The sequence below is a fragment of the Falco biarmicus genome, chromosome Z, assembly GCF_023638135.1.
Source record: "Falco biarmicus isolate bFalBia1 chromosome Z, bFalBia1.pri, whole genome shotgun sequence".
NCBI lineage: Eukaryota > Metazoa > Chordata > Aves > Falconiformes > Falconidae > Falco > Falco biarmicus.
This window is the reverse complement of record NC_079311.1, coordinates 44,689,375-44,933,167: the sequence shown is the minus strand read 5'-3', so window position 1 is coordinate 44,933,167 and position 243,793 is coordinate 44,689,375. Positions and strand designations below refer to the sequence as shown.

General features: G+C 39.1%; 3 protein-coding genes across 9 annotated transcripts; 2 read left to right on the top strand and 1 right to left on the bottom strand.

Annotated features, from left to right (window-relative positions):
• Window positions 1-3,034: 3,034 nt before the first annotated feature.
• On the bottom strand, window positions 3,035-139,330 carry LOC130142524 (guanine nucleotide-binding protein G(q) subunit alpha). Its single transcript, XM_056324646.1, has 7 exons — window positions 138,762-139,330; window positions 94,863-95,047; window positions 44,220-44,374; window positions 31,720-31,848; window positions 30,623-30,752; window positions 13,139-13,292; window positions 3,035-10,566 (listed from the first exon to the last, which is right to left on the bottom strand). The coding sequence occupies exons 1-7, from the start codon at window positions 138,895-138,897 to the stop codon at window positions 10,376-10,378; spliced, it is 1,080 nt and encodes a 359-aa protein (XP_056180621.1). The 5' UTR covers window positions 138,898-139,330; the 3' UTR covers window positions 3,035-10,375.
• A 29,302-nt stretch (window positions 139,331-168,632) lies between these two features.
• CEP78 (centrosomal protein 78) lies at window positions 168,633-199,319 on the top strand. Of its 7 annotated transcripts, none has more exons than XM_056324643.1 (16): window positions 168,633-168,695; window positions 171,105-171,379; window positions 171,527-171,702; window positions 172,303-172,375; window positions 172,894-172,997; window positions 173,765-173,939; window positions 175,821-175,934; window positions 176,181-176,245; window positions 180,537-180,645; window positions 182,167-182,302; window positions 183,254-183,299; window positions 184,472-184,615; window positions 193,480-193,557; window positions 195,327-195,493; window positions 197,094-197,247; window positions 198,728-199,319. In XM_056324643.1, exons 2-16 carry the CDS (start codon window positions 171,127-171,129, stop codon window positions 199,250-199,252), a joined length of 2,319 nt encoding a protein of 772 aa, XP_056180618.1. In that variant the 5' UTR covers window positions 168,633-168,695; window positions 171,105-171,126; the 3' UTR covers window positions 199,253-199,319. The 7 variants fall into 7 exon arrangements, with proteins under 7 accessions (XP_056180618.1, XP_056180614.1, XP_056180613.1 ...); XM_056324639.1 differs by lacking the exon at window positions 168,633-168,695 and adding an exon at window positions 168,715-168,847; XM_056324638.1 differs by lacking the exon at window positions 168,633-168,695 and adding an exon at window positions 168,715-168,923.
• Window positions 199,320-206,396: 7,077 nt separating this feature from the next.
• Window positions 206,397-222,755, top strand: PSAT1 (phosphoserine aminotransferase 1). The gene is made up of 9 exons (XM_056324645.1): window positions 206,397-206,509; window positions 208,698-208,758; window positions 209,860-209,929; window positions 211,008-211,213; window positions 212,832-213,004; window positions 214,053-214,222; window positions 217,721-217,849; window positions 220,347-220,484; window positions 221,084-222,755. The coding sequence occupies exons 1-9, from the start codon at window positions 206,450-206,452 to the stop codon at window positions 221,187-221,189; spliced, it is 1,113 nt and encodes a 370-aa protein (XP_056180620.1). The 5' UTR covers window positions 206,397-206,449; the 3' UTR covers window positions 221,190-222,755.
• The last annotated feature ends 21,038 nt before the right edge of the window (window positions 222,756-243,793 follow it).

Genomic DNA, 243,793 nt, shown 5'->3' with positions numbered 1-243,793 from the left:
TTTATAGCTAGGTAGTATATGGTTGTAAAGATACATTCTGAACTTCATTTGCTTTAATGACAACCTCAAAGTCTAGGCAAAATGCCTCAGATTTTACCTTTTTGTGTTTTCAAAATAGTTTTTATTAAGTGGTATGATCATTTTCACATTGCTATTTTCTCAGCATACTTTTGGTCTAAGCACAGTTGGTTGCTGAATTAGTTTTCCACAAAAAGAAAGACCTGTCGTCCTGCATCTGTAACTTCAGTGTGTGGATACTTCAGAGCCCAGCATCTTGCTTGTTCTTACTGTTGATGACCATCACTTGATGGCTATCTATCACTAATTGATTCTTTTCTGGCCACTTGAGAAATTCTAAACTGAAACCATCTTTTACAGTATCAGTAAAGGTATCTTTCTAAACAACAAGGGGTACCTGCATATTGAATCCCACCAGACATTACAGACTTGATGTTGTAATTACAGGCTCAAAATGGATAGCCAGTGATCATATTCATAAACCTATTGGTCTCTTATTATTATTGGTCTGAGCCTGGAGAGAAGTCTCTGGGGAGACATTGTATCAGCCTTTCAATACTTAAAAAGGGCTTATAAGAAAGATGGGGACAGACTTTTTAGTGGGGCCTATAGTGATAGAACAAGGGGTAATAGCTTTAAACTGAAAGAAGGTAGATTTTGCGAAGAAATTCTTTACGGTGAAGGTGGTGAGAGAGTGGAGGAACAGGTTTCCCAGAGAAGCTGTGGACGCCCCACCCCTGGAAGTGTCCAAGGCCAGGCTGGATGGGCTTTGAGCAACCTGGTCTAGTGGAAGGTGTCCCTGCCCATGGCAGAGGGTTGGAACTAGATGGTCTGTAAGGTCCCTTCCAACCCAAACTGTTCTAGGATTCCTGTGGGCTCAAACAACACTACCGAAAACTGTTGTCTGGAATGTGAAGTGTAGGATGTCATTAGCCTTCTCAGTTCCCCTGGAAGTTATTTATTTAAAATAAAAGCAAGAGAGAAGGAGAGGAAAAAAACAGACAGTGTGTAAGGTATCTCTGTGGCAGAGAAATTCTGTTCCACTAAAGGAACTGCAGAACTGCTCTTCCTTTGAATGCAGAAACATCAGACACTAAGACTTTCTGTTAGTATTTCCACCCTTTGGGACCCTCAGTTCACAGGTGGCACACAGTGGGTCAGGGTGACAGCAGTGTACCATATGGGCACTTCCATCTACCCATGTGCATTTTAAATAATGCCACATTGTCCTGAATCAGTCTGCTCAATAAACTGCTGGTGGTGATGGAGATGCATGCTGTCTTTGCACTAATGCTTCAATCTCCGCTACTTACAGAACACTTAAACTAGCAACTTAATATTGAAGAATTTGAGATGATTAGCTCTAACAGAACACTTCTCTGAGAAGTTGGTTTTTTTTCATAGATCTGAGGGGAGTCAAATTTTTGCTCAAAGACCTCCAGGCAGAAAAGCGGATCTGTTTTCCTTCTACTAAAATGTATTGGGCACAGAATTACTGCGAAGACTGCAGGAGCCAAACTTGTCTGCTATTTCATTAATTTCTGGTGGTAGAGACCCGTCTTTTTGCTTGCTGTGAATGGAAGACTACATAAAGGTTATACTCATGGCTCTCTAGAAGATAAATTAGGACATACAGTGCTGGAGAGTTGCAGAAAGGAATTCACCTTCTGTCTTTGTAGCCCAGCATAAGACAATTCTTCTTTCATATTTCCTTTAGAATGACTGGAGAGTGAGGAATTAAAAAGATTACCTGCTAGGCTACTGAAATCACAGTAATATTTTCTAATGCTAAGATAAACCGAATACGTAAGACATAACTGAAGTATGCATATATTGCAGGTCAACTAGCAAAATCAGTTTCACTTGCTTGCTTGAGGATGTGAGGCTAGCCTTGCACGATGTGCAGCACTGCACTAGTCCCCTGTGCTGCAGTTTGGAGGTGTCCTTCATTTTGAATGCTCTGCAATAGCGTATATAATTGAATTGAACACCCGAGTAAGGGAGAAAGAACTATTAACCTGCATTACTTTGTAATTTTTCTGACAAATGTTTAAAAAAGCCTCTTAGAGATAAGTTAACAAAGTATCTCATACCCAGTTTTTATTTTCCTACTAACTTTGTACAAATGAACGCTCACCCAAGTGATTCAAACCCGGCTCACTTACATTCTACCACCATCTAGGATGAGTCCTATATTCACCTTCTAGAGCTATATATATGTTGCTCTTCTGGTTTTAAATTTAAAATGACATTTTGCTATCAGTGGAGTTGCTTTTGTTTCATATTAGCAGAAATGAAATCAGCACATATGCATGTGAATACATATCAAAAGAGAATTGTTCAATCACAGAAATCTTCCATTTATGCCACCATTTCTGTACTTTCCCAAGAGATGCAGACAATTTCCAGGTCATATTGAATAATGGCAAAAGTCAATTAAGCATTTTTTACAAATAATAGTTAAAATATCATTTTAACACTTCTGACAACTGGTAAAGGATCTGAATGATATGATTACGTATATAAGATGAGGAAAACTGATTTATTCTGTCTTAGTACCACCATAGCCTGTTCCAAGAGGAACAGCTCCATCAGCTAAATTATAGTGGTATTACTGATTTATGTGTTAAAAGATCTATTATGCAAAGGAAGTATATCAACATTGATTATGCTTATATCTGGCCTTCTGCCTCTCGTTTACACTTAGGTTGCTTAACTTAGGTAAAGTCAGAACAGTGAAGTTCTAAGGTACTTGAAGAAAAACCTTAATAATGGATTTTACATGGCGATTTCTCAGGCTAAAGTAAATCAGGCCCTATCAGTAACTGTAAAGGCTCTCCTAAGACATGCTAAGAAAAGTAGCAATTAAGATATTGATACAAAATGTTGTTCTGCCTTTCCAAAATCAGGATTTATAATAAACCAAATATTCTACAGCATGTGATAAGGAATTGATTATACAATAATCACACTTGTGTGCACAGTTAATTGACAGTTTTTAAGAGACTCCAGATACTTCATCTTGAGATAAATGGAATTTTATTTTTAGGGAGAGAGATTCCTCTTTATAATAAATGTATAAAAGTGCAATATATTAAATACTGACTGCATGCAAGTTGCCTTTTTTTGTTAGCATCATATAAAGTAATCTTATGCAATAACTTATCTCTGCAAGAATACATTTGAACTTATGGTCGAATTAATGCATCTCTTCAGTTGAGTGCCAGTCTGATCATTGCATTAACCACCTCATATAGGACTGTAGGAAAAAAAAGCAAACACAGTTCTCCATTGACAATGTGAAATAACATATTTAAATGGGTATTTTGGCCCAGTTTGGCCCATGTTAACCTATATCCTTCAGCTGACTGTATTACAACTATATAGTTTTGTTTTCTGAAATGCCTGTCCACAGGCTAATTTGATCTGCCCCCAGTTACAGGAACTTTCTGAAGCTATTCTTATTTGCAATTTGTCTTTAATTCAGCCAGTATTGTCAATTCTGTAATGATTACCAGAACTGAATCTGATACATCAAGCAACCTTCTCTTTATGGCAAACAGGATAAAGGAAAGGTACAGAAAAATAATCAGAATAAGATGGCAGGAGGAACATGAAATAAAATTAAGCAAAAAGTGCGGTCTTCTTCAGACGTATTACACTTCATCAATTGTTCAGTTTTAGCAGACCAATTTACATTTAATTCACAAGGATCAGAAAGTATTCCAGAGTGTACATTCATAAAGCAGTATTGTAAAAATATTTTCTTTAAATGGCAGGAAGCAATTACTCAGTGTGATAGACAAGTGTGAATGGAGAAGGAAAAGTGCCTTGGACAAGGACACAGTCAACCTTGAATGTCATGCACAGTGACACAGCATTTTAAATACCTCAAGATGGAAAATATTTTAAGATCTTACTGGAAATGCACAAGAACTACTTTTTTTTTTTTTTTTTTCCTGTGAATGAATGAAAGCCCAGTTCTTATATTTCTCCACCCCTAACACCAAGTGTGACTTGTTGGCTTTAGTCTGACTACAGATGGGTCTAGTCCATGTATACACAAATTGTTTACTCTTAATGGGGAGCAGGAAAGTTCTCCTTGTCCTATCATTATGTTTTTCCAGGATAAAAACGAAATCAAGACCTTTCAAATTGAAAAGAGCAAATCTTCCAAGCCAGAATACCTAACAGCCCATGAAGTGCATAAAACAAAGGCTTTAGAGACTACGTGCTGTTCAGGCCTCGGTTTTAAAGGGAGGGGAATGTTCGTGCTTTCTTTTCTAAGCCTTCTGGCCACGCAATTCTACTTCCGCTTAGTCAGCTTAGCACTTGCCAAACTGTTCATTAGCTAAACTGACTGAAACCCATGAAAACTAGACTACTAAACCAGCTGAGCAAGAAGAGCAATATCGTGGGGTTTTTCACCTAGTTTACTGGCTGGCCAGTTGGGCAGGGCTGGCATATGGGAATGGGAAACCCCCATGCAGCTACGAAGCTGGAACTGAGGAGGTCTTAAGAGCAGGTCCTTTTGTAGCAATGAGCTACGAGAGAGGGTCAGCTGCCTTGACACCAGATACTGATACCAGATGTGCTCCTGAGGAGATGGCAACTGTGTGTTTTGTGTCAGTCTACAAATACTCTGGAACTCCTAAGTGTTTGGAACAGTATCCTACGAAGCGGTTGGCAACTGGGTGATACAATCATAGTATGTGATGCAAGGTTTTATCACAACTATGCACAATTTATCACACAGATACAGTTTCTACATCTATTTCACGTATCTAAATATCACCACTTAACACTGTATTTTTGTTGACGTTATCTTCACTGAGACATAAAGATAAAATAAATCCTTCCCCACTGATCCCTCTCCCTTACATTCTGCAACAGGAAAGAAAAATCAGGAAACACTGACTGAAGTCCTTGCTTAGGCAAACCATTTGGACAAGAATCTTACTTAAACTGTTGTGATCACATAATAGAGAATAAACTAATTTTTGCAAATGGCCTGAATTTCTGTCTCTTCAGTAATTAAGACTTGAGATCCACTGGTTGTTGATCACATAGGAGACAGGCTCCTGAAAAGCAACCTATAGGCACCTCTCGGTTACTCCTGTCACCACACAGGCGAACAAAAAGATCGAAGAAACAGTCTGCTTTTGCAGTACCATTGCAAACAGCCAAAATGCTTAAGAAATTCACCTTGCTGTCTGCAACCTCTGAAAGTTTTCTACTACTGAGATATTACTTATTAGGCTATTATTTTCCCTCATGCTTCTAAGTTTCTATTGTACACATGCCAAATCCCACCTCCCCTTAATAACACTGTCATATGACTTTCTCCACTGTTACAAACCTTAAATGTTTTGAACTTTCTGGCTGTCATAAAGAAATTCTGGAAATTTTAGTATTTAGACAATGATGACAGAGCATATTAATTAAAAAGTAATAAAGGAATAATACATCTACCCAACATTTATCATAATAAGAAGCATCTGGGGAGAACAGTAAGCCCAAATAGTATTTCAGAAAAGCTTAATTTCAAGGAATGAAGATACTATAGTACAAAGTTATGGCCAAAAATATTGTATTTTTAACCAGCAACATTTTTGAAGGGCAGGAACTGTACAATATTAGTTTTTTTCCCCAAAAAACTATTTATGTCCCTCAAACAACACACAATACATGCATTTAATTGACACTTTAAGAACAGCAAATATGATCTTTATTTTTAAATACTGCAAGTTTAAAAATGTATCTGACAGCCCCTCAAAAAAAAAACAATTGGTCAAACACGGATTTCCTGCAGCATGGTAAATGAGGAATCCAGCGACAGACTTCAGCTTAGACTGTATTTTGAGAGGAAAAAACCCCAAACCAACAGATTTATGGTAAAATGGATTCCAGCTGACTTTATATTTTTCATACTACCTTCAAAAACTGCCCTCCTTTCCTTTCTTCCCTTGAGTGAAACTTAAAGTAAAATCCCTTTAGCTATCTAAATAGTGACGCTCCATGCGTTGTTGACTATGTAGAAACGTTTTTGGTTTGATTGATAAAACATTATGGGTAACCAAAAGCCAAAAAAGAGGAAGTATCAGTAGCTCCTCTACTCAAACTAAATATATGGTTTTGCAAGATCTCTACTCAACAGACTGGACAGGGACAGATGGCTTTATTTGTTTAATGTGTATTAAATTTTCTAATTCGTGGTTTATGTTAAAAGAGGGACCGTATTTACAAAAATGTAAATTTCTAAAATACCGTAGTTAATCACCTGCGCCAGCACATTTTAATTCCCTAACTTATGATGGTCTCTCCAAAGTGTATTTACTTTACTGGTCTCTTAGCTAGAGGTAGGTAATTTGTAGGACTTGTTAATACGCTGTGCACACTTCATTAGTTCACTAACGTAATAGTCTGCAGGACAACCATGCACAGAGCTCCAAGAACAGCAGCACATATAATAAATTAATTGGCTAAATTTTACTTTTTCAGGTGGCTTAACATGTTTTTATTTTCTCCCAGTATTTCATTCTTTTGTGAAGAATGTGTAACAAGGAAAGAAAAGGTAATGAGGCTGAGTAATTTGAAAGTCTTCTGCACCTTAAAATCAAAGGCTGGGAGTCTAGCAGTGTCTTTATATGCAGCCCTTTTCCCCCCATTTAGAGTTTTTGCAAATCATGCAGTCAATTCTGACTGAAACTCAGCATAAAATGTCTCTTCTCCACTTTCAAACTTTAAAAAGTGATTCACAATCATGTGGCAGTATGATTAAAAATCGCAGTCCATACACCTTGACAATCAAAAGAGTCTGAATTATAAAAAGTAAAATGCCCTTATAGCTGCATCATCCTATATATGGACAGTGCCAGTTAATTTGTGAAAAAGGCAAGTTTAAGGTTTCTGTAAAACATGTATTACAGCTTTCTTGTGCTAGTGAACATCTAGAATACACAGGTTCCCAAGATGTTTTCCTTCCTTCTTCCCCCATTTATGACATTCAAAGAAATAATGTAATTTTGGCAAAGTTAAAAGGGTTTCTCTCTTGATGTTTTTGCCTTCAGCTTAATGTTAGAGGCACAAACTTCTGGACTCAAGCACTATAAGGCATAGTAGAAACCACCAATTAAAACAACAGCAACACCACCACTACCACCACCACAACAGAACATACTGCAAGTGGGAACAGCTGTGTCATTTAAAAAGGAAAAGTTTTTGTAAACTGTCACACTGCAATGCTGTGTTAGGTGATTTATGTAAAGCTTGCCTTGGCATGCCGAATATTTATTGTTTTTTTTTCAGAACATGCTGAAATGATCTAAACATTGCCACAGGTTCAACTTACCTAAAATATACCAGAAGTAGCCCCGTGGCACACACTCTTGAAAACTTTTGCAATCACAATATAACTATAAAGCATGAGTAAAATTTTGTTTTGTTTTATACAAAACTCAGAACATTTCCTTCTCCCCCACCCAATATCCCATAAGAAAACAAAACAAATTTAAAAAAAAACCAAAGAAACCCAAACCTTTGTTAGACACCACTGTCTGTGTTTTTGGTTTTGGTTGGTTTTTTGTGTGTTTTGTTTCTTTTCTTTTTTTGGCTACAGTTCCATTTATAGCACTGAATCCAGCATGGGGATTGTATTCCCAGGTTATGAGAAGGTATATTATCAGCAGTGGAACTGTGAAAATAAAAGCTGTGTTGCATTTATAGCAAAATTCAGTTTTGTTATGGTGTGTGTAAAAGTCAGTGCTCTGATCCCCTATTCAGAATGTCAGTGTCACTTTTTATAACCTAGATCTACCTGCTTTAGCTTTATTAAATAAAATGCTTCAACTCCTTATTAACAATAGTGACTTTTTGGTTGTTATTGTTATATATAAGCTTTCTGCAGTTTCTGAAAGACTTAGATTGATCTCATGTTCTGTATTTTTTTATGGTATTTTTAGGGCAACAGCATATACTCATTAGTACTTACGTACAATGAAGTATCTCTAAATTACTTTTCTAATAAAACTTATTAGAAAAGTAAGAGTAACCTAACATGAATCTGCCAAATATAAATTATTATTAATTACATTTATATTTAAAGGCTTATAATGGCATAAGTTCTTCTAATACAACTGGTTTCTACACCTGCATAAAGCCCTGACAAGATGTTAGCATTACTTTGAATGTGAATGGCCTCTGCCTGGATGCCTCCAATTTACTTCTGTTCAGGAATGTGCACATGATTTTATAGAGCACGATGCTAGTACCGCTCTGTACTATAGTAATTTTTTTGTTTGTTTTGTAAATAAAAAACAACAAATCCCTAGTCAGAAATAAACTGACAAAATTTACATTCTTCTCTCTTAAAAAAGTAAATAAAATAACATTATTTAAAATGTGAATTAGCTATAAGACATACAATACAATTACATAGATACATATCAATACAGCACATTCAATTTGCCAAAAATTAATGATTACAAAGCCAATATGGATGCTGCCATATATATATATATAGATGTATGTACAATGATATAGCATTCATAATTGCACTATACCTACAACCAGTTTTAAATTACAAGGTGTTTTAAGAGGGAGCAAAACATAGCAACTGTTCTTATTATTGTTGTTTTGGAGTTGGGAGGGTTAAGGATGAAAAACATCTCATTAGTATTTATTGTTAATTTTGGTAATCAGCTAATAAGCCATTCTTTTTTCCAGCTCCCATCTGCTGCTATGAGACAGCAGTAATTTCTGTGTTAATTGCACTCTAGCGCTACTTGGCATTGCAGATAATCAATCCAATTGCATGTTTTCTATAGCTTGCTATCAATCATGCACCTGGTCAAAAAACACCTTTCAACCTAAGCTGCAGAATAAAGGCTCACCAATGTGTGCTGCATTTTTGTTGTTAAAAAATTGCACATTTAATTTTCAAGAATTATTTTCTCACTGTTTCATTTACATTAATTAATCTTTTCTAAAAACGTTGAGAGAGGCTGTTTTTCATTAGCCTATCAGATGTCTGTGAATCAGTTAGTTAACAAGCTACCTTATCAAGAAAGGTTCCTGAACGTGATCTCTCATCAATGATTTCTTGTTACACAACTAAAGGTGCCTTGATATTATTACAGAAAACAATCTCATGTCATATCTGACATAAGGAGAGATCTAAACTGTCTTTAATAGACCACATATGTGTGCATGGTGCACCTCATAGCGTATTCATCCACACTGTTGGTTTTGGCATTAGAAAATGTAACACTTTCTAAAAAAGGGAACATATGAGCTGAAACTGTGTTTATCATTTGGCAGTTGACTCAAACAGGTCAGTTCCCAACCCATCAGCAGTTTGGCATTTCAATCAGTATCTTATGTTTCAAGAGCATTGGTTTTATAAAAAGCCAGATTTGGCAACATTATTTTATACAACAACAACAAAATTTCTACTGTGGAAAAAGAACACTTTAAAAGCTCTAACTTAAGAAAAAAACCTCCACACAACTGAAAAAAACCCCACCACTGTTGCAGGCTGTAGCCACTGGGGAAAATGTAGTGTCTATGACATTTCTATTTGGCATTTGTGAATAAAGGAAGAAAGAAAAAAATGGCACATGGCAATTAAAAAGAGATTCGAACATATTCCACATACATCCCAGGTTGTGTCTTAATTATTTCATTACTGTCTTCTGTGCATTGTTCCAAACTGTGAAAATATGGTTAAATTTAATATTCTTAGATAATTGTAACTCTATTTTGCAATCCCAATACTCTAGTCTCAAAAGTAAGACAGAATGAAGACACTCAAGTAAAGAATTTAAAAATCACAGTATCAATACTTTTTATCCTTCAGAGAAAGTACATACTGTAAATTTAGAATAACTGATGACTTAAATTCTGATGATGGTATTTTCCTGACCAAACCACTCAGCAGAAAATATTTCACCCAGGAATGCAACCGGGAAAAAAAAGGCCATTGTACCTTGTAAAAGATAAGGGGGGGAGGAGGAGGAGAGAGAAAGGGTCAGGGAAAGAGGAAACCAGCTTGATTTTGTTTCAATAGCAAAAAACTGCTATCCTTTGAAAATGTACGACTGAGAATTTAAAACACATTGAGTCACAAGGTTTCGCCTAAAAAATGAGGAAATGTGCTGTGAATGTACTTCAGCATCTTTTGTTTTTCCTCCATATAGTTTAAATAAAATCATAATATTAACTACAAACTCTGTGGACATTCACAGAGTCCAGGCCGGCAATAAATTAGTATTATGCAAATTGTTTTCACAGATAATACAGTCCCTCTTGTATATCTTCAATCACGCAAAGTTGGTTTTGGAGGGCCTCCTAGGCACAGTTAGACCAGGTTGTACTCCTTCAGGTTTAACTGTAGAATCGTGTCCTTGACAGCAGCAAAGACGAAGCGGATATTCTCTGTGTCTGTAGCACATGTGAAGTGGGAGTAGATAATTTTGTCACTGTCTGGATTCAGATCCACGAACATCTTCAGGATGAACTCCCGTGCCGCTTGTGCATCCCGTTGTGGTCCTGATAATTAAGAAAAGAAAGTCAGTTTTCTTCAAGTGGATTCAGTATTTGAACATAATTTCTGTGCTGCTGCATCCTCCTCATTGTTACATGGCAATACCAGTGCTCAGCTGTTACATGCAGCTCTGTCCTTCAGTACTTACGAAATCTGTACTTCGGAGGTTAGCACTTGCCTGCCTATTTTTGGAGGGGCACACCTGCCCTGAAGTGGGTCTCTCAGGTGGTGTGTGGAGTATTCATACTTCAAGCTTACAGTTGCTAACATTCCCCATTTGGATAAGTCTATTGAATGTAGGTAGGGAATGCACTGAAAAGAATTCACATACTTTCTGGTGTGCTGCAAATCCATGTGGAGGCAGGGCAAGATTCTGCAATATATGGCTGTATGCACAGGAATATGTATGTACATACATACAGATGACACATTTCCTGAGATTTAGGGGTCTAAACAGACCTCTGAAGCAGGATAGAGAACTGTTCAACAGTTCTACACCTTCTAAACCACAACAGGGTCGTAGCATTTGGATTGGCGACCCATACTCTATACACAGCAGCAGCATTAAGTCTCACAGTGCCATGAATAAATTTGCAATATTTGCAAAACTCTTCAGACTTTCAAAGACAATGATTTCTTCAAATTAAACCACTTACTATTTTCAACAACTTCCTAGTATTTTGTTAAGCAGTAGCTAGACATTCATAGTAGCTAGACAGAGTGCGCTTTCAAAATATATTCACTATCAAAATCTATGCACTATTCAAAGCCTATATCCAGATTTGCTTACCTAATCACATGTCTACTGACTATCATGTAATTTAAATTTTTGTTTGAGTGTAGATGAAGTACGGAAAACTGAGGTTTGAAAGGATGTTTATGAACTCAGCAATTTAGAAAAAAAATTTAATGAGTCAATGTTAAATTTAGACTGCAGAGTGGTAGGGATCTAAACAATATGGAAACCTGGAAAAGGACTGCCATATAAACCAGTAGGTTTCTTGTTCACTGCTCCCTGATCAGCAGTTTTCAAAGAGTGTCTCTATGTGATACATTCAAAATCTATACAGGAAGTATTACACCAATATTTTCTCTTCATTTCCTCCCAGCTAGGCCCATCTTTGTCTCTGTCCTCTCTCCTTCTCCCAGCTCTGCATTCCAGCCTGTTAGTCAGTCTTCCAGCACTAGCCATGCAGGGATGTCTTCTTGGGGTCGCCTCAGTCCCCCTCCCCATACTGTTAAAATACACCATGCAGCAGAACTGCTTAGCTTAATTTAATCAGTCCAATTTGCCACCCTGCCTAGCAGTTCTTATTCCTATGTTACCTTCTCCCTTGTGCAGAAAAAGCAATGGGAAGAGCGATCCAGCTAAAAAATACCTAATTCTGATCTCTTCCACAGATCATCCCCCCTCCCACATCTTCAGCGTGCTGAGACAGACAAGGGGACCACATGGTGACCTCTGAGAGCCACAGACCCCATCCTGCCACCAGAAGAAATCAAATCAAACAATAACCTTTGTCTATGGAGTTAAGTCCAGCAAGACCTGCAGAATTAGGAGATGAAGACTCTTGAAGACTTTCAAGCCTTGACTTCAACAGCCCTACCAGTCCATAATCTTTTTTTTTTTTTCTCCCCTCACCGATAGGAAAGGACAGGAGAAACAGGGTTTCTCTGAGCTGAGTGGTTGAGTTTTGTCTGTTTTTTTCTGCACAAGCGTTTTAACACAGGCTTTGTTGTCACTTAAGTGGTAATAACAGAGTAGACCGTACAGTCTTTCCACCTTCATGATGACCTCTAGGGAACCTGTCATACAAATTAAACTCAGAAGAACAAGCATATTTCTATTCAACTGCCACTTCTCCTCTGCAAAGCACTATGAAACTAAGCTCACACTGACTCATAAATAATACAGTCTGATCCTGCAGGCTGTTTATTGTTTCCTTCCCTTTAAACAGGAAACAAAATTTACGTTTTTCCTATTATTAGTTTCCATATATGAACAAGGGAGTTTAAATTTTTTATTCAGCTTTCAGATCTGCTAAAACAGATTTCATTTTTTTTAAATAGGAGCATTTAATTCTTTGGACCTCTTATTATACGAGTTTGATTTTTCTCTATTACGAAGACCTCAAATCAGTTACCTGAAAAAACTTTGCTTTTTACCTCAGGAGAACTTTCTGAAAGTACAACAGAAGTGAGGAATGCATTTTTATTTTTATTTTTTAGCTTTTATACTTCAGTTAAACCCTTACCCCAACTTATGAAAAAGGACAGAATGCAGTTCACTGCTAATATGACAACACTAATTTAAAAGTCAAGCACTTCCTGTGAAAAGTTCTGCCATCCTACCCACAATTACAGCAGAAAATGAAATCCTAGCAGTTTAAAAAAATCCCACAAGTTCAATTGTATTTTAAACATTCAGATGATTAAAAATTGCAAATTACCTTTCTTTTTCCTTCAAAGAGCAAAATATAACGAAGGATCTATCTGTCTAGCATTTGGACACAGCTATTACAATTTGTCGCTACTGCACTGTAAACAGAACATGAGATCTGATGTTATTATACTTACCATCGTATTCTGGAAAATAATCAACTAGATGGGAGTACATAATTTTCTCCTCTAAGAGATCTTTCTTATTTAAGAACAGAATGACTGAAGAGTTCTGGAACCATGGATATGTGATAATTGTCCTAAAGAGTGCTTTGCTTTCTTCCATTCGATTCTGGAATTAAAAAAAGAGTGGAATTTTGGTGGTAAAAAAAATTGTACAAAAATAAATTAATGCATTTCACTTATTTGGAAAATGGATCCTTTTGCACCTTCATACCAGTATGTAAGGTTCTAGTAATTAAATTACAATTAATAAGCAAGCAGTTAAAGAAATATGCAGACATTTTGCTTTTGCAAATTCAATTGCTCAAGTGTAAGTATTCTCTAAAACACAGGTCATGAACACGAAAATTCTAACAGGTACACGTATGCACAATTATGGCCAGCCAGCAACCTGGTGGGTATTGAAATGCATGTGATGCATGGTAGGCACAAGTATAGCACAAGAAGACATAATAACCAATTCAATGTTTAAGACCATTACTTATAGGTCTTTACCAAACTTCAAATGCTGAGTTAGGCAATTCTTAGAAAGAGGTCAGCTTTAAAATAACTGCAAGTAAATTCGGCACCTGAAAACACTTCTACGTCAAAGGCTTATGATATAAAATCTAAAAATCTGTCCATCACTCTATTTGTTTCTAACACTGTTCAGTTAGCCTTTATATAATGGCTTAACTGCTGCTGAAAACCACTTTGCATTACAGCTGAAATAGAAGTGAAGCCTACAGTTCTACTTGTAACACTTTACCGTCATTGTAAAATTATGTTATGATTTGATACAGTTCTGAAGAACTGTAAGGCTGTCACAATGTGGTTAATACAGAGTCAGAACAAACTGAGTTCAAAACAAAGGAATCAACTTTCTCTTTTTATCATTATTATTTAAAGCTGCAGCCTCCTCAAAAAAACATTTTCATCACTGAGCTGGGCTCCAGAGAACAACAGCAAGGAGGTGAATCTTGCAGATTCTGCTGTTGCTGAGCCATAACAATGTCAGATAACTCAGACAGTTTTGCAGTAGGTGTACATTTACTTGCATTAATTTGCATTTTTTAAAGACCAACATAAACATGAAGAGTAGGAATTAAAAAAACCCACCACAAACAACATCCGAAAACCAAAAAAAAAACCCCATCCAAAAAAAAAAACCCTAAAAAAATTCCCTTTTGTAGAAGTTGATGGTTTGGTATCCTATGTCATCACAGTATCTTCAAGCAATTTGTAAAACTTCAGTGCATGTTGGAGTGGTGGCTGAGAAGAAATAGCTGAATTTATAGACTAATAAACTTATGCAGAGGAGTAAAACCTTTGCTTTCTTGCAGTCAGCTCTTACGACTCATATTGACTTCAACACTGCCAGGATTCTAGTCAGAAAGCAGAAAAGCTGAAATATCAACAGGGCTGATCATAAAACCTAAGTCCTTAGACTAACTGTTAATCAGACCATATTTTCTTCTCAACATGTTACAAGACCTTACGGAAAGACAGCAGAAACTACACAAGATAGTTTACACTTTTACAGCTTGATGAAAAGGAGAAGGCAATGTAAACTTACAAACTGTTTAAATTACAAACATCTACCTAAACTCATTAACACTTGGTATCTCCTAATATGACACTCAGAAGATGAAACAGCATCATGGATCAATCAGCAGTGTTTTTTCACAGTAAAATAATAAGGTATTGAAAATTTCTCAGTAAGAAAAGTGCACAAAGAAATTACTTTATCTAAGTATTCCTGCTTTTCACAAAAAGCCTTCAAGAGGGCTGCAATATTTTCATCTATAGCACTGATTTCCCCCCGTATACATAACACAGAATTGCAAAGACAAAATAAATAAATCAATTTAGATAAATTCATGAGCCCTCCTCCAGAAAAGCTCAAGAAAACTGTTTTGCAAACATTGTTACTAGACCCAGAGCAGAATTTCATTTTCTGTTTGAAAGGGATGCCAAACAAGATGAAGCAGAAAAGGCATGCAGACTAAAGCTACACTGACATCATGCCTAAAGCAATTTCTGGCATCCTATCAGCTAAAAAATTAACCCTGTAAGTGCTGTGTATCATAAAAACACCAAGAGACACACACAATAAAGAACAAAATACTGTCTTCAATGTAAAAAGAGTATGTAATGTATTATGCATTAATTATGAATTCTGTATAATACGAATTGCAATCCACAATCTCTTTTTTCCTACTATAAATTTATAAATGTCTCTCAAGTCTTTTAAGACTTGAGGCATCTGACTTAAGCCTCTCCTTGATGAGATACACGCTAAAGATTCTACTCAACAGACAGATTGGAGATGAAGTAGCTTTCCATGATTTCAAAGATAGTTCAATTAATTCAAAACCAATCTGGAGTGCCAAAAAAGGATACTACTAAGGCAGCGGTGTAAGACAGCTCCTTCAGAACAATGATGTCATATCAAAGGAAATAATTACAGCATTAAGAAATTTACATAAGTGGTCAATATGTGCAGTCTAACACAACTGCTTCAGGAAAAACACATAGTTCAGGGTGTCAGTAACTGAAGTCAGTCAACAGTACCAGATTATCCCACCCTCATTCACTGCACGGTGTTCTTCAGTACAGTCAAAGTTTCATTCCAGGCAGAAGCCACTTGCCTCCAGAAGCCACCTGCCTCCAAAAGTCATCCAGTTAACTGTATTTACAGGAAGAGCCAGGCTAAGTCTAAATCTATTCCTGATTCTGGGAGAACAGGCTTTAAAGAGGCAACAGAGGAGACTGTTGCCCTTGCTAATTTTGTATTAAATTATCCACTCCAAAACAAAATTAACTGGAAATCAGAGAATTGTGGGAAATTACAAAAAATGCACATTACACTGCCAGAGCCCACCGAAGTAGCATTATTTCTTACGGTATGATAATCTTGCCCTGTACAGTTGTACCAGATGAGGATATTGGGAAGGTAAGACAGTAAAGTCTTGCACACCAAATGGTAGCTCTGAGGAACAGCAACTATCTTAGTATAGATTATTTCAGAGTGTCTATCACTACAGAATGGCCCTTACCACACCTGCAGAATGAAGCAAACAGCAGGGATCAAGACATTAGGAAGGCTGCAGACACATTTCCTAAGGAGTTAGCAAAGGATGACAAGCTGTCCCAATCCGTTATGGAAAAGGTCACTCTGCTTAAGATCCATAATTGACAGGTCTATGAATTTCCATGATCCTTCTCAAGGAAAAGACCATACAATGCTATGTTCTGCCCTTATGACAGAAGCATAGAAAAAAGGCTATCACAGATTATCTTCTCTGACTGTATGTCACATTGCAATGCTCCACAGACAACCACTCCTTCTCAGAAGTCATATGTAATAAGACAGTACTGTCAGAAATTTAAAAGGTGAGATCAGTCAGTTCCAGGGATTCAATGCAAATTTCATATAATTTGTATATTTAACAAGTGTCTTGCAAAGCCTCATAAAGATATTAATCAAGAAAACTCCTCTCCAGTTCATTGTGTGAAATACATAACATTATGTATATATTACTAAATGATTGCTATGGTCAATGCTATGCTATTTCACTGGAAGAAAACCTTAACCTTAGACGCAACAGTGTCAAGAAGGAATTGTTCATGGGTTTGTTCATTTTCTCTGATTGGATCAGCTGGTCTAATAAAATTATTCTATCTTCTTACAAATCTTGCTTATTTTAGCATTTGTATTTTCCCTGGGGATCCTTTCAAGTATGGCAGATGTATCTGACAGCATCATAAACTACAGGGTGGTTATTTGCAGTCACATTAACATCACAGTTCTGACATCTAATGATCAAACCAAGGAAATACAAAATCCGTAATTGTTAACTCTGGGCTTTGCTGGTTTCTTTTCAGTCTGTTATGCATAGACCTACTACTACTACTACTAACATCATAGATGAAAACTCAAGGGGACTTAGAGGAGCAGGGGAGGGGGGAACCTAGTAAATGGACATCCTAACTTCATAGTCAGGTTGGGGTTTTTTTGCTATTTTTTTCTGTGCCTTCTTAGTGCCACAAACTGCACTTACAGTATGGACAATACTACCAAAGTGTAAGAAAACTAAGTACTTAACATGCCCTAAAGAGAAGACAGAGACTCACTGTATATTGACAATACCTGTATTTTCTCTTGATGTGTAGATGTAACACAATAAAACTTAAAGGGTCTCTCTTCTGTTCCCTCCCCATAATTACACATTCAGTTTTTCCACAACTGAGCCCCAATTTAGCAATTAAATAAAAATGCTTACCACTTGCCTCAATTATGGGAAATCTCACTGGCTTCTTCCCTTTCCCTATCCTTAAAAGGAAGGTAGACAGGATCTCGTTAAATACATACCAAACTCTCAGCACTTTTTAAAAACTGTCCCAAAAGCCAGCACTGTAAACTTGAAATTAATATGTATTACAAACAACAATCAGCCTCTGCCTTCTCCTTTTGAAACTCTCCCACATACTGAATCAAAAAATTTGCTTTTCAGTTTAACAGAGTCATCAGAAAGTTTAGAAGATGGCAAAGACACAACAAAAGAAGCACAAAGGTGAAATGTTATAGCTTCAGTACTAATGGAAAGTGATGGACTTCCTAGGAAAACATTGCGATCTGTATTTCAAATTTAAGAACTGTTTTTGTTAAACTTCTCAGCATAGTTACAATGAAGAGCAAGTGCAGTCAGCTTATGTGGGGGCAGCTGATAAATATCCAACATAAGCTCTGAAGATGAACATTAAGAGAAGAATTAATCTTATGTTATTAACATGTAAAGAAGCTGGATTCAGTGAAGTACTTAAGCACAATTCTAAGTATAAATGTGCATGTACTCCTGCAAAGCTGCTCCTTTGCTTATCACTAGGTTTAAGTCAACTTCTTGCTGTCAGATGCTCTGTTAGGAAAGGAGTAGGAAATTACCATCGTATGTTCTTCCATTTTTAAGTAGCTCTTCCCAAGAAGCAACCTTCTACATTCTCTGCACTAAGACATTGGGATGCTTATATCTGGAGAAGAATTTTGCCTTTATTTCACTGGAAACTACTCATTAGAAAATTAGAAACAGTAGTTTACAGTTTAGTTCCAAAATCAGACTTTTCATGTAACAGTAATACTGCTCCTACCCAATACACATTCAGTCTGGCTACGGCTTCTGAATAAGGGCTAGGTCTACCCATGGTAAAAACACTACAATTAGATGACAGCAGTTACTATTACAACCTAAGAGAACATAGAGAGCATAATTACGTACACACACATCAGCAGGACTGCTGCTGCACTGCTGATACCATTTAGAACTGTACAAAAGGAGTAACAACCCTACCTTTGTAATTTGTTTAGACAGTTGTGAAGTGTTCACAGTGACTGTCACACATCTTCCACGGAAGTGGCAACAGAGTATTGACTCTGAAATGTTGGCTAGAAGGCATCACTAGAGTTCATCTACTTTAGTCTTTCACTCAAGCACAACTAATGACACCACAGAAGCCTGCCAGTCATGGCTTTGTGGCAATTCCTGAAAGCCTCTACAGATGGAGATTTCAATACCTCTCTGGTTTCTCTGTTGCACTGCTAAACTAACACCCAAGGGAAAAATGTTTCCTCATACAGAGCCTAAACTTCCCAGGCCACAATTTGTTGTATTGTCTACCTAGAAAAGTTTGCCTTCATGACACACTTTTCCAGCTCTTCAAATACTCATGGTAATTATTAGCGTCCTCCTCACTAGACTGAACAAGCTGTCCCTCACCCTGTCTTCAGCTCTGGGCCCTTCATGCCTTTCCCAACACTTTATGTGATCACTGAATTGTGTTTATAAACCCTTTGCAATTATTTCAGGGGGAAATGCAAAGGAATTGTATTAAGGATGGTGAACAGACCAAAATTTTGATATTTTGTCACTCAGATGTGTACTTTATAGAAGTTTTGCAGGAATTCAGAGATGGCCTAAACACTCTTAAGCAGGTATTATTTGCTTGAGCAGATAAAGCAATATAGGTCCTGAGTTTACCGTAACAGAATAAACATTCTAACACGGCTTCACTATTTTATTGTAGAATGATTCAAGGATTAATTGAAAAGTATAACGCAATTAATTTTTTAACTAATCAATCTCTGTTTAACCTTCTTCGGTCTTTCATCTCTCATTTATACAATTTCTAAGAGCAAATCAGCTTTTATGGATGCCATGGCAGATAAAATGTTTTTATTCCAGAAGTAATTTTTCCAACAATACTGCTTATTCTTCTCTAAAATTGCTCTTAAACAGCTTTTCTGTTGCCAGTGATAGTTTGTAACATTGGATATTTGTCATTTGCCTTTATTAAACATACAAGCAACATTACTGCCATGATATTTTTAATCAGTTTAGTTAAAGAATGTTTGACAAGATGAAATTGTTGAATTATGCACTGTTCTGAAAAATACTTGTCATTAACAGTATGCACTTTTAGGTATGGAAGTACATCGTTTCACGTTAACAGTATTTTCACTGGAAACAGGGATAGGATCACAAGGAGTATACAAAAAGGCCAGCACTGCAGATCTGACCTTCTGTCAGATGCAGTGTGAAGGAAGCCTTGCCAAACCAAGCAAGACAGTGTGGCAGGACAGGAACAGTGGGCAGCAAGCAGTATTTAATAGTTCATTCAAGCCCTTGATGTGATTTTATGAGCCAGCTCTACCTCACAAAATTGCTTCCAGAAAAACCTTATTTCAGCTTCAATGGAAAAGGCTGCAGAAAGAAACTCGTGAATAGCTAATACATAGAAATATGCAGCTGGAGCTGGCTCAAGGTTTTCTCAGCAGCTGACAGCCATCTGCAGCAGTAATGCCAGCCTTCACAGAAACCCCGCTCTGACAGCAGCAACAGCTCATTGTGGCCTCCTTGGCTTTGCAGGCAGCTGGCATAAGGAAAATGAGCAGCAGGATCACTGTTTTCACCATCCTCCAAGGTCTGCTGGCCTCGGCAACTTCCCTGCTCTGCTTATGTCTACAGTCAATCCCGAAACGCACAAACGTACATTGGTATCACCAGCCATTACACCAATTTTCTCGTTATGACATACAGATGCCAGGATAAAATTCTCCCATCCTCCACACAAACCAACCCAGTCGCAAATCAAATGTAAAATTACCATCATGAAACACAGAATAAAAAATATAGTGCACAAAATCCAAAAGTGCATAGAAATACGTTAACTATAAACAGATTATATAATCTTGGATAAGATTATTCCATTTTCTTATTGAACACCAAGAAAAACCACTGCACTTACTAATGAATCATAGGGCTATCCAGTTTTATAACTAAAAACATGTTTTTATGAAACAAGAATAAAAATAAAATTAAATGTCTTTGTACTATGTACCTCTTACTATAGAAAAGTTTTTGTATAGATGGTTAAACATTAATTCAAATATAACTAGCATACAAACCCTGTTTTCCCACTTTTTTATCTAAGTGTAAACTCTTACTCTTCCTCATTTTGGAAGATTAAAATAGTACTTCCTTCCACTTTTTTTTTTTTTTTTTTTTTAAATCCTATACTTTCAGTTTTCATGTTAAAATGATGGATTTCTAGTTTGGATTCATGTATTGCAATTCCCTTTGCTGTCTGTTGCTCTGCAAAATTATGCAATTACTCCTGCAGTTGCAGAAATAAATAGAATTGGCGTAATTTATAAACACTTGACTCTAGAAGTCAAAATCTGAAAAATACCTGAAGAGCGCTAAAATAGCATTTAAGAGCTGTATCAGCTGGTACCCAGTGAAGGGAAAGCAGCATCTCTCAGCTAACATAGTGCTTTGACAGAAAAGACCAAGTACAATGAAACAACACAGAAGCAGCAGTGGAGTTTCATGCATTACTGTCTTTATGGTTGTCTAGAGTGGCATCTAGTGGGCATACTGTAACTTACATATTGAATGAAAAATGTAGTAAGTAACTTCTGTCTTTAAAATTGCTAGTAATTTAAATAGTGTCTGTTAACAAAATCAGGATTTCACAAATTGTAAGGGACTGAATGTTGTTGAAGTGATGCAAGAGAAGGTGGTGAGGAGGGAAACAAGATGCATTTTTCAGTCAACAACTGGCACTGTGTACGTAACTATGTTTCTGCTGGTAACAAATGTTTATTTGACTGAGAGGGCATTCAGAAACAACTGTAGAAGAGGAGGTACTGACACAATAGACCTTCAGGAAAAAAAGCCGAGGTTAATATTTCAGAAGTTGTTTAGTATCACAGTAATGGACTTACATTATTTTACCTGACAAAATCTTGTGCATATGAATGGTATTTGGTGGGAAAGTCTCTATTAATTAGGAACGTCACCATCCTCCAAATAAGACTTCCAACAATTACTGAAGTAGAATCAATGCCTAGCTGCACAGAAAGACCTACAGTGTATGCCTTGGCTAGAAATCTAATAAAGCTGTTACATGAAAGTTGGGAAATAACAGGAAATCAGGAAGTGGAAGGTAAGTGCAGAGTCCTCCACTACAGAAAAAAAGTAAATACAGTACTAAACCGGAAGCGACTCAGATTTTTGTCACTCGTATGAAGTATAATCTCGCAGCTACACTGCTATAACTAGCTGTCTAAGAAAAAACCTGTGACAGTTGTACAAATACTTTGGTGAATAACTCAAATGCAGTAAGAGACAATTTCAAACACAGAGCTCAGTAGTAAATACTTTCTTCACTGGTCTTGAATCTTTCTGCAAACTAGCCTGAGAAAATCTTCTGGCAGAGGACTGGGAAGACATCTCTGTAGGTGAGAACTGTACTTTTAAATCACCTGGGAGCAGACTTTCACCTCTCAAACAACTTAAATTTGCAACACTGAATGCAAAAATATACAGCAATTTTATGTATCCAGCAGAGGGACAGATGAACCAAATGACAGCTGAAATCCATCAACCAATCTGTTCAATAAACACCAAAGCACAAAAATACTGTACAAAAAAAAGTGGTCCAAAAACATGGTCCAAACACTGCTGTCAGATATTTCCAAAATAAATAAAAAAAAGACTGTTAAATTAATTTTGATGAAGTAACATGAATGCCGGAATAATCAGTTTTTCATGAATACCTATGTACTTTTGAGAAAATTGGGTGAAAATATTTTGAAATTAAATTGTTACTGAAAAAGGCCCTTTTCTGGACAGTTTTGACACTGGTTATTGAAAAAAGTAAGTGGCAGTTCCCTTTGCCAGCAAGTGCTGCCAATAGCAACATTTACCAGCTGCACTTCTGGCAGCCTCTGCAAGTTAGGTTCACAATCATTCAACTTCCCATTTCCATTATGAACCACCCATTTCAATAAAAAGAGAGGCTCTAACTCTTCCTTATGCAAATGATGTTACCCAGTACTGATACTTTACGTTCAAAGGATTTCTTATCCACAAACCAAAAAGAAAATACATACGCATAATTGTGAACAGGTAAGAGCAGATACAATACATACAGCAACACGGTTTGGCACAGGTGGTTAATGTGTTATTTTCCCTGGTTTCCAATGAGTTCTGGAGATTTTATTTCCCATGGAAACAACATTGCTAAATAATTATGAAGACCATCTGAGAATTTTAAATCTGTCTGGGAGTTCACGTTATCCCTCTGCCCTACACTCAATTGTACTGGATTGCTGAATGTTGATGCAAAAAACCAGACAACTAAAGTATTATGTTTATTCACAACGCAGAAAAGGAGAAGTGCTCTAATCTCAACATTGTTTTCTTCCAGCCTTCATGCTCAGCCATTCAGGATCAGTTTGTGAATAAGGAACACAAAGTGCTGGAAGAGAAGGGGAAGCATGCCCAGATGTGAACAGCAAGATAATTCAGATGAAAAAATGAAATACGTGCTTCAGATAACTGCCTCCATAAAGAGTGAAAGTATCCTGAACTCTGTGGCTTCATGCCATTTCTTATTTCTTGTCACATCAAAAGAAAGTGCAACTGGAACATGGCACCAACTTGTCACCCGTTAACAGATCCCAGTGATGAAGTTCCAGCTAGGCTTTGGACACTCTATTTTGCAGATGTATTTTGTCCAGATTCAAAACACGAGCATGTATGCTTGCATCTACATATCTGTATAGACACAAAAATGAGTTCACATTAAAAATACCTATCCTGGGTTTCATGTAATTATTTTCATGTAATTTTAATACATTAGACTTTAACTGGAATACCTTTTAACAAACCAAGCAATATTGATCCTTTCTACTTGGGACAACCCAAGAATAATACAATTTTCCATCTATCAAAAGAACTGACATCCTTGCACAGTACCTTTATTCAATACTTGGAAGCACAGAAATACTGCAGAAAACCACCCTACAAAGTTCCTTCAGTTTCAGTTTGCAGTTGTGGTTGAGCTACTGAATCTCTAATTTTCTAAATATTCTGTTTTGCCTTCATACAAGTGTTACTTCTGATAAAATTGAAAACAGTTCTTCAGCGTAAATTAAGTACTGTGAAGGTAACTACATTAATTCATATAACCACTAAATAAAGTAGGGTTCTTCAGTGTTGTAAAGAAACTATGGCAAAACCTTATAGCATGACCACAAAGATGCTCCCCAAAGAAACGAACGAAAAAAACTCCTTTCACTTAACTAACTGTGACTTTTTCTACTTAGAATCACAGAACAATTTATGTTGGAAAGGACCTGTGAAAGTCATCCGGTCCAACCCCTTGCTCCCAGCAGAACTAACTTCATCATTACATCAGGTTGCTCGTGGCTGTGTCCAGTCAAGCTTTGAACACCTCCCCCCAGGATGGAGATCCCACCCCTCTAAGCAGCTAATTCTGCTTCGCTCACTCATATGTAGGCATCATCTTTCAGCCCCTGTGATCTCTGAACACCAAGCTAAACACATTTTTACTATGGGTCACTGTAGTTACAGACTGTTAAGCCACTAGACAGTTTTAATGATCCCCTGGTGGTAATGTTTTGGACAAAGCATTTTTAAGAACGAACTTTCCAGATTATTTAGCTCCACACTGCTTACAAAAGAGACTCTACCAGTCAAACGTCCCTTCCTCCTTCCACCTCTCCTGTTTCAGTTGTCTGAATACTGCTTCAAATCCCTGCAAGGTTTATGCAATGCCTTTTGCAAATGTTTCTTGAGTCACTTCCAGATCTACTGGTTCTGTTCACATCTCAAAAATATTATGCTTTCCTACTGCTGGTGCCATGTGAACATCTACTACTGGTAAATGAACCTCGTATTTTGTATCTCAGAAACCTGTAAGACTTGATGGGGAATTACAGCTGCCCTTTGCTCCTAAGTAACAGCCACTTCTTTAAAACTTTATAAACTCAGGATGAATCTGTAAGACAATGGGATGCTGAACATAGAAAGAGGGCATCAAGTTTTAGCAGCAGAATTCTCAACAGTGCAAGCAGCAGTCTGTGTGCAACTCTGGCTGCTACACCACTGTACACTATGCAGCAGCAATGGAGCAGGTTTAGACAAGTTTCCAGGGAACTCCTTCTGTTCAGAACAAGGAGAACGGTAACACATGCAAAAGTATTTGTTGGAATGTTTCAAAAATTACTATCAAGACTGGCACAAAAACCATTAAATCTGGTTGTCATACCAGGTTAGATGATGCAGGTCCTTACAGCTGACAAACCATTTGGTTCCACATGGTAAGGAAGTGAAAGCCAGTGGAAAGATGAACACAACGCAAAAGCAAGAAGCTGGGAAAATGATCTCTATGGCATTATTTTTGTGGATGTGCACTAAGCCATATGGCATTTGTCAAGATCACAGAGAAGACAGATCCTATGTAATAGTTTAATGTGTGAAAGGAGGACACACAGGAAGTAATGGCAACACTAGAGACAGCTTGAAGGCATGTGTCTAGGATTTCTTAAGCCAAGGATTCAATTTTGCTATTATTTTCAAAACTCAAGAATTCTTAAGTCATTTCAGCCTGCTTCATACATTACAAACATTTTTCAGCAAGAACTGCAATCTAGGATCAAACCTTTAAATACATGAATTATGAGGAGGTGGTACTTTCTGTCACACTATAATGCAAATCAGATGATAACTCTGATGATTAAAGGGAAAGGAAGGAAATACTGGGTTAAGAGAAATTCAGTTACACACTATTACGTTTAAACTAACAATTTTAGCTGCAGCTAAACCAGATAATGTATTAAGACATAGTACAAGCTTTAAAAAACAAAACCCCAAAAGCTTAACAACAGCTTTGAAACAAAAGCTTTTTTAAAAAAAATCAGTACTCTAGTTAAGAAGAATCTCCTCCTTTTCTGATAAAAAAATAACCAATAAGGATTCTTAATAATTAACGTCTTACAAAGCTTGCAAACTACCTGTCTGGATAGGTTATATAAATGAGTTACAACTTAACAGTAAAATTTGCTTGGTTTTTTTCCAAGGTCAGTGAAAACCCAGCAAATAAACCACCTATGAAATACAAGTTTTTGAAGTTACATTAATGGTACCATTTTAACAAAGGAAGAGACACTTTAACAATTCTTTTATACGTGGTTTCATTCATCAATGGAAAGAAATTGCTTAACAAGTAAAATAATTAAAAAAACATTGCTTTCCTAAGGCATAGAGATGTAAGACATTTGTATGTAATACAGGATACATATTATGTATTTATAATGCTGGGCACTAGTGAAATTCCGTACTCAGAGGTCAAAGCAGACAAAACTTTAGTTGTAAATACTAGCAATATTTATATCCAATCCTGTTAAAACTTCACATTTTTTTTTTTTTTTTTTAAACCAAAATGTATCAGTGTAGAAGAATGGCTGCAGAAGCGTGGCCTTAGAATCTCTGAAGATCTGCACAATCCAGGCCTGGTATTAGAATAGGCCTGTAATTAGAATTGTGCAGATCTTCAGAGATTCTAAGGCCACGCTTCTGCAGCCATTCTTCTACATATCAGCTCTAACCAAAATAATCTAAACTGGCATTCTCCCCCTGATTTATTTTGTGCAATGGATGTTCAGAATACTCATACTGATTTACTTCTAAAAATTGTATCTTATCAGTGAATACTTCAAGATGTTCAATGTCTCAGTAGCTTTGCTGCCTCGACACTTCAGGAAAGACAGCATTTGCTTTTTCATAGTTTAGAAAACTTTGAAATTTCACTTAGCCTGTCAATCCATTAATTTAGCTGAACGGAGGAAATAGTATCCTGTCTTTTCTGTTTTCCCTACGGGAACACAGAAAAAGAAGGATCTTGACCTACAAATAGCTCACATTTTCATAACCACCATAGACTTGTACAAGCTATATGAAATCATATATGCCTTAAGACTTTTAGTGCAGTAATGTAGAAGAAAAAACACGTACAAGCATCAATAAACACCATCCTTCATTCTGCCATTTCCAAGTAATCATTAAGCCCTGCAAAGATAATGAAAACCGTTTTTTTTATTAAACCAGATTTTACAGGTACACTGTGATGTCTCTAGTCCCTCAGTAACTGCAAGTGGTTACTCGTTCTCTTATAAAGCTGGAACTCATTTTTGCATTTATTGCACTAAGACCATGAGATTTTATATGTTTAGAAGAGCTACCTGTGATACATATTTAAATGCAGTATATCCTGGAACATGGACTAATATACTTTATCTAGAAAAAAACCTTTATTTAAGAAAACAAGTTGATTCTAAAAATAGAAAAGTTCTAAACAACACTTTTTGATAAAACCGCAAACTTCCCCAGATCTGTTGGTATAATTCAGAGCAAAAACCTGACCTTGAGGACATAATACACTATAAATTAATTCACCAGAGAGATGATTCCTTCATTTTTTCATCTCACCTCTAATTCTGTCAGAATCTTCTGAAAAAGTGAAAAGGTCAAATATCTGATAATTTAACTTATAACATGTTCTCCTTCATCACATCATATCAGACTGAGGAACGATTTACTTAATTTACAGTACTATTAATGTAATTAGTATATTATGTCCTCTGGATCAAATTTTGTCCTCATTTCCACCAACGTATCTAGACAGACTTACTGTTTTATTAAGGGCAGAATTTGGAACAGTTAGCTACCTATCCTTTTTTATGTATTTAAGAAGACAAAGGCATTTCAAAACTGTACATCATCTGAAATTACTGAAAGATATGTTTAAATATACTGTCCTTACCAATTCTTCTCATTTTGTATTTATGCAATGAAATCAGATGCTTAGTTATGTACAATCTAGACACATACTTAAGAAAGGAGAGACAATGTTGGTTCTGATTATTGCCTGTTAGAGGAATCATAGTTAAAATACAGTTGGGCAGCTATGCATGCATTTCTTCATGAAAGTCCCCAACCACTTGGCTGCAGATCTCTGCTGTGGGAGTGCAATTTCATGGATCTATCATTTAAGTGTCATCTTACACAGGACTCTGACTAACAGGCAGTCTCAACACTCAGTCTTATTTTCTCTGTATGATGTACCATTAGAGTAGTTAAAATGTATTTCTGAGAGCTTTTAATACCTAACTCCTCCACGGGCATGAAGACAGAAACAGTCCCCAGCTCAATCCCACATATATCCAGTGAGTAAAAGCCCTTGAAAGACACCAGCGAAGCCTCTCAGTTTAGTATAGCCTCATGTGATTTATAACCCAAATGTATTTTTCTTGAATAAGCTAAACGAAGGTAAAAGTGGATTTACAACTGAGAATCTATCAGGCACTGCATTTTGAAACACAGATCAAGACACTTAAGGGCTCTAAACCAGTTTCATTATCATGAACAGTTATATAAACACACATGCACCAAATGGAAAATAATAATTCTTACAGATTTATGTTTACTCATGAAAACGAGATTAATGAAAAATGTATTAACTAAAAAGAACGCCACAGATGATTAAAAAGTATAGTTCTCTTTGTAAAAACATATTACGAGCAAACAGACTTCAGGCAATAACATGCAGTGGACTAATTAGAAAAGGAAAGTAGGCCATCTTACAAAAATCATACTATTTAATCAGGCCATGAAAGCAATGCAAAGGGACTAGCAGAACACTACAAGCTGTAGACTCAGATCTTTTACTTTCAATGAGAGGTGCACTGATCAAAGAAGGATTAGGTTCTATCACAGCATCACACTGATGGCATGCATACAAAGAAAGTAGTGCATTTACACACACTGTCACTTTGGTGCTAGAATTTGAATACTGTTTCACAATTCAAAGGTAAGTGTGAAAAGTATCTCTTGGCTGATCACCAAAGTCTTCAAGTTAAATTACTGTCTTCCCTACTGAGTTTGTCCCACCCCAGTGAAGAACAAAAATATATTTGGGGGGTAAATTTCTTAATTCAGAGTGTCAACACATTTAAAAACTTTTCCCATATTTCTGCTACATCCACATTCAGACAAACTACGCTTTGCTTTACACACAATAAATAAACGCATTCTTCTCCCATGTGTTCTGGGACTGCAATGTTTAAGGATGCAGGGGAGGAAAAAGGAAGGGCAGAAAGCAGTGCTCTAGTATAACAACAAAAACTAGACAGTCAGGCTACAGCTTGCTGAAAGCCAAAACTAATCTGCCCAGATAGTGCTTAGCTCTAAGACAGTCTGGATCCATCCCAGAGCTAGAGTAACACAGGCCTAAGGCTGCTGGAAAGTGCTCCTAGGGTATGTACGTATGACTAAAACAAAACCTGGTTGCAATTAAAGTTATGAACATATTTCAAACTGAAATGCAAAAAGGTTCACAAGTTTTCCACTGTTTTTAACGAGAAACAAACAGTTTAGCAGCAAGGTGGAAGAACTATCTGCAAAACAAGGAGTTTTACAGCTTTTGCCTCCACAAAGTGTTTCAAAAGTGAAAAACAGAAAAATCAAAACAGCTTTACAAGTGATCTTCTTCATCATAGTTGAAAAGTAGCTACAGAAAAGCTATGACAAGTTTAGGCATCACTTGTCACTGGAGAGCCCAAAACATAAAGGAAATTTTCAGTCAGATGTTCTATTCAGTTCTCAACGCACGAACCCTTTCAGCATACAAGAACACAGAGCGTTGTATATTCCACTGAATCAGCCTATGAAAATACCGCTCCATGTTCTACAGCAGGGATGCTCTAAGTCACACCAAACCAAGCTGACATACCAGAGCAAAGGTCTGAGCTAGAACAGGATACACTTAATAGGGAACCAGAGCCTGGTAAACCTCTCCCTGTGAGACAGTTCCTACAAGAACTTCTCCCTATGAGAAACACAGTATGAAAACACAGTGATAAATATCCAACATCAAGAAGTTTGAAAGTTTAATTTGGATAGTTAGAACAACATTTCAAAATCATCATAACTGATTTTTCTTTATGTGATTTCCAAGATACTTTGTTTTGACTTGTATAATTAAAATGCTTAATACTTCTGTGTTGACTTTGTGGTTAAAAAAGAATAATGCAAACAGAGAAAGACAGAACCAGACATTTCTGGCTTTGCTTGAAATGAGCCAAGTCTGACTGTGTTCTCTTTTTATCTACATATCCAGCTTCCAAAATTACAAGAGATGAAGTCGGTGCAGATCACAGCATCAAATTTTTTGTAAATTCAGCTTTGAATGATATAGCTGATTATATAACTAATGTAACGATATTCTTCTTTTACAGAAAGACAATAAATGTAAGGACTTTCACAGCTCCCATAATTTATTGAAAAATTAAGCCTGAATGAAGTTCAGTATACAAACATGAATGTCCAGGGACACCTGTTTTACTTTGTTATGCCAACATTCTCTCAAACTGAAATCAACATGTACGCAGCCATGAAGTTGTTTTCTTTTTTCACCTAACTTCTGTCAGTATGTGTTAGAAGACTTGCATAGGACAGTGACAGTAAATCATAACAGTTTCATCAATAACTTAAAACAGTCCTCAAGAAAGACAAAAACATTAAATAATCTCCCCAGTCTAAAACAGCATTAAAAGTGCTGGAACTAGTGTGCTTTGCCCCCTCAGCTCATTTACTTTCCTACTTCTAGTATTTTTTTTTTTAAAATACATTATACTTCCTATGTTTTAAGTCAAAGGCACAAAGTTTACTACATTAGGGTGTGTTCTAGCAAAGAATCTATAAATTTTGTCTTCATTTCCACCGCCTATTTTTGTGGCTCTGCCAAAAAACACTGACTGCACAAACAGCTACACTAAGAGCACTTCTGTATATTCAACTGTATTCTCTTTCAACAGAAAATAAATAGGTTTCTTTGAATCATCCACAGAGCAGATCAGCTCTGACATATTTGAAGACTGATCCCCTCCTTGCCTCTTGATCCCTCTGGTGCTTGTCACTCCACTGGCCGCAGTTGTGTATGACTGCTGATAGATGCATTTGAAAAACACCTGGGACTGGACAAGTCAAGCTACTTTTTCTTTAAAACTAGTGCTTTTTGCTGATGCTTTCTTACCTCATTGTCTGACTCCACAAGCACTTGATCATATTCACTAAGAGCTACTAGGAACATGATAGATGTGACGTTTTCAAAGCAATGTATCCATTTTCTTCTTTCTGATCGTTGGCCTCCTACATCCACCATTCTGCAAAATTAACATCCACATCAACTTCATAATAATTTAACACATAAACACACAGACACACACAAAATGACAAAATTCAAAAATTCAGTTGAAAACACAGTTTGGTTTGTTTTTCTAAATAATTTCTCTCGTTGATATTTAATGGAACCTGTTGTAACTAGACAGTTAATTGTATTTGCTTTTAAGTCTGTGTTTCCTGTATTTAAATTATTGTGGGTTTCAAAACCCTCAGATTTCTGAGATATAAACATCTCATGAGCCATGGTTCGGCAATGTATGTATGCCCTGTGTATTCAGCAGAAACAGATGTGAACAGAATAGACATGGTGGTCTGCCTTTTTCCCCCTGAATTATCAAAGTGAAATTACCAACTTGTTAAAGCTGCCCCATTTTAAGAGGAAAAATAGAGTACAATATATATCTATTAGAATTTTTAATAGCCAAAATTAAAATTCAGATTTGCTTTTTAATAGCCAAAATTAAAATTCAGATTTGCTCGCAGCATATTCTCACTTCATCACACATCTAAGCTTAACTAAACACAGCTGTTCAACTTGCAACTGCAGTTCTATAGTTTTTTAAGCAACTGCACTCACATAGGGTGATTTCTCTCTGAAGGAAAGTAACCTCTCTCTGAAAATCAGTACACAAGTGATAACTTTGTATTCCATAATTTACATGAATTAGGAGGACATGGTTGTATTTTCAGATTATTACTCCACAGTGAAACTTTGATACATATTATTGAAAAGATAAATTGCAGGTTTACTATCAGTATTATCTACCTTCAGAAAAAGACAAACCTAATTGTCTTTCATCCTTTTCCCATCTTTAATATTAGCTTATTTTTTAAAACACAGAACAATTGCTTTTTATGCAGTTTTAACCAATGCCCTATATACCTATATATTACTAATGTAAAAGGAAACAAAGCAAAGCAAGTGGGTCTTAAAACCTTCTTTTCTACCTGAAAATGACGCTTTGTAGGTCGAATGGATATTCAATGATCCCTGTTGTTGGGACTCGAACTCTGAGCACATCTTGCTGAGTTGGCAGATAGGTGGCATCTGCTATGCGGTCCAAATCATTAAGATAGCTATAGACAGGGAGAAACAACAGGAATGCAAGACAGTGACACCATCATTCCACTGAGGGAAAGAGAAAGGAAGACTTGGGAATGGAAATGGACTGTGGGGTAGGAAAAAGTACAACAGAAGAAAGAGCATTATCGGCATAAGAGGGGACAAAGTATAAAAATGTGCTCCTTCCTCTCTTCCTGTACACTTCCACAGCTTCAAATAAATTCTACAAAAGGGTAGTGTTGTTATCCTGGTGGTTTTTTTTTTCATACAAGTTTGCTTGGCTTTCACATGTAAATTCACCAAAGATTCAAAGTTTTCAATGACATAATTCTAGGCAATTCAGAGAAAAATAGTATTATAAAATGTGTGAGAAATATAAAATTGCACAGTTTATTTGAATATGTAACATATTTCTTTATATTCATTTTGCACTGTCTACATAAATGCATGGATAGACAAACAAGAAACTCCTAAGCAATAGTCAGCTCCTATGGAATAGATCATTATCAATTAGGAAGTGATAGCAGGATAAATGGTACTGTTTGGAGATTAAATATTTTTTTTAAAAAAAAGGAAACCCCCACCCACTGACAAATTAAAAAAATTTCCGGATCTTGTTATCAGAAGGCAGCACTGATTATTTAGTGGGATGCCTGGCATCTGAAAGTCCTGCATTCGCACTGAAACATCTGATTAATTTAATAAGCCTGCAGTACATGAAATACATGCCAGTCTGTTAACAAATAACCCAAAGTTCTTATAAAATGGCTTGTAAAGGGTCATTAACTACAACACAAAAGCATTCTGCAATTGCTTAATGGTGGGTTTCAACCATAAAGCACCAGTGTGCCGAAGGTTTTAATTAATTCTCATAAAAAAGATGCTTCAAAAGAGAAGCATGTACCCATATGTATGAGATAGCCTGTTTGGGTTCAGAAGCTGGACATCTCATGAAATCAGTGCATCAGGCAGCTTGCGTTCTCCCCATGGTAGATGTCTGGGAGAAAGCCTACTGCAGAAAATGGAGTTCTGGGGTGTCTGGTTACCTCCCAGCACAGACTGACCTAGTGTTAGTCACTGAGAAGATAAATTAACCAATGGATGCCCTCATTCATTCTAGGGGAGGAGAGTGATGGCCTTGTAATTCATTAAATGATCGCTAAGCTCTGAACATGTTCTTTTCCTTGTAGTTATTAGTGAAGGTGCTCTTTTTAAATAAACCCACACAACAAATCAGATGCTTTGAATGACTTCTGAACAAACTAGTGAAAAAAGCTATCCTGATCAATGACAGAAACAAAGCAGTTTGATTTCCACCTTACAGTAAAAATACAGACGTATTTATTAGATCTAGGAGGGAGCCAAAACCATTATCAAATCTCCCTCACTATGATTTTATTCATGAAAGATTAATCCAACAGTAAACATTGTATGTGAGAAAGTTGCACACAATCAGAAAGTTGTATTGAACCATATACCTCAGCTAATTCAGGAGCTACTACTCTGCAAATACTTTCTGAGAACACTGATTAGTTTCTGCCAATAAGAAAAATGCTTGTGGGTTTCAGCACATCTTTCCTGATGTGCTTCATACAAAAAGCAGAATGGAGAAGCACATCATCAATATATTGGTGAAAAAAAAAGTGTAAGTGAATGAAATTCATAACCACCACAACAAGAAACTGACAGAGACCTTGAACTTGATTCTTTTTCCCTCCCACTCCCCAGAAAACTGGTTTTGGTTTTGGTTTGTGACTGTATTCTGGAAGGGTACAAAGAAGCATTGCAGGTCATTACATGCTACAGTGGTATTCACAAGAGCAGCAGAACTTTAACTGAATGAATTGCTAGATGGCCCATTACACAATCATCTTGTTGCGTTTCTTTAGCAAGCTTCAGCCTGCAGTCATCGTGAGCCTGTTACCACACCTCTGCACCACAGGTAAGTGGACACTTAATAAGACATGCTGTAATGCACATCTGGCTGATTTTTGGAAGGCCATAGTGCAAAGGAACATTATTAAATAGTTAAATCTCACTTGTGTTACTGGAAACCATTAAAAGGGCAAAGGAGTGGTTTTTTTGTCCTACCACAAACCACTGATGTCATTAAGTTCCAGAAGCATTAATTTATCCTTAAAAATAGTAATCTTTCCCTCATCCTTGTTCATTTCTGCTCAAGTTCTGCTCAATTACTGAAGAGCAAGCTTCTCACTCTTTTCACCCATAGCACCTTACAGAACCTACACAGTCCACAGAAGAGTCCTTATGCATCCTTACGGATTCCTGTTTCTTTCCCTGGATTTCCCTCACTTCACAGACCAAAGGATGTTGGGCTCCAAGAAGTGTCCTGAATTATACATTCAAACCCAGAATAAAGGAAGTGGTGTCAAAACCAGTAAAAGTATCTCACAGAAAACAGATGGCACACACAAAAATCTTTTAAAAGACAATCTTTGTGATACTGACAAATCATAACCAGAACCTACAGTCCAACAAAAGTAATTTAGAATACATCCTGCATTTTTTGGTTTTGAATAATGACATTCAGCCCCTACCACTTTTCGTTCTTACTTAAAACTTAATAAACAAACATATTATTGTGTCCATTTATTTAAATGAAAATGTCCCATTTGTTGCACAACCTCACTTTTAGATCTTTTATTATTGCTATTTTCATGCTGTGAGAATACAGCAAATAGTCAATTGAATTATTAAGCAGAAAATTTTAATGAACTTTGTGCACTGTTGCTCTGAAGCAAAGGAGCAGGATATTTTCTGCTACCGACGCTAACAGTTTTGCAGATCAGTTACACCTACCTCCTGTTACCATGTAAGGATACGTAATGTCATATTCTGCCATCAGCTTCAAGGGGCTTGAACAATTTCTGAAAATCACACTGAAAGCTTTGCCTGCAGCAGCAACACAAAGCTCTCTTCAAGATACTCTAAAATCACTAAAAACTCCTTCAGTCTCTCTTAAAATTCATACAACCTCTAAATCAAAGTAACACAATTAATTAAAATAATGTTCTCTTTGGGTAAGAACATACATCACTGGAATTGACACCAGGGTATTTCTTTTCCATTGCACGCACTGTTTTATAGCACATCTGAAGATTTTTGATATATTGTGGAAATGTCTTGTCTCTCTTCAGTCAGATGCAACCCTCCTAAAATGCCAGTGGAAGTGAATCCACACACTTATGCTCAATACATCATCATGACTTTTGTGTTACTTGCATAATGCCATACTTCTACATCCATAGTACTACATAGACAAAAACCAAGTCACTTTCTCTTCTTGAAGCACAAGAACAGATTTTTGCACTGTATTAGGAGAGGTGGGTGAATAAGTGATTTGCTGGGCTGACTTACTATTTCAAAATGCTGGGAGGGAATATGTAAATGAATACAGGTGACTATTTACATTAAAAGACAAATGGAATATGGGTATTTAAAGGCATACTACCAGCACACACAATTTTCACACATTAGTATTGTAGCTGTTCCTGAAACACTGACCATTTAAGATTTTATTTATTTGGTTTATCAGAGTTTAACTAATTGCCATAATAAAGTCTTATATTTTCAAATCTTCCTCATACCAAAATGGTTGGAAATTTAACTTTTGTTTTTCCCACGTGAAAGCTGGGGTTTAAAGAAATTCTCTGATCACCAGGGGGAATGCAGCACTGCATGCACAGGCTTTAAGCACCCTACAGCTTATTAAACTAGTAATTTATTTATTTTTAAATCAATTTAGCAAGCAGCAACTTTGAATAAAACCATCAAACTAGCTAATGCTCATTCTTTCCACTTTCAGCTGTGCAGGCTCAAGCCCCAGTCCAGCTGCATCTCTGCCCATCCCCCGCTGCCAGCTCTTTCACTTGTGCAATGGCCTGATAACACGTTTCTGTCAAAATGATTTGAAATAGTGAAGAAACACTACTGAAATTGCTCAAATTAAGCTAGTTTATTTGATGGATACAGCCTAGGGTGTGGGAAGTCCATAAACTCCAGCAGGAAAGCAGGGTGGAGTTACTTCCTCCAATGGCTTATCTGCAACCAGAAGACAACTTACAAAGCCAGGACTATGTTAAGTATCTGGAGCCTGAATTCGAATGGGTGAGGAGTGCAAGAAAATGAGTATTTTTACTGACTTTTTTGCATATCTGCTTATTAAAAAACCCTATTTACTATGGCTTAAAGCATTTATCTCATGCATCATCCTTAAACAAAATACTGGTAAATACATTGCTCACCTGGGCAAAGAAATCCTGTGCACAAGAAATTTAAGCACATAGGAGATATGCACCGGGTATTTTAGGGTAAGTGCCCAGCTCAAAATGTATGCACAAATACTGCAATCAGCCTTTGCAATGCAATTAACTCTCTGGCATATACTAGAAATGGCTATGCGTGCACTCTTGCAAAGAAACCACAAGACTTGTCATAAACACGAACTTCCACAAAAATATTGCTGCCAACAACTGCCCAAGACAGATGACTTCCTCAGTTTATTAACTTCAAAATTTAAAATCGTAATGGTACAGATATTGGAAATACACTGGCAACTGCCCTGAGTGCTGGTCCAAAAGTGGGTCACCACCAGCATGACCACAGGGAATTCAGCTGTATGGGTAGCAGCTAGCCATTTAGATCTCAACACTATATGGCACTCTGAATTTATTTCTACACCTGCTAAGAAATGTCTTTCTCTGATGAGACAGACACACTTCAGTTGTACAGCGTCTCACCCAAACAGCACCTACTCACAGGCATTATACAAAGGAACAAAAGAGGGAAAACTGGATAAAATTACTTCTTAAAAAAGCACCAAACCACACAGGTCTGTGTACATCTACAATACAGATGAAGTTTAAAAAATTAATTACGCCGGTAATTAGCTTTATAAAGATGATTTTTAGTGGCTGCTGAGGTTTCCCAGGAGGTTGCTATAGCAACAGGCAAAAGGTGCACTACTGGGCCACCAGTGTGTGATGAGCTGCTGGCAGCGGCCCTCCCCTGCCGCCAGGAGAACCTGCCACCGCCGCACAGCCTGCTGACCAGAAGCAGAGGGAGACTTCTGTTTCCCAGGCAGGGCCGAGAGAGGTACTTATTTTTAATGCTTTTAATCACCTGTGACAAGGTCCAAGCCTGCAGCCAGCTTCAGGGAAGCAGCCAGGCTATGGAGGTGCTAATGATGCCCTTAGGAAGACAGCACTTTCAAAGGTACTTTTCAAAATAAACAGCACGATTGGGATCATGGGAGTAGAGTGACCGGCTCTACGCTTTACTGCATGCCTTTCTCATACTGAAATCACGCAAAGACGTGGGACTCCCAACCTTAATAAATAGACCAGAATTGTTTCAACCAATAACTTTCTTCAAGCAGTTAAATATAACCCCTGTCACTGTGAACTGGCAGCTCGACATTCAGCCTTAATTCAAGTCCCACAGCTATATCACCTAACGAAGACAGACCATCAAAACTTACTTCAATTTACTTTCAGCGAATGAGGTCTTAAAGTACCTTCAACGTGAAGAAACACGGGGCAGGCACTTCAAACAAACACCCTCCTCTAGCCATGACCTACTATTTTCCAGCATCTTTGAGGTCATACTTTAGTTGCAAATAATAAGTTGATAAAGTAGCATTTTCTCAGGAATAATTCCATAATATCATTTCTGTAACTTTAAACTAAGTTTAGTGTATAGCCTAATTAATGAAGAGAAGGCATTAAGGCACAGACAGACAAGGGTGGAAAAGCTACAGCTTTCATCCATCTATAACAAACTCGTTTCCCTTTCCAAGGGTAAAAATGACATTGCCCTATCCACCAGTACTGCGTAGTAACTCTTCCCAAACTCAGCAGCAAAACCGATGTAGCAAGATATCCAACCAATATTCACCACCACACCAACAAACCCTGTGCTTAGCAGCAGTCTGCCTGCAAGACCTTTTGAGCACAGAAGCCCCCGGGGAGCAAACTCTCTCTGAAACACACTGCTTTGTGTGATCAGAAGGGATCTGCCTGGCAGCACACCAGAAATACTCCAAGAGAAATCTCTAAAACAAACCCAAACATGCAGAGATAAGAGGTAATTACACAGTCAGCAAACAATGTTGAATATTTCTTAAATATATATGGGGAGAATGAGAGTACAGGGGAAGAGGGAAGGGATGACCTGAAGAAAATCTAGAAAGTTTGTTAAGATAAAGTTTGCTGGGTGATTTCAGTGTAACCACAGCTGCAAAAGCCGGGCTCACCAGTACCATTTCATATGCAAATGTTTCCACTGTGTTCAACCACAGCAGCCAGATACCTCATGGTTGACTTTTTCCAGTTATGACAGTAACCACAAACTTTTACATCTTTTCAACCTTAAAAGTGCTCAGGTTTAATGCACACACATACAAAAAGAAGCATTTCCCTCAAAGTTCGGGTAGTTCATAGGTATGACCCTGTACACCTATAGTGTCAGCGCAGGTGAAAATAAAACCCTAACCAAAGTGTATGACTAAGGCTAATTAGGCAAACTATGTAAATAATATATTTAATATATTTCTGTCCTTTGGAGCCTGGCTATTCTGGAATTGAGTGGCACTACCTTCATACTGCTGTTAGGGTTTGGTGTCATTTTGGCGGGGGTAGGAGGTTTTTTTGTTTGTTTGTTTTGAGAAACTGAACTGGGTGATAGGGCTACTAGCACTAATTTTGACCATGTGCTGCAAAACAATCTTTGAAAGGAAAAAGCCTTTTTCTGCATTTGTGAAAACACATACAACTTGCTTGTCTTTCAGCTCCACATATGCAAAATGTTAAAGTTCCTGTAGCAGGATCTTTCCTACCTCACAGAGCTGCCAGAATAAACTGACACAAGCATCCTCTTTGCTAACATGCAGCAGCACAGTAAATGGAATCAATTTTCAGTGTACAAACACAAGCCGTGAACAAAGCTAAGTGTAAAAGAGTACTGGCTGCCTTTTCAGAATTTCTGTAGAGGTCTGCATTTCTGAACCACTACACCACCAGCTGAAAGTTGAGGCACGCTTACCAGTTTCCAGAACTACCTAGTCTTAACCTAAACACTGTAAACCTCAGGTCTTTGCAGCGAGGTAGGAAAAAGTCTGTACTGTTTTTATCCTTATCCCACCCAAATACTACCTAGCTGTCTCCTTCAATTTCCTACATGGCTAAAAGCCAATCTTAGCAATGGCTAAAAAAAGCAAGTCATCAAATAAAAAATGCTTGTGCAAACTTTTCTTAATAGCAAATGTTTTAAAAATTACAGATATTAAAAACGTGTTCAGTACTGCATGAGAAAAAGGATCTTGAAAGAAATACATACTGTATACTGCTTTATATAACCCCACTTCCCTTTCTGAACTTCCCTAGCCCTGTTGCATAATCTCCAGTTTTTCTACAGGATGCAGTGCTTTGGTATGCAGTAGATTTCATGTCCCATCCCTCTTCAGACCTTCCTTTTATATTCAGGGACTATACCTAAGACCTAAAATAGGGTCTGCACTGTTCTGCTGCTAGTACTTGATCTTAATCTTCAGACTTTTAATTTTATTTGCTGTTTTTATCTTATCACAAACCTTACACAAATAAGGCTGTGTGAAATGTGAATACATAAAAGCAGAATCCACCATTCTGCAACACAAAGAGTCTCCAAATATAACCTTAGAACCTTCAAGAACATATTTACAAATGTAGGGAAGAAGGATCAATAAGTAGTACCAAAATGTTTATTAAATAATGATGCACTTATGTATCTTATGAATATATGGTTTTCTCACCCTCAGCAAATGACTGTTACAGTGGTATCACATAGACAGTTTTTCATAATTTGCTATACCCAGTGTCAGCTGCATAGCAGGTCTCAATTTAGGACAGTATTAGTCCTTCTGAAAGGCTCACACAGACCCATGATACTGTAAGAGTTCCCTACAACTTTATGAAATAAAAGAATGAATGTTGATTGCTAGAGGCAATACCAGCAAATGGAGTAAACTGCTGTAGTAAAAACTTACGATTCTTATACTGATCTTTCCACTGGTGTGCCTCTAAGCACATCCTACTTAGCACACAGTAATTCCACTGAAATGCACCTGTTTCAGAAGTGGAACATGGAAGCAAAATGTTATTTTTAACAGACAGGTATGAAGGAATTAATTGTTCAGCTGAAGTTATGAAAAACTTCAAATTCAGATGGAATACTATAATGAAAAAATTACTAGATGACTAAAGCACTACAATTCATGCAACGGTTTCACAAAAGATGAAATATGAAGAAGAAGACATCATTAGGATTAATCTCTTTGTTCCTTGTTATCAATCAGTGATATTCTGAAGATGTCCTCAAAGTCACACCATAGTGCTCTTATTACATGTAAAAAAATGGAATTTGCATTTCTGCACTAGCTATCCAACTAACTCAGTTCACATGATCACACGTATATGCATAGTTGTGTAACTGTAAGTTGTTAAAGGTGACAGCAAATGCAGAAAAAGAAGCCCAAAGGCTTACATGTGTGTAAGGTAACACCATGGCATGTATAATTAATAAAGCAGTGCATTAAATAGTAACAATGCAAGGTATTAAATACCAACTGGGGCAGTTAACACAGCGGGGTAGGAACTTGTTGAAAAACTATATTTAATTATCTAAAGTGTTAGAAAACACAGCCATGAAAGGGAAACTAAACAGATATCCTCAGTGCCTGTGTGGCAACTAGAAAGTCCCTGGTTGGAGGTATACAATGACATAAGACTTTCATTTCTTGGGGCCAGAGAAAGATGGAAGTTTTCCAGCAAGACTCTGAGACACTTCCCAGTTCTAAACACCTCCTACTTTTTCTTCATGAAGGGAAAGCCCTTAGTTCATATTGGGGAAAAATGGTGATGAAATCTCCAGAAATTCTAGTTGCAACCCTAATTCTGTATGTTATCACATAAATGTGAAATGTCACTTATGACCACTGTCTCTCTTACAGTGTGGTGTGTGTTTACATCTGTCTCACACTGTGAACGGTATCTTAAAGGGAAGTGGTTTAGTGGTAAGCAGCTAAGTCACCCTGTAATGTATATGGGAAGTGAATAATCTCTGTTTACCTGAAGTGTTCCTGACTTTACTTCAGAGAAGTCTAGAAATCACTTTTAAAATCAAAATGAACACACAACCTTTGGAGCACCCAATGGTAAGGGAAGAGAATGGAATGTGTCTGCTGAGCATCCAGAGGTTCAAACCAATTCCCATGATGCAGGAAATCTTCCTTCTTAGACCCTACCCTCACCCCTTGTGGTAAACACACATCTGACATATGCTTCCAGGGTACCAGCAGCGGGTATAACAGCATCAAAATTGTAGCAGACAATGACGAAACAGATCAAAAGATGACAGAATGTGTAAGTGTAGAAACACACAGGATATATTATAACATACGGGCACAAACTGAAACAGAAGAACTTCCATCTGAATATGAGGAAGAACTTCTTTACCTTGGGGGTGACAGAGCCCTGGGACAGGCTGCCCAGAGAGGCTGTGCAGTCTCCTTCTCTGGAGACATTCAAAACCCGCCTGGACGTGACTCTGTGCAACCTGCTGTGGGTGAACCTGCTTTAGCAGGGGGTTGACCTAGCTGCTTTCCAGAAGCCCCTTCCAACCCTGACCATTCTGTGATTCTGTTATATTAAAAAACAGAAACAGAATTTAGAAACAACAAAAGAAACGAAAGTACAGAGGAAGGTATTTAGGAAGGCAATGTATAGTAACACTGATGGGCAGAAAGAGGCAATACAGGGAACAGACTGGAAGCATGGGAAAACACTAAGAAGATAAGAGGCTTACACAAGGGTTGAATAAAGAACATGTAACATTACCGACACACAAGCTTAAAAATATTGACACCTACGCTTCCAAGAAATCTGGCTGACAACAAACCATTTTGGTTTATATATCAAGTCCGAAGAAATTACTAAGACTCACCAAATAAATGGGCACTGGGTGCTTATTTCTGCCTTACTGCCTTGTGAATCCCAGTAGTAACTTGTAAACATTTTGTTTTCTTGCTTTATGATGTGGATTCAAAGGAAATTCTCTTTGGGTATTTTAGTACTAAACATACATACTGTATTTTTGGAACAGTTTTTCTCTTATTTCTGCTAATTGCTTTTACTGGACTTACATACCTGAAAAAACTACTTGCAAGCATAAATATACAAGAGGCTCTTCTAAAGACGCATATACAGTGATTCAAAATACTAATTTAAAACAGATTTTGCAGAAATACATAGTATGAATTATAATTGATTATTGTTAAAGTCACCTAATTGCAAAAAAACCATGTTAAATTGCTAAACAAGTTGAGCTTGACAAATAACCAACCAACCAGCACAATTACCTTCTGCAAGGCAATATACTAGCAATTTGCTCCTATAACTACTTAATTAACTACTCCCTGCTATTTTTAATACTACTCAAAAGTTCTACTATGGTGACACTTTCATTAGAACCAGATTAAAACTACTGTCAGTGCAGTCTGATCTGAAGTAGCATCAGATGTTTATTTCCTACATTGGAGAGTAATTCTATTTTTATCCTCTAAGGAAAGCACATGAAATACATAGACTTATTTCAACCTTATAAACAGTATTGTATCTATTGTGGAAACAAATAGGACCTACAAATACAAGAAATCAGAAGTATGAGACAAGCTCTGCTTCACCTTCTACTGATGCTTTCTGCTCAATCCAATATGGAAACAAGATGGAAGTCAGTAACAAGTTACTGTCAGTAACTTGTCTCTGAAATTTTATTTTTACCATTTATGCACCCTAAAACTTTTCATTTTATGTAATACTCTCTTTTCTTACCACTAAAACCAAAACCACAGTATGATATCTTTGGGGACAGTAAGAATCCAAACAATGAAAGACAGTTGCCACTGTGCTTTGCACCACCTCTGCACCCAAATGTGCATACACAAATGATAGGTTGGGAAGGTAACCAGCTCCAGAGGACAGCAAAACTGCATAGGACAACAGGAACCCTATGCACGGCGTAAATATAGCCAAAGGTCGTGTGGTGATACCATTAGAACAAATCTGAGGAGATCCATGTCATGCATCTGTAGCTCTTCAGCAAGATACTAGTAAGTTTGTCTTGACTAAATCACATATGAAGTGTTGTGCTAGGTAAGAATCCTCAGACTACCGTGCAGCTAAACATCAGCCCAGATCTCTCATGTCTATAGCCCTGTTCCAGTGAGCTTAATGGGAGCTTCATGGTGCCTTTTTGTTCTATGCTTTCCTCAGTAAGAGGCTTCCATTCATGTACACCTGACAAATGGAGACTGGAATCATATCATCAAAGTAACTTTCTTGGCTAATACTAAAATTCATGTGGAGATGATGAAGGTTTCTGCCACAGCTTTAGGAACTAACTATGCTGTGTTTTTTAATGCTGGTCAACATTAGAAGTTCATCATCCCCCACCGTCATCCATTTCTTTGACAACAGATGAGAAATTTTACCTAAGCTGTATGCTACATTACTCAAAAGGAACTGAATTTCATGGAGTCAATCTTCAGGCAGACCTCCAACTCCAATTTTAGATTTCACAGTGCTATTTTATCAGATTGCTGCCCCAAGAAACGAAAGGCATAACATTTCAGACATAGTTTAGTCACACACACATTTATTACCGTTGAGCTATTACAAACAGGGTTTAACTCACAGTGCTTTTCCTGTTACCTTCCTGGCAGCCACGTTCTTTAAAGTTTAGGCTTTGTTTCCATAAAAAAAAGACAGTTCAATACAACACAAGAATCCTACCTTGGTACTATTTACTTCACCACCAGGAGTGCAAAAGCAATCTGTAAGGGAAAAGGGGAAAACCTGGGAAAACAGGAGTTCTGGGGCATTATAATTTTTATGAAATGTATGGAGGTCTACCTTGATTGCACCTCCCAGTACCTACTACTTGTCTAACTAGTACTACCCAGTACATACTACATGAAAGTATTTTTGTCCAGCTTGCATTTGTGAGTTTATGTTAGAGGAGAGTAAGGAATTACAGGTATAGCAAAAGAAAACAAAAAGATCAGTGATTAACAATCCCTAGTTAGAATCTTAAATTTAAGACTTCAAATGATTACAGACTGTCATGCTGTGAAACAAATACAGATTTAATCCTAAACTAGACGTAGTCCACTCCTTCAAGTACCCTTTGAATTCAATTTAGTAAGTGTATATTTGGGTACATTTGTGCTGCATATGCACATGTACACAGACATACAGTATAAGAAGATAGAAAGTAAAAATTACTTTCACAGAAAAAGATATATGGTTGTTGGTAGCCACAATGTACTTACTATTTAGTTGAATCTGATAACTGATACTCCCGTCGTCTATCATAACACTCCTGAATTCCAGGGTCATTCCATAAGCTTCTTATTGCATCTACATACGGGTTCTCAAAAGTTGACACCTTCTCTACATCGACTTCCCGAACTAATTGTGCATGTGCCTAATTCAAAACAAACAAAATAGTAAATTTTACTTCATTTTCTGTGTTTGTAGACAGCTTATATACAATGAACATGATTAACAGGAGTAATTTTTCATATTGGCCATACCACTGATGTATATACATAATTTGAAAAATCAAGTACCACTAAAAGGGTTGTGAAGATGGAAAAAGAAGACAACTATCATAAGCGAGTTCCTTATAACAGAAAAAAGATACCACTTTTTTATGGAAAGTATATATTTTTCAGCATGGATCAGCGTATTATTTACCTTTCATGCTAAAAGACAGTGTTAAGCATAATACCCACCAACTGCATCACTCATTAGCAACTGAACCTGGGAAACCTGGACAACTTCAAAATATAAAAGATAGTAAACCACCAAAATATTCAAAGATGGATATTTTACAAAAATCTGTATTCACATGAATGAACTTAGTAATGATGTAGGAAGAAAACAGTGATGTTGATTTACCAGGAAAGACCTTAAAGTAAATGGTGAATGAATAAGAATAAATAAGAGTACTGAGTAAATTATGAATAAGTAATGATACGGTCTGTTCAAAGACAAATACTGCTAAATATGATTATGACAGAAAGTGAATTAAACGTACACAGGGGCCCTTACTTCAGACTAAGTTTACTCCAATCCACTACTATGTAGAATAAACGGATGAGGCATTCACATTAAAATTTGTGTCTAATTAAGCTCCGTTTAAAGAAAGCTTTCATTTTTATTTTTTCAGGTACAATCTTAAGAGTATATAAAACATGATTTTAAAATGATGACTAGGTAACCAACTTGACAGATCCAGACTCTGATGTAGCTGAGAGAATGGAAAGGAGGGAAGGGATCTGCCTTTCAGAGAGATTGATAAAAAAGTGCTTAATGTTACCACAAATGTAACAGCAGTTACCAGTAAAAAAAGGGCAAGATTATTAGAAATCGTCTCTAGTTTCAGTTTGTACTATAAATTATGGAGATTCTCAAAAAGTAATGTTTAAAATTGGCAGCAGGATGATTTCTAATTTGTCCTGGAAGTATTATTGACACATTTCAGTACAAATACATGAATGTATGTATTTGTGTAGAGATATATACACATACAAACATACACAAAACAGAGAAGGCAACAGATGAAAACTTGGTCCTGCAAAAAGATGGAGGGATTCAACTCTCATATCTAGTCTGCATTTGAGGTGAGGACACAAACCTCTTTCCATTTTAAATTAGGTGAAGGTATACTGAGTGTTCTTGTTGATTTTTAATAAACTTATGCTCTGTTTGCACGTATACAATCCCCACACCCCTTTTTAGACAGTCCAGGAGAATGATGCTACTCTTCATTACTTAACAAAACATCACACCTTTGACTGTTGTTTACTCAGGAGGAAATAAAAACCTCAAAGTTCAATGTGAAAACTGTGTGTCTTGGAGATAATAAGAACATATGTTCTGTTACCAGGACCCAAATCTCCAAAGTTCTAACAAAGGGTATTTTCTTCCAGATCATGCCCACACACCTCCAAAATGTCTGGACAAGTTATGATGAGTCCCTACACCTTCTCACTGCAAATAACAAGAAATAGTACTCTACTAAACACAGGACGAAGTCCTTTGTGCCACAGGATAATTTTTTTTTAACTATCTTATATGTTATCAAGCTCAGCTCTGTATTCTATTGCTCTTGCGTACTTCCAAAAGAATGATGTCTTGACTATTTTCCCACAGCTTGTGACAAACTGATAAAAGAATTTATTTTAATATTTTGCTTTTGTGCTTGAGCTCTGAAATTATGGCCAACTGTCATGGTTTAACCCCAGCTGGCAACCAAGCACCATGCTGCCACCTGCTCACTCCCCCCAACCCAGAGGGATCAGAAGGAGAATCAGAAAGGAATGCAAAACTCGAGGGTGGAGATAAGGACAATTTCATAGGTAAACCAAAAGCCATGCACACAAGCAACACAAGGAATTCATTCACCACTTCCCATGGGCAGGCAGGTGCTCAGCCACCTCCAGGAAACCCAGGCTCCATCACACATAACGGTTACTCGGGAAGACAAATGCCATAATGCCAAATGTCCCCACCTTCCTTCTTCTTCCCCCAGTTTATATACTCAGCATGACGTCACATGGTACGGAATACCTCTTTGGCTACTTTGGGTCACCTGTCCTGGCTGTGTCCCCTCCCAATGTGCCATGCCCCTCCAGCCCTCTGGCTGGCAGGGCCCGAGAAACCAAAAAGTCCTTGATTTAGTATAAACATCACCCAGCAACAACTAAAAATATCAATGCATTATCAACATCATTCTCACATCAGAGCCAAAATACAGCACTGTACCAGCTACTAAGAAGAAAGTTAACTGTATTCCAGCTGAAACGAGGATACCAACTGATATCAAAATGATAACAGAGCTTGAAGACTAATTTACTATTCAAAAGCTTTCATCTGAAATCCATCATATCTGAGTATTTCTCTAACATTTCCCTAAATATTCCCTAACAGGTGCTCAAGTATTCTATATTGGTGGAAAAGAAAATCTTAAAAGGGGATTACTTCAGTTACCTATCTAGACTTATTATTACAAAGCTGTCCAAGATCTTGCATTGTTCTATTTATCAGTTCTGTATGTTCTGACATATAATTAATACCACTTTGTACTGTGTGAAAAAACTTACAAAATAAATTATGATAAATGCCAATAAGTTGCATCCATAGAAAAATTGATTCAACTTTTTAAACAGAAACAGCATTTCTTCAATTAACTGCTCCTGCCTCCCAGGGGTTTGCCTGGCCAAACTCATGACAGCTTGCACCCTATTCATCACACCTCACATCAGTGCTGCTTCTCTTAAAAAAGTAATGCCCCTTCACATAGATTTCAAATTTTTTATAAATCCTCAGCTATGCCTTCTTGTTCCCAGAGGTACTACACTTTCCTGTAGACAACAATCAGTCTGTCTTTGAGAATCTTTGTCAGGCAACATCTTTTGCCGGCTGCTAATTTCTGATGGTGGAGACAGAGATGAAAATATAGGATCTCATCATTTGGCTTAACTTTTCTCTCATTTGCCCTGGTATAAGTCAAAAGTAATTCTAGAGAAACCTTGTGAGATGGAGAAGCATAACTTTAATGCAGCAGAAGAATCAATCATGAATGACATGTGGTATCACTGCTGCTAATTACTGGCTTAGTTTCCCTTCCACTAATATGAACAGCAGATTTGGAATATAACTTTTGAAGTTAGCACTCAAACATGAATAAATCTAAAGGACTCATAATTAATCCAGTTTATGCAACTATAAATGGTATCAAGCACTTTTTATCTTTACTAAGCCTCTCACTTTACCCAAAAATCAACATTATTTGCGGGGACAAAAGAAAAAAGTCAACCATGTTACCCCTGAGGAAGTTGCACCTTCTTAAGAGTTCTCTCTTTTGGGACATCAGTAGTTGTTACTGTAGAATTACAGAATGGTTTGAGTTGGAAGGGACCTTAAGGATCACCTAGTTCCAACCCCCTGCCATGGGCAGGGACACCTTCCACTAGACCAGGTTGCTCAAAGCCCCATCCAACCTGACCCTAAGCACTTCCAGGGATGGGGCATCCACAGCTTCTCTGGGCAACCTGTTCCAGTGTCTCACCATCCCCACAGTAAAGAATTTCTTCCCAACACCTAACCTAAATCTACCTTCTTTCAGCTTGTCCTATCATTATAGGCCCTACTAACAAGTCTGTCCCCATCTTTCTTTTCTTATAAGCCCCCTTAGGGTACTGCAGGGCTGCTCTAAGGTCTCCCCAGAGCCTTCTCTTCTCCAGGCTGAACAACACCAACTCTCTCAGACTTTTTTTCATAGGAGAGGTGCTCCATCCCTCTGATCATCTTCATGGCCCTCCTCTGGACTCACTCAAACAGGTCCATGTCCTTTTTATGTTGGGGGCCTCAGAGCTGATCACAGCACTCCAGGTGTGGTCTGATGAGTAGAGGAGGAGAATAACCCCAAAATGACAGACAAAACTGAAGCATTTTTTAAGTACCATAAAATTCAAACTGGTCATTAATATGTAACTGCTAGTTCAGCTGTAATGTTCCACAAACAAAATCTAGATGGTGTAGATGATTTTTCAGTCCAATATACTTTTGACATCAGCAATCAACATCTTCCATGGTCTTTTGGGAATATAAAACTACTTGCAACAATTTCAATATTATTTGCAAGAAATCTTGTAAACAGTCATTCAATTCTTTTTACTAAATCACATCTCTCCTATATTTAAAAGCTGCTTCACTGATTTCTACAAGTATTCAAAAAATTATCCCAGAATAAGAAAACTGGAGGTTTTGGGAATAGTATTGGCTTCTGAAACAGGAAATCTGACCTAAGGAGATACCAAAATAGCTGTAATTTCTCCTTTTTCAGTTCCCTCAGAAAACTATCGACAGTGTTAAAAATTAATTCTGTGCTTGAACAGCATTATAGTTTTATGCTGGTCTTTCTGCCAATACTCTTTTGGCCACAATTTATTAATAATAAGTATATTTTTTAATCTCTAGCCTTCACCATGTCAGTTTTCTACTTACTATCTTCATAATTTTTTCAAAGCTCTGATGCTTCTCAGGGATTGACAGGCCAGCCAGTGGATCTGGTCTCATATTCTCTCTGTACGTGCATCAACCATTTGGAGCCTTACAACAGTGGCTACAATCAATGTAGCAAGCATGGAAAAAAGGTTCTTATTTTTATATTCCTTTTGATATAGCCTCTCTAATTTCCCCAAATTAACACAAGGGAGATCAGGAAAAAATGCACAGTCTATTTCAAAAGAAATTCCCATGGGATTTTAAATCCACAGGAGAAAGGAATATGCTTGAGATGCAGCAGGCAAGGTTCCTTTGTATCAATGGTCTCTGTGGGCTAGCTGGTTTCAAGGTGCCTATTTAAAGAATTCTTTTACATGGGATGGAACATCTGTTCCGTAAAAGGATTTCCCAAACCAATCAGAAAAAGCCTGTGGCTGTAGTGCTTGGCTACCAGTAACTGAAGGATCAAGCACAGTGATATTATTTAGGTCTGGATACTGTAATTTACATTGATTGTAAAATTGAGTGCAATGGCATGTGATCAGGTCCAAGCAGTCTAGCAGCTGAATGGAAGTCATTACAAAGACATCATCATAATCATAATCATGCATTTGTCTCTCTCTTTTTTTTTTTTTTTTTTTTTTTTTTTTGGGGGGGGGGTGGTGGCATTGGGGGGTGGCAGGGGAGGGGAGGAATTCTTGATAATGCAGCTTAGAACTAGAAGTTATTATTTATTCTATAAATAACAGGAGTAATTTTTAGACTCAGACCCCGGTGACTTCTAATCTACAAGTTCATACAAATACCTTGCCTTACAGGGCTGTATAGCAAGATATGCTGCTTTGGAGACTGCTGCAAACCTGCAGATATTTGAAGCCATTCAAGGAGAGCAATACTAGTCTATGTCACTGTCTTGAAAACTAGACAGTTGGGGGATGTATTCCTTAACATGACAGAGAGCAGCAGCTACTGACTGATAAACCGGTCCAAGGTAGGGCAGTGTTTTGACATAGCAGCCCACAAAAACTAAGTTTTAAGAGGACAGTAAAGACAATGTTGCTTCCCTTGAGCAACTTCAGAGCACAGAATGGACTAGGGTAAACAGGGAGGAGGCTTCATGGTGTGCTATACCAGAGGACTGTATTTCAATTTATTCAATTCAAGTGTTGCTGAAACAAGGCTTGGTGCGACACTAATCATCCTTCAGCTGCTGACAAAGGTTAATAGGGTATCAAAGTATGTAAATCAGAATCTGTTACCCTTTCCTGTTTCACATTGTAACCTTTGGAAAGAAAAAAATAGCATAAACTCTTTGAAAAAGAATTCCAGACACCTAATAGAATCTAAAAAAAAAATGAGTTTGCGTTAAGAAAATTTTTTTCTTTACTGGTCATTGTCTGTAAAAGCCTAGGATAACAGACCCTAACCCATGGCTTGTGGGAAATACAACGAAATGAGAAGGATTTAAACAAGTTATCTCATGACTTTACGGGGTTTTTTTGTTGGTTGGTTTTTTTTTTTGGTAGGGCTCAGAGAAAGCTCAGGAAGTAGCTGAATCTTTATCTGTGCACTGCAGAACACCATTTTCTTGGTGTCTTGATTTACTTTTATGCTGCACCAGACATGGAAGACAAACACTAAGTCACCACTATAGGGCTGCAACCAGAACATTCAAGCAAGCTTTTACTGAGGATTATATCAAAATTTCTATATACATGAAAGGATTCTGAAACTTACATTTTAAAGGTCATATTATCACTATAGCCTTCTTGGGAAAATAAAAAAAGCTGTTTCAATAACACAGCAAGAGAAACATTATGAAACAACTTCTTGTCACCCCAGCAGATTCTGTTGCAAGTGCTAAGAGACACGTAACTCATGCGGATGGAGAATACAGGAGAAGTTAGGTATACAACTTAAATACAGAATCCAGATCTTCATAATACTATTACATCCTGAAGTTTCTGATCCTCTTCTTATAAACAAAAGCTTCTGATAGGAACAAACTTAAGATTTTTCTGATGTCAGGCAGAAAAGTTAGTTTCCTCTCTGATAACTAATTTACCCAGTGTGAGTAACTCTTAGAAAGTTAGGTGACTTAGAAAATTAAGTATAGAAAAATACAGTTTCCCTTCATGAAACACGAGATTCCCTCCTGTGAGATGGAACAAATGCATTGTTTATTTAGGGAAAGAAAAGCTATGGGACAGTGCAATTACAGCAACACATGTGTGGATACTGTTTAGAAGTAAATAGATCTAAAGAGCCCAAAGCTAACACGGATTCATTCTGCTGTGCCAAATCATAACATGGGGCAAGAAAAGGGTATGATCATTTTCCTGTTTGCTGTCCAGCTTTCCTATTTTCCATACATAAACTTTAGGTAGCCTGGCTATCACTGTTAAGCTGTTGCCTAACAAATAAAAGCAACATAAATATATAAACATTAACATTACTGTTACTTCGATAGAATATCCAAATCCATGTAACAGCCTGAATTACCACTTTCATCATTATTCAGCCCTTCCCTCTCAAAACCCTATACCTATTGTAATACTTCCATCAACTGAAACGCCTTCTTTGGCAAGCACTTCTGGCAATCAACCTCTATAGAACAAATAAGGTTTTCAAAACACAGGAGAAAACAACAAAACATGGAGAAAAAGAGAAATGAAGTATCCACAAGCCATTTCCTCCCTACCAAAAGGACAGAGGCAGATAAACTAAAACGAAATCAGTCTTGCAGTGATCTTAGGTAATCTCAACTGTTAAAGTCTTCACTATTTCTTCTTCGATGAATAAGGCTAGGTTTTGAACATTCATCCTAATTTTGCTTGTAATAAATCTAAGCAGAGTAATTTACAAGAAAACTGTGGTAAAATAATTGATTTAATATGATAAAAATCTTTCTGAATTCATATCTCTGAAAAAAAAATACTGACTTTTAGATTTTTGTATTATATAACACAGAATTTTAACCTAAAGGTCTCAAGACAGTGCAAAAACGGTCCTACGTATCACTAAGTGCAGTTACATAATATTGTCACGACACGCTGGTCAATCATTTCCAATGGTGAAAGTGTAATCATATTAGTGTTAAATTAACAGCAATTACCACTCCATTATCATTACATTTGAGACTAAGGTTCAGTTCTGTAGGAGAAAGTAACTGTTACCTTCAAATGACAACTCTTCTGTAAGGATTTCTAACAAGGTTACTGACCAGAGTACAAACCTGGTATGTCTACATTGCAAGTCACAGGACTGTTAAATGGCATATACCATGCTGCAATTCAGATGCCCATATACAGACTCACACATTCTTATACATCCCCAAGTAAAAAAATACACTTTGTCTAAACTATCACTTCAATTTAGTGAAATGCCTCTGTGATTATTCGAAGAAAACTCTCCCCCAAGTAATAGGTTTCACAGATTTAGTGCAACTTTCTGCAGCCAAAGTATTCAGCCTGATTTCCTTATGTACAAATTGCCCTTGAAAGGATTTCAAGGAAAAAAAATATTTAGTTGCAAGACCCAGGAAGCCTACCCTGTTGAATCAAGAACATTGCTTTTTATCTTCCTAATAGTATTTATTTTTTCCTAATGTTTGTTTTTCAGTTTTGGTTCTTCTCTGCCCTAAGAAAGTTTTTAATTTTGATATAATGTGCTATTTAAATGTTATATTTGATTTTAAAAGCATTGTTTTAGAACAATATGTCTCCAGAATGGGAAAGAGGTTAATTCTGAAGCAGAATTACATATTCTTACCACTCCCTTTAATCAAAACATGGTAGAATTATACATCTTTCAGCAGGTAAGGTAAAGATATGATGTTCATTTCACATAAACACACCAAACATGGATTGCCATGTACTTTTAAAACCTACACTGGTCACACAAGAATATCCAATGAAGCCACAAGATTTTCACATGCTGATATTGCCATGGTGAGGAAGGAATGGATTTAAGACTTAAGCAAAACTATTTCTTCCATTTGCTTTTGCAGTAACAGGAAAATGATGGGATTCCCAAAGGTAATTGGAAATACCCAACCCTACACAATCTACTTCAAAAGGGAAACATAACTGCTGAAAAACTCCTGGTATTTTTTAAGACTGCTCTCTGTCACTGTAGGACTACATTAATGGTGATTAGGATTTACACAAGACTTCCTTTCCATCAATGAGTTGATGTTACACTGTTACAAAGTACTTGCTTTCTTTAGCTATTTTTGTACACTTAAAATAAGCTGGGTTTTACTATTTCACTCAAAGTAATATTTTTGCTGTATTACCACAGTGTTTAACTCTGGGAACAACAGCAGTTAGCTGAATAAACTCAGGAAAAAAAATATGTGATAGCAAATATCCATTTAATCTTTCCAGCTATAGGAGCAACCAAATCAGTCATCTTTCTTCTGTAAAGCAGCACCAGTCTTCAAAATTAAACATCAGCCAGATCCCTGAGGAAATGCTTCATCAACCAAAAAGCCTCAAAATGGTATTGCTGCTTTCTCTCTTCTGTAGCCTTTGTATGGACCAAGAATGCCCACAAAGCATACCAAAATCTTGGAAATCAGACGACTGGCCTGTCATCTTCTCCTGGACAATTTATGACCCCATAGAAAATGGAAAGACAAAACAGCCAAAAAGCACAGCATGTTTTTCAATTGTCTGATTCGTGATAAACAATGCAGGGTCATGGAAAGCCACTCCAAACTGTGCATACACAGTTTGCAGATGTTGCAGAGAAAGATACAGACTTTTTCTCTTTGTTTTGTTAGCTTATTTATTTACATGTCCCTCTCCTGTGAAGAGCCGGTACCACCTAGGGAATGGAGTAGAAGGGATAAACACCCAAAAAGTCTGATGTTGCCACAGGCTACTGTTGTCCTGTTACTGAACTGAATTACAGGTCAGAAACTGCTAACAAGTCTGAAATTTCTCACAGGAAAACTCTCCAACAATATTTCAGACCTGGCTGACAGTCAGATAATAAAAAAAAACAGATTAAACAGCAGGAACTTTAAGAAATAAGTCATATGCTTGCTACCAAATGTCTGCCAATGGTGGCTCCTTAGTAAAACTCCCGAAAGACTGAACTAATTTTACTGGACTAAAGGGACAAGGCAGGCAAAAGTACAGCGAAGAACTACCTTACTGTTTTGTTAAATTGTTACTTATTTTTATTGTTAAAATGACCCACTGCCTAGCTTTGTTTGAGATCAGGTCACAAGACAAAGTGGCAAAAGGAGAGAGAACCTTTTCAACACCCTTAGAACTGCGAAGATGCTACAATAAATTTACTTGGTAGCACTTTCTTTAGGCAGTATCTTTAGCTTCTGGATCATGCTATATAACAAAATCAATATGAATGAAAGCTAAATTTTCAATCCCATGCATGAAGCAAGTTCAATTTTTCCATGGCAATTTTTTTCAAAAAGCTGGGACCTACATGGACAGCATATTTAGTAAGTTCATTTCCAAGAATGATACATGCAAACATCCAAAATTATAACATCAAAAACTCCACGGAAAATCCCAGAACAGAGATTTAAAATGCCTCCTGATAAATTGTTTATGATTTCACTGATAGCTAAATGGCTCCCTGCCCATTCTACCATGAAATTTTGTTGTAATTATATGACTATATTAAAATGTAGATGCAACTGTAAATGTTTATAAACACAAGCCTTATATGTTCCTGCCTAAAAATCATGCCACAATTTACATTAAACATCTCTAATTTAGAAGTTTTACATCTTGTTAAAACATACTAAGACATATTTATTGCACCTACCTCTTCCAAAATCTCAACTACAGAAGGACAATGCCACGGCAACTTTCAATAACCCCTGTGGTTTCTGGTAGGTTGAACTTAAATGCACAAACTAAAAATGCATGTTGTAACACTTGAAGAGTGAGAGTGCTGCAGCTGTAAGGCAGTATGTACTCTAGTTATTTACACATAAGGCAGCCAGTGCCTCACAAAACCTGTTAGAGCAGCACCCTCCTCACCCTAGCTCCACCTGTAACGTGAAGATATACACAATTAGGCAGACACAAAGGGAGAAAATAAGGGTGCGTAATAGCTTCTTCATTCTTTTACAGTGAAAGGGTGAAACCCTAGCTGGGTGAACTGAAATCCAGTAGAATTTCAGACTAATTTACACAGAGCCATTTCACTGCAAATAAACATGCACACAGAGAGTTCTAGTTCATGATATGACATGCTTAGGGACATGGTTTAGTGGTGGACTTGGCAGTCCTGGGGTTGGACTTGATGATCTTAAAGGTCTTTTCCAACCTAAATGGTTCTACAATTCTAAGTATTATCATCAATATAGTGCCAATATACTATACTATCAGTAAGTTTTACTATACCCTGACATAATGTGTTACATCAATCCTGGCACTCTTCTGCCCAAAAGGGGTAACTTGAAGTGGACTCTATAATAACCTCAGTAATGCTTTCACTAGGCTGATCAAATGTTTGCAACACAACACAAATCCTCAAATGAAAACAGTGCATACAATGTTACAGACCATGATTATAATATTACACCACCCTTGCTGACTTCTTATCACTAAACCATCCTTTAATGATTCACAACAGATCTGTTAAGAAGAGTATGTCACCCAGAAGTAAGATATGGAGTAAGCAAAAGTTAGCTTTGCAGGCAAACTTTTCCATGAAGATGGGAAAATGCACGCATTTCTGAGGAACTGCTCAAAAATCTTACAGCTCCAGATTGCCCAGAAGGGTATACAAAATTGTAGCATGAGGGAACATTTGTTCTCTGCCATGGAGGTCTTAATTACTGAAGTATCTCCAATGTTTTGCCTCAGTCTGCTGTAACAGGCAATTTACTGCGCATATCATGCAATTTCAGATATTCAGACTAAATGAAAATTACAGGTATATATTTGTTTTTCAAAAGCAAAATGAAACTGAATGTGTTCTAATCTTTGAAATTACTGAACTACATTTAATTACCAACATCACAGTCATTTCTAAGCATCTTTTAATCTCTGTGCTGCTGGCCTGAGAAGGAGGAAATAATATCTGTCATTGGAAGGGACAGGGGGAACTTCTCACTCCCTCTCCTGGCTACACAAGTTCTAAGCTCCATAGGAGATAACTCAGTATCTTCTCAATTGGCCTATGTTCTCTCTGATGACAGAGGTGAAATAGAGAAACAGAAAGTCCAATTTCAGATTTCAGTTATTAATTCTCCCCTTTTTCACTAGATCTAGTTGCTTCAGTTTTAGATATAGAATAAAGTATGCTCAATATAGTATCAGATCTGTTAAACAAAGTTGATAAGCCCTTTTATCCTCTCTTTTAGAAGTTTCATACCCCTAACTCCTCAGGCAGATCCTCAAGATTTCTAGGGGGCTTTTGGCTACTTATTTTCTTAGGTAACATTTTAATGAGGTGAGATCATTTTAAGCATTTACAGCTTGTTTTGTTAATGACTGCATAGGCTGTTGCACTCTTTAAATATTGCCATGGCTATGAAAGTTGAGCTGGAAGATGATACTAATGTCCAAAAACTGAAAGCCGGTTGCAAAGAACTGTTTCAAAAAACACCATACCTAGTGTTTACTCTTAAGTGTGTGGCTTGTTAACATTTGCAATAGACTATAAATTAGACACTTCCACATCTCTTGCTGGTAACACACATAGCACTCCACTGAAATTTTTACACACTGGTTCTGAAATTGTGGACCTAGTGAATACTTTTCTGACATGTGCTGTAAGAATCTGTCATTTTTGCTGTTCAGGATCATGAAAACAGAAACCACTTTACTCTCTGGACAGGACTTCTGTTTTACAGGGTTGGGCAAATTCTACTGCTGACTTTCAGAAACCTCTTTATGGATCAGCCAACTGCCATGTCCTTTCCAACAGCTGTTGCAATTAACTTCCAAATATTTTTTTTGTCCTGATGCTCTTTTTGCTAGATATTCTACCTTGAAATTGATCAAAATAATCTGCCTAAATCTACTCGATTACATTCACTTCTGCTAAAATACTTTTTTTTAAATAGACATGCAATCATATTCTAATTGTGAACAACAGCTTCCATTTCTTTACAGAATTCATTTATATACATTTAACTGCTTGGTAAGGACTGCATTACATTAATTCAGCCAGTTCAGTTTGTTTTCCAGGCTGTGTCTAATTTTGATTTCAAGAAAACAGAGCAACAAGTAAAACAGGCCACATAAGTAAAGAGAGATCCAAAGCAGTGGACCCCAAAGTTACCTTACTACTAGATTTAAAAATTAAACAGTCCCAGAACATCATGTTTTGACTTGTCTTCCAAATACTACTTTTACTGCCAAATTTTCAGAGGCTTTCAGTAGGTGTCAAAATTCTGAGATTCACACCTTGGTTCATATAAATCCTTATGTTTCCCAAGGAAGCAGTGGAAGATGGTTTTGAAATGGTTTTGAATTTCCAAAATAGTTCAAAACTAATAGTAGCATTTCAGTTCTAGCATTGCTAATCTGAACATAAAACTAAATCCAAACTTCTTCTCTTTTGACAATTACTAGCAACAGTTTACACCCTCCTGAAGACCTCACAATTGATAACTTACAAGCCCAAATGAGTAAAATCTTTTTCTAGTGATAAAACCTATTTTTAAATTTAACTCAAATCTGCAATGACAAAACATCATAAAAATATTTCAGATTTGAACCAGCGTAAGCAAGAATTAGCAAGATTTCCCCTCACAACAGTTCTTGTAGCTAATACAAATCATCCAAATATACTGCTTTATCTATATGACGACAGTATTACCAATAACTGTTTTCAAAACCACATTCAAGTATGCATACATAATCACACTTTCAGAGAAATATCCATGCCCTTTCTTTTTTTTTTCTTTTCTCTGAGGACCACTTCTAATCTGAGATCTTCAAACAAATATTGTGCAGTAATCCTACAAATAATTACTGTACAGACACACAAGAAAATACACAATTTTTTCCTGAGCTAGCTAAAGCAGTTCATACACACACAGCAAAAAGGTGAACTACTGGACTGCTTCTTAGTGTTACTCCAGTTGAAACTCCAGTTAACTGTCATTAAAACTGCTGCATCGAGTCTATGTGCAGTAAATACAGAGGTGGGAGGGGGTATATTCGCATCTGGTAAACTCAACTCTCTCTATATATCAGCTAGTACAAACTGGGGCAGACTTAATGCTGTTTTCAACAGCAGTGAGAAGAATGCCAGCCCCAGAGTCAGGGACACATTTTTCCATTGCACCACAGTTCCTAATCAAGCATATGGCATGCGCCTGACATGCCTGTCATCAGGAAACAGTATTCAAAGTATTGGACTACATGGTAACAAACCAAAAGTTCTCCCTCACACTTTCTTGGAAAGCATCTTCCTCCTGCTTTGCCCACAGAGAAGTATTTTTTATTTTTTTTTAAATACGGATCTGGAAATCAGAAAGGGGGGGGGGGGGGGGGGCAGGCAGAAAATTCAACTGCCAGTCTTTCTACAGTGACTTCCCAAGAAGCTAGAACAAATCACCGCAGTTTCAAGTAGTCTTTCTCCCAGTTTACATGCATCATAGTTTTTAAGGGCTTTATAGCAGGCTAGTCCCAGTATCTGTTTTTGAAGAACAGTGCTCAATAACAGTAGTGCAAATAATGGAAATTTTTTCCATAATAATACTTTTGTATAGTTGTACAGTTGCATTAATGGCAAAGAATGTTATGTAAACAGGGACATGCTGAAATTTCAATTCCATTATCAAGCAAAGTAACTGGCTGTACCTTACAATCCCACAAAAATCCACTACCTCAGTCAACTACTGCAATACAATAGTAAGTGCATTAAAAAAACCCACCAAAACCAACAAAAGCCCAGTGCTCAGTATGTGAATTTTCACTTACAAAGTCTACAGATACACAAAACTCCTGCTGAGCCTCACTCCTGTACAAAGCCTGAATGAGCTTCGCCCTACAAACATTTTTAAGCATCAGAGGACTAACAGCGTTGCTTCGACTCATGGGTTCAAATAGCTACAACTGAAAAGACTGTACGCCTCCTCACAGAGCAGAGGTTACAGCCAGTTGATTCAGGCAGTTCAGAAATTCAGCCACTGATCCAGCTGCCTACAGAAAGGACCTGCAGAAGTTTCACTGCATTTATGATCTAGAGAAGAACCTATGGTGAATACAGTATGGGCAGAGGGAAACCACCAGCAGCTTCTTTTTACGGGAATCATGTCATCGTGCCTCTGTTTCAATTCAGAAGAGGAAGCACTCCATGAAAAATAATCCTGTACAGAATTCTATTGTATCAAATTTCACAACTATAATTCAGACTTAAAAAAAAAAAAAAGGAGGCAATGCAAAGAAAAGCATTTTGTCTCTGTATTTTTAAAGCATATCTTTTCTTTTTGTTAAAGGAGGACAGTGCCCTCTGCTGACTCACACATACCAGCAAAGACAGTTATTTCAAACTGGTATTTCTAGAAATGTCAGAGTACTGGGAGGGTCCCTTTCAAATTAATAAATGATTCCAGCAGGAATTTTCCTCTCAAAAATTGCAGCTAACTTAAATGGTTGCATTTGTGTGTTGTTCAACCAAGAAGATTGTCTTTCTAAACAATTACCTCATTTCTTGGAATTAAACTCTGAAAATAAGCTTCAGACTTACCCTAGGCATGAAAAGCTACCCGATATCCTATCACCTACTTCTTTTGGGTGCTTTTATTAATCCCTTTATGTCTAGACTAACAAATTGGCAGGATGGAAGTAAGGGGGCAAAATGTGATCTCAGATGAAAAGCTGTTGCTTAGAACAGGGTCACTCAAGAATGAATTTAGCCCCAAGATGTTAAAGATAGCAACCCAACACTATTTTCTCTAGAGAAACCACAGACATTATATCACGGTGATGAGTAACTATTTGAAACATGCCTTCAGGGAGAATTAGAAAAGAAAGTTTTATGCCATGTGTGACCTAAAAAAGTGATAGCTTCTTTATAAATCAGGTACAATCTTCTAATTCCTAGAAATACACCGTATTTTTGCTGGCTCCAATCAGATGCCAAAAAGAGCTTATTCAAAGGACAGCAAAACACTGCTGCCTCCTCTTTCAAGGCTTCAGGCAACATACCAGTCTCCTGAAACACGCTGCCAACTTTTATGTTAGGAAGGAGGAAGGAAAAGCAATAAAACACAGTATCTTCCTTATACAAAAATCACAGATTCAAGTTTTATACAAGTAAGAGCTTGAAAAGCTTCTTACTTTGCTGCCTGGCATGTGTAAAATTGATTCATAGTCTGACAACCTAATTAATATATATTTTTAAATGATTAATTTTGCTTACTAACTATTCAGTATTTACAGGGAGAGGTCACAGCAGGCTTTTTAACAACCATTTGGGAAGACTTATTTATCTGCCAATGCACAAATGTATTATCCTCCCAAGACATTAGCCAAAATAAGACATGGTCCTTATAAATGTGTCATTAGTCATCAAATGAAGGGAAATAGGTTTTTGGAGTGTTTTGTTTGTTTGCTTGTATTAAGTTTTTTGTAATCTAAATGGTTTATAAAAGTCCATGTTTTTAATAAGAGTTAAATCTATGTAAAGGAAAGCAAAACTGAGGACTTTTTAGAATTAATTTTGATGGAAGTGTATCTGGAAGAAGCTTCTGGGAACTGAGTAAGGCAGGTAGAAACTGTATATTGAGAAAAACTGTGTAGCCTCATTATTAGTATAGTAAGGTTTCCATATTCAAGTCACCTACTCTTGCTGTGCAATATACTCTGGAGATTCCCCAGGACACAGCAAGGAGATGAAGATCTAGGGTCAAAGCCAACAGCTACATACTGACCTATCACATCAAGCCTCCTGGAGTCAACAGGTTCCACTCCACACATTTCCAAATCTACCCTCCTTCTATTTTTTTCCAGAAATGTCTGAGGCAGTTTCCCAGAAAATCTTCAAGTCAAATCTATCAAGTTAGATTAAGAAAGCTGTTGGTGTAGAAAAGAAAGGCTGTTTGTGTTACATTCTGCTATCCGGAAAAAATGCTTATTAATATGCCTTATCTACCTTGGTCATAAGTACTGTCAGAGACAGGCAACTACCTAGGAAATCAGCATGCAGCTACCACACACATAAACGAACATTTTGAATTGGAATTACAGTATTAATGCAAATGCTGGTACGAAGACTGAACTAGATGGTTAACAAAAATAGTCTGTAATTAGTCTTTAAAATTAAGGAAGATATCATTAATTCACCTTAAGAAAGGATTTTGTCAAAAAAGCCCGCAAAGCACTATTGCCCTGACCAAGTACCAACTCATTTATCATCAAGACTTCAATTTCCTTCAGTGTGCTTTAAACTCCCTCTTGATATGAAAATGACCCTAATTCCTTTGGACTGAGTAGATTAAGTATTTTAATTCAGACTTCTGGCCTAAAAGGAATGACAAATTGGATTAAAGGTGAATAATATTTAGCTTCACTGGATAATTATAGTACTTTGATTTCATGCAATCACAGACTCACAGAATGGTCAGGGTTGGAAGGGATCTCTGAAGATCATCTGGTCCAACCCCCTGCTAAAGCAGGTTCACCTGGAGCAGGCTGCTGAGCCATATCCAGTGGCTTTTGAATGTCTCCAGAGAAGGAGACTGCACAGCCTCTCTGGGCAGCCTGTCCCAGGGCTCTGTCACCCTCAAGGTAAACAAGTTCTTCCTCATATTCAGATGAAACTCCTTGTGTTTTTGCCCATTGGCCCTTGTCCTGTCACTGAAAAGGCACCACTGAAAAGAGCCTGGCCCCATCCTTTTGACACTTGCCCTTAAGGTATTCGTAGACATTGGTAAGATCCCTTCTCAGCCTTCTCCGGCTGCACCGGCCCATCTCTCTCAGCCTTCCCTCATGAGGGAGATGCTCCAGCCCCCTCATCCCCTTGGCAGCCCCCCGCTGGCCCCTCTCCAGTAGCCCCCTGCCTCTCTTATCACCCACCTACAGAAACACTTATGCATGTCTGTAGGTAGGCCAGGACGTTATTAATCAAATTAAAGACAGCACAGCTGGAGGGGAAAAATTAGAAGTTTCACGCTGGTTTTGCAGCCACCCAACACTTTCTTTGGAAGTGCTGATCACTAAACCTTCTGCAAAAGCACTGCAGCACCGCAGTCACTCCAATGTGTGACTACGGTTAGTGACCTGACAGCCCATGCCACAGTCAGGACCTGGCAGTCTGTGCATTTATGTACACATCCACTGCTGTTCTCAAACCACCTCTACAGTCTAACACAGAAAGCAGTACGAGACTTGTGTGGGATGAGACGCTCTTCCTTGATCTGCATGATCACAAATCATACTTGGAAATGTTATCAGAAGAGGGTAAAATTTTAAAAGGCTGGGAAGTTGGAGAATAGTGCTAAGGGCATGGCTCTGCCACCTCCTTTGTATGCTGGTGCACTTTCCTTCACGCTACTATTTTGATACTATAACTAACATGTATTTTCAAATGTCTGGTTTAAATGACAGATTTAGTTAGAAAAGTCAACACTGAGCAGATAGAGGGGACCATTATCAATGCATGCTAACCATGTAGTTATGTGACATAGCATGGAATGTCCCTTATAATAAAGTCTGAACTTTACCATCAAAATACAATATATTGGTTCAGACATCAGCATAACAATGTTGGATCATTTCTTATTCTACAGAGTTACTCTCAGTTGCCATCTCTGAAATGCTACCAAATTGTTTTTAACCAAAATCCACTGGATGTGGATTATAATGGATTTACAGTAGTGGCATAATTCACTGCACTGGTGCCACACTGGTGAATTATTTTTAACTGTATAATAAAATATTACAAATCACTTAATGTAAAGATAGGAAATTGACAATATAGTTCAAAGCAAATACTAAAATTTCTCTTATTTGTGGCACAGGACAAGGGAATCCCAGAACTCATGACTTCCAGAAAATTTCAGTGCTGTTTCCCCCACATCATCTTCCTTTCATTAATCTCCTCTACAGCACACTAGTTGCTGTAACTGCTGCAAACTGAACTGGTTTAAATTTTAGAATATGGCTTTCACTGAAAAAAAAACCCCAACAAAACACCAAAACTTGGAAAACAGAATATTGAATTCTTCTATGAGATTTTTCCATGCAGTAATCAGTCCTTTTCTTCTTTGATCATAAATTGCAAATAGTCCTCATTATTTTTCAAAAGTCAGCTTTTCACAATACAGAAAAATCTTCCTTAGTTAGGAGCAGTATGATACAGAAAGCTAAGAGTACATCCAGAAGCCCCAGTAATTCACCACCAGAAGTGTTTATCTAAAGGCAAATTTGGATCAGCAATCATGTATTTACCTTTCACAAACTGCTAATCATAGAGCAGTAAAATCATTCCATGCTATAACGGAAAAAAGTAAGATAACAGTTTGAGGTCAGCAAGTCTTTTGCTCTTTGTAGGTCACCCTCTTTTCAATTTAAGCAGAAAAAAGCCAGAAATGTTTGCAATGTTTCCTCCTGAGAGTCATCATGTGACTCAAATATAATGGAGGAAAATAACTACACAAAGAACAAAACAGTTTGGATAAGAACAGAAGGCTCTGCCTGTGCACACTTCTGTGGCTGCTGCTCTACAGAAACTGTCTCAGCCTCCTGCACCAGCGTCACAGCTACTGCACAGTGCCGGCAGGGTCACAAATATAGCTTCAGCTCTGACAGGCAGGCTATATGCACACAATTTGGAAAACATGTTAGTGAAGAAAAAAGTTAATTGAGTTTGTTAAAATGCAGTTTCTTGAGAAGGAAACAGAACTTTAAATAGAAATCATATTGTGATCCCATTAAGACCAAAGGTTTGACAAGCAGCATCACTAAATTAAGAGAAACACTCACTTGCGGTTGGTGTCTCAATGCTTTTGGAGACACCACTGTTTGTTCTTCTCCCATATTATTTTAATAGGAATCAACAAATTCTATCTGTATATCTTGATACATCATACATACTGTACCTCCCTGCAACTCTACTGCTGTAATTGTAAGCAATGCCTTTGATCAAGAAAAAAAACTTGTAACAAAAATCGTTGATTGTTATCAATCTTGAAATATACCCAACCTCCCTCAGCTCTACAACTGACAGGATCAATGGCAACGTCTTCAGTCTGGCAGTGATACTTCCACATCAAGATAGAAATGAGAAAGCGGGGGGGGGGGGGGGGGGGGAATAAGGAGTAAACAACAAAAAAGAATTCTCTAACTTTTAAATGGTTTAGCAGCCTCATCTTCTCTCTACTGAAATCTAAAGCAGAATAACTCCTGTAGTCTGTACTGAATGAGCACTGCAGAAGTCACTATCCCTATACAAACCAGATAAATGAAATGGTAAACTCCATCAGGGTCCTGCAAAGATCTGGATGCTGTGTTGTCCACCTTGCCTTGTCCTGGTATCAGACCATACTGGAAATCTAACCACTACACACATTTAATGAATGATGTAAGTGGTCCAAAAGGCTGTGTTGACTAATTACAGGGTTCATATGTCAAAAGATGCCCTGCAACCCTTCTGTGAGGGTTACTGTGAATTCAGTAGCCTTAATTTACAACAAATCTACTTTTGTTAATACAAAGTACAGCTGCTGAGTTCCTTCTCCTGTTGCATGTGCCACCAAAAAATAAGTGATTGCGACAAGAAGGAAGAGATGTGGAAGGAAACAACATCTTTAAAGATGATATCCTGTGGGCAGTACCATGTCCTATTGTCCTAGGATTACAATTATATAAGGAAGGCTGTATATCCTGAAGCCAAGGGAAGTATTAAACACATTTCTATAACAGTATTTTAGAAGCATATTTAAATTGTTGCTGCTATACCAGTCTCCCGACTTTTATACACAGATTTAGAGGGTGAGGTGAAGAATTTATTATTTAATAAAAATAATCGACAAACACAGCTATAACCACATAGTTATAGAATTTTTATTATTCTTTTTCATGGTAATGGCACCACCATATTGACTGTTTTCATGTACACCCCTCTCAGCACCTCATTACAGGTAAGTTCAGTTTTAAATGTTCAAGTGATGTACCAACAGTACCCATGCCAATGCAGAAAAACTTGAATGCTGAACCCCTTGAAGACTGCTAGGGGTTCATATCCCTGAAAAGACTGAAGACAGATGGCATAAGTAGTCCTTTTCTCTTCATTAAGAGGCCTTGCCGAGATTAATGCTGGTCTTGCCTTCCAACATGAGTAAATAAAGATCTTGGAACAAGCAACAAGCAGAACAAGTACTCTGGGAGAAACCAAATTACTCATCCAAGTGTCATAGTGGCAGCTTGCCATGAGATTGTGAGACACACATAAACCGCATCAAACAAAGCAGGAGACAGCTGCCCCTCATAACCTGCACAACTATGGAGGAGGTGCTTAACCGTTTCTAGACAACAGAAGAAGCTGGGCATGTCTATACATTCTACACCTCCATAATTAAATTGTGAATTGCTTTTGCAGAATACTGAGGATTGAATGTGACTGTGGACTGTATTTGGTAATCCCTGAAGTATGTTCTCCGAGTCAGGCTGCAAAAGAAAAGCTGAAACTGAAGAACCCAATGAGGTAAGCAACGGCAGAAAAGAAACCAGGAAGCAGGCTGATAGGTGGAAAGATGATTTATGAATGAGAACGGGTTTTTCTTTTCCCATTCCTGCTTTCACTGCCCTCGGACTACTCTTCTAAGAAGGCTGAAACCAACCCTAAAGCAAACGCAACATCACCATGCATTAGTTCCCACCTTAACAGTCACTTAAGACTTCTAAAATGATAGTGCACAGATTAAATATTTACTTTTTATCCTAAATAAACAGGTTTACTTAGTTCTAAATAAAAGCCCAAAGCTGCTTGCCAAAGAGATAATAAATATTCCAATCAGCTGATCCTCAAGACAAGCATCATCAATTTGGTTACGTCATGCTAACATCACACACAGAAACATGACTAAGCGAGGAACAAGTAACTCAGTATGACCTAAAAGTAACTTCAGAAACTTACAATAAAATTACTATTGGAATATATTTTACTGAAAGGTAATTCGGATCTATACCAATGCTAACAAGCCATTGTGTTAGGTATACTACAGTTAATAAAATAGTTTTTACCCTCTGTTCAAGCTACTATATTGTGGACTGTTCTCCAAATTTAAAACTGGATGATCGTTCTGCATTTGTACAAATATTAATTTCTCATTTGCAGAAGTTGCATGTCATGGAAATCACTTACTCCAAACACCATTTATCTGAATGAGGCTTGCTAGTCTTTTTGGTACAATTTATATTACCAGCAAAGTCAGTACTTCACCAGTGACTCTGGAAAAGAAAACAAGGCTTTGGGTAGTACTGAACACAGAAGAGGAGAATGGATGGACATAAGGAAAAGCAGAAGAGCAAGACTTAACACTGAGCATAAATGCCAGATACAGTGTATGTGCTTCAGTTCTTTAAAACGGTGTAGCTGAAAATACTTCAAAACTCTTAGTGCAGATGAAAACTGACAGAGCTACATCAGAAAGCAGCAAACAGAGGAAATGGTGTGAAAGAGGATCTAAGACACTTACGAAGTACATCACATCTCAATATGTGCACTAGAGCATCTCCAGAAGGTCAAAAGGGAGAAACCAGCTCCAGTGACTTGAAGCAGGACCTTCAAGAGAACTGCATTTATTTATCAGAAAATATGCATCTTTATAGGTTAAAGAGGATGATTATAAAGAAACTAAAAAGAGGAAAAATGAGCCTAGCAAAAACCTTCAACATCAAAATTGCTTTCCATGATATCATATAAAATGGGTGGAAGGCATTTTCCATCTTGCAACTAGAACCTATGATTTCACTGTTCTGATCCAGATCAGGAAAAAAATGTCTTTAATTAAAATCTGAAATTAGTGATCACACATTCAGAATAGATCACCTTGGTGTATCACTGTTACCCTTGAGATTAATGTCTAAGCTATCACTAATAGTACTCAGCGGGCAAAAAGATGACTTAGCCATGAAAAACTACCAAGAAAACATATGTAATTGTGTTAGTGTAATGAACGGTAGGCTGCTGGAGGAAGACAGCTTTCTGGCTACATTGGAGCCACACAGAAATCTTCTGAAATCAGAACTATTAAAACAGACAAACCACCAAAACTGAAAGCTGGAGAGAAAAAGAAAAAAGAACTCATCATTTATGTACCTTTCACCACTGAATCCTTACCAGTATTGTTCTTTTCACGCACAACATGCTCCTCTTATTTTTGTCCTCAGGGTAACCTTCTACTAGCCATTACTTCTTCATTTTCATCCCACATCAAGCCCTTAAAACTTACACAGGTAGACATGAATAATTGTATACGGACAGCTTGGATTAACACTGTAATTTTTAACTGTTTTGTTTGCTGAAGGCCTTGTGGATAGTTTGCTAAATCTGCCACCCTTCCAGAAAAAAAAACCCCAACCAACCAAACCAAAAAACTTCACTTGTGACCACACTGCAAAATTAACACTCTTTCACTTTCTGTTGAAACACAGTTTAAGAGCCAGACATTTAAGACTTCACTTCCTTTCAAGGTGTTTAACTGTTCTGGGTTCTTTCCGAAAGCCTGGAAGCTAGCTAGCTCTTACGGCCCTGAACGTAGGTTGATCACATTAAAAAGAGAAAAGAGAAAAAAAAAAGAGACTTCTATGGGAATAGCCACTTTACTTTCTGGGCATAAGAAATGGGTATTTAAATTGAGCTCATTCTTTGGCAGTAGGAGAGCTTTTACTGACTCACAAGCTTTGCTGGATTCAAAGCTGCGTGCATGTATCATGCAGTTCTTGAGGAACTGGGTTTGAAATAACTGCTTTGGGTTTCTACCTGATACATTATACAGTCTGTTTTATACCAAAGCTATAGCTTCAGTTAAGTGTTATGCTTGTTGCAGTTATACTCACTGGTTAATTGTTATATGACTTTAGGCTATTGCTTATGGAACGTATTTTATTTTTCTGTTATTTTTTTTCTGTGCATGCGTTTGTGAACAGTGAGAAATATAGTTAAGGACTTCTAATAAATCTATTTTAAGAATAAACTAAGTGGTTCCCATTATTTTTCTTCCACTTAAAATCTCTTTCAGTATTACAGCACATTTTAGGTGCTACCCACTACCAAAAGCAATGGCTTCTCCATGCATAAACACATGAACACTCAGGAGAATCAACTAAAATTAACTACAGTGTAGACAAACTCATTCAGTAAATAGGTCTTGATTCAGATCAGCCTAATTCAGTTTGGAAACTAGGCCTGCTCTTAAAGGTTACCAAAAAAAAAAAAGAAAAAAGAAAAAAAGAAAAAAAGAAGGCTGTATTAGAATGGAGACTTGGCTTGTATCTGGACCTCCTGCCCCTAAGCTCATCTATGAGCTCTGCCCTAGTTTGAACCTTGGCTGTGGGGCATTTGAAATGTTCACAGATGTCATGTGTTAATGGAGATTGTTAGTTATCATTTTCTCAATTACTTGGCCCAGGAATGAGAGACTGTAAAAACCTTCTGGGTGATTTCTGGCCTCTTGAGAATAAGGTGGACTACTGCAATTTTCAAGGTGCTAGATTTATTTCTCTAGAGAAGCACATTACAATAAACATTCATGAGTTCGTAGCTACATTAGGTCATTTAGATTTATCGCTCACAGGACTATAGTCCTGAGTTAGAACCTCCACAAGAAAAATCAACCAGACAGAAGACCATAGGTAGGTGGTTTGCAACTAAAGGTGGCCAACAGCACAAAGTACCCCAAACTCTGTCTCACTGTGCAAAATTATGGGAGGAGCCAGTAACCAGGAATGTTTGGTGTACTGCAAGCCCCTGAGGCCACCTCCACTGCAGCAATCTCCTTGCCCACCCAATCACAACAGATGCAAAAATTACTGTATGGAATACTAATGAGCCAAACACTCAGAAACTTCCATGGTGTTCATACCCTTCATTTGGTTTTGCTTATGAGATACCTACTAGAAATGCTGCCTTCAAACGGCAATAGAAAAAACACATAGATTTCATCCAGATATGTAACTTGGCTGCTTACATTGTAAAATATTTTACAGTATTTTAGTACAGACTGAAATACATTCAAAATGCACAATCCTTAGCCAAATTCCACAGGTGTATCTTGGTAAAAGATAGTTGAAACACATCCAAAATGCAGACACTGCTCAAGCAGTTGAGGATTCTCTCCACCCTAATCTCATTTTTCTGACACTGTTTCTTTCTTTATTAGATAGCCCTACCTTGTGACTTCTTCGTATTTTCAAAAACATTTTCAAGACAGTGCGCACTAGCCCCATAATAAAACTGAAAAATGGAAGTAAAATGTAATCTGGGACTACATTCCTAGAAAGCAAGCCTTTGGTGGCAACAGTGATTTCTTTCATCATGTTACTGATTACAGGTTAAGTCACTGTTACCTGGTTTGTCTGGAAGAAACAGCAATATACTGTTTATATGCATTACACCATCTGTTATGTAGGAGTCATCATTAGCGCAACATATATTCTGACAATGAAAGTAAAATACTAAGTAGAAAAATACTTTTTAAACTTAGAAGTTTTGTCATTAAGAAATTGGAATTCTATTTAGATTTCTTTGGGAAGTTAAATAATATTCTTACTTGTGCTGAAGTATGGTATTTTAGAAAATAAAAACACATTTCTTCCAAAACTTGCTGAAGTGCTAAGTTATCTTATGACTAGTAACATCCAATTGTTGCATGTAGAGCCCAACTGACACGAACCAGCACAGATTCACTGAAACCACTGCAAATGTTAGGATTTTCCAAACTTCACCAGCCTCTTACACAAAACATTCACTTATATCATCAAATAAGCATCACCTTTTGATGAATATTACTCCAAGCTAGTAAATGGCAGATATATGAATGGTACAAATTCAGAAACATTTCTATTAAATGGATTTTTAAGTGTTCCCAGTTATTTTGGAGGTACGAAATATCTACACCATATATCTGAAGCTAAAAGTTAGAGGAGTCAACATATACCAAGTAAATCTTTCCATTAAAGGGGATCTACTCTGCTACTGATCTATCTAAATTCTGCTGGGTATGAAGTACATGCCTATTAAGAGGTAGGTCTTCAACACAGTATTTATGCTTCATTATCATATTAGTTCATCAAAAGGTATATACTGTAATCCACAAAAATGGATTCTGGATAAATCATGAAATAATTAAGTCATGGTGAGATGTAAAGTTATACTGGAAAACAAATTTTTGGCCTTATCTTGGATGGAATACTAAGAAAAACACACACTATGAAAATATGGTGTATTCTTTCAACATGACTTCAGCAGAATACTGCATCACAGAGGCAAAACATTTTAAAGATGTAAAAAGGAATTTTTATCTAGGGAAAACATTAAATATGTATAAAAGATGAAAATCTATGAAACTAATTCCTTGTTAAAGTTGTATTAACTTCTTAAGGAGTAAAAAAATTATTAAGTATAATTTTAAATATTAAACAGATAAAGATATACCTGCTTTGTTATAAAATATTATATTTATTATTAAAGCTAAAAGAGAACAAGCACACTGTAACATAGGTTTTGCTTCTCAGCATATATCTAAAACAAGACAAAGTAAAAAATGTTGACAATAGAAATCATCACTGCTGTTGGATCCACAAACTGAAAAGACAACAGCCACTGGGCTCAGAAATAGCAAATCAACAGAGAATGAATGTTATCTGCATCTAAGAACAAAAACTGTTAGAAAAAAATTCTGGGAAATGAACATGTTATGTCCATATATACTGAATGTAATGTGCTTATTACAGCTATGAGGATCAGATGTAAATTTAGCCTCCAGCTTATGGAAACTGTAAATGCTGAACACTATTTCAAAACAAAGTAAATTCATTCAAATTACACATCAGTTATATTTTGCAGGCCTGCAATACAGTAGTAGGAATCTAAAACGACTAAACAAAATACAGCTTTATGGATGGCATCATGTTAACAGAATATTGAACTAGAAAGTTTTTCATATAGAAAAATAGAATCATTTAGACTGGAAAAGACCTTTGAGATCATCAAGACCAACCATTAACCCAGAACTGCAAAGGCCACCACTAAACCATGTCCCTAAACACCACATCTACAAGTTTTTTAAACACATCCTTGGGCAGCCTGTTCCAATGTTTGATCACCCCTATATTTCAAGGTCTCCCATACTGAATTTTTTTAAACATTATTTGTCTGCAAGTTTTTGTGGACATGAATTATTTCTACAACCGCACATCTTTAGTCACATGCAGTTTAAAATCAGTGCTCTGAGATAACTGTATCTAAGCTTCAGGTATTGGAATCATTAATAGTTGAATTTAAGTTAAAATAATGAATTAAGTAATGTATTCCTTTTACTACGTATTAAGTTATTCTGCTATAAGAACAGTGAGAAACAACACACATAAGGATTTTTCTTCATTCTGGTTTGTTTCAATCAGGTTTCTTCCCTCAAAAAAAAAAGCAGATGTCCAAAGGCTAACAAACCCCAGAGCTACACATAATTTTCTGTTTTAATGGAAACAAAAAAATAAATTACTTGGAATTATTGTACAGTCACTAGTACAGCAAGGCTTTACAATACTACTTATCCAAAGCATATGGAGAAATGTTGAATATAGGCAGAAAGAAACGGGAAGGTGCCTCACTACTTCAGAAGACAAAACTGCAAGTGGGTAGAGAAAAATTTACGGAACAAACTTTTCAACTTTTCAAACAGCTACAACTCCTTCATATGTAGTAAGCAAGGACACATTCTCAGAGGAAAACTAAAGGAAATAACATCCATTTGGACTTCCTTACATAACTCCTTGCATACTTCTCAGTTATTCTGAGTATTTGTGCTACAGCATAACTCATCTACTCACTTTAAAAACCTCTTACATAGAAGATGCAATTAAAATGAGAAATGTAAACAAAGTAAAGCAGTTTTACTATTCTAGACTATATACATCATTATGGAGACGCTCCATTAAAGTCCCATTCAAGGAGTTAAACTTACTTCCTGCAACTCGGTAAGAAAAGTGTTCCCAATTAACTATTTTCTGGTTCCAAGCTAGATAATCAGCAAGATTATCAGAAAAGAAAACCAATTTTTAGAGAACAAATTGTATTTCATCTTCTGAGTTTGAATGTTCTTGCATGCATGGCAAACCTGGACTTTACAATAGTAACACTTTAAAGTGATGACACAAGTTTGACAGAAGGTTTATGTTTTAAAGGAAAGAGAAATCAAGGGGGATGAAAAAAAAGGCAGAAAAGAGATGGCTTGGAAAGACCTACTTGAGAATTTCACAAAATGGTGCCAGTTCAGGCTAGCATTATATATAATTAGGTGCATTTCCATTTGAATTCCTTCTAGATTAACCTGTGATTGACAAAGGCTTTCCCCCATCCTTCCCCCAAACTTACTTGCAAATAACACAAAATAAATTTGCTAGTCTGGACAAGAGCCAGAAGAAAACTCAAACCACAAAACCCAACCAAATTGATCAGGAAAGGTGCATAAGGGAATAAAATAAAGAGCTAAAGACAGCAATTTCTTTATAATTAAGGCTGAAACAGACTTTCCACTAGCTTAATCAAAACATATGAAAAGTAGCACAGAATTTCCTTTAAATATTTTTTTTCAGTTGTAATCTGACAGATGGTTCTTTGGGAGATACTGAAGGTTTCAGAAGAAATGATCTAATTCTATCAACATTTTGTTTCTTGTAAGCATTCAAAAAAAGTTGATACAACTTGCAGTTAATGAGTTGCCTTTTGTTCTCTTTTGTTGAAAATGTGCTCAACCAGAATACAAAACTTCTTGTGAAAAACAGGAAAAGAAGTAATGAAAATTTCCTAGGATTCCCATGGGTTGTCTTCTTGCTTTTCCTCACTGAGAAAAATAAATCCATTTCAACTCCTCCAGCCCCTCTTGTCCAAAAGAGTTGGGCCAATCCATTAGGGAATGCACACCCCAAGAACTTTCAGGCATAAAATTCAAACATATTAGGTAAGACTGTGAAGAGAAGATCTCTTTTCCTGAAATAAGGAGTTTCTGCATAAATTACGATTCCCATGGAGTTCTCAGCAGGGCAGGAATCCTATGGCTGACATTATATTGCCTGCACAGGCCCCCAGAGGACCTTCTGAATTTGACCCAGGCCCAGCGGGATGGCTCTGGTGAACAAATTCCAATCACATGTGAGCCACAAAAAGAAGGGAAAGGGAAAACAAAGCGAAGTATAACTGTGAAGCATTAGAGACCTTCATGAAGGAAGGCAATCAGGAAGACATGTGAGGCAGGAGGGTTAACAGGGCTGTTCTGAGAATTACCAGATGACAGTCTCAAATTGGTCTCATAATCCGTGATGGCTGTTACAAAAATATTTTGTAAGAAATTAGCTAAGAGAGGCTTTGCAGCACACAAAGGCATGGAACTTTTAAAATTCTGATTTTTTCCAGTATCTGCCAATTATTTGAAGGAAGGAATATATAGGATATAAGTGATTTTTCCTGAACAACAGAGAACTTGAGAATTCAGATCTATTCTTTTGCTTGTTAAAAACACACATTTTTAAAAGATGCATTAAAAATATGGTCCAGAAATAGAGTGATAATGAAATATGATGCAATGGTACCACTGCCCCAAGTAAAGGCAGCATAAACAAAGCTATCTTTATTCCATCAAGATTCTGAAATTAGACAAATGATCTGAGCAAAATTAAGTTTGTTAATGGTCTGTAACACAGTAACATTACATAAAAGTAATCTGATACTACAATAAATCATTCCAAACGGACCATCCAACCTGGAAAAGGAAGGGTATCTAAGTGTTTTCACCAGTTATCAAAACAACCAACAGACCTATCTCTCCAAACCTATGAAGCTGCACAAGTATTGTTCATTCACTGCAAATCTTTGAAAATAGAACTAACTAGAACTAATAGGACTCAAGTATGTGTACAGAACGATTATAAAAACATGTTCAGCACAATGTTGCCATTTTGTAAGTACCCGCTACAGGTACTGATACAGAATTCACTTACTTGCAGGAAAAATGGTGTAAATTTTAAACTCTGTTAGTGATGTTAACTTCTTCAGAAGGAACGGGGAAAAAGTCCATCATGTAATAGCCTACTCAATAGTCCTGTTTAATGAGAAAGTAACAACAAAACTGGCGTGCTGTTTCTCTAGTTACGACTTTTCCTTTAAGTATTTAAAATCTAACTAAAACTCAGCAAAAAGGGGTGTGCGTGCGTATATACAAAAGTCACATAAATGGGACAGGATTCACTGGCACAAATATTGCTACGTTTGGTTTCTTGCATTACATTTCTTGGCTGAATATGCTGTTGTTGAAACTGAAAGTGCTTGTTGCTGCTTTACTATTGAATTTAGATTCCCCAGTAGAGACAAAATGTTTTTCTTCTCCAAGCAGTGAACATTTAAAACAATGTTTAATTTAAATAATCTTCAGAATATTTCATTAAAATACTTCCCTATTTTGAGATCCATGATGAAAATTGCAGGGTTTTGTACTTGCCATTATGATGAAGTAACTTAAGTTAAATTTAAAGTAAGTGAAAAAACAGAGGATGCATAACTGAATATTGCTCCTTCAGTGTTTGTTGCATTGTACTGCAATTTCAGAAACTAGGAAAAAAATGTTATGCACCTCAGTGGTTACCACAATTGCTTAATGTCCGTAACAAAAACATTCGTCTTTCTATACAGTACATATTAGGCAAAACTCCAGACTGGACAAATCAACTATGAAGAAATTTTTTTACAGTTCCAGTTTTTTGCTACTTGATAATCCTACTGAAGGCAGACATTAAACCTGCACAGGTAAACATAACGGCACAAAGATAAGCTTATTTAGCATATTAGGTATGATGTAAGCAACTTCTGAATGCAACAATAGAAAACTGCAACAGTTTTACAATCCTAAACTGTATGAAATGCTGTGGGTTTCTTTCCTGAAACATCCGTGGATAATGAGATCAGGTATAGATTCCTTATTAGAATGAAATCCCTCATGGAAGAGCAGAAGGGCTAGATTGAATCCACAGTTTTGATGGGTAAAAAGAAAAAACCAAAACCAACCAACCAAACCCAAACCCTAAAGCAATTCCTACCTGACTTCTGGTAATTCAGCAGATGAAATGAGACAGAAGACTGTTAGAACAACCCAGTTTGGAACCAACTAATTATGGAGGCAGGTACAGAATTATTTGCATAACCGAATCCTTCCTTACCATGGAAAGGTATCTTCTGGCAGCACAAGAAAAATGAACGCAATGTCCTGAATGCTAAACTATGTACAGGCTAAGTGTTCTTGCTTTAAAGTCTCTGGAGAGACATGAATAAGTCTGTTGTCAACAAAAAAGAAGCAAGCAATAGCAACACTGTGATAGGTGGAAAACAGATAATGTAAGGTCTTACAGAACTAAAAGACCCTGAATGCTGGAACAAAAAAACCGAAACAAAATCCCCAAAACACACCAAAAACCCAGAAGAGAAGCTGAAAACCGTATTATGTATCTGATAATATTTCCATTATTTTTTATTATCCTTTTGAGAACACTATCAGGAGTAAATGGCTATTGAACTCTACAACTGACATAAATGAACTCTACATAAATATTGATATAGATAAGTGTGATCACCTTTTAGATCTGTTTACAACAATACATTTTTAATACGAAAGCCTTTTCAAACCAGGGAAGAGAAAAAACTAAGTAGCATTATATACTGGATCACATGCTGCTGCAATAAAAATTGCAATTTTCGTATTTTTGGAACCTCTGCAACTATACCGTACTATGTAAACATACAACCCTATACTATTCCTTTCCATTCCTTTCCATTGTTTTACATATTTTCCACCACTCCAATACTTTCTCTTGTGTTCTCATCCTCTGCCCCTGTAGCCTTCCAAGTTCCTGCAAGGTGCTGCCCAAACTTGCTCAGCCGTTTGTGTTAGTCCCCATACTACCTATAAACATTCCAGCTTCCAAAGGTGTGTCCCCGGGAAAGGACACAGGGGATGACTTCTAGTGATATGACTGTACAGCACTGTACAGTACAAGTCCACAAACTCCCGTAAGACTTCTAATTATACCTTTCACCTTCTTTTTTCTCTTTTTAGTTAGCACCTCATAATGTACAGTAATTACATACTACACTTATTTTCATGATGCTCTGAACAGGAGTGAGTTTAGTGCATATGGCTGCTGAATTGAGTAAAAGCTAAAAAATTTTCTAATTTTCTCCTGTATGCTATGTCTTAATTTATATAAACTAATAATTGTTTCTCTTATTTCCTGAACAATTACTCATAAATTCCCCAAGCACTACTATGAATCATGCATGCTCTAACACATTAAGATTTTGGTATGCAATCTTCCTGTGTAGCCCAACATACAGTTTTTTACTGTATGTCAAGTGGAGTTTTGTCCTAACTTTATTTTCATTATTACATTTCTCATACAGCACATGGTGCTGAAGGCCTTCTCTACGTTTTTAACTAGTATCATCCAAGATGTTGGATTTTTTATTATAATAGTGACACACTTAGAAACAAGTTAACATAAAATTATCTTAGCACAGATAATTTAGGATTGGCACGGTTATCCAGTCTGTTCCAAAATTACTTTAACCACAAATATTTAAAGCAGTGTGGAAAAAAAAAATATTCCCACAAAAGCATTTATCAGAAGATACACAACCCTTGACATGTATTTTCAAAACAGCTTTTCAAAATAGGTTGTAACTTTTTAGGAAACTGCAAACACTGCAGTATCACTTTCTTTTAAAAATGTACATGAATGTCTATACTAATAAAGTCAAACATTATACAACTTCCCAAGACCACTATTAATCAGCATTAGGTTTAACAGGATGATCAGGGAACAGCATAGTCCTCCAGATCCACTGAGACAGACCTTACCCTAATAGATGACCACAATAATTCATCTCAGTCACTAAAACAGCTATATTGTTACAGCCTAATGACTGCTTGGTCACCGGTACGGAGAGTTTCCTGACATCTGCCTAACTCTTTGCAATGATTTACTACTTTGTTGTTGCCAACTTAAGAAGTAAAAAGTTATGGACCTCTGCAGTGAACCCCTTCAGTGCCGTGTCACACCTAATGCTCACACACTGCCTTCTCCACATTACCGCCTCTCACATCAGCATCACAAATACCAGAGCACAGATTCCAAACACTCTGCTTCTGAATTCTATAGGGCTCCTGGCTTCTCACTGAAATGATGAGAGCCTGGCCTGTAAAGGCTTATTTGAATCTAAAAGACCGAGCAAGCAGAGCTTATTGAAAGGCAGATTGATGGAGTCTGTGAACTAAGGAGGTAACTGATGAAGCATCCTTCTTGATGAAGCATCTTCTACCTAATGCATTTACAGAGAGTGTAAAATCACCAAATCATAGAATTGGTTGGAAAAGACCTCTGTGATCATCAGGTCCAACTGTTAACCCAGGACTGCCAAGTGCATCACTAAACCATGTCCCTAAGCACCGCATCTATGCGTTTTTTAAACAGCTGCAGGGATGGTGATTCCAGCATCTCCCTGGCAGCCTGTTCCAATGCTTCACCATCCTTGCAGTGAAGACATTTATCCTATTTAATTTATCCAATTTAAATCACTTCTAGCATAACTTGAGACCATTTCTTCTTGTCCTGTCACCTCTTATCTGGGAGAAGAGACCTACACCCTACCTGTCTACAACCTCTTTTCAAATGGTTGTAGAGAGCAACACGGTCTCCCCTGAGGCTCCTCCTCTCCAGACTAAACAACCCCAGCTCCCTCAGCTGATCCTCATAAGGCTTGTGCTCCACACCCTCATGAAATGGTCAAGATAAGGAATTTCATTGATACTAGGCAGAGGCAACTGCACTTCTTGTTCTGTTGTAAAAGCAACTGAATTAGAGGAACAGTGAAAAGCCCCCCCTCCCCCAAATCCTCCCATGATTGTTAGGTCACAATTTACGTAACAGAGCCCATGTATTATGGTGAAAGGCTGCACAGTTTATAACAGATGAACCACTTCCATAACTCCCTGGAGCTGCTTGTTTTGGTTCAGTTTTCAAGGCTGTTTCATGAATAACTTGTTCGAAGTAAAGTACTATTACTTGCCTCCTCCTTTTGTATTTACAGAGATAACAAGCATGACTCACATGCCTATTAGAACAGCGCCGTCTTCCTGCGTTAACAGCCCAGACGCCGAGCTGCTTGTACTGCTGTTCACAGCCCTATCAAACACTAACAGAAGGAACCAACAAGTTTACAATCAGCCTCACCATTATTTTTTTCAGCAGCAGTCATACATTGTATGCTAACTGTATTCTGCTGCTAATGCTTAAGGGAAGTTATGAAATACAGATCTGTTCCTCTTCTAGACTTGAGTTCTTAAGGAAGAGGAAAACCTAAAACAGCCTGAGACAGCCATCAAAAGACACATACGCACAAAGGCTTTCAGAAATAAAGGCTCCTTCTTCTCTTCCTATACTGAGCAGAACTGAAGAGGCCATCAACTTGTAATCGGAGCTTAACAGAAAGGAGTCCCAGAAATTCCAGTCTAGCACCTTTAGCACATATAACAAAGAGAATACCATCTTTCCTTCTCCGAAGCTATTCACTGGGTGTTGTCAAGACTTCAAAAAGAAAAGTATGGCCCATTGTAGATTTTGGGTTTCTTGCTTGTTTGTTTTTCTCTTTAAATTATTACTTTGTTTAAATCTGGCTTACTAGGTTTAGTCTCCCTGTTAAGTGGAATAGGTGTGAAAAGTCTCCAAAGATGAGAGTCAAAGCTAACTGGTACGGAAGTTGCAACTGCCAGAAAGTGCATGACTTTGCCAGGTAACCAGCAAATCCCTCCCACTTAATTCAGCTACTGGCTGCACAGATCCACCATTTAGTTAGAGCCTCAGGAGCAACAACAGGAAAAGAAGAAGAAAAAAAAAAGAAGCAACGTACTGAAATTATATAATTTACTCACTGTTACAAGATTTAATTCAATCAATGCCTACAGTAAGTTTTCACTGCACAGTTAGGAGATTGAAAAGTAATGAACAAAACAGACAAAAAAAAGAACACAATTAACTACACAGTGACTCATGAATAACCCAAGTATGTATTAAGTAACATTAGTTATCCCTAATTTGCTTGCCATCAAGTAGCCAAACCTAAACCCAAGGGAGCATTGTTCTGGAAGCAATGTGTTTCTGGGGAAGGATCCCCATAAAGAATTGCTGTCTATATAGACTTTTTTAAATTAAAAAAAATCCTGTTAGTAAACATTCACTTTTTTCTTTACCACTTAATTAAAAGGGAAACAATTTTTCAGTAGTTACATCCTTAGAAAAGGACTAAAATTAATCAGCTCAGGCAACATGACTTGAGATGTTAATTCTCCCCCCGCCTCCTCTCCCCCTTCACAGCTAGCAGAAACAAGGGAAAAGAGGGAGTAAAGCAGCACAAACTTAAGGACATGGATTTATATGATTAGGGAAACAAAGCATCAAATATATTATTTCAAGTATATTTAATTATATTTATAAATATAAAATTTATATTTATATGTCATATATAAATATATTAAAATATTTATATGTCAAGGAAGACAATCAGTTAGAGACCTGTCTTTTAAACATTTCAAATAACTGAGCCCAATTATGCAATCTTCATTCATACTCATGAATTCTTACAAGAATAATCTGGTATTAGTTTGAGGAAGTGCTCATGGACATGATTAAGAGGACAACCACTGGACCCACCATAATTAATGCTGAGTCATAAACGCCCTTAGGGAAGAAAAAGAAAAACAGTTAGGGGCCAAATCTAGTTCTATACTAGATTTGTCCCATAACTATATAGTTTATATATATATAAACTAGTTTATATATATATAGTCTATACTAGTTTATACTACAAAGGTTAAAGATTTCTTTGAATACTTGTTTTATGCTTTTTTTAAAAAGGTTATTACATTAGGACTTCCACTAGACTTGTAAAACATGCTTGGAAGGATGCTTCATGTAAAGAGGAAGGTACCTGCAGAGTAAATAAATTGAAAGTGCATTTACATTTTTGGTTACAATTTCAACTACATCTTTCATCTTTATTGTTTTGTTGAGGAAAATCAGTGGGAAATTCTTTTACTACCTCTGTCTAATCTGAAATGCAGGTACTGTGGCTCCTGGATGAGTGGCTAAATACTACTCAACTGCCAAGACTAACTTCTACAGCAAATAATCTGTAGAAAATCAGAGGCAAAGGGGTTTCCACAGGAGAAAGCTCTGGGGTGAACTACCCATTCCTGCTAACTGCACACAAATCACATGGCACCTGAACCACAGGCTGCTGGTCTGGAGTGGTAGCGGGGTGTTCATTAAGAAGACCCATAAATGACAAGTAAGTAACCAGAGATTAAAGATGTAAAAAATGGGGCTTTTAAACATTTTTACCATTTACCAAGGAAAAATTCTTGAGCCAAGCTCTCTTTCTGCTGGAAGCAGCTTAGCCTGCATGCATTGTGTACCCCACTCCATCAGTGCATCCAGTTTAGCTGACCTACAGACTAGATGATGTATGTTTGTGCCAGTGTACTATGTGTATGGAAGTCAAATGCCCTATCAATACATACTGCATTTCAACACTCACAAGACCATGGAGAAAAACACAGGTTAGCTGAATCAGATTCTTTTTTAAGCGAGGCTGGTGGTGCAATTAAAAAGAGGTATCTTCTCAGAAGTCTCACTACACTTTCACTGTCCATCTATCTGTGGGGCATCCACTTCTGTTAACAGCATTCAATTAGAAGAGCTGGAAGACAAGGCAAATAAGCTTTGCCTTCCTAATTGTTATATTTTAATTTTATTCAGTTGCAAAAACCTATCCTGTTTTCATGTAATTGCAACAATGATAGTGGAATGTTAAAAAGCAAGTAAGTGCATTAAAAAGCGGAGAAGAGGTAGTAATGCAGGGGTAGGGATGGGGAAGGATGATGACAGAAAGAGTTAGCATTTATTCATTACAAATTGACTATGCACAGTCCTGCAGTTTCCAAAATTAGGACTCATTTGTTACAACTTCTCACAGAAGACAGATTTGCTAACCCTATTAATAAAATAAAAAAAGAAGAAAAAAGGACAGAGAGAGTCAGTGAAAGTGGAATTAGCTGCTCAGTTATGTGTCCTCTTGTTGAATCCAGCTTCAGCAATAAAAACATGGACATCAAAAGCCCTTACCTGTGTCTACAAAATGCTAGTACAATTAGCAACCTATTAGAAAAAGCTTTAAAATGCTGTCAAACATAAGTCAGCAAAGAGTAGAGATTTTCTTTTTAAATATTTAAAAGAACTGATGCCAGAAGAGGCAGCATTAATTTCATCCAATTAAAGGAAATTTACTGCAGCTTGTCTTTTGATTTTTCAGAGAAAAACTGCATTTGTTGAAGCTAGCATCTCTTTTCCTGCTTTTTATATAACCAATACTAAAATAAAAGTATCTTTGAAGCAAAGTTCTTTATAAATTGCCTTACTTACAAATTGAATTCTAGTTAAATCACTGCTGCTTAATATCCAGAACACAGGATTTCACTTCTTAAAAGTAACTTTGCCAAGATTAAAAAATAACAAACAAACACATCTCAGAAAACCAAAAAGCCCCATCCTGACAATGTGTGAAATTCCTGTCCACAGACCAGTGAACAGAGAAAATTTCTGCACAGGCAACAGTTTACACCTTCAATCTCAAAACAAAGAATAAAATGTTTGTCATTTTTTACCAGGAACAAAAAGGATTTTTCTACCCTGGTTTTGGTGACAAATAAGCAATATCAACATCTGCAAATTAAAAAGAAAAGAAGTCTTCAACAAAAAAATCAGGTATGAAAGAAATGAGACCTGGTAGCAAAACTTCAGTTGCTTACTTTAGCTTCAGGTAGACCACTTTCTTAGCTTAGGGAAAAGTTTGTTTCTTGTTTTAACAAGTGGAAGGCGTATTTAATTCCCCGCTATATCTGAGAAGGCACTGAATAAAGGTACATTAAAAATCACCCCCAAAAAGGCTATCTTACTGACATTTTCTACAATGTTTTATTGCCGCATGTTAGGTCTGAGGTCAAACCCTGAAAGCTAGCTAAGCAATATAAACTCAAAACACTTAATAAAGCGAGAGGGTGGTGTGGGGTTTGGGGGTGGCAGGCAGCATGGGGCTGGGGCAGGGAAGGGGGGGTGCAGGAGAAAAGCGTTAAGCATTCATTTCTGCAATCATACAGGTTTTGAAGCAACACCAAACTAGCAGGATTAACATATGGTACAATGATGTTATAAAGGGAGGAAACAGTTTTGTTTAATATAGAGGTCAAAAAGACAGAAAAAGACAATTGCCATTAAGCAAATGAATCTGCTTGGAAGTTTTCTATCTTTAAGTAAATAACATTAATGTTAACTTAAATGCTTTGGAATCCTGTCCAAGATCCACACTTGGGTTCTTAGATAGGGTGCTTCAATTTACTAATTGGTAGTTATACTAGCTATTAAAATTAAGTAAATTAAGCCAGTAAACCAAATTAAGGCACTACTATAGCGTATTTAGACCAAATTACCCAGGTTGATCCAAGCATTTTCAACACCTCCGGTAAAACTGACTTTCTCATGGCCACATGAGACAGTAAAAGTGAGGGATTGAAGACAGGATCCCTACAGCCTACTGCACATGGGTGAGAGAGAATCTAGCTCAGAGACTGTGTAACTCATGGTGATCCATGGCAGCGTGTCCTGGGCATGCTACCAGTGCTCTCCATTCATGACTCCATGCTGTACAGTGGACGCAGGTCCATCCTGCAACAGCTCATGATGAGAGTGGGGCAAGTGGTACAGAAGCTGGGCCAATGAACGGAGCCACAGTCCAACATAACAGCCTCCCAACAACAGCTTTGAGCTCTTTTTCAGCACTGTTCTTCAATTTAAGGTCCAGTTATTAATATTTCAGACCTACCCACTGGTCTTTTAACAGCCCAGGTCTCTGCACAGCAAGATCGTGTAAGAGGATGAAAGACAGCACAAACGCTCAGAATGGCAAGATTCCCTTGAAACAGAAAAAAACACTTTAAGGGCCATGAGCTTGCCTTTCCCTTATTCTGTAATTGTTTGTGCTGAGGAAAAAAAATTATATGAAGTGCACAAAAAAATGCTGAATGTTACTGAACTGTAACAGTGCTGGCAACCATAACATATTGTACCAGTGAAGATCTTCCCCTGTTACTTTCATTAAATTCATCTGCTGATAGAGTGAGGCATAATTAAGAGATTGAGACAAATACAGATGTCTGAATTTTGGGTGTGGTAGGGTTCTGGTTAAGCACATTTTCCTTTAGCCTTCCAAAGTATCTATGAACTCGAGTTTCTAAGACAAAATTACTTCATATTAAAAGTATGCATTACATTTCTACTCATTTTAAGGAAGAGATAGTTACTGTCCCTTCTTGTCATGTAGCTTATAGAAGGGATGTTTTATATTTTGTGCAATGCCGCCAACTGCAAACCCAAAATTATGGCATTGCTTTCTGTTTGGTTCCTCAGCCACTTGGAAGTACTTACTTTTAACAAGCACTGTAATAAAATTCCCTGGAACTCTGCAGCTGGCATAACCCTGTCTCTTAGAAGTGGGTGCTGGAAAATGTAACTAAACCAGGAAGTCTCTACTCCACAACCACCTTAACCACATTTTATTCAGTCATATGTAGCCATGTCAAGTAACAATCCCATATGGTTAATTCCATGATCCATATTGGATCTCCATGCTGGAGAAAACTAAGACTCTCCTAAGAAACTTACTAAATTTCAAGAAGTGTAAAAGTTCAAAAGGAGCATGAGAATCAGGTAAAAAACCCAGCAGCACAACAGTTCTCGTTATCCTCCTCTTACACTCTTCAGCAGAACAGAACTGCGCTAAGATCTCATTGGGAGAATTCCCAAGAAAAAGACAAAAAGAAATACAAACCTTAACAGAAAGAAAAAGATCTAATCACCAAATCTAGAATGGAGGGGGGGGGGGGGGGGAGGGAATAAAAAAAAAAGGTGTTTAGGGAAAAAGCTTATTTGGTACCCTATTGAGAAATAACTGTGTCATGTTCAAAGAATAATGACTTAATGAGACCATCTGAACACTGAAGAAACATTAGTAAACAAAACTATCTTCAGGGACTAACCCTTACTTTAAAAGTAGGTTCTTCACAACCCAGTCTACATACCAACTGCATCACTCTCCTAACACACACTTCTACCAACCTCCCTCCAAGGCATATTTATTTACATTTCCTCTCATTGTGGTACCTTCATATGAGAAATCTAATTATCATTGTTTTCCCAACAGGAAAGAATTTGTAAAATCTAATTCTCATGTAGTTTGGACCAGCAACGCAGGACACAATAAAAAATTGCATTAAAATGTTGAACAGCCAGAATTTGATTGCATTCTATGTTGGCAAGGCTTCTGTAGATGGTGTCTGTCTCAGTAGACACAGATGGTTATAACATCTGCTTGGAATGTGTTCATAAGAGGTTATTTTCTACTGCATATCCTAGTCAGTAGATGATAAGTTGCAAAAGACCTGCTGGATCATAGAAGTGCATCCCAATGCAAATTAAGAAAGTAACTGTCAATAGTACTGACTTCAATAAAGAAAAATTAAAAGCATTATTTGTTGCGGTTTTCTTATTTTTCAGATGGGCAAAATACCACCCACATTGCTGATTCATATGGTATCATCAGACAGCAGTGCACAGGAAGCTCTACAGGAAGACCACAAAAGATGATGAGTGTCCAAAAGGGGGCAGATAGGCAGAAACATACCAGTAAAAGCATACACACCCCACTGGAATCAGGAAACAGCAGAGCTAGTGAAGGAGAGCTTCATTCAGTCCTTAATAATTAGCTCCTCTACTAGATCTACTAGCTCCTCCTCCTAGATCTACTTCTTTAAAATGTAGGTTTCTTTTCTGCAACACAGATGAGGAAAAGTTACATAGTTTTTCACAGGAGGGAGTTGGTGTTTAAAACATTTTGCAGTGCAGGAATGAATACTTCACTATGGCAAGGGCAGCCAGCGCAAGTCACTGTTTATCACAAAGACACGTGCTACAAGGCTGTACTGCCATGCCCCTGTCTGATTAGGATGGTTTTATTTATAAATACTGCCCTGCAGAAGAATTTTTTGTTTGCAATGAGGCTTTTCACAATGAGTCTAATAATAAGGTCACATAATTTGTTCTTCTGGTCAGTGGCACTAGAACTACACACAGATGAAATTCCAGAAATTCCAAGACTCAGCAGAGAACTGCTGACAGGTGTTTACATTCTTCTGGAAGAGCAGGAAGACTTGGGTTGCAAGCAGTGAATGAACTATACACAACACTGCTCTTACTACACAGAATCTAAAAGAACAAGCTTCTAAAAACTAACAAGCTTACACAAAGACATACTCTCTCTCTAGATCGCAAAAGTCTCGTTAGAAACTTCCTGACCATATTTGAGAAACCACCTGCAGAGTCTATGCTCTTCCTTGCAGAAATACCTCACTTATTTTCATTGTGCAGGCTCTTCTAAAACATCTCAGATCTGTCCATTCATGCATTACTCAGTTTCTTATACATATCCTTATACAGCTTCCCTTATGAGCAAGTTTCAATCAGACAAGTAACTCCAACTTCTTTAATACAAATCCATTTTATACTACATATACTACAGCACATACATGCACTACTCAAACATTCTTCATGTCTTTTAGTAATGTCTCACTCCAATACCAACAGCTGCTTCAAAAAAGAAAGTACTTAAGCTAATTTCTTCCCCAAATTGCTACTGCAAAATTGAATTATAAATCCTTGGAATATTTCTGAAAAATGCCACCACATTTCATTATGCCCTGTGCTCTTCTTTTTATTTGCTGACTACTGTCTGTGAAGAACTTATAATATCCGGTATGATTTTGCACTGTTTTGAGTAGCTTTATTTTCAATCCTTCATTTTTACTCTTTCAACTTTTCAAAGGTCAAGGTAGTATTTAAAAGTTCTAGTAACAAAGAAAATAAAAGAAAGAAAAGGAGGAAAAAAATAACTAAAAGAAACCCATAAAGGTCTAGGTTTATGAGGAAAAGTAATTAAAACTTTACTGCAAAAGATTTCAGCTTTCAAGAAGTCTTTTTGTGATCCAGAGTTTGAATGAAAGCAGCTTTAAAAAAAATGCATAGGGTCAAAGGAATCCTGTAAAAATGTACATTAGAAGTTTCTCAAAACCATACTGTCCCAGAAATCAGAGTTTTATCTTTTGACATGGGGGAAGGCAAAAAATCCTACCCTCTCAGAGCTTAAAGTTCCACAAGATTCTTCCTATTTGATTGTGATGGGTGCCTTTAGAAAGTGCATTTAGCTTTCAGAGGCTGGTACAACTAAGTATTTTGGCTTTAGTTTTATTCTCAAATGATATTTGTACATACACTGTAATGGCTTAAGACACAGAAATATAGTTTTTCATGGAGTATCATCTTGAACTGATACCCTTAACAAAAGAAACCCAGTTAAAAACAAAAGCAACAAAAAAAAAATCTGCCAATCCAAACTATATATTATTTTTCAGTACTGAAAAAGTACACCGGTAATTAATACTACCTTTGCATCTATACTCACTTCAAAAGCAGTATTTTAGTAAAATGCAGAAAAGTGCTATATATCAGAAAAATTCTTAACATTCTTACCTGGGCCACAAATCCTGTTTCTGCACAACTACAAGTTGTCAGTGTAGTGTGAGAGAATACTTAGTGAATCCTGTAGGTGTAAAAACTACTGACTGTTTCCCTACTCAGCAGATTTCTGCTTTAAATGATCCTTGAAGCATTTAAATAAGTAATGGCTGCTACTGTGTTTCTCCACATCCCCAAGTCTTCTTCACGCTCCAGTGATAGGCAATTACCTTCTCATCCAACCTGTACAACTGGCAGCATTTTGTTTAGGGCTGAAAAAAATAGCTAGATAAAGACAGGAGACCAAATGCAAAGAACATCTTCACACATCAAGTGCACTCATCTACCTCCTGTACACACAAGAACACATACAGAAAGCTTAAGTTCTTAAACTTAAACCAGCGGTCACAGCTTGCCAAACAAAAAATAGCCAAAAATAGAGCATCTCCAAACACAAATTACTCCAAACTAGCAAAATAAGTCACATGCAAACTACTATTATAATGTATCTACAAACTGGCTTAGAAGTTTAATAACTAAAAAATAAGCCAAATTTTAACTCTGGGTGATAGATCACATCACGAAAAATGTAAAGTCATCATCATGAAACAACCTTAATTAACAAGGAAAAACTTTAATCATAACAACTCTTCCACAGTATCACCTGCCTCATCCAAGCACCCACAAACTCTTATACATGATAGGAACTAAGGCCATGGAGAGACATGTGAGAGTTAGAAAAATGTTAGGAAGGATTAAAAGCAACTCTTGGTTGTTACTACCCCTCCAACCCAATATTAAGCTCCCTTTTGCCATGCTTGAGACTGTTCACAGAAATAACTTGCCCACAATAAATTATTTTCCTACCTACCCAGTATCTTAAGTCCACCATAACACTAAAAAAAGGACAGTCAAGATCTATACACTTTTTTTTGCCAAAGCTAAAAGATGCAACCACAGCCCTGATTGTTATAAAGGTATTAGAAAAAACATTAACACATAACGCAACTGATGTCATGCTTAGATTTGCCTTTGCCAACCTCCTCTTCCAGAAGCAAAACACTGCACTCTTGCCTCATGCCTCACCTGTATGCAATCACCCAAAGTGAATACAATGTCGACATGGGCCCACAGTCTGAAAACAAGCAGGCATGTGACTGGATTGATGAAGGCTGAATATGTATCAACTCCTCCTCTGCAGACTTTATACCAACTTTAATCAGAGAGAGAAAAAGAGCAAAATAACCTTTCAGAAAAAGTAAAGAATGGATGTGATGGAAGGAATTATGTGAATACCTCTACCAGGCAATACATCTTATAATACAAAACAAATTACACTTGAGAAAAAAAAGGGGGGGGGGGGGGGGTGCTACGTTTTTTTAAAACAACACTTTCGCTTAACATGAATTAGTATATTTTCTAAGCCGAAGCTGAATTTTATTTTAAGAAAAAGAATTATTGCATCTCAGATGCTGTAACTTTTACCACACAGGAAGTGCAAACTGAACAGACTGACAAAACATGCAGAAAACTTTGGTCCATTTTAGCTGAAGTTTTCTTAATCCATTGCAGCAAACCTTATTTCAAGCAACTTTTGCATATTACTAGAAATCAACAATGAAGACATGAGATTTCAATAACTTTTAGTCATTCTACATAAATATAACTAGAACATAACTGGGTCTGAGTTCCCCAGAAAAGTTTGCTGTGGGAAGGAAATATTTTCGTAGATTCAGAGGAAAATATAACAAAAATACTGCAATCTGAAATTACTTCAGAAATAAATGCTGGATAACCTTAGCATGTCTCCTGTAAAAACGAATGAAATAATAAGGAAGCTATTACTGTTAAATATTTTCTTCTAGGAAATACTTGTAAATGTCTATATTTATATATTTTCTGTATAAAATTATATTGTATAAATACCTGTATTTACACAACTGTTATTAACTATGGAGAAAGTCAGAACCATTCCAAAAATACACTAAACTCCTATTACACACAAAAGTTGCGCTGAGTGTATTTTACATCTTCATTGTCAAGACATGCTCACCTGAGCATTTCCTTTCAGACACACAATATGCTCTTCAAGCAAAACTAACTAACAAACATTTGGAACAAAACTGTCAGAAAAAAAGGAAACCTAAAATACTAGTGGAACAATACTGTCAGAAAAAAAGGAAACCTAAAATACTAGAAGCCTGTTTTCCTGTATTTATGGTCCTTTGTCCAGTTTATGATCACAAAATCCACAGGAATCCACTAGCATTATTACCACCCATTTGTTCTCCACACTAGCAGAAACATTAAAATGGTGGAAAGATAAAACAGATCATGGCCCACATGAGTGTTTTTGTATGAGACTTACCACTTCCCATTAACAAAGAGCAGTTAAACACTTAAAATGTTGTATTTAAAAAAATTAAAGAGCTTCATTTAAAATAAAATATAAAAGGAGGAAGGAAGAAATCTTACTGTTCTGCAAAAAGAGTAGCTAAAATTTAGTTTTCACATTTATGCTAAACTGCAAACTAAGACAGTTTCCTCATTTCATATTGGTGAAGCTACCTATTATTTTACTGGGGAAAGGAAGAGAGTTCATTTATCTGTTTATTTTAAATGACAATAGTCTCAGCTCTTTGTGGAAATACTCAACCGTGTTTGTCTAGCTTACTTCTGATACACAATCGTTTTTTCCCCACACTTGGAAAAATTTCTAAAACTCACACTTCTGCTGGGGTGAAGTATGAAACAGCAGTTAAGCAGAATACAAGAGAGGAAACAAGCAACTTGCAAATTCACAGGAGCAATCCAGACAAATGCAAGAGACCTCTGCTCTAAACAGAGAACAAACAAATGAATTAAGTGAACTGGCAGAAAGAGGACAGGATGTAAATCACTACAGGTATGGCGTTTGGGGTTTTTTTTTTTTAGATTTTATGCAAATGTAAAGGAGAAGAAAGAAAACAGCAGAAAGCAGGAAAAATGGTAAGGCCACAGTTAAGTAGAGACCTGCTGAGGCCAAATGTACATAAGACTGGAGAGGTGGCAGACAGAAAGGCAAGGCATGAGAAGAGTAAATGATGGAGACTGACAAAAAGACAAGACAGACAGCTGGTGAGAAGCTGGGATCTAGTTAGGATTGTTGAAGTGCTCATGAAGGGCTCTTGATGAAGTTCTCAGGAGGAAATTTTTCACGGCTTTACTGGAGCCCCTAAAGCTCACTGGTCAATGTTTTCACAGGAGGAAACATGGCTATCAAGGAGACAGGTTTTACCTCACATTATGGCTCCTGAAAAGAACACGCTATCCTCAGTTGCTGTATCTCAATACATCTTGTTAGAAGACAGTGGTATTTTAAATCTAGCTATACTCTCTTGCATGTTGGCTGGCTCTGCAGTGATCTATTTCTTGCCAAAATAATGCATCTGGAACTTCCTGGTATTAGAAGCATTTAACTCTTTAATCTCTTTTTCTTGTAACCTTCGTTAAGCCCCCTGTTCCAGGTTTTGAGATGCTGCAGAATACTGCTTATGCAGATGACACCATTCAGGTTTCTCCATCTGCTTGAAGAGCTGCTTGATTATCCCTGCTCCAAACTAGTACTTTGTTTCACCATCCCAAGAACATCATTCTTGCTTTAAAAAAAACCTAAACAAACCAGCAAAACCTAAAAGCATATCTCGCTAAAAGGCCAGCAATTCCTCTTATTCTGCATCGTTTGACACTCAATAACCCTCTCAGTGTTTGCACACTGCTGTTCTGGATTCAGTCCTTCATACTCTTCATATATTAGGTGAGGTATCTGCAGAAGGCTCTTTCTTCCAATCTAGGTTTGTTCAGTATCAAATTTCACCCAAGAGATCCAGAACACTAACACCCTCAACTGCTCTTCCAAGATAAAAATTTATACAGGCTCACTCCATACCTGCTCCTGTTGTCCTGCTTCTGTCTGTATTTTTATTTATTTGCTCCAGTGGATTTGTCTGACTTATTACAAACGAGCTAACAAGGTAAACATGGACTTGAAGATAATGCCAGTAAGATTTTGGACTCTGAAAGCATTTCCCATATCTGCTTATTTTTACTGCAAAATATTCCCCAAAGGAAACAGGCATAAATACAGAAACAAGTTCCACAGAAAGCGATCTTAGAAACTTAACAGCAGATGTCTATTGTACAATAAAACTAGCTTTTATGTTTTCAGCCTCTTTAAAAACTTTCTTTTAGCCTTTTCTATTACCGTTACTCACATCAGTTATCTTGTTATGAATATTTAAGAAGTCTCACAGGAAATTATGGGCATGGGATTCAAGTAAGATTTCCTGCCTGTAATCACCATGGAGTGACACCTTCCTGATACTGTTGCTCGCTAGAGCAGAGAGGCGACTGTCTTTTGGAAGTTACACTGAAAGGGAACAGTCTGGGGCAACAGTGGAAGTCAGTGTTTAGTACAGTAATAATTTATTTGTTTAGTATAGTAATAGATTGGGGGGGGGGGGGGGCAGGGGGAAGCCACCCATGTGTACTCCCCACCTTCAGCAATATGGGACATGGGGAAAAAAAAAAAGGATAGAAAAGGAGAAATGGACACTACATTATCTTAAGGAAAGGCTTCTAAGCCATTCTGAAGAACACTGAAGATGTGAGAATTTAGAAGATTAAAATGAACAGTCGTCTTATTTCAGTATTTGAAAGGAATGACAGAAGCATGGATACACAGTTCAGCTTTCCAAAAAGACAAATTATAAAAAACATAAACCTGTATTTTAGGTTTTTTTAAAATGTGCATTCGGATTACCTGTGGTTGCACATGAGTTAGCACTGTACACTCACAAAATTCTGCAAAACCAGACAAATTTGAGAATTGCTTGTAAACATTTTTATAAAAACTAAGGCTTTCCCGTATTTCATAAAATACTTCTTACCCTAAAATTCAAGAGCCACATGAAAACTTAACAACTTCTCGTTAAAAAAAAAGTAACGGAAGCACAAGAACATTTACCCGAAAGGAAACTAAAACCCAGTCCATAAGCCACCATTTCCTATGACAAATTCCTAAGAGAAGAGATCACCCTCATCCATTATCTTAAACCTCAGTAGAGCTCATATTCTGAAGTTTAACACAAAAAAGAAATGTCTTTCATGTTATAATGCTCTATCATCGGTTCTGAGATACTGCATTCTAAACACTATAGTTACACTTCTCAGTTGACTTTCACTACACTGACAATAAATCTTTCAGAACAGCCTAGATTATTATAATATAGGACAACACATTTCAGTCTTTGCCTCTTTGCTTATGTTGGTGACTGTGAAGCCAACATATTCCACAAGAACTTGCTAAACTTCAAACTTGCCTCTTGCTACAGTGATTATATTAAAACAACCCCAACTAAATGTGATATTGTACACCACACAGATTGCAACTAGCCTACTTAACTATTTTTTTTCTATGACAGCAGTTCAAATTCCATAGCAGAGATTTGAAACACACCGATTTTAATAACTCCTAGTTAAAGGCAAGAAAATTGGTACAGTAAGAAAAAAAACATTTCAACAGTAGCCCTTAAGAGTATCGCAGAACATGAAGAATTTGACTAAAGCAGCCACTCTTCTTTAGGCCCAGCCACATCAATACCAGCCTGAACTGCAGTTTTCTAAACTATTGTGCAAAAAACAACTACTGTGCTAAAAATATGCTGTTACTCAAACTTCGAAATATTCTCTCCAGAGATAGGACTTCCTGATAGGAGATTCAAATTAATAGGAAGTGCCCTTCCTGTGTTTTCTAGACTGCTAGGCTAATGAGTTTGTTTTCAACTGCCTTTAAAAAAAAGGAGCACATTAACCAATTGATTGGTGTTCACTGCTTTAAAGTGACCTTGTACACAAAGCACAAATGTAGCAGGCCACAATCTTCTCTATTCTGGTGTGATGTTGCAGCAAGTTTGGTTTCCCATGTATTTTAGAAGGAATTTGTACAGGAATTGCCTTGAGACCCTGTCAGCTGGTGATTCCATTTTGCTCTGCCTGTAGCCCTATTATAAACTGATGGGAATGCTTGTGAAGGTGCTGAGCACAAAGACAGACTTCTACCTTTAGGAAAGTGATTTCTATGTAGACAAAGTGAACAGCTCTGGCCATGCGTATACATATGTATGAAAACCTAACCAACTCACTGCACACTGCAACTATATAAAAACAGTATATAAATTCAGCACTCATAGTAACTATGGAAAACTATAGAACACACACTCCATAGTATAATACAAGGAAAAAAATGCCTGGTTTATGATTAGGACTTCCAGATCCTATGGCAAAGTGCCAATCAGTACCAATTTTGAAGAAAAATGATTGTGCTTCACCATCAACTGACTTTTCAGGTCATTATGCTATATGCTTTGAGCACAGCAAAAACATGGAGCCAAAAGCCTGAAATACACATAGAAAAGCAGTTTTCTTTTTAATACTAATTACACATTTTATTTTGATTCATGAGGGATGAGGGGAAACTAGACAGCTCCAGTATGCAGTCAGACTAGGAAGTTCAACAGTCTCTTTTACCAATTAGGACAATTTTTTCAATTTTTTTCCATGTACACAAAAAACCCCACCCACCAATACAAAAGGTTAACAATATGGATTTTAACCTACAGGATCCTCCTGACTTCCCACTGCATAAATCCAGGCTCCTACAAGACTCTGGCTATTGTAACATTACATCACCAACAAAGGGATGATCAACTGCAATGACTCTGGCAGATGCAAATTGGGAAAGAACTCTTCTTTAACCTGGTAATAAGCTTTATCTTTCCTACTTCTAAATTAAATATCTTAAAACACATACAGCAGTTCAATTCCAATAATTAAACTTCATAAATGTAGACACAAAAGATTTTCATCTTAATACAAGTTTATTTCATCCTGTCTTCCCCAGTTAATGGCAGCTTACTTCTTTACCATAGATGTCCTTGCTCTTTAATAGTTTCTGATATTTAAAAAAAATATTGGAGTAAAAGAACTTTTGAGTAATCTATTAGAGAAAGTATTATTTCCATCCAGAATTACTGAATTGTTGTATTCATCCAGGATTACTAAATTATCATTACTCTTCCACAATCTTGAAAGAAAGGTAAGCTCTCCACTTGTGAGAGATCTTAAACCCCCCATCTGACAACGTTACTGATACTGGCTCAACAGTAAAAATCACAGCAAGTTCTCAGGAACTGTTATCAAAGTTGTTCCACTCCTGTGACAAGAAGTGGGAGATATAGCTATGTAATCCTGTGCCTTACCATGTATTCAAGTAAATATTACACATTTTGCTCTCCTTCTTGGAATGTTTAAATTATTTTCCTTACCTTTCTTTTAAAATGTAAATACAAAAAAAAAAAAAAAAAAAAAAAAAACCAAAACATTGCAAAGAAGTCAGGCTAGTCGGAGATGAACCTTCCAAACATTTCAAATGTATTTTGTCCTTTTAAATTTCAATAACAGCATCATTCTTAGAGGAATCTGACTGTTCTAAGGTCTTGCTTCAAGAATTTTATTTCCCAATATGTTCACACACAAACAGGTATCCCCACCTATTTTTCTAATAATTTGAATTTTTTCCACACATAATGTTAATGGCAAACCTTAAGCAGTAAGGTTCTCCCACAGATCAGATGAATGGTTTAACTGTGCTCTGGCCAAAGCATGGCCTGGCAGGAAAAGACAAGGGGTAACTGAAGTCACAGTCAAATAGCAGCCTGCCATTAAACCTCTGCCCTGTGACAAAACCCCTCAGGCATCTTGTTAAGAGCAGCTCTCTCTTGTTAAAAGCAGCAACTTTGTGTTGTCAAAGTAGCAAAAAGGGCAGAGAGCTAGCTAAAGACAGGACTGAAGATGCCCTTTTCTTCTAAGCTTTGAGTATAATTTGTGTGATGTAATTTTTTTAGAGACCTTCAGTAGGTTTCCTAAAATAAAAAGAAGAAAAGCTTCAGCTTCAAAAATAAACAAAAATCTCACCTTGTTATGTTCATACTTGTATGGGATTTTGAGGGTATCCATGGCTCTGATCATGGCCTGCATTGCTGTAAATATATTCTGGTACACCAGTTTTGTAAAGCCCCTTTTGTCTTCATCAGAGTAACCTGATCCATGAATGATTCTCATCTGCTTGATAAACGTGCTTTTGCCACTCTCTCCTGTGCCTGCAAGACAAGTAAGAAGGACACGCTTTAGCCAATGGATACAAACATGACTTTTTTTGCACAGTGCTGACAGCTTGTTTAGTGCAGGGTTGAACAGTGCCAAGGGCTGTTTGCAAGGTAACTACAAGGACCGGTTCAGTGTCTAACAGCAGCATCAGTAGCAACTGAAGAACTACTGAATTAAAACTTGTATTTTGATTTAATAACTAAATTACTGAATAAAACTAAACTCAAAAATATACGTATATGACTGCATATTTAAAAACTTCCATTATTGAAGGTGTAACTGTCCAAAACATCTAACTTCAGGTAATCACTATGAGATGTTTTATCACAAAAATTCAGGAAGAAAGAAAAAACTTCAAATTCCTTGGCCAACCTTCAGGACATTATGATAGGACGTGTACAACCAATAGATATGTTTGTGTTTTGGTCTGGTTTTTTAGTGGTTTTCTTTTTAAAAGCAAGTAGTGTAACAATTTCAGCCCTGCAAACCTTAACCTCAGAATCACGTGATATGCCTCAATTAAAATTTGGTTCATATCCATTAATGGGCAGTCATTCCTTCCTTCCTTTAAATTTCTTCCCATCTTTGTATTAAAACTAGTTTGTTAATAAGCATTTCTGACTATTTGTGAATGTAAAGTTAAGATCTTGTTGGAAATTTCACACAGGATACATCTCACAAGATTTTTCCTTTGCTCCAATTCAGTGAGCTCATCCTCTGTGACTAGAAGAGCTTACCTATATTATTCCTTTGCTTGCTTAAGAGGAGTTGAAATTTAGAATGAGCAGTTGCACAGCCACACAAACCCTGCATTCACTCAGCAATTCAGCCCTGCAGGAAACAAACGCATGCACCAGAGTGCATTGCTCAGTGCTTGCTGTGCTTTTCTACCCTTCAGACTGGGTTTTATTTTAATAATTTCTGTAAAGCTTTCATGCCTTATACCATAATACTCATGTCCCAAGATGAAGGCAGCCTCATGCCCTTTTACCTAATGTTTTAGGTATCTTATCAGAGAAGTGTGCTTCACAGCAGTGCAGTGCAAGGTGAAAGGAGCGACCCATAACCATTTCAGCGATACCACACTCGGCAAAAATCTAAGCTGGAAGCCTCTAAAAGCTTTTGTCTTTACCACAAGCATCATTTTGAAATCTTCAGTCCCATTTCCCGCACACATAAAACAAACTTCTAACATAAGCCTTCCTTACATACACATTCCCAGAAAATCAAGCACACTGTTACATACCAATCAATTTTACTTTCTCTGGGGAGAAAGCGATTATTATTGCAATGAAGAATGTGCTCTCATGCTGAAACGTGAGACCAAGCCTGCTTGACCCTCTGCCATCACAGGGATCCTCAGCCTGTGCTGTGGTCAGGGGTGCAGCCCTAGGTGCACAAGCCACCTCTGCAGGGCACTGCCTAGCCACCGGGCTCAACTTGCCACACACAACATGACAAATTCATGCTAACCAGGCACAGATCTTTGTGGAAAGGGTGATACAGTACAGACCATCCTGGGTCAATGAAATCTGTCTCTCTTCCAGTTCACCACAATCAGAGGTAAGATCTTTACACTTCTGCAATCCACCAGTGTGCCAACCTACCAAACTTTCCTTAAGACTGTAGAAAATTACAAGCCTTGACAATACAGAACTATTACACTGTCAAAAATAATTCAGGCTACCTTTAAGACCACCAGAGTTTTTCTCTTTTTCTGAAACCTATGAAACAGTCATGTCCTTATATATGAAGTGCTATACCACACATTTTTTAGCAATTCTGTAATATTGTTCAGCTTTTCTGCAAGTTATGTCACACATTTAATACAAAAATATGAACAACATGAACCTGTAAAGCACAGAATGGTATATGACACGTCTTTTTGACACAATTAACTCTTTTACTAAAGATACTGCTTTAACGCATAAAGCAATCATTTCCACCAAACACCTCTGAATCAGTGGAATACAAAGTGACTTCCAGTTTTGGTCCTGACGCTTCCCTACTAGGGAATCCAGATTCCTTCCAAATGCCCAAATGCAAATTTAGCATCAAGATAGGAAGAACACATTTGGATTATCTGCTATGTTTTAAAGACAAAAGCTTATAATTCTTTTAAATCTTTACTGGGAGTGTAGGTAGCAATTGATACCACACATGATAATCACACGCAAGAAAACACGGTGTAAAGCAATCTGATCATGTTAGAAGACAGTATTTCAGATTATTTACACCTTGAAAGTGAGTCTACAAAAACTGCAGTAGGTAGGAAAACAAAATTAAAATCCAAAGGAGAATCTAAAACTTAAGTCTGCATCTTATTCAGCTTTGTGGTTCTGTAATTGGGTGTTACCATACTAAGACTGTCAGCCAAAGACCAGTAACAAAATTATACTTGGAGATCTAAAGATATAGATACACACACTGTAATTTAATGTATTTTTTCAATACATATGTATATGAAAAATATATACTGTATATACATATAAAGTATGTATAACTACCCATACATATATGAAAATGGTACATCTCTCTCTTTTTTAAAGCCATCTCAAAGTTTCCTTCAGTCTGCCGCACGTCAACACTTAAAACTACGTGCCTGCCCAAAGACTAATTTTCTGGTTAAGCCCACAGCAACAGTGAGAAATTTCTAGTCCTCCTTAACTGCATGGTGTGTCACATGCACAGGGGGCACAGCCTAAAAACTATCCTGTTGAAAAAGGATTGAAAAAGGAAATAATGTAAAATTTACAGCACAAAATTCACAAAACCAGGATAAAAGAATATGAATGACACAAGAATATTAAAATTTACAGGGCTGCCCAAAAATTACCAAGAAGTGAAAATGTTCATTTTCAGCACAACATGCAGGAACTCACAAAAACTTCACATTGATAGTTCCTCTTAGATTGTTATGATCAAGGGCAGAAAGTAAATATTTTTATATTGTTGCTGACAAGGAAAGTATACAAAGAAATTTCAAGTATGGCTTTTTTTTTTTTTTTTTTTTAAACAGTGGCATCAAATCTTTCAGAAAAAAAAATCCTGTTTATGTGAAAACTGCGTTATAATGACAGAACACCACTTAGAGGTATGATTTGTTCACATACTTCTCCCTAAACTAAAATAACTGGAAAGAAAACAAGCAATGTTATTTACTATCAGAGAAACAGGGGAGAATTTGGCATAATGAATTACCAGGGTTTAGCTAAGCAAAGCTGCCAACATTACAGCATTATTCTTGGTGGGGATGGGATTTTAAACTATCACTGTTACAGCACTAAGTCAAACCTAGATTTTATTATTTCAATGTATTTTTTGGCTTTTAAAATTCCATAACTGGCATTACAAGATCAAGATGTTGACTGATACAACACCAACCGTGCTTTCTACAGCCTCATCCATTACAGAGCAAGTTAAGAAATACAACCTGGTAATACATGCCTAAAATTTTCCCTATCACCATAATAAACAAAAAGAACACTGGGTAACAGGCTGAACAGGACTCCTGAGTTGGCCTGTTTCACCTGGTAAAAAGAAGAAAATCTGGAAGAGGATAAAAAGAAATCTACATGTCCCGAGAGGTTCTGAATACCTTACAGTTTCTGATAACCACTCTTTCTACCACCCTCATCTCAGGAATACCTCTAGCTGATGTAAGGAGAAAGCAAAGGTGAAATGGTAACACAGTGGATCAGCACAATGGACCAAGAGGGATGAAACTATAGTGAAATCAATCTTCTGCTGGCACATGTAAATTAGTCCAAGACTTTTATCAGTTCTCTGAAGCCAGACAAGTAATACCTTCTTGCTTGTCAGAAGACAGCTGAAGTCCACACAAAATACCTTATCTCAAGATAATGATAAAAATAAAAATACCACCACCCTCCTTCTTTATCTTTTAAAAACAGTGACTTTCCAAAAAGGATCTCATGATCCTAATATAACCCTTGGGTGGCACTTCACAGAGAAGTCAATGGTGTGAATGGAAAAAAAATAACTTCCTGGTTTCAAGCACACACTATGGTTGGTTATTTGACATTTTTCAAATTTCTTTCCAGATTAAAAATAACCCAAGTGATGAATGAAAGAATTAACTGTATTCTAAAAACAGCAAAGAACTCTCACAAATAATAATGAATTCCCATTCACGTGCAGCACAGAAGATTATCAAAACTTTTAGAACCTTAGCATCTTACTACCTGGAAAACCTCTGAAGACCTTCCCAAAATTTTTTTTCTTCAAATGGTAATAGCAACAAATACCATCATCAAGAATTTTACAACCAGAGATCTGGAAGTCCCCCTAGCAGTAATATCTCCAAAAGCAGAACCAGGAAGGAAGCCAGGTTGCTTAAATGCAGCAGTAATCCCTTAACTTGCATGCTGGCACACACATACATACATACATACCGTGCATAATTTGTTGTATTATTACTGTTATTCCTGATGCACAGCCTGCAAAACTGAAACTACAAAATATTGAAACACACATTCTTTGTCCTGTGAAACTTACAGTGAAACTTAAAACCTGGTTAATTTTAAATAGATGACAATACAGATACTAGCAGAGTGGCTTCAAAACTCATGTGTGGCTGACAAGGAAGACATAGGAGACTAATTCAAAAACAAGACTAGAAGCCCTGGCTGACACACTTTTCTTTCACATGAGTGTGCAACACATACCTGTACTTATTTTCATGTTTCTCTGCATTGTAATTTAAATAAATCCAAAGTATCGTATCTTCAGTGATAAATACCAGTCTTGTTTTAAAACTAAATTAAAGATGCAGCTCTTTAAGCAAAATCCACACTGGCATCTGTTAAGAAAAGAAATGCTGCTAAACTATGCCTGACTCTGGTTTTTATTCCTAAGTTTGATCTATGAAAGGGGTGGGGGGTGGGGGGGGCGAAGCGGTATTATTTTATTATTTGAATTGTCATATTTAAACTAGATAGAAAATGACATTCTTAATATGTAAGAGAAAAAAAAAGCCATAAAAATCCACTACCCTGTTAGTCACTGTCCACGTATATTTACTAAGAACTGTTAAATCAACAGTGTGTACATTAGCAGAAGGCAGGCTTGTAGGTTGGGACTTGGTAGCAGAAAGAAGCCTAGAGGTACATGGGAAGAGTGGAGTCAACATGCTGCGCAGCCTGCGCACAGCCTGACACTTCTATGGGCTGATCATTTTTCTACTTTGACTATTACTATACCTACACTGTTTGATCAAGCATTTACACAGAAACAGCAGACTGCTGTGCAGTGCTTCACAGATTTAAAGAGAAGTGCAGAAATCAACCTCATCAGGTATCAAGTAGCAGAGTAAGTCCTGTGAGGAGTAAGAGCTAAACCAGTAATAGGTGACACCAGATCAAAAATATTTTATTTCAACTATAAAGTTATATTTCACTTGGAATAAAGTTTTATGTCCTCTCTGCTAGTACTAATTCAGCTATAGAGAAAACACAAAATACTGTTTCTTTTGTTGCTGTTCCAGTGGTGGAATGCAGCAGGATCACATTTCTGCTGAAACTGAGTATGGCCCTATATGAAAACATGAAAACAGCCGAATTCAGGCCTTGGACTGAACTGGCTTTGTCGGTGCCAAAATATCCAAACCATATTACAGAATGCATGAGATCATCCTGGGAGCTGAAGCAAAGGAGCCAGTCTGTCCCACCACTTGGAACAGAAGTTTTCAGGCTTGCAGCTGAAGGCCACTGTCAGGAGGGATGTCAGGCTGGTAAGAGTCTGCAGGAGAACTCCTCAAGGTGGATGCAAAGATCCCCAGCTCACCCCATAACACCCGCATGTTCTGGATGCAAGTTCTGGAGCAGAACTAGAGTATTTCTTCTCCATCAAAAGAAGGCAGCGAGGCTAGTGAAACAAGCAGGGTCCTAAACAAACAGCTCTGTCCATCTGATGTGATCAAGCACCTACACAGACAAGTTCCTCATCATGATGCCTCACAAACGGACTATCTGTAGATAGATAAATAGGACAAATCTCTAGAGCCTTGACCATCACCTCTGTCAACAGTGGACACAACTCAAGAGTTGTCCATCAGCTTCAAGCTGGTACAGCTATTGCCTAGCACTCCTTTCTAACTGAGGACTCCCAGTACTCCATGCAACTTTTTCTCCATTGCTAAAAAAATATTACCTCCATGACATACTGTATCTCTATATCACATCTGTTACTTAAGTACCAACCTATACCTGCAACCATTTTATACAATTATAAATCTACTTTTGGAATTTACCATGTTCAGCATCTTGGTCATAAAAACTGAGGTATAACACCACAGAATTTAAATGATGACTCATCCAGAGCTGTGAGTAGAATTTCTATGAGGAAACATTATAAGCCCTGATAATTAATATAGTAGGCCTATTTATATTTTCCATAAAATGAACAGTAGAACCATGGTATCTTCCTTCTGTGATTATCAAACACCTTAATTAATGTTAATAGATTACACATCACAAGTCATTTGATGTCAGGAAACATTTTCGGTGGTGTTTCAGTCAGACCAATGGGAAAGCCTATAGAACAGGAAAGCATCTGAATTTTCAAGCAAGGTAACGTAACAAGCCAGAAAGGGAGCTAAGGTCTCCTGACATCTGTTCCTACACCAACAGCACACCACTTTGAATTTATGTTAAAAGCTGAATAGAATAACTACAAAAAGTCAAGTTAGGAGAGAACTCAAGGGATGGCCTTTGAGATTTAACAAAGCACAGGTTTAAATTAAGAGCCAATAATAAAAAATGTGGGAGAGGTGTACATACTGTTCTATTGCCAAGTGTTTGCTCCACTGACAGAATCTTTTTCATTTAAAATCACTACATAATCACCTTCTTAATGATTTTGTTCACAATCCACATCTGCATATTCCACTTGCTTTCAAAAAAGGAAGCATATAATAATTTTGCCATTCCTAAATTAGCTCCTCTGTATCACTTCAGTGATTTATAAACATCTAGTTAAGATGACTATAAATATTCTATGAAAGAAAATACAATTCATGAATGACTCGTCTAACAACAAAAAGAGCCTGGCAAGGTAAGTAAAGATTCCTTCCAAAGAAAGCCAAAGAAAGGACAAGTAGAATTTTATGAATATAGCTCAGTAAGTGGAGAATTACATCAAGTAAGTTACATGAAACATCTACATCAATCTAGAGTGAATTGTTTCAAGAACAGTCTTGAATGTCCTAAAAGTTTATGAAAAACTAAGCATGTTATCCATTACAAAGTATTACTACAGCTATCACATCTTTTCCTTACCTAGACTATAAAAACTGTATCAACCATCTTTAAGAATGACTTTTCCCCTCTCATTTACTATGATATGTATAAATATCATATTGTACTCATGAACTTCTCTGCAGCAGATTGTGGGAGCTGAATTCTCTCACTTCCTTAAAAAAGGGAAAGAAAATGTTCCATTATGTATACAGTTAGTCTGAATGCTTCCTAGGGCAAAGAAATCCTCTTACAAATTTAATCTGGTTGTGTTTGAGCAGATAATAACTGTCGCTCTGGTACAGCCATTAAACTCAAAGAAATAAAATTAATACTTATCCTCACTATACCACTGACACAATTAAAACAGTTCAAGTGACTACTAAAAGCCTAAGAAAGACACTGAGTTGCCAATAATTGGGAAGATAGAATTAAAATCTAAAATTCAGCTGATGTTCTGCAGCTTCTTAAATGAGTATTAATTCAAGCTTTTTACTGAAACAGAACCTTTCGAACTCCTTTACAAGAAATCCAGTTAATCAAACATAGCCTTGTGCCAGATGATCAAAACTACACTGTATTACTATGCAGCCAGGCACAACTCCATCACTGAAAGTCAGCATCTTCCTCTCTCCACCTTCAATTCTGAAAAAAAGAAACCCAAAACCCAACCGCCGCAAAAAAACCAACCCAAAAGCCAAACCACTATAAAACAAAACACACAGCCCCCCCCCCCCCCCAAAAAAAAAAAACCCAAAACACCGCCACCAACCCCCCCAAAAAAATACCCCACCCAACAAAGCAGAAGAATGGCCTTATCTTTTAAGCTATAATCAGATAATTTTCACAATTCTAGAGCTATCTTCTTATGGTTTGGGTATAATTTAGAGGCAAGAAAGCCAGAGAAGATATAAACTCCCTGCCTTTACAGAGGAAAAGTAACTCCTCAAGACTTCACAGAGCCCTGTGAATGGGTTCAGAGGAGGACAGGACCACACCCTGCGTGACCTTCTCCTCCCTCCTCTTGAAAGGATTACACTGAAAAACTAGGGGCTCCCTGAAGAGAAACTCTTTGGGAGCAACTTCAACAAATTCTGCCTATAAGAGCTCACCCGTGCAGAAAAAGTGCCACAAACTATGTTTCACCCACAAAAGTATTTTCTTTATGCTGCTCACAACTCTACCTTACAGCAAACTGTTGAAAATCAGTCCACTGCATGCTGCTCTTCCATAGAAAAAGTATGAACAAAACAAGAAGTGAACACCAGCATTAGTGAAAAATGGTACAATGCAAATTCTTACCTTCCTTGCACAAAGGAAAGACCAAATCTGTCTTCAGAAACTTGTGCATAATTAAAAATGGGGTTTTATATCCACATGAGGGCAGAATATAGCATTAGAAAGAAGATTCACTTAAATAGACTCCAAGGCATAAACATGTTGAAGTTTGTGCTGCTCACTGTTCCCAAAGATGTGTGGTTTTCACCCAAGTGACAAGCCTGATACAAAAATCCAGGTAGATAAACCAATATCCTCTTCACCCAACCTTTTGCTTTCTCTTATTTTAATACATAACTTCTTTGAAGAGATCAGTATCATATACAGCCACCTGTAAGCCAACACATAGATCTTCTGTAAGCTATTCATTAATAGAAAATTGCAGTAATATGCTGACCACCACCTGAGATCCTGTGAAAACTACTATTTGGATCAAAACCGGGATTGGGGTTAAATCTCTTAACTTTCTTTCATATTCTACCTATGGTCCTTCACCTGTGCATAGAAAGTGGCCTGAAAACACTGGGGTTTGCAATGATCCATATAACTCCACATGCCCTGCAGGTTTCCAGGAGCTGTATTTCAGTATGAGACTTAGTTTCTCCACATCGCAGGATAAGGCTTGAGTTAGCTCTAATATTAAGGAAGACAGTAATAAAAAATGTAGAAGAAAAGGAAGAACTCTTGCCATTAAGTAAGCCTATCTAATAAAAATTTTTTAAATGAAGTTGGGAAAAAATACAACCATGTTAAAAAACCAAAAGTTTACCAGTTCTTTAATACTCAATATCTCAAATCTAAGATGATTTTTTTTTTTTTTTGGGGGGGGGGGGGGAGGATTTAATTGCAAAACAGTGTTATCAAAAGCATCAAGATGGTTTGATGTTAAATAATTTCAATATTATCAATGTATTATAAAAATCTGTAATTACATATTTTACTAGCGTTGCATTTTCTATTGTTACACGTATTTATAAAGAAATCATAGCATCTGCTCTTCCAGCTGATGTTCCAGAAGGCTTCAAGTACTTCATTTAAGGTAATTCATTGTTCAAATTCCTTTCAAATCTCTTTCATTTTCTGTTACTCGGAGGATTAACAGACATAATTTCTAATCCTTGCAACGCTGAGAGACACCATTTCAGGGACAGTATAAACCATTTTTCTTTAATTATTTAAAAGCAAGGATAAATACTGTTAGCATTCAAAATTGTAACATTGTGCCTTTGATTTTACTATGGGAGGGAGTAGATACCCTTACTACTTAAAAAAAGTAGTACCTTCATCTTTAGAAAAAATTATCTTCATGTCTAAGATACAGCAACAGAGTTTTTTGTTGGTCCCCCTGCCCTGGGCTAACATTCTTCTACCCAAATGAAAATGCCATTATTATAAATGGGAAAGGAGAATCTGGACCTCTTTGACATTTTCTATTCTCAAACATAATTACGTGCGAGAACATCTCCACAAACAATAGCCGTATTTACCATACACACAAAGCCTTACACTTTGCATGTTCTGCTTTCATGAGGTGTAGTTCGAATTTTTGTGTTCTACTTTCTAATTTATGTTTTAAAGAAGTACTGTAACAGCTGGAAAGCATATCTGATGTATATTTTTGTGTCCATTGAAAATGCTGATAAAAAATAGTATGTTATTTGATAAATTTTTAACAGTATGTTCACACCAACCAAGTCAAAAGCATGAAAACCCTTTCCATAGTTTTATTTTTAAATAATATTTAGCCTATTTAATGTTTGTGAGCTCTATTTTGAGCCTGACATAAACTTTTGACCTACCGCTCATACAAAAGGGCTCTATCCAGGAGCTGAAAGGATACAGTAAAGCATTTTGTTTCTTAGAATGTGAAAATACTTGAAAATTAATTGTTTTGCTATACCAGAACTAGTATAAATGTATCCTTACTGAAAATAAAAGTCATAAGAATAGCAGCACTTTCGTTATGATGCAATATTTATGTCAAGTGAAACTTCTGATATTACTAAATATTGCTACCTTATATTAAAGACTAGGAACTGCAAGTGCTTCTTGGCATTTTTGTACATTTTTTCCTCACAAATGGCCAGCCAGTGCTTCCACTAATTGTATTCACCCAAATTCTGGGCTATAGCCTAGATATGATGGAGCATTCCTTCCAGGGTGGAAAAAAACAAATAAATGAAAAAACCCTATCTTTGGTTTTCAGCCTTCTTCTATGTTCCTCATTTATGCCAAAGAAAGAATATTTTCATATGGATTTAGATGATTAAAAAATAAAAAAGAAAAGCAGATTTTGCTGGTTCTTCTAGAAGGGGAAGAAGAGTTAAGAGTATTTTTTTCCATGAAACTCTTTCAGGTCTCTCTGTGTTACGTACTCCTGAGGAAGACACTCAAGCTGTCCTCTCAGCCTCTTCTGCTCCTGCATTTTTGTTGTTCATGCTTCAGAGCACTCTACATTATCTGTGCTAATAAGATAATGTGACAGCTGTTTCTGAACACATAATTAGACAAGAGTCAACTTACTAGTATCATTATCAAACTTACATTAGAAACATAATGGAACTATATATCAAATGTCAGTATGCAGATACCTGTCGGACAGTTTCCCTGGTCCATTCACTCAGCCAGCACAGAAGGATGCTTTCAAGCCTCAAATACACCCCTAGCACTAAAATGATAAAGTAATTCTACTTCAGTCCAACTACAAACAAACAAGCACAAACAAATGCAGGGTCTTGCAAGCAGAACCCTGCACTGACTGCAGTGAGGAATCTGCATGATTTTTAAAATAATATACCTTACAACATGTATTACACATTGTGTATCTTCCCTGGTTTCCAAAGAAAACACAAGTTGAGAGCACCATAAAGGCAATACTGTCTTAATGTTGTAAGGTAACTGTGAAGTTTTACAGTAAATATTTTTGCCTCATATTTAACTTTTTCCCTCACGCCAGTGTGAAGGGGGTGCCTCCACACTTGTCCTGGTTTCAGCTGGGACACAGTTAATTTCCACTTAGCAGCTGGCACAGCACCGTGTTTTGGACTTAGTATGAGAATAATACTGATAATACACTGATGGTTTAGTTGTTAAGATGTTGTATTCCTCTCTCTCCCTCTCCTCTTCATTGCAGTTGTTGTTATTATTGCTTTATTTCAATCATTAATCTGTTCTTACCTCAACCCATGGGGGTTTGACCTTTTCCTGATTCTCCTCTCCACCCCACCGCACAGGGAAGGTTAGGGTACTCTGCTGCTGGCTGGGCTTAAACCACGACACTCCTTCCCCAGGGAGACAGAGGTGGCGAGGACAGAAACCCACTCCCACCCAGCGTCAGGCCCACCCACAGGCGCTCCCTGAGGGAGCACCCATCTCACCCCCACACACCACCTCCCCGGCCCTTCCACCTGCGGCCGGCCGCAGTGTCGCTACAGCCGGTCACTGCATTCAATTCGAGGCCGGGGCGCGGGGGCGGGTCTAGGCCGCACATCAAGAACAAAGAAACCTCCTACCGGAAAGCTGAACAGGGCCGGCACGTAACCGCCGCTGGGGAAGCAGGGAAGAGGCAAGCTGCGGGGCCGGAGAGCAAGGCCAGCGCAGGTAGCGCCTTCCGATCCGCAGCCATAAGGCGGCCTGGGAAGCGCCTTGGCGGGCGGGCTGCCCCCCCGCCCCGGGTGGCGCCTCCCGGCAGCCGCCTTCAGCCTGGGAGCTTCTCAGAGGATACTAAGCAAGGTTGAGAGATGCTCTGTCCCCGAAAGACCCGTCCCTGACAACACGCAGCGTCCCCCCATCCCTTCTGTCCCAGGACACACGCAGAATCCTGCGGAGCTGACAGCCCGTGGTAAGGAGCTCTGGCACGGCAACAATACAGTAAGAACACACTACTCCACTTTTATTTTCACCCCTCAAATAATCTGAGAGGTTCAGGTGTTGGATGTACGTTCCCCGTGTTCTCTCGTGGGCAGTGTTCCTCACAGCCCTCTCTGTTTCTCGGCAGGCGCACAGCAGCGAAACCCAGGCTGGCTCCAAGGCCAAGAGCGTTACAAATCCACTAAGAGGGAAGCACAGTGCCAGATATTGTGGCACGTTTCCTGCAGCTTACGGTCAATCGTCCTTAACTCGAGAGCACTTTTTAACTGCTACTTTCCCTGGAGAGAATCACTTGCTACTTATTTTTTGCCGTCCTCTTGCAATTCACGTCTTCTCAGCCACTGCAAGGAGCTGTACGCTAATTAAGCAGCTCCTCCAAAATGAAGCTAGCTGCTCTGCACGCATTTTCCCCCTGCAAGGAGCACGGACCAGAGCCAGCCAGCTCATTAGCTGCACAGGAGCGACACAACTGCTGTTATTACTGAAACTCAGGGAAGACAGCCCACGTCTGATTTCAACCCTTTCAAATCTAGCAAGATTTGAATAAAATTAATAAAAGAAACACTGAAGAAATTCATGATATAATCATGTTCCTTGCTTATTTTAATGTAAATATATCTATGTGCATACATTCATGTGCATACACATACACACACAGAGTGATGAAGACTCGATAAGACACAAATATACCACTGACTCTCCAAATTTTAGAAATCAGGTCAAGGGTAATACCACCAAAGAACAATTTTATAATTAAAAAAATTATAATTAGATTATCCACAGGAAAAAAAAATCCCTGGTTTTTATTAAGAAAAAAATAGAAAGTAAATTGAATAGCTAAGTTCTGAGAGGACATCCTTGTTAGCCTTATACACTACACCACAGAGGTATTTTCATGCTAAGTACACGATTACAGAAACGCAACGTTCTTTTCAGATGCAGCATTTGCTCATGAAAATAACTAAAAAGTTGAAAAATTTTAAGCTTGGGGGAAGTGAAGGATGAAAGCTACTACTGGGTCACTAAGAACATGGTATGAGAAGATATCAGGGACAAGTGGGCTGACTTTACTGGTCAAAGCATCCAGTCACCTCATTTTGCATATGCATTTTTCACAGCGCAGTGTTCTAGACTAGCATGCCAGGCCATTTAAAGCATTGCTTTCCGACGGCTGAAGAGAAACATGTTAATGTTCTGCTTCTCCAGCAAAGAAGTCAGGAGGCAGCACAGTGGAGCACCACGCTGCTGCACAGACAGCACGCACTGCTCGTGCCCCTTCAGGGGGATCAGCTTGACCCCAGTTCCGATGCCACTGACCTGCTCAGTTGAGCTACTTCAGCAGCTCAAAGGAAAACAGTTCCCAGCCGCATCTCAGACAAGTCAAAACTGACAGCTTGAAGACTCGTGCGTTCTCTTCAAGGAAAACTGCGAATTCTCTTTATGATTACCTTGTTATAGGCTGAAGTTACATATTTATTAAGATGTGATTATATAACTTTGTAGATACCAGATTACCTCCTCTGAAAGTTTTTAGAATTTTTTTGCATGTTTATTTACTTTGCGCACACACATAAAATAGCAACCAAGAATGGCTACATTAATAAATAACTGCTTTCTAATTATATAGGTAATAAAAATCATAAGATATTATCAAACACAATGGAAATTGTCGATAACCCATGTGCCTTTCTGGCTCTCAGAAAAAGTATCTGTTTGCTGGATACTTTCACAGTATTTACAAGCAATCTTAAGAAATGCATGAACTAGATGTGTTTTGACTTACAGCTACTGTTTTACTCAAACATCATCAACTCTAGCCAATAACATGTACTACCGAGATGTGGCTATGTACCTTAGAAAAAGCCACCTCCTTTCTCTGTTAGTGTCTCTTCATAGCTCTGACCTCTCCTGAAATGACACGTGGCTTCCTGTTTAATGGAAGTCTGGAATGCTGCTGGCATAGAAGTTATTGGCATTCTAAATCCTGGTTCACCACTGCATCTGAGAGAAAGTTCTACATTCACTTAACTCCCTAGCTAATAAAGTTTTCTATGGTGCTGGGTTTTTGTTTTACAGGAGTTAATGTAATTCTGCTTCTCATAAGTTATACCTGCATCTAGTTTCACAGATGTTACCCTGAATGTATTTCTAGCCATTTTCAGTGCTATGGAGCAAGATACTCAAGAGCATGTTTATGCTGAGAATCTGTTCCTATTATGATTCTGTACACCAAACTATATACAAATTTAATGGTCATGGCAAAGAACCATAATGCAATTGCAGCTCACACACAGGGGTGAGGCAGGGTCGGGGTGGGTGGGGGGCTGTAGGATGTCTAGTTTCTGTTAGCTGTGTTTTTCCCTCTATAGAGGAAACTTCCGGGAAGTAAACATTTATTTCACACATCATTCCTTCGCACAATAGTCAAAAGTATTCCGGTCCAAATTTTTAGTTTATGTTTTAGGCTATTAAAATGTTATCCACAAAAGTCAACATTCTTTATAACTTTTTTGTATTATAATTCCAGTTCAGCTTAAAAAAACAACTGAACAACCAAGCACCCATCCAGCACAAACCACAGAGTTAACCATCCAAAGCTAAACAAGGATTTACTTCCAACAACCACAATGGCATGATACTGAAAGGTGACTATATTTGGCACCTGCGTATTTATTTCTACTTTTGCATCGCTCTATTTATACTCTTGCAGTAAAAACACAGTAACAAAAAAAAAACCCCTAGCTTATTTAGAGTTACACTAGACCTGCAACTGTAAGGAGCCTCTGCGCATGAAGATGTGGAGAAAATGCCTGATCTGAAATTCTGACAGTTTTCAAGCTAAAAATTAGAAAACTTTTTTTGATAAACTGTAGTCTTTAATTCCCTTTTATATAAATTGGACTGTCTAAAACTATGCCATGGAAAACTCAGGGAAATGCAACGCGAGTTACTAAATATGTTTTCTTCTTTGTCAGGCTTGTTTTAGGAAGAAGGGAGGGAGGGAGGAAGGAAGGGAGGAAGGAAGGGAGGAAGTTACAGATAATAGCTTACAATGATTGAAAAATAGCCTAGACCATTTAGATGTATAAAAAACCAGCGTAACACCACTGTTGCCCTAAAGGCCTTCTATCTTCTATAAGGAGTTCATTTTATGGAGGGTACAAATGTTGATAATGCTAATGTTTTTCAAAACAGGGTAAAGTATTGAAACAAACACCGTTTTCTCCACTAACTTTACAGTTTTTGACCAGCAGACCCCTCCATACTGTTTTCAGTATCATTCTACAGAATTTGCCACATCACCACCAAAGACAGAGATGTCGCTGCCAGTGACTGCATTTCCTTCGGACAGTTCTCACAGACCCACCAGCAGCTGTTCTACCTCTCCCTGCAGGTCTCTGCACTGTGCAAGCCAGGAGAGGAGAGCTACATGTGGAAGAAACAACCTCTGCCTGTGACACCACAGGGAGAGCAGCCAGCCAGCTCCCCCCAGCATAGGCATGACTTGGTCCTTAGTGAGGGAGTATGAGGAAGGAGTCCCTCTTCCACTGAGCAGAAGCAGGGAAGAGAGTTCCCTACAAAGCTCATAGCACAAAAATTATTTCTGGAGCATTTTAAGCTCTCTCCCAAGCCTTCAAGCATAGACACACATAAGCAGAACACAGAGCCGTTTGGCTGCTGCCACACTGGTGAGCGAGAGGTGACTGAACGAGGATTAGGATGCCACTCTCAACAGCAGCAGTGGCCAACCCTATTCCACGCTGTGCAACATTTTTGTTTTCTAGAAAGATGGGAAGTGGAACACAATGCAACAGGCAGGGCCAGGTAATCCTGAACTATCCTCCTTTTTCCTCCAGCTTCCTTCCTTTCCACTTAGCTGACCTCAGCTGTCTCATCTGTTATACTGAAGAAATGGAAGAAAAAGCCCAGCTGCTCCAACACCACAGCCCCATAGACCTGAACACTGCTGGAAGCCTTTGCACGTTAGTAACAAATTAACCACCGCACCCTCCCAGGTAAGTACACAGAAGCTGCTGAATCATGAGTGCACATCCAGTATAATCAACACCTTACACTATTAGCAGTTACCTCCTTAAAAATGTTTGCTATGAAGAAGCTGCAGTTTATTTTCTCTTTTAACATGACCTACAAAAACATGGAAGCATTCTGACATTTACGGCCAGAGGACACAAGCTGGTCCTCTAATCCCTGGCACATGGCAACAGTCTCATAAAAGACAACTGAAATGTTTTGGGGAAGGTCTTCAATTTGTAGCTGTTCAGGAAAAATGTTACCTCATAAACAGCAGTAGGTTTGTCAACTCCGGTAAAGCAACTCAGTTGACCAAACTATACAGGTTTTCTCACTATGAAAATATTACATTACTTTCTCACTATGGCAGACAAACAATAAAACTAGAAATGTGCTAAAAGAAGGTAACAGATGAGTGAATCCCAGATGCCCTATGTTATTCCCCGTTACAAAATTTTAAATGAATGTGTCTATTCAGATGAATATAAATCGTTTTTGATCATCATCTTGAAATCAGCTTTCAAATCTGATGATCAAGTCTTCCTGTGCCATCTTCACAGCTTTCTCTGCTACAGAGCTTCACCTGTTTTCTAAAGATAATGAAAAAAACCATATTTCGAAGGCTTCTGCACAATTTTTCAGAGGTTAAGTTCCTGAGTCTTAAATGCAAAGTTATCTCTGCAATCTGAGTCTGCAAGAGAAAACAAGAGAAAACTCACACAGTATTCACCTAAAAATATGGATTTTTACACTATGCATCTTAGGGTCAAAATACTAAAGTTCCACTATCAGAACTACAACAAATTGTAAAACTTTTTGCGGCTAAGCAGGCCCAATATATGTTCATGCCATATTTGGGGGCGGGGCGGGGGGGGGAAGGAATCATCCCTGAAAGTGATAATGACCTCTGGAAAGGTTAATCATAAAACCCTTTTTTGTGTGATTCTTATTAAGGATTTTATTCTGCCATCATTACTCTTTAAGTAGTCCCAACAGATTGCTGCAAACTATGGCCTTATTAATATGCATGAGGGTAAAAAACTGAGACTGTAAGGAGAGTATACTGCAATGTGTATTTTAATCATTTTAGAGGCATTCTTAAAAAATAAGGAATAAGGAGCATTAACTGCTTTCAAAAATTATCTGCCCATCACTTAGTAACCCAAGTACCTAAAGAGTTCTTAACATGGGAGAGAGGAGTCTAATAACAGTTACCATGGTATGAGCAGTTACCACAAATTAGCTGTTCCACAGAGTTTTTACACAGGTAGCTTCAGTTTATGTGCAAATGTTAAGCTTTATCAAACTAATTTGTTAGTTCTCTCAGTAAGTCCTGCTGGATTTAGTAGCTAATCAGAAGCTTAAACACATTAAAACACTGTTCTAAAAAGTTACTTTATCTATGTTATAGCATACTAACAAATGAAAACAAATTTATTTAAAGAGTTTATTCTAAAGTTTTTTAGTAATCACTGTACTTCTAAACTATCAAATGCAAGCAGCAGAACCCTTAATTTGCTGCTAATTCTCTACACTTAACTCCAGTGCCGCTTTATTGTTACAAGTTTATTATTAACCTGTTCTAATGCTTTTTAACTTCTATTTGAGAAACAATTCTTTGCAAGGTATTTTGTCACATCAGAGAACTAGGTGTACAGGTCATGATCCCACTCCTTCTCAGTGTTACCTAAACCAGAACACATTTGAGCCCAGTACAGTTATACCTGTTGTATGTGATTTACCAGTCCTCGGAACAGTTCCTCACCAATGTGTTTACGTTATTGTTGTTAATTTCATTACTGAAAACTATTTACTTATTTCTAAACAATCAAAAAGAAGAGGTATCAATGACATTTCCCTGCTTTACTTTTAAAGGGTATTGGTACCTAACCAGTAAGTACCAATTAGAACCAATTTCAAGGCTGGTTTTCTTGTGTTTTTCTTCTATAAATCTCAGTTGCATGCTAGATTTTACTGAGATTAAAAATAGTAATAATAATTCCAAAAATTTTTCTACATGAACCATCCATTTTAAATAACAGTTAATAAAACGTTACTTACATGTTGCTTTGCATCTTTATGATTTTTTTGAAAACAGAAGTCAGTATCAAGAATAGTCTCTGGATTGACAAGCAAGTCCATTCTAACTACATTTCCACACAGTGCTATTTGGATTCATTCAAAACTCTGATTACTGGCACTCCATCACCATATACACTCTCTTTTGACCATACACCCTCCACTAGAAGGTCCATTAGCTGTCTTCAGTAAAACACAGATGATGATGTGAAACAATCTGGGACAAAGTAAGTGCAGATGCAGTGATGTGTACTCCATACTATGTACCAGCTTTCAACTACACAAATACTGTCTCTCAAACAATAGATGACTACCAGCAATCTAGTATTTGATTAACTTTGGAATGTATATTAAATTTGAAAGAAGTTTTACATTTTTATAGCCCTAAATACCGTGGTCTAAAGCCTAAGGTAAATGTCTTAGATTATTCTCTTCTCTTGCACTGGTTTTTCCTGAATTAGCAAGACTAAAATGCAACTATCCCTATTTCTGCAGACAAACAGAAGACTTTACGTTGGAAGGCCACCTACCATCTGGTGGTACAGGGTTGCTAGCCATGATGCTTCCCTGCTGCAGGCAAGGACCTATGGCAAATATGCAGACCTTTGCAGAGGCTGTCATTTACTGGGTCTGTACACAGCCTACATGCCTGACACATTTACAAAATCACTGGGCTTTCTCCACAGCCACAAGGCAACCACGCTGCTGGCGTGAATGCAGTAAGCCTGGCACTCCCTGAAAGGACTGGCTTAACTAAGCATGTGCACAATAACTACAGTATGTGTGTACGCTGCTTTTACTCTGAGCGTGTGAGTGGGCTCTGTAAGAACATTCATAGGCTGCAACCAGTTGCACAGCAATTAACTGGCCCACTGATTAGTCCTGGGCTGCCTCTGCAAGAGCCCCGATTAATATGCCCTAACACGCTGAAGTGCCTACACTTTGAAAAGGACAAAATTATGTTCAGCACACACTGAAGTGTCCTAAGCTATGTTCGCTTTGGACTACTGCAGGCTGAACTATTATGAATTACCAGTGAGAAAATAGGAGGTTTCTTTGTGGTGCTGGCCTTCACCCAAGGGGCTTTTATAGACATCCTGGGCTGAATCATACCACTGCTGAAATGTGCTGATTTCCTGAATAAGCATAACAGGCAAGTACAAACACCAACCGCTACTGAAGCTCTACAGGTTAAAGCAAGCAGAAGGGACAGTGGCTTCCTAAATTTTTGCTTGTGGACTACTAACAGTAATGTGTCTTTCATGCTGGGAAATACCATCTAGATCAAGTATGTAGGGAAAGAGATGCCCTGGAGTTTTTCTGTAGCCAGGGATTGTATAACTTGGAGCTAGGATGAAGCACCAAGCCTGCAATTCACTAACTACCCATAAATTATTTTCTTTGATTTGTGAACCAGAAAGGCTGGAAAAGGAACTGCACTGGGATCCAGGTAATACGTTCTACTTCTGGCACCTTTTTTGACTTGGTAAATAGGTTTTGGCAAATACCATCTTTGTTTCCATTTCCCGCCTTTATTTATTGCACTGTTTTACGCAATAAATAACCTTGTGCAAAGCATTTTAAAACCTACCAACCCAGCACTCTGCAGAAAAGCAAATGGTTTAACCATCCCAGCTGGAATCTCATTAGAATCTCAGTATCAACAAACCTAAGTACATAACACACTGATATATTGTAATGAGCTCATTTTGATGTCAAATCACAGAGGTCCTATCTGAAGCACCTATAGCACTGGGTGTTTTCATACTGCAACAGCAGTTCATTACTGACAGCTACTAAATCACCAACATGACCTCCTAGGGCAAAGAGGCAATTCCTTTATGTCAGCTGCTGGTGTGGAGCAGTTGGTTCACATGCGTCCCACCAGCAGTGCTGTATGCGCGATTTAACTTGAGACTGAACAGTCACAAAACAGACTGTTATTAAACAAAAATGTTATCTTGGCTTTTGCAAGGAAGGACTGCTAACACAATGCTGCATGAACAGATGCATTCACTGTATTATGTATTATTTATGTAGCTGTATTTTACTGGCAATCTTAACTAGAAGCTAATGCATTGTATAATTACACTATGATTTATTTACTTGAACTGATCATCTTTCTAATCAAATTTATGAGATATTAATTTTCTGCAAGACCATGAGAGACAGCCTGTGATCCTCCTTGTGCAGTTGGACAATGAAGTTAATGTTTTCTATTTCCATGTCCTGTGAAATCACCTGCCAGAGTGTCTAGCTCCAAGTCCAATCCCATCTCAAGAGTTTTTACGTTTTGCTTTCTTGTCTTCATCTTACTTAATAACACTGATTTTTCTTCTTACCAAGAATAATACAAGATCCATGGCGGTGAACTGATGGACTAAAGATCCATTTTTTCCTCCCTAGGTAGTGTAGGATAATTTCTGAGACTTACTTCTCCAACACTTTAAATGTACTTTATCAACCCCCTAATCAAAAACTTCCCATCTCTTTATTAAATTACCTTTTTCTTTTCCACTTATATTGGTGGCCAAAAAACTTCTGAGAAATGTCTAAAAGATAATTGCACATCAAGTTAAAGGTATTTGGCTCACTTTCAGTGTGACAAAAATCAAGTCAGGGTCATTTTGGTAGACCTAGAACTGACACATGGGAAAGCCAGCATCAAACCTCTCATTCTAACAACATGTCATGCAGCTACAGAAAGCCCTGCCAAGTCCACCACTAAACCATGTCCCTAAGTGCCACATCTACATGTCTTTTAAATACCTCCAGGGATGGTGACTCAACCACTCTCCTAGGCAGCCTGTTCCAATGCTTGACAACCCTTTCAGTGAAGACATTTTTCCCAACATCCAATCTAAACCTCCCCTGGTGCAACTTGAGGCCATTTCCTCTCATCCTATCGCTTGTTACTTGGGAGACCCACCTCACTACCACCGCCTTACAGGTAGTTGTTGAAAGCAGTAAGGTTTTCCCTCAGCCTCCTCCTTTTCTGCAGACTAAACAACGAACCTGTAGGCATGGTAAAACTCCCACCTGAAACCATTCTCCAGAATATGCCTCTAGGTAGACATACACTAGTCTTTAAGCTACATTCAGGAGACCACTTTTGAAATGAACTTTGTCACCTCCCTGCCTCACTGTGCTCTGCTTCATGATCATCAAAATGTCTCCAAGTGAGAAGCTGGATACCTTTAGAATGAAAACAGTAAAAATGGCAGTTACGGACCACACCTAATGCATTCTAGCCATAACCAGGCATTTAGTCCCTGGGATCAGACTAGACCTCGTTTAAAGAAAAAAAAAAAAAGAAAAAAAAAAGAAAAACCACAACCAGACCACACAGACATCAGATTCTCAGCACCTACTGTTTTGCCTTATCGACCCACTCTCCCATTCACACTATTCTAACTTAGCCTTTGTCTCCACTCCCCACCTATAAACACAGGGATAATAATAATTAACTACTTCCTCCCTCCTGCAGATGACAGAGTGACTGATTAGCTAGTGGGTGCGCAGCAAATGTGCAGTGCTACATAACTATTCCCTCTTATTACAAATACTCCTGTACTGTTATAATCCAAAAAGAGAGCAGTGTGAAAACAAGAATGAGTCCAGAACATCCTTGGTTTCTCTACAGTAAAACTTTGCTCCAGTTGATAAAGCTGCTCAGATCAGAGCAGGTTTATTTCATAAAAGTTAATAATAATCTGACACGGCTACCCAAAAGTACATGCATTGATTTTAGTTAGGACGCTGTTCTGTTCAGCAGAAGTCTCTGTCCTTCTATATAGTAAATGCTTTCCTAGGGCTTAAAAGATTATTCAGTATTTATTAATCAGGATCCAATCGGGATTCAAAAAAACCCCATGAAAAATTAACTGAATCCTACACACAGTACAAGCAACAAGTACTTGCCACTGTTTTTCTGTATCTTCCACTTATTTATTCTTCCTTAATAGAACCAAAGACAATGTAAGGGATTATGGATCTTTACCTTTGAGACAGCCATGTTGTAAATTACTATTTTTAATGTATCTTTTTGGCACTGCATTTAAGCTTCTGGAGTTCCTTACGTGTCAGGCTTGGCAGTACAGCAATAGTCTACTGTGAAATTGAATTTGTGGACTCCTGAAGCTGAGGCAGAAGATGACAGGGCAATGCATACATTATTACAAGGGCTCATCCATTAGGTATGCGATGAGAACATACTTCCTACCTGAAACTAGGGCTCTGAACCATAGCTTTGACTCAGGCTACCAACACGTACCCCAGTGTTCTTTGTGGGAATTTCACTGTTCATCCTCAGCGGGGCTTTCATGGATGGCTGTGAGACACGTTCCCTTCACATCAACAAGACAAGAAAGAACAACTTGGAATTTAGGCCCAAGTCCACAACTGCAAAGATTTTACACCTGTGCTCCACTGCTCTGTGTTTCTACTGACCAAAATCTGTACTTCCTCAATTTTGTACATTTAAGTTCCCAAGCTGTTTAAGATTTTGTTTCTGAACTCTAAAGCACCATGCAGCTGGCAAAACCAAGGAGTGGTTGCCACAGTTTCTAAGTGCTGATGGAGCCTGTAAACTAAACATCCCCTCACCTCCCAAGAGGGTCTCATCTGATGAGTTAGTCTACCAAAACAAGCCTGGCATGAAGTGTGAGGACATGCTTCAAAATACAACCAGGGGAGAAAGTAACTCCTTTTACTTAAAAGAGCTTACTATTTAGCTAAGTCATGCAGGACATGGAAAAACTTTAATTAATTTCTCTTGTTTGGCCAATTCAATTCAAACTCCCAACTTCAATCTGTCAAGAAAAATGACTGTCAGTCTACACTGCTGTGTATCTTCCATCCATGGGTTGAAAAGCAGGAAGCATCACTGGATAAAGGGAACAAAAAGGATCATGTTCTCACCCTTGATCAAAAGGTAGTCTCAGCTTCCCATCCTGCCAGTTCTGCCTATTTACACACACACTTACTCACTCAACCTGTTCTGTCTGGGCTTCTAAATCACGTCAATAGGCAAGTTAGATAGGCACTGAGACGTACTTGCTGGTGGAGGACCCAGTTCTCTCCAGGAATCCTGCAATCTTTCCAAACAGATTCTTCACCTACACAGTGTGGCATAATAAGGAAGAACTTACGCAGTCAGGTGTGCAAGCCTGGCAAAACCTTCTCACACTGACCCACAGTGTGAGAAGCCAGTAATTAAAGAAGCTGGATGTACTACAAATAAATTATTGGATTTGTGCCTTTAAACAGACATTTAGAGGAATACATTAAAAAGTATTAGTCAAAATTAGTTCCAAATACCAGTATGACTGCATAGTTTAGACCAAATGTAACAGCATATTCAAATACATCTCACAACAAGGTTTTTCAGAACAAATGAACCACTGGCATCACCAAAAATATCAGTACCTGACTGTACACAATAGAAAAGATTGAAAAGGAACTTCTATAAATAGCCACTTTTTATAGAATTTTAACAAGATGTTCCCAAGATACTTAAATGTGAAACTTAGTTCAGACATCTCGTGGAGTATTGGATGAGACATGAAAACTTTACTAGTCCCAGGTAAGCATTTCCAGTCCAGCATAAACTAAAACCTGCCTCTTGGGTAGCTTTGGTACCTCAGTCTCTTTTCCATCTCAGTCTATAACTGGGTGATGTACTGGAGGGGGAACAGCAATGTCATCAGCTATGACAGCAACATCTCCTGCCTCTCTCCTTCCTCCACTGGAAAACTTGGTTTCACTATAACATTTTGCCAAATAGAAAAGCTATTGTGTGAAGGTAAGATAATGATCCATGAAGTCCTCAGTTATAGGCAAAGTCCTTATCATTTAGAAACAGAATCATGCAGCGGGATCCAAACTTTAACAATTCTTTTAAGTGGATCACAGAAAAATAGCAAAGTTGGTGAGACGCAGTCATTCCCTGGTAAATTTACAGCATCAAAAGCACTCCAAGACGAACAAACAAACAAACAAAAACCAAAAAAAAACCCCCAACCAAAACCTGCATCAGCCTAAATCATCATTTTGTTTCAGAAATTATGGTAAGTGTGGATTTAATTGATCCAGTAATAAAGCCTGGTCTAATTTCCAGCATTGTTCTGAAATAAAACTTGTAGAATTATAATTACAAGAAGATTACTGGGAAGAGAAGGAGGTTCATGATACTTCTTGTTACACAGATACAATCAGTTTAAGAAAAAGAGGAAATACTCCTAGGTGACATTAATGTCACTACACAGGATTGCAATAATCCACTTTATCACAAAACCAATCTACCTTGCTTGATGATGGACTTAAAGGGTTGCCTGAAATTCAGAACAAGATTACTGTGAAAGCAAAAAACTGTGGAATTTGCATTATCAGTTGGTCAAGGAGGTCTTTTACTTCAAAAAGACTTGGGGAGAAACTAATTTTCCCCCTCTGTGAAAAGAGGTTCATTAGTATGGCAACTGAATCAGAAGGAAGAACGGTAGGAAGGTAAAGCCTTAATTTACAACTGCAAGCCTAAGTATAAAAATTCATTTCTAAACTTCCTCATTACAGTTTTCTCAGTGAAGGAAACCTGAGTTATTCCAAGGTACTTACTTTATCACAGAGCAAGATATTCTGGAAAACTAACAAGCTCACTATACTTGGCTGCAGGAAGAGTGCACACCAAAAGCTCCAAGGTTTTCTACACTTCTGTTTCATGACATGGAAGAGGTTTTGTTTTCTGCGGTTTGGTTAGTTTGGTTTTTTTTTAAGCACACCTTATTCTGCAGGGGGAGGGATAAGACTGAAAGACAAATCTTTGTAGGAAGCAAAGGTCTTTGTATATTTAAAGCAGGCTACAATGAAAGGACAGACAAAAAAGATAAACCAGCATTCAAATAGCTTTTGCCTTCCTTTCATTTACTGGTTTTCACAAAGAAAGGAAAGAAAATAGCGTAGCCTCAAACAGCTGACTCGGCTAATAGCCATTTCTGGAATCACCTAAGGAAAGCCTGGGAAAGAATTTGCCAACATTTGCTTTGTCAGGTCAAGATGCAAAGAAATTCTGTAAGTTGAGGGCTCAGAAGACTACTTTAAAACAAACAAAAAAGAACAAAAACCCCAAGTAAAACCTGTCAAAAACCCCACACATAGTTATGAAAAAAGGAAAAAATCCACACCCGTTTTTACAAAGTAACAGCAAAGAGCTGTTACAGAAGCAGGACTACCTGATGGCTCTCACTTACTGAGGTTCCAAGGATTTCACTGCCTAGTTACCACGGGACCACTGAGCCGCAGTTTTAAATTAAAAGACAGACCTACTGATGGGCCACAGTTCCCACTCCTGTGCAGCTGGGCAAACATCCCATCTCTCCCAAACTGAACTGCAACTGCATAAGATGTTTTACTATAAGACCACAATACCTTAATTCTTCCCTGTGGCACAACAAACACAGAGCTAAGATGTGTGTCACAGCCTCATGCTTCACGCTCAGACATCACGGTCATCAGCGGACACCAAGGCAGCAGATGATCTAGGGTACTGGAAATGGGACACTGGAGACACAGAGCATGCACCACACCAGTCAGCTATAGCATTATAGGCTTACCTTCAAATGCTAGCTAGGAGTGGGGGTTCTTAAAGAAAGCAATAAAGCACTGGGAGCAGGAGTACCTGTTGCTTTGGAAGTGGGTGCCTGTCTGCACCTGAGCCTGTGTCCCTCCTCACCATCCCCACAAGTCTTCTATGAGAAGCCACCAGACACTCTAGCAGGCATCCACCTCAGAGTAAAGGCTTGCCAGCTTCAGTCTCCCCAGAAGCAAAGGCAGGAGCCATCTGCTCTGCCGCTCCAGCACTGGGCCAGAGCACGGCAGGGCTACAGACCAGCAGACTACGCACTTCTTCCTCACCCCTGACCCTTTTCACCTGACCTGATAGTAACCTCAAATGGGCAGACTGGCTGTTTTTCAAAGTTATTTATTTAGAATACACGTATTTGGTGCACAGTACCTTCATAGAGAGCCATCAGTCTTTCACATCTCTTTCATGTATGTACACAATTAAGGATTAACACTCATAGTTGCAAATAACCTCTGACCTTGTGACACACTTCTGTTAGTTATGAGGGTTGAGAAGGTACAAGAAGAGAGCATTTTTTCCTTCTGTTCCTTCTTTTTATCTATAAATAATTTGTCTTGTGCAAAAGGAACGTGCTGGCACTAGACACCGGGCAAAACAAACGAGCTTGTGATCACACTCAAGTGTCAGATACCAGGCTATTTCGGCAGCGGCCCGGGCTTACATGCACATGCTTTACACATGGTGTTAGAGCACTGCCAGAGTGTGTATACCCAGGTCGGAGGGTTTCAGTCTTGCTGTGCTGCTCAGTTTATATAGATCTGCTAAGCCCCTGAAACCACAACAGCCCTACTTTGCATAATGATGCTGACATTGCTGGAGGTATTGACACTGGATAAGGCTGCTTGAAGCTATGGCCTGTCTCAGTCCTGTTCAGGGACCAGGTGAAAGACAGCCCTGTACTACCCAACACAGCCCACAACCCAGGGTAACAAGATACGCTGCTGTCTCCCCCACAAGACACACTCAGGCAGCAAATCAAAAGCTCCCAAAGAAGCACGCTGGCCTGCTGCCACTGCAGAACTTAGGTTTTCACCAATTTCTCCTCAAGAACCTGGTCACAGTGGCCTAGGAGTATCTACAAAATGATTCTTTGTACACCCATAAGCAACTGTTACGTGGGTGGCAGCTTGGTGAAATCCCACACTAACAGCTTGGGTAAACTGGTAACAGCGTGGTGGGTTGACCTTGGCTAGGCACCAGGTGCCCACCAAAGCCCCTGTCAGTCCCCTCAGCTGGACAGGGGAGAGAAAATATAATGAAAAGCTCACGGCTCAAGGTAAGGACAGGGAAAGATCACTCACCAATTATTGTCACGGGCAAAACAGACTTAACTTGGGGAAATTAGTTTAATTTATTACCATTCAAATCAGAGTAGAATAATGAAAAATAAAACCAAAACTTAAAGACACCTTTGCCATACTCCTCCCTTCTTTCTGGGTTTAATTTCACTCCCAAATTCTCTACCCCTCCTCCCACAAAGTACAGGGGAATGGGGAATGAGGGTTGCAGTCAGTTCATCACATATTGTCTCTGCCACTTCTTCCTCCTCAGGGAGAGGACTCTGAGCTCACACTCCTCCCCTGCTCCAGCATGGGGCTCCTCCCATGGGACTGTCCTCCATGAAATTCTTCAACCTGAGTCCTTCCCACAGGCTGCAGTTCTTCACAAACTGCTCCAGCGTGGGTCCCCTATGGGGTCACAAGCCCGGCCAGTAAACCTGCTCCAGTGCAGGCTCCTCTCTCCACACAGCCACAGGTCCTACCAGGAACCTGCTCCAGCACAGGCTTCTCATGGAGTTACAGCCTCCTTCGGGCATATCCACCTGCTCTGGTGTGGGGTCCTCCACAGGCTTCAGGTGGGGATCTGCTCCACCATTAACCTCCATGGACTGCAGGGGCACAGCCTAGTCTCACCGTGGGCTGCAGGGGAATCTCTGCTCCAGTGCCTGGAGCTCCTCCTCCCCTGATTTTGGTGTCTGCAGGGTTGTTGCTCTTATGTATTCCCTTCTCTTTTCCACTGCAGTTTGTTGCACAGGGTTTTTTTTGCCCCTTCTTAAATACATTATCCCAGAGGTGCTACCACGATCACAGCAGCAGGTCCTTCTTGGAGCCAGCTGGCACTGGCTCCATTGGACACTGGGGAAGCTTCTAGCAGCTTCTCACAGAAGCCACCCCTGTAGCACCCCTGCTACTGAACCTTGCCCCGCAAACCCAATACACACAGCACATTATATCTGCAAGATGATCCTACAGCACAATCACCGTATTTCACAGAATCACAGAATGGTTGAGGTTGGAAGGGCCCTCTGGAGGTCATCTGGTACAATCCCCCTGCTCAACCAGGGACACCTACAACAAGCTGTCCAGGACTGTGTCAATGTGTTTTTTTAATATCTCTTAAGGAGGGAGATTCCACAACCTCACTAGGCAACCTCTGACAATGCCGAGTCATCCTCACAGCGAAAAAGTCTTTCTTGATGTTCAGAGGTAACCTCCTGTGTTTCAGCTTATGCCCACTGCCTCTTGCTGTCACTGGTCACCAATGAAAAGAACCCGGCTCTGTCCTCTTTGTACCTTTCCTTCAGGTGTACGTATAAATTGGTCAGATCACTTCCCAACCCTTCTCCAGGCTGAACAGTCCCAGCTCTCTCAGTCTTCCTTCACAGAGGAGGCAAGTTTAACTCCCTTCACCACATTAGGCACCTTTTGCTACAGTCTTTCCAGAAGCTCCATGCCTCCCTTTCTTGTACTGGGAAGCCCAACCTCCAACTCACTGCCCACGAAGCTGAATGAGAAGAGTTTTAAGTGCTCTACTAGATGAAGAAACTTTTTTTCTGGGACATGTGGGAGCTCAGGCTGTATCTGTGGCAGTGCAGAGTCATGTCCCAGCCATACTTTGGCTGTGTTAGTGCAAGTCTGAAAACTACCCAAAACCTGCTCGTCTCCACCATTACTCAAGATAATACAATCCCACAAGTAAGTAGTAGTACCATGGACCTCAAATCCTCATCTTGGTGGGATTGAGTCTGCCCATGGAAGTCTAAAAACTAAATAGTAAGTGGGAGAAGGTCTCTTGTCAGCATCCCAGACTTCCAACTGCAGTGAAGTCCTGGAAATCCACTTTCTCCTTGATAACAAGGAGCACTCCGCCTCTTAAGCATAGACCCGGTCCCTCTGCAGAAGATGTGGAACTCCTTACAACAGGCCTCTAAAGCCAGTGTTTCTCAAGGTGCAAACTGAAGCTTTTTTCATATTTCACAGAAGTGCTAAGCAGCTGCTGCTGGCATTCACCAAGCATTTACACATAGACAAAAGCACTGACATATAGTCATGCAGTGCTTATAAGGTGGATAAACTATGACCACTATGCATGCAGTACATAGGAGAAGCCTGCAGGTACCCTGAGGCAAGCGCACAGGCAGCTGGGACAGCTATTCTGTTAAGAGTGCACTCCATTCGGATGCAAGCAAGCCCCCTGGAATAGATCAAAGGGCTTGCTCAACTTTAACAGAAATAATGACAGCAAAATTGTACATGTGCCTGAAGTACACTCCATGAGACAAATTACTTTGAATCTTGCAAATTATAAACACCTAAACACATCACACTTACTATCCTGACATGCAGTCTGAACAATGTTTCTGTTCCATACCAGAAGTAAACAACAACCTAGAGGTAAACTCCTGGACAGGTAAAGACGACATTCAAGAGTTTTGTCCTGGGGACTAGTCACTGGATTTTTGTGGAAGATGGAGTTGCAGAGTTTGGACAGTTTCCATTGTTAGAAAAGGAGGAAAAACATTCAGAAAGCCAGGCTGGCCACAGAGGTCAGAATATTGTTGCACTATTGAAAGTAAGGGGGAGGGTGTGATGCACTTATTTAGCAGAAAAAGATCAAAACAAGATTAAAATTAAATGAATAATCAATTTAAACAGAGAAATTTAACTGCTTGTACAAACATTCTAGGTGCCAATGATAAACCCAAAACTGCTAATACACAGGCATAGATTTGAAGAGAGGTGTAACTGAAGCACAGATTTACACAAGTTCAGTGATTAGGTTTTTTATATACTTCAGAACTGGCTTGCTGCCAGTGATCCTTAGTATTTTTGGTTTAAACTCTTAATAGAGGAAAAATTGACACAAAAGCTGGTGCCATGGCAGATGACTCAGTCACAGCTAATTTGACAACTGAGTGAGGCTCCTTAAACACCTTCATGAAAAGGGAAGGAGATACAATCTCCCAGGTCCACATAACTAATGTTAGAAGGTCTCAAGCAAATCACCTTTTTATTTCTGCAAGTTTATGAACTGTAATTTCTAAATAATAAAAGCCCCACATAGAAGTATTTCTTAAGAAAAAGAACATGTGGTACAGCTACAGTCAAAAGTAACTGTGTGATTACAACTCTATACCATTTGCCTTGTGTAAACAAGAGAAGTCCAACACCAGTAGTAGAGCTATGTTAACAGGTATGCTGAGTTTCATGAGAGCTACTTTAGCAAAAGCTGGCAGAATGAATTACAAGTGTAGATAAGATTTAGATTTAAAACAGAAACAATTGGGAGTAATTTCAGAACATGTTATGAAATAGCTCAGACATCCGCAATTAAAAAAAAAAAAAGAAAAATGCAAAATAATAAAAGCAGCATGGATAGGAGTGGAGGTAAAAGAGGTAAACTGGAATAGGTAAGCCAAAAATTTGGGAAATTTCACAAACTGCTAACAGAAAGTCAAATAAAGGACTCTAGGGCTCCATGTGAGACCTTGCTTTTTTTTTTTTTTTTGTTAATCACAGAACACTTGAAACCTGTAGAACACTTTGTATTTATTAACATATTAAAAACATACAAGTAATGTGTTAATAAATTAACACATTAAAAACAGTTTGCAAGTATTTCTGATTTGTTTATAGGGAAACACAGACCACATTTGCAGTGACAATTAAAGAGTTTCCACTGTAGCACCCACTGAAGACAAACACTACAAACGATTTACTGAAGTTAGAACATTGTCACTCAGCAGGTCCAGACACCCCTTAGCAAAGACTTTGAGAATGACTGGCTAGCAAGTTATCCTGCCTTGTAACTCTCAAAGTGTCACCCAAAAAACTCCCAAGGATAGGAAAAGGTGTGAGGGAAAGAGAATGCATACCAAGTGTATGCAGTTACAACATTTCAGATGGTTTGCTGTACAAAGTCAGTGGTTTTGAGGAACTAGGCATCTGCTACGCAACTGATCATACAACAAACCAACACAGCATGCATCATATAACAGTTGTTTAAACAGTAAGTATTAAATTACACAGGCAAAAGTCCTCATCAAACAGCTGTCTTCCAAACAGGATACCAGCAACGTTAAGATTGGGGTAAGAAACTCAAATATGTACACCCAAGAAACAGAATAAAACCATCAAATTATTACTGACAGTACTTGTAGGTAACACAAAAGCTGTGGACCCGAAAATTATGAAGAGGATACAATGCTGAAAAGTGATTTGAATAACCTGTAAACCAGAAACAGGCAAAGACTGCATCTGAATACTGTTAAACGTAAGCTTGTCAATGAATGAACCCACCCTGAAAAGCCATTATTTAGAGGAGTATTTGAGTTACAGCAGACAGTCATCCAGACATAATTAAACATCATGGCTCAAAAGGCTATTGCACTCCTCGAACACACCTCAGCAGTGGTAACCAAACTAGCAGAAGAGAAATTTTATTCCTGTACTTGTAATAACAAATATATACGTATCAGTGTTCAATTCTCATCACCTGTACCTCAGTAATGATGTTGAAGAGCTGGAAAGGAGTCAGAAGACAGCCACAAGAATGATTACAGGATTAGCAAATCCACCCTCCAGTTACAGAGTTAGGACTCTCTGTGTCCTGAACTTGAACCATCCAGACTGAGCCACAAATAGTGGACACTGGAATTTTTTTCTTTTTGTCCTTAATTGCTGTTAATAAATGCAATTTTCAAGATTATGATTAATTTAAACCATGAATAGTGTAGTCTGTTTATTCCTTATACTTCACCTAATGTCCGAAAATAAATTTCACAATAAACGAACAGGTTATCAGACAGGGTGGTGGCATTTTGTATAATAGCAATGTACTTTGGTTCAAAAACCACCTCATCCAACAAAAAAAAAACCCAAAGAAAGCACACAAGCAAGCCTGGGAGCTATGGAGCACACCAATATATACAATTAACATCACTATACCTAAACTACAATCTAGATAGGTTGATTGAAACATTGTTTTAAAAGAAAGTAAAATACACTAAATAAACAAATTAAGCATTTGCCTTGGTTATGGCCCCATTCTGACCACTTCCCAGAGTTTTGGCTTTCTGTGCACATAAAAAAAACTTGCAAAGGAATGGGAAAGTGTTCAGAGAATTGCACATCACTGTGCAGAATTGCTTGGTATCATGTAAGCAAGACAAATAAAACATATGCGCTGAAGGTGATGACCTGGTTCTCCAGCTATGGATTATTCCAGAAAACAACTGTCACTCCTTAGAGACACAAACCACTAAAACACAAAGTAAAGACATCACAAAATACTGTTGTGGAGTTTTTTCTTCCTTTTTTAAAGCTATTCTAACATAAGAACATGCCCTAACAGCATGACAAGTCATATATACAGTAACTTTGCATAATTACAACAAAAACCCACCTTATTTGCCTCTTTAAACAACAAAAGCTATGTATCTCCTTCTGCTTTCCTGGTTTTCTATTATTTAATGGGAAAACTCCACAGACAAAAAAATTCAATGTAAAAACTTAAATACTATGCTCCTCACTTTACTACATGAAATTGTACACCAAAGATGCCTGCAAATTAAAAGATTCAGCCGAAGTATTTTCTGAGAATAACCAAAGGAAAAGTGCTCTGATAAAACTCAGATGGCCATAAATAATAAAAAAAAAAACCCTAAAAAAATACACATACAAAAAGAAAAGACACAAGAATTTCTCCACGGGAAACTACTTAAAAACATACACAGTAACTTAACTGTCCAATATCAGAGGTTTGCATTTGTCATTGGGAGTACATTGAGTACTATTAGCAAATTCTGTTCAGGTTGTTTATCTGGTTTTGGTTCAAAGGCTAAAATCTTTAGAGATTATCATGAGGCTAGTTCTTAACCCTAACTAGATTTAATAATTAATAGTAGTGTATTACTCTGTTGTACAGCCAAACACAGAACAAAACCACAGTGAATCAGAATTCATTATTATCATGTCTTGCAGATAAGACATAAGAATGCATGGAATTAAGTAAATAAACCCCAAGAGAACAAAAATTGCTCTGGACAGAGAATGTTTCTAGATTGCTATGATCACAGATGGTATTAAAAGCCAAGCTTAAATGATTACAAGCCAAGCCATCTTTAAAAGTAAAATATTACTGATGCTAACCCTAGAATTCGATCAAACATGCTATTAGTCAATTAAGTCAAATTCAGCAATTCCAATGGATCTTAGTTTTGTTTGTAGAAAATACTTGATTTTACATTTTGATGAAAGCAAATCTACTCTTAAATGGTCCGTCCTGCCTTCCTATGAAGTCAGCTGCTAAACCAGGAGAAACAGTCATCTAAGTGAAATCCAGCTTTTCATGAATCAGAGTAAATGTTTATTTTACCATTTTGATGCTGAGATAATCAAGAGACTATGAGGAAACTGAACACAGTACAAAAAAAATCTCACATTTTTCTTCTCCACATTCTCACTGAAAAAACTGTAAGTGTGTTTAGGTGCATTTTCAGAGGAAAATAAATAAATAAAGTACTGTTCCATCCAGCAGTGAGGTTGGGAAGAGGTGTAACATCTTTAATTCCAGGGAACTACTTACTACCAAAGCATTCCAATGACAGAATAGTTTGGGTTGGAAGGGACCTTCCACGATCATCTAGTCCAGCCCCTGTACTACAGGCAGGGGATATATCTCACTAGATCAGGTTGCTCAAGGCTCCATCCAGCCTGACCTTCAACACTTCCATGGAAAGGACACCCACAGCTTCTCTGGGCAACCTGTTTCAATGTCTCATCACACTAATTTAAAAAAGTTCTCTGTGTCCAATCTAAATCTACCCACTTTCAGTTTAAAACCATTGCCCGTTGTCCTGTCCCTACAGGCCCAGGTAAAAAGTCTTTCTCTGTCTTTCTTATGCACCCCTTTGCAGAGGGAAAGGCTGCAACAAGGTTTCCCTGAAGCCTTCTTGTCTCCAGGCTGAGCAACTCCAACTCTCTCAGCTTTTCTTAATAGGAGAGGTGTTCCAGCCCACTGACCACTTTTGTGGCCCTCCTCAGGACCTGCTCCAACAGGTCCATGCCTGCCTTGTACTGGGGAGCCCAGAGCTGGCAGCAGTACTCCAGATGGGGTCTTGATGAGAGCAAAGGGGCAGAATCACTTCCCTCGACCAGCTGCCACGCTTCTTTCTTTGCATCCCAAGATAGAGTTGGCTTTCTGGGCTGCAAGTGCACATTGCTGAGTCTGGTTTACATTTTCATCCACCATTACGCCCAAGCCCTTCTCTGAAGGCTTGCTTTCAATTCCTTTATCCTCCAGCCTGTACTGATGTTGGGGACTGCCCCAACCCAGGGGCAATGCACCCAACACCTTGCACTTGGCCTTGCTGGACTTGATGACATTCACATGCGCCCACTCCTCAAGCCTGTCAGGGTCCCTCTGATAGCATCCCTTCCTGTAAGCATACCAACGCACCACTCCGCTTGGTATCAACTGGAAATTTGCTGAGGGTGCAACTCAATCCCAATGTCCATGTCATAATGAAGTTATTACACAGTATGATCCCTTGCAGGACATCACTCATTACTGCTTCCAGCTGGACACTGAGCTATTGACCGTAATTCTTTGGATGCAGTATTCAAGCCAATTCCTCACCCATCTAACAGACCATCCATGAAACCCATATCTCTCCAATTTAGCAGTAACAATATTGTGGGGAACCATATGAAAGGCCTTACAGAAGCTTAAATAAGAGGACATCTTCCTCTCTCCCCTGATGCAGTCGCCCCATCACAGAAGGCCAATAGATTAGTCAGGCACATTTTGCCCTTCGTGAAGTCACTCCAGCTGTCTCTAATCACCTCCCTGTCTTACACATGTTTCAGTGTATCTTCTAAAAGGATATATCCCATGATCTTAAGGTTAAGGCTTAGTTACAGCCAGAGTTTTGGCTTGATGTTGCCAAAGAGGTTTCCCTACCTTGCTGGATTAGAAAAAGTTTCACACAACGGAAGTGTTTCTGATGGGGGATTTGCACTAAATCCGTTTGGCATGACATGCAACACCTATTACTTCCCGGATGAAAACACCACACAAAAATTCACTTAAAATTAGACTTGATGGATTAGAGGAACTGTAATGAGATAAAGGGACTTTGATCTCTAAATGTCTCTTTTGCTAATGGGCCAGGTCAGCAGTGTTCAAAAGTCAGACAGCTGCATGTTGGGCTGCACTCTGAGATAAGCTACTGATCTCACCATTGTTAATGATGACGAGGTACATACATCATAACCATCCCTAATAAAAACTGGCAGCCTCAGGACAGGAGAGATTAAATAGACATGAAGATTTCCACCCTTTTTGAAAATACTTCCAAGTGTCAGGTTCCATCATCACATAAACATGAAAAAGATAACTTAATGAGAGAAGTATACAAATATACGTGTAAGACCATGCGTTTTATTCTTTGGGCTTTTTTTCCCCCCAGCAGAACCATACAGTGTCTTAGTCTCCAGGCTACTATTACTTCTTTTTTAAAAACAAACGAAAAAAGAAGTAGAAGTGAGAAGTATTGTGAGACTCATTGTTTTCTCTCCTAAAAGATCAAGCGAGTTAAGAATATTTTGGAGTTGTTTGGTTTGGGTTTTTTTCAAAACTGTTCTTTTTTGCAAACCAGCTTTGAAAGGTCTCCACTGTCAATACAAATGTTGACTTCAATGTCACCTAGACAACGCTCTTCAAAATGACAAACATCAAATCATCCAAGTATGTGGACAGCTATGTAAGAACCTGTTGAAGATACATGAATTATGCCTTTAGTTTTCAGCATTTAGTTTCCATTGCTTTTACCGCTCTGGTCTATGAGACAGAGTGGTACATAACAGTGCTTGGTAAAGCCAATGTCAGAGCAAAATAAATGTTCCATACTTGATCCTGTTTCCCAAGCTGGATCAGTTCCTAAAAGCACAAGGAATTCTGGCATCTTTCCCAACTTCTATGCATTTTGAGTTTTTCTAGCCTTGTAAGATAGCATTGCTGCTACAGAAACCATTTGACTTTCTGTCTGACTCTGTTCACCCAGAAACGTGGGGCTGTAGCGGTCAGCATTCTTTTCAAAACATTCTCTAACATGAGCAAGATAACTAACACTAAACACTGAAGACTTACAAGTTTAAAAATCTCCTGTGATGGGTTTAAAGAATAAAGACAGAAAAGCAACTTTCCTTTACTTACAGAAGTGCTCTCACTCAGCACAATGATACTCGCCAAACATTATCTTAGTTTCCTTTGAGTTTGCAGCTGGCAGAGCAATGAACTAGCCAAGGACCAAGACGCAGTGTGCTAGCAGCCAGTCAGTGTATAGCTCACGTACATAAGACATACTAACAAGACCAGGCAGTAATGTATATCCTGTGCCGTAAGAGCAAATACTGTGAAATATAAAATATTTTTTCCTAATGGAGAATTTCAAAATGGACCGAAGATATGTTCATTACATAGTACTTCAGTTTATAGAACCACACTCCATTTCTAAATTGTCAATTCCTGTTTACTGGAAGAATCTCTAACAGGTTGGGTTTCCATCTCATCCAACTACACCAAATTCCTACAGAATAGTAAACCTGAGCTCTTAACTTGGATTTTACTTGAAGGTGGCTAAATATCTGGAAAAAAACTTCTGGTCCACATTTGGTGATACTTAACCAAGATTAGAGCAGTATTTCCAGTTAACTTTAAAAGAGTTAAGGACCTAATCGCATTGATCTCTTCAGACAAGAGATTTTAGCTGGGACTCGGGGGAAGGAATATAACACCATTTCAAACATTAACTGCCCTTTCCACAATTTGCCTTGGGGAAAAATAAATCTTTTTCAACAGACTTTTGATAACTGGGGCTCAGTCCCAAAGCATTTTGACAAGGACCACCATAACATTCTCCTAGATGGCCAAAGGCATGAATAAACAATGAGGACAGGACCCTGGGTAGACATTTAATCTATCTACTTGCTCTGAGACAAAACCAGAGCCAGACCCAGGAACTAGACAAAACTATCTAGTTCCATCCCTAACAGATGCTTCCACATAGCAGAGCAGGTCAGCCTAACTCACAAACAGCATAGCTTTGAGATAAAAGTATTGATATGCAGCTCAGCTCTGCTGAGGCAACAGTGATACAGGCTCTATCTTTTCAATTTACTGTATCACTAGGGGGTTCTACTTTCAGCAACTTTCTGACGTTCTGTTGCTTTATTCAAGCTACGCAGATATTGCACACCACCTACTCTTCAAGGAAAGACAAGATGAACCACCAAAATGGGGCTTGCCTAAACCGTATAATTCATATCAGTGGTTTGCTGGGTGATTCTGCCTGAATGGACTGACAAAGGAGGAATCTTGTTCGGTGGCTATTTTTTATTATTATTTTATTTTTTAAATAGCTAGGTTACCTTCTGAAATGCAGAATAAAAGCAACAACAGGGCTTTTCTGTTAGCAACTACATCTGCTCAGGGATTCTGGGATAAAACTCTATAGTACGGTTAAATGCTAAGCATAGTATGCAAATTAAGTAGTTTGATTATTCCATGCCATTTGTCCTTTGAAAACCCACAAAGGACAAAAATCTGTAGATGATCACCCTTCAGTTTAGTCTCTGTATCAACATTAATTATTGGGGGAACAATGTGCTTTCAGAACATTTAAGATTTAATCTTCAATTTAGCTTGAAAAAACATTTGTGCTGTTCCTGGAACTCTCCCAGTAACTTTCAAAACTTTTAACTTCTGGAACTCTGCTATCTATTAGACTCATGCCCTCCAGTGTTAATGCATCTAACTTCTTTGCACAGAGTTAACAATACTTAAAACCTGCGGCATGCACGCTTCAGTCTCTGATGCTAAGTACACTGCCTTTACAGCTTCTTAGTATTTCCTACATTCTGATTCTTCCTTGGTTTTGTACTGCTTTTCTGATCTTTGATCTTGCCAGGAAGAGGTTTTATAATTAAATAAATGGTGAGTGCTGAAATACTTCCATTATTTTATTATTAACAGCTGTTTACTTAGTAGCATTCAACTGCAAGAACCGATTTTTCCTGAGTCTTATACCATTCAGCAGGGCAAGAAAAGATCCTTGGTGTTTATAGCATTCTACTACTGCAACAAAGCTAATCACCATTAGCCACCCATCTAAACGTTACCTCACACCTTCATGGGATTGATTTTACAGAGATTGTTATATTATTTCAAAAGAAATGCTTTCCCCTATGAAATTGCCGTTATGTACCAACAATAACAAATGGAAGCAGCTAAAGAGCAGAATTATTATTTTTTAAACTTTGCAACATACACTCAAATGTCCATTCTCAAAAGATTCTTCTGCTCAGCATATACTTTTCCTTCCTGCACTAAGTCAACACTGCTCGTCAATGTAAGATACGAATTTGGGGTCACTTGACATATGAACAAAATTAAATTAGCCAGAATTCTTTTGACTATTAAGGCCCTCATCTAGTTCCTATTAACTTCAATGTATGTAGACCATTTCTAAAGTAGTAAAACCAAAACAACAACAAACTCTTTTAATGGCTGCAAACAAAACATCCCTTCATGATGCACTAAAAATAAAGAAATATGTTCTTAAATATGTTCTAAATCTATGTTCTTCATAAGTTATCACACTGATATCCAGATGATGAACTGTGTTTTCCTCCAAAAAAAGACATATTTTTTATATATGGACATATATGTCTATATAAGAATACATCAAGTTGTTTTGCATCCAGAATGAAATTTTATTTCCTTAGAATCAGCTTCTGCTGAATAGTAGATACTTGCCAATCTAGTTTCAACACATATCAAGATGAACTTTAACTATTTGTTCATTTTACGGTTGTAAATATATACTGCAGTACATACTAAACTAAACTACCTCAAATTATTCAAAAGTGTTCAGTAGGCCAGACCAATGCAAATACAAGTTACAGGAAAGATAGGGAAGCTTGCTTATTTCTCTAGCTGAAGAAAAAGTTACATAAAACCAGTGTACTCCACTGATGGCTTAATGGACCCACATCCTCTTCAATTTACCTACAGAAAGCATAAGTATTTGTTAATTCACCAAGTTCTGTACGTAAATCTTTAGTTCAGCTGACAGGTATAAGAAAATAAATGCATGTATATCCTGCATGCTTGCCAGATATTCAGCTTATGTTCAAAAGCATCTTTCCACCTAAGACTTTTTGCCACTCACACTACTTCAAATGGTTTATCTTCCACCTGTTTTCTTTGGTAATGCATAGAGAATAAAAATACACTCATATCAGCAAACGTGTCAGTGAAGCAAGTTGAGCATCTCAAACATATGAAACACCTACCCCTTAAAAAACCCCACGTTTTGTACATGACAACACCAGCTAATACGCCACAAAATAGCAAACACTGTAACTCACCTCCAGTACTTAAATTTTGCCAAGGTTTATAGATATGTAGGGGTAGCTAGCCAGCTAGCATGATACTGCCACATTAATTTCTTACGTACTTAAGACAGTGAGTATTTCCCACTGAGAAAATAGAGTATAATATAAACATCTACAGTTTACAGGCAGAGAATGACTAGGATTGAAGGTTTATGGCTACAATCTACGCTGCAGGCTCAAATGCTGCTTTCTGAGACCATGCAAAATTTCCATGGACAACAAGCAAAATTATGTGAGACCTCGAGCACATGGCTCTTACTGCTTAATAATAAATATGTACATATATATATGCTTAAATGCCAGCATGCTGAATACTTCTGTTTGGCATATAACAACATAAAACATTAAAACACCTCTTTTTTTTTCCACTTATAAAAAAAATATAAGTGTTTTTACAGCTAACAGCAAACAATGGATGGCGATTAACAACTGTAAGCTCTGGAGAACAATCATAGGGTTTCACAAAGTGCTCAGCAGTAATGAAATCCAGAAGAGTTTGGAAAATACGTAAGATTAAAACCAAATTCAGCAGAATACTGAATTTATTCCAAAGCGCCTTAAAAACCTTACAGCCAAGTAGTGCTAGCTGAAATACTACTATGCAATATGCTCCAGTGCATATTTCTGAATTCTGGCTTTTCAGGATTACAGTAGTAAAAAAATACTTTGTCCTGTTCTAAGCTGTTCCAGAAATTAAGCAATGATGTACAAAAATGTACCTAACAGTGGTATTTTAATCACAGATGGGGTTTATTTTAAAACGAATACTTAAAAATAATCTTAGCGTGCAGCAGAAGTTTTCCATAAATAACTGAGCATTTTAAACTCTCTGATCCCATGAAAAGTAAAAAGATACCACCATGAATGCGTACTGAGCACAGGGTGCCTGTGTGTGTCACACAGTAACAAGAGGAAACTAGCTCACTCTGCAAGGAAGCACTGTATCTTCCACAAGTTAAGGACAAAACCCCCTTCTCTTCTGATCATGAAATAGTAAGTTTCTCTGTATTTGCTACATATGTGCATTTACATATATGTACACGTAATTTTTAAACAAGAAAACAATCTTGCATGGATATGCGTATTTGTGCCTTAAAACCTTTTGAGTTATTAATACCTTTGACTTTGCACTTAAAGTCTGAAGAATATGCACGGTCAATTAACATGGCTCAGCTTAAACTGTGCTAGTACTTTCTTTATGACCCAAAGGATATGCCTCAGTCCCATATTCAAAAGCTTTTAACCCACTTAGGCTTTTAAGTCCCACAATACTTTAAAAGGTTGAAAAGTTGGCACTTCTGAATAAAAGAAAACACAAAAGAAAACAAACACATTTGCCTATGTTTACATCAAATAAAATCAAGCACTGTAGTAATTTAAGTTTTGAAGGGGAAAGACATGTAATGGGACAGTAAAGGTCTATTCAATTAAAAAAAAACATGGAATTTCAAGTGGGTTTTGTGCTACAGCCTCACTGTTTATAATGACTACTTTTCTATTCTGAAATGGTTTTGTCTGTCTCATAACCATGTGAATGACCCACATAAACTCAATAACCAAATAACCAAGCAACTGCCTATGCCAGGGAAGCAGCGTGACTGAGGGGACGGGGGACGGGGTGGGGGGGGAAACTGGTGTTAAATACCTAAAATAAACCCACCAATAAAAAAAGTTTTCCTCAAAATTTGTTCATAAATTGAAACATGAATATCTACCCAATCCCACAACTCCTAACAGTGGTACACCACTATAATGATCTCATCTTGCAAAATGCAGTAAGTGTTAATCCAAACAGCTGCACATGCACACACACTTTCAGTCAAAGTATGACTGAGGCTGACAAGACAAAAGACCAAAAGCGTCTGCACAGTAACAATTTATGTATTGTTTCATTACCCAAGTATACAGATATGCTGTCAAGTATGAGCAGCTGAACGTTCACCCTCTTGGTCTCCAGTACATCATGCTTATGCCTTCAAATGTGTGTCAGAACTCTTGGTTTGCACTGATGGTGATGAATGCAAAAACTTTTCATGAAGGCAGTCAAGAGAGTTGTCCCCAACACTTTCTGTGGGTCAGCTTCTCCAGTGTTCTCCTTCAAGTCACAGCACCATTCAGTCCAAAGCAATGCCACAACTAAGTCGCAGTCTACCACCACCTACCCCAACACTTCATGTTACCAGTGGGAGCACCTTGCGATACAGTACAAACTCTGCATCACTGACTTCAGAAGTGGACCTCCGAGTTCCTTGTCTGGGTAATACATGTTGGTCTCATTCAGTACATTTCATACTTTTTTGAAAACTTGGGAGAAGCCTCTAATACTTCTGGAAGAAAATCCAGAAAATACAGAAACAATCTGGATCCAAGTAACAAGTCAAATATGCCAACTGCCTCTCCTGAAGCAAATGTGTATCACTAAGTAATTAAGTATCTGTAAAGTTAAGTAAAGGCAAGCTAGCTATGCCCTATTTCATCTTCTTCCTGAATCTTGTAACAGTCACAACATGCATCTCCATAAACCAAAATCAGGCCAAAATGAGACAGAATATTACTACTGGGACTGCTGCATCTGTCTTCACCACTCCCTTCCCACACCAGTTAAGGATCCCAACTGCTTTCTCCATATCTAGAAGACAAGCTGCAGAAAATAGCATATTCATACAGAAGCACTAAAATGCATTCTGACTTTTCCTTTTAAACTCTCCTTACCTCACTGAAAAGGCAGTTTACTCCCCCAGTATAAATCACTACTTTCCTAGACATGACCCAAGACAAAAGTTTTCTGCATAAACATCCCGCATCCACTTGGAACATCCCCACTCATCCACACACCAGACAGTGGTGCAGACATATTTCAAGGCCTCCCGGTCCCAGGCAGAAGCCCCATTACCAAGAAAGCTGCACGACATGCTAGAGCACACTGGATTAAGGGCAGTATTTTAATTCAAAAGGCCTATTTTAACACAAGCCAAATTTCTGTTAGATAAACACTGCCTCTGCATACTTGCGGCTCTGAAATAACAACCTCTGTTTTAATTAAAGAGAAATGGTACAATAGATTTTATTTCTTGACCAGTGGGTGGACTCCGAAGCTATCAAAGATACTGTCACCCTCCTGCATACTTCAGGTTACTCCTCAGCCTCGCGTATACATCTGGGGCTTTGCCGTTCCCTTTTCTTTCTAAAAACCCATCCACAATCTGAGCATAAGCCGCTTATACCAGTTTACCTCATTAAATCGAAAATCGCCGTAAGAAACGCAACCACTGAGCCAACCACCTTCCCGAGGCTCGCAGAACAATGCAGACATTAAACCCGCCACCACCGATCTGCACAACGACTCCCCCTGCGCGTCCCTCCGTTAATCCACCGCCTTCCACCGCTCTCCCACAAACACCGTCGCCAACATGTGCCCCTGTTCCCCCCCACCCCGCACCCCCTCGCTCACCCGCCATCCATCCTTCCCCTCTCCATTTTGGAAAGCCGCTCCCCCCCGCACCGAGCCCACCCGCGGGAGCCGCGGCCGCTCGCCCCGCCGCCGCCGGCGATGCCCACGGCCGGGCACACACGCCCCGAGGCGGCCAGGGTACGGCCGGCGGCGGCGAGCGTCCGAAGGGGCAGCCCGAGCGACCCCGCCGCCGGCTGCCTCGGCCCCGCCATGTAACGCGCCGGCCGGAGAGAGCCCGAGACGGCGGCGGCGGGGCCGGGGCTGCAGCGCCGGCGGTACCGGGGGCGTGCGTGCCGGCGGCGGCCCGAGCCGAGCCGAGCCGAGCCGGCCGGGCCGAGGCGGCCGGCGGCAGCCAGCACTCACCCAGCAGCAGCAGCTTCAGCTCCCGGCGGGCGTCCCGCTTGTCCCGGCGCAGCTGCCGCTCGATCTCGTCGTTGATCCGCCGGGCTTCCTTGGCTTCCTCGCTCAGGCAGCACGCCATGATGGACTCCAGAGTCATTCTTCCTAACTGGTTCAGACACAACCCCCCCACCCCCTAAAATCGCACGCACAGCCACACGCACCCCGCCGCCGCCGCACCGGCCCCGGGGGGCACAGGGGCTCTCTGCCCGAGAGCACCCGCCGGGCGCCCCAGGGCAAGCGCAGGCAGCTGCCTCGGTGCCACACAGGGGCGAGGAGAAAGAGGCAGGGCCGCTGGCGGCGCGGGTCCGCGCTCCTTGCCGCTGACACCCGCCGCTGCCAACTCCTCCTCTCCTCTAAATCATGCACCGAACAGCATGGAAACATCCACCACGGCGGCAGCAGCTCTACCCAGCCGAGCCGAGCCACTGGCCGCCGCCACCCTCGCCCTGCTGCTCCCTTTCCGCCGCCGCCGCCCGCAGCCAAAGCGGTCCCCAGCTATCCCCGGCGGACGACACCCCCACCGCCCTCCGACGCGACCACCCCACCCCCCGTGGAAATGCTAATGCCCGCTAATCCCTCCCCCCCTCCGCACACACATTTCCCCGCCGCTTCCCGTGCCGCGGAGCGGACGCCCAGCTCCGGCGCGGTGGGAAAGCCCGCCGCTGCCCGGAGACCTCGGCGCGCCCGGCGGGGAGAGCTGCCTCAGGGCCGACCCTCCTTCCCGGCGCGGCGGCGGGGCGGCCGCTCGCCCCTCGGGAGGGGAGAGCCGCTGCCGGGGACCTGCCGCCGCTCGCCCCTGCCCTACCAGTAAGGACGACAGGGGGAGGGTGGCGGGGAACCGCTGCCGAGGAAAAGGAGGCGAGCAGGCAGCCAAGGGCCGGGCGAGCCCGGCTTTTCAATGGCTCGGCTCCGCGGGCGTGGTGAGGCAGAAATATGGCGGCCCGTCTCCCGCTCTCCCCCCGCGCCGCCGCACGCCGGGGGCCAGCGGCCGGGGGAGCCGGGCCCCCCCGGGATGCCGCCCCCCGCCCCCAGCCGGACGCGGCGCCCCAAGGCCGCCCCCGCCCGCCTTGCTGCGGTGGCGGAGGGCAGGGGAGGGGAGGTGGGGGACAGAGCGGGCGACTTCTCGCACCAAATGGCCGCGAGGAACGCAGCCTGCTCCCGTCCGGCCAGCAGGGCAGAGCCTTCGCCCGCGCCCGCCGCTGCGTTTGCTTTCGCTTCCTTGTTTTTTCAGTCGGGGGGACACATCTTTATCTCGTGTCCGTCCTAGGACACATGATTTGGGCTGGCAGGGTCGAGGGGACACATCTTTATTTTGTGCCCGTCCTAGGACGCATGACTTGGGCTGGCAGGGTCGGGGGCAATATGTGGCAACTGAGAGGCGGGAAGGGAGGAGGGAGGGGAGAAGTGCCCCCTTCACCTTCAGCTGGAGTTGGAACGCAAAGCAGGACACACGCACACCACCAGGCACAAGCAAATTTTTGAGCCCACAGCCCTGACACGCTGCTGGAGAGGTTCAGTCACATGTGGCAAAAAGCAACGACGTTTACCACTAGAGCAGTGGCACCCTTGACTGCCTCACTGAAAGACACCAATACGCTGCAGTTCGTGCTTTGCTGTTGTAACTTGTATTCAGCCAACACTTTGAACTGCCACCCCTCGCCCCAGCCCTGCTCCCCATGAGCTTCCCAGTCCCAAAAAAGCAGTCCTCACGCTGCCCTCCGGTAGCCCCCAGGGTGATGGTACACAATGGGGTGGGATGCGTTGACATAGCTTCTAGTTTTCGTGGATTTGTAAAACTTGCAAAACTCCCATACCTGCCCTTCCTTTGCTCACCTCCACATTAAACTCTGTACCTAGGAATGTTGCAAAATCTGCTGGGAAACTCATACTAGCCTATACAGTGGGTAGATGGGCACATCACTCTCCATCTTCTAGCTTAGGGTATGATGTCCTCTCCAGCACCTGTTGACATCTGTTTTGAAATTCAAGTGGTCTTTCCTAAAACTCTTCATATGTACTGACAACATGAATTAAATAAAGTCTGCTGTAAAGTCTAAGACTAGGAGGGAATTAAAACATGAAAATAACATAATCAAGAAAATAGTACAGTCAATCAATTTTTAGAGCATGAAAAAAAAATTCATTACTTTAAAAAATGGCCAATTTCCACATAGCTCTATATTGTATTAGTATGTATAATGTATAAGAAATGGTTAATACCACTTGGAATCTTTTTTATAATTTACATTTCTTTATTCCATTAAGACATGAGTTTTAGTCAATACTGTGTAATTCTAGTTATAAATTGTATTTCATTCAAAGCATCTTGTTTTTAAAACCCACATGTACGTAGGTATATCTACGTATTTATCTTGTGGTCCCAGATTAATGCATTAATATTAAACCAAATAAAGACGTCTACCGATTGAATTACAGAGATAGCGTACGTAAAAATGTGAGTAAGTAACAAAAGGTGGGGAGGTAGAATTTCTTCATGAAATTAATTGGTAACATACTAGAGTTTTCTTTGAAAAGCTGAAGACTGAAAAGATGAAGATGTGTGCATGGTACAGGTCACAAGAGACACTCAATGGATGTTTTGTGCCTAGAACCCTGGTACATAGAGTTCAAGTCCACAGTAACCATGTTCTGGCGTCACGTCTAAAGAAACAGCATGAGTGGGTTGATGAATTTTCAGCTTTTGGGTGAACTGTACCAAAATCCACTCCAAACTGAGGGCACAGTGGTTCCATTAGAAACTAAGTACTTCAGACAATATTGTAACGTTCCCTGGTAGATTGAGTCTGACTCAGCTTTTTTAACCAGCTTTTTTATATGATCATTGTATAAGGCATGAACACACAGTGTGTACCTCAAATGCAGAACTGTCATTTAATTTTGCATTTTTTATGAGAAAAGACACCCCAGGGACCATAAATTCAATCTGTATGTACTGCTCCCATTGACACCATTGGATTTTAAATCCCACTGAATAAATATCTAGATTTTTAATGGATAAACCATCTAATCCTGAATCTGGCATCAGCAGATAGCTATTACACACTGTTTTACCCACTTGCTTTGTGACTTTGTGGAAGTCAGAAGAACTCCATTATGGACAATTACATGATAATAAATCTACAAGGAAATTTCTTTCCAGCGCTCAGCTCCATAATGGTTGGCTTTTGTTTTGAAACATGAAACATCCTTTATAAATATTTTATCCTAATAAGAACTATCAGTAAATGACAGACACCATTATTGCCCATACAGATAATTATTATCCATAGATACTATCCATACTGTTACCTAATCCTGGGCAGATACTTCCTGATAAGCCTCCCCTGTAGCATTAATAATCTCATACTCCTCTACCCGAGTAGTCTCTAGTGCATGGCTCGTAGCAACGCATTGTCTCTGAGACATTTTTAATGTTGCTTACTGCCACAGGAAATTACAAGTGACTGAGGGAGCAAAATATGGTATTAAATGCCCCGCATCTTCAGTGGCTTTGCTCAGAAGCACCAGCAGAGGCTGGGAAACCACCACTCTTTCATCATCTCCGTATCATTCTTTGCACTAATACATCCCAGTTTTTAATTTCTTCCTTCCATATGCCTGAAGATACTGTCACTCTCCCCTGTCTCTTCCGCTTGAGATAAGTTTTCTTGTGATGTTTTGCAGATTCCAAACAGATCCTGTTTGGAACAGGATCTGTGTAGTATATGAAATTGGTGCTCACATGACAGTGAAAGAGCAGATCATGTATAGCAATATTGCAGGAACTTTGTAGTTAGCATCTCATCTTAAGCAATGGAATATTTTGCAAGTGCTTTTTGAATGTCATTGTGCATTAGGAAGATGTTTTCACAGTGCTAGCACAAGCACATCTTAGTCTTGTTTGTGAGTACTTAGTTAATTTAGAGGCCATCAGTATGTCTGAGCAGAACAAATTGTATGTCATCCTAATCAGGTTTTTGTTTGTAGTTTTTGGGGGTTTGGGTCTTTTTTAGAACAACAAACATTGTATCTGCTGGTTCTCTACTGTTAAATGAGCAACATCCAGTATCTGCAATTTCCTTCAGCTGATGTTTGTTCTAGTGTGAGTCTTGACAGATCACCTTCTGAATGTTTCCCAGCATTACTTATTTCAAAGTAATAGCTGTTCACCATAGTCCTGAGGTACAGACTAATGACTAAGGAAGGGTTAAAAAAATAGTTGTTCATTTGATTTATGTGAAAATCTTAATGTTTATTTCATTTTACCTATTTGCATGTCGAGGATCTTATTGATGACTTATTTCTGTAGAAGTCCAAGAATTGTTCGATATTCTTTGTTCCTCACACGCTCTCTCTTGATCTTACCAATTTTTTTCGATCAGAATCAGTGGAGGGTTGTTCTGTAGAGAAGTATGGTATGTGTAGCACCATACTCACCATAGGCATTGCAGCATAATGTAGCACACGATCAAAAGCCTCAGCATTGTTTCATGTTTTCCTTCGCGGTTTCAAGTACCAGATACTCCTTTTTCTTTATGAGGTACCCTTATTAACGATGACTTCCAGGGGTTTGCCACAGCTTACAAAATGCCAGTGGGACTCCTCACTCCAGCCCTTGCCGCAGCCTCAGCCGGCGGCGGCGCAGCAGCACATCCCGCCTGGCGGCGGAGGAAAGCGGGTGGTTGCGGAGCGGTGGGGAAGGCGCTGCCTGCCCGGCACGGCCCCGGTCGTGCTGTGCGCGGCGAGGCCCCTGCAGCACGGCTGCGGCCCTGCGCACCTTCGCGGCTTCGCACAGCGTTCCGAGGGAGGAGGGCTGGGGCATGGGTAGAGACGTACAGGCGTGGGGGTAAAACTAGCGGCAGGGCGCACTTCTCGAGAGACGTTTATACCCCACCCCAACGTCCCCCCGCTTGCACGCACGGACACGGCGACCGTGCAGCCACAGGCAGCCCCCCGCGCCCCGGGCAGCCCCCCGCGCCGCCCCACGGCCGCTTCGCACAGCGGCAGAGAGCTCCCGCCCGCCCGCGGCGCAGCGGCGGCGCCCCCTGCCGGCCGGAAGACGCGCTACGGGAGGGCGGCCAGCCCGCGCAGCCGCGGCCGGGGGCCGCGGAGGGCCGGCGGTAGCGGGCGGCTGGTGCTGCCGGTTTCCTGCGCCTTCCTGCTGCGGGGCGGAAACGGTGACTTTTCCCTCCGTCCCTCGGCCAGGGACCGTGGTGATGTCAGCGCCGCCGCGTGTCGGCGCCCGTCCGCAGCGCGGTGAGGGCCGCAGCCGGCTGCCGTTGCGTGATGGGGCTGTCCGGCCCTCCAGGGCTGTCCGCCCCGCAGCGCGGCGCTGTCTCTGCCCGGCCGCCGGCGTGCCGCGCTCCAGTGCTCACAGCCTCTCCCAGAAAGCGCCCTCCGCGGGCGCCGTAAAGTAGCACCTCGTGGGACGAGTGGTAGGTTGTGCTCAGGGCCGGATAAAGTCTTGTCCAGATGTTACCCTTCCTCCGGCTGGAGAGGGCAGGCAGAGGCTGGTGCGGGCGGGAAGGTGCCATGGCGACTGCAAGGACAAGGGTGACACCGAACCCCCCTGCTTGGCCCTGTGAGTGAGACGGCTGCTGTCAGCGGCACAGGAGGTGAGGTGGCTGCTGTGGGCAGCAGGCCTCGGGGTGACATGACCGCCGTGGGCAGCAGGCCCTCGTGCTTATAGTGCAGGGAAGTGGGACAAGAGACAGGGACGCTTCTGCCCTCCGGCGCCCTGCAGCGCCCGCCGCTGGGCGGCGCTGTCTCTCACCTTCCGTCCCCGCTGCGGGCGGCCCGGGCTGTCACCGGCTAGTGTCACTCCTTTGCTCTGCGTGGCACCGTTCTAGCGTTACTGGTTTTCCAGTGTTAGTTTGCTGTTCGTTTAAGGAATTGCAGTGGCTTCCCAAAGGTTCAGCTGAGTCTTTGAGCCTGCTCAAGGCCTGTAGGCGCAGGGTGGTCCAGAGCCCGTTCTCTGTGACAATCAGGTGCTGCTGGCCGCAGCAGGTCACGCATGGTCTGCACAGGTCTGGTGGGACAGGATCGTAAATTCCAGCCCTGAACACCCCTGCACTTGATAGAGACATATCACACAAATTACACAATTTGGTAGGTCTGAGCTGATACCACAGTACTACAGCAGCCTAGTAAAAAGCATCCAGTATTAGCACCATTAGGTTCAAAAGTATTGAGTGTTCAGTATTAGCACCTGCTGTGTCTGCCGTGACTTTTGTCCTATTATTTACTGTTTTTATCATGAAATGGATGCCAGTTATGTATCCAGGCTATCGTATTTGTATTTTTGTTATTTGTTATCTACACAGATTAAAATCTCTTCCCAAAAGTTTCAGCAAAGTCTGATAAAGTGTTCCTCCCAGCATCTAGTCTGTGGGATACTAGTACTTCGCCTCTGTGACCTGAATTATAAATGTGTATTTTGGCAGCACAGGAGTACTATCGTTCTTGTTGAGATACCTTTTATGCTTATTTATTATGTACTTCACATTCAAGCACATTTTTTCTTTCACCTTTTTGAATTAGCATTATTTTTTACAAGGCAGGTTTTCTTCTTTATGGGACTTCCATTTTTGTGCAGCTCCAGAATGAGTTACTCTTAGCTATCTCATCATGCATACTAATTAACCTGTAGACACTTCGTATAAGGTCTAGTTCATTTGTTGTCAGTAGGACATCTCCTGCTTTGCTGTGTTGTATATCAATGACATTAGATGTTTGGATTATTTATCTAAGACCTCAAGCATTCCTTCCCTATCTTTTCCTTTTTTTCTTTACTCCTACAGTCTGCTCTTGTGTATATGCTACCTAATTCTGATTTCATTCAAGGTTCATAGTATTGTAACTCCATCATCTTTAATGGAGTTATGCTGTTTTTCACCATCATACGTGGTAGCATCAGACCCTGAGCTCCCTTTAAGATCTTTAACATACACAATGTAATGGTGTGAATCCTCCAGTTTGTTCAGCAGATATTTCATGGTATATCCTCAGAAATAGTCTAACTATTAGAACTCATAGGCCATCATTCCCACCTTATTTCTTTCTGTGTCACAAGACAGGGAGGTAAGAGTTACACAGTACCCAGACAGAGGTAGTTCTTCTTGTATTTCATTGAGAAATATTATTCATAATACCTTCTATCATCCAAAGAGTGTATTAGCTGAGCTTTTTTTTTGTAAGCCAAAGTATGTCTTTTTATTTAATTATTTATTTATTTATCCATAAAAGAACTATGGATAACTATCTCACTGGCCATAATTTTATAATGGAAAACAAATCCAAAATCAAAGCATGCTACAATACTTTTCATAACCTTAACACGAAATTTTAGTTTCTAAAATGAGAAATTACCATCTTACATTATATTTTCTTAAGTTATAATACCTAAGCAATGCCCACTCTAAAGATGGATCTGCAGTAAGATTTAGGTTTTTCAGAAATATTTTTGTATTTCAGTGCAAGCAAAGTGTTCCAGCTGGGATTGAGTACTTACAGCACAGAATGCAGTTTATGTAACTGTAAATATAAAGTGATAAACCATGATGGCAACATCAGAAGTAGAAATATTTCTACGATTGTTTCTATTGTTCTATTCTACTAATATTTCTATTGTTCTGCCTGCACAATACTATAGCAGAGTAAATAATAATTGGATACTCTTGGTGCAATTCCAGTAGACACCACACACTGTCATTACTGATTCAGGTATTGTTAAACACCATAAATCAAAGAGAGTCTGCCAATGGCAAAAAATTTAAAGGGACAATGCATTTTAGTTCTCTCGTGTTTATGGAGGTATTTTCACCTGATGATCTTAAAAGGTAACTAACATAGAAATAAATATATAAATGGAGAAAATTCAGTGCAAAAATTAATTTATATGTGAATGCAAACTGACAATTTACAGCTAGGAAACGGCAAATACCTCTTACCACAGAACTTCCATATATATAGTGTTAGAGTATGTAAACATGAGACAATGCGATATTTTTCCAGTGAATATGAACAGAAAATAAATATTCTGTTTCATGTAATAGTACTTCCTAAAATTGCCTTTTACAGTATACAATCCAAACACAAATTCACTGCAAGAATTTGGAAGCTTCAGTAGTAAGTTCTGTACTTGGACTGTGCTTTATGTCTTGTATTAATAGAGGCATCAATATCTTTTGCACATTACTACCAAATCTCTTTGTGAAAAACAAAAGGAAATATCTGAGTGATAAGTGACATAAGGATAAAAATTATGACCTGGTCAATTGCATTTTTGAATGGATAATTAAATGATTTTTATTGCTATATCTGATTTTATAAAATTATAGCAGAAGTCCATCAGGAGACTGTTTCCAGTCTTTACTGTTTTAAAGTGAGTGCAGAGAAGGATCTTAAGACAACATATAATCAATGTCTTCCTTTAAGTGAAAGTACAGTAACAATGGAGGTATCTTGCTATCTTCATGTGACAGTCCATTAGAAAAGCTTGTAGCACTAAGAAAAAATAGTCCTCTTTAAGTCTTATGTAAAACCATCACAAATACTTGAGGAAAGTGGGATTCCTGGAAAGGTATTTAACATAGTGGAGAAAACTGAGCTTGATGATAGCAAATAATTGGCTTCCATTTGGCACTTCTGCAGGAATTGAGGCACTTGCTTCCATTCTGAAGTAAAAATGTTGGTCGTATTGTAAGCCTCAGTTTATAAATACAGTTGTAACTTTAGTTATGTAACGTTAGTTAAAACTATAACCTCACTTTAACTGTAAGATAGCCAGATAGTACGTTGCCTAAGCCAGTATGGGATGATTTGTGAACCTGAACTTTGGCAGAAATGGAAAAAATTATTGTGCCTGAGATGCACAGATAATGGTAGTAGTACAGTGATTGCTGCATATTAGTCAAATCCCCCTGCACTTAACGCTGAATTTAGATAATGCTGTATTCTCTTAAGAAAGACTGGTGAATCTATAGTAATACTTAAGGGAATTACGGAGATGCAACAGTAGGGCAAAGGATAACATGGCTGGTTTCATTTGTCTGAAAAGACAGACAAAATAGACTTTGAAACACTTACAAAATGCTGCTTTCGACCTATATGGACAGTTGTATAGAGTGCTAAGGTGGTTTAAATGCGCTCAGATAAAAAACATGCATTACCTTCGTGTGGGTATTGTAAAGAAGCAAGCTGTCAGGGTGCTATATTTGTATTGGTCTGCTTCCTATTCTGGTTATATTTTGAATTGTGGCTTTGCACAACCCTACACAGAATCGATATAAAAATACTCTGAAATTTTGTTTTTGTTTTGGTGGTTATATATTTAAAGAGATTGCAAGAAGTTAATTTTTTACTCCAAAGTAAATGTTTAATGGATCTACAACTTTGAAGAGACTGGGAAAATTTCAGAAGAATCTGTGGTTAAATTCTAAGTTGGATGCTGAGAACAATTTAGCTATACTTTTGGGTTTCATTGCATATTCAGACCTCTTGTACTTATGAGGGGAAACTTTTGCCATTTAATATCTGCTTATGCTAAGAAACTAGTCATGATTCTGTGAGATTTATCAGGAAAAAAGCGTTGAGCTCCCCCTGCTGTCCCACTGTATACAAATAACTGGAAAACCTGGATTTTGTTCTGATGGGTAAAATGTCAGTCAGGTAAAAGAAAAATTTTAACAATAAAGAAGTACCATTTTCCAGTTTCTGCTAATGTGATGCTAACAGTGGAGAGAACTAGAGTATTTAATTTGTTTTCCAAGTATTTAGTATTCTCAGGTTTGTTGGCATTTATAGCATGATGTGCATGAGCGTGTATACTTTGACATGTTTTGCATGTGTCCTGTGCAAAGATAGGATTTAATCTTTGTGCAAGCATACAGTTTATCTTGTTCCATTTACCTGTCTATGAAGAGACTGCTGTATGCTAATGAAAAATGGTGCACTGTCTTATGATTTCTTTTTGCTGTAAGATTTAATAACGTGTTGATAATTGTAAATTCTGAAGTTTATGATAATCTCTGGTTTGAGATAATAGTGTGACAACATGTGTGTGCACATGGATGCCTGAATGATGCTGATTACTATATAAGTCAGTAATGCTGTTCTCTCTACAGATGCTTTCAATAGAAATCAAACCAATTAGACTGAGCCACTGGGTTTGACTGAGAACAAAGTAGAGTTTACTCCTCCAAAAGGAATATTTAGCTGTGTCACACAGCTAAATAGTCAACAAGAAATTAACGTGGGTGTATTTTTGGTATATCAAGGTGGAAAATCATAGAAGGAAAAAAGAAATTTAAGTAATAAACACTGATGGATACTTCCTTTGCCTTCAGGGAAGCCAGTGTTTCTCTTTCTATATGCAGCACTGATACCTTTATCACAGATACGTGGAAAAGCCAAAAAGACATACATATAAGAAATGAAAAGGTGAAGCTGAATTGTGTGCTTGGGAGTGTACATGTTGCACTGAACATTGTGAACAAGCAGCTCTCCTGTTCTCCTCCCTTCATACCCCCATGTTTTTGTCTAAATGCACAGTCAATGTGAAATTGGGCTCACAAGCCTTGTCACATCAGTATTGTATTACAGGGATACCATGGGTTCCTCTGAAGAAACTCTCAACGATATGAGTTGCATTTTCCTAGAATTGCTTGTCTACATAAATATTTTCAGAAGTAGCTTGTGCTTTGGCATTTAACAAGCATTCACAGAAATACTCCTTTTTTAATGTGAATCCTTATTAGCTGTTAGCCTCAGACAGAGTTCTAGGTAGGCCATTTTCCCAGGACAACTTAGTTTTCTGGCAATGTTTAAATTTTTGTTTTATTAGCTATGTTTTGTAAATTTGGCAAAGCTTTTTGGTTGTCTCTCCTTCTCTCTGCCTCGCTGCCCCTCCTGCCCCCCACCCCCCATCCCCGCCCTGGCTTTTGTTTTTTTCAGTTTATTACCAAAGTAAGGGTTGGATACACAGTCTCAGCATTCAAAGGAGATTTTATGGGTGGAGGCAGAAGTCGGTTGTGTTTCAGAATAACTGGAAACCTAGACTAGAAATCAACCATCAAGTTGAAGTAAAGAGAAGTTTAGCCAGTGATTTACTGGTGGAGACCCAAATGCATTTTATTTGGTAGTAAGGCAATTGCACTTGGTGAAGGGTACACTAGAATGTTGTCACTCCACTTCATATGACAGGCCCTCCAAATTCAGGACCCCTATGTATAAATCGCAACAAATACATGCACACAGATATCAAAAGAAAGGTGATGACTTTATGTCAGTGATACTGTTGCTTCTACATGTATTGTGCATGAAAAGACAACCAGAATGAGCCTTTAGGTTCTGTTCAGGATAAGATACAATTTATTCCTCCAAAAGCTCTAGAAGGGAGCTGAAACAGATGTCATGTTTGACCATCTGTTTGCTTAGCAAATGCACAAAATGTTGCATGAATGCATCTGCATTTTTTTTAACATACAAAGCCTTACTTTCTTTTCCTGGCTGTTTGGTGACTGCTAAACTTTGCAAGTATTTACTTCAGGCTCATTTTTAACTTAGAATACAAATCATCAGCTAAAACTGGTGAAAGAGAAGCCTTGTGGATTTACTGAAAACAGAATTTGGCTCCTCATGTAGTTTTTTGCACAATGTACTGAGAAGCAGTGTTTTTCATGGGAAAAATATCCCTTAGGAGCCTGGAATCTAAATGCATCAGACCAGTGGCCTTTGAGTTCCCCTTTTAAGGCTTAGTTCAAAAGTGCACTGCACACCGTTTGTGTTGTAGTTTTGCAGTTTGCTTGGAAAAAGCTTAAGACATGCTCTAAGAATTAATTCAGTGTCTGTAAGAAACATCATGCTTTATTTCTTTGCACAGAAATGACAGTGCCGCTATTATCCTGTTTCAGGTAATTATAAATGGCTACCCCCCTCTTCACTTCCTGATATTTTTGAGTCAAATATTTATTCTGTTTTTAATGACCTCAAATGAGCTAGCACATGTAAAAAGGCCCTAAGCATGAGTCAAAATTCTCCTAAATATGTTCTGTCATGCATACCAATGATACCAACTCAAGATTTTATGCATCATGACTAGGTTTTGGCATGGGCTTTTTTGTTAGAAGTAACCAATCAATGGATGGAGAAACATGAACACAGAAACAGATTATCTTACCAAAATAACATGCAAGTTGAATTTAAATTCAGAATTTTTAAAGAGGGCAAAACCCCCGATATAGCGCTGTATAGCACTCTTCCCTAAAGACACTGACTTCCTCTATGCAATTTTCTTTGTTTTACTAATTTCTTTACTGTCAATCTTGTTATTAATTGAGCACTTTAGTGTGTAAGTTACAGGTAAAGACAGGAAGTAATGCAGGCAGTAGTGAAGTTGCTTTTTTTGTGTCAGCTTCTTTTGGTCTTTAAGTTGTAAAGTAGATCAAGGTATGGATTAGCTTTACTGAACCAAATACTGACAACTTCATTTGACATATGTTAAACCCAGTATTAGTATTAGTAAAGGAGACATTCACACAGACATGCGTACCACTAGGCGTGCTTTAATCACAACTCAAGAGTTGGGCTACCACCTCAGTGAGTGGCAGAGAACAAAGAGATGCAGCTTAGCTTATATACACTTATTAAATCATTTGTCAGTGTCCAAACTTTGAGGAGTTTCCTTTGGTCTTGTCAGTTCTGCGAATCCATCATCTGACCCTGTCCCTGTTGATTCATTTATTCTGGTTCCAGTCTCTGCCTCAGTTTCAAGGTCCCCTTTGGATCATGATCTTCTTTCCGCTTGCTTTAACTCACACAATCCTTCATGCACACTTATTCTTTGAACAAGGAATTCCTATCCATATATACTAACTTTTCTAAAGACATCCGTGTTTCTGAGGGCACCTGTGTATACAAATTGATGATCTATTGCTTTTCTATTCTCCTACTGATTAACTTGACTGGGTTTTAAACCAGCCTTGGATTAGGGCTGTACAAAGGCTGATGCCTGGTTCTGCCACTTAGCAGTATCAGCCCTTGATATTTCTTAATTCAAAATACATTTTATTGAACAATTACATTGTCTTTAAAAAAGCAGTATAATTTGCAGCATGGTCAAACTTACCGAGTCCAAGAATTACCATTTTTCAACTACACATATCAGATGTTCTAATGAAAGACATTATCTCTTCCTACAGGCTTTGCCTCTCTGTAGATACAGAGAATATAACATGTGTAAGTTGTGTCATTGTTCCTTTTCTTCCAGCAACACCAGTTTTAGAAAACCATCAGTTCTAAGGTACAGTGAATTTACAAGGTTAATTGCATTTTTTTGAGTCTGGAACATCACTGTTGCCATTAGAAATCATTTATGAAATATACAACCAGATGAAATAAAAATAAGTCTTTTATAATATGTTACCAGTTTTCTTTTTCATTTGATAAATAAAAATTGCCATCCAATGTGTTAAATAAGCAGTGTACAAAGCTTAGTAGATCAACAGCATTCAGAAAAAATGTTTATTTCAGTGTATTTCAAAAAGAAAAAGCCCAAAGCCAAAACCTGTATTTTTTATTTTTCATTTTTTCACTTAATACGAGGCTATTAGACACAACTGAGTCTTTTTGTAAAATATCACTTTGCTTCCCTTGCCTAAATAACAACTTTAAATAAATAAACAATTTCATGGTTAGACCCTAAATGTAGTTAAATCAAAAGAAAACAAATAAGGATTTAAAGAGATGAATGAGTGGCACTCTGTGTATATGTTGGATATTGGAAAAGGCTATAGAGACAAGTGGCAGAAAGTACTTACCTATTTGTCTTGACATTTGAATAAGCATAGACAGTGTCTTTTGGATCAAAATTGCTTGAATAAAGATTCAATAGTCATTTAATAAGAAAAGCAGTGTTTAATATTTTAATATAAAATATTAAAAATCCATAATTCCCATGACCTAAACTAAACTTTTGTGTTTTTTTGCTGAAAGACTAGTGGTTTCAACAACACCTTCTAAGAATATGTCATAGCCTTAGATGCAAATTAAGCTAAAAATGCTATGTGACTAGAAATATTAGTCTCCATAGAAAATTTTTTCAGAAGTTGTGCTCTAAGCAGATAAATTTGTCACAGGTCAACATCAAATGAAATGAAAATCCTTGTTGAGACTGTTCAGACACCGAGACAATTATTAAATTGAGACAATTGAGACAATAGTACCAGGGGTTCTGGAGATGAAGAAATAATTAAACTGTCCATTTAGGCCCAGCTAGCTGAACTACCCAAAGAGATATTCCACACCATAGAACATCATGCTCAGTATATAAACTGGGGGGAGTTGTCTGGGTCCTGCTGACAGCTGCTCAGGGACTGGCTGGGCATCGGTCAGCAGGTGGTGAGCAACTGTATTGTGCACCACTTGTTTTTTTCTCCCCGTTTGGATTTTATTCCTCTCCCTCTCTCCTTTTCATTACAGTTATTGTTGCTGTTGTTATTCAATTATCAGTTTGTTCTTATCTCAGCCAATGAGTTTTGCCTTTCTTCCCAGTTCTCCTCCCCCTCCCACTGGAGTGGAGGAGTGGGGGCAACAAGTGAGTGGCTGCATGGTACTTAGTTGCTGGCTGGGGTTAAACCATGACAGGTGGCAGCATTGTACACAAAAAAAATTTAGGTAAAATGCTCTAGTCTATCATATATATTGGTACTTACTCTTAAATTTCTCTGTGGAGTTCAAGATTCTTGAAATGAAATTACCTTTCATTTTCATAGTTCTGACTTCCAAAAAATAGTTTAGCAAACCCCTGTTTCTTTGGCCTCATAAACACCAAATACCATCTGTTCTCTGGGGTGTGCACTGCTGCTTCTTTCTGGATCTTTCTGGATCTCAGTAAGAAAGGCCAAACAACAAATGGCTTGGTAAGGTAACTGCTGCAAAAGGACAGACTAGGAAGATTAATATAGATAGTGAATAACATCTTGTGTGCCCTCAGATGCTGCACACCTTATGTTCATGCAACATCAGATGGAATCTTGATGGATTTTCCCACAGTGCACTGTGCAGAGCAGATCCTGTCCGTGGGGAGAAACTCCCTTTTGGTCATTTGAAGTAATATATAATTATCTTGCAAGAAAACAATTCTGCTTCTACAGAATGTTCTCATGAGAACTCCTTGCCTTATTGTTAGATAACTGCAAGGCCATGCAGGAGGTGTCATTGCGGTGCTGAGCAGGAGCTGCCTCCAGGCTCCTCCAGCACCATGCGTGGTCTGAGTCTGTCCCATGGCCAAGGGAGCTGTGCAGCATGCCATGGCACAGCCTGAAAGGCCACCCTGGGCATGCAGCACCTGCCCAGGTGCGCTGCAGTGTGCAGTGCTCTCCTCCTGGGGAGGACCAATACATTCCCCCGCCTTGATCCATATGTAGTTTACCTTTCCCAAATAGATGTTATAATTTACAGATTGTACTAATAACATGTGGGCTTCTCAAATGCAAGTTCCAATAGGTCAGACATGGCTTGTTCAAGATCACCAACTCTTCAAGTTTAATGTCTTCTGTAAGGCTCCCAATACAGTATCTTGCACTCTTTCTGAAGCAGTTGTGTGGCTTGGTCAGGCATTTGTGATAGTTAATGAAGAAATAAACCAGCTAAACCAAAATGGTTGATTTTTGCTCCCACTTTGTGGTCTCATTAAAGAAATAACTCCTCAAGATTCATGAAGACATTTTTTTTAACCTCAGATAACTCACAATTTTTCTGTCCCCTGTATCATGTGAAGTCTGATTTAATTACAGTTTTAATTCTGTTTTCCTGCTGCTAAAGTATCTCATTAATTTTTTTATTTTACCTTTATGATTGCTACCCCTCTCTTTTTTCTGAACGAAAAAAAAAAAACCAGCTCCACAGTCTTCACAAAAGTTTTATCAAGTCCTTCCTTGAGGCTTACGTCTGACACAATACACAACAGCTAGTTCTAGCAGTGAGCCGAGAGTACTGTTTGTTACTAGAATCCTGTGTCATAAACTATAGTCCCCAGTTCTTATGGTGTACTTAATCTCTGTTACATTCCATTTTTGTCTCCATTGCCCCATTTGGCCACTTGGTTCATGTATATTTTCATGCAGTAGTACCAGATATGCTTTGTAAAGTGTGTGGATAGACAGCAATCAACTTTTTCCTGTAATTCAATTTAGCGTATAGAACATTGGGATTCCAGCCCTAATTGACAGTACTTGCAAGAGAAGTACATATGTGAAGCCCTGTGTGCAAAAATAGATATTTCAACAATAAAAGTTCTCTCAACGGGTACATTTCCTTCTCTCTGCCATGGCAAAGTGCTGTCTGTATTTGTGTGTATTCATGTATACCATCTTGATAGAAGTAGAACTGAATTCAAAGAAAACTTCAGCCACTCTGCAAGTAAGTACAGAGTAACTAATTTAGCAGTTACATGCATCACTATTAATGAAACACCCAGTCAGTTAGCAGCTCCCTTATTACTAGGCAAACATCACTTGTTTTATTCAGGACATTGTTTCCTTGGTCAGCATTTCTGGATTTCCTTTTAGTACCTACCACCCTCACAACAAGCTCTCTTCTTTGAAGGAACATGTTCAGTAGGCACATTCTGTGGAATACTCTCCATGATGACCAGTTTTTAAAAACTTTTCTGGAGACTTTATTTGGGTTTGTTATTCAGGAATTACAATAAAGATCACAGAGATGAGCTCACTTTTACACACAGATTTTTGTGGCTACATGCCACCAGATGAATTTTTATGGACTTTAACAAGTCATTGTGATGTAAAATCCAGAAAAATTACAAAGGCATTCAAGTGTGCCTAATCACCTTCTGATTAAAGCCTCACAGAGACACAGAAGCTTTGTTTCATGAGGCAACGTTTGGAGTCTAGGTTTACCTTTGCAATAAACCCATTATTTTGTTTGTATCTTGTTATCTGTATTAGCATGAACAGTTTGGTATTTCAGGGTTTAAGAAATGTTCATAACAAGATCTCTACCCCAAAAAATGCAGCATTTAATTGATAAACTATACTAATGCAGTCCATAAAGTGAATGTGTTCTTTCTCCCACTAAGAGCAAAGTCTAATCAATATCTGTTTAGAAATCCTATCTACTCCTGAAGTAGCAATAAATAATGAATAGCAATACAGACTTATTTTTAAATACTAATATGTAATTATGCATAAGGAGTTCAATATTGAAAAATTGTATTTTATTGCATATGATACAGCAACAAGCTGTGATTCTTAATCTCACTCAATTTTTCATGTCTCTTCATAAAAATAAGAAGTATCAGCTATGACGTGAAAATTGCAAAGCACTTAGTTGTAAACTCCACTTGGCTCAAACAGATTTACGTATCTGAATAAAATTGATTTCTTAAGTGTTTTGCTATATAAGTGCAGGCTGCAAAGTCAAAAGCTGAAGGAAGAGGCCTTGTCTTGTCTTCCTTACAGTGTATCTCGTGCCTAGATGTTGGAGAATTGAAATACTTGACGGCTGGTCTTTAAGCTAGCTGTGCTGTGAAAAAAAGAAAAAGAACCTGCATACAGAAAATGGCAGTTGCATAGTTTATAAAGCAGACAGTTAAGCTTCACCTGAAAATACCTTTCTTTCCTGAGAATGATTCTGCATATAAAGAAACAGAGATAGCAGTGTGTCGCAGGAGAAGAGGCAGAGATCACTCAGACAGATTGCATGTAGTAGTTAGTTTATTGAGTTCTGATCAGTAAATTTAGGTATGTCAAACATTTAATAAGATGGATTAGCAGTCAATACTGTTTATGACACTTAATACAGGATACAAAGATTATCGCATAAACTTAGTATATGTACCTTAAATGTTACATTCATGCAAAAAATGTCACCTATCAAACCATCAGTGTCCAGTGTCAGGTAAGGGATCTCTCAGCCTTGAGGGGTGACCTTGGGAGGTGTCCCTGCTCAAGGGGAGATCACTGCAGCACAGCCAGATGCTACAGAGGGAGATCAACAGGCCCTGATGGCTGCAGATATTTATAGTGTAAAGTGGTTGATTTATCATCAGATTTTCTGCTGTGTTCATGCAGTTTCAGCTGGTTATCAGCTTAGTCTCAGCTCGTTATCAGCCCAGTATCCAGCCAAACTTTTTTGGGGGTTGGTGCTGTGTTCTCACGGATAGCCTCACACAGGGCTTACGCAAGTATGTGAAGACTACTTGCTGAGCATCTGCCTGCATCAAAGTTCAGTTAGTTCAGACAGGAGCAGTATGTTCGTCACATGATGTGGAGCTGGGCTATTTCACGCAATTGTAACTCACTGGATCACAGTATTGATCCAGTCTCCTATTGCTGTTGGGGATTCAGCATAACTGCTTTCATAAACACACGGAGCTCCAATTCATAAGAAATCTGGTTTTCCTCCACTGCTGGAAGCAGACTCCAGTGTCTGGCAGCTTGAATGGCTGGGGGCTTCCTTTGAGGTTCCAGCCCAAGTGTGCGTGTTTATGGGCTGCTTATTCACCACGCCAGGGATACTGGTATTCACTGGGACTCTCTGTTCTACATCCCAGTCTACAATCTTCTTTTGAATCCACTCCTAAGGCACTTTCTCATAGCTTTTAATTTGTGTTTATTTTCTTCTAATATATTTTCTCATTTGAAATGTAGTTATTTGGATCAATAGAATTAGCTGTCCAATATTGGCCAAATATTGGCTAAATCCCCAGTGCAGCTTTCTGCTCTTCGGGAAAATGTGTGAACACACTGATTTCAATACTGCTTGCATTCTTTTTTTGATAGTACAGGAAAGCATTCTTTTTTATAGTAAATGATAGTAGTGGCACTGAAACAAATAATAACTTTGATCAATTGAAGTCAAAAAAGGACTCTCTCTCATTACCAGACCTTAGGAAAAAACAAAAAGTTGAACAGTTACTGTCACCTGCCTGATAAATAAGTATCATCCTGCCTCTTAAAGCTGTTGATTTTCCACAAAATTACATGCTAATTTCTCAGTTAACTTAATTAGTAAAACCTAAGGTCAGAAAGAAAATGTAACAGTAAAGAAAGACTGAAATATGATCAAAGACTATTATTATATTGAGCAAATACGGCCCCAAATAGACATGTCTTTTCTTGGGTTTCCTCAGCAGTTTTTGAAACATGTCAGATTACAGCTCTCAATTTTGTGTCAGCCAGCATTGCAAGTTGTCTTCACAAGGAAGTTCTGCTGGTACAGTGGAAGAGTCCATGTTAGCTACATATTCAGGACAAGAGCAATCTCACTAGAATCACTTTTCAGGTGCTTTGATTGATTCCTGCCTTCTTACTCTTTCCCGCTCTTTTCAGGATTGCACACTATCTCTACATGCAGCTTCCCAGCTTTGCTTTTTCTCTCTGTCTCTCTCAAACCATCACCTGAGAAACATCTAGCTTCTGTTTAGTACTTGGTGCAGAATATTCTCATCTTGTACTCCTCAGGGTATGCACTGAATCATCAGCAGTATGATCTCCTATAACTGCGATGGCAATTGTACGTACCTTTTCAAGTACATTTTATAAAAGTCAGGCTGTTACTTCTATTTACTTTGTATATTGATCATTCATTGTGTTTCTAAGTTTCCTTTGCTCTTCTGACCTGGCTAGAAATACAGTGGGCGGTAGCTGCTTTCTCACTTAGCCTGTTCCTTTTAGAGAGAAATAATTTCATTACCAATTGCTGTTTATTGTCTCTGGGAACACTGTTCCAGCAGGTATCCATTTACCTCTCTTATTCAGATAATAACGGTTATGTTTAAAAATATATGGCCGGTAAAAAAAATACATTTTTGTATTTGTGCTTAGTTTTCAGAAACTCTAAAAAACCTTTCAAGATTGAGAAGCATGTGTGCTGTACATTATCCTAATAATCATTAGGATGTACAAATTTTCCCTTCTGTGTGCCACAGTTGTCAAGGCAGGGGCTATGGTGTCGTGTATGGGGTGCCGTGCCCGGGCACTGGCAGCCGGGGCTGCCCTGCATCGGGCACAGCCAGGTCCAGGCAGCTCCAGCTGACCCACCGCAGGGCACAGCCTGGCCCCTCAGCTGAGAAGGGGGCTCCTCGGGGAAAACCTCTTTAGGAAAGGGTAAAAAACACTGCACAGCAGCTGTGAGAGGGAGTGAGAAAAACATGGGAGAAGCAGCCTTGCAGACACTAATGCCAATGGGGAAGGAGGGGAGGAGGTGCTCTGTTGGAAGAAGGGTTCGCCAGAGTCAAGAAGACGCTCAATATGAGTTATGCATCTTGCTCAACTTTATTAGTTTCTAACACTACTTATATAGAACCGATACACATGCATATTCGTAAAGCAGAAATATAATTGGTTAGTAGTCTCTAAGCGCGCGTGGTTCTCACACCCCTAATTATCATGACTAAAGTAAGCATTCTCTCCATGTAGCTAGTTGTGTTGCTGTGCTTCAGCCTTGTAGTTTGTTACTCCCTATATTCCCATTCCGGTCCCTATCCTTCTTGGCCCTGCACCTGCTTTCCCAGCAGCTGTAGCTTGTTACAGCCACGGCCTGTTGGCACAACATAATTACTTGGTCTCAGGATTCACGAATAGCTCAAGGCTACCTTTCTTGTTATCTTCAGCACAGCAACTTCAGTGCAATTCTGATTGCAGGCCTATTCTAATACCAGGCCTGGATTGTGCAGATCTTCAGAGATTCTAAGGCCATGCTTCTGCAGCCATTCTTCTACAGTGCTCGAGATGCTGGAGCAGAGATTCCCCTGCAGCCTGTGGTGAAGACTATGGTGAAGCAGGTTGTCCCCCTACAGCCCATGGAGGTCCGCGGTGGAGCAGATACCCACCTGCAGCCTGTGGAGGGCCCCATGCCGGAGCAGGTGGACATGCCCTGAAGGAAGTGGCAGCCTGTGGATAGCCCACACAGGAGCAGCCTCCTGGTTTGTGGGGGGCCCACATTGCAGCAGTCAGTTCCTGAAGGACTGCACAGTGTGGGAAGGAGCCATGGTGGAGCAGTTCGTGAAGGACTGTATCCTGTAGGAGGGACCCCATGCCAGAGCAGGGGAGCAGTGTGAGGAAGAAAGGGTGGCAGAGAGGAGTAGTTATGGACTGACTGCAGCCCCCATTCCTCATCCCCCTGTGCTGCTCAGCAGGGAGAAGGTGGAGGAGTTGGGAGTGAATTTGAGCCTGGGAAGAAAGGAGAGTGGGTAGGTAGGTAAGTGTCTTTGAGTCTCACCATCATACTCTATTTTTTCATTGTCAGCAAATTAATCATCCCCAAGTCAAGTCTGTTTTGCCCATGATGGTAATTGGTAAGCAATCAATGTCTTTACCTCAGCTTGTGATCTTTCTCATCTTACTATGTTTTCCCTTGTCCTGTTGAGGAGTAGTGAAAGAGCAGCTGGATGGATGTCTGGGAGCCAGCCAATGTCAACCCACCACATACAGCAGTGCATTAGGCCACATGCCACAGTAAAACTTATGTCTTTATGAGACTTCTGAGGTGATAATGTAAAATGAGCCGGCACTATATGTGACAACTAAATAATTAAAATAATGGCTAAAAATCCCTTCATCGCTATTACTATACCTTCAAACTGCATCAGAAACAGTGTCAGTATGGTTTGTATCTACAGTGTTCCTTGTGGGTAGGGGATCTGAATTTGAAGACTACCAGTTGGTGCTCGATAAGGTAAACAAAGTGATCTATTAATAAAGTAGCATAAAAGACACTAATGTATATTTTTATATAATTAATTTATATTCAGTACTTAACACATGTTGGGAAACACACAGAAGCACTATTCCTGTTCAGTTCTTTTCTCTGCCAGTACAATGATTTATTTGTGACTTCTCTAGAGAAAATCGAAATAGGGCATTGGAGCTGCAAGCAGGAGAAAAGGGCATGAAATGGTCACAGAATCATAGAATCATTCAGGTTGGAGAAGACCTTTGAGATCATCAAGTCCAACTGTTAACCCAGGACTGCCTCTTGTTTCCTCTTGTCCTGTCGCTTGTTATCTGGGAGAAGAGACCTACACCCTACCTCCCTACAACCTCCTTTCAAGTGGTTGTAGAGAGCAACAAGGCCCTCCCTGAGCCTCCTCCTCTCCAGACTAAACAGCCCCAGTTCCCTCAGCTGGTCCTCATAACACTTGTGCTCCAGACCCTGCACCAGCTTCGTTGCCCTTCTCTGGACAAAAGCCAGGTTTTTATGCCTATAGAGTATTTCTATTAGCAACTGTAGGAGAATGAGTATTGGGCAAGAGAGATGACTGGTCTGAGCAAGAAAGACATTGATCATCTTCTCTGTTGGGTCTGCAGCGGGTCTGCAGATGATTTAGTTGACTTCAAAGACTTAGCCGTGTACCTTTAAGACAGCCACAAATTGTCAGGTATGTAAACAGGGTGTGAAGAATCGGAACTTAGAACCACAGCATACGGGCACCTACAGCAACAGCAAATAGCAAGCAAGGAGAAGAACACAGAAAGCCTATCAGGGTCTGACACATGTACTATCTAAGATATATAAGCAATATGTATAAACAATAAAGGCCATTTTGCCATTTTGTCCAAACCCAGCCATGTAGACAGTGTTTTTCTGTCTGCCTCAACTTGCGTCACCATACTTCTCTGTTTGAGGGATAAACATTTGTTGATTCTTATTAATTCCTAAACAGAAATTTATAAGCAAAAAAATATTTGATCTCTTGACAGTTCTGAAAACTCAGATGAAGGTTTTAGAAGTTCAGGTAGACTATTAATAGAGTTAGGTTTGGGTTTATATGTGCTTCATTACTGTTGAAATTTTATTCTTAAAATGTTATCCTTCCATTATTTACCCAACCTTACCTAGTTCTTAATTTGTTGAAAAACTAAATCTAGTTTGAAATTATATAGCCTTGCTATGATTTGTTGGCAAAAAACATTGTTCTTGACAGTCGTAATGTTGCTGATTCTTTTAAACTGGTTTCAAGTATATTGAAATTTAGTTCTATCTTAGTTCTTAACATTTGTTGCAAAAAAGTTCTTACTGTAAAGCCTGCAATCTTTTCATGCACAACAATTTTTGCATTGTTCTCTGAACAATGTTGCACATTGTCTGAACTTTAAAATTTCAATACAAATCTAGATGGGTATTTGGAAAAATAAACAAAACCTTACTGAGATGAAATTTTAGTTCATCCTTGGGAAAATATGAATTATCTAGTGAAATAGGTAGATAATATTACCTCAATACAAAACAATAAAGACTGTTTTCATGAAGTTTAAGAAAACTAAGCAATGTATTCTAAAGAAGCTCTAAATTTCTATGGTTTTTGTTACAAACTTTTAATTAAAAAAAAACTTTGTGGGAAGGTGTTGCAAAAATACATATAATGGCCTTCTATATTTTAGTAAAACATTCAAACTTTACTTCAGGTCAAAACCAAGAATACATTTATCCAGCTCCAAATGCATTTATGGATCTTTTAGTTCCCTCTTTTTGAAAGGAACTTCTATCTAGAAGTATAAAATGGTCTATGCATTACCCTGATATAAAATCTCTCAAATTCAAAGGCACAAGGACTACAGAAGTATGCAAAAATTCTGAGTCTGAGCAAGTTTCATTTAATGTCACACGGGGACTTGCTATTAACAGAATATAAGATTTCATTATATATTGAGTAAAGTATCAGAAGTGATTAAACTAGTAATGATGGAAAGGAGACAAACGTGAACCAAAAAGAGAAGTTTTTCTGTACCTGTCTGACAGTGTGACAGAAAGGAACAACAAAACCAAACTGCAGGCTAGAACCTGGCTTTTGAGAGCAAAAAGCAAGCCAGGGGTAGAGCAAAGGGGGAAAATACTGTTTCCACTGAAAAACAGCTGCTCTGCATTCAGGTTTCATTATGTGGACTTGGAGCTCCCAAGTCTCCTAAAATGAATGCTAATACATGGAATGGATGGCATGGCTGTCTGTTCTGGAGAGAAGTGAATCTATTTGGTCTGTATCCAACTCAAGATTTCTAAAACAAAGAATACTTACCCTTGCACTCTGCTTTTTTTTTGCCCCCCCCCCTTTTCCTTTTTTCTTTTTTTTTTTTTGGTCTCCTTAGTCTTTAAGTATTTTATACTTCCCCCTTGACCAGCCTTCTCTTTCTCTTCTGCTTTCAGGCTGTCCAAAGTTTATCTCCTTACCACTGCTTCAGTCTCCAGTGCCCACTCCATGTTTCAAGAGATTCTCGGCAATTGCTTATTATCAGAAGAATTTCTTTCTTTACACCAAGTTTCACACCTCTTTGGATCTCTCACTGTGCATTACTGTGAAAATTCAGAAACCGTGACTCGTTCTTTTTTAACCTGACATGCCTTTGGACTGCCCCAAGTTAGACATCCAAATTTTGTTTTACTCGTTTTGTGTGTGTTGAAGTGCCCTGCCCTGTTACAGTATAATGCAAATAACAAATAACACTGTTCACTTGTCATTATGCAATCATAAGCTTCCAAGAAAAGTATGATAAAGCTGTCTAATGATGACACAAGGAAGTAATTATTTTGTCCTTGCTTTAAGCAAAAGATGTACAGACTCTACTGATCCATCTTTGCTTGAGGAACATTGCCACCTAGCAACAATGTACCCTCTGAGGCTTCTGGACAGAAGCTGTGCAGAACTGCTCTAGCAGCAGCTCTTAAAACTTTTTCCAATAGTTCTGGAAATTGTTTTTTTGTCCTTTTGCCACTTAGCATTCAATCCCAGCTGGCATACTGCACAACAGAGAGAATTGCTAGCTATTTAGTCTTGGAAGCAGACTTTAAAAGGCTAGATAGAGAAGTTCAAAAAAAAAAAAAAAAAGGCAGGCAAAATGGTAAGTTGTTCCTTTAACACATACTATGCAGTAAGGGATAATGTGTAAAAACACCACTCCAGTAGGATACCTTCCAAATGTCTCCATAATGCCAAGAGAAAAACATCTGCTGCCCACCCACTGACAGAGTAGATGACGGCACAGCCTTTTCTTTCTCTCCCTGATGCCCCTAAGAAAGCTAACGCTGACTGTGGTGTGAGACTGACAAAGGTTTGTAGTGTTAAATCAGATTAAAAATTAGAATTAGTATACATCAAACAAACAAACAAACAAAATCCAAAGAGCATATGGCCTAGAAAGCTACAGGAACAAAATGGTAAGAACAAGAAAAAGAATTAGCTCAACAAATTCAGCAAAATGATGACTGATAAAGAAGACATCATTTGCCAAAGTGACAGAATTAGGTCTGGTTTGGGACTGTTCTCTACAGCAGGGACATCTGGTATCTCACCAAGTCATTGCATATTTTTGAAGTTCTAAGACAGTAATGGGAACTTTCTCTGACTGAAAAAGCAAGTAATGGTTATAGTCACGAAATGTGGGACACTTTACATAAAAATGAAAAATCTAGCCAAAGAGAAAATATAAAACACTACAGTAAAAATTCCAAGTATCATTTTTTAATACTTCAATGAGACAAAATTAACTGAATAGCTCTCATATTTTTGTCAGAATATTGTCAGAAGTGCTATGCAGGCAATGACTGAACATGATAAAAAGGAAATACAGCAAAATGGCTTACTCCAAGACCTAAGTACTCTAAAATAAATGTCATTACAAGCATGTCGTATATATTGCATGCTTAAAAATATTTAAATACTACTTTACTTGTATGGATAGTTACTAAGAAGCAAAAAACCTCAAGGTCTCATTATTGGTAAGTTGGGCTTTGATATACAGCAATGAATAAATGCAAGAAATTAAGAAAAGCCCTCAAAAAGTCAAGTGTTTGTATCTTGTCAATGATTATTAGTGTAAATCAGCCTCTTTTCTAGTGTCCTGAATAAGTATTGTTAAGTGTCAACTGTGGCAGACTTTCATGCTCTAATAAATTTATTTTCTGTCTTCTGTTCTTTCTACATTTGAATGTAGAGACTAGTGTAACTATCTGGAAGTCTGTGACCACAAAAGACTATGGGAATACTTTTGAACAACAGGAAGGTAATATGGCTTTTTTATCATTTGCAAAACAAGGGAGTGTGTAGTACGTACCCCATTCACATAATACTGTGGTTCAGGTTGAAGTGGTCATAGCTTGCCGTAATTTTTTTTTCCTTGGAAATCTAGAATAATTCTTGAACGGCAGTATTATACTACATTTTTTAGCAACTGAACAGTGATCCAAACCTTTATGTTATTTTCAAAGCACACAGTGGCCATAAAGGGGATTACTTCAGTTTGTAGGCTGTGAAAACCCTACAGAGTAAAGACTAGGATGCAGAATGAGACATCAACTGTAGATTCATCATTACAAATATTGCAGCTGTCTACTGCATAAAGCCTGCATTTAGAGCCTACACAATGATTCATATACACGGAACATTTCTGACACTTATCAGTGCCCAGCCCTTTTGGCTGTGTCATGTGTACCAAAATCTGATTTAAAAAAATTTAAAAAAAAGATGTAAACAAACCCCTTAAACTTTAGAGGAGTAAACAGAATGCAAACCAAAATCAGTGATTCAAATGCTGAGGAAATGAACACTCAGCATTATTTTTTTTGTGGTGGTTTGACCTTGGCTGAATGCCAGGTGCCCACCAAAGCCTGTCTGTCACTCCCTTCCTCAGCTGGACAGGGGAAAGAAAATACAACAAAAGGCTCATGGGTCAAGATAAGGACAGGGAGATCACTCAGCAATTACCACCACAGGCAAAACAGACTCAACTTGGGGCATTCAGTTCAATTTATTACCATTCAAATCAGTAAGAACACCTTCCCCTCACCCCTCCTTCTTCCCAGGCTTAACTTAATTCTTTATTTCTCTATCTCCTCACCCCATGTGGTGCAGGGGAGCCGGGAACAGGAGTTAGAATCAGTTCACACGTTTCTGCTGCTTCTTCTGCTATTTCCTCCTCACACTCTTTCCATGCTCCAGCATGGGGTCCTGCCAGCAAACCTGCTCCAGCCTGGGCTCCTCTCTCCACAGATCCTCAAGTACTGCCAGCAAACCTGCTTCAGCGTGGGCTTCCCATGGGTGAGAGCCTCCTTTGGGCCCCCACCTGCTTTGGCGTGGGGTCCTCCATGGGCTGCAGGTGGGGATCTGCTCCACCATTAATCTCCACGTGCTGCAGGGGCACAGCCTGCCTCGCCGTGGGCTTCACAGTGGAATCTCTGCTCTGGTGCCTGGAGCCCCTCCTTCTGCACTGACCTCGGTGTCTGCAGAGTTGTTGCTCTCACATAGTCTCCTCTCTTCTGTTGGTGCAGATTCCCCTCCCTCCCCTTCTTAATATGCTAACAAAGAGGTGCTGCCAGTGTCGCTGACGGGCTCAGACTTGTCCAGTGTCGGATCTGTCTTGCAGCTGGCTGGCACTGGCTCCATTGGACATAGGGGAAGCTTCTAGCAGCTCCTCACAGAAGACACCCCTGTAGCACCTCTGCTACCAAAACCTTGCCATGCAAACCCACTACATTTTCACAGAAAACCAAGTTTGGTACGCAGCAACTTGGAGCAAGTTCTCTGCAATATTATGAATTTCAGCTTTGGAGATGCTTATTTACTGACAAGACAAATTCCCTTTTAGTTATAACTTAATTATGATCTATGCAGCCTGCAGTTTTAGAGATTTAGTTTGATTGTTTCAAGGCTATAGCCAATAAAGAACATGGATGATAGTTTTGACAAGCCACAAAATTACAAAAGCTATATTAACAGTCACACTTCGTCTTGCTTTTATTTCAGGCTTATCCTTGGTGCACTACATGTGACTAATCAATTGCATCCAGATAAGCTTCTTGCTTCATTTACATGGCAGTGACAGTGCTGCTGTGATTCAAAATTCAATTTTAAGTTCCAGTCTCCCCAGCTGACAGCATAACTGACACTGAAACTGACGACAAAATGCAAGACTGGAGAGTATCCAATATGTAATGTCTGCAAACATCAGGTCTGTCTGTCCTGGAATCTTCACAGCTGCTTTCTATTTTTCATAGCCTAAAATGCATAGAATTCCAAGTGACTGCTTCTGAAATATGTCAAGCACATTAGATTAATTTTCCAAAGAACATTTCCAAAGAAAAAGGGACATGCCTAAAAATTCTACCCCTAAATTATTTTAGATGTGGTTATCATCTTACACCTTTAATTTGTAGAGGAAAGACGGTTTGTACAGCTCACCCAATACAAGAGCAAAATCCAGACTAAGTGAAAACACTGTATAGAGAAATAAGATGGGTAACGGAATTTTTAAAAAAGTACAGATGTGATTATGGACATACCAATCAAAGAGAAAATTTCAAATGCACGTGGACTAGCAGTGAAGTAGTCCCTACCCCTTAACTCCCTACCTGTTAAAAAGTGATTTAACTAAGTAGCACAAACAACAAATATTTAAAAGTAAAGATTCTTGAAAATATTTAAATTTTATGTTGCTTGTGTTTATAGTCTGTGGCACCCAGAGATATGACAAGCACCAGAAAAACTCTGTCATAGAGTCACAAAACCTGCTGTTGCCATTTGGCTGATCTTAGCTCTGTGTCCCTTGTCCTTTATGTTCAATTCAGAAAATGTCACTGTGAAACAACTTGTATGGATGGTGACCTCAGGCTTACTGAAATAATTCTTGTTCTGGCACACTTGATACAGGTCTCAGGCTGCTTCAGTTGCTTCAAGACACTGTGTAATATTACATCTGTGTGAACATTCCATGTGCTCACAGTGTTCTCGGGGCCTTAACCTGTTTAATTTCTCTGGAGCTTGCTCAGTTTTGAGTTTAAATCCTGCTGCCTACAAGCAGGGGAGAAGTGTAACTTTTTAAATAACCAAATCACTCTTACTCATCAATTTACAGTAATAATTTTCTTGATTAGTTGGTGTGCCTATCCATGAACAAACTGCAAATTCTAGGATCAGCACATAGGCCTACATTCGAGTCATTTTGGCCAATATGGTGCTAGTAATGCTCTGCCCTGAATGTGAATGAGAACTCTGATCTGGTCATGCCTTTGTAAACTAACCTAGCAAACTATTGAGAAACGCAGCTTGTGCACAGACAGCTCAGACCAGCTGACTGCAGCTACTGCTCTAAGTCATAAGGTTTCCCTACCTATAGAGCTCATGTATACGCTTCACTAACAGTACAGATATGCACTGTGTCTAAAATGCTGAAGGACTGTTTGCTTTCTTCTAGCACTGCATGTAAAAGCTTTGGGTTTTTTTTTTTTAAAGGAACAGGCAAGGCTTGTTTACATTTAGCTGTAAAATTTCTCTAAATTCTGTTTTTAGGCCTCTCCTGGTTTAGATCTCTCCTGCCCAGCTCTGGTCTAAAGGCACACGACGCTCCTGTGGGGATGAGGGGGGAAGGAATGTCCTATACGGTCCCTGCCCTCACTCACGCAGTAGCATTTACACCGCAGTAGCGACTCCAGTAGCTGACTGTACCTCGCCGGGTGCCCGTCACCTCGGGCGGCAGGCCACACACCCGCAAGGCGCAGGGCTCGGGCCAGGGGTCGCCGGGCCTGAGGGGGCGCAGCTCCCGGCGGCGGGCGCGCCGCGCCACCGGCCTGCGCTCGGGTACCAGCGCCCGCGGGAACGTGGAGGCCGCGGGAACGGCGCGCACAGCCCCGCCACGAGAGCCCGGCCAGAACGGGGCAGGGGGGCCCCAAGCACCCTCTGGACTCGCCGCCGCCAGCACCCACCCCCCAGCTCCGCCGTGGCCAATAAGCGCGCCCCGTCCCGAAGCGAGGCTGGCCGCGCGCTGGGAATGCCCCGCCCCTCGTGCGACGGTTACGGCGGCAAAGAACGCCCACGCACCTGCAGCGGCGAGGGGCGGGGCGGGGCGGAGCGACGCGGCCTGGCCGTTGGGCGCGGCCATTTTGAATGTGAGAGCAGGAGGTGGGGGGGCGGCAGCCTCGCGCGCTACGTGGCGGCGGGCGGGCCGGCGGCGGTTGGGATCCCAGGGAAACCGGCCCAGCGCCGTGCGGAGGCGGGCGGCTCCTGTAACGGTTTGCGGCCGCCGGCGGGTCGGGAGGAGGTGCGGGTCTGCCGCCGAGGCCGGCGGCGCGCTTCAGCGGCGGATCGCGGCCTGCGGGGCCGGGGCAGGGAAGAAGGCGGGTAACTCCTGGGCGATTGTGTCCGTGTCACGACGGAGGGGTGGGGCAGGGGGCTGGTGGCCCGTCTGGGAATCCGCAGGGGCCGGCTGTAGGTCGCTTCCGAGAAGGTGGGACCGGCGGGTTGGGGGGGAACGACTGTCGCTGCTCCCCCGCCCCCCACAAGCGCCTCTCTCGTATCTCTGTGGCTGATAGCGAACAACGCGGTCCGCCGTCCGTGCTGGTGTAACGGTGTACTTTTTTGAGGAAGCGGAGCACTGAGGTAGTTCTCGGACTTGGTGGCAGTATTTGGCGGGTGAAAAATGAAAAAAAAACTATTTTACCCAGTTGTAACCGGAGTTATTTGCGTATGTTAGGTGGATGCTGTATTATATACTTAATGGTGATCCGGCAGGTCAGATAAATGTTTAGCCCCAGCAGACCATCAGGGCATGCTTAATAAAGTGTAGAAGAGAAATAAGCATGTGGTTAAGCTTCCTGTGTGTGTTCTGCAGTTCCGGATGTAGGGCATGGTCATTGTTTTGGTGGTCGGAGGTCTTGTATGGAATTTCCCCCCCCTCCCCTTTAGATGTTTGCCTAGCTGTCTTTTGAATTGCTGTAAACTTACAGCTTCCTAAAAACTTAACATAGGACTGGATTTCTCAGTTTCCCAATGTACTTTGTTTCTTTTTTTAATTTTTATTTTGATTTGTCACCAGCTAGTATCATCTGATGTCTTCTTGCTTCTGTATGGAGAGAGATGGTAGACTATAGTCCCCTGTGTATATTGTTAGAGCCAGTCATGGTGTTCTAGGATTGCATCAGATGGACTAACTTCCATGCAGAAGAGTTCTCATTTACATAGTTTTTTCTCAATTGGATGTTATTGTGGGTCTGCTTAGTTTGACCTTTTGCCTTTCTGCCTGCAAGTGCGTTAAACTTTGGTGCTAGGGCCAAGAGCTCCTTTCTTTACTTCAGTTAGAGGTGTGTTATTCAGGTGTTGCCATGAAAGTCACGGTGAAAGCATGTTGCTTAAAAGGCTAATAAACCTTAAAAGGCTAATAATGTTGTGCATCAATACATCACCTGAAGTCAGTGGTGCTTTACAACTGATGGTCACTTCTTGAAGCTGAAGTGTTGGATTACAGTGTAGTCATTCCTGTTCCTGTGGCCACAGTGTGATCATTATCTAATGCTAAAAAAAAGAAATAAAAAGCTATAGAGGAACTATTATTAGAGTTTCTATTCCTATAATTAATAAGTTTAAATCATCTAAATACTAATAATGTGATTTTTAAAATTCTAAATTAAATTCTTACAAATGACTGTCCTGACATGATTGTACGTATCCAGTAATTCTTGTCCGCTGTTGACATGCAGAGTGTTTGGGAAGACTTCTAGTGTTTAACAATATGAAAAAAAAATGTTCGCAGTGTGAACAATGTTTGATATCCCATATGGCATAGTTAATGCTGTCTTGAGTAATAAATAAATAGATGAATAAATGGGTCTTCTGAATATATTGACAGATATTCCTGTTGAGGCTGTGGAATTACTTAATAGCTGTGGCATAGCAGTAGCAGTATGTAGATTCTGCTTGGGGTTAGTACTGTTTTGCTATGCAGGCACTAATGTGTTAACAGAAACTTAGCCTGAAAAGTGTTTATCCTTACACTGAGATAAGTGTATAAGGTAAGCAATGGCAAAACTATTTATGAAAACACACATGTTATTCTGTGTTATGAGAATTTAGACTTTTGAATAAAGTAGCAGAGAAGCTCACTGCTAGTTCTGTATGGAATCATCATTGGTATCCCTTGATCTTGGATCAGGGAGTGTCCAAGGCTTTCAGGAGTGTGCAGATGCTGACACTACAGAATTAAATTTTGAGATGAAAACAAGAACTTTACAGCAATTAGTGCTTGAACATTAGGCCTTTTGTGTTTTGGGTATTCCTATTTGTGTGGGAGAATAAAAATGTGGGTTGTTTGTTGTTTTTTTTTCCACCCTCTTATGCATTCAGCTCTACTTACACAGTGAGCATCAATGTTTTAGCTGCCATATCAAAGACATGTAAATGCTATATGGTATACATGAACATACTCATGTTTTGGGTATGCATGTTGAATTGAGACTGTTGTGAAATCAACTATACATTGGAAAAAGTTTATATCTTTTTATTTTTTCCCTCCTTTATTTTAGAGACGTTTGTCACATAAAAGGAATGATTGAGTCAGTCAAAATAAGAAGACAGTGCATGCAGGATTTCTACTCGCACTATGAACATCTTTGTGCTCTTCAAGGCTCTGTCCCACTGAAAGCTGTGAAGGCTAACCTGACTCAGGGTGCTCTTGACCTAACTGTAGATCGCATCAAAGCTGCTGATTGGGCACCACTTCTGAATGCTGTCAGGCATAATAAGACTCTGACTTCTATTGGAATAAGAAGTTATCATCAACAGGGTCTTGAAGAATCAGGTTTGTAGTGATGGCTGTAAAAGATAAATATGTTGATATACGCATTTTTTTGTGATGGAATACATGGGGGAGGAATTGTAATACCTAAGGAATTTTAAGTCAAAAGTGACTGGATTTTACTGATGGTTAATTTTTGTTGTTTACTAGGTGTTGAAAGATACAAAACATACTTTAGAAGGAGAATTCCAGCAATTCGATCAAAAGACTTGACTGGCCAACTATGCAAAGCTGTCAAAAGCTGTCTCAGTGTATCAGATGTACTAAAAAATTTAGAACTGCAGGGTTTGCTTCTGAGGGAGAGAGATCTAATACTTTTAACAAAGGTGAGAATATATATTAGTATACAAATAAATGGAAAATATGCTTAGAATGTAGAGAAGTAGCAATGAAATTATAATCACAGACAGGGATGTTCTTTCTAAGATACTGTTGTGTTATCCATGATATGAATTACTCTGCTGCGACATTTAGTATAGCCTAGTTTTGCTGAACCTGTCAAAATCACATAACCTTCCCTTGCCCTGATTCATCAGGGCTTATTAGAAAGATCATAGCAACATCTATACCATGTGTTTGCGGCATATAACGTAAGCTTGTGACTGAAACTTCTGTGCATGTACATAATAGAAGGCAAATTGAGGGACACCAAGGAGATGAAAACAGGTCTTCAAGATGTGTTATTGCAACACTGTCTGGTTTGCTCATGAGTGGCTTCTATGAAAGGAGATTGCTGCTTGTTGCCTGTAAGCTGCAGCTCCCCGGCTTAAAGAGAGCTTTAGGGTTCACTTGTTTTGATCTTCCTCTGAAACCCCTAGAGTTTCTTGTAGGGCGTGCAGGGAGGTCTGAGCAGCTTGGATGACTTGGTCTTTTCTCTGTGTTTTTGCTTTTCAAGCCAGTTAACAAACATTGCTTTTATTCTGAAGGGTTTGGCCACAGCTTCATCTCTGGAGAGTGTCTCTTTAGCCTACTGTCCAATTGGAGACAGAGGATTAGAAAGTAAGTTCAGGATCAAAAACATGTAAATATACTTCCCCCTTTTTTTTAGTCCTTTAAATACGTAAGTTTTTTCAATAATTTCATTCCTGTTTTAAATTTGTATATAGTGACTAAAATAACAATCTTTATTCTATGTGACTTATCAACATTTAAAGACTTGAATTTCCTCACTTGGTGCTAGTAAATAGCCATACTACTTTATAATTATGTTTATACTTTTATTTAAAGCAACAGTCATAATATTTGTTTAAGATTAACTCTTTCTTGATGTGTTCATGTTTACAGAAGTTGTTCTAGCTTGTTTAGCTTGTTTGTACAGTCTTTGCTAAACACTTGTACTAGAAATATATGACCTTTGAGCATAAATGTATTTGAAATACGCTTTGTATTCAACACTAGTTCTTTGTCGAGCCTTTTGCCTGTTGAAGCTGATTCAGCTTCTTAATATAACAGTGAAAAAGTGTGTTCTGATCGTCTGGCTGTGGTGTAGATGATATGCATGCTTTTGTTTCCTTCAGCAATCTGTCAGAGTGTAAAGAATTCAGCTACTATCAGATATGTAAACTTCACAGGATGTAGCCTCACATGGCGAGGGGCAGAACATATAGCAAATGTATTAAAGGTAATTTAATCACCTTTCTTAGAACCAAATGTTCACAAGAATGTGAACACATTTGATTATTTTTTCTTCTACTTTCAACCTCTAAATCCATCAAAGTACTTTGTGAGCAGCATATCTGAAGTATGTGAATAGTCCTCCTGCAATTTGTGACTTTGCCACAGGTAGCTTAATTTACTGGTGTGGGATTTAAATGTGGTATTTCTTAGTAAACATCAGTTAAGCAAATAACAGTTCAGACTGATTTATTTTCTTTAAATGAGGATTAGGGTTGTAAGTGTCTGATGCCTATTTTGGGAAGTATGTCTTTCGTTGTCACAAATTTTGAAGAATGTTTAAGTGTTCTTAAACACTGGGTAAGAATAATTGAGTTTACAGTTTACTAATTAGTTAACTAGTCGCTTCTAATCTTGTGACTAGTACAATATTCTGATTAATGTTAACATTAGTTTGCGTGAAAGCACATAATCTCCTAGTGTGTATATCCTATTCAAGATGCATTGAAAGTGTCTGTCTGCCAAAATAAGGTAGTAAGATGGTTTTTAGCCATATTTAATATTTAACATTGCAAATCAGATGGTCAGAATAAACATGACTTAACTGTAATGTTTAAAAGTTACTTGTGTTTCTTGAACTCGGAAATGGTATAACTGTTTCTTGTATCAGCACTCAAACCATTAAACATCAATTACGAACAAAGATAACTTGTGATCTTGTCATCAATATTGGCTTTGCCCTTGCACTTGGTAACACCTTCTTTGTCTGCAAAGTACCAGGCAATGAAAAGACATGGTGAAGCTTGGGCTGAAAGCCTACGTTACAGGAGACCTGACCTTGACTATATGACTGGCTTGAGGCGGATTACTTTCAATTGCAACATGCTTGTTGGGGATAAAGGAGCAAGTGCCTTTGCAGACTGTCTAGGAGAGGACCTTTGGCTAAAAGGTATTGTGTAATATTGACTCTTAAGATATAGGAGTGGCAGGCAGAAAACTTAAAATTCTCAGTTATAGCAAATGTAGCCAGAAGAGTAACTTGCTGTTTGGCTGGGGAAGAGTAATCTTTTTTTTTCATTGAAATTTCTCTTCCTTTTTTGAATTGTCAGAGTATCTGAATACCATTGTGTCATCTAGTATTGCCCTCCAGTATTTTGGAGAAGTAATTTATTCTACAGTGTATCTGTCCAAAATGACTAATGGTGGTCGTGTAAGTCAAATACTTACATGCTGAAATTGTTTTATAGTTTGAGCGCCAGGTGTACAGGTAACATGCATACTGATTGAAGAGTATCAGATTAGAGAATGCTTAAGCAAACTGGACATACAGAAGTCCATAGGCCCTAATGGGATGCATCCACAGGTGCTGAGGGAGCTGGCTGATGTTGTTTTGAGGCCACTGTCAATAATCTTTGAGGGCATCATGGTAATGGGGAGGGGTGCCTGAGGATTGGAGTATAGCAAATGTCACTCCTATCTTCAAAAAAGGCTGGGAGGAAAGACCCAGGGGGAGCTACAGGCCAATCAGCCTTACATTGATCCCTGGGAAGGTGGGGATGTGCAGCCATCCAGAGGGACCTCAACAGCCTGGAGAAATGGGCTGATGGAGGAACCTCATGAAGTTTAACAAAAGGAAGTGCAGTCATGTGCCTGGGAAAGATAATCCCATGTGCCAGAACACACAGGGGCTGTGTGGCTGGAAAGCAGCATTGCAGGAAGGGTCCTGGAGGTGCTGGTGGACAGCAAGCTGACCATGAGCCAGCCACGTGCCTTTGTTGCAGGCTAATGGTATCCTGGGCTGCATTAGGCAGAGACTTGAGAGCAGGTTGAGAGAGGTGGTCCTTCCTCTCTACTCAGCACTGGTGAGGCCAGACGTGGGCTCCCCTGTACAGGAGAGAGTTGGAACTATTAGATTGTCCAGTGAAGGGCCACTAAGATGGTGAAGGGACTAGAGCAACTGTCATTTCAGGAAAGGCTGAAGGAGCTGGGACAGTTCAGGCTGGAGAAGAGAAGGCTCAGGGTAGGTCTCATTAAGGCATACAAATATCTGAAGGGAGGGTATAAAGAAGGTGGAGCCAGGCTCTTTCCACTGGTGACAGGGCAAGAGGAGGTGGGGACAGACTGAAACACTGGAGTTTCCTCCTGAACCTCAAGAAACACTTCATTACTGTGAGACTGACCGAATACTGTCACAGGTTGCCTGCAGTGGTTGTAGAGTCTTCATCCTTAGAGGTCTTTAAGAGCTGTCTGGACACAATATGGGGCAACTGGCTTTAAGTGAGCCTGCTTGAGCAGTGTTCAGTAAGATGACCTCCAGAGGTCCCTTCCATCCTCAACCATTCTGTTATACATGTGCATTGTGGAATCAATGCCAAAGCCACGATAGTACTATTTCATGGTGACCACCTAACTTATTCATGTGAGCAAGCAATGAACTTGTAGAAGCATTGACTCAGACTTTTTAGGCACAAGTAGTGTGTTTGTACATAGGATGTTACCTTGAGCAGTTGAATTAATTGGTAGCTGGGAATATTATGTCTACTAGGAATTGTCAAGAACAGTGACTAAACTGTGATTTTATTTTCCTTCCTTTGTAGTTGTTCAGCAGTTATTTCTTAACGTTTATCTATAATACTGATTTAAATTTCTAGTTTTCTTCTCTGAAAGTAATATCCTTGTTGTTACACATAGCTGTTATTTGTTCTCTTTTCTCATGCTTCGTGTTCTGTGAAATGGAGGTTTTCAGCAGGTATGGATTAACTGTATTAGGTATTGACTACAGGTTATGACACTAAATTTATTTTTTCTTTTACCTCCTTAAACATTTTAGCACTTGATTTGCAGCAGTGTGGAATATCCAATGAAGGAGCAAGGTCATTATTAGATGCTCTTCAAACTAATACATCATTAGTTGTTCTTGATATAAGAAAAAATCCATTAATTGGTATGTATCTGCATCTACCTGTGTCGGCTTTGTGTTTTTGTTTGTGTGTGTGTTTGCTTTCCCCAGTAACTCTGGGTGAAAAAAACATCTCACTTTTAAGGAAAAAACCTGCAACAGTATATTGCTAAACTTTTAAAATGGGGGAGGGGAGCAGGGTGGGTAATGTGTACCGCTTATTCAGTGATCTGTTTGTTTGCATACTTATCATACAGGAAATTCTTAATAAGGTATCTTAATTTGTTCTAGATCACGTTATGATGAAAAACATAATTGAAAGAGTTCTTATGAATGGAAATAGTGCTAACTCAGAGGTATGTCTTAGGCATTTGGGAGTGAGTTTGGGGTTTTCTTCTTAGCTGCCATTGCTTTTTGAAGTTTTTTAAAAGGATGACTGTTCAAAATGAATCTAAAACAGTTATTCTGCTAATAAACAGAAGTCTGACTTTTAAGCAGCTTAAAAACCAAACAAAAACCACTATGAAGAGAAAAACTAAAAACACTAGCAGCAACATGATATTGTATTGGACATTTTGTATGATTTCTTATGTTATTCAAGATGTAACCTGTAAAAAAAACAGGATATCAATTTAAGGAAGATAAAAATGGAAACGTATGCATATGCTTCAGCCTTACCACAGAACGTTAAGTAAATACTGCTGCTAGACTGCTGGAAGGCTTTCTACTTCATATGTCTGGTTAACATAGTAATAATCACTTTTCATTTAAAAGAAAAGGAAATCACAATTTAAAATTCAATACTTAATTTATGTTGAAACTTATTTTTTGTCAATAATTTACATAGTTAAGACTTTTTTAAAATTTGCTAAAGACTCCTTTTGAGTGCAAACCATCTAAGAAACCAGAGTTTAGTTAAAGTACAGAGCTTCTTGCCATCTTTATCTACTAGTCCATAGAGAATTTACAGGAACACGCATAAACTGAATGTCTGGACTACTTATGATCAGATACACTGTTTAAGTGCTGAATCTTTTGTTTATAATACAGAAATCGGATTCAGTTCCCAAAGGAGACAGCAAACAAATGAGTGCGCTCTTGTTCTTGTTTTTACACAGCTGCAACAATCCCAGTTCTTGTTCTGGAACTTACTGCTCTTTTGGATTTGAAAAGTTTTAAAAGTCAGAGTTGTGGATCTGTAGGTAGTACATGATAAAATGAGAAGTTTGTGTGTAGAATTCCTTGAGGATTAATACAGTTCCCCGTTTCAATGAAAGACTTTCTTTGGAGAAATTGAGGGGTGTGAAGGAGTACTTTTTTTCTCCTTGGCAGATGCAATCAATGCTTACAAAGTATTGCAGGGATCACATGAAAATAGCATCTGCCTGGAGATGCTCAAGATGATTGGAAAGCTGAACCATGAAAAGAAGCAGCTTTCTGGGGAATTTTCCATGTACTAAGAGATCACTCGACTGAAAGACATTTGGTTTATATTCATCCAGGTAGTGCAGTATCTTAAGTTCTATTAGGGATGCTAGTAATTCTTCATACCTTGTTAACAAACAATATGAACAAAACACAACAGACCAGCAGCTTTCTAAATAACCTTGCTTGTTCCACAAATAAAAACAGCCTAGATCCTTTATTTCCTAAGCTCTGTGACTAGGCTGTTGTAAATAACATTTGCTGTTTATCATGGGAACAGTCCAGGCACTCAAAAAGGGATAATCCACCTGCTTAGCAAGATCAGTGCAAACATTTGATGTTGAGGTTGATACTCTTTTGAAACTGAAATACTTACTACCCTTATCTAGGAGTTACAGTTGTTTTTGAGCTCAGTTGCAGAAGCCTGGATATTACGAAGAGAAAAACAGTTGAGTTCCTTTGAGGTGGTATCTTGATGTACTCTATATTGAAAGTCAGCAATGTGGGGTTTTGTCCTGTGTGTAGCTGTCGGTGGTGTGTTGTTTTTTAGTGGTTTTCTATCTTTTTTTAAGGAGTGAAAATGCAGGGAATAAATTAATAAATTGTCAGAGGTGTTAATGAAGACAGACAGTTGGTCACTAAGCTGTGTTGCAGAAAGAACTGCAAGGACTTTCTTCATTCTGTCAGTAGTCAAAGTTCAGCTGTATGATTTTAAAAAAACAGCATACAAGTGAAAACCAATTGAATGTATTTGTGAGAATCCTAATAACGTTCTAAATTCTGGATGTAACCAACACTCTGGTTCTTTCTAGTTTTTAACAAGTTTTATCATAATCAAAAATTTCAGTTATTTTTCAGATTTTCCATGATTTTGTTTGTGGGGGATCAGTTGTAGACTAAGTTTACAAATTTAAAGAAGCAATGTTTGTTCCTTGTAGCTTAAGCTTGTTGAACAGAATGCAGTCAGTTGGCATACTTTTGTTATCTGTGTTCTCCCAAGTATGTGAGGTTTTAGAAAGATGTGCTGGTGTATTTTTTGTAGTGGAGAGAACGGGGGTATTTATCTTTGGAATTATTTAATTTAATAGGAATTTTGTTTTATTTTACCTGTTGTAGTTGCTAGAGATCTGGATTTCATATTGATAGAAAATGAAGAGTCAATTGGACTGTTTAGCCTGTGTGTACTTGAACGCAAGGTGTAAGATGTAATTTTCTGTGTGAAGCTAATCTGTCACTTACTCTTGCAGCAAGTGGCCTAACTCATACCATGTCTCACCCACAGATAACTAAAGAGTTGCATGGATGATCATACCTAGTACTGTCTGCAGTTTCATCTACCTCTAATCTCAGCTTTTTATCATGCCAAAGGCTAATGGTCATATTTCTTACGAGTAAAACTCAGTGAAGTGTTGAATTTGTATTGAGAAGTGGCAGAGCTGCACTCTGTACCATCTCACCATGGCACCTGTTGTGTCAATTCCATGGTTTTCCTTATGCAGAAAATATGTTGAGGTGCTGCTGTGTTGCTTCACAAAGAGAAGTTTGTTGGGCTTTTGAATGGCCTTGTAGTAGTAAGGCATCATAACTACAAAAGATCATGTCTTGGCTCCCACAAAGAGCTGTTATATAGTATACTGTGACCACTTGCTTACTGGAGACCAGTCACAGCAGCCCTTCCATCCTGTTCAGCATAAAAGCTGGTTGTTTCTCTTTGCTTTTCAGTAGCATGTAGATGCTTGCCTTTTGGGCTGGGTTTTCAGCTTTGAAGAAGAGAGGCCTACTGCTAATGGATGCCTTTAAATTTGATGGGCAGCTAAAAAAGAAAGTTGTATTATCCTAGCAGCACTGTGTAGCTAGTGTAGTGGATTATAAAGGCAGATATGATTGAATGTAGTAAGTGATGAAAGTTTGTGCAGATTCTGGGGGAGACTGAGTAACTTAAAGGAGAAACCCACTGAATGTGTCTATAAAACAAGTTGCTTTCATAGTCTCAGCTCCAGGATTTAGTCATTTTTCAACCCTGTCTTAATAAATTTACTGTCTTTATGCTTAGGTGTTGTACAACAGTAGCAGGAATCTAGACAAGAGACAGGCTACTGGGCTAGATGAGCTTTAGATTTAACCTAGTATAGTGCACTTTTATGTGTGTAGTAAAAGAAAATTAAGATACTCTTGCTCTTAGAAGTTACAATTTAATTTTGCTCTTTTTGTCTATTTTTTATTTTAAAGTGAACAATTCACTTGTCTCAGGGGCTACATCCATCTGCAGACCCAGCAAAACTTACATAAGGAATATTTGAGTCCAAAGTTTAAAAAAACAAAAAGAGAAAGTTTTTCTTGCCAGTGATAAACTTGGACTAAACTTGGTTAGTTAGAGCATGGTAATGGCATTTTAGTCTTTGCTGTGCATTAGGTGGGAATAACTTTGGCCTACTGTTCCTAGTACTCTAATGCGGGATTTAGGGCTGATAGAAGCTGTGTGTTATTATCAGCTGCGTTTCCTTTGGTGGTTGCTTCAGCATGAAACTTTGTATTAACATAGCTTGATGCACACTGAAAAATAAGTGACAGTGTAACTTAAGAATATCTATGTGGAATAATAAAACTTTTATTGGGTAGAGGGGAACCTTTAAGAATAGAGCTGTTGCTGACTGGGAAGGAAGTATGAAGTACATCAGTTGCCTTTGATTGTCACTGTGTCTTAATTTTAGTTTGGTGACTTTCACTGTGTGAGGGTGAATTTTCATTACAGGCAGTGAAAATTAAACTTTGTATTTTTTTAAAATACTAACTTTATTGGTAATACAAAATCATGTTAGGGAAGCTCTTATTACTCTCAAAAACTTTGGCTTGAGCCAGTCATTCCTAACAAGCCAGCTTTCTGAGAATGAAATTCAAACGTCAGTTTCCTTTCTATAGGGTTGGTGCCCCTTCTTTTGCTATAAAAGAAGTGTTTTGCACAAGAGAGAGGAAAATATTCAATGGGATATTATAGTGGTGTGTTGGGAACGCTTTCTGATAATGTAGCATTCAGTTGCATTGAATCTGTGTTTGAATTGGGGTTTTGTGGGATTTTTGTTTTTCCTTAATTTTACAGTTTATTAAGTTTTCTGTAACTATCAGTATTCTCCATGTATCTGACAAAACCTTCTCGAATCTTAAATGAGCATCTCTTTAAATATCAGTTACTAAACCAGTTTGTCTTTAAAAATTTTTTTCCAGTATAAGTGGCTGACGTCTCCATCTTCCAAGGATGCTTTGAAAACTAGACCAAAGAAAAGAACTATTATCCTAGGAAGTGGTCGAAAAGGAAAAGCTACTATTCGTATTGGTAGTATACTGTGTTTATTTTCTCTGACTGGAGTAAGTTTTGTCTACAAAATAATCTTTTAGTGTTTAAGAGCTTTAATTATAAAATATACGATGCATCTAAATGTCAGTGTTTTGCAGAATACTTGTCTTCAAAAAGAATTCATATATTCTTAATTCAATAATGTCTTTTCTACCATCAGTGTTTTTCTGTAGGAAATATGCTCGAGTTTCTAGTGCTGCTAGATATGTGGCTGGAAAAATGGTAGGATATGCCAACTTAAATATGTGGAAGCACTGCACGTATTTATTCTGAGCACATCCTTTTCACGAGCTTTTTGGCGGTAGTAAGTTGCCTAGTTCTTCTGATGTTGTAACCCTGCTGTAGGAGACCATCCTCTGCCTGAAGAAGCAAGCATGCATTTTTTTACTGATGTACAAAATGTTCTAAGATTTTTTTTTTTAACTTCATGTAAAGTTATGAAAACTAGTATGTTTAAAATAACATGGGTAATTTGAATATATATAATTCAGTACTGATAGCTGCAATACACTAGTTTTCAGTAAGAGTATAAATTTCACTGTAATACATGTGCCTGTCTTTCATCATCTTTGCTGTAGTTATTTGGAAGCAGAGGTAAGCATAAATCAAGTTGAAGTCTGTGTACAAATGAACTGTGGTGATAAGGGTGATAGAAGAAGAAAATGCCTGACAATTACAGTTGGGGTTTTTTTGTTGTTTATCATTAAAATGAGCATCTTTATAATTTTTCTTTATCGTTATTTTTATCATTAAAAAATTAGGGGTTTTATCTCAGAGAAACAATAACCTGACTTCTCACTAGTTTTACTATATGAAATACTAGGTGAATGGTTTTCTGGGCTTGTTAGTTTCTGACTCAGACAGAGCCTGGGGTAGAGTGATCATCCACATGAGATATTTATTCTGAATCTACTTTGACTCATAGTGTATAATTTTAAACAACAGCAATAGAAGACTGGACTAGTGAGCATGACTTGTCGTTATTATTCCTCTTCAGTGCAGTCATTGCTGGTGTTCTGTAGAAGCAATCAACATGAGTACCAGCTTTATATCTTCAAGCATTTTGCTAGTTACAAAATCAACCTTCTTCACACTACAGCCACTAGAGGGCAATCTGAAGCACAACAGATAGCCTTATTGTCTTTGTGGCCTGTCAAAGCTCCCACCTGAGACAATGGAGTTAGATATCTGAAATTATTAATGTGAATAAACCTCTTCAACTACACAACTTTGCTTCCTTTTTTGAATAACAGCGTCTTACTTAACTGCTATGTTAGGTTGATGTAAGTATACCAGCTTACAATTGCAAGCAGATAAGCTTTCTTTCTGAGGAGCAAAACAGAAGGTTTTGAACACTTTAGGAAAATTAGGCTGAAAGATTTCCTACAGTTCCTTTTATTAAAAAGGAGTCTTTACTTATGAACAGTAAGCTGTGAATTTATATGTAAATAACTGGGTATAATGAATTCTCTTTTCTCCTATTCTTGCTGTTCAATACAGGATTACAGCCTAAAAAGTCTGTAAGTCCTGGGGGAAAAAATACCTCTGTGAAAGACAGTTACTCACCAAAACCACTACCACCGGGTGCAAAAGGCTTCCTTCCTTGGCGGACTGCAGAACGGGCAAAGAGATGCAGGTGAGGTTTTTCATAGTACAAGGGAAAATACTAAAGCATAAAACCTGCATGATACATGTAGTAAAAGCAGTGTTAGTTTTTTGAAATACGTATTTAGAAGTTACACACAAAATTTCATATTGTATCCATAATGTTGTTCTGTTTATATAAATGTTGAGGCTGTTACATAAATTCTATTCCAGTAAGTTTTTAAAGTACACAAAAAGATGTAATTTGATGGCCATAGGAGTATTCAGGTGTAGCAAAAAAAAAAACCAAAACCCAAACCCATCGTCCTTGCTTGTTCTCTTGTTACTAATGATTTCTCAGACTTATCATAGCTGAAGATGCAAATTAGTGTCCTAAGCTGGTAGTATAGTTGATCTAGCATCCAGTTCGAGGTGCCTAGGTTTTTTTCCACCTCTTCTTTCTGCTCCATCTTCCCAATGCCAGTGTAATTATTGTGATCATCTAAGTCCTCTGAAGTAAAATTAAAAATTTATTATAGGTGGAAACCATAATACTGTTATTCATGCTTCCTTTTGAAAGTTTTTGTTAGTTTTTTTGTTTTAAATGGATTTTCTAGACCTTGACCTCTCAAAATGGAGGCTATATAAATATTTAAACAAAAAATTACTTAGTGCTCTATAACTATTTTTATCAAAAATTGTCTTCCACAATGCTGAACACCAAAATCCTCCTGTTGACTTTAGTCCATAATAATTAGCTAAGCAAGATGCCTATTAAAGATATTAACGTTACTATGCAGTAATGTTGCTCTAATTAATGATTAAGTGGGAGTACTAATAGAACAAAATGAGAATGTAGTGAGTGTTAAAGGATACAGTGCAATGTCTGATGCTGGTTTTAGTCTTACTGCTTCACCTGTCCTAGAATCCTGTGTTTGGAAATGAAAGTAGCAATGATGACATAAATTTACTTTACTCAGAAGTGTTTTTTTTCTGACTTTAGAGGAGGGACAGTGGATAATACTGAAGAATTACCAGTGAAGATTCAGGTACTGTGTCTCTAATATGATGGTTTATTTAGCAAATGAATGTCTGAAAGAAAGTGAAAGTAATCTCAATAGAATCTTACGGTCTGAAAATTAGGACTGGAACATACTTCTAAAGCTTCTCTCTCATAGAATTGCAAAATAATAGTTTATGCCTGCATTTGGTTGAAACTTCTTTGATACTTAGTGTTACAGAAATAAAAGTAAACTGTCTTTTTGTTTCTTAGCCTTATGAACAAGGTGGGTTGGAGTATGGGTACAGTTCTTCCAGAGACAATAAGGAGAATAAACAGCATTTTTCTCTGAAAGGTTCTGCACCCCTGTTCCTCTTTCCTCGTTTTGCTTTTGGACTGCATACTTGTGTTTGCACCCATCTGTGAACCACTGTCATAACATACCAGCAGGGGACAAAACATCCCCTCTTTCTTCATTCTTCTTCACATTTTATTTCCATCTCCCCCCTGCCCTAACTACCAGGGAAAAGCTGGAGAAGTGTGTTAGTGTGTATTAATGAATTAAATTGGCTCACAGAAGGTCTGATGGTCGCTGAAGCCAGCACACTTATCCCCTGCTCAGGCATAGGCTTCGCATGGCTGCAGTGCTTAGGGAAAACCTGTCCAGCACAGACTGTCCACAGGCCGCAGCTCCTTTGGCCCATCCCTCTGCTCTGACATCGGGTCTTCCCTGGCTGGCGTGTGGGTGTGAGCCCCACCGTGGAGCACCTTCCCCAAGCCCGATGCTTTGCTCTTTCTCACTATTTATGTTCCCTTCTTTTCTGCTTGTCTAGAATTTTTTACCCTTTCCTAAATACATTTTCCCTGAGGTGCCCCTCTCTTGGCTGAGGGGCCAGGCTGTGCCCTGTGGTGGGCTGGTTGGAGCCAGCTGGAAATGGCTGTGTCCAGTGCAGGACAGCACCGGCTGCTCCTCACAGCAGCTGCCCCTGCTACTAAATCCTTGCCACATATACCCCATATATGCACACATACACTTTTTTCTAATAATTGTTTTATGCAATTTAACTTCAAAATTGCATTGCTGGTCCATGTATATGCATTGTAAGGAACTCTGGGAAATGATTCCATTTAAATTAAACTTTTGGTACTATTTAATTTTTGATTTTTACTGCACAGTATAATGCTGTGAATGGATGTATTTTTCTTTTCTGATGTAATTAGACAGGTATTCCTGTGAAAGTGACAGTAGAAAGCGCTTCTACATCTGAAACTGAAGACACAGAAGATTTAAATGATGTTGTCCTTCATCCTGATTCATCAAAATCATTAGATAAGATCAACATGACAAAGTGTCAGCAATTACAAGTAAGAAGCATGTTCCGTGCCTTAAACTCTATAAAGGCGAATTATATCAATTAAACCAAGTTTTATTCAGAAAGTTACGGTTAAGCTAATAACCAGTGATGGAGCAGGATTTCTCTATAACTTAATTATCCTGCATTATGTCACACAGGTTTTTGTCTCAAAAGATGTGTGTCAAATATGCACTGGATTTCTAGTCTCTGAATGTACACTATAAACATATTGTCAAATCAAAGCCATAATAAGAACTTCACTTAATATACAGAGATGCAATATGCATAATGACTTTGTTTGAGTCTTGAATCATGGTTCACAAATCTTTTGATTGGTGTTATTGCCTGTAGTATTTCCTTCTAAATATTTCCCTTAAAAATGTAATTTAATAGTATTTCTAAGAGTTGAAATATTGTAATATTTGTTGTGTAAAAATAGTTAAAAAAATAACAAAGTGTGTTAAAGCTCTGTTACATAATTGAGCTTGGTAACAAACTTTTTTCATTTGCTTTTTATTATTCCCTCTACTTCTTTGGTAGTTTTAAAAAACTAGCAGTAGTGAGACTGAGTATTGCTGGAAATGACAGGGAATGTTCTTACAAAAGCAGGGAAAAACAAAGGGTGTGTTTCAGTGGCTCAGTAATGCCTCTGAGGTAATCTAGCACTATTATAAAGTAACGGCCTCAGGCTCAGGGCATGAATTTTGTTTGGAGAATTTGCACTGCCTCCAAGTGAATGCTGCTAAAAGTGAGACCTGTGGTCAGTCTGGTTTTGGTGGTAGTTGTCAGAGAGTGCCATGCTGGATGAATTAACAGTTCATGTATATAAATCTTATGACCATATAGCTGTCTTTATGTAAGTGAAGTGAACTTGAAACTTAACTTGTTGCAGATATATATGCAATAGGAAAGTTAGGGTGGCTTAAGAGTTACTGTGGAAGGCAAATGGACTGTACAAATACTGCATAAATATGTACCTGCCTTTTTTTTCAGCTGATGTGTACTTCTTTAGGCCTACTCTCTTATTCGCTTGAGAACTTCTGTTCAGGAAGATTTTCAAGGTTTTCACATGGTACTGGGACTTAAAGTTGTACAGCAGCTTTCTTCTTTGTAGGTGATTCATATTACGGGTCATGTGCAATATGCTGACATTGTGCTGTACGGTGGCTACAACAGTCTCATCAAGAGCATTGTGCCTGGAATCATGGAATTCCATGTCATGCGCATGTCAGATTTTCCTGTTTGTTTTTTCTTTTTTTTTTTTCATTTGAAAACTAAAATATTTTTTTAGGCAATGGTTGCAGGTCTGACAGCCCTGTTTAAGCAGTCTTAACTGTTTGTTTGCCTCACCCATCCTTTTTGTTACACTGATGCAAAGCAAAGCCTCACATTATGGCAGAACCAAACAACAGCTTGTCACCACTGAATTGTGAGGTCTGTTTCCCCTCTGTCCCTTAAGTGCTTTTCCATTTGTATCTTCAGTGTATTTTTCATATTTATCTCATCATAAGACAAGTTGATTCAACTTGCTGAATGCGAAGAAAACTCACGTAGTTCAACAAGAAATGCAGAGTTGTATACCTGGGGAGGAACAGCCCCATGCTGAGGGCAGCTGCAAAGCAGCATTGCAGAAAGGGCCCTGGGGGTCATGGTGGACACCAAGTTAAACACAAGCCGTGGTGTGCCCCTTGCGGCAAAGGTGAGTGGCATCTTCAACTACATTAGGAGGAACACTACCGGAATGCTGAGGGAGGTGATCCCCTGTATTCAGTGCTGGTGAGACCACAGTGGAGTATTGTGTCCAGTTCTGGGCTCAGTGCAAGAGAGACATGGGCATACTGGAGGGAGTCCAGTGAAGAGCCACAAGGATGGTTAAAGGACTGGAGCACCTCTTTTATGAGGAAAGGCTGATGGAGTGGAGAGCTGTGACTGATCAGCCTGGAGAAAAGAAGGCTCAGGGGGAACCACATTAATGTATGTAAATACCTGAAGGGAGGGTGCAGAGAGGACCTTTCACTGGTGCTCAGTGACAGGACCAGAGGCAATGGGCACAAACTGAAACACAGGAGGTTCCCTCTGAACATCAGGAAACCCTTTTACTGTGAGGGTGACTCAGCCCTGGCCCAGGTTGCCCAGCGAGGTTGTGCAATCTCCCTCCTTAAGAGATACTAAAAAACCATCTAGACATGATCCTGAGCAGCTTGTGGTAGGTGTCCCTTGTTGAGCAGGGGGTTGTACCAGACGACCTCCAGAGGTCCATTATAACTTCAGCCATTAAGTGATATTTCTCCAGGTTAGTTTTCAGCCATCTTAATGACTCACATTGGGATACGTGATTAGGTGTGTTCCAAAACTGGAGCATGGCAAATGGCAGAAGTCTGTGGATGATGATGTGAGAGAGGAAATGGAGGACCATTTTTATCTGCGTTAATTTGGCTTGGGTACTGTCATTATTGTGTCCTTTGCATAATCTGCATCCCTTATTGAATGTGGCAGGGAGCATTGCTGCAAAGGATGAGGAAAGGCTGAGGTACTTAATGCTTTCTTTGTCTCAGTCTTTAATGGCAAGACCAGTTACCTTCAGGGTACTCGGCCCCCTGAGCTGGAAGATGGGGATGAGGAGAAGATTGCAGTCCCCACAGTCCAGGAGGAAATGGTTAGTGACCTGCTGCTCCACTTAGACATGCACAGGTCTGTTGTGCTGGATGAGATCCACCCAGGTTACTGAGGGAGCTGAAGGAAGTGCTTATTGAGCTTTGTCAAGTATAATCTTCCCTGGGTGAAAAAAGCTGGCTGGATGGCCAGGCCCAAAGAGTGGTGCTGAGTGGAGCTACATCCAGGTGGCGGCCATTCACAAGTGGGTTCCCCAGAGTTCAGGGTTGGGGCCAGTCCTGTTTAACGTCTTTATTGATGATCTGGACGGGGGCTTTGGGTGCACCCTCAGTAAGTTTGCAGATGACACCAAGTAGGGACGCGGAGCGTTGACCTGCTGGAGGGCAGTCAGGCTGTGCAGAGGGACCTGGGCAGGCTGGAGCGATGGGCCGAGGCCATTCCTTTGAGGTTCAACAGGGCTCAGTGCCGGGTCCTGCCCTTGTGTCACAGCAGCCCCACACGGCGCTACAGGCTGGGGCAGAGCGGCTGGAAAGGGCCTGGTGGGAAAGGGCCTGGGGGTGCTGGTCCACAGCCGGCTGAGCGTGAGCCAGCAGTGTGCCCAGGTGGCCAAGGCGGCCAGCAGCACCCTGGCTGGTACCAGACACAGAGTGGCCAGCAGGACCAGGGCAGCGATGGTCCCCCTGTCCTGGGCACTGGTGAGGCCGCACCTCGAACGCTGTGTTCAGGTTTGGGCCCCTCGCTGCAAGAGGGACGCTGAGGTGCTGCAGCGTGGCCAGAGCGGGCAGCGAGGCTGGTGCAGGGTCTGGAGCACAAGTCTGATGGGGAGTGGCTGAGGGAACTGGGGCTGTTCAGTCTGGAGGAGACTCAGAGGGGATCTTACTGCTCTCTCCAACTACCTAAAAGGAGGCTGTAGGCAGTCTCTTTTTCCCAGATAACAACAGGACAAGAGGAAATGGCCTGAAGTTACACCAGGGAGGTTTAGACTGGATATTGGGAAAAATTTCCATCACTGCAAGGGAACATTGGCAGCATTGGAACAGGCTGCCCAGGTAGGTGGTTGAATCACCATTCTTGCAGGTATTTAAAAACTGTGTAGATGCAGCATGTAGGGGCAGGATTTAGTGATAGACTTGGTAACCACAGGTTAACGGTTGGACTTGATGATCTCAAATGTCTTTTCCAACCTAAATGATGCTATGATTCTGTGATTAAACAGCTCTTACTGCAGAGCTACTTGAGACAGGGGCTGACTTTAAGAAAAGTAATCCAGTGTATTTCGCTGTAGCAAGTCTTGGTACAGCTTTTCAGTAAAGTGGGAGAACCAGTTATGCTAGAACAATGGTGGGATTGTGAACTGGGAATAAACTTTAAGAGATGGGAACTTCTTAAACTGCCAGTGTGCCAAAAAAACTCTCCAAGCATCCCTTGATATTACTAAAAGACCAGACTTCTGCTCTAGTATGTAAGTCCTTGAGAACTTCTCTGCGTCCTTCTGCTCAAAAAGGGGCTTTAAGTCTACTACTTAGTGAAACAATATTAGTTGTGTTTTCATTTTTTAAAAAAATCCCTTGGTTAACAAAAAGCTTAACTTCTGCTGAAATGAAAAATAAGAACTGATAAATATTCTTCCCTTTCACTAGAGGGAATCTGAAATGTCAGAATTGCCTCTGATGAAGGTAGCTGGGGAAACCCTTAGATTTTGAAATTTTGAGTAAGGATATAAATGTTGAATTTCACCCTTAATATAGTTAGCACAGTAACTCTTTCTACACACTAAATACTATGTGAATTACTTAGAAGTAGAGATTGTACTATAGCTCTTCTTTAAAATTCAGGACACATGTAATCAAGTAGAAGACCATGGCTAATTAGTTACTGAAGTTTTTTCACATTTTTGTATTTTTAGTTTTTAAACTTGAGTTTTATACCTCTGTCTACTGTTGAGTAGTGCTATCACGTACAGTAATTCTGAGGACTACAGATATATTTGCTATTCAATTTCATCTTAAAGGCTGTCAGTGCTGTTTTCTGGACTACACTACTAGAAGGTTTGGCTCAGTCTTGCAGCTTGGATGTACATTTAGCTCTGATTTATTTTAATAGATTTTTTTCTACAGAAAGACTAAAGGATTGTGTAAGCTAGTGAATTTCTGAAAAGCAAATCAAAGAATAAAGTGTACATACACTGTAATTTAATGGTGACAAATATGTTTGCACAGGTGCAAGGCATCTTCCTTTAAATGTACGGTTCTGATACTGCTTATGAGAAGATACAGGAGGCATACATGGATGAACAAGGAGCTGCTGGATAAAATAAAACAGAAAAAGGAGGCCTATGGGGGATAGAAGCAAGGACAGGCGGCCTGGGAGGACAGAGAATTTGTCCAAGCAGCCAGAGACCAGGTTAGGAAAGCTAAAGCCCTGATAGAATTAAATCTGACCAGGGACACCAAGGACAACAAGAAAATTTTCTATAGATATGTCGGTGATAAAAGGAAGACTAGGGAAAATGTGTACCCTCTTTGGAAAGAAATGGGAGGCCTGGTTACTTGGGATATGGAGAAGGCTGAGGTACCCAACAACTTTTTTTCCTGAGTCTTCATCAACAAGTGCTCCAGCCACCGTGCCCAAGTCACAGAAGGCAATGGCAGGGACTGTGAGAATGAAGAACTGCACACTGCAGGAAAAGATTAGGTTCAGGAACGTCTAAGGAACCTGAATATGAATGAGTCCGTGGGACCTGATGAGATACATCTGTGGCTCTGGAGGGAACTGGCAGATGAAGTGGCTAAGCCACTATCCATCATATTTGAAAAGTCATGACAGTCTGGTGAAGTTCCCACTGACTGTAAAAGAGGAAACATAACCCCCATTTTTGAAAAAGGAAATAAGGAAAACCTGGGAAACTACAGGCCAGCTGGTCAGTCTCACCTCTGCACCCAGCAAGATCATGGAGCAGATCGTCCTAGAAACTATGCTGTGCTAAGGCACATGGAAAATAAGGAGGTGATTGGTGACAGGCAACATGGCCTCACTAAACATGGCAGGCAAATCATGCCTGAACAAATTTTGTGGCCTTCTACGACAGGGTTGCAGAATTGGTGGATGAGGGAATAGCAACTGGTGTGAACTACCTGGACTTGCGGAAAGCGTTTAGCACTGTCCTGCATGAGATCCTTGTCTCTAAATTGGAGAGACATGGATATGACAGGTGGAGCACTCGGTGGATAAGGAATTGGCTGCATGGTTGCACTGAAAGAGTTGTGTTCAGTGGCTTTACATCCAAGTGGAGACCAAAAGCCAGTGGTGTTCTTCAGGAGTCAGTATTCGGACCAGCACTGTTTATTATCTTTGTTTAGTGACATGGACAGTGCACCTGCAGCCAGTTTGCCAGCAACACCAAGCTGTGTGGTGTGATGGACAGGCTGGAGGGAAGGAATGCCACCTAGAGGGACTGTGACAGGGTTGAGAGGTGGGCCTGTGGGAACCTCATGAAGTTCCAACACATAGTGCAAAGTCATGCGTGTGAGTTGGCGCAGTCCCAGGCACAGATACAGGCTGGGTGGAGAATGAATTGAGAGCAGCCCAGAGGCAAGGCTTGGGAGTGTTGTGGACAAGAAGTTCAATGTGACCTGGCAATGCGCTTGCAGCCCAGAAGGCCAGCTGTATCCTGGGCTGCATTAAGAGAAGCATGGCCAGCAGGTCAAGGGAGGTGATTATCCCCTTCTACTAAGCTCTTGTGAGGCCCCACCTGGAGTGCTGTGTTTAGCTGTGGGGCATCCAACATAAGAAGGACATGGACCTGATGGAGTAAGTCCAGAGGAGGACCACAAAGATGATCAGAGGGCTGGAGCACCTCTCCTATGAAGATGGGCTGAGAGAGTTGGTGTTCTTCAGCCTGGAGAGGAGAAGGCTCCAGGGAGACCTTATAGCAGCTTTCCAGTACCTAAAAAGGGTCCTATCAGAAAGCTGGAGAGGGACTTTTTACAAAAGCATATAGTAGCGTGAGGGGTAATGGCTTTAAGCTGAAAGAGGGTAGATTTAGATATTAGGAGGAAATTCTTTACTGTGAGGGTGGTGAGACACTGGAACAGGTTGTCCAGAGAAGCTGTGGCTGCCCCATCCCTGGCAGTGTTGAAGGCCAGGCTGGATGGAGCTTTGACCAACCTGGTCTAGTGGAAGGTGTCTCTGCATATGGCAGGGGGGTTGGAACTACGTGGTCTTTAATGTCCCTCCTTCTGTGCAGCTGCAGTATTTGTCAATTTTTTTAAGTCAGCCCATAACCATCAAATATTTTGTACTCTACAGTGTGATAAATCAGGCTTAAACAAAATTACAAAACCTCCAGATTACTGTTTAAAAAACCTTAATAGCTACTATTTTCTAAGCCTTTGTACTTTGAAAATACAAACCAGCAATTTGAAGGAAAAGGTCAGTGTCCACAATGAAAATACTGTAGAACTAAGGTTTCTAAAATATAGTTGCTTGCCAAAGAAACCTACATTCTAGAAACTTTAGAATACGTCTGCCTGTATGTGCACGTTATAAATTGAACTGTAAGAATTCTTCAAGTCTGTAGTATCTGTGGCTGATCTTCAAAGCTAGGATATAGGATTCCAGCTTACATACCAAGCTGTGAGTGTAGAACATTATGGTTGCTGTTTTCTGTGATGTGTTTCTGTATCTGTAAAAGAATTTCTAGCTCCTGATATTTCCACATGTCCTGGGATAGATTGCAGTAAGATTGTGGTATTTGTTGAAGGTTGTTCTTAAATATTTCCCCCTCACCCCATGCCTGGGGGCAATTTTGTTACATCGTGTCAGTTAGATACTGTTAAATCTCTTCCCAAATACTGTCTTTGAAATATGGTTTTCTTACACCGTCTGACCTCTGAGAGTCTTTCTCATGGTTCTGATAATAAAGATATGACTGGCTTTCTTGTTCCAGGGTTAGCTTGGTTGATGCTAGTCTAGGGATTTTAAGCGGTGTGCTTCACTGGACAGTTAGCAATAGGCCTGCTCTTCACTGGGGGGGCTATGTCTGCAGTGTTTCAGAACCTGCATCTTTGAATCAGATGCAGAAATGTCGTGCAGCCTAAAAGACCTGTGAGGGCCTCCTTGCGTTTGTAGGATTGTTTTTGCTATGCATTCTGTTGCACACCAGTCGTCTTGGTTGATAGCTTGCACAAAGTGCAGTGGTATGGTCTTGAATAAGCTTTTAATAGTAAACAATGGATTTTAATACTGTTTGGATCTTTGCTCCTCTGTAGAACTGACTGATAAGATGTATACAAAAAGCAGTGTCCTGTTATGTGTATTTGCCCTTGTATAAGTTGTATAGGGAAATTAAGCTTTGTATACTATTAATTCATATAGGTTACCTCTGAAAAGTAGAGCAGCTTGATAATTTTAACAATTTTCACCTTTGGAATGAGAAGACTGTGTTAAGGTGTGCAGGAACAAAGATTCCTGTATTTTCTTCCACTTCAGATGCTGTAATTAAAGATTATATTTATCTTTAATGCTCTGCTGATACGAGAAAATGTGGCATTAAATCCTGACTACTGGTCACTGAAACGGAGAGATTCACTCTTTAGAACTAAAAGTTAAAATACAAGTGTAGGCATCTCATGCCTATGTTTAGTTGTTTGGGTTTGGTTTTGTTAATTCAGCACTAAGCTGCTTAACTCACCCAAACAGCTTGGGATTGTGAAAAACATTTTCTGTTGAAGAACTCAGTGAAATCAATTGGAAAGAATACTATTCTTACAGTTCAGAATCTTATATTCCTAGTCCTGTAATAAGGAACAAAATCCTGGATGAAGAACACATTCTGAAAATCTAGGTATGGCTACTAAGGATTTTTTTTAGAGCCCAGTTTGAGCTTTTGATGAGGTAGATGTATTTAGTTAAAAACTGGGTGTGAAAAAGTGAAGGAGAAGAAGACAAAGTAGAGCAGAACGTACGTTCCTGATGGTAATGTCATAGGCCCAAGAGACTTGTGTTATAATCTTGTGTTATCTCTTGCTATACTGCAAATCTGTTAAGTGAATCACACTTATTTCCACTTTCCTATGTTAAGCTTTTGCATACTAGAGCTGTGTACTAGTAGACCTCTGTCATCTATATTTGTAGAAAATAGGTTATTGCTTGGAATGCTGTGTGCTAGTTGTTAATTGGACATGTTGAGTTTTTGTATAATATTGCATGTTGATCTGACATTTTGAGATAAATTTCATGAGTTTGTCTGTTTTATGATAGCTGGAGCTGGAAGAATGCATGGAAAAATTAACGGAAGAACAAAGAGCCAGAGTAAAGGCTGAGGAACGGGTAACGGAGGTAACGATATTTAATTGTTAATGATCTGTACTTTTAAAGGAGGCAGCAACCAAACTATCCGCTTGCTTAATTAGGAGTAATTATCAGTGACCTCTAACATGGTAGCTTCCAGAGTTTTGGTTCAAAGTCATATGGATCATTTACTAGCCTAAGCGCAGTGATGAAATCTGTGTTTAGTAATGTGTGTTTGTTCTCCTGATCGTACCAGAGCCTTGAACTCCAGATCAAGCTACTCTTTCAATGTTTCATTCATTAGGTGTATTACTTACGATCTGGGGCATCCTGATGTTTGTTTTTCTTGAGAAAGTGGTTAAATCTGTTTGCAGTTTGCAGCAGATGGTTAGTTCTTTGAGGTTTCCCACCTTCTGTATCACGCCTTATGCTGAAAAGCTGTTTGTTGTAAATGTTGTTTAATTTGGCTTATGTGTCTCTTTGATTTTTAAGTTTTGTTTCTGGAGGGAATAAAAATATCGGACAGTTTTCTGCATGACATGTTGGCCATAGCTGTCAGTTGTTTTGAGGCACAGTTTTGCATTGTGACAGAACCAAACTAACAACTTGTCACACTTAAAATTGTGAGGCCTGTTTCCCCTCCGTCCAGTGTTGCTGACTTAAAAAGATCCTTTTGCATCAGAAAGCGGAATTTCTTGTAATAGGCTTGAGTGTAAAATAGTGTCAATGAATGGGTTTGGTTCTTAGATGTGATCTGAAGCAGAATCAAAGTAGTGGTACACTTTGCAATTTGAGCAACCCACAGTACAAGCAGCAGATATCCACAGAGCGCTCTGAACTCTACAAGACTGACCATAGTCCTCCAGTGCAGCCATTCCTATCCTGCTATAATGTGAAGTGCACCAATGTGCTCTGCTGGATATCTGTCATTTGAATAGTTAAATGCTTTTTAAGGCTAAATACCCACTGCAAGAAATGTTTCTCTGTCATGCTAGACCACTTGGACCTAGCACCTTGTCTCAAGAGAAGGGATAAACTAAGTAGCAGTAATCTCTGAAATTGTTCATTTTGATGTGACTTTAACAGCTATAGTGTGCTACACAGATCCATAATTTTTTGTCCTTCTCTCATAAAAGATGAAAAGGAAAGCCTGTGGTAGCAGTGATTGCATAGCTGTAATCTTAAATGAGTGTCTGAGTTAACGTTTCCCTCAAACACAAACCCCTGTATATCCTGCAGTTATCATTCAACTTCCAGTTTGTCATTGATTTGATTAATGTTCAATTTGGAGAAAAATCGGATCATCTTGAACTTTCAATTTTGGGATGCACAGTGCAGGGGAGAGGTACAGTAGTACCTCTTAGATACAGAGGGGTGAATATAAGGAGACCATTGGCCTTCGTTAAAGTTTTTACTAGTAAAATAAATTCTTTGGTGTTAATGTGTCATATAATGCATGCAAGATAACATGATATGAAAGCTAGGTTTTTTTGCTTGTACTTGCCTCTGCAATATTCTGTACATACGGAAGACTGCTGAGCCAGCAGTTTTGAGTGCCTGCAGCAATTTCACTATGGTAGCATAGAATTGTAGCTGTGGATAAACAAACCTGCACAGAGCTTGATATAACAGTGCCCTAAATATTTCTGGCTTCAGGAAACTCTCTTACCAGTTTTATCAGTTACTTTGGGTATTTCTCTTTGTGATACTGCTTTATAAGCTTGCAAGATGGTGGTGGGTATTTTGTGGTTGTTTTTTTTTAAATGACAGTGATAGAAATTACTTTACTTTTTTTCCTTTTCCCCCCACTGCCATAGCTGGAAATTGAAAATGCACGATTAAGGAATCTAAATACCTCCCTATCTGAGGTTCTTCATGCGCAGTCGGTAACCAACATGATTTTGGAAGATGAAGGTGTTCTAGGCAGCATTGAGAACTCTTTCCAAAAGTTTCATGCTTTTTTAGACCTCCTTAAAGATGCTGGGTAGGTTGTCACTTTACTTAAATCTTACTGTTTCTGCTGAGATTTCTTTCCAGAATTACCCTCCCAATGAAGTATGCTGCACCTTCTCCCCCTCCAGATCTCTAGGACTATACTTGCAAAGAGCAATGGAAGAAAAATTAACTATGTACCTACTGTTCTTTTACTGTTTTCTCAGTGGGAAAAACATGATCAAAGCACTGTCCAGCTGAATTCATGTATCTGTCCTTGGGAAGGGCTGTCAAGAAGCCCGTTCTGAAAAAAAAGAAAGCTTTTATTAAAGCATGTTTCTAAGTCTTTTTTGGATCATCTTAGCTCTTAGCATTCCCTTGATATGAAAGGCTTGAAATACAGTTGAACTGGCTTCAGAAAGTGTCCTGTTGCCTTGAGCCCCCTTTTACTAATTGAAGTACAGAAATCTAGATATATGAATTTGGCCTGTGTACTTAAATTCTGGATTATTTAGTATTACTTGAAATATTTGAGAGAGTATTATTAATGTTTGTCTTAAGACTCTACCACTGTATCTGTAGTTTCTCGGAAGATGGTTCGTCCTTCCTGCTTGTTAAAGGATTTCAGCCTCAGTCCTCAAACCTGTTTTGTAAAGTTTTTGTAGCCACACATGGCAATCTTGTCCAGGAGAATAAAGGAAAGATATATTGTATCATATATCATATATGATAGATACATTGTAGTCTACCCTGTCTGTTCAGAGAAGACCACCAAAGATTCTACTTGCCCTCCCCACCTCTTGCTTCCATCCACATCTACATTGTAAACATTATTATGTTTACATGTAATGTAACAAGTTACATGTAATGTAAACTTAATGTAAAGCTCAGCCTGAGCCTATTTTCTAATTTAGTGCCAATCAGTTGGTAGGGCTGCCATTGCTTTTAAAAATTAATTTCAAACTTTGGAGGAAGGGAAAAATGCTTTTTTGCTACATTAAATAAAAAAAATATATCAGATGGGCTCTGTGTCTATTTGTGATAATTGGGAGCTGTTCTGAGAGTTACAGAATCCTAATCACAAAGACTGCTGTTCTCAGTAAGTTTCTATATGTAATATGCTGTGCTGTCAATTGATGGCTGCAACTTCCTACTTCTTACTAAGGCTTAAAACACCCCAAGTGGTAGGTTTGGCCAGCTTGTAAGCTGGCAGGTGAAATAACATGACTGTATTTGTGAAGCATGTAATTGGATTTGGCTCTTAGAGATTATGCTAGTTTGGGAGATGTGCACCAATCTTCTGCTTGAATGATAGTTTCACTCTTTGTTCTGCTTGACAGGGAATCTGCTTGCCAGGATCCTGCTCTGAGATCAGTGCAAACTGGGAGAACTTCATTCTTAGCTTCATAACACTGAGTGAAGCCTGACAGTTATGAATGTGCAGGCTAATTTGTGCAAAGATAGGAAAATAACTTTAGCTACTTGTTTTCATCTTTATTAAGCTATTTTGGATGCCTCAAAAAATGATGAAAAAAACATATCTTCAAAACTTTACATTCTGTTTCTGCTTCTGATTTTGAATGTTGAGGCTTTTCACAGGGTAAGATATTTATTTTTGTGTGTGTCATTTTCTATTAAACTTTATTCTACAGACTTGGACAACTTGCAGTATTAGCTGGGATAGACCAGTCAGATTTTGGTCTTTTGGGGCACCCACAAATGAATTCTACTCTCAGTAAGCCTGCTAACGTGCTAAAGGAGAAGTCTTTTGAAGAAGACAGACAGGAGCATACCCAGAATAGCAAAGTAAGTCTATAGAGAGAATGCTAGTGGCAATGTACATGACGCTATTTAATGTACTTCTCAGCTGTTATGCCCTCTGACTGAAAGTAATGATTACCAAATGATCCATGTGGTTGTTATTACAGTCTTTTGCTGTAGCTGTATTTATACAAATCATAATAATTCAGTCATTAATGTCAATTTTTAAAGTAAATACCATTTGGAACAGAAACCATAGTATTTTGTAATGTACTAAAGAATGTGTTGGTGGTAATTATGCATTTCTTATTCTGAAATATGAAGTTCCAGCGGTGGTATGCACCCATTGAAAATGGAAAATACCATGACTACGTTTGTTAGAAACGTTAATGGTGATGTATAGTGGTTTTAAAAACTTAGTCTGATAGTAGGGGGTAGTACAATATGTTGAAAAGCACAAATTTTCTTTTAAGTAATTGCAGTGTATATCTCGAGTCCTGTTAGATTCTACGTGGACCATGCCATGAATTTCAGGGAACTACACATTCGCAATATTAACAATATAATGTTTTACTTTCTACTCTGAAGTCATAAATAGAAAACCTGCTGGATTTTTCAAGGGAGATACCAAGTTCCCTTAAAAAAAAAAAGACAACGACCAGGCTTAAGTTTTTAAAGTGATTAAAAATTAAGATTCTGGTAGCTTACAGCTTTGCCCAAATTGGATCAAACTGTCATGGTAAGAACCATTCTGCATTCCAGTGGGTTTCTTATACCAAATGTCTTCTCCATTAATTATTCCAAATTCCTCAAGAACACCATGACCATCTAAAACATGATGGTAAAAGGTGTTGGGGTTTTTTAATGGTGTGGAAAGCAATTTCCAGTTTTGCAGTTTGAATCTGCTAAAAGTTATTTGAAGTAATAGAGCAATTCTGATCATAGGTTCTTTGACATTTGTTGTAGTTTGGCTTGCCACAGTGTTTTCAGCTGATTTTCTGCACTGTGACGTTAACTTGTTCGTGCAGGTCATGTGAGTCATTATTTTTCTAATTCAGCTACATTTAGAAGCCTGAGTTTGAAGTGTGTTTTAAGTATACAAGACAAAAGATGACTACAAAAAGCTTCAACTAACACACTGCTCTCATACTTACCTCCTAGTATTGGTTAGTTCAGATTCTTGTAGCAGTTAGATATTGTGGGATAGACTATTGGGACCACTGTGAACTGTGAGCAAACATAATGAATTGCAGGTATTTCAGAATGGTAGACATGATTAGACACTTGCTGCTTCAGTGTAACAGACATATTTTTGTAGTATAAAGTTCAAGCTAGATGTGAAACTGTAATATGCCTACTCTGTGTCATTATCACTGTAGCAATCTTCTTCTGAAACTTGCTTGCTTTGAAAGGTAATAAAGGTTGTGTATTTATTTTGCTGTTCAGATTTAGTATGTGGCAGTTGCAATACTGGATTTTTTTTCTCTAGTCACATCGGTATCTTCATTGGAATCTCTTATTTCAGAACAGAGCTGGGGACATCCAAGGTTCTCTTCCTGGTACATTTCAATCCGGGATCGTTGTGAATAATGCCTTCTCTGGTCGTAGAGAAATACAGGAACTTCAGACTGCCGGGCAGCAGTACCAGCCAAGCTCATGGAAGGAAAGCGAAGCTCAAACATTTACCCAAAATAAAGAAGATAAGCCTCGAAATAGTACTTCTACATTCTCTGAGAAGAGAGTCAAACAACATGAACAAGCAAAAGGGCATCACTCAGCAAGACAGTTGGTTACCAGTCTGCATTCAGTTTCTGATTCAAGTGTACATATTAGAAGTAATGGTAGCAGAGTATCCAGTGGTGCTTCTAGTGAAAAAGACAAAAGTTGTTCCTCAAAGAAGTACATCCCTAGAGCAAATGAAATGGCAATTCCAAATGATGGAGCAAGAGGAGACCAAAATAGACAGCAGACAGTAAACCGCTCTGGAACTGATACTGTAGGATCTGGCTCTGAAATACAAGAAAGTATCCAAAGTGTTACCAGCATTTGAAATGGTTCCACAATGTTTGGTCTGTTCTTTACACTTGCCAGATTAAAAATAAATTTTGGATACCTCAGTATAGTTTATGAAGTTTTTGTAAAGTAATGTAGACTTTGTAACCTTTGTAATTATTGCATGCTCTTCAGTATTCCTTTTTCATTTATGCATCGCTTGTCACTAGATTTTTGTATTTGGAGAAGTGATGCACTGGTAGAATGGTACCCGTCAGTTTGTACTACGTACAAAAGGTTTCTGGTGTATGGGTTTCATTATGTGTCACAGATCTCATTATAGTGTAAACAGTTTTGAGCTAATAAAATGAATTTGAGCACAGTTTTTTCCCCAGTATTTATTTCCAGTGGATTGCAATGGAAGTGGAAAAATTTGTTTTAGAGCAAACGTAAATTCATGCCTAACAGCATGTGGGTATGACATTCCCAAGGGTAGTGGAAGTTACAGATTCAAAACAGCCCAGAAACATCTCTACAAGAAATATCTAAATGCAGACATTCTTCCTTATTGCTGTGACTGCAGATCATAGAATTGTGTTGGAAGGGTCCTCTAGAGGATGCCTAGTCCAACTAAGTACATTGCTGTCAGGACCTAGAGAAATGTAAGAATACAAAACTAAAATAATATAATTGTTTTGCACAGGCAACTGATTTGCAGCTTCTGAACTATAGCACACAGTAACAGAGTTTGGTGTGGCTCGTGTGGCATGGAAAATCATTTTGCTTTGCACCAGGAATAATAAGATACATTTCAGTATGGCCCTGAAAAATAAAGTAGTATCTATTTGTACAGTTGCCTGAGGGCCATGAGAAGGCAATCAGTCAAGAGCTTAATACAATAATTGTTTCCTTCACTAACTACTATTTTGTATGTAAATGGGAGTTCTGTAGAACATAAGTTACTAGGAAGGGATGCAGAGATGAGGAAGATGCTAAACATTTAAGCAAGCTTTAGGAAAAGTGTTTTTAAGCAACATAAAATTTGCATTTGGAAGAATGAAACAATCTAGGCTGTTTTAGTTCAGGGTTTAAGTCTCGGTCATTTGGTTCAACAATGGGAGTGAATTTTGCTTTTGAATGAGCCATTCAATTTTATTTCCTTAAAATAACTTATTTCTATGACTTTTTCACATGCGAACTCTGTGAGATTGGATAAGTAGAATCTGACATGCAGTGCTCATCTTCATGAGAAAGTTCAAATGCTGAAAAGTCAGCACATTGTGCAGTGGTCATGAAAAGCTGTCTTTTTAAAAAACTGATCAAATTTAAGTATTTTGCCTTTATTTCACTTTTTATGAGAGGTGCCTGAGGACTGGAGGAAAGCCAGTGTCACTTCAGTCTTTGAAAAGGGCAAGAAGGAGGACTCAGGGAAACTACAGGCCAGTCAGCCTCTCCTCCATCCCTGGCAAGGTGATGGAACTGCTCATGCTGGAGGTCACCTCAAAGCATGGAAAAGATTAATTGGGTGTAATCAACATGGATTGACCAAGGGGAAATCACGCCTGACCAACCTGATAGCCTTCTGTGCTGGAACGCCTGGCCGGGTGGATGAGGGGAGAGCAGTGGGTGTTGTCTGCCCTGCCCTCAGCAAGGCTCTTGCCCCTGTCTCCCACAGCCGCCCCAGGTGAGCGCAGGCCGGGTGGGCTGGGCGCGTGGGCAGGGAGGTGGGCTGAGACCTGGCTGATGGCAGAGCCCAGAGGGCTGTGACCAGCGGCGCAGCCCAGCTGGGGGCCCGCAGCCAGCGCTGTGCCCCGGGGCTCAGCACCGGGTCCCGTCCTGCTCAGCCCACCCCCCAGCGCCCTGGGTGAAGGGGCAGAGCGTGCCCGCAGCGAGTTTGCTGGTGGTACAGCGCTGGGAGGGCGGCTGATACCCCGGGGGCTGCGCTGCCGTTCGGCGGGGCCCGGGCAGGCTGGGCAGTGGGGCAGGGGGGGCGTCATGAAGCTCAGCAAAGGCAGGGGTAGGGTCCTGCGCCGGGGGGGAGCGACCCCACGCACCAGCACGGGCTGGGGCTGACCTGCTGGCAGGCAGCTCTGCGGGGAAGGGCCTGGGAGGCCTGGAGGACACCGAGCGGCCCGTGGGCCAGCAGTGTGCCCTGGTGGGCAAGAAGGCCGCTGCCAGCGCGGGCTGCATCAGGAGGAGCGTGGCCAGCGGGTGCGGGGGGTGTCCTGCCCCTCTGCTCTGCCCTGCTGAGGCCGCACCTGGAGTGCTGTGCCCAGCGCTGGGCTCCCCAGTTCAGGAGAGACAGGGAGCGACTGGAGAGGGGCCAGCGGGGGGCTGCCAAGGGGGTGAGGGGGCTGGAGCATCTCCCTCATGAGGGAAGGCCGAGAGAGATGGGCCGGTGCAGCCTTTTTAGGAAGTTCCATCTGAATATGAGGAAGAACTTGTTTACCTCGAGGGTGACAGAGCCCTGGCACAGGCTGCCCAGAGAGGCTGTGCAGTCTCCTTCTCTGGAGACATTCAAAACCCACCTGCAGGCAACTCTGTGCAACCCGCTCTGAGTGAAGCTGCTTTAACAGGGGTTGGCCTAGAAGATCTCCAGAGGTCCCCTCTAACCCTGACCATTCTGCGATTCTGTGATTTACAGTGTTGGCTGAGATTTTGAATGATCATCACATTTTAACCTGTTTCACATTAACTCTTTTTTTTTTTTGGCAATGTGTATTTCATTTGCAGAGTGAAGGGGACAGAGTGTGATGGAGCAATGGAAGATATTTTTCATATACAGAATTAGGCAAAATGATTTGGTCTGAACTAGGGGTGAAAAAATAATGTGTAACCGTGTAGCTTTCTTTTTCATCTATTGTGAGAGTTCTGGAAGACAAGATCTATAGAAATTCCTGACTGCAATTGGTTGACAATTATGAAGAAACTCATGAATCCTCAAATAGAATTTTCTGCTGAGCAAGCAGGATGACATTACCTTAGCTATTGCAATATTGCACAAGTAATTGCACAATGAAAGTACATTATTTATACAGACTTTGTCACTTCAGAATAATAGCAGGTAATATATTAATCTGTGCACTTTCTTAGATATTGTCCCAAATATTTGAGGTCTATTGCTTCATCATGCGTCTTTGCTTGTGATTTTGGTTTGACTGAAGAATTACATGCAGTCGGTTTCTTCACCGTCGAAATGCTTCATGTTCCCTTTTTAAAGCTAATACTCTAAAGCTAATCACTGTGAAACCGTGGATAAAATTATGAATTCAAAAGTATTCAGATTTGTGATGTTAGGGATTATGAATTTGTTATTTCTTCCTGAAAATACCATAAAGAACCTAAAACAGTTTATGTATTGTATGCATATAAGGAGGTGGCATAAATACCTTTTGTGTTAAATACTATTAGTATTTGCTTTAAAAACATCAATTATGTCAAACATTATCATTTAAAGCAAAATTGACCAGGCAGTACGTAACTTAGGTGGGCATATTTTTTTCATTGGGATTAGTACTTAATAAGTTTTTCTTTTTTTAAATCAGAAACATGAAGGATTCTTCCTCTCATCACTGGTGCTGTTGTGTATCACGGTGAGAATCTGGAGTACGTATGTTATACATAGTTGGACAATGGATCTGAAGTCAATAGAGATAATGGATGTGAGTTACCTGGGAAGAAGAATTTTTAAGGCTCTCATGAGTATTTTAGAAGTTTCAAGAGATTTCTAATGATTTAAAAATAATTTTCAAAAAATATTATCAATATATAAAGAAAACGTATGTTGCACATATAGATGTAAGAATAATGTATATTAATGAAAAAGTTCTAAAAAATTGTGTGTATATATACACATATATACATTTCAAATGATTATGCAACCATTTTACCCAGAGTTTGGATAGAAACTGTTTCAACCCCTTGCTATTAGTTAATGTTTTACGTATTTGTCTATGTTCTTGTTTGACATAAAAGCCTGAAATCAATAGGCCAGGTGTTTGCTAGAGAACATGTTACTGTTTACTTACAAAATGTAAGCATTTTTTTTCTCTTCATCTGGGCTTCCAAAAGGTGTACTTTTCACATTTCCTAATTAAGTATTTGTAGCCAAATCTCTGGAAAACAAAATAACTCCAAACACTTGTCTGAGCTACCTGCATCTTGGTTTTTAAGTCCCATCAAAATTTACTAGTCTCACTAGTTTGGTGGACCAGACGTCCCAGCTGCCTCCTGAAACAGCTGCCAAGTTGCTATGCATTATGTGTCTTTTAAAAATTATGTCAGATTGTCTGTTGTTGTACCAGAGAGAGAACTCATGTGCATGTGCTCTCCTTGTGTGAGCTGATTCTTTTCCAGCAGTAGCTGATGAAGGTTTTTCTGTCCAGCATAGCATGAAATCACGATGAACCCAATAAAAGTTCACTGAAAACTGAAACTTTATTTAAATATTACACTTTTTCTGGTTTTTTTTTATTTTGTTCTGTTTTTCCAGTTATGCTTCATAGTAAATACTGCTCTCTCTGCTTTTGTGTTAATTATGCAAATTCACCTTCATCTGCAGGGATTTGTGGCACTTGAAGGGTCAGATTTTCTGTCAAATGCTAGAATTCCTGGAAGTCATGGTTTTGAAAGCTTCCCTTTTATATTGTGTGACTATGCATATTGAGTATGGATTTTGAGGTAATAAAAATATTAAATCATAATTGCTGGTAGCAAAATATTAAAATAGGAGAAATCTCAATTTAATAGAAACAAAACTCTGATGTGACCTTTACTATTCCTCTTCATTCTCTCCAACTGCAAAAACATAATTATCCCTTCCGTGTAGCAGAAATGGACTATTCCATGTTGAGAAAACTTTCTGGTTTATACATCCCTATCAATTTTTACTCACCATCAATGCACAATATGAAATTAATTTTCTAAAGATCTGGGTGGCAAGGCTTACAGTACAGTTGTCCTCTGATCTCATGGAAGCTGCTATTTTTGACCCCTCTAGTCAGGATGGGACTTCCCTGAACTGAAAAACTACAATAGCTGATATTTGCTCCCTGTGCTCTGAGCCGATACCAGCACCAGCTTGCCGAGTTTCTATTTTTGTGTTCTAGCTCTTTGTGCCAGACGTTTGAATTACACTTTTAATTCCGAAGTTTTAATTTACCTTGCACTTTGTGCCATGCAGCTAGCATTCAAGACTGATCCTGCTCAAATGCTGAAGCACTTCCTGTAGTAGTGGCCAGGCTTCCCGACCCGAATCGCCCACCTAACCTATTTCTGACTGCTTTTCCCCTAGGATACCTTTTCCCAAACAAGCTGGAGTTTGAAGTTGCCTCTCCAGGCAGAAGTAGATAGTCTGGGTTTAAGATCAGGAAAAGCCCATACAAGGAGCCCCTATCAGCTAAGCCTGTTTCTATTCAAGACACTAGTAAACATAATTATATTGTAGTCGCATCTACATTGTTACTGAGCAGTTCAGCATAGGCTTCTATTTAATTAGAACTAATTTTAATATTTAGAAGTAATGTAGTTGTTCTGGCTGTTGCAGCCTGAGACATACTTTAGAAATACCTTGGTATTTTGAAGAGGATGTACCCAGCCTGTAATGTCTGTGAGGTCTGCTATTATCTCTGTAGAACTGAGGAGGGTTCTGGTATCTGAAAGTGAGTTTGACAGTTTTTTCTTAAGCTATAGCTATTATTGAAATGAAGGTTATCTTTGCTCTAAAACCACTGTCTCTGTTGACAATCTTTTAAACAAAATAACTACTGTTTGCTAAATACCACATCAAGCTGTAATCTGTAAATTCTTATTATTTTATCAAGTAGTCAGTATGTCTGCAGTGAAATAATTTGTAATGAAAAATGGCCTTTTGCAGAAATCTCAGTATTCACAAAATTATGGGTATCAACGCTTACTTTTCTGGAGGGAAAAAAAAAAAGTAATTTGGTATACAGGTAATTAATTTTGATGATTAACATGGTGAACATGCACAGGACTAAAGTAGACCCAGCATTATGGGCAAAACTGGGCAGGCTAAGGTGTTCAAGAGCTGTGCTTTATGCAGCTCCATATAAGCATCATGAATCTCATGCAAGATACTAGAAAATCATGGGACTCAGTAAAGCCCATCTGTTTTCAATCATACCCTACTGGCTTGTTTTGTCAGAACTGATGTACTGCTACTGCTTTCAAAATGATGTCTGAAAACTGGCTGTAAAGCACTATGTTTCTCACTAAAACAATTAGAAGAAATTGGATGAGCTAAGGTCTCTCCTTCAGTTACAAGACTTAAATTGAAATGCAAACTCTGTTTTCAATGAATTTACACCAAGGTATCTGTGGAAAGAATAGGTTAACACTCAGGGGTATCAGCCCAGGATCTGGCAGGCCTCAAGGCAAGTCCCAGCCCTGCTATCCACTCCCTGAAATTAAGTTTCACACCTCTTTTGATTTCATTCCCTTTCTGTGAAATCCAAACGACAATTTGCATGCACTGGGCTGCTAGGGCAAACAGTGCACAGCAATGCAGTCCTTCTTGGATTAGGGAAGGTGGGTATCCTGCTCCTCGAGGAACAAATTCACACAGAATTTGGGTACTGTGAAACCACCTCTTTCAAGTGAACTATCACCTGAAATGCATTGTAACTGTGGATTGCTGTTTTTGGTTTCTCACGCATGCATACAGATCGCTTTTGGAGCCAGTGTCCCAGCTCTGCAGCAGCATTGTGAAGCTGCCGCAGGACACGGGTGCGTTACCGCCTGCCTGCGGCCCTGCGCGCAGTGACGGCTGAGGCGAGCTTTGCCGAGGCTTTCCAAAGGCAGGGCACATTTCAGCCCCTGCCACCCCTTTCGGTCCTCCCCCGGAACCCACTTTAGGTTTCTTCGGGTGACACAGGCCGCCAGCCCGCCCCGGGGCCGGGGCCGAACTCCCCCGTTCGCCAAGGGGACGCTCCCTGAGGAGGCGGCAGCGCGGCGGGGGCGGGGCTGCCTCGCGCGTGGCGAGCCCCTCGCGGCGCCCCGCGTGCCTCGCCCAACGCCGCCGCCAGCCTGATCACGCTGTTTCCTCGTGGCCGCACTGCCAATAGGCGGCTGGGGCGCTGCCGCGGGGGGCCAATGGGCGGGCCGGAAAGGCTACCGCCCCGCCTCCTGGGTGTGTGTGACAGGAGCCAATCGGCGGCCCGGCGGCGGCGGGTTTATATCGGCGGGGGCTGGCGGCTGAGCGGGGCAGCGGCGGCGGCAGCGGAGCGGAGCGGGCATGGAGTGCGGGCGGCAGGTGGCGAACTTCGGGGCCGGGCCGGCGAAGCTGCCGCGCTCCGTGAGTAGGGGCGGGGGGCCCTTCCCGGCGCGGGCTAGGGCATCGCGGAGGGCTGGGGTGTGGGTGTCCGCGCTCTGCCGGCGCTGCAGGGGGCAGCCGTGGCTTTGCCCGCACGCTGCGGGGGGCCCCTCGCTTCCCGGGGGCTTCCGCGGGCGCGGAGCGAGGGCTGCGGAGACTCTGGTGAATAGTAATAAAAAGGCTTAGCCGCCTAACAACGAGACCTCGTTTCTTCTCCCTCTCGCCACCCAAGTAAGCGCCCTGCTAAGTTCAGCGTTTTGGAAACGCGCCGTAATGTGGCTTTAGGAAGGCTCTCCTGGGTTTTTTCTGAATCCGATCGTTCACCAAGGGGTATTATCAGTTTTGAGGTGGGAAGTAACTCCTCAGGTGCACAGAGGCAATCGTGTTGCGTGTATTGTTTGTCAGCTGATAAATAACATGGTAATTCCATGAGAAGTCTTTATTTAAGAAATTACAATGAGTATAGTGTAGACTCAACCTTTTGGAAAGTTGCATCAGCAGCCAGTGATTATCCAGTTACATATGGAGAGGGGGCGGTTTCTGCCAAATTGCGCGCATCTGACTTCCATCTTCAGAGTTGTTTATTGTGGAAGTTTTTTATTCTTTTCTTAGTTTCCTTCATTGTTTTATGTGTTATTTATTTAACAGTTTTCTTGGGGCAAACAAATTTGCTGTAGAGCAGCTTCTCGTCCTCCCCCCGGCCCAAATGGAAATGCCCTGTGCAGATTATGATGCAAAGAAATTTGTTGTTTTGTCATGAGCCCTTGGTTCTTACAGGGACTTTTAATAGAACTGCTGCAGTATCCAACTCTGTAATGGACAGTACTGAAAACTGGCGTTAGGGTTTGAGGTGAGCATAGCTGAACTCCATATTATTAATCTGTTTTCCCCTCTTGAAAATGCAGTACTTCTATATGGACTACTGTATCACCTCAATTGTTCCACTTTGTGGGCTGATACCATGTATGAAGTGCGGTAGACTCATTGAAGCAAGAAGGTAGACAAAGCTCTCATGGCTATTACAAGGCATATGATAAATGGCTATTGTAAGGCGTGTGCAGATTGTCAGATAAAGAATGTTCCTAACAGAATTGGATTTTACCAAGCACTTTTTAATAGTCTGTGTGTTCCCCTTGACCTTTCTGCCCCCTCCTCTGGCATTGATAAATTTGCATGTGAAGCACAGTGGTTAAAATTTAGAAATCTCTCAACATCAAAAGCAGCAGTTGTTTCTGGTTGACTTCTGCTGTTACAGGTGACAAGGCCATGTGGATACCTTGTCAGCAAGGTAGACTTCTTGCTCCTGTAGCTGTCCTGAGTGTGTGGTTTCTTGCCATCTCCCTGGGATGCAAGCATGCAGTGTGTGTTTTGGTGGCTTCTCTGCTGGGGCTCCCTCCTGTACTTCCCTTAGGAAGACTTAAGAATGTTGTATCAAACAAGAATTTACTGAAATCAGAAGCTGCAGATCCAACGGTTAGAATCTAAGTCCACTTCGCTGATATTTGAGAGGTATGGGAGAAGAAAGAAAAATGGAAGGTTGAAGCAGCAGATTACCTGGCTAGGGCTCCCAGGAGTGACCTGCATTTTTTGGTTATCTCAAAATGTTGCTTCATTTCTTTCTTAACTTTCAATAACTTCTCTAGGCTCATCTTCAAAAAGTGTGGGACTTAATTCTGTAAAACCAGGCCTTGTCTTGTTGGGTCAGTTTGAGGTATCATATTCCCCAAGATGACTTTTCTTTGTTTTCCTCAGTATCTTGGTTGTCTTATTCGCACAAGTCAAGCAAAAGAACATAGGGCGGAGGGCTGGAGGTGGATATTTAAGATACTTGATTAGAAAGAGTACATATACAAATACTGTGTTCTGTAAAAGGTTGGGAGTTCATACAACTCCTAGAAATCATTCTGAAATGTGGAAATCTAACTCTTGAAATAATAATTTAAAACACAGTTTTCACAACAAGCATATGATTTAATTGTGCGATGTTGTGGAAAGCCCTCAGCTACTAGAGACAATGAAATTATATTGCTGAATATACTTCTGGTAATTTCACTTGACAAATGTCATGTTACTGCAATACGATAGAGCAGCTGGCATATGCATGATGCATCAGTGACTCCAGATAGTGGGAAATTCCCTTAATTTCTTTTTGGTTTTTTTCTTTTGTTAGGTATTATTAGAAGCACAGAAGGAATTGGTGGACTACAAAGGGCTTGGTATAAGTGTTCTCGGTAAGACTTCAAAAATTCTGTATTTTTCAGAATGTAGATGTTTAACCAAATTGTAATAAGGGTTTTTGATCTTGGTATTTCAGCTCCTTTTCTAATACCTTATTCTGGTAACATGTATGTCCAGAGAATGCTTTTTCATACTGGTTTTCCACCATGTATCAGGAGACCGTAAAATGATACGTAGCCAGATATTTAGTGATCTAAAACAAAGGACTGGACAGAAAAGATAACCAATATGTAAAACATCAGTACTTTTGAATCTTGGGGCAGGAATGTGTATGTATGTGTGTGTATGTATATAGAGGCAATACAGGAAAAAATATTTTATGTATGCCTGTAAAATACTATATATGTATACACCACTATATGTGTATATGTGTGTACATAGATACCATATAGAATATCTTGTATGCTGTGTGACAAAACATTTCAGATGTATTGGATATATAGCATCTGTTAGGAAGGCCATGCTGTCCTGTCGTAAGGAGGAAAGTGTCTTCTGTGCTATGTGAGTAGCTGACTGGCTTTTCGGCCCCAGTTGCACAAAATTTTCATGCAAGATGATAGTCAGCATTTTACTAGTCCTGTGAAGCTTTGGTTGCTGAATTCTCTGCAGGATTGGGTTTCACATTTAAATTGTACACTCTTACAGATGAAAGAAAGTGTGGAGGCTTAATAAAAGGAATTAAGTGACCTTAATGTTTAATTAGGATTACTTCTTAAAAGTAAGAGACTAAAACAACCCCCTGTGCCTTTCTCCATGCTTGCTACAGCATTAGTAGCAGAGAAGGTTCTCAGAGTGAGAAAAACTTACACCTTTCTAGGGAGTTTTTTTCATGCAAATGTAGTTGTTCCTGGGGGTGGTAAGGTCATGTGGATGCTGAATGTGAATGGACTGGATTTGCCTGAACTGGAGGTATAAGTCTTGTGTGGATATTTAGGAGGGCTAAGCAAAAATAAATAGGAGTTGGGACTGGGAATGGGAGCCTTCAGGCATTTTGGGTCTGTGGTATAGAATGGTTAAAACTTAACACAATTTTAAATTGCATTGATGTATTATAATTTTGTTTCTTGTTATTTCGTTTTTCCTATCCACCAAAGAAATGAGCCATCGAACTTCAGATTTCATGAAAATTCTAAATACAGCTGAAAGTCTTATGCGAGAATTGCTGTAAGTGAATTATTCCTCATTTTTATTTCATGCTTGTGCTAGTTGCACCAATAATGATTAATATTGGGACCTTTCATTGAAAGCACCTGTTTTGGTGTTTGGTTTTTTTTTTTAAGGTGCTGTGTCTGAGTGGAGAGGACCTTGGTTTTCTGTTTGTCTGATGCTGATTTATTTGAATGTAACAAAGGGTTTTTACGTTTTTATTAGGTTAAGATGTTTTTTATGTGTCTACTAAACACTGACTGGTTGACTTTTCTGAAATTTTAATTTTTGTCACTTTCATGGAATTCACGAAGGGCATCAACTTCAAGAAATAAGTAGAAACAACAACTCATTTCTCTAATGGTATAGAGGTGATCTATGCATTACTCAACAGTCTGATTTTACTAACATAAGCTCTGTGGATGTGTTTTAGAATCACTGATCAGGAGCCCTTTTCCTATTTGTAGTGCGACTAATATTTTAAAGTTTGAAATAAATATACTGTGTATTAGAATTAATGTTCTCGTAGTAGTAGATGTTGGTCATGTCATATAAAAGCTTGACTCTCGGTCACAGCCAGAATTATGGACAGAGTCTTAATAATTTGAACAAGTTATTTTTGTGACAGTGTGAACAACTTAAGGCACTTGCTCTGCATGTACAATTTACAGTTGCACTTTCAAATTGAAGGGTCTCGAAGCTGAATTCTGCTGTGAGCACTTCAGTTTGAAGTTCTTAGTCTGACAGAAAAGCTGTGAAATTAGCAATAAAATTAAAAGTGAGCAGTAATTCTGTAGAAATATCTTTCAGGCTTGTGTGTGCTATGATAGTAGAGCTTCTCAGTGAATTCGTTTAATGCTATCCAAGGGGAGGCATTTGTTTTCAGCAAATAATTGTTAGTAGAATGTATAGCATTATTCTTAAGTTTTTACATGGGACCAGTGCTGAGGTAAGTTAGTGGGATTTGGTCTAACCTCTTGGCAGAGTCTTCTAAAATGACAGCGTTATTTCTCAGTTACCATTAAACGCATAGTATCAAGTTTTATGCATTCTGTGTCTTCTGGGAATAATATAAATGATTATTTCTTGCATGCAGAAATATACCAGAAAACTACAAAGTGATTTTCCTCCAAGGAGGTGGATCTGGTCAGTTTAGTGCAGTCCCACTTAATCTTATTGGTTTGAAGGAGGGAAGGCATGCGGATTATGTGGTTACCGGAGCTTGGTCGGCAAAAGCAGCTAAAGAGGCAGAGAAGTATGCCAAAGTGAATATTGTTCATCCAAAACTAGGAACCTATACAAGTAAGTTGATGATTATATCCATCCATGTTACCGCTTAGCTTTTTGAATGGCTCTGAAAACCAGTCCAACTCAGCTATTGCATTACTGAATGTTAACTACTTACGGAGCTGACTGCCCATCACTCAGAAGATTGCCTGCTACATCTCTCCATGTTCATCATGGGGAGATCTGTTAGATGGCTTAACAGTCTCCACCAGAAAATAATTCTGAAACTAGGGTTAAGCAGATCCCGGAAAATGGTAGGGGAATGGTCTGGGCTGTCCATTTCTTTTTATCTTTTTTCTTCTTTTTTTTGTTGTTGTTGAACTGAGTTCTTAAGCTATATGCAGGGATATTTTGAGATATTTCAGTTCCAGGTGCTCTCAAGATGAGATTGATCTGACACTTAGAAGCATGTCTGGGAGCTTAACCTTTTTGTTCCAGGAGACGGGAGACCTGTGTTCTGTTACGGGTGGCAAAGATAGGTATTTGGGAACCCTTGAAAGTAGGTGTGTTGTAACAGGCAAGTTGGCTCTGGAATGGAAGAAGCATTTTCAGCTCTTTCTCTTGGAGCTACTTACTGGACATAACGTAATCTAACAACCACAGTGTAGAAGGAAGAAAAAGTTTAACTGTAATTGAGGCATTGGGATTTTTTGTAAGAATCTGTTTCAAGGATATTTTGAGTGTATAATTTTGTCACTGGATATACATAAATGATTCTTGGACCATGGACAACTGAGTTTTGGTTTCTGCTCCTGCCAGTCATGCTTACTTTCCTTCCCTCTGATTCAAATTACAGTATTTGAACTGGGTTTAGAGGCAACAGGAAAGACAGAGTATCCCCATATGAGTTAGTGCCCTAATGATCAGTTAGTATACTGACTTGGAAGATAAGCTCATATCCTGTGAGGCACAGGAAGGAATTGAACCTGCAGCCTACCCGTCTAGGGGAGTGTATTCAGCATTTGGCAGCTGTAGTAAGGGGAGAGGCAGTAAATAATGGTGGAGAAAACAGCAGCGCTTTTTCCCCCTCATGTTTTGGAGAAGAGAAGAAAGGAAGAGCAACCGCTGGTTCTATGCAAACCTGTTCTGTGCTGTTAGGGCATGCCTGTATATTGCCTGTTGGCAGAAGAAATCTTGGTTTTGTAAGTCTGTGGCAAAGCCTAAATGGGAGGGAGGGAGGTAACCCTGTGTTCACCTTGGGAAAGACTGAAGTACTTCTGGGAATGCACAGAAGCACAGCTTTAGAGAACTTTGCCAGTGAGAATTTGAATGCCACAGTAGTTCCAAAAGCACCAAGAGGATTCTTAGACCCAGTGCCTGAATTCCTCTGAAATGCCGGTTTGGACCCCTGGGGCAGTAGTTTGGGATTACAAACCTGGCGAAAATCCCTTGAGGAATAAGGGCTGACAACCAGAAGGATGTTTGCAAGTTTATTGATGGCTCACCGTAGAATTTTGGGAATGCATTGGTATTTCCTTTGCAGATAAAATATTTTCTGTTAACAATATAATTAATACTTCATACTGCAAAATCGTTCTGGGTTTACACTTAAGTCCTGTGTTCAAGTAAAATTACACACCAGGAAGATTATTTGTCTCCAGTGACCTTTGTTTTTTATTTTTTTTTGTCTCAGACATTCCGGACCCAAGCACTTGGAATCTTAATCCTGATGCATCTTATGTCTATTACTGTGCTAATGAGACTGTTCATGGTGTGGAGTTTGACTTTGTACCTGATGTCAAAGGAGCAGTCTTGGTTTGTGATATGTCATCAAATTTCCTCTCCAGACCTGTGGATGTTTCCAAGGTACAGTATTGGACACAGTGGCTGCACAAAATATTTTCAAACTTCAATGCATATAATTAGCCACTTAGAAATGTCTGGATGGCCAGAGATGCTGAACAGTGAAATTAAGGAAATAATATTTTGTTATTTGGATAGCTGATGATGGACACAAATGGAAATTTGAAGTTTGAGATTTGTGGTGTCCTTTTTTCAGTAAAAACATACTGAACCATGTTGAAATTGTTCCTGTTAATAGCTGTCCAAGATTATTTGTTGACTCTGTGGTCTTATCTGATGCTGTAGCTGAGCGAGATATATTCTGAATCATATTTACTCTGTAGATAGTGTGTATGGCTCTAGCAGGGTACAGTGAATCAGAATTTTTGATCCTGCTTCTTTCATGGAAAAATCTGTAGCCCCTTTCAAGCTGCTAAAGCTTCTTGTGCTTCACAATTACTGCGTCTTTCTTAGGTAATACAGAGGTAGAACATAGTACTTACATTTGTAAAGTGTGTTAGGAGTGGGAAGTGTTACTGACTAGTGAAGTAGCATGTTTGATCTTTCTTATCTGTGTGTAGCAAAAAGAAGGGGCAATTGTTACTGCATTCATCTTGGCCTTTCTTAATCTGCCTTCTTTGAACAGGTTGGTTATATGATACCTGTTCTGAAATACCATATTGGTTGAAAATACTGTGATCTATGTATGAATTTATTCTTAGTAGGTTTGCTTGGAGTAGTGTAAAATTGGGACAGGCTACCTTGAGAATTTTTTGTAGCTACTAAATGAACATCTAGCAAATTACTGGGAAACTTATTGTGATTTTATTCCTCAGTTGAATGAAGATACATGGTTCTAATTATAGACATACAAGGGATAATTATAGCTGTAAGTGCAGTTTGAATTCAGAACTTTTAACTCGTTGACCTATAACTTGCTCATTTTCAACACATTCTCCAAGCTATTGAGCTGAGTTGTATACCTATTGTATAATGATATTGGTGTATGAGTCCATTATAACATCTACTAGCAAATGCATGTAGTAAGTCCTTCTCTCCCTCTTCCTATTAGTTTGGCGTCATTTTTGCTGGTGCTCAGAAGAATGTTGGTTGTGCTGGAGTTACTGTTGTAATAGTACGTGAGGACTTGCTGGGATTTGCTCTGAAAGAATGCCCTGTAGTACTGGATTACAAAACGCAAGCGACGAATGGCTCTTTGTATAACACTCCACCATGCTACAGGTAACTTGCCCTGCTATTTAGTCTCTCCCTCGGAAAGCTACTGCGCTGCCATCTGCTGCTTTTACCGAGAAAAGTTTCAGAAGTTGAGTATTTATCTTCAAGTCACTGTTGCCTAGTGGGACTCAGCCATAAAGGACATGGGTTTTTTGGAAGTAAATATTGTCTGTCATAATTCCATTGTAGAAGTTTCAAGATCCAGTTGTGACTTACATGAACACAACTCAAACTCGGTGGTGATGCTTCTATTGTTGCAAGTAGGTAACTTGTCAGGTAGTCTTGCTTCTTGAATACTCAGTACAGATGTGATTTAATTTCTTCCTGAGCTTGTTCTCAGAAATTGAACCTCCAGATCCCTATTGATTTTTCTTTGGAAAATAGTAAATATTATTGTTATGTTTTATATTATTAAAACTTTTAATTAAAACATTCTTTTTTTAGTATCTCATTCTAGCTACATATTTACTACTGTCAATTTTGAAATGAAACTAGTATTTTTTTAAAGGCATTTTAGTGATTAGTTTGCTTTATTCTCTACTACAACTTTGCATAGTTCTTTGACTTGACAACCACAAATAAAATTGATCCGGCTTCATAGTTACTGCTAGCAACCAAGATCATAAAACTGGCATGTACCTGATGATTTCATGTATGCAAGAAACAGAACAGACTACAGCTTGTTCTTTTGAAATTACTATTTCCTAGCTTCTGATGACTAGTGAAATGATGCTTTGCTACTGAATATTTAGGTGTTGAGCCAGTAATATCTACTCATTCTTCATCTGGAGCATTTTCATAACAGTGTCCACTAAAATGATTATTTTAAAAAAGATCTTCAAACCAGGTTTTAAAAATTATTTTGCTAATAGTGGTTTCTGCTTTTGAAGATAAGATTTCATTTTCATTTGGATAATTTCATAATGCAATCTTATATTCATGTTTAATCTCAGCTCTTACAGCTTTTTCGTACATGCCAGAATTTGTAAAGTTAAGTTGCTTAATGATGTCCAATAGTTATTAAAGGCACTGTATAGCCATGAAGTACAGGGATTCCTACATATAAAACCTACCTTAATACCATTGCTTACTTTAATTTAGTAGAATTTTAACTGATACTAATTGCAACTCTGAATCTGCTGATTCTCACTGTTGGGTGTACTATTGCAATGACATAGAAGCAGTTATCTTAATTTATCAGAAGAGCAGTAAATCTTGTGGGTGTATGTTCCAGATTTTACAAGCGGTATGCATACCGTAGAGTATGTAGTGCTGCAGCAACGTAGTCTTTGCTATCAGCCTGTCTGCCCTATTAGCTGTATACACCCAGTATCCTTAGGGCTGCTGTTAAAACAAAAATTAGCCTTACAATGTTTCCAGGTTTTTATCATCTTTCTGAATGTGGCTTTGTAACATGGGCAGTATGTGTGTTCTTCCCAGTAATTGATAAAGCCTCTATTTCATGATCAGTTGTCTTCCTGACTGCCAAGTCATGCATACAGTTTCGGACACTGTGTACTTGCATATGCCAGGTCTTAAATCCAGCCATTCATGTTTTCCAAGTACAAAGCTATTTCCATTTGAAAATCCGAAGTTCTACTTAATCTCAGCACTTGAACACAGTGTTGCTCCTCTGGTTTGAAAAGGAAAATGAATGAAATTCTGTAACTTTATTTTAGCCACTGCAAAGAGCTGCTTGAAAAGGAAGTGCTACTTTATTTGTAACTCGGTATCTGTCAATAACATTAACAGGGTAGTGGAAGATTAAAGGGGCTGAAAATAAAGCTGAACTAGCAGACTTTTCTCCTTTCTGATCGCTGTCGTGCCAGATCTCACTTCATGCTACAGACCTGCATTGGAGTATACTCCAGAATCCAGAATGTAACAGACTGAAATGTTGGCAGGGTGCACGTCTTTTTGGCTTGGTGCTAAAAGCCTATTCCAGTTTTTGTAAAGAGCTGGCAAAGCTGCTTAGTTCTTTTTCTTTGCTCTCTTCCTTGCACACGCTAATGGTTTGCTGGCAAACAAGCAGGAAATATTAACTGAATTTGCAAAAGCTACTTCAGCAGGATATTAAATTAAGTTGATGCTAATGGCTTTAACCTCTCAGTGCTACAGAGTTTGACTCCTCGACCGTAATCTGCTTTGCTAAAATTAACAATGAATTTGCTATAAAAATCTCTTTTCCAAGCTCCAGAATGCATTTTGCATTTAAAATTGCTCCAAAAATGTTATTTTGACTGACATGAAAGAAGGATAAAAGACTTCAGCTGGCTGGGTCTTGTGGGTGACTCTGAAGCTGACTTGACTTGTCCAAGAAGTTTCACTCAAAGGAGTGAGGGTAAGAGGGAATGTGGCCTTGTATATTTGGCAAGGGCATAGGCTATCCTTCGCTGAAGTTCTTTACACTGGTGTAGTTGAGTGTGCTGTCATAAATGTAGCAAGATTGTGCTCTCAAAGCTATAAGGTGCTTTGTATAAAATGGTCTGTAACCTCCCTCATTCTGCAGTGTTCAAAGATTTGATGCTGGCATCCCCTGAGAAATTAGAAGTAGCAAAGTTTAAAACAGCTTTCTGATAGATTTGTGTTAGGGAGACTCATAGGGTAATGTTCTCTGAGCACTCCCTTGGAATCTGTAATGAAGGGATTAATAAAAGTGAACTTATTGAAAATATGCCATAAAAACCTGTGAACAGTTTTGGATTTTTTATGTGAAGTGTTGTAGTCGTGGGAAGTGCCTGAACTTGAACAAGCTGAGCTTTGTAGCAAAAGCACAAAGGCAAAAGGCCTCAGGGATTTTTTTATGTTGCACTTAGTAACTAGCATTGAAATACTTGGTCCCAAGCCACATGATGCCAACAGGCTTCCAGATCTCTGCTTAGAACTTGAATGGTAATGAATAATTAAGTGTGATACATCATTATTTGTTTTGCCAGACTTCACTTTTCGTGTGGGCAAAAGGTCTTTTTAGACAGAAATAGGATTATAGTTTTTATTTAACATTTGTGAAAATGTGATTAGATTTCTGGCTTTATTAATGTACATGCGCTTGAGATGCACCCCTGTATTTTTGCCAGAGCAGCTGTATAGGGTGGATGCTACTAACTTTGCACTAATTCTGGCTCTTTCTAGGACTCAGCAGGCAGTTGTGTGGTCAATGAAATGGCAGTCCATGCAGTGTGTTCTGGGGATGTCCTTGGGAGCCCTGCAGGGTTGCAGGAAACCTGCAGGACTTGTCCTGTGGTACAAAGGATTAAGTTTGGTCCGACAGATTTGTTTAGGTTTTGAATTTTGGGTTACTTCATCTGTGTCCAAAAAACATGGCCTGCTTAGAATTGTCATAATTACTAAAATAGCCTAGATTCTGAGTTGTTAATCGTAGGCACCATAAAACCAAACAGAACATTTTGTTGCTGAAACATTTTAACTATTAAATAGGACTGTTATTTTTCTGCTTTTTTTTTTTTAAATAATCTGACTGAAACATGTTTTTTCCTCTTGCAGTATTTATATCATGGGATTGGTACTGGAATGGATAAAGAATAATGGCGGGGCTGCAGCTATGGATAAACTTAGCTTAATCAAGTCACGAATGATTTATGATATTATAGACAAATCTAATGGATTCTATGTGTAAGTTGCTATGCTCTTGCCCTTGGTTTCAATATTTATTGCAGAGCCAAACGTTCATAATTTAAGGAGTCTGATTGCAGCATATTTTTAAAGTTACCTTTTCAGTTTATATATAAGTTGTGAGGGATCCTGCAGGAATTACTTGTGCAAACCATTTACTTGATAACTATCCAAGACTGAGTCTTATTTCAGTAGGAAATTATCTCAAGTTTATATAGATCAGTTGTGAAACATATTAATAACATGTATGTTAAACTTAAAATACAGGAGTCTAGGAGAAGCATATACAAGCCAGGATCTGCATATCCGTTTTTTTTACGCTCACTGAATCTCTTGGGTAAATACAGGCCAAAACAGAGAAAGTGGCTTGTAAGAAATTTTAGAGACCACTTTTGCATTTTATTCTTCCTGCCATCTGTCTTCAGTAGTCAAAGATTCTGCTTTCTCTCTGTCAAGCATAGTGTTCTTATTAGCTAACAGTGCTAATTTCTGAAACAGGAAAAGCAGACGTAAGCGTAGTCAAAATTTAATACATTTTCTTTACATATAGTTTATTTTCTTCAGTTATTTTTGCTGGTTTTCCAAACAGATCTAACCCTCTGATTTTTACATATTAATGCAAGGTGGTTTTGAGCTCACAGGACCCAAAACATGTATACTTAAAAGCTGATGTTGTAATTTGGAATAATTCTAATACTCACCAAGCTCAAACTAGTAATTGACTATGAAACAGCAAAATATTTTCCTTAATCTTCAGTATAAAATCAACAGTTTTAGGAGCCAATTAACTTTCAAGTCAGAGTTTAGATAGGGCAAATTAAATTTGGATTTTAAATTAAAGCTGGCTACAACCTTAATTGGCAGGGATATAGTTTCATCATAATATTTAATACATTCTGCTTATCCATTTAGTTAACGAGAACAGCTTTGCCTTTATCATTGCCATGATCAGATTGTGATCCTACTCTACGGAAATCCTGAGGGTTTTTTTTATAAACCTCAGTAAGCAAATGAAGCCTTGAAAAAAATATTTCGACAAATACAAATTTGTTTCTGGTAGGCTGGTCTCTAAGGCTGTGGGTGGGAAGTACAATGCAGATGGGATGGCAGGTAGTCAGCTGGGAAGGCAAAGCAAGCTTCATGAACTGAGCTCTATGTATCTTACTAAGCAATACTGCTAAGAATGGATTTTATTGTACCTAATGACTACAAGGGAGACTTACTTTACAGCTGAGAAGGCAGCTTTAGGTATCTCCTAATCTGTGGCATTCTTCACTGGGTAAGCATTGTGACAAACCATTTAGGAAACGGAGATTTTTCTTCCACAAAGTGCTGTGCCATTTTGCAATTTGCTTTCCATAGGCTGTGCACAAACTGAGTTACTTCAGATTGCCTGATAGCAACTGGATCTTCTTAACACTATAGCATAGCTACAGTTCTGACATGGGAATGCATAGGCATTTGTGAAGTGTTTTCCTAGTTGCATCTGAAGCAGAAAATTTGTATACACAGCTGTTGTGATTGACTTTTCCTCTTCATAATGAAGACATCTATACAAAGGAGGAAATAAAGAATTCTATTAATTTTTGTCAAATAGAATAGTAATAGGTATGAAACTTACATGCAATGTGAGAAAACTTATAGATTCTTACATGGATTCATTAGGCATGTCACAGCCTTAGGACAGAAAAAATCAGGAGGCTTCATGATTCATTTAGCTAGAATCACTAAAGAAAAATACTTAAATCTTTTTTTTGTTCCCCATGTTCTTACTCTCACAAAATAATTGAAGAAAAATTTTGCTTTAAATGTGTCTTGAATTCTCTACTTCAGATTAAAGGGATTTTTAAGTATTAAGGAGCTGTGATGTTCCTTGTATGTTGTGGCTATGTATGTGATGCAAGACTTGTTCTAGATACCTCTTCTGTACTTAAGATGTTCATGAAAAATACTAAAGGTAGAAGGTGGACTGAAACCACTGACAGAAGTCACTAATGTCCAGGGAAATTTCCTTATGCTGTGTTCTTACACTTCCTTTAGTTCCGTTTAGCTGAGTCAAGCTCAGTTCTGGCAGTATTTCTGATGAGTGAAAATAAGTGTGTCAGTCTTTGAAGATAAAGAGAAGAAACTGCTTAAGACTTAGGCAAAGTTTGCTGTAACCTCACTTACCCTAGGGAATGTAACTGAGACTGTTGTGGATGGGGTGGTGGTTTTCATTAAGTATTTTAAATTAGGCCTGTCTACAGGCCTCCTGTGCATTCCCTGGGGACAATTTTAAGTATGTCAGGAACAGCCAATAAGCCTTCCACTTTTTCTGTTTTTATACTCTGTTGAAAAAGGAAGGTTGGTTTCTTTCATAGAAAGTAACGACCTTTTCAATTATGGAGGAATGACTGGTGCTAAACAGATGGAATTATTCACTTTCTGAAGTTGTATATAGTTGAAATGTAAATTTAGCACAAAATGGGTTAATCATTACATTCTACAACTTTTCTAGATGTCCAGTTGAGAAAAAGAACCGAAGCAGAATGAATGTCCCTTTCCGTATTGGCAGTATCAAGGGTGATGAAGCACTGGAAAAGAAATTTCTTGAGAAAGCTGTGGAACTTAACATGATATCTCTGAAAGGGCATCGGTAAGTACTTGTCAGATGAATCCCTTTCCTGTGCAGAATGAACTGTTACTACAGTGGTACGGCAGCGGGCTTTATGCATTGACTTGGCCTTTTTCACTCTTGGACTGCTACTCATTGGTTTGGCATCACTTGGGAATAGCAGTCTAGATAGACTGTAATCAGAGACTGATGGTGATTCAACTACTGCTTATGTGTGGTGGGGTTCAGAGAACTTTCTGCTTAAGTCTGCTTTCTACTCCAATTTGATACATCTGTCTGTGCAAATACAAAAGATGACTCTTGAGGTCAGGTTCTGTCATTGTATAAAGCCTTTCATTACACAGCTTGTTGACCTGGTTGCAAGAGTTCCTTACCGCGTTCACTGGTGCTTGTGGGATTAAAAGTAGCTTTTATGTTGCAGGGCTACAGCATTGGAACTGTAAACAACTAATAGAGTTTCTCTAATGGCAAGCTTGCCTTGAAGAATTAAATGTTGCTTCTCGTTTACATGAAATGTGACTGTTATCCCTTTGGAGTAGGTTTGAATATCTGTGAATGTTGTATCTCTTCTAGAATATACAAAATCTTTCTATTTGTTTTCTTCCCTCTCTTCAATTCAGATCTGTGGGAGGAATCCGTGCCTCTTTATATAATGCAGTGACGGTAGAAGATGTTCAGAAGCTTGCAACATTCATGAGAAGCTTCATGCAGATGCATCAATCATAAATGCTCATGGGTTAAAGCCATGCTGCACATCTGTGGAATAAAAGCTAAAGGGTTTGAAAGTTACTGTGGTACTGAACAGCTGTAGCACACAAGTTATTTTCTTTTAGTTTCTCTAGCTGTTTTAGTTAACTGCGTGGAATTGAGGCCCAATCTTACAATGACTTGGCAGCCTTGGCTTCACTGAAGGTCAGGATCCCCAGGCTGATAAAGATTTGTTCTGAGACTTGCAAAACAGTATTTTCAAAGTGTGGTTAAAACATGAGTAGCACTGTAAGATGCTATGGATCTGAGCCTGTTTCTTGCTTCTAGTCACAGATGACTTCATCACCAATGAATTGTTTTTAGTAAACTTCAGGAGACAAAATTTGTCATAAGCTTTCTGTAATACTTTACAAATCTGTGACTGCACACTGAAGCTAGAACTGATAGTAGGTGTTCTCGGAGGATATCTAGTTGGTTTATTTGATATATTGCAACAGTATACCCCACCAGTAGTATTTAAGAGTTAATATCTGTGTTCCTAACCTGAGCACCTTGTCTTTCAGACTTCTGCTCCCATGCTTGAAGTACTATCGTAAGTTCCATATAGCAGTACCCATTGTCATTCAAGTCTGTGGGACTGGGCCTTTTTTTCATGTAACCATTTATTGGTTCAAAGCTAAGATGAATGAGTCTGTAATTGCACCAATTTAGATGTTGTTTATTTCTCTATGCTTTTTGTATATTAAAATTCTTCAGGTTGTTAATTTTATATTCTTATTCTGGAGTGTGCGTATATGCTTCTGCTAAAATCTTCTTTATAATTTCTTAATCTTGTGCCAAACTGGATGGCTGTATGCCACTGAATGGATCTGTGACTTTCTGTGCTCTGACTTCCTAGACCAAAGTGCAGCAGACTTTTTTTTTTTCTTTTTGTCTGGTTTTTCTTAAATGTTTTCCCTCTAACTATGCCAGTGTGTTCTCTACCCTTTCATTGCTTTAGTTCTGTAGCCTTTTGTATGTGGGGCTTTGCCTGGCTGCAGTGAATACAAGCCTTGACTTCCTTGCTTTCTCCTGACGCGACATCACACTTTTGGTACAACTTTCTCAATTGATCCTTCTGCCTTATTCCAGCCTTTGATGCTCTGGGCTAGAGAAGGAACTGTGGTTATGCAAATACCTTCAGAAGATTTATTATAGTACCCTTAGAGTTATTTTTCTTCCTTAGCTTGGGAATGTACTACCAATGACCGTATATTGACACTAGCCTCTGGTTTTAACTTGCCTAGAAGCTATATGCTAGTATCATAGTGTTTAGCATTACTGCAGATGGTTTCAGGCTGTAAGCTCTGGTACGGGACTGTTTTTTTTTTATTATTTTTATGTAACTCCAGTACAGTGGTAACAGATTAATAATGGTAATGATGGACTGTCTGTTTCTTGGTGGAACCTCACAGCAAGTCAGTGCAGTTGTGATAGGGTTGAGTTACATTCCTATTTGAAAAGTTGTCACTTTGACTACTGTTTTGAAATTTTTGTCAGCTCAGTGTAACTCTAATTAAAGAAATTGGTGAAGAAAAAACTTTATCACAGCATGCTGTGAAGTATTGGTGTGTCTGAAGCTTTTGTTTTTGTCACTTTGGAAGGATGAGTCATGCATAACGTGTGTTAGAATTTAAGATTCCAGTATCATCCTTTTTCCTAAAAAGCAAGCTTCCCTCATTTATGTTTTTTTTCTTTCTGAAAATAGCTGTTCCTACAACTAGCATGGAAACAAGAGTATTACTATGAGAATGTTTAGAGAACCCTTTCTTGCCCAGTCAGTCATGAAGATCTAATTCAGGTTCCATATTAAGCTTTCTACCTTTCTAAAATTCTGCTTCCTCTGAATTTGGTGTCCTTATTTTCAACAGTAGTTGTGACTTACCTCTTTCTAAAAGCTAGTAAACATTTCTATTTATAATAGCCTTGCATGCCTCTTAGCAGGCATTCTTTTATATGTGACTACGAAAAAGGTGGCACTGCCATATGCAGCTGATTCATGAACCCAACAGGGACATTTTTTTTCCTGTTTCTGAATTGTGCCTAACTTCTTGTCAATTAAAGACTTATTTTTTTGTTGTACCCAGAAAGGCAAAAATCGTGTAAAAGCAAAATGCAGAGTGAAGACTACATTAGCAAGCAGCGATTGACTGAATATCATGTGAGGAAGATCCATGAATGCTGGGAAGAGTGGAGAATATGCTGAATGAATTAGTTACTTGAGATTTGTTTCAGACTAATCTGTGTAACAGTTCTACCCTTCCAAGCTGCATCCCTGAAAGATGCAATCAGGGTATTGAGCCCTGGTCCACTTCCACTCATCAGATTAGCAGGAGGAATTTCAGCAAGGGTTGCTGAGAGTCCTGGTTCCTGGTCTGTTTCCCTTATGTCAGTATTTCCAAGCTGTGTCAATAATTGCAGTGTTTGGAAGTAGGGGTTTTTTTGGTGTAATATGACTCCTTCTGGGCCATTCAGAGGTGAGGAAAAAACAGGAGTAAAACACTGGTCTCATCTGACTTTGCGCATGTAGAGAGCAAATTGTAAGATGAGATGAGCTCTCCTCAACAAACAGTGCTTCTAGTTCATTTTTTAGTGAGTTGTCTCTATTGCATCTCCTAGTTTTTGTGTTTGACTTGACAAAAGCAGTTGCTCTTTAGTTTGTAGTAGAAAAGTCCCTGTCCGTATCTTTCCCAGGCCTGGCCAAAGAAGAGAAAGCTGCCAAGGAGGTTGTGCATTCCCTCTGTTCCTGCTCTGCGTGGTGAGGAATGCTTTAGCCCAGGTGAGAACTGTAGGTACATCAGGAAGATACCCTGTTCCAGGGGGCTCCTGTCAGTTGTCAACAATAGGGTCTTTCCATGGCAGTTGTGGTACTGTCTCCAAGCCTGGCGCAGAAGAATTAAATAAGAACTAGAAGTCTGTATTGCCACATCCTTATGTAACTAGTAATTCTAGTGGGGATAAATTATTTATATGGACAGCAGTGTGGACAGTCTTGCCCCTGTGTCAGCTGACACCATATTTTCATATTTTTCTCCTATTTAAATTAATCCTTTCTTTTCAACTTGTAACAGGCTTAATATCTTTAGATGTACCTAGAGATGTTTGGATGCAAAAAGTTTAAGCCTATTCTTGCCTCTCAAGTAAATGTTTGGAATGGAACAGGAATGAAAGGCATCATACACTGATGGATTACAAGTTGTCAAAGTATGCTGAAAGTGTTACTAGGTCTGCAATGTATTGGTGTATGATTAATATTTGCTGTATTTCATTCTTGGGGTAGAAAAGAAAATGAGGGTGAACCTCTTTGTATTTGATAGGGATGTACCTAATTAAAAAGTGAGATGTTACAAGGTTTTACATGAAATCAGTCACTTTAATTGGAAAGAGATATCCCCATTCCTGTTGATAATTGGGCTCTTGATAATTTAAGACCAGGATTCATGGCAGTCTGTGATAAGTTGGTCCCTTTTAGGCTAAAGAAGCTAAGAAGTTGTAATTACTGACGGATTACTGAACGATTGGAGGAGCATGATCAAAGAGATGCAAGGAGATACATGCAAGAACTGGTAGCTTGTGAAGATGTATTTATTAAATAGTTAAGGAATAAAAGTGTATTTGATGTGACAAAAACAAAAGCTATACAGTTTTTGAAATCCCAGAAAATTCAGTTCAATCTCCTACCTTTGCACTATGCATGAAAAGCAAAAATGGAGTATTTTAGTAAATGGATTAATTACAGAAAAATGAAGAAATCATGTGAGGTTGAAATTTGCTAAACTATAAGAGTAATTACTGTTAAACTGCTTAGATTTTTATAACATAATGAACAAATCTGAGTGTGATTCTTTCAGTTCCATGATATAAACTGAAGATATTTGAGATGTTTTGCTAAAACTAGGGATGGTAGTAACAAACACTTCTTGCTGTGTAACTGAATATTCCTCCAGAGCATGAGTAGTACCTTTTGGACTTTAAACAAACTGGATGAAACTTTCAAACTCTGGTGCTAGGTTTTGTAGCGGGGCCAACCAGAACTAAAGACCTGTAAAAGCTGGAAGACTTAATTTGGGGTTGGAATTGCCCTGCCAGTGCGGGGTCACACTGGCTTGTGGCTTTTCTTCCCTACTAGGGCAGCCCCAATGAGGCTGGCTTTTGGACACATTTTTATTGTGAAAACAGACCTCCTGCCTTAGCCCTAGGCAAGTGTTAATGCTTGCTTCAGTTGTGATTGTGCTTCACCTTATGTCCCAGTTCTGAATTGTATGTCAGGTCTGGTCCCTCTTTCAGGGCTGAAATTAAAGGTTTTGGCTGTGGAGGTATTTTAGTCAGCTGCCTAAACTGTAACTCTTCCTTCTTGGTATGGCATGGAAACTTGTCTTAAAGTCCCTAAATCTGTCTGGTGGTATGAAGCAGTTTGATGTAAGACAGTGAGGAACCCTGTGGTGTGGCAAGAGAAAGGGTGATAGACATTGACAGCAGAGCTATGTACTCTGTGACTTCTGCAGGAAGTGCTGGACCAAATTAGTGGTGAAGTATGTGCAAGGTAAATGCTGGATGACAGCTGGTGAATAGGAGGATATATTGCAAAGCTTTGCAATTAAGCTGTGTAAAACTAAAGGAAAGGAATAGAAGCAGAAAAACCATTAAGAACATAATACAAGATGAAGTTTTTATTTTGAAGTAGCCATTTTACCTATTGGTATACAAGTTGGGATCACTCTAAGAGGTAGCCCTCTGCCTTGCTTGCCTGCCCTCCTCATCCTGGGAGGGGTACTCTTTATTTTGTGGCTCAATGAGTACTAATGTCACCATAAGGGATGTAGCAAAAATGTGGCTAGAGGGGGAAGCTTTAACATGTCAGTTAAATGTGAGGGTAGAACTACACTCTGACCTTGCATGTGGTCACACATTGCACCCCCAATGTGTAATTTACTTGATCCATATTGTAACAAAATTCTCCATTTGATTACTTCTTTACATCTCTGTTACAATGGGACTGCTGCTCCAATTATGTTCCAAATGCCCTCTAGCACTAGTTTTAATTACATCATTACTTTGAAAGCAAATTGCTTGTCTGACAGTACTAGCCAGAATCTGTAACTGGCAGCTGAGTGTACATTTCAGTAAGTGAAAGGTAAAACAGTGTATTACCAGAAAAGCTTTAGATTTTTCATGCAAAACAAATTTATGTGTGTACAATAAGCCAGAATACTACTACTATCCCTACCAAATTTGGCACGGAGAAGGCAACCACATGTCTGAGACTCTGGCACTGGTTTTCTGCCAAGTTTTGTTTAGGTTGATATCTACTGGTTGGTAAATGCTCTGAATTGCACCTGGATAGGGTTGGTTTGTTTTTTTTTCCCATTCTCTACACATGTGAGGAGGGAATGCACCCCCAAAATTAGCCACAGATACTTCAAGATTTAAAAGATACTAGTACTGGGTACCTTTTTGTTTTTATAGAGTTTTAATGTGTTCTGATCATATTAGTTCCCATGATTTTACATATACGCTGAAATGTGACTTAATGGATACAATTCTGCAGTGGATATCTTCCGCGGATATTGCTTTCAAGATGTTAAACTCTGACAAATTAACACCCACCCTCCACATCCCACTCCCTGCAAAGAAAAAAACACCATCAACCCTCTACGTTGGTGTATGAAATGACATCCTGGTGAGACCCTACCTGGAGTACTCCTCCCTGCTCTGGACAAGGCAGACATGGACCTGTTGGAGTGAGCTCAGGGGAGGGCCACAAAAGTTATCAGAGGGCTGGAGCACCCCTCCTATGAAAAAAAGGCTGAGGGAGGTGGGGTTGATCAGCCTGGAGATAAGAAAGCTCTGGGGAGACCTTGTTGTGGCCTTTCAGTATACAAAGGGGCCTCGTAAGAAAGGTGGAGACACTTTTTATGGGGACCTGTAGTGACAGGACAAGGGGCAACTGTTTTAAACGGAAAAGGGTAGGTTTAGACTGCACGTAATGAAGAAACTTATGTTGAGGATTGTGAGTTTGAGGGAACAGGTTGCCCGGAGAAGTTGTGGATGCCTCATCCATGGAAATGTTGAAGGGCAGGTTGGATGGGGATCTGAGCAACCTGATCTAGTGAAAGACGCCCCTGCCCATGGCAGGGGAGGTGGAACTAGATGATCATTGAAGGTCCTTTCCAACCCAAACCACTCTGATTCTATGGTGAAACAAGTTATTATTTTGGAGTAAGGCTAGTGTAAATCTTGGTTCAAGATTTGTACCACCATTGAATTCTGCACATTGCAAAATGGTAGAAGCTTAACATGATTAACAATCTGTGCTGAGAATGGGATTAATGAATAACCGTTGCACTTCACAGATCAAAATATCCTTGACTCTACAATACTGAAACATCTGCAAATACTGAGCCAAAATGGTGCTGAGCATTGCTAAATCCTTACTGAAGCAAAATGAAAAGTATCAGAAGACTGTTGGGCCCAGAATACTTGCTTCCAGTTTTTTCATAGTTGTGTGTATTTAGGCAATTTATTTAAATTAAGATTCTCATTCCTGATTGTAGAAAACGTGGAGCTTATTCTATTAGGAATGCTCATGCAGAGTGAAAGGCATTGAGGAATTTACTTAAAGGATCAGATGTCTGGGTATGCAATACAAAGCAGCGCGTGCTTTGTGTGGTGCTCCCCATCTCTGTGAAATGGAGGATGTTTTTGCACAAAGGCATCTTGTTAAGAGGTTTAGTTGTGGAATAAGGCTGAGTCAGAAGTAGATGGGAAGTATATGTCTTTGTAGAGTAATAAAACTGTATCCACAGAGGAAGATGCTCCAAAGAGAGCATAAACAATCTGGAGTGCTGATACCCATTATCCTGTTAATCTCCGCATAATATGGAAGGCCCCTTGTTATGTCTCTTGTGCACAAAGAATAACCTTGTATTTCAATCAGATGTCTTATTTCAGATTAAGCCAAGCAAACAGGGTAGCCATTTAGAAAATGTGAAAAGTTGGTAAATTCTCTGTGTCTAAGGCAGGGGTCCTCAAACTACGGGCTGGATACGGCCCCCCAGGGTCCTCAATCCGGCCCCTGGTATTTACAGACGCCCCTGCCGGGGGCTGGGGGGGGAAACCAAGCAGCTGCAGATGGCTGCCTGCCACTGCATCTGCGCGCCGGCCCCCTGGTTAAAAAGTTGGAGGACCCCTGGTCTAAGGAGGTACTGATGGGAAAGATCAACAAGGGCAGAAGGGGATCAGCAGTTCACAGTATTGTGCTTCTCCTCACTGTGCTGAAGTGTCTCACAATGCTTGCTAGCATTCTGCCTGTGTGTGCAAAAGACATTAGGACAGGACCCTGTTCAGTGTAAAAGCAAATGATCAGTACTTAGGTGTGAGTAAATCTAGAAAGTTCAGCTCCAGGCAAAGGTCATAAAAGGTCAGTAATGCTAGCATGTTACAAGGCTTAGCAAACTCACTTCACAGAGCTAATTGTAGTCCAGATCAGGAAGAAGTCTATTCTGTGGACTAATAAGAGCTTAGCACGGTTAAGCTCTATGTAGAGATGAGGTCTAAGCATGCAAAACAAACAGTTAAATTGCACAAGAGTGAAAAGCCAGATGAGCAGTAGTTTACTTGAACAAGGTCATCATAAGAGATGGCCACAGCTCTGATGTGACTTGCAAGGCATAAATCTCCTGCCTCAGCTTACCGTTCTGGCTCACAAATGGTGAAGTTTCCAGTCCCCACAGGCCGCTGGGGAGAGGGTGTAGTACATCTCTGAGAAATCATGAGTTCCTGATATCGCAGCATGGATCTGTGAAAGAGAAAATCATTTAATTGAAGGACTTAAAGAGCAATGAATAGGCTGTTACTCTGAACATAGTCAGTTAGACATGTATCTTCAGGCTGTTTTACAGACTATAAACATCACGTAGCCCACCTGAAAAACCTGTGATCTAAGGTAGCTTAGGGATTGAAATGTCCCAGGCTACTGGGTGTGGAGGCTGCTTCAAGTTTATTTTTGAAGCGATGCTTACCTTATGATTTATTTTTTTATCTTCAAGGGGTATTCTGTAGTCTAAAATGAAATCTCAAAAATTCCAGTCCCTAGATTACCTTTAATACTAATCTTGCAATAGTATTAAAAGCTCACTTCTAGAAAGTAGTGATTATTCTCTGAAAAGAATACAATTACTCTTAAAATCTAGGCTAAAAAGGGGTTTTATGACCCTCATTCCATTACTACTCTCATTTAAGTGATTGGAATTACTTCTGTTTTACACTGCTATTAAGGAGAACTGATGTTAGTTATAGCAACAAGATGTAAAGTTACAGTAGTTAAGCTAGAGACCTCGTTGGCAGTGGGCCTTCCTGTGTGCTACTCCAGGCATATTCTGAGTCATGGCACTTCTTGAATCTGTTTCCCCATCCAAACCTTCGGTCATCTGGGTTAGCTGATTGAAGGTGATATACTGTAACTGAAAGTATATTGCAGGATACTCTACAGTTCATCACAGAGATGACAATGCTCCCAGAGACCGTGCACCTGCTCTTAACACTACTGATGGCATTGTTTTGTCTATCAAGTGGGGTTCATAAGGATTAATGAAGGGAAGGTAACTCAGTCAAATCTTGGCTGATCACCTGTGTCCCATTCTAGTGTAAGGGAGAATGAAAAGTCATTTCCATTAGTTGAAAGACAAATAACGTGAAGCACATGATAAATTCCAGCTGTGCTGCTTATAACAAAATATAGTGCACTAGTTTATCATCCTATTATGAAAACACTATTCAATAAGAGATACTGAAGGTAGAGGTAGTTTGGATTCACACTGACAATGTTCTGGGCAAGCGAAGTTCAGGGAGTCAGTAATGGAGCTGGGAATAGTAGCAGAGACAAGGGGAACACAAGAATAAAGTGTTTGCCTTTTCAGTCATTGCCTTTTGGTTGGCTGAAGTTGGGCATGTTGCAAAACACAGGCACTCAGGCCCTTGGCAGGGAGAGCACTGTGCATCATGTAGCTGGTGTGGTACTCCTTTTGCAATGTTGGTTAATGGCTACACAAACTCCCATTGCTATGAAGAGCACAAGCAAACCGCTGATTCCAGTACTAGGTGTCTGCTTTTCTAACCTACTCAGAAAGGGATCCTTGTAGAGAAAACATCCCATGGACGGGGTGGTTCTACTTTCCGTGTCTGTATCCACTGATAAATAACAAAGCCATTGACAGGAAAACATATTTTTAAAGCTCCTCTGAAGTCATTCCCACCACCACACAAAAAAGTGGTAATTACGATTGAAATGGTTACAGTGCTGGTACCAAGCTTGCCTGAAACTTTTTAAGAACTCACATTCACTATCATTGTACTTTTGCTAAAATTTGTAGCAGATATTCTTCTTAAATACCTGCCTCAAGCTGATCTTCCAGGGAAGAAAAATCCAGGGAAATAGTTCAGCTGTTTCAGAGTTACAGACAGAAGGTAGATCTGTCAGCAGTGAGTAAGAGATGACCAGTTACTTCACTGGCCAGTTCCCATATCTGGAGCAGAAGTTTGAAGAGTCCTTGCAACGAAATGCTCAAGCTCCCTACATGAATTTGGCCATGCAGTACATCTTCCAGAAATTACACCTGCGCATGTGTAGTTGGCAGTTGGGTTTGGTGGCTTAGGTTCCCATAGAGCCTGCCCTTCGCAGGGAGACAGATGACAACAATGTGGGATATTAAAGGGCAGGTGGCTGTGGTGGGGGAACAGAAGGACTAACGGGTGCCAAGGAGGAGGGACGAGGGGTGGGTGAGAAGTCAGGGCTTGGGCACTGATGTCATCAAATACCATCACAGCTGCTGTCTGGTGGGCTGGGTGCTCACAAGCTGAATGCTGATGAGCTGGCTGAGATGGTGATGCTCTGTGTTAAAAGGACAAAAACTGAAGTATCTTTCTTTGCAGAGCTGCACTGAGTCAGCAAGTGTCCCCCAACAGTCAGGTTATGTGAGAGCAGGACAAACTCCAGCCTGAGTGCTTCCCACCACCCCTGCCAGGGCTCACACAGCAGTAGGCTAAGGGCCCTTGTGTAAGAAACATGGTCTGCAGAAGTCTGTAGCCCTGCACCCTTAGTGGTGGGACTTTTGACAAGACGTGCGGAGCAAATGAGAAACGGACTGAAGAATACATTTTTCTTTTTGCTTTCCTCTTTCTTTGTTATTCTCTGACAACTGGAGATAAATTGGCCAAAGGGGAGGTAGCTCAGCTTCCCAGATTAGAGCCTTTTATGGCTGAGGCTGCCAAATGGTTTTGTGGAGAGGTGGTGAATGGGTTTCCACATCCTACATCTAAACTGTGATGCCCATCTTGTGCCCTTCCACTTGGGCAATAATTGACAATGTACCATGGGTTCACACAAACTCTTGAGACTAAGCATATGGGCATCGGTGTAAACGATATCCATAATTATTTCAGTGAAGCAAGGCCTTGGAAAAGGCAGTGTCTTTCATCGCACTTGCTGAATGTCATTTCAGTTCCTTCCTTGTAACAGGCAGTGCCCCCCAGCAGCCTGCTCTGTGGTGCACCTGTTATCCACAGCTGCACAGCTTTGGTCAGTTGCTTTAAAGGGAGTGTTTAAATCTCCAGGTCCAATTTTCCTGAGGTGGTGTTAAGTACTGCTTGAAGTGTAACTAAGTGAATGGCTGTGGGCTTTACTGTCTTCTTGTTACTGCTGGCATAGTTACTGCTGCATGGCATTCTCCAATATGTTGCAAGATAACAATTTAGTTTTCTAAAATATGGTTTAAGAGTTTACCTCTCTCAGTAAATGAACTAGTTCAGGGGATTATTTAATTGGTCATTAATACACTGCTTAGTGATATAAAGTAAAGGCTGTCTGCCATACAGTTATACTGTTTCTGTTAATAGTCCATTAAAGCATACTTTGTAATATCTTATTTTTTAAAGTGTGCACCTTCTTTTGGTTTGGGAATAAGAAAATATAAATTGAATTTATCTGGCTCTTGGAACTCAAAGCCAGTTATCTCCTCATCTGACACGTAGTACCTATGAGGCTGAGGGATCAAATTAATCTGTTTTGGACTTGTTTCACTTAAAAAATAAAGGTGCCGTTAACAAGTAAGTAGGGCTTTTGGCATGTAGTCTGCCTTTCTAAAACCTATGAACAGAACTATAGGCTACTGAGTTTACTATAATGCCAGTCTGTCAGCTCCCAGACCAGAGCAGGGAACTTGGGTGCCAGAGCAGGTAGCAAGGCAGTGGGCTGCTCCAGGGGATGTTTCCCCTTAAGCAGAGGTGAGCCCCGCAACCTCAGGTTATCTTTTTTCTGTTTTGCAAGCTTGTGCCCTGACAGAATTACCAGATGCTTGCATTGCATGTGCATGGAGTGCCAGTATATTTTTTCAGGAGTAGGGGAGGCATAAGATGGGTCTGAATTAGTGTTATACTCAGACAGTGGGATCTGAAAAATCGGGGTGCATTTTTGTCCTAAGGGGTGCTCTGCTGGTGCCCACTTTGTACTGTGCTCCTTGCCATGTTAGGCTCTGATTTGCAAGTCATCCTATCATCTCCCTGTCACTTGGAGAAGACACTCAGGATTTAGTCAGGTTGAAATAAAGATAGAAGGTCTCAAGATGACATGTTGGAGTAGGAATACTGAAGCAGCTGTTCTGTTGCTGTTATAAGGCTCTGGTTTGGGCTCAGATTCCCTTTTTTTTTTTTTTTGTTCCCATTGCTGGAATTGTTGAAATAAGCAGCTACTGCAGACAACAACCCAGCCCTCAATTTTACTTTCACCTACTGTTCAAGGGATGTCTGTTTGATTTTCTTTAAAGAGGCTACTAATCCCTTTCCCTGCTGTCAACGTGAAATGATGGCACTTCATTGCTAAACACACAGAGCAATTTAATGTCTGATGGCTTTTATGAGAAGGAGAGCTCCCTTGAAAGTGGTGCTGCTCAGCAGGGCTAATTTAAAGTGCTTTTTCTCTCACAGACTGATGTAACTGTTGTAGAGTGTTTGGGGTGCAGCTGTTGTTGAAGTTGTGGAACAACTCCCAGTTCCCAGGCAGAAATCAGGGAGTGGGGCAGCTCTTCTGGAGAATCTGTACATGTACTATGGTCCCTAAATAATGTGGTACCAGACTCAGGAAATAACCTGTTGTATATCATAGTAATAACATGAAATAAAAATGTTAAGGGATTTGTCATCAGCTGCAGTCTTTACATTATTATTCTGTATCTCACCCTGTAAGAAATGAGTTTTTGAGATGAAGAGAATACTGACACAGGCTAAAACTAGACATAAGCAAAATTCTGCACTTCAAAGCACTCTATGCCTTTTAGAAATATTTATTTTTTAAATCTCTACTCATCATAATAGCTGAAAGCAAACAACCATTGGAAGACTCGTTTTTCATCTCCTGGTTATACAATCCTCTGTCACTTGCTGCTGTCAATTTCTAATTCATTCCTGCAGCATGCTGTAGCCAATGATACTGAGATGCTCTATAAATATTAATTAAACATTCCAATAAATCATCCTGATGGTTCACAATGTTTTTATTGTGCCTGTTGCAACACCTCTTATAAAGACATGGATGATTTTGTATATGTATACTCTTGTATGAATCCTTAACCATAACCAAACTAGAGGTTATTTCTACACCAAATAGTTTTCATTCTTCCTTCAACATCTGCGTGCTTTTTAGAAGCTTAATTATGTTCAAGGAGAAATTAAAAGACACAATATATCCCAAGCTATTTATATTTAGAGTATAAAAATATCAACATGCAATGTAAAAATCTTAATGAAGCAATAGTAAATGTTTTCAGAATTGCAATACTCATGCTTGTACAACACTCTTAAATTTAAAAGACCACAGATCTAAACTATTGCATACAGCATCAGGGAGGTGGCCTGACAGATCTGGTAGTATTTAGTTGCTACAGAGGCTTAGAGAGTGGGTCTACATGTAAAAAAAAATAAAATGTTTTCCCTCACTTCTAATTAATTTGAGATAATTTTCTGCATATTCTGGATTTTTAAAATGATGGAAAAAAATTGAAGAATACAAAGGCAATAATGGCATTTTGAATTCATGGTAAGACTTGGTCACATTTCATTACTGTTGACCATCTATGACAATATAACTTACTGGTTGAGTTTATACAGTGTTTGTATTGACTTCCTTGTCCTGGTAAGAATTTGGCTTTTATGCTTTTTGCTGCTGTATTTCACTCTGAGTTAGTGTCTGCTTCATATCTACCTGTTTAGAAAATCTGGGACCTATGAAGCATAATAGCAAAGAAGTTCTCAAGTATGTAGTTCCAAAATCTTCCTTCCTGAAATCTCCCTTCAGAAACCCCCAAATTTTAATTTTCTTTTGTCTATAATACTTCTCTTGTTTCTAAAGTGCTAAATAGAGAAGATCTGTCTTAAAACTTCTGCAAGTCTCTCATTCCATGGTGTGTTCCAACCGTAATACCAGCTACACCTGGTCATTACATTAGACTTGTTAGTACTGTGAAGTAGGAATCTTACTCTTTTTACAGCAAATCTCTATGTGCATTTATGGTGTCATAAAAATGATTATCACATATACAGGACTGTATTAATTTTAACTTAAAAAATCTGCAAGTATGTGAATGTATATAATTTTTTTTTAATACGTATGTCTTAATAATAGCCCTTGGACATTACAGGAGGAGCAACATGAGGGCAGAGAAGGAACTAGTTTATTTTGTGTATGTGAACAACATAGGTTTTGCTGCACTCTGAAGAATCACCTTTGCTGAGAAGCACTTTGGTGTCATGAAGTTAATAAATACACATACCACAATCCACTTAAGAATTTGCAGCAATATCCTGTGAATACTATTAAAAAAAGCATATTAAATTTTTAAATATCAGAGAACTGTCTTTGTGAGCCACAAAATAAGTCAGAAAATCACCTAAATGCCAGGAGGGCAATCTGAACAGAGAAGGCTGGTTAAGAACTGGATTGTAATTTGGGCAATAAACCCGGTTTATGATAGCCTCCCAGTCATTAACTGTCTCTGCTGCCAGAGGAAACTGGGACTATTAACTTCCTCTGACTGAACCAGAGGGGAAAGCAATAATTTCTTTTACAAGCAGAAGGAAAGGTTCTGCTCAATAAAGGACAATTAAACATTCCCTATAAAAAAGAATTCTCAGGAATTCATGCCACTGTCAATAGACATGTGGCTCTGAAAGACTTTCCTTTGGCTTTTTGAAGGATATTCCATGCTATTTGTGTATTTATTTCACCCCTGCAATCACAAGACTAACAGAAGCCAGATTTTCTGGGGGTGAATGGTTCCACTGGATGACTAGTGATCTAATGAATTTCCTTCTTATCCCAAGCAGGTAATCTTTGATGTGTTTTCAGAGATCAGGGCTAAAAATCTGCTCTTGTGTGCTAACCTTGCTTCAGATAATTAAGAAGGACCTTTTAATTATTCAGATGACTCTCTTTCTACCACTTCAATTAATTTAGAATATTCTTTTTCTCAGTAAGATGTTTGTTGCATTACAATTTTGGATCAGTGATCTGTTCAGGCAATTATACTAAATCATTATGTGCTGTATAAAGTAATGCTTCCTTTCAATCTTCTTAGGTTGCAAAAATGTTTTGGTGCTATTATTTCCATTATAAGATTTAAATCTTGTGATCCTTGTGTGGATCATGGCATTCTGTATTGCCACAAAAAGAAGAGGAAGAACAGTCTTTTTCATGCAGAGTTCAGAACTGGACTGCAGTGAAAGATGCAAAAATAGCAGACTTGGCTTCTAGGTGTAAGAAAAATGGCCTGGGAAGAGAATTACTTCATTTTTGTAATATACTGGTAGCATCTAGCCACATGAGTAATTTTCTTTCAAGGTAAAGGGTAATAAATTATCGCCAATTACTCCTTCAGTTTATCATTATCAGTATATAGCAGTCATATCACTTTAGCAGTTTGTAAAAATGTGGTATTTCACAGGGTTTTATTAGTATCTGGATTGCTGTACAAAACAGCTTTCAGGAAGGAGGCTGCATCATTCCACTGCTTCCCATCCATCACCAGCTGGCTATCAAAGGATACAGGAGTAAAACAAACAATGAAAATTACTGCCCACATGCTGGTCCTGTTTCCACTATAGTGTCTGCAGTAATTGAAAGCTTGGCTTGTCTAACTGCAGCTGAATTCCTGCAGCATCTAATGCCAAACAAAGCACCAATATTACTGCTATTTCAAAACACATTTTCAGTAATGTCCCTACTGGAGACTACTGAGTTGTGGTCTAAGTACTTCAACACTTAAGCAAAATCCTCACTGAAAGTTGAAGAGAATTTGGCTTGACTTTACATTTTGGCCCAAGATCATTCTATCACATTGCATTAGAAATGTGACAGAAGTGTGGGATCAATTCCTCATCCCACAGACGAATCTCCCTATCAATCACTATCTGTCTTCCTGTGACCTGCCTGTTGGTCAGCCCCCTCAGGATGGCTTACAAATCCTGCTTGCATCTCATGCTGGTTGCAGTTGCTGTCTGAATAAAAGAAGATGGAGAAGCAGGAAAGCAGAGTTAGGGAGACAGAAAACATTGAAATGTGGGTATGGCAAAGAGGGTTACTGCTGAAGAAGCTGTGTGAAGAGCTTCATGCTAGCTCTGCTATACTGCCTTTCTCTTTAGCTAGGTAAGAAAAGGTTATTGTGAGAAATACTTCAGTGTCCTCTCTACCCCACCTGCTAGATGGATTTTCAAAGCCATAAAACTAGCAACACTACTTCATTTCTCCTTTGAATAGGAATAGTGAGAACATAACAGGGGGATGGGTTACAACTTCAGAGAGCTGTGTGCCATCCTGCTGAAGTCAGTGGAGGGAGGTTTATGGAAAATCAGATCACAAACTGCTGGGTAAGAGGGAATTCCGGTAACTGGAAGCATGGAAGGGTTTGATAACTGCTAGTATTTTCTATTAGAGCAACTGAGAGTTAGAAAATAAGAAAAATTTTGACCCCTCCATTGTGTCTAACACATAAGCATTAGGCAGCATTTTAGGGTACAATCCTCAAAGGGGTTGTAAGCCTCAGAAGAATTTAGAATCATTTAATGTCCTCCAAGTCACTCACAATAATAGTAAGAGTCTGTACATTGTTTTACATAATTATTGGCTATGTAATATCAAATAATTTGCAGACTGTTGGTTAAATTGATAGATTCATTGCCTAAAGATCTTGTTGGTCAGTTCCTACTTATTTTACCAAATCCAAGCAAGAATTAGCTGGAAGATTCTTGTGACCTTTTGGAGAGGCAGGAAATGAGAAAAGAAATGATAGCAAAAATATCCAAGCTCTACAAAAGGGCTACAAAAGACATTCTTTTCATTAAAAAAAGGTACTTTTTTATGCTCTGAATACTGCTAGGATTGGATCATCTATCTCAGTTTATTGAAAGGAATCTACTAGGCCTGACTTCCAGGTGTATGTGGCTAAAGCATATATGAGACAAGGATTTGACCTAAGGTCTTCAGTCTCCTTTGGGAAAGGTACAGATAGCTACCAGCAAAGAGAAATGGAAGATCACAAGCTGTCACTTGTGTGTGACTTACCTACCTACCTACCTACAGTAAGAGACAAGTAACTTAACAGCTGAAAGGTTGTGGGTTTATTCTAGACTTCCATTTGATTAAAATGATGGCCATCACTGCCCCCCCCCCCCCCCCAAATGAATGCATAGTTGCTGCCTGTGTGCGTCTTTTTTTTTTTTTTTTTTTATATTAGGAACATTCTTCTACAAATTTCTAAGAGTTCATACAAAAAGTTACATATTCTTTGGGAACACTTTTTCTCCTATCCTGAAAGTTCAAATGCGTCAGATGCTGTGCCTTCCAAGGAATGTGACTTGATTTAAACAAGAGATTTGTCCCCTTGCAGAGAAAGAGAAAGACTCTGCTCCACATACTGCTTTAAAAAGGGGAACACATTCAGTGCTAGAAAACTTCAAAATATAGCAACAAACCACATACCAGGTGTTTCACAAAGACAGTTGTCTTAGTCATTGTGAATATGAGAAAAAGGAAAATAAATGAAAAATAAAATGGTAGATTTTATATGATGTGTTTAAGGGTCTTTCCCATGTACTGATATCTTTTTTGTAAAGGAGTCTCACTCTGCTTAATGAGTTGAGGTGTAGATGTGTGTGTGTGCATCAAAAGTGTATGATATATCCACCTTAGCTCCATATATTCCCTTTGGAAATAGAAACAGGGAACTTTACCAAGATATTGCAGAATTTAATAATTGATTAGTTTAAGATTTAATGGTCTGTTTCATCTGTGCATTAATAATTTCTCCCCCTTCTCTGAGGTTAATGCTTTTGAAAGTCATTCCTTCTTTATGAGATCATGTAAATTCAGCAGTCTAGCAGTTAAGAGAAAGGTTTACAGGTCTTGGATAAGTTTTTGTAAAATGCTATATTACAGGTTACCAAGAAATGTTAGATGCAGTATTTTAGCAGGGGAAAAAAATCAATCCTGAGTCACCAAGGGACTGCACTGATTTTGTTCAGTCTAGTTAGCAATTTTTTCTGACCTGCTTTTATCAAATGTGAACTACCCTTTATCTAGGAGGCATTTATCTGAGAAATATTAATGTTGCTTTCCATATGACTTGGAAAAAAGAGTTTAAAGCAGTGCCTGTAAATATTTGAAAGAGATCATTCGTGTTTTTCTCAAATTCATGTTAACTGTAGGCTGTGAACACAGGAGGGAGACAAAGACTTGGTTAATAAGACAGTTAGAAGCAGAGAACTGTTTAAAAATTAAGCTTCCGAAAAGAAATGCATAAAATGAATACAGCTGGTGATTTACAAGTATTACATATGATTACAAATAATATTTTTATCATAAGCCATATTGCTTTCTAACTTGCCACCTAACATTACTCAGTTAAGTTAAGGAAAAAGTTTCCTCCTTTTTCTTTTTCCTTTATTAATTACTGCTAGTGTGATAATTTCTTAGCCTGTTTCTGTAAGTGGTGTCATGGACAGTCTTCCTTTGCTGCCTGTGCCTGTATCTGACATTGAGGTATTTTTGCAGTTATAGAAATAATACATTCAATCTTATGAGAGTTATATTGTCTCTTACTGCAGATTGTACCACTGATGTTTGGAGTTGGATGCACTTAATCTTAATTCTCTTGTTTTTTAAATATAACACCATTTGGCATGTGCTTATAGTGTTTTGCAGTGCTTTCTCTCATTTGGGAACTCTTAGCAAACAGACGTGCTAGAGATTGATTTTTAAAACTGTTTTCTTCCAAAGTTTCTTGGCATAAAAAAATATCAAACCATGACTGCACCATCTTTACAGTCTTTTGTAGTTCACTGTGAAAGCAGAGCGGAGAAATCCTGCTGGCTAGTCGATAGCTGGGAGACTGAAACCCTCTTCAGCAGAAGTACAACAATGGGCTTGGCCTTGCCAATGTGAGTCAGCCATAGCTCTGAAGAAGCCTCTGCAGAATTAATTTTCCTTGTACACTTGGGGTCTGTCTGCTGAGGTTGAAAATCTGCTCATTTTACTGATTGCTGATAGGGTTTCCTGCTTGCTGAGAGGTGAACTGAGGCTGCTTACGCTGGCCATCACAGAGCCATAGGACCAACTTCGTGTGGCAACCATAAAGAGATTAAAACTTCTAAAAATGTATGCTATCGTCTGACTTAAAGATAGCAGAAAAGAGCTGGATATGATGAGGCAACAAAGTGATAATGTGGATGAACTGAGCTGGACTATGGATGGACTGTGTAGTAGGAGTACCTAGCCATGAAGTTTTTACCAACTTGGCTAACCTGTCATTGTAACATTGCTTTTGTGTTTTATACTGGCTTGCAACAATTTAAAATTAAACCACCAATTAATGCTTAGTTTTTGGTAAACTAAGAATGTGCAAAAGCAATTCTATGTGATTAGGAATTAATACTTCAAAGTGCAATTAAGCTCAGGGGCTGATGAGTTGAGTAAATTGGTCAGTTCTGCTCTGCACTTCAGATACCAATCCAATTCTGGATTGATACCTCGAAGTGGATGTAATGGAAGTATGTGTTTAGAATACACAGATGCAGCACCTGCGTGACTTTTAGATTGGCGAAACAACTGAAAGTAATTTCTTGTAGTGTAGAGAAATTCATTGTAATCTAGCAGCATCAGGAATTGTTCCTTAAATAAGAACAATTTTGGCTGTAGATGGGTAGGCACAAACCAGGTGGGTCTGCTGAGCTATTTGGTAACTGCTGTTGCTGGAACAGTGCGTAGCCAGAGCTTTAAAACAGGTACCAAAACCAGCTCTCGGGCAGTCTGGGCAGAGCCACCTGGGTTGTGTGGCAGAGGCAGTGCTCTCCACGCTACTGTCCCTTTTCTAAAATTATGTTACTGCCATGCCAGCTGTGCAATGGGTCTTTGCTGGTAATAGTGATTGGCACAGCATGAGCGGCTGGAGTTTAGTCATTTGGGTAGTTCTGAGCAGCTCAAAAAACCTAGCCACTGACAAGCAGGCAGAACTACAAGACAACCATTGCACCAGTGGGAAATTTTAAGAAAACGTAATTGTAGACACGGCTAGTAGCTGTTCTTAGGCTCTTCACTGCAAGTCTCTAACTATGACAACGTGGCCTTCCTTCCTAGCTCTGTGTTTCTGTGACCACTAATCCCATACCCTGAAGCGGAAAAGAAGGGTTTTACCAAAACAGGCTAAATTTGTTTCAGGAGCATGAACTTCTCAGTATGTGGAAGAGGAATGTGCTGAGGTTCATTTTTAGAATCTGTGTTCCTGTGTTCTGGGTGTATGATGTGCCTTAGCAGTCAGCAGAGTGGAAGGTGATCCTTCTCTCAGATGCAAAAAGAGAATTCTGCTGTAAACTTGTTTTAATTTGTTCTAAACTTCAGTTAAGTGCATGCATTCATAATTTATTTTTTGAATGGGGAGGTTGGGAATGGAGTGCAGCAGCTTATTCACTGGCAGTAACTTTGAAACATAGCTTAAAAACTTGGCATCAAAATGATATTTGTGCTTTAAGGCTTCTTCAGACATGAGGCTACTAGTCTGATTTATTATAACTTCTTGCACAGGAACTGTGCATATGGCATAGTTCATAATTTTTGGAAGCTGGCAAGGACAGCCTTGGACTCTTTCTGTTTGTTCTTTAAGCAGTTGTCAAGACAGTTGTGGGGATTCCAACTGCGTAAGTCTCTTAAGAACTTCATCCTATTTCCACACCCAAGGAAATCAATAGTACTTAAAGGCTGAGTTGGCAGAAATGAAAGTATTAAATGAAGACTGGTGCTGTTGGAGGAGATGGTGGGACTAGATGGCTCAGAAGATGGGTAAGAGGATGCAGAACCCTTTACTCTGGACTATTAGTTCAGCACCTGCCACTTTCTCCTGGTTAGCATCCACTGCCTTCTCACGCTCTTTCCTGGGCAGGAGGCTCTTTCACAGGGGTCAAGATCAGAACTGCTCCAAAAAGACAGCTGTACTACTCCCAGAGGACCTGGCCTCAGACAGAAGGAAATTTCTCTCACTAGGTGTGATAAGCTCTGAGCTGTAGTTGAGACACAGCACCTGAGAAATGTTAAGAAAGATCACTTTGGATCATGCTAGCACTTCAGTTTACAATGCTTTTTTTCTGATGCTTAAGCCTCTGTTTCTCATCCCTGCTGGCATCCCCTGGTGCCTTATGGAGGCATGCTGACTCTGTGCTGGTGGGGTACCCTGGCTGCCAGCACTTTGTCTGGGTGAGGGATGATGCAAGTGAGTGCTGGAGGCATCCACCTGGGCTGGATTATTGCCTCATAAAAATGGGAATGAAGGGAAAAGACTGTGAATTAATTTCATGCTGAGGATGAGTGTTAATGATTGGCAAGATCACTGTCACTATTCAGAGTGAATTAAGATTTTGTTTTAGGGCAGCACAACTAATCACGTAGAATGAAGAGGAGCTCAAGAACACTGCTTTCTGCATCACAGCAGACATACTACTTCATAATAATAAGCAGAGAGACATCAAGGCTGTCACATCAATATCAATGATTCCGTCATGCAAACACTGTCAGCAATATTGCATTATTTTAAAAATATAATACTTCACACAGAGACTGCAGCACTAAATATGCCCGAGGAAATAATAAAAACAAATGTGCAGAGAGATAAAGAAGAGCAGGTCACATGTGTTAACATTGATTCAGTAGTTTTGAGGTTCCAGCTCCCTAGGAAATGAACACAAATGTACTGGTGTAAAATTTCAGACATATAGAGAGTTGAAGAGAGAAGTCACATGAAAACCAGATATTTCAAGAAGAAATGAAAATGGGGACTGTTTTGGGAAAACAACAGGAAAAGCTGTGGCTCATGTAGGGTCTCTCACTGGCAAAATGGTGTGGTTATAGGTCCGCTTGTTCATTTGGGCCTGGTCTCACTCCCATTTAGGATAAAGGCTGAACTTCTATGGACTATAAGGGAGCTGCTCACAGCCCTCGATTCTGGAATATTTGGTGGGCAAAACAACAGAGCTGGTGGCAAAAAGGTGGTGTCTCTCAGAAGGGCAGGAATATAGAAGTCAGATAGTTCTTCTCCCTGTGGTTTAAGTGCTGAGGGGGAAATGTTACTCATTTGCCTTGTTTCATTACGTTGCTCATGTTCTCTTTGTATCACCTTCAGCATGTATTTTCCTGTTCACTGTCCATAGAAAGAGGGATGCCAAAATTAAAGACAAGAACGCTATCCATCTACTTTTTAAAAAGAAGCTGTGTGTGCTTGTGCACGGAAGAAGAAGCAATTTTGCAAGTACAGAACATTGCCTGATATTCCTCAGAAGTACTCTTGTTCCTCTGCATGTGGCAGTCGCCCTGTGAGCCCATTTTAACAAACTGACACATCTGTAAACAACAGAGTGGGAATTTATTTAAAACCTGAAGTTATTTATTGCTGATGTGTTAGAACTATCCATATAACGCAGCAGCCTATACACTGTTGTGTAAGTGGACAGCACTTATTGCATTTTGCCAGATATAACTTCTTCAATATTTATAATTAAAATATTTTAAAATATTAAGTTTCTATATGAGTTATGATTCTTATTTCATAAACTTCCTAGCTATTTTTTTTAATCAGCCCTTTATACTGTGCATTTCATTTAGACTAAAAATGACTGAAATAAAAGAGATTCAATGCAAAAAAAAGATAGACTCAGTAGAACTGGTCAGAACAAGACAAAAAGGGAAAAAAGAGCTCTGCAATTACGATTGACAAGTTGGTTTAATATCCAGTGAAAGAAGAGAGAATGCAGTTCTAGAGCAGCTGGATTAATTAAGTAATATGGCAAAACAAACCGTGGGTTATTATCATTTTCAGTATGCCTCAGGACTTAGGGAGGCCTGAGGGCTTAGAGTTCAACTTCTCTCCGCAAAAAGTGCTGATATCTATAATTATTTTGGGTGTCAAGATACAAAATGCATCTTATATATGTAAGTATATATATATATATCTGAGATACATAATGCCAAAATATAAATAAGATATATTTTGTCTCAAATA

What these genes read in the sequence shown, in the direction of transcription:
- LOC130142524 (XM_056324646.1), bottom strand. Translation starts at nt 138,897, where the DNA reads ATGACTCTGGAGTCCATCATGGCGTGCTGCCTGAGCGAGGAAGCCAAG. An exon ending in GCTGAAGCTGCTGCTGCTGG is followed by an intron (nt 95,048 to 138,761) that starts GTGAGTGCTGGC and finishes CTTGTCTTGCAG; the next exon opens with GCACAGGAGAGAGTGGCAAA. An exon ending in TTATTTTCCAGAATACGATG is followed by an intron (nt 10,567 to 13,138) that starts GTAAGTATAATA and finishes CTTAATTATCAG; the next exon opens with GACCACAACGGGATGCACAA.
- CEP78 (XM_056324643.1), top strand. Translation starts at nt 171,127, where the DNA reads ATGATTGAGTCAGTCAAAATAAGAAGACAGTGCATGCAGGATTTCTAC. An exon ending in TGGAGACAGAGGATTAGAAA is followed by an intron (nt 172,376 to 172,893) that starts GTAAGTTCAGGA and finishes TGTTTCCTTCAG; the next exon opens with CAATCTGTCAGAGTGTAAAG. An exon ending in AGAGGACCTTTGGCTAAAAG is followed by an intron (nt 173,940 to 175,820) that starts GTATTGTGTAAT and finishes TAAACATTTTAG; the next exon opens with CACTTGATTTGCAGCAGTGT.
- PSAT1 (XM_056324645.1), top strand. Translation starts at nt 206,450, where the DNA reads ATGGAGTGCGGGCGGCAGGTGGCGAACTTCGGGGCCGGGCCGGCGAAG. An exon ending in AAAACTAGGAACCTATACAA is followed by an intron (nt 211,214 to 212,831) that starts GTAAGTTGATGA and finishes TTTTTGTCTCAG; the next exon opens with ACATTCCGGACCCAAGCACT. An exon ending in ATATCTCTGAAAGGGCATCG is followed by an intron (nt 220,485 to 221,083) that starts GTAAGTACTTGT and finishes TCTTCAATTCAG; the next exon opens with ATCTGTGGGAGGAATCCGTG.